The sequence below is a fragment of the Ranitomeya imitator genome, chromosome 4 (genome assembly GCF_032444005.1).
Source record: "Ranitomeya imitator isolate aRanImi1 chromosome 4, aRanImi1.pri, whole genome shotgun sequence".
NCBI classification, from domain to species: Eukaryota; Metazoa; Chordata; class Amphibia; order Anura; family Dendrobatidae; genus Ranitomeya; species Ranitomeya imitator.
Window position 1 is genome coordinate 623,665,469 of NC_091285.1, and position 288,358 is coordinate 623,953,826.

The 288,358-nt window shown below is 46.3% G+C and overlaps 1 protein-coding gene across 1 annotated transcript; it reads left to right on the top strand.

The window, feature by feature from the left end:
- The first annotated feature begins 22,780 nt into the window (after positions 1-22,780).
- On the top strand, positions 22,781-227,235 carry LOC138674618 (zinc metalloproteinase-disintegrin-like 4a). The gene is made up of 16 exons (XM_069762434.1): positions 22,781-22,817; positions 23,776-23,858; positions 24,522-24,598; positions 32,990-33,068; positions 105,187-105,263; positions 106,484-106,661; positions 113,432-113,494; positions 114,900-114,971; positions 115,072-115,241; positions 115,418-115,499; positions 138,988-139,118; positions 166,977-167,154; positions 167,835-167,927; positions 168,126-168,182; positions 226,698-226,893; positions 227,129-227,235. Exons 1-16 carry the CDS (start codon positions 22,781-22,783, stop codon positions 227,233-227,235), a joined length of 1,680 nt encoding a protein of 559 aa, XP_069618535.1.
- Positions 227,236-288,358: the final 61,123 nt, after the last annotated feature.

Here is a 288,358-nt window from a genome sequence, read left to right on the forward strand (position 1 = left end):
GGCAAAAAAAAAGTTCTACACTTTGTCACATAGTGAAAAAATGGCACCAAAAATATTTGGCGTACATAACACCATTCCAGGAGGTGACGGGAGGGAGGAAACTGGTAAACATTTGTGACAAATTTTGTGACTTAAAAAAAAAAAAAATAGCGATTAATGAATCTGAAAACGCCATTCTCCACCCACAATGGCCAAAGTGTGAAAAAAAAGGTGGATGCATATAAAACAGACATTAATAAAGGAGCAAAAAAAAAAGATTTAGGCACAAACGAAAAATAGTCGAAAAACACCAAAAAAACAAAAGAAAAAACAACCCCAGAAGTAATAATGAATTGTCCCCAAAGTGTTTGATTCGAAATGGTGCGTGCTTGAGGAGATAGAGACGAGCAGTAATGGACCCCTTACCGACATGACGTACCGGTACATAATATGCCGGCTCCCTGGCTTTCATGCAGTCTCGCATGCCGAGCCCGCATCTTTCCCGGCAGATGATGGCTGATTTAATCAGACATCATGTGCTTCTAATAGTCACAGGTTGGTTGAGCCTATCAACGCCCCTGTTACGTGATTGCAGGGCACCGATGGGTTGTTATGACAGATGGGGGTCTGTTGAAGACCCCCATGCCAGTCATTGCGATTGCCCTGTGAAAGCCAGTGTTTAGATGGCGTTCATAGAAGACGGTAAATTTAGCTCTATGCAGCATCACCAAAGGTGTGAATGGGACCTGATGCAATATTAGGGTCATTGATATCATTAATATAATCACTGCATCTGTGGCATAATTCATGCAAACTCTAGCATTGATTATTACGGGGTCCATCTGGATTGTCAGTTTTTAGAAGGGAAGGAAAGGCGCAGTCTGCAGAACGTTTTCTTCTGTTCTGAAAACCAGCGCATAACAGAGCGCAAATGTACCCCATAATGTTCAATGAGGCCCCTTGGCTTCCATCTCCGACAGATCCATTTTTTAAAATTATTTCATATGTCCGTTCCTCAAATAGAACTGGGAGATGGAGTGTGAAAATGGAGTATGATGCCACTATCACTAAAGAATCACCGTGTAATCTGCTCTAGCCAAGAATCAATGGCCCAGTTGCTGGTGGTCAGCAAGCAATCGGTCACACCATATTCCCCCATCTTGGATTTAATTATTCCTGAATTTAGAGATCGTTTCCTGTTGTCCCCCTAGATCCCAGTGGTGCAGGAGGAACAGATCCAGAAATGTCCTGTATGTGATGGAGATGGTATGACCTGTGCAGCCAGCAGGTGGCAGCACCTCCCACAGGAGACCCGGTCTCTGCCACTGGTGCTGCTTCTTGTCAGTCAGGAGTCACCTGTGAGAGGAGAGGACCCTATAGGAGGTGACTGATACCGGACCCTGTTATGGGGACCTGGCTGGCACTACTATGGGGGTCCTGTCACTACTATGGGGGTCCTGTCACTACTATGGGGGCCCTGTCACTACTATGGGGGCACTGTCACTACTATGGGGGTCCTGTCACTACTATGGGGGTCCTGTCACTACTATGGGGGCCCTGTCACTACTATGGGGGCCCTGTCACTACTATGGGGGCCCTGTCACTACTATGGGGGTCCTGTCACTACTATGGGGGTCCTGTCACTGTCTGTCTGGGGTCACTGTTATAAGGGGAGAGTGTATGAGGGAAGATTTATGGCCATGACTGTTATATGACTCTCACTGATATGGGGGTCTATGGCCGTCACCGTTAGGAAGTTTTGTGGAGCAGTCTCCATAGCAACCAATGAGATTTTGACATTTTTTGGAGGCTCAGGAAGGTGAAACCAACTGACAGGTTGCTATGGTAACTGCTTCGCTTTCCTGGCTCCGGGGCTGATAAATGTGCACTAGTGCGGGGTAATTGTGTCGTCCAGATAATGAGGAAGGGGTGACAGACGTGTCTCCTGCCCCCGCTGTATACTGGGGGGATTATTACTAGTACAGGGTCTCACCCCCCGCTGTATACTGGGGGATTATTACTAGTACAGGGTCTCACCCCCCCCGCTGTATACTGGGGGATTATTACTAGTACAGGGTCTCACCACCCCGCTGTATACTGGGGGGATTATTACTAGTACAGGGTCTCACCCCCCGCTGTATACTGGGGGGATTATTACTAGTACAGGGTCTCACCACCCCGCTGTATACTGGGGGGATTATTACTAGTACAGGGTCTCACCCCCCCCGCTGTATACTGGGGGGATTATTACTAGTACAGGGTCTCACCCCCCCCGCTGTATACTGGGGGGATTATTACTAGTACAGGGTCTCACCCCCCCGCTGTATACTGGGGGGGATTATTACTAGTACAGGGTCTCACCCCCCCCGCTGTATACTGGGGGATTATTACTAGTACAGGGTCTCACCACCCCGCTGTATACTGGGGGGATTATTACTAGTACAGGGTCTCACCCCCCGCTGTATACTGGGGGATTATTACTAGTACAGGGTCTCATCGTCCCCGCTGTATACTGGGGGGATTATTACTAGTACAGGGTCTCACCACCCTGCTGTATACTGGGGGGATTATTACTAGTACAGGGTCTCATCGTCCCCGCTGTATACTGGGGGGATTATTACTAGTACAGGGTCTCACCACCCCGCTGTATACTGGGGGGATTATTACTAGTACAGGGTCTCACCCCCCCCGCTGTATACTGGGGGGATTATTACTAGTACAGGGTCTCACCCCCCCCGCTGTATACTGGGGGATTATTACTAGTACAGGGTCTCACCCCCCGCTGTATACTGGGGGGATTATTACTAGTACAGGGTCTCATCGTCCCCGCTGTATACTGGGGGGATTATTACTAGTACAGGGTCTCACCACCCCGCTGTATACTGGGGGGATTATTACTAGTACAGGGTCTCACCCCCCCCGCTGTATACTGGGGGGATTATTACTAGTACAGGGTCTCACCCCCCCCGCTGTATACTGGGGGATTATTACTAGTACAGGGTCTCACCCCCCGCTGTATACTGGGGGATTATTACTAGTACAGGGTCTCACCACCCCCGCTGTATACTGGGGGATTATTACTAGTACAGGGTCTCACCCCCCCCGCTGTATACTGGGGGGATTATTACTAGTACAGGGTCTCACCACCCCGCTGTATACTGGGGGATTATTACTAGTACAGGGTCTCACCCCCCCCGCTGTATACTGGGGGATTATTACTAGTACAGGGTCTCACCACCCCGCTGTATACTGGGGGGATTATTACTAGTACAGGGTCTCACCCCCCGCTGTATACTGGGGGATTATTACTAGTACAGGGTCTCATCGTCCCCGCTGTATACTGGGGGGATTATTACTAGTACAGGGTCTCACCACCCCGCTGTATACTGGGGGGATTATTACTAGTACAGGGTCTCACCCCCCCCGCTGTATACTGGGGGGATTATTACTAGTACAGGGTCTCACCCCCCCCGCTGTATACTGGGGGATTATTACTAGTACAGGGTCTCACCACCCCGCTGTATACTGGGGGGATTATTACTAGTACAGGGTCTCACCCCCCGCTGTATACTGGGGGATTATTACTAGTACAGGGTCTCATCGTCCCCGCTGTATACTGGGGGGATTATTACTAGTACAGGGTCTCACCACCCCGCTGTATACTGGGGGGATTATTACTAGTACAGGGTCTCACCCCCCCCGCTGTATACTGGGGGGATTATTACTAGTACAGGGTCTCACCCCCCCCGCTGTATACTGGGGGGATTATTACTAGTACAGGGTCTCACCCCCCGCTGTATACTGGGGGATTATTACTAGTACAGGGTCTCACCTCCCCGCTGTATACTGGGGGATTATTACTAGTACAGGGTCTCACCCCCCGCTGTATACTGGGGGATTATTACTAGTACAGGGTCTCACCACCCCGCTGTATACTGGGGGGATTATTACTAGTACAGGGTCTCACCCCCCCCGCTGTATACTGGGGGGATTATTACTAGTACAGGGTCTCACCCCCCCCGCTGTATACTGGGGGATTATTACTAGTACAGGGTCTCACCCCCCGCTGTATACTGGGGGATTATTACTAGTACAGGGTCTCACCACCCCGCTGTATACTGGGGGATTATTACTAGTACAGGGTCTCACCCCCCGCTGTATACTGGGGGGATTATTACTAGTACAGGGTCTCACCCCCCCCGCTGTATACTGGGGGGATTATTACTAGTACAGGGTCTCACCCCCCCCGCTGTATACTGGGGGGATTATTACTAGTACAGGGTCTCACCCCCCCCCGCTGTATACTGGGGGGATTATTACTAGTACAGGGTCTCACCACCCGCTGTATACTGGGGCGTTATTACTAGTACAGGGTCTCATCATCCCCGCTGTATACTGGGGGGATTATTACTAGTACAGGGTCTCACCACCCCCGCTGTATACTGGGGGGATTATTACTAGTACAGGGTCTCACCCCCCGCTGTATACTGGGGGGATTATTACTAGTACAGGGTCTCACCCCCCGCTGTATACTGGGGGGATTATTACTAGTACAGGGTCTCACCCCTCGCTGTATACTGGGGGGATTATTACTAGTACAGGGTCTCACCCCCCCGCTGTATACTGGGGGATTATTACTAGTACAGGGTCTCACCACCCCCGCTGTATACTGGGGGGATTATTACTAGTACAGGGTCTCACCCCCCGCTGTATACTGGGGGGATTATTACTAGTATAGGGTCTCTCCCCCCGCTGTATACTGGGGGGATTATTACTAGTACAGGGTCTCACCCCCCGCTGTATACTGGGGGGATTATTACTAGTATAGGGTCTCTCCCCCCGCTGTATACTGGGGGGATTATTACTAGTACAGGGTCTCACCCCCCGCTGTATACTGGGGGATTATTACTAGTACAGGGTCTCACCCCCCGCTGTATACTGGGGGATTATTACTAGTACAGGGTCTCACCCCCCCCGCTGTATACTGGGGGGATTATTACTAGTACAGGGTCTCACCCCCCGCTGTATACTGGGGGGATTATTACTAGTACAGGGTCTCACCCCCCCGCTGTATACTGGGGGGATTATTACTAGTACAGGGTCTCACCACCCCGCTGTATACTGGGGGGATTATTACTAGTACAGGGTCTCACCCCCCGCTGTATACTGGGGGGATTATTACTAGTACAGGGTCTCACCCCCCCGCTGTATACTGGGGGGATTATTACTAGTACAGGGTCTCACCCCCCGCTGTATACTGGGGGATTATTACTAGTACAGGGTCTCACCCCCCGCTGTATACTGGGGGATTATTACTAGTACAGGGTCTCACCCCCCCGCTGTATACTGGGGGGATTATTACTAGTACAGGGTCTCACCCCCCCCCGCTGTATACTGGGGGGATTATTACTAGTACAGGGTCTCACCCCCCGCTGTATACTGGGGGGATTATTACTAGTACAGGGTCTCACCCCCCCCGCTGTATACTGGGGGGATTATTACTAGTACAGGGTCTCACCCCCCGCTGTATACTGGGGGGATTATTACTAGTACAGGGTCTCACCCCCCCGCTGTATACTGGGGGGATTATTACTAGTACAGGGTCTCACCCCCCGCTGTATACTGGGGGGATTATTACTAGTACAGGGTCTCACCACCCCGCTGTATACTGAGGGGATTATTACTAGTACAGGGTCTCACCACCCCGCTGTATACTGGGGGATTATTACTAGTACAGGGTCTCACCACCCCGCTGTATACTGGGGGATTATTACTAGTACAGGGTCTCACCACCCCGCTGTATACTGGGGGATTATTACTAGTACAGGATCTCACCACCCCCGCTGTATACTGGGGGGATTATTACTAGTACAGGGTCTCACCACCCCCGCTGTATACTGGGGGGATTATTACTAGTACAGGGTCTCACCCCCCGCTGTATACTGGGGGGATTATTACTAGTACAGGGTCTCACCACCCCGCTGTATACTGGGGGATTATTACTAGTACAGGGTCTCACCCCCCGCTGTATACTGGGGGGATTATTACTAGTACAGGGTCTCTCCCCCCGCTGTATACTGGGGGGATTATTACTAGTACAGGGTCTCACCCCCCCGCTGTATACTGGGGGATTATTACTAGTACAGGGTCTCACCCCCCGCTGTATACTGGGGGGATTATTACTAGTACAGGGTCTCACCCCCCGCTGTATACTGGGGGGATTATTACTAGTACAGGGTCTCACCACCCCGCTGTATACTGAGGGGATTATTACTATTACAGGGTCTCACCACCCCGCTGTATACTGGGGGGATTATTACTAGTACAGGGTCTCACCACCCCCGCTGTATACTGGGGGGATTATTACTAGTACAGGGTCTCACCACCCCGCTGTATACTGGGGGGATTATTACTAGTACAGGGTCTCACCACCCCGCTGTATACTGGGGGATTATTACTAGTACAGGGTCTCACCACCCCCGCTGTATACTGGGGGATTATTACTAGCACAGGGTCTCACCACCCTGCTGTATACTGGGGGGATTATTACTAGTACAGGGTCTCACCACCCCGCTGTATACTGGGGGATTATTACTAGTACAGGGTCTCACCACCCCCGCTGTATACTGGGGGGATTATTACTAGTACAGGGTCTCACCACCCCGCTGTATACTGGGGGATTATTACTAGTACAGGGTCTCACCACCCCGCTGTATACTGGGGGGATTATTACTAGTACAGGGTCTCACCACCCCCGCTGTATACTGGGGGATTATTACTAGTACAGGGTCTCATCGTCCCCGCTGTATACTGGGGGGATTATTACTAGTACAGGGTCTCACCCCCCCGCTGTATACTGGGGGGATTATTACTAGTACAGGGTCTCATCGTCCCCGCTGTATACTGGGGGGATTATTACTAGTACAGGGTCTCACCCCCCGCTGTATACTGGGGGGATTATTACTAGTACAGGGTCTCACCACCCCCGCTGTATACTGGGGGGATTATTACTAGTACAGGGTCTCACCACCCCGCTGTATACTGGGGGATTATTACTAGTACAGGGTCTCACCACCCCCGCTGTATACTGGGGGGATTATTACTAGTACAGGGTCTCATCGTCCCCGCTGTATACTGGGGGATTATTACTAGTACAGGGTCTCACCCCCCCGCTGTATACTGGGGGGTTATTACTAGTACAGGGTCTCACCACCCCCGCTGTATACTGGGGGGTTATTACTAGTACAGGGTCTCACCACCCCCGCTGTATACGGGGGGGGATTATTACTAGTACAGGGTCTCACCCCCCCCGCTGTATACTGGGGGGATTATTACTAGTACAGGGTCTCATCGTCCCCGCTGTATACTGGGGGATTATTACTAGTACAGGGTCTCACCCCCCCGCTGTATACTGGGGGGTTATTACTAGTACAGGGTCTCACCACCCCCGCTGTATACTGGGGGGGTTATTACTAGTACAGGGTCTCACCCCCCCGCTGTATACTGGGGGGATTATTACTAGTACAGGGTCTCACCACCCCGCTGTATACTGGGGGATTATTACTAGTACAGGGTCTCACCACCCCGCTGTATACTGGGGGATTATTACTAGTACAGGGTCTCACCCCCCGCTGTATACTGGGGGGATTATTACTAGTACAGGGTCTCACCCCCCCCGCTGTATACTGGGGGGATTATTACTAGTACAGGGTCTCACCCCCCGCTGTATACTGGGGGATTATTACTAGTACAGGGTCTCACCACCCCGCTGTATACTGGGGGATTATTACTAGTACAGGGTCTCACCCCCCGCTGTATACTGGGGGGATTATTACTAGTACAGGGTCTCACCCCCCCCGCTGTATACTGGGGGGATTATTACTAGTACAGGGTCTCACCCCCCCCGCTGTATACTGGGGGGATTATTACTAGTACAGGGTCTCACCCCCCCCCGCTGTATACTGGGGGGATTATTACTAGTACAGGATCTCACCACCCGCTGTATACTGGGGCGTTATTACTAGTACAGGGTCTCATCATCCCCGCTGTATACTGGGGGGATTATTACTAGTACAGGGTCTCACCACCCCCGCTGTATACTGGGGGGATTATTACTAGTACAGGGTCTCACCCCCCGCTGTATACTGGGGGGATTATTACTAGTACAGGGTCTCACCCCCCCGCTGTATACTGGGGGATTATTACTAGTACAGGGTCTCACCCCCCGCTGTATACTGGGGGGATTATTACTAGTATAGGGTCTCTCCCCCCGCTGTATACTGGGGGGATTATTACTAGTACAGGGTCTCACCCCCCGCTGTATACTGGGGGATTATTACTAGTACAGGGTCTCACCCCCCGCTGTATACTGGGGGGATTATTACTAGTACAGGGTCTCACCCCCCCGCTGTATACTGGGGGGATTATTACTAGTACAGGGTCTCACCCCCCGCTGTATACTGGGGGGATTATTACTAGTACAGGGTCTCACCCCCCCCCCGCTGTATACTGGGGGGATTATTACTAGTACAGGGTCTCACCACCCCCGCTGTATACTGGGGGGATTATTACTAGTACAGGGTCTCACCCCCCGCTGTATACTGGGGGGATTATTACTAGTACAGGGTCTCACCCCCCCGCTGTATACTGGGGGATTATTACTAGTACAGGGTCTCACCCCCCGCTGTATACTGGGGGGATTATTACTAGTACAGGGTCTCACCCCCCGCTGTATACTGGGGGGATTATTACTAGTATAGGGTCTCTCCCCCCGCTGTATACTGGGGGGATTATTACTAGTACAGGGTCTCACCCCCCCGCTGTATACTGGGGGGATTATTACTAGTACAGGGTCTCACCCCCCGCTGTATACTGGGGGGATTATTACTAGTACAGGGTCTCACCCCCCGCTGTATACTGGGGGGATTATTACTAGTACAGGGTCTCACCACCCCGCTGTATACTGGGGGGATTATTACTAGTGCAGGGTCTCACCACCCCGCTGTATACTGGGGGATTATTACTAGTACAGGGTCTCACCACCCCCGCTGTATACTGGGGGGATTATTACTAGTACAGGGTCTCACCCCCCCGCTGTATACTGGGGGGATTATTACTAGTACAGGGTCTCACCACCCCGCTGTATACTGAGGGGATTATTACTAGTACAGGGTCTCACCACCCCGCTGTATACTGAGGGGATTATTACTAGTACAGGGTCTCACCCCCCCGCTGTATACTGGGGGATTATTACTAGTACAGGGTCTCACCACCCCGCTGTATACTGAGGGGATTATTACTAGTACAGGGTCTCACCACCCCGCTGTATACTGAGGGGATTATTACTAGTACAGGGTCTCACCCCCCCGCTGTATACTGGGGGATTATTACTAGTACAGGGTCTCACCCCCCGCTGTATACTGGGGGGATTATTACTAGTACAGGGTCTCACCCCCCGCTGTATACTGGGGGGATTATTACTAGTACAGGGTCTCACCACCCCGCTGTATACTGAGGGGATTATTACTAGTACAGGGTCTCACCCCCCGCTGTATACTGGGGGGATTATTACTAGTACAGGGTCTCACCACCCCGCTGTATACTGGGGGGATTATTACTAGTACAGGGTCTCACCACCCCGCTGTATACTGGGGGGATTATTACTAGTACAGGGTCTCACCACCCCGCTGTATACTGGGGGATTATTACTAGTACAGGGTCTCACCACCCCCGCTGTATACTGGGGGGATTATTACTAGTACAGGGTCTCACCACCCCGCTGTATACTGGGGGGATTATTACTAGTACAGGGTCTCACCACCCCGCTGTATACTGGGGGATTATTACTAGTACAGGGTCTCACCACCCCCGCTGTATACTGGGGGATTATTACTAGCACAGGGTCTCACCACCCTGCTGTATACTGGGGGGATTATTACTAGTACAGGGTCTCACCACCCCGCTGTATACTGGGGGATTATTACTAGTACAGGGTCTCACCACCCCCGCTGTATACTGGGGGGATTATTACTAGTACAGGGTCTCACCACCCCGCTGTATACTGGGGGATTATTACTAGTACAGGGTCTCACCACCCCCGCTGTATACTGGGGGGATTATTACTAGTACAGGGTCTCATCGTCCCCGCTGTATACTGGGGGGATTATTACTAGTACAGGGTCTCACCCCCCCGCTGTATACTGGGGGGATTATTACTAGTACAGGGTCTCATCGTCCCCGCTGTATACTGGGGGGATTATTACTAGTACAGGGTCTCACCCCCCGCTGTATACTGGGGGGATTATTACTAGTACAGGGTCTCACCACCCCCGCTGTATACTGGGGGGATTATTACTAGTACAGGGTCTCACCACCCCGCTGTATACTGGGGGATTATTACTAGTACAGGGTCTCACCCCCCCCGCTGTATACTGGGGGGATTATTACTAGTACAGGGTCTCATCGTCCCCGCTGTATACTGGGGGATTATTACTAGTACAGGGTCTCACCCCCCCGCTGTATACTGGGGGGTTATTACTAGTACAGGGTCTCACCACCCCCGCTGTATACTGGGGGGTTATTACTAGTACAGGGTCTCACCACCCCCGCTGTATACGGGGGGGGATTATTACTAGTACAGGGTCTCACCCCCCCCGCTGTATACTGGGGGGATTATTACTAGTACAGGGTCTCATCGTCCCCGCTGTATACTGGGGGATTATTACTAGTACAGGGTCTCACCCCCCCGCTGTATACTGGGGGGATTATTACTAGTACAGGGTCTCACCCCCCCGCTGTATACTGGGGGGTTATTACTAGTACAGGGTCTCACCACCCCGCTGTATACTGGGGGGATTATTACTAGTACAGGGTCTCACCACCCCGCTGTATACTGGGGGGATTATTACTAGTACAGGGTCTCACCACCCCCGCTGTATACTGGGGGGGTTATTACTAGTACAGGGTCTCACCCCCCCGCTGTATACTGGGGGGATTATTACTAGTACAGGGTCTCACCACCCCGCTGTATACTGGGGGATTATTACTAGTACAGGGTCTCACCACCCCGCTGTATACTGGGGGGATTATTACTAGTACAGGGTCTCACCCCCCCCGCTGTATACTGGGGGGATTATTACTAGTACAGGGTCTCACCCCCCGCTGTATACTGGGGGGATTATTACTAGTACAGGGTCTCACCCCCCCCCCGCTGTATACTGGGGGGATTATTACTAGTACAGGGTCTCACCACCCCCGCTGTATACTGGGGGGATTATTACTAGTACAGGGTCTCACCCCCCGCTGTATACTGGGGGGATTATTACTAGTACAGGGTCTCACCCCCCCGCTGTATACTGGGGGATTATTACTAGTACAGGGTCTCACCCCCCGCTGTATACTGGGGGGATTATTACTAGTACAGGGTCTCACCCCCCGCTGTATACTGGGGGGATTATTACTAGTATAGGGTCTCTCCCCCCGCTGTATACTGGGGGGATTATTACTAGTACAGGGTCTCACCCCCCCGCTGTATACTGGGGGGATTATTACTAGTACAGGGTCTCACCCCCCGCTGTATACTGGGGGGATTATTACTAGTACAGGGTCTCACCCCCCGCTGTATACTGGGGGGATTATTACTAGTACAGGGTCTCACCACCCCGCTGTATACTGGGGGGATTATTACTAGTACAGGGTCTCACCACCCCGCTGTATACTGGGGGATTATTACTAGTACAGGGTCTCACCCCCCCCGCTGTATACTGGGGGGATTATTACTAGTACAGGGTCTCATCGTCCCCGCTGTATACTGGGGGATTATTACTAGTACAGGGTCTCACCCCCCCGCTGTATACTGGGGGGTTATTACTAGTACAGGGTCTCACCACCCCCGCTGTATACTGGGGGGGTTATTACTAGTACAGGGTCTCACCCCCCCGCTGTATACTGGGGGGATTATTACTAGTACAGGGTCTCCTGCCCCCGCTGTATACTGGGGGATTATTACTAGTACAGGGTCTCACCACCCCGCTGTATACTGGGGGTATTATTACTAGTACAGGGTCTCACCACCCCGCTGTATACTGGGGGGATTATTACTAGTACAGGGTCTCACCACCCCCGCTGTATACTGGGGGGATTATTACTAGTACAGGGTCTCACCACCCCCGCTGTATACTGGGGGGATTATTACTAGTACAGGGTCTCACCCCCCCCCCCCCCCCGCTGTATACTGGGGGGATTATTACTAGTACAGGGTCTCCTGCCCCCGCTGTATACTGGGGGGATTATTACTAGTACAGGGTCTCACCACCCCACTGTATACTGGGGGGATTATTACTAGTACAGGGTCTCACCCCCCCGCTGTATACTGGGGGATTATTACTAGTACAGGGTCTCACCACCCCCGCTGTATACTGGGGGGATTATTACTAGTACAGGGTCTCACCCCCCCCCCCCGCTGTATAGTGGGGGGATTATTACTAGTACAGGGTCTCACCCCCCCCGCTGTATACTGGGGGATTATTACTAGTACAGGGTCTCACCACCCCCGCTGTATACTGGGGGGATTATTACTAGTACAGGGTCTCACCCCCCCGCTGTATACTGGGGGGATTATTACTAGTACAGGGTCTCACCACCCCGCTGTATACTGGGGGGATTATTACTAGTACAGGGTCTCACCACCCCGCTGTATACTGGGGGGATTATTACTAGTACAGGGTCTCACCCCCCGCTGTATACTGGGGGGATTATTACTAGTACAGGGTCTCACCACCCCCGCTGTATACTGGGGGGATTATTACTAGTACAGGGTCTGACCACCCCCGCTGTATACTGGGGGGATTATTACTAGTACAGGGTCTCACCACCCCGCTGTATACTGGGGGATTATTACTAGTACAGGGTCTCACCACCCCCGCTGTATACTGGGGGATTATTACTAGTACAGGGTCTCACCACCCCCGCTGTATACTGGGGGATTATTACTAGTACAGGGTCTCACCACCCCCGCTGTATACTGGGGGGATTATTACTAGTACAGGGTCTCACCCCCCCGCTGTATACTGGGGGATTATTACTAGTACAGGGTCTCACCACCCCCGCTGTATACTGGGGGGATTATTACTAGTACAGGGTCTCACCTCCCCGCTGTATACTGGGGGATTATTACTAGTACAGGGTCTCACCCCCCCCCGCTGTATACTGGGGGGATTATTACTAGTATAGGGTCTCTCCCCCCGCTGTATACTGGGGGGATTATTACTAGTACAGGGTCTCACCACCCCGCTGTATACTGGGGGATTATTACTAGTACAGGGTCTCACCCCCCGCTGTATACTGGGGGGATTATTACTAGTACAGGGTCTCACCCCCCCGCTGTATACTGGGGGATTATTACTAGTACAGGGTCTCACCCCCCCCGCTGTATACTGGGGGATTATTACTAGTACAGGGTCTCACCCCCCCCCCGCTGTATAGTGGGGGGATTATTACTAGTACAGGGTCTCACCCCCCCCGCTGTATACTGGGGGATTATTACTAGTACAGGGTCTCACCACCCCCGCTGTATACTGGGGGGATTATTACTAGTACAGGGTCTCACCCCCCCGCTGTATACTGGGGGGATTATTACTAGTACAGGGTCTCACCACCCCGCTGTATACTGGGGGGATTATTACTAGTACAGGGTCTCACCACCCCGCTGTATACTGGGGGGATTATTACTAGTACAGGGTCTCACCCCCCGCTGTATACTGGGGGGATTATTACTAGTACAGGGTCTCACCACCCCCGCTGTATACTGGGGGATTATTACTAGTACAGGGTCTCACCACCCCCGCTGTATACTGGGGGGATTATTACTAGTACAGGGTCTCACCCCCCGCTGTATACTGGGGGGATTATTACTAGTACAGGGTCTCACCACCCCCGCTGTATACTGGGGGATTATTACTAGTACAGGGTCTCACCACCCCCGCCGTATACTGGGGGGATTATTACTAGTACAGGGTCTGACCACCCCGCTGTATACTGGGGGGATTATTACTAGTACAGGGTCTCACCACCCCCGCTGTATACTGGGGGGATTATTACTAGTACAGGATCTCACCCACCCGCTGTATACTGGGGGGATTATTACTAGTACAGGGTCTGACCACCCCGCTGTATACTGGGGGGATTATTACTAGTACAGGGTCTCCTGCCCCCGCTGTATACTGGGGGGATTATTACTAGTACAGGATCTCACCCCCCCGCTGTATACTGGGGGGATTATTACTAGTACAGGGTCTCACCACCCCCGCTGTATACTGGGGGATTATTACTAGTACAGGGTCTCACCCCCCCCCGCTGTATACTGGGGGGATTATTACTAGTACAGGGTCTCACCCCCCCGCTGTATACTGGGGGGATTATTACTAGTACAGGGTCTCACCCCCCCGCTGTATACTGGGGGGATTATTACTAGTACAGGGTCTCACCCCCCCGCTGTATACTGGGGGGATTATTACTAGTACAGGATCTCACCCCCCCGCTGTATACTGGGGGATTATTACTAGTACAGGGTCTCACCCCCCCCCGCTGTATACTGGGGGATTATTACTAGTACAGGGTCTCACCACCCCCGCTGTATACTGGGGGGATTATTACTAGTACAGGGTCTCACCACCCCGCTGTATACTGGGGGGATTATTACTAGTACAGGGTCTCACCCCCCCCCGCTGTATACTGGGGGATTATTACTAGTACAGGGTCTCACCCCCCCGCTGTATACTGGGGGGATTATTACTAGTACAGGGTCTCACCACCCCGCTGTATACTGGGGGATTATTACTAGTACAGGGTCTCACCCCCCCCCGCTGTATACTGGGGGATTATTACTAGTACAGGGTCTCACCACCCCCGCTGTATACTGGGGGGATTATTACTAGTACAGGGTCTCACCCCCCCGCTGTATACTGGGGGGATTATTACTAGTACAGGGTCTCACCCCCCCGCTGTATACTGGGGGGATTATTACTAGTACAGGGTCTCACCCCCCCCCGCTGTATACTGGGGGGATTATTACTAGTACAGGGTCTCACCCCCCCCCGCTGTATACTGGGGGGATTATTACTAGTACAGGGTCTCACCCCCCCGCTGTATACTGGGGGGATTATTACTAGTACAGGGTCTCACCACCCCGCTGTATACTGGGGGATTATTACTAGTACAGGGTCTCACCCCCCCCGCTGTATACTGGGGGGATTATTACTAGTACAGGGTCTCACCACCCCCGCTGTATACTGGGGGGATTATTACTAGTACAGGGTCTCACCACCCCGCTGTATACTGGGGGATTATTACTAGTACAGGGTCTCACCACCCCGCTGTATACTGGGGGGATTATTACTGGTACAGGATCTCACCCCCCCGCTGTATACTGGGGGGATTATTACTAGTACAGGATCTCACCCCCCCGCTGTATACTGGGGGGATTATTACTAGTACAGGATCTCACCCCCCCCGCTGTATACTGGGGGGATTATTACTAGTACAGGGTCTCCTGCCCCCGCTGTATACTGGGGGGATTATTACTAGTACAGGGTCTCATCGTCCCCGCTGTATACTGGGGGGATTATTACTAGTACAGGATCTCACCCCCCCCGCTGTATACTGGGGGGATTATCACTAGTACAGGGTCTCACCCCCCCGCTGTATACTGGGGGGATTATTACTAGTACAGGATCTCACCCCCCCCGCTGTATACTGGGGGGATTATTACTAGTACAGGGTCTCACCACCCCCGCTGTATACTGGGGGGATTATTACTAGTACAGGGTCTCATCGTCCCCGCTGTATACTGGGGGATTATTACTAGTACAGGGTCTCACCCCCCCCCCCCCCCCGCTGTATACTGGGGGGATTATTACTAGTACAGGGTCTCACCACCCCCGCTGTATACTGGGGGGATTATTACTAGTACAGGGTCTCACCCCCCCCCCGTTGTATACTGGGGGGATTATTACTAGTACAGGGTCTCATCTTCCCCGCTGTATACTGGGGGGATTATTACTAGTACAGGGTCTCACCACCCCCGCTGTATACTGGGGGATTATTACTAGTACAGGGTCTCACCACCCCCGCTGTATACTGGGGGGATTATTACTAGTACAGGGTCTGACCACCCCGCTGTATACTGGGGGGATTATTACTAGTACAGGGTCTCACCACCCCGCTGTATACTGGGGGGATTATTACTAGTACAGGGTCTCACCACCCCCGCTGTATACTGGGGGGATTATTACTAGTACAGGGTCTCACCCCTCGCTGTATACTGGGGGGATTATTACTAGTACAGGGTCTCACCCCCGCTGTATACTGGGGGGATTATTACTAGTACAGGGTCCCCCCCCCACCCCGCTGTATACTGAGGGATTATTACTAGTACAGGGTCTCACCACCCCCGCTGTATACTGGGGGATTATTACTAGTACAGGGTCCCCCCCCCACCCCGCTGTATACTGAGGGATTATTACTAGTACAGGGTCTCACCACCCCCGCTGTATACTGAGGGATTATTACTAGTACAGGGTCTCACCACCCCCGCTGTATACTGAGGGATTATTACTAGTACAGGGTCTCACCCCCCCGCTGTATACTTGGGGGATTATTACTAGTACAGGGTCTCTGCCCCCGCTGTATACTGGGGGATTATTACTAGTACAGGGTCTGAACACCCCGCTGTATACTGGGGGGATTATTACTAGTACAGGGTCTCTCCCCCCGCTGTATACTGGGGGGATTATTACTAGTACAGGGTCTCACCCCCCCCGCTGTATACTGGGGGGATTATTACTAGTACAGGGTCTCTCCCCCCGCTGTATACTGGGGGGATTATTACTAGTACAGGGTCTCACCACCCCCGCTGTATACTGGGGGGATTATTACTAGTACAGGGTCTCACCACCCCCGCTGTATACTGGGGGGATTATTACTAGTACAGGGTCTCACCCCCCCCCCCCCCGCTGTATACTGGGGGATTATTACTAGTACAGGGTCTCACCACCCCGCTGTATACTGGGGGGATTATTACTAGTACAGGGTCTCACCCCCCCTGCTTTATACTGGGGGGATTATTACTAGTACAGAGTCTCATCGTCCCCGCTGTATACTGGGGGGATTATTACTAGTACAGGGTCTCATCGTCCCCGCTGTATACTGGGGGATTATTACTAGTACAGGGTCTCACCCCCCCCCGCTGTATACTGGGGGGATTATTACTAGTACAGGGTCTCATCGTCACCGCTGTATACTGGGGGGATTATTACTAGTACAGGGTCTCATCGTCCCCGCTGTATAGTGGGGGGATTATTACTAGTACAGGGTCTCACCCCCCCCCGCTGTATACTGGGGGGATTATTACTAGTACAGGGTCTCATCGTCACCGCTGTATACTGGGGGGATTATTACTAGTACAGGGTCTCACCCCCCCCCGCTGTATACTGGGGGGATTATTACTAGTACAGGGTCTCATCGTCCCCGCTGTATACTGGGGGATTATTACTAGTACAGGGTCTCACCCCCCCCCCGCTGTATACTGGGGGGATTATTACTAGTACAGGGTCTCATCGTCCCCGCTGTATACTGGGGGGATTATTACTAGTACAGGGTCTCACCCCCCCCCCCCCCGCTGTATACTGGGGGGATTATTACTAGTACAGGGTCTCACCCCCCCACTGTATACTGGGGGGATTATTACTAGTACAGGGTCTCACCACCCCCGCTGTATACTGGGGGGATTATTACTAGTACAGGGTCTCACCCCCCCCGCTGTATACTGGGGGATTATTACTAGTACAGGGTCTCACCCCCCCCGCTGTATACTGGGGGGATTATTACTAGTACAGGGTCTCATCGTCCCCGCTGTATACTGGGGGGATTATTACTAGTACAGGGTCTCACCCCCCCCCGCTGTATACTGGGGGGATTATTACTAGTACAGGGTCTCATCGTCCCCGCTGTATACTGGGGGATTATTACTAGTACAGGGTCTCACCCCCCCCCCGCTGTATACTGGGGGGATTATTACTAGTACAGGGTCTCATCGTCCCCGCTGTATACTGGGGGGATTATTACTAGTACAGGGTCTCACCCCCCCCCCCCCCGCTGTATACTGGGGGGATTATTACTAGTACAGGGTCTCACCCCCCCACTGTATACTGGGGGGATTATTACTAGTACAGGGTCTCACCACCCCCGCTGTATACTGGGGGGATTATTACTAGTACAGGGTCTCACCACCCCCGCTGTATACTGGGGGGATTATTACTAGTACAGGGTCTCACCCCCCGCTGTATACTGGGGGGATTATTACTAGTACAGGGTCTCACCCCCCCCGCTGTATACTGGGGGGATTATTACTAGTACAGGGTCTCACCCCCCCTGCTGTATACTGGGGGGATTATTACTAGTACAGGGTCTCATCGTCCCCGCTGTATACTGGGGGGATTATTACTAGTACAGGGTCTCACCACCCCCGCTGTATACTGGGGGGATTATTACTAGTACAGGGTCTCACCCCCCGCTGTATACTGGGGGGATTATTACTAGTACAGGGTCTCACCACCCCCGCTGTATACTGGGGGGATTATTACTAGTACAGGGTCTCATCGTCCCCGCTGTATACTGGGGGGATTATTACTAGTACAGGGTCTCACCACCCCCGCTGTATACTGGGGGGATTATTACTAGTACAGGGTCTCACCACCCCCGCTGTATACTGGGGGGATTATTACTAGTACAGGGTCTCATCGTCCCCGCTGTATACTGGGGGGATTATTACTAGTACAGGGTCTCACCCCCCGCTGTATACTGGGGGGATTATTACTAGTACAGGGTCTCACCACCCCCGCTGTATACTGGGGGATTATTACTAGTACAGGGTCTCATCGTCCCCGCTGTATACTGGGGGATTATTACTAGTACAGGGTCTCACCACCCCCGCTGTATACTGGGGGGATTATTACTAGTACAGGGTCTCACCCCCCCCGCTGTATACTGGGGGGATTATTACTAGTACAGGGTCTCATCTTCCCCGCTGTATACTGGGGGATTATTACTAGTACAGGGTCTCACCACCCCCGCTGTATACTGGGGGGATTATTACTAGTACAGGGTCTCATCGTCCCCACTGTATACTGGGGGATTATTACTAGTACAGGGTCTCACCCCCCCCCCCGCTGTATACTGGGGGGATTATTACTAGTACAGGGTCTCATCTTCCCCGCTGTATACTGGGGGGATTATTACTAGTACAGGGTCTTACCACCCCCGCTGTATACTGGGGGATTATTACTAGTACAGGGTCTCACCACCCCCGCTGTATACTGGGGGGATTATTACTAGTACAGGGTCTCACCACCCCCGCTGTATACTGGGGGGATTATTACTAGTACAGGGTCTCACCACCCCGCTGTATACTGGGGGGATTATTACTAGTACAGGGTCTCACCCCTCGCTGTATACTGGGGGATTATTACTAGTACAGGGTCTCACCCCCGCTGTATACTGGGGGGATTATTACTAGTACAGGGTCCCTCCCCCCACCCCGCTGTATACTGGGGGATTATTACTAGTACAGGGTCTCACCACCCCCGCTGTATACTGGGGGGATTATTACTAATACAGGGTCTCACCACCCCCGCTGTATACTGGGGGGATTATTACTAGTACAGGGTCTCACCACCCCCGCTGTATACTGGGGGGATTATTACTAATACAGGGTCTCTGCCCCCGCTGTATACTGGGGGGATTATTACTAGTACAGGGTCTGAACACCCCGCTGTATACTGGGGGGATTATTACTAGTACAGGGTCTCTCCCCCGCTGTATACTGGGGGGATTATTACTAGTACAGGGTCTCACCACCCCCGCTGTATACTGGGGGATTATTACTAGTACAGGGTCTCACCCCCCCCCCCCCCCCGCTGTATACTGGGGGGATTATTACTAGTACAGGGTCTCTCCCCCCGCTGTATACTGGGGGGATTATTACTAGTACAGGGTCTCACCCCCCCGCTGTATACTGGGGGATTATTACTAGTACAGGGTCTCACCACCCCCGCTGTATACTGGGGGGATTATTACTAGTACAGGGTCTCCTGCCCCCGCTGTATACTGGGGGGATTATTACTAGTACAGGGTCTCACCCCCCCCGCTGTATACTGGGGGGATTATTACTGGTACAGGGTCTCACCACCCCCGCTGTATACTGGGGGATTATTACTAGTACAGGGTCTCACCCCCCCCCGCTGTATACTGGGGGATTATTACTAGTACAGGGTCTCACCCCCCCCGCTGTATACTGGGGGGATTATTACTAGTACAGGGTCTCACCCCCCCCCGCTGTATACTGGGGGGATTATTACTAGTACAGGGTCTCACCCCCCCCCCCGCTGTATACTGGGGGGATTATTACTAGTACAGGGTCTCACCCCCCCCGCTGTATACTGGGGGATTATTACTAGTACAGGGTCTCACCCCCCCCGCTGTATACTGGGGGATTATTACTAGTACAGGGTCTCCCCCCGCTGTATACTGGGGGGATTATTACTAGTACAGTGTCTCACCCCCCCCCCCGCTGTATACTGGGGGGATTATTACTAGTACAGGGTCTCACCCCCCCGCTGTATACTGGGGGATTATTACTAGTACAGGGTCTCACCCCCCCGCTGTATACTGGGGGGATTATTACTAGTACAGGGTCTCACCCCCCGCTGTATACTGGGGGGATTATTACTAGTACAGGGTCTGACCACCCCCGCTGTATACTGGGGGGATTATTACTAGTACAGGGTCTCACCCCCCGCTGTATACTGGGGGGATTATTACTAGTACAGGGTCTGAACACCCCGCTGTATACTGGGGGGATTATTACTAGTACAGGGTCTCTCCCCCCGCTGTATACTGGGGGGATTATTACTAGTACAGGGTCTCACCACCCCCGCTGTATACTGGGGGGATTATTACTAGTACAGGGTCTCCCCCCGCTGTATACTGGGGGGATTATTACTAGTACAGGGTCTCACCCCCCCCGCTGTATACTGGGGGGATTATTACTAGTACAGGGTCTCACCACCCCCGCTGTATACTGGGGGGATTATTACTAGTACAGGGTCTCACCACCCCCGCTGTATACTGGGGGGATTATTACTAGTAGAGTGTCTCACCGCCCCCGCTGTATACTGGGGGGATTATTACTAGTACAGGGTCTCACTCCCCCGCTGTATACTGGGGGGATTATTACTAGTACAGGGTCTCACTCCCCCGCTGTATACTGGGGGGAATATTACTAGTACAGGGTCTCACCCCCCGCTGTATACTGGGGGGATTATTACTAGTACAGCGTCTCACCCCCCTCTCCCCCCCGCTGTATACTGGGGGAATTATTACTAGTACAGGGTCTCACTCCCCCGCTGTATACTGGGGGGATTATTACTAGTACAGTGTCTCACAGCCCCCGCTGTATACTGGGGGGATTATTACTAGTACAGGGTCTGACCACCCCCGCTGTATACTGGGGGGATTATTACTAGTACAGGGTCTCACCCCCCGCTGTATACTGGGGGGATTATTACTAGTACAGGGTCTGAACACCCCGCTGTATACTGGGGGGATTATTACTAGTACAGGGTCTCTCCCCCCGCTGTATACTGGGGGGATTATTACTAGTACAGGGTCTCACCACCCCCGCTGTATACTGGGGGGATTATTACTAGTACAGGGTCTCCCCCCGCTGTATACTGGGGGGATTATTACTAGTACAGGGTCTCACCCCCCCCGCTGTATACTGGGGGGATTATTACTAGTACAGGGTCTCACCACCCCCGCTGTATACTGGGGGGATTATTACTAGTACAGGGTCTCACCACCCCCGCTGTATACTGGGGGGATTATTACTAGTAGAGTGTCTCACCGCCCCCGCTGTATACTGGGGGGATTATTACTAGTACAGGGTCTCACTCCCCCGCTGTATACTGGGGGGATTATTACTAGTACAGGGTCTCACTCCCCCGCTGTATACTGGGGGGAATATTACTAGTACAGGGTCTCACCCCCCGCTGTATACTGGGGGGATTATTACTAGTACAGCGTCTCACCCCCCTCTCCCCCCCGCTGTATACTGGGGGAATTATTACTAGTACAGGGTCTCACTCCCCCGCTGTATACTGGGGGGATTATTACTAGTACAGTGTCTCACAGCCCCCGCTGTATACTTGGGGGATTATTACTAGTACAGGGTCTCACCCCCCGCTGTATACTGGGGGGAATATTACTAGTACAGGGTCTCACCCCCCGCTGTATACTGGGGGGATTATTACTAGTACAGCGTCTCACCCCCCTCTCCCCCCCGCTGTATACTGGGGGGATTATTACTAGTACAGCGTCTCACCCCCCCCCGCTGTATACTGGGGGGATTATTACTAGTACAGGGTCTCACCACCCCGCTGTATACTGGGGGGATTATTACTAGTACAGGGTCTCACCGCCCTGCTGTATAGTGGGGGGATTATTACTAGTACAGGATCTCACCCCCCGCTGTATACTGGGGGGATTATTACTAGTAGAGGGTCTGACCACCCCGCTGTATACTGGGGGGATTATTACTAGTACAGGGTCTCACCACCCCGCTGTATACTGGGGGGATTATTACTAGGTCTCTCTGCCCATTATTACCTGCTATCAGGTATTATACGTCACTTCTTGTTATCTTCTGCTTCTCTCCTCCAGGATAACAGTGATAACACGTGTCCGGACCATGCTGAGACATCTTCTCCTGGTTCTGGTGCTTCTGGGTGAGGACAGTCACCATTTCTGGAGGTTTTCTATGAATGTGGCGTCGTTCTCCCCATGTGTTACTTCTGCAGGTTGTGGGATGTGTCTATTACTGCCGTTCTGTAATATATGTGTGGTGGTCCTCACGTCTTGTCTGTGTACCTATAGACCCCGGTGTGCTGTATATAGCGCTCATACAGCCGCTGTACGGGAAGTGTAATCCCAGGTGGCGGCCGCTCCCGTCACCCACATCACCTGGTGCAGCCTATGATTTATAGGGTTTATCCGGGATTATAAATCATGGCCGCGTCCTCCCTATTACACTTCACTCACTTAAGTTTTCATCACGGCAGCTGAATGATTTACAGCTAATAGCCAGGCTGAGTACATGTGGGGGTTGCCTGGTTGCTAAGGAATCCCCACATGTAATCAAGCTGGCTAATAGCTGTAAATTATTCAGCTGAGGCAATGAAAACTAAATCTCCGAACACTAACAAATACTTGGAGATCACCCGAGCGTGAGTATACTCGCTCATCACTAATCAGGACCACACATTCATTATCTCAGGGTGCCGATGGGGATAAAGAGGAAGCCCCAACACTCTGTTAACCATTTACGTGATGTAGTCACTATTGACAGCAGCATTTAAGGGGTTAAACAGATATGGACGGTGCAAACACTGATCGTGGCTAATGCAGCACGTTGTCAGCTATAGTGTACAGCCTGCAGCTGCTGGATTGTCAGCCGTCGGGGGTGCTAAGGTCATTAAGGGGATAATCTGTGCTCATGGTATATGTTGGCCCTCTGATGACAAAGACCTTTTTCTAATCCAACATCAATGCGACAACTCTATGTGTCTCCAGATCACAGTTCTCCCCTCAAGCCCAATAGTCCTTGGCACCTTCCCAGCTTTGCCCGATGCAGATGCCGGCCCCATTACTTCTACTTGTTAATGTCTTTGTATTTTTCCCTTTTAGTATTCGCTCAGTTACCAGGAGGACAGACGTATGAGGTCGTCTTTCCTCGGAGGTTGCACACTGTCTACAAGAGAGACACCCAGGTATCTCCCACTCCATGTGCCCAATAATTATGGAAGAAGCTTCTAATCAAGGGTATCACTGTCATAAAGTGACGGTGGTAAGAAGTCTAAGGCTCCGTTCACATCTTCATCAGAGTCTCCATTGCAGATACCATCATATTATGCCGTAAAAATGGGGCTGTATGTATTGACATGTTAACAGTCAAAACAATGGTAAAACCGAACTTACCCCATTGTAAGTTAATGTGGTCTGTCAGGCCGGGTGATGTCCATCATGCGATGGATTCGATAAAGTGTTGCTTCCTTTATAAATGACAGTCATAAAACAGATGTGATCTGAGCCTTATTCATACAGACATAGAAACTTACCTTAAGTACAGTAACTTGCAAATCCAGTCTGAGTTATAAGAGTAGAGAATTCCTTCCAATAGTTGGAGTGAAGAGTGTATTTGGAGGACTCATCACTTATTGATTGAATATAGACCATGTAATACCTGATTTCTCCTGCTGGAGTGCTGCTGCTGAATTGAACTTTTTCTGATTGGTCCTCCAGTAGATTACTATTCATTGCTGTGTCTCCTATTACTGTAGCACCCAGTATTCAGTTCTTAGGGATCTAACCTAATGAACATGAATGTAAAAAGAAATCCTGACTAAAATATTATTTTTTAATTGTTTGTTCAGAGCATTTATCCAGACGTTCTTCAATATGAGATCCTCTTGGGTGGGAAACCCACAGTCATTCACATTGAGAAGACAGAGTGAGTGATCACAGTGTGGGTTATGTATATCTTGGGTAGTGAGATGACCTATATACTTGTATATACCCCTTATAAAGGACCGTTATACTGCAGATTTCCTGTGACATCATGATATATGCAATGGCATGTAAAAGTTTTGACACCCCTGGTCAAAATTACTGTTATTGAGAACATTTAAGCAAGTGGAAGAAGTAATTATCTCTAAAAGGTCTAAAGTTAAAGATGACATTTCCTTAGAATTTTAGGCAAAAAAATATACAAATTTTAAAAATTACAAAAAGGAAATTGGGCGATGCAAAAATTTGGGTACCTGTTGTGAATTCTGCTCTTGGGTTCCCTCCAGTGGTTGTTGGTGGGAATGCAGTTGTCTCTGACTCGCAGTCCTGGCCAGGTGTATCGGATAATTACAATTCTGACTGGGATATTTAGGTGTGCTGGATTCATTAGCCCTTGCCAGTTGTCAATGTTTCTTTGGAAGTATTTGTTCTCTGCCTGGCCTCACCTGCTTAGCTGCCAATTTCAGCAAAGATAAGTGTTTTGTTTTTGTATCTGTGGCACACTGCTGTGTGCTTGTTTCAGTTTATTCCTGCTCTGTTTGTAGGATTCACTGGAGTTGCAGATATACGCTCCTACATCTTTAATTAGATGTAGGAAGTTTTTGTATATCCTGCTGTGGATTTTTTGAAGGGTTTTAATACTGACCGCACAGAACTCTGTCCTATCCTGTCCTATCTAGCTAGAGTGGCCTCCTGTGCTAAATCCTTTTTTTCCTGCTTGTGTATGTTTTTTCCTCTCCGACTCACCGCCAATATTTGTGGAGGGCTGTCTATCCTTTGGGGATTTTCTCTGAGGCAAGATAGTATTCCGATTTCCATCTTTAGGGGAATTTAGTCCTCCGGCTGTGACGAGGTGTCTTGGTGTGTTAGGTACACTCCACGGCTACTTCTAGTTGCGGTGTTACAGTGCCTACAAGTAGTATTCAACCCCTTGCAGATTTAGCAGGTTTACACATTTGGAATTAACTTGGCATTGTGACATTTGGACTTTAGATCAGCCTGGAAGTGTGAAATGCACTGCAGCAAAAAAGAATGTTATTTCTTTGTTTATTTTTTTTTTAAATTGTGAAAAGTCTTTTCAGAGGGTCATTTATTATTCAATCCCTCAACCCACCAGAATTCTGTTTGGTTCCCCTAAAGTATTAAGAAGTAGTTCAGGCACAAAGAACAATGAGCTTCACATGTTTGGATTAATTATCTCTTTTTGCAGCCTTTTCTGACTATTTAAGACCCTCCCCAAACTTGTGAACAGCACTCATACATGGTCAACATGGGAAAGACAAAGGAGCATTCCAAGGCTATCAGAGACAAGATCGTGGAGGGTCACAAGGCTGGCAAGGGGTACAAAACCCTTTCCAAGGAGTTGGGCCTACCTGTCTCCACTGTTGGGAGCATCATCCGGAAGTGGAAGGCTTATGGAACTACTGTTAGCCTTCCACGGCCTGGACAGCCTTTGAAAGTTTCCTCCCGTGCCGAGGCCAGGCTTGTCCGAAGAGTCAAGGCTAACCCAAGGACAACAAGGAAGGAGCTCCGGGAAGATCTCATGGCAGTGGGGACATTGGTTTCAGTCAATACCATAAGTAACGTACTCCACCGCAATGGTCTCCGTTCCAGATGAGCCCGTAAGGTACCTTTACTTTCAAAGCGTCATGTCAAGGCTCGTCTACAGTTTGCTCATTATCACTTGGAGGACTCTGAGACTGACTGGTTCAAGGTTCTCTGGTCTGATGAGACCAAGATCGAGATCTTTGGTGCCAACCACACACGTGACGTTTGGAGACTGGATGGCACTGCATACGACCCCAAGAATACCATCCCTACAGTCAAGCATGGTGGTGGCAGCATCATGCTGTGGGGCTGTTTCTCAGCCAAGGGGCCTCGCCATCTGGTCCGCATCCATGGGAAGATGGATAGCACGGCCTACCTGGAGATTTTGGCCAAGAACCTCCGCTCCTCCATCAAGGATCTTAAGATGGGTGGTCATTTCATCTTCCAACAAGACAACGACCCAAAGCACACAGCCAAGAAAACCAAGGCCTGGTTCAAGAGGCAAAAAATCAAGGTGTTGCAGTGGCCTAGTCAGTCTCCTGACCTTAACCCAATTGAAAACTTGTGGAAGGAGCTCAAGATTAAAGTCCACATGAGACACCCAAAGAACCTAGATAACTTGGAGAAGATCTGCATGGAGGAGTGGGCCAAGATAACTCCAGAGACCTGTGCCGGCCTGATCAGGTCTTATAAAACAGGGGTCCCCAACTCCAGTCCTCAAGGCCCACCAACAGGTCATGTTTTCAGGATTTCCTTTGCATTGCACAGGTGATGCAATTATTACCTGGGCAAGACTAAGGAAATCCTGAAAACATGACATGTTGGTGGGCCTTGAGGACTGGAGTTGGGGACCCCTGTTATAAAAGACGATTATTAGCTGTAATTGCAAACAAAGGTTATTCCACAAAATATTAAACCTAGGGGTTGAATAATAATTGACCCACACTTTTATGTTTAAAATTTATAAAAATTTAACTGAGCAACAAAACTTTTTGGTTTGTAAGATTTATGCATCTGTTAATAAATCCTGCTCTTGTTTGAAGTTTGAAGGCTCTAACTTATTTGCATCTTATTAAACCTGCTAAATCTGCAGGGGGTTGAATACTACTTGTAGGCACTGTAAGTTCAGGGTTGCGATCAGTATAGTGGCCACTTTCTCCAGTGAAAGTTCTCATGCAGCTCCAAGGTCACCGGATCATAACAGTACAACTGGCCAATAATGAGTTAATTGCATCTCAGAAGAAGGGAGGAAAGATCTTGAGCCATTTTTTTCTCCCCAGTCTGTTTAGTCTTCTCCTCCCTCTTTATCTCTGGGTGGCTGAAGAGCCTTGTGCTAGCATGAATGTTCAGGAATTAGCTTCTCGTATAGACCAGCTTGCTGCTAGAGTACAGGGTATTTCTGATTACATTGTTCAGACTCCTGCTTTAGAGCCGAAGATACCTACTCCTGATTTGTTTTTTGGTGACAGGTCCAAATTTTTGAGTTTTAAAAACAACTGTAAACTGTTTTTTGCATTGAAACCTCGATCCTCCGGTGATTCCATTCAACAAGTTAAAATCATCATTTCCCTGCTGCGTGGTGATCCACAGGATTGGGCATTTTCCCTGGAATCTGGGGATCCTGCTTTGCTTAATGTAGACTCCTTCTTTCAGGCGTTAGGATTACTGTATGATGAACCTCATTCGGTGGATCAAGCTGAGAAGACCTTGTTGGCCCTGTCTCAGGGTCAAGAGGTGGCAGAATTATATTGTCAGAAATTTAGAAAATGGTCTGTATTGACTAAATGGAATAATGATGCTTTGGTGGCAATTTTCAGAAAGGGTCTTTCTGAATCCGTTAAAGATTTTATGGTGGGGTTTCCCACACCCTCCAATCTGAGTGATTCTATGTCTCTGGCCATTCAGATTGACCGGCGCTTGCGGGAGCGCAGAACTGTGCGCGCTATGGCGTTATCCTCAGAGCAAATTCCTGAGCCTATGCATTGTGATAGGATTCTGTCTAAAACAGAACGACAAGGTTTCAGACGTCTCAATAGGTTGTGTTATTATTGTGGCGACGCTTCCCATGTCATTTCTGTCTGCCCTAAGCAGACCAAGAGGATCGCCAGTTCATTTATCATCAGTACTGTACAACCTAAATTTCTGTTATCTGTGTCCTTGATCTGCTCATTGTCATCCTTTTCTGTCATGGCGTTTGTGGATTCAGGCGCCGCCTTGAACTTAATGGACTTTAAGTTTGCCAGGCGTTGTGGTTTTCCCTTGCAGCCTTTACAGAACCCTATTCCTTTAAGGGGCATTGATGCTACACCCTTGGCTAAAAATAAGCCCCAGTTTTGGATACAGGTGACCATGCGCATGGCGCCAGCCCATCAGGAAGATTGTCGATTTCTGGTGTTGCATAATTTGCATGATGCTATCGTGCTGGGTTTTCCATGGTTGGATTGGAAGTCCATGTCTGTGACTAGTTGGGGTTGTCAGGGGGTTCATAATGATGTTCCTCTGATGTCTATCGCCCCTTCTCCCTCTTCTGAAATTCCGGAGTTTTTGTCTGATTTTCAGGATGTATTCGATGAGCCCAAGTCCAGTTTCCTTCCACCACACAGGGACTGCGATTGTGCTATTGACTTGATTCCAGGCTGTAAGTTTCCTAAGGGCCGACTTTTCAACCTGTCTGTACCTGAACATGCCGCCATGCGGAGCTATATTAAGGAGTCTTTAGAGAAAGGGCATATTCGGCCATCTTCTTCACCATTGGGAGCGGGGTTCTTTTTTGTTGCTAAAAAAGATGGTTCCTTAAGACCCTGTATTGATTATCGCCTCTTGAATAAGATCACGGTCAAGTTTCAATATCCTTTACCTTTGCTTTCCGATTTGTTTGCTAGGATTAAGGGAGCTAGTTGGTTTACTAGGATTGACCTTCGGGGGGCTTATAATCTTGTTCGTATTAAGCAGGGTGATGAATGGAATACTGCGTTTAACACGCCCGAGGGCCATCTTGTGATGCCATTCGGACTCTCTAATGCTCCATCTGTTTTTCAGTCCTTCATGCATGATATCTTCCGGGATTATCTTGAAAAATTCTTGATTGTATATTTGGACGATATTTTGATTTTTTCCGATGATTGGGAGTCTCATGTGCAGCAGGTCAGGATGGTATTTCAGATCCTTCGTGACAATGCCTTGTTTGTGAAAGGGTGTAAGTGTCTTTTTGGGGTGCAGAAGGTTTCCTTTTTGGGCTTAAGTTTTTCTCCCTTGTCTATAGAGATGGATCCGGTTAAGGTTCAGGCCATTCATGATTGGATTCAGCCCACATCCGTGAAGAGCCTTCAGAAATTTTTGGGTTTTGCTAATTTTTATCGCTGCTTCATTGCTAATTTTTCCAGCGTGGTTAAACCCTTGACTGATTTGACGAAGAAGGGCGCTGATGTGGCGAATTGGTCCCCTGCGGCTGTCTCTGCCTTTCAGGAACTTAAACGTCGTTTTACTTCTGCTCCTGTGTTGCGTCAACCGGATGTTTCTCTTCCGTTTCAGGTTGAGGTTGAGGCTTCTGAGATTGGGGCAGGGGCTGTTTTGTCTCAGAGGGATCCTGTTGGTTCCTTAATGAAACCGTGTGCCTTCTTTTCCTGTAAGTTTTCGCCTGCTGAACGCAATTATGATGTCGGCAATCGGGAGTTGTTGGCTATGAAGTGGGCGTTTGAGGAGTGGCGACATTGGCTTGAGGGAGCTAAGCACCGTATTGTGGTCTTGACCGATCATAAGAATCTGATTTACCTCGAGTCTGCCAAACGGTTGAATCCTAGACAGGCTCGATGGTCCTTGTTTTTTTTCTCGTTTTGATTTCGTGGTCTCGTACCTTCTGGGTTCTAAGAATATTAAGGCTGATGCCCTCTCTAGGAGTTTTTTGCCTGATTCTCCTGAGGTCTTGGAACCGGTCGGTATTCTGAAAGAAGGGGTGGTCCTTTCTGCTATTTCTCCTGATTTACGACGGGTTCTTCAGGAATTTCAGGCTGACAAACCTGACCGTTGTCCTGTGGGGAAACTGTTTGTTCCTGATAGATGGACTAGTAGAGTGATTTCTGAGGTTCACTGTTCCGTGTTGGCTGGTCATCCTGGCATTTTTGGTACCAGAGACTTGGTTGCTAGGTCCTTTTGGTGGCCTTCTTTGTCGCGTGATGTGCGTTCTTTTGTGCAGTCCTGTGGGACTTGTGCGCGGGCCAAGCCTTGTTGCTCCCATGCTAGTGGGTTGCTTTTGCCATTGTCGGTCCCTGAGAGGCCCTGGACGCATATTTCTATGGATTTTATTTCCGATCTTCCTGTTTCCCAGAGGATGTCGGTTATATGGGTTGTTTGTGACCGATTCTCTAAGATGGTTCATTTGGTGCCTTTGCCTAAATTGCCGTCTTCTTCTGATTTGGTTCCGTTGTTTTTTCAGCATGTGGTCCGTTTGCATGGTATTCTGGAGAATATTGTGTCCGACAGAGGTTCCCAGTTTGTTTCTAGGTTTTGGCGGGCCTTTTGTGCCAAGCTGGGCATTGATTTGTCTTTTTCTTCTGCATTTCATCCTCAGACAAACGGCCAGACCGAGCGAACTAATCAGACTTTGGAGACTTATTTGAGATGCTTTGTGTCTGCTGATCAGGATGATTGGGTGGCTTTTTTGCCATTGGCTGAGTTTGCCCTTAATAATCGGGCTAGTTCGGCTACTTTGGTTTCGCCTTTCTTTTGTAATTTTGGTTTTCATCCTCGGTTTTCTTCTGGGCAGATTGAGCCTTCTGACTGTCCTGGTGTGGATTCTGTGGTTGACAAGTTGCAACAGATTTGGGCTCATGTGGTGGACAATTTGGTGTTGTCTCAGGAGGAGGCTCAGCGTTTTGCTAACCGTCGTCGGTGTGTTGGTTCCCGGCTTCGGGTTGGGGATCTGGTTTGGTTGTCTTCCCGTTATGTTCCTATGAAGGTTTCTTCTCCTAAGTTCCTAAAGTTCCTAAAGAAAGGGAACTTGAAAACGCTTTGCTATCTTCTTGTAGCCTTCTCCTGCTTTATGGGCCTCCAATATTTTCATTTTCAGAGTGCTAGGCAGCTGCTTAGAAGAACCCATGGCTGCTGTTTTTTGTTTGGCACAAGGTTAGGCCAGTTTCACACATCAGTGTCTCCGGTACGTGTAGTGACAGTTTTCTCACATACTGGAGACACTGACACAGGTAGACCCATTCAAATGAATGGGTCTATGCACATGTCAGCGTGTTTTCATGGACCGTGTGTCTGTGTTCAAAACATGCAGACATGTCCATTTTCACCCGGACACACAGGCCGCAAAACGTGCCACACACGTGCACACGGAGAACAGTGCACATTGTCCTCCGTGTGCACGAACGGCCGCCGGGGAAGTAGTACTACTGTAAGCCGCTGATCCCTGGCGTCTGGTGCTAAACACGGCCTTCATCCATTGTCCCCTGTTCCGCCTGCAAGCAGGGGAGAATGAATGAATGAAAAACCCGATGTGGGGTCCCCCTATGTTTTTAAACCAACCCGGCAAAACTCATAGGTGCGGAATGCTATTCTCTGGCTGAATATGGCCCCCCCCCCAGTCTAAAAACAGCAGCCCGAAGCTGCCCAGAAAAGATGCATCTGTTAGATGCGCCAATTCTGGAGCTTTGCCGGGTTCTCCCCACTTGCCCTGTAGCGGTGGCAAGTGAGGTAATGGGGGGTTAATGTCACCTTTTTATTGTAAGGTGATATTAAGCCCGCTTAGTAATGGAGAGGTGTCAATAGGACACCGACCCATTACTAATCCTATAGTTGTTAAAGGGTTAAATAAACATCACACAGTAAGAATAAAGTATTTTAATTAAATCATACACCACACAGTTTTGCCATCTTTATTGTTTCTGTAATCCAAGCGACGCCCTCGATCTCCTGTAAAAAAAATAAAAATAACAAACCAACAATATACCATTCCTATCCAGCGTTCAGCCCCACGCCGTAATCCATATCTGGGGTATATACAGTTTACAACCGGGAACGCTGCTAATGTGACCGGCCCGGCTGTAAACTACTGGGGAATGAATGATACACAGCAGGCGCAGGCTCAGTAACTAGCGGTGACGTTACTGAGTCTGTGCTCGCTGCCGGCATGAACTCCTGTAACCTCAGGACCGTGGGAGAATGCAAGTGATGAGGGCACTGTGACAGAGCTTGAACTGCTGTGACCTCATCACTTGCATTCTCCCACAGTCCTGAGGTCACAGGAGTTCATGCCGGCAGCGTGCACAGACTCAGTGACGTCACCGCTAGTTACTGAGCCTATGCCCACTGCGTATCATTCAATCATTCTCCACTGCTCGCAGGCAGAGCAGGGGAGAAGGGATGACAGCCGGCTTCAGCACCAGCACCAGCACGGTGGCTCAGTAGTTAGCATTGCAGCGCTGGAGTTCTGGTTTCAAACCCCACCAAGGACAACATCTGCAAGGAGTTTCTATGTTCTCCCCGTGTTTGCGTCGGTTTCTTCCCACATTCCAAAGACACTGATAGGGAATTTAGATTGTGAGCCCCATCGGGGACAGTGATAATAATGTGTGCAAACTTTAATGCGCTGTGGAATATGTTAGCGCTATATAAAAATAAAGATTATTATTATTATTATATAGTTGCCTAAATACAGAGGAAATGTGTCATCTTTAACTTTAGGCCTTTTAGAGATCATATTCATATCATAACAGTAATGTTGAACAGGGGTGCCCAAACTTTTACATGCCACTGGATACTGACTAACTTTTCTCTGTTTCCGCAGGGGTCTGTTTGCGGAGAATTACACAGAAAGCCATTATCTGGAGGACGGCACTCTGGTCACCAGCCGCCCTGAGCACCAGGTACAGTAAGGCTATGTTCACAGGTTGCGTTTTTGTTGCATTTTTTTTTCTGCAGCCGAAGCCTGCTTTCTTGGCAGTAAAGAAACAATGTCAAAAAGCATGTTTTGCTGAGTGTTTGCCGTGTTTTTGTTCATTTTTTTCCTGATTTTTTGTCAGGGCACGTTTGTCTCTTGTGCGTGCTGATATAGTTTAGTGCATAATAAAAATCTGATTAAGCTTCATCAGATTTTGGAATAACGCTGCAAAACCTGATACCTGCGTTTTTTGCAGCGTTTTTTGCACTACTCATTGCTTTCAATGGCTGAAAAAATGCTGAAAGAAATGACAAGCTGTGTGCATGAGATTTATGAAATCTTATAAACATTCCTGGTACTGTGAAATGCAGCTGAAAGTTTTCATAAAAAATGCATTAAAAAAGGCTGTAAAAACGCAACGTGAATATAACCTAAGTCACCAGCCTTCAGGCACAGAGGTAGCAGAGCTCAATTTGACTATTCAGTACTTCATCCTGCGTACGTGCCGTTAAGGGCTCATGCCCATTTGCGATGAAATCACACAAATGCAATCTGATAAAAAATCGGATTGAATTCGGACCAATGTTCGTCTATGATTGTGTCCTCAGATCGGATCACGATCGGACTGGAAAAAAAATCACAGCATGCTGCGATTGTAATCAGAAATCGGATCGCATCCCGCAATAGAGGTCAATGGGTGCAATAAAAAATCGCACAGCACTCGCACCATGCGAGTGTTGTCCGATTTTTGCTCACTGGTGCCCTTTGAAAAGCTAACAATTCATATATGGGTACAGTAAAATCACACTGACAGGTTAGAATAGATATATACATATATAGAATAGTTGTATATATATTTATATATATATGGCACCAAAAAACTTAAAAAAAAAGTGGACTTTATTGTCCAGTGGCATGGCGACGTTCCGGATTCAAAATCCTTTCTCAAGCGTGCACACTATTGAGGTATTTGATGGTGCTGCTCCGATTTTTTAACATACTGTATATATATATATATATATATATATATATATATATATATTAGATATTGGCCCGATTCTAACGCATCGGGTATTGTAGAATATGTATGTACAGTATATATATAGCAGCCACATAGTATATAGCACAGGCCGCGTAGTATGTAGGAGCCACATAGTATATAGCAGCCATGCAGTATATAACACAGCTACGTAGTATATAACACAGCCCACATAATGTATAGCACAGGCCACGCAGTATATAACACAGGCCACGCAGTATATAACACAGGCCACGCATTATATAACAAATCCCAAACAGTATATAACACAGCCCAAATAATGTATAGCACAGGACACGCAGTATATAACACAGGCCACGCAGTATATAACACAGCCCACGCAGTGTATAAGACAGCCCACGTAGTATATAACACAGCCCACGCAATAGATAACACTGCCCACATAGTATATAGCAGCCACGCAGTATACAACACAGCCCACGCAGTGTATAACACTGCCCACGTAGTATATAGCAGCCACGCAGTATATAACACAGCCCAAGCAGTATATAACACAGCCAATGTAGTATATAACACAGCCCACGCAGTATATAACACAGCCCACGCAGTATATAACACAGCCCATGGAGTATATATCACTTCCCACATAGTATATAGCAGCCACGCAGTATATAACACAGCCCATTAGTATAAAGCAGTGTGCGGCACCATATCCCTGTTAAAAAAAAAAAATAAAAAATAATTATATACTCACCCTCCATCGTCCAGCGAAGCTGTCCAGCGAAGCTGTCCAGATGCGCGCACGGCTGCCTCCAGGTTCCGTTCCCAGAGATGCATTGCGAAATTACCCAGATGACAGAAGGTGAGAATAGCAGGTTCAGCGACGTGGGATTTCCGTGATACCGTCTGTTTGTCTGTCACGGAAATCCCGCGTCGCTGATTGGTCGTGGTCGGCTGGGCGCGACCAATCAGCGACAAGCACACGAATTGGCCCCTCCCTACTCCCCTCCAGTCAGCGCCCACATAGCGTTTTAGGACTGCGTTACATCGTGGCATAACTCAGCACTCAATTATTCATGAAAAGAAGAAAATTCAATTTATTTTACGTCCAGACAGAGAACCAATTGTTGTTAACGTTTTCGGTCCAAGATGGACCTTCCTCAGAACAGTTCAATGTTATCTCTCAGAAAAAAACATGTATGTAAACAAAACAAAAATTCAAAAGAATAGAATAGGAATCTTAGTGCCTGTCTGACATTACATAGTAGAAAATAAACAAGTCATTATATACATGTCATAACTAGAAGTCCCGATTGGCCGTGGCAGCATAAGACGTAACCAAGACACAGGTGATGTTCACATGGGTATAATCCAGGATACTGGTCCAATAAAAGGCAATTCATAATAGAAACATACTAGAAAAAAGAGAACATATCGAAGAGGATATGTGGACTCTTCAGTGAGAGAAGTGCAATATTCATGCGGACGGACGAATTTCTTTCCTGTAGCGAGAAATCGATAGTGCAAGGTATAACGTGCCTAAGGGAATAAACATAATGGTGTTTAAAATGTGCCATATAGCATCCCCATGGTAACAAGAAAAAACAAGGATATATCAGAAACGATGCTGTGGTGGATAGAGAGTGACGGAATAGGCAGCTTGTACTGTTTATATCTGGGCTAATATAGATACACAAATTGTATGTGCAGAAGAGGTTAGTTGGATAAAAGAGAAATAATGTTCACCTGGATTATTAGAATAATATGTGTAATCAGATGGGAACTCCCTCTGTGATGTAAGAACGTTCACAATGCTGTGTGCTGTAATGAACAAATGAGACAGATCCTTAGTGCAGTGGTTTAGAAATCACCACTCTCTATTAGTTTAACCCCTTACCAGTATATAGACCCGGGGCTGGTAGCATACTTAGTCGCTGGGGGATCCGGTGGTCAGCACTCTATTAGGGGATAATATGTAGATCGGTAAATATATGACCTGCCAAATAGATGGGGTGATATCGCACAATGTGCGCCTTCTTACCGCTGTGGTGCTCCAGCGCTGGCGGCGTTCTGTGTCGCCTGGGGAAGTGCGCCGTGTATTGAGTTAGTACTTCCGGGTTTAAGTGCCCGGGAGTCACTGTCACGTGACGCCACACGTCATAGCGGTCACGTGTGTGGAGGAGTGTGCGCTATAGGTCAGGAGTCCTAGGCGGCCATGAAAAGTCCTGGCAGCTTGCCCTTATGTGTTATGTTCCATGTTTCCAGGGAACAGTGAAAGCAAATATCTAACTGGATTTATTATATTGTGTCTTGCTGCATTAGCGATGTGTATCCCTATTATGAAGGCCAAGCATGGGGGGAAAAAGGGACTAAGGTTGTGCTTGGTCACTATGTGGGTTGAAGTTTGTACATATGAACGTGGGGGTGACAACCATGCGATATGTGGAGCAGAAAAACACTATGCACTATGAATCGCTACAAGGTGTTGTCTATACTGCTATACTGTACCGTGAAGACAAACATAGGGTGCCCAGTGAGAGACGAAGAGGACAATTAACGGTTCTATAAAGGAAAAAAGGAAGAAATATAGATTAATTTCAACTTATTACCATACGAATATTACATTATGTTGTACAACATGTCAGTGACAATATCCAGACACAGTACAAAAAATGACTCATATTGTCGTAATCTCTGTTGAGACCCTTCGGTTCCAAGGTCTGTAGGGTGAATATCCAGTAAGATTCACGCTTTTTCAGCAATTTCACCCTGTTCTGTCCCCTGCGGCCGTGTTCAATTTGTTCCACGGCTTAGAACTTAAGCTGGGCAATATTATGTCCCATTCACGCTTTTTCAGCAATTTCACCCTGTTCTGTCCCCTGCGGCCTTGTTCAATTTGTTCCACGACTTTGAACTTAAGCTGGGCAATATTATGTCCCATTGTTCGAAAATGATGTGGAAGAGGTAGATGGTCCCTGTTACAGCGTATGTTTGACTTGTGCTGCGATATTCTATCGCGTACCGCCTGAGTGGTCTTGCCTATATAGGCCAGACCGCAGGGACATTTTATCATGTAGATCACGTGAGTGGATTCACAGGTAAAATAACCTCTAACGTTGATGCTCCTTCCAGTATGAGGATGAAAGATTTTGTCTCCTTTTTGAATGTTATTGCATTGCAAGCAATTGAGACATGGAAAGGTTCCCCTTTTTGCGTACGTAAAAATACTTGTCTAGGTACTCTGGTGCTTGATCCGATATCTGCCCTTACCAATCTATCCTTGATGTTTGAAGGGCGACGGTAACATGAAAGAAACGGTTGCTGGAACTCAGGGACATTGGGATAGCTCTTACTCAAGATGCTCCAATGTCTACGGAGTGAGGCCTCAACCCGTCTAGAGTAAGAATGATAAGTGTTCACAAAGGGTATACGTGACCCGGAAGCTTTTGGTTTCGGGGTTGAATGTCTGGCCACAGTTAACAGTGTCTTAGGGTAACCCCTCTCGGAAAACCTCTCCTCCATTTCATTTAGTCTCTGATTCTTGGTATCACTGTCAGTGACTATCCTCTCCACCCTCTGGAATTGTGATATTGGGATGGATTTTTTTTTACAGCCGGTGGGTGGAAACTGGTAAATTGCAGAAGGCTATTCCTATTGGTGGTTTTGATATATAAATCAGTGGAAAGTGTGGCGGCGATATTTTTAAACACCAAAGTGTCAAGAAAGCTGATGTTCTTCGTGTTGTGCTGTAGGGTAAACTTCAACTCATGCCAGATATTATTAATGTAGGTGTCAAAAAGCAAAAGTGTTTCTACCGGCCCTTCCCAAACACAGAAGATATCATCAATAAATCTCCGCCATGTTCTGGAATACTGTCTGAATAATGGATGGTTGAATACATTATCCTCCTCAAATGCTGCCATGTAGGCCACCACATAAGGTGGCGCTACATTTGAGCCCATCGCGGTCCCTTGCCGCTGGATGTAGAAGGTGTCCTGGAACATGAAATGGTTCTCCTGGAGGACCAGGCCTAATATATCAGAGCAAAATCGTCTGATTTTGGGATCAGTGTTGGCTCCCGACAGCAGTCGGTCTGTGGCCTCCATCCCCTTGGTGTGTGTAATTGAGGTATATAGCTGCTCTCATCCCAAGTGACAAGTATGGTGGATGTAGGGAGTGGGCCCAGATTTTTAATTAATTTCAAGAATTCACTAGTGTCCAACAGAAATTATTTAGTTTGTTTGGTTAGTGGTGTTAATATCCTTTCCAGTGTTTTGGCCAGAGGTGAAAGGACCGAGTCAGTGGAGGATACTATCGGGCGGCCTGGTGGTTTATGTAAACATATAGTCTGTTTTGTCCATGATGACTATGGCCCCGCCCTTGTCCGCCGGTTTTATGACAAGGGATTTGTCAGTTGATAATTGGTCAAGTGCTAATTTTTCTTCATTTGTTAGGTTAGTTTGGTAATGAAATCTGCCAAGACTTACCTCACGATTAAAGGTCTCCATGTCCCTTTCAACCAAGGTAATGAATGTTTCAATGGGGGGTTTGTCCCTAGGTGGCATAAAGGAGCTAGGTGTACGTAAGCCTAGGTCTTTCAATTGTAAAAGGGCTGGAGTGTCTTGGGATGATGTTACTTCCTCCACACAGGAACTTAAGAACAGGGACCTGGAGAGGGAGTCGAAAAAAGCGATTAACCTTGAACTACATACCGTCACCATAGCTGAATATTTACGTGTTCAACGCATTCCTAGGGGCTTACGAGTCCCCCTTCAGCCCACCTTTTTTCAGGATGATAAAGAATATTGCTTTAAATTCGAACATATATTAAGCAAATGTTCGTTTGACCTGATGTCCTTGACCTTAGCCTACCTACAGAAAAACTTGGACACAGTTAATACACAGATATCTGCCATAAAAAATCAACTATCAAGTACTTTACCACAGGAGGATTTCCAAGAAATCAAGTCTAAGAATCAAGAGACCTTACGAATCCATCGACAGGAATTGGAGAAAAAGAAGAGATCCAAATTTTTAAGAGATACAGAGGATTATTTACAGAATCGTGTCTACCAATGGTGGGACAAACAACGTTTCTCCAGACGACGAACCTCCCAAAATTCCTCTGGTTCCACGGACAGCAGAGCCGGCACTATAAACGTTTCCGCATCTGCTCCTTTTTTAGGGAACAATCGAGGCCGGGGAAAAGGAAGACGAGGCGGGGGGGCCAATGCCACCGGGGACTCCAGGACCCAAGTGACAACCAGGTCACAGGTAGGCAACGCCCTTTAGTCATTAATATTTCCTGTAAAAACTTAGATTCCCATCAACTTTCGTTATTACAGAAGGGTCTCTCTTTTTGTCCAGCTTACAAATTCAATTTCTTTGAGCTCAGCCTTGATTTACAGAGATTTTATCGCAACCTCAGACTTAAGGCACACTTTCAGGGCATTCCAAGCATAACATCATCCCAAGACACTCCAGCCCTTTTACAATTGAAAGACCTAGGCTTACGTACACCTAGCTCCTTTATTCCACCTAGGGACAAACCCCCCCATGAAACATTCATTACCTTAGTTGAAAGGGACATGGAGACCTTTAATCGTGAGGTCAATCTTGGCAGATTTCATTACAAAACTAACCTAACAGCAGAAGAAAAATTAGCACTTGACCAATTATCAACTGACAAATTCCTTGTCATAAAACCGGTGGACAAGGGCAGGGCCATCGTCATCATGGACAAAACAGACTATATGTCTGAAATACAAAGACAATTAAGTGACACAAGGTCTATGAGGCTATTCCACATTATCCCACTAGTCACACAGCTGGTAAAATCCTAACGGTTGTGGATCACCATTTACATGAGGGCACCACAGACAAAAAAATTGAGAAATTATCTCATTAAAACAGACCCAATAATACCAGTTTTTTATATCCTGCCAAAGGTACACAAGAGTTTACATAAACCACCAGGTCGCCCGATAGTATCCTCCACTGACTCGGTCCTTTCACCTCTGGCCAAAACACTGGAAAGGATATTAACACCACTAACCAAACAAACTAAATAATTTCTTTTGGACACAAGTGAATTCTTGAAATTAATTAGAAATCTGGGCCCACTCCCTACATCCACCATACTTGCCACTTGGGATGTGAGCAGTCTATATACCTCAAATACACACACCAAGGGGATGGAGGCCACAGACCGACTGCTGTCGGAAGCCACACTGATCCCAAAATGAGACGATTTTGCTCTGATATATTAACCATTTCATGTTCCAGGACACCTTCTACATCCAGCGGCAAGGGACCACGATGGGCTCAAATGTAGCGCCACCTTATGCGGTGGCCTGCATGGCGGCATTCGAGGAGGATTATGTATTCAATCATCCATTATTCATACAGTATTCCAGAACATGGCGGAGATTTATTGATGATATCTTCTGTGTTTGGGACAGGCTGGTATAAACACTTTTGCTTTTTGACACCTACATTAATAACATCTGGCCTGAGTTGAAGTTTACCCTACAGTACAACACGAAGAACATCAGCTTTCTTGACACTATGGTGTTTAAAAATATAGACGGCACACTTTCCACTGATCTATATACCAAAACCACCAATAGGAATAGCCTTCTGCAATTTACCAGTTTCCACCCACCGGCTGTAAAAAAATCCATCCCAATATCACAATTCCAGAGGGTGGAGAGGATAGTCACTGACAGTGATACCAAGAATCAGAGACTAAATGAAATGGAGGAGAGGTTTTCCGAGAGGGGTTACCCTAAGACACTGTTAACTGTGGCTAGACATTCAACCCCGAAACCAAAAGCTTCCGGGTCACGTATACCCTTTGTGAACACTTATCATCCTTACTGTAGGTGGGTTGAGGCCTCACTCCGTAGACATTGGAGCATCTTGAATAAGAGCTATCCCAATGTCCCTGAATTCCAGCAACCGTTTCTTTCATGTTACCGTCGCCCTTCAAACATCAAGGATAGATTGGTGTTATGACCTGGTGGTTAGGAGCACCCGGCACGACCTGATGGTTAAACTCATACAGGACAAGCTCTGGGATGTGGGAGCTCTGCTGAGCGCAAGCCCTAATCCTATCACAACAACTAAAAATAGCCGTGGAGCGTTCCTGACTCTCCCTAGACGCCTCTTCACAGCACTAAGAGCTAGCTAGCACCTAGAGATAGAAAATAAAGCCTACCTTGCCTCAGAGAAATTCCCCAAAGGAAAAGGCAGCCCCCCACATATACTGACTGTGAATAAAGATGAAAGTCACAAACACAGAAATGAAACAGGATTCAGCAAAGGGAGGCCAGACTTACTAAACAGACAGAGGAAAGGAAAGGTATCTTTGCGGTCAGCACAAAAAACTACAAAAGACGACGCAGAGTGTGCAAAAAGACCTCTGCACCGACTCACGGTGCGGAGGTGCCACTCTGCATCCCAGAGCTTCCAGCTAGCAAGACAAGATCATGATAACCAGCTGGACAAGGAAACAATGAACAAATAATAACTATCAGGAACTTAGCTTCTGCTGGAGAAGACAGGTCACCAGAAAGATCCAAGAGCGAATTGAACCAATGCAGGAACATTGACAGCTGGCATGGAGTAACGATCTGAGTGGAGTTAAATAGAGCAGCCAACCAAAGGATAAACCACGTCACCTGTGTAAGGAACCTCAGAAGCAGCAGCTTCACTCACAGCCACCAGAGGGAGCCCATGGACAGAACCCGCCGAAGTACCATTCACGACCACAGGAGGGAGTTCGACAACAGAATTCACAACACCAAAAGCGAAAACAGAAGCAGCAACCAGTCCAAAATAATGCAAAAATTACAACAAACTTTATTGATCATAAGAACAGGTAAAAAATAACGGAGAGATAAAACAATCCCCGTACTACACGTAGCATGCACACATACTATGGGCAGGTGATAGGTGCCAGTAATATTGTACAAACTACCCTGTGGATACAGTACACTAAACGATATAAGCTATGCATAAGTCACCGCATATGATTACATGTATAGCGACCCATAAGGTACAGGAAATGGCGACAATGCATAGTATCATGTATACATACCGGGCAGAGTACACAGATAACACGTGTCCAAAGGCACCGCACACCTGACCCCCCCGACGCGCGTTTCGGCTACTGCCTTGAGAAAGGCAGTAGCCGAAACGCGCGTCGGGGGGGTCAGGTTTGCGGTGCCTTGAGAAAGGCAGTAGCCGAAACGCGCGTCGGGGGGGTCAGGTTTGCGGTGCCTTTGGACACGTGTTATCTGTGTACTCTGCCCGGTATGTATACATGATACTATGCATTGTCGCCATTTCCTGTACCTTATGGGTCGCTATACATGTAATCATATGCGGTGACTTATGCATAGCTTATATCGTTTAGTGTACTGTATCCACAGGGTAGTTTGTACAATATTACTGGCACCTATCACCTGCCCATAGTATGTGTGCATGCTACGTGTAGTACGGGGATTGTTTTATCTCTCCGTTATTTTTTACCTGTTCTTATGATCAATAAAGTTTGTTGTAATTTTTGCATTATTTTGGACTGGTTGCTGCTTCTGTTTTCGCTTTTGGTTTTGGTTATTAATATGCAGTGTGTCCACTATGGTCCGATTTAGGGTCCCACTATACTATATTATATTATATATAGATATACCCTATATGGGTTTTTGAAATAATGTTGGTGACCTTTCGCTTATCCACTTTGTATATTTTAGAATTCACAACAGTACGCCCCCCCTTGAGGAGGGGTCACCGAACCCTCACCATAGCCTCCAGGCCGATCAGGATGAGCCAAATGAAAGGCACGAACTAGATCGGCAGCATGAACATCAGAGGCAAAAACCCAGGAATTATCTTCCTGACCATAACCCTTCCACTTGACCAGGTACTGGAGTTTCCGTCTCGAAACACGAGAATCCAAAATCTTCTCCACCACATACTCCAACTCCCCCTCGACCAACACCGGGGCAGGAGGATCAATGGAGGGAACCATAGGCGCCACGTATCTCCGCAACAACGACCTATGGAACACATTATGGATGGCAAAAGAAGCTGGAAGGTCCAAACGAAATGACACAGGATTAAGAACTTCAGAAATCTTATATGGCCCAATGAAACGAGGCTTAAACTTAGGAGAGGAAACCTTCATAGGAACATGACGAGATGACAACCAAACCAAATCCCCAACACGAAGTCGGGGACGAACACAGCGCCGGCGGTTAGCGAAACGTTGAGCCTTCTCCTGGGACAATGTCAAATTGTCCACCACATGAGTCCAAATCTGCTGCAACCTGTCCACCGTATCTACACCAGGACAGTCCGAAGGCTCAACCTGCCCTGAAGAGAAATGAGGATGGAAACCAGAATTACAGAAAAAAGGAGAAACTAAAGTAGCCGAGCTGGCCCGATTATTAAGGGCGAACTCAGCCAAAGGCAAGAAGGACACCCAATCATCCTGATCAGCAGAAACAAAGCATCTCAGATATGTTTCCAAAGTCTGATTGGTTCGTTCGGTTTGGCCATTAGTCTGAGGATGGAAAGCCGAAGAAAAAGACAAATCAATGCCCATCTTAGCACAAAAGGGCCGCCAAAACCTCGAAACAAACTGGGAACCTCTGTCCGAGACGATGTTCTCTGGAATGCCATGCAAACGAACCACATGCTGGAAAAACAATGGCACCAAATCAGAGGAGGAAGGCAATTTAGACAAGGGTACCAAATGGACCATCTTAGAGAAGCGATCACAAACCACCCAAATGACCGACATCGCTTAAGAAACAGGGAGATCAGAAATAAAATCCATGGAAATATGCGTCCAGGGCCTCTTCGGGACCGGCAAGGGCAAAAGCAACCCACTGGCACGAGAACAGCAGGGCTTAGCCCGAGCACAAGTCCCACAGGACTGCACAAAAAAACGCACATCCCGTGACAAAGAAGGCCACCAAAAGGATCTAGCCACCAAATCTCTGGTACCAAAGATTCCAGGATGACCAGCCAACACCGAACCATGAACCTTAGAGATAACTCTACTAGTCCATCTATCAGGGACAAACAGTTTCTCCGTAGGACAACGATCAGGTCTATCAACCTGAAACTTCTGCAGCACGCGCCGCAAATCAGGGGAGATGGCAGACAAAATTACCCCCTCTTTAAGAATACCCGCCGGCTCCGGAACACCCAGAGAGTCAGGCACAAAACTCCTTGACAGGGCATCAGCCTTCACATTCTTAGATCCCGGAAGGTATGAAACCACAAAATCAAAACTGGAGAAAAAGAGCGACCATCGAGCCTGTCTAGGATTCAACCGTTTGGCAGACTCGAGATAAGTCAAATTCTTGTGATCCGTCAAGACCACCACGCGATGTTTAGCTCCTTCAAGCCAATGTCGCCACTCCTCGAATGCCCACTTCATGGCCAGCAACTCTCGATTGCCAACATCATAATTGCGCTCAGCAGGCGAGAATTTTCTAGAAAAGAAGGCACATGGTTTCATCACCGAGCCATCAGAACTTCTTTGCGACAAAACAGCCCCTGCTCCAATCTCAGAAGCATCAACCTTGACCTGAAACGGGAGCGAAACATCTGGCTGGCACAACACAGGGGCAGAATAAAAACGACGCTTCAACTCCTGAAAAGCCTCTACAGCCGCAGAGGACCAATTGACCACATCAGCACCTTTCTTGGTCAAATCAGTCAACGGTTTAGCAATACTAGAAAAATTAGCGATGAAGCGACGGTAAAAATTAGCAAAGCCCAGGAACTTCTGCAGTCTCTTCACAGATGTCGGCTGAGTCCAATCATAAATGGCCTGAACTTTAACAGGGTCCATCTCGATAGTAGAAGGGGAAAAAATGAAACCCAAAAATGAAACCTTCTGAACTCCAAAGAGACACTTTGACCCCTTCACAAACAAGGAATTCGCACGAAGGACCTGGAACACCATTCTGACCTGCTTCACATGAGACTCCCAATCATCCGAAAAGACCAAAATGTCATCCAAATATACAATCATGAATCTATCCAGGTACTCTCGGAAGATGTCATGCATAAAGGACTGAAACACAGATGGAGCATTAGAAAGCCCGAATGGCATAACCAGGTACTCAAAATGGCCCTCGGGCGTATTAAATGCTGTTTTCCATTCATCGCCCTGTTTAATTCGCACAAGATTATACGCCCCTCGAAGATCTATCTTGGTGAACCAACTAGCCCCCTTAATCCGAGCAAACAAATCAGACAACAGCGGCAAAGGATACTGAAATTTGACTGTGATCTTATTAAGAAGGCGGTAATCAATACAAGGTCTCAAAGAGCCATCCCTCTTGGCCACAAAAAAGAACCCTGCTCCCAATGGTGATGACGACGGGCGAATATGACCCTTCTCCAAGGATTCCTTTACATAACTCCGCATAGCGGCGTGCTCTGGCACAGATAAATTAAACAGACGGCCCTTAGGAAACTTACTACCAGGAATCAAATTAATAGCACAATCGCAATCCCTATGAGGAGGTAGGGCACCGGACTTGGGCTCTTCAAATACATCCCGGTAATCTGATAAAAACTCAGGGACTTCAGAAGGAGTGGAAGGCGAAATTGACAACAATGGAACATCACCATGTACCCCCTGACAACCCCAGCCGGACACAGACATAGATTTCCAATCCAACACTGGATTATGGACCTGTAGCCATGGCAACCCCAAAACGACCACATCATGCAGATTATGCAACACCAAAAAGCGAATATCCTCCTGATGTGCAGGAGCCATGCACATGGTCAATTGAGTCCAGTACTGAGGCTTATTCTTGGCCAAAGGCGTAGCATCAATTCCTCTCAATGGAATAGGATACTGCAAGGGCTCCAAGAAAAAACCACAGCGCCTGGCAAACTCCAAGTCCATCAAATTCAGGGCAGCGCCTGAATCCACAAATGCCATTACAGAATAGGACGACAGAGAGCAAATCAGAGTAACGGACAAAAGAAATTTAGACTGTACCGTACCAATGGTGGCAGACCTAGCGAACCGCTTAGTGCGCTTAGGACAATCGGAGATAGCATGAGCGGATTCACCACAGTAAAAACACAGCCCATTCCGACGTCTGTGTTCTTGCCATTCAGCTCTGGTCAAAGTCCTATCACACTGCATAGGCTCAGGCCTATGCTCAGAGAATACCGCCAGATGGTGCACAGCTTTGCGCTCACGCAAGCGCCGATCGATCTGAATGGCCAAGGACATAGACTCATTCAGACCAGCAGGCGTGGGAAATCCCACCATGACATCCTTAAGGGCTTCAGAAAGACCCTTTCTGAAAATTGTTGCCAGGGCACACTCATTCCACTGAGTAAGCACAGACCACTTTCTAAACTTCTGACAGTACACCTCCGCTTCATCCTGACCCTGACATAAAGCCAGCAAGATTTTCTCTGCCTGATCCACTGAATTTGGTTCATTATAAAGCAATCCAAGCACCAGAAAAAAACGCATCAACATCACACAATGCAGGATCTCCTGGCGCATGGGAAAATGCCCAGTCTTGAGGGTCACCACGCAACAAAGAAATAATGATTTTTACTTGTTGAACGTGGTCACCAGTGGAGCGGGGTTTCAAAGCTAGAAACAGTTTACAATTATTTTTGAAATTCAAGAATCTAGATCTATCCCCAGAAAATAAATCAGGAATAGGAATTCTAGGCTCTAACATAGGATTCTGAACCACAAAATCTTGAATGTTTTGTACCCTTGCAGTGAGATGATCCAAACAAGAGGACAGACCTTGAATGTCCATATCTACACCTGTGTCCTGAACCACCCAAAAGTTTAGGGGAAAAGAAAAACAAAACACAGTGCAAAGAAAAAAAAAATGGTCTCAGAACTTCTCTTATCCCTCTATTGAGATGCATTAATACTTTGGGCCAGCTGTACTGTTATGACCTGGTGGTTAGGAGCACCCGGCACAACCTGATGGTTAAACTCACACAGGACAAGCTCTGGGATGTGGGAGCTCTGCTGACCGCAAGCCCTAATCCTATCACAGCAACTAAAAAAAGCCGTGGAGCGTTCCTGACTCTCCCTAGACGCCTCTTCACAACACTAAGAGCTAGCTAGCCCTAGAGATAGAAAATAAAGCCTACCTTGCCTCAGAGAAATTCCCCAATGGAAAAGGCAGCCCCCCACATATATTGACTGTGAGTAAAGATGAAAGTCACAAGCACAGAAATGAAACAGGATTCAGCAAAGGGAGGCCAGACTTACTAAACAGACAGAGGATAGGAAAGGTATCTTTGCGGTCAGCACAAAAAACTACAAAGGACCACGCAGAGTGTGCAAAAGGACCTCCGCACCGACTCACGGTGCGGAGGTGCCACTCTGCATCCCAGAGCTTCCAGCTAGCAAGACAAGATCATGATAACCAGCTGGACAAGGAAACAATGAACAAATAATAACTATCAGGAACTTAGCTTCTGCTGGAGAAGACAGGTCACCAGAAAGATCCAAGAGCGAACTGAACCAATGCAGGAACATTGACAGCTGGCATGGAGTAACGATCTGAGTGGAGTTAAATAGAGCAGCCAACCAAAGGATAAACCACGTCACCTGTGTAAGGAACCTCAGAAGCAGCAGCTTCACTCACAGCCACCAGAGGGAGCCCATGGACAGAACCCGCCGAAGTACCATTCACGACCACAGGAGGGAGTTCGACAACAGAATTCACAACAGATTGGTAAGGGCAGATATCGAATCAAGCACCAGAGTACCTAGACAAGTATTTTTACGTACGCAAAAACGGGGAACCTTTCCATGTCTCAATTGCTTGCAATGCAATAACATTCAAAAAGGAGACAAAATCTTTCATCCTCACACTGGAAGGAGCATCGCCGTTAGAGGTTATTTCACCTGTGAATCCACTCATGTGATCTACATGATAAAATGTCCCTGCGGTCTGGCCTATATAGGCGAGACCACTCAGGCGGTACGCAATAGAATATCGCAGCACAAGTCAAACATACGCTGTAACAGGGACCATCTACCTCTTCCACATTATTTTTGAACAATGGGACATAATATTGCCCAGCTTAAGTTCAAAGTCATGGAACAAATTGAACAAGGCCGCAGGGGACAGAACAGGGTGAAATTGCTGAAAAAGCGTGAATGGGACATAATATTGCCCAGCTTAAGTTCTAAGTCGTGGAACAAATTGAACAAGGCCGCAGGGGACAGAACAGGGTGAAATTGCTGAAAAAGCGTGAATCTTACTGGATATTCACCCTACAGACCTTGGAACCGAAGGGCCTCAACAGATTACGACATGTCCAGTTTTCTTTGAACATGTCATTTTTTGTACTGTGTCTGGATATTGTCACTGACATGTTGTAGAACATAATGTAATATTCGTATGGTAATAAGTTGAAATTAATCTATATTTCTTCCTTTTTTCCCTTATAGAACAGTTAATTGTCCTCTTCGTCTCTCCCTGGGCAGCCTATGTTTGTCTTCACAGTACAGTATAGACAACACCTTGTAGCGATTCATAGTGCATAGTGCTTTTCTGCTCCACATATCCCATGGTTGTCACCCCCACGTTCATATGTACAAACTTCAACCCACATAGTGAGTAGGCACAACCTTAGTCCCTTTTTTCCCCCCATGCTTGGCCTTCATAATAGGGATACACATCGCTAATGCAGCAAGACACAATATAATAAATCCAGTTAGATATTTGCTTTCACCGTTCCCTGGAAACATGGAACATAACATATAAGGGCAAGCTGCCAGGACTTTTCATGGCTGCCTAGGACTCCTGACCTATAGCGCACACTCCTCCACACACGTGACCGCTATGACGTGCGGCGTCACATGACAGTGACTCCCGGGCACTTAAACCCGGAAGTACTAACTCAATACACGGCGCGCTTCCCCAGGCGACACAGAACGCCACCAGCGCTGGAGCACCACAGCGGTAAGAAGGAGCACATTGTGCGATATCACCCCATCTATTTGGCAGGTCATATATTTACCGATCTACTTATTATCCCCTAATAGAGTGCTGACCACCGGATCCCCCAGCGCCTAAGTATGCTACCAGCCCCGGGTCTATATACTGGTAAGGGGTTAAACTAATAGAGAGTGGTGATTTCTAAACCACTTCACTAAGGATCTGTCTCATTTGTTCATTACAGCACACAGCATTGTGAAGGATCTTACATCACAGAGGGAGTTCCCATCTGATTACACATATTATTCCAATAATCCAGGTGAACATTATTTCTCTTTTATCCAACTAACCTCTTCTGCACATACAATTTGTGTATCTATATTAGCCCAGATATAAACAGTACAATCTGCCTATTCCGTCACTCTCTATCCACCACAGCATTGTTTCTGATATATCCTTGTTTTTTCTTGTTACCATGGGGATGCTATATCGCACATTTTAAACACCGTTATGTTTATTCCCTTAGGCACGTTATACCTTGCACTATCGATTTCTTGCGGCATGAAAGAAATTCGTCCGTCCGCATGAATATTGCACTTCTCTCACTGAAGAGTCCACATATCCTCTTCGATATGTTCTCTTTTTTCTAGTATGTTTCTATTATGCATTGCCTTTTATTGGACCTGTGTCCTGGATTATACCCATGTGAACATCACCTGTGTCTTGGTTACCTCTTATGCTGCCACGGCCATTCGGGACTTCTAGTTATGACATGTATATAATGACCTGTTTATTTTCTATGTGATGTCAGACAGGCATTAAGATTCCAATTCCATTCTTTTGATTTTTTGTTTTGTTTACATATACGTTTTTTCTGAGAGATAACATTGAACTGTTCTGAGGAAGGTCCATCTTGGACCGAAAACGTTAACAACAATTGGCTCTGTGTCTGGATGTAAAATAAATTGAATTTTCTTCTTTTCATGAATAATTGAGTGCCGAGTTATTTTGGACATTTGCTATTAAAGGTGGGATACCCTACTCGAGCACCGAAACCCATACTTTGCAGTGCCGCGTTTTGTTTATCTTTAGCTTACACCACGGCATAACGCGGTGTAACGCAGTCCGTTAACACTGCCGTTAACCCTGTAAGTGTGACCAACTTTTTACTATTGATGCTGCCTGTGCAGCATCAATAGTAACATAGTAACATAGCTATTAAGGCTGAAGGAAGATTTTAAGTCCATCTAGTTCAACCCATAGCCTAACCTAACATGCCCTAACATGTTGATCCAGAGGAAGGCAAAAAAAAACCACGTGGCAAAGAGTAAGCTCCACATTGGGGAAAAAATTCCTTCCCGACTCCACATACGGCAATCAGACTAGTTCCCTGGATCAACACCCTATCAAGGAATCTAGTGTATATACCCTGTAACATTATACTTTTCAAGAAAGGCATCCAGTCCCCTCTTAAATTTAAGTAATGAATCACTCATTACAACATCATACGGCAGAAAGTTCCATAGTCTCACTGCTCTTACAGTAAAGAACCCGCGTCTGTTATTATACATAAACCTTCTTTCCTTCAGTCTTAGAGGATGCCCCCTTGTCCCTGTCTCAGGTCTATGATTAAAAAGATCATTAGAAAGGTCTTTTTACTGTCCTCTCATTTATTTATACGTTAAAATAAGATCACCCCATAGCCTTCGTTTTTCCAAACTAAATAGCCCCAAGTGTAATAATTCTATCTTGGTATTGCAGACCCCCCCAGTCCTCTAATAACCTTGGTTGCTCTTCTCTGCACCCGTAGTAAAAACATATAATTTTAAAAATAATAATAATAATAAAAAATCATTATATTCTCAGCTTCCGGCATCCGCGGCAGCCTTTCCCACTCCTCGCGACGCTTCGGTCCCAAGAATGCATTGCGGCAATGACCCCAGATGACGTAGCGGTCTCGCAAGACCGCTACATCATCACGGGTTATTGCTGCAAGGCATTACTGGGAACGGAGCGTCACGAGGAGCATCGCTAAAGGTCTGGGCTGGATCCGGGGGCCGCTGGAAGGTGAGTATATAACTATTTTTTATTTTAATTCTTTTTTTAACAGGGATATGGTGCCCACATTGCTATATACTACGTGGGCTGTGTTATATACTGCGTGGGCTGTGTTATATACTGCATGGGCTGTGTTATATACTGTATGGGCTGTGCTATATACGACGTGGGCTGTGTTATATACTACGTGGGCTGTGTTATATACTACGTGGGCTGTGCTACATACTACGTGGGCTGTATTATATACTGCACGGGCTGTGCTATATACTACATGGCTGTGCAATATACAACATGGCTGTGCTATATACTATGTGGCTTTGCAATATACTATGTGGCTGTGCAATGGACTACGTGGCTGTTTTATATACTACGTGGCTGTGCAATATACTACGTGGCTGTGCAATGTACTACGTAGCTGTGCTATATACTCCCTGGCTGCAATATACTATGTGGCTGTGCAATATAATACGTGGCTGTGCTATAAACTACGTGGCTGTGTTATATACTACGTAGCTGTGCTATATACTACGTGGCTGTGTGATATAATATGTGGGCTGTGTTATATGCTACGTGGGCTGTGAGACTCTTTCGCCCGGGGCCCTCAAAAACCTGGAGTTCGCGCTGGCTTCACTGATTGGTTGCGCCCGGCCGGCCGCGAACAATCAGCGATAGACGCAGTCCGGCCATGAATTCCCATGGGATTTGAACCACGCTTTGCTAATTGGTATCGCCCAGCTGGCCGAATCCTGTGTAGTTGGAGCGCCCCCAGACACAGGGCCACGCTTTTCGGTACCGGGCCTCTCTGGTTTGGTTCTGAGACTGTCACGGTGGCTAGACCCGGTCCGCGACCCTGCTAAGGGGCATCCAATGAAAGTAGTGGAACAGTCTGTCAGGGGTTCGTGACGCCACCTGTGGTGTTCGGTCAGGGTGACCGACGCTGCTATGGGGTCCACTGGGGTGATGGAATGGCAGCTGGATGGTATACCTTCCCACAGGTGAAGTATGTCCCCAGGGCTTCCCAGTAAGGTGGATGGTGATGGTGTGAAGTGCAGGCAATAACGAGGACACAAGGTTGCAGTCTCTTTACCTCTTTACTGAAGGCTTCAATATCTTCAGTCCAGAGCACGTTCAACTGGGCTATCAGAGACCGGCCGGTCCGATGGGCACATCCAGAGTTTCCCTCGCAGATGGAAATCGTTGCCTACCAATAGCGCCTGTGTGTTGTAGTCCTACCCTGCTGAGCATTCGGAATAGTCCTCACAACTGCTGCTCTCGTTCGTTCGTTCTCTACAGCTTTCTCTCTCTCTCTCGTTCTTTGGTTCCAGATGTTGCTAGTTTCTAATGTCCCCCAGATATGTTATGGCTAGGACGCCACCCGTTTGACGGGAAGGCTTGGAGGTCTTCCGGGACCCTAGAGACGCCCCTCTCCCAATGTTGCCCCCTATGTCTTTGTAGGTGTAGAAGGTAGACAGCCAACCTATGATTAACTGTCCAGCGGAATTTGAAGTAAGGCCTGAAGTCAGTTACTCCTACGGTGACCCGGCCACCGACTACGCGCCTCAGTAAGATGTTGCCTCTCTTTCTCGGCACGACTCTTACTGGCTCTCTTTTGTGCTGATCTCGTTTACACTGTTCCACAATATTCTTCCCTTCGTGTCTCTCTCCTGGATAACGCCGCAGGGTCTGCAGGCGCGGTTCCGTTACGTTCTGTTCGCTAAGCACCTGCCAGGTTCCCACGCCTGACAGGGACCCCCCTGTGCCTTCTCCCTGCAACACCCCCTGCCACGGGATGTTGCCTGGTTCCAACCCAGTCAGCTTCTAACTAACTTCCTCCCCAGCCCCTAGTTTTACCAGTGTGAGGAGTGGCCCAATAAATAAAGCCTTTTTCTCCCCCTAGTGGCCGGAGTGTGAAGTGTAATGTGTTCTAGTGATACCTGGTCAGGAGAACTCCTTAGTGCCATCAGACGTACCGCTGCTCCCCTTAGCGGCAGAGCGCCATACTGCAACGACCAGGTTTCTGGGGCGCTGCACTCCCCCCCCCCCCCCCCCCCGGTTAAATCCAGTACTCCTGGACTGGGAAGAAGAACAACAATATAATACAGCAAAAGACATACAAATTTTTGGAATGCTTAGAACAAGTAAATAGAAAAGGTGCTTCCCTTTATGGGAGGTAAGGACACTTGAACGTTACAAACAAAACAAGATTAAATATTTTTAAATAACATTTTTGACTATAAATAACTCTCAGTACCCAGCCGGGTATTCTACTAAGTGCAAACTCTGAACAATAAGTTAACTTTTCCTTTAAGGGCGTGTACGCTGAACCCACTAAAGGCCTACCATAAAATACTATTACAACATTTCAACTTTCTTTCCGTTCCAACTTCACCAATGCAGGACCGCCTAGCTCCTTGGCTGAGCCTACTGCCATTGTGCCGACCATCTTTCTACATCTCTCAGGAGGACTCCCTCTCTAACCCCTTCGGGTTCACTTCAAGCTTTCCTGTCCTCAATCTTTATTAACATTATTAAACTATCTAAATTCTTCAACATTATTAACGTTTCAACCTTTATCAAAGTAATCATCAAACATCCCCTTTATGAGGGACCCAAGTTTCTGGTGCAGATTCTCTTTCAGCAAGCAAGTCCTTCTGCATCATGTCTTCGCAAAGTCTTCTTTGGCTTATAAAACCAGTAGGAAGCACCTTTAAGAAGGTGCAAACTATATACAAAGCAGTTCTGAATCATTCACCGTCCATGATCCGGCAGTCTGTAAAACAATGATGAACTTTGTGCAACAGTGGAAAAACAGTAGAAAACAATAGGGATCCCGGGTAAACAAAGGGATCCCTAGGAGTTAACCCTGGACGGGTTTAAGGTAGCAGCAGGAAACCGTGAACTATATACAAATCGGGTCTCCGAGGTTTATTTCCTCGGCGTTAGTGGCTGTGACAACTCCACCGGCAACAGTGGGCGGGGCCACCCCGCCGGGTACTCGCGGGCACTCGGTGTGGTCACAGGAGATCCCGGGCTCCAGTCAGGGGTCTGTGTGGCGATTGTCCTGGACCTCGCAACAGCCGAGGCGCCAACCAGTCCCGAGGTCGAGCTCTCCACCACCACCGTAGTAACGGTATCCACAGTGCAAGTGGTGGTTTTCACAACAGTGCATGTAGGGGTCACCACCATGGTCTTGGTGATGGTCGTGGTCCGATCACAAGGGGGCACCCTCGCTATGGGGGACGGCTTCTCCGCCGCTTTGGTTGATGACGTCATGGGGGCTGGTCGCTTGCGCACGTTCAGGGCGAACCAACCCCTCTCCCCGAAGTACCGGGTATAGGTAACTTCGTCCCCCTTGTACAGATCCCGGTCCGGGTGGCCTTCCTTGAGATGGGACTCTACATCCCTCCGGTTTACAAAAACCTCGGAGGGGGAGTGGCCTAACTGCCGATGGAGTAGGTCGCACAGAGCGAGAGCTCCGCAGCCAGGAACCTTAAAGCGGCCCATATCTACCTCTTCGGCGTTCTCGTTCACCTCCGCGATATCGGTACCGGCTTCCGGTGCGGTGCTGAGTGTATGGGGAAATCTAAAGCGGGCGCCCGTGATCCCTGCAGGAGAATTCCTGATTTCTTTGCGGCCATCCCACAGCCACCGCCGAAATCCAAGATGGCGCCGTCCTCCCCCAGGCCTTCCCGCTCAACGCAACGCTCAAGTGTCGCAATCAAGTGGTGCAGCGTTGCATCCAGGCGGAGCAGCGTTGCATTCAGGCGGAGCAGCGTCGCACTCGGGCGCTGCGACGTCGGATTCAGCTGACGGTCCGGTAACTGCTGCTCTCCTCAAGGGCCTACTTGGAGACCTCAGAACCTCCATTCAAGAGGATATGCGCACTATGCTGGCTGAACTAAGAGGGGAGGTGGTGGAGTTGGGTAATCGCACTGACCGCCTGGAACGCAAGATGGCGGAGCTGGTCTCTTCCCATAACGAACTCTGGGACGCTCATGAGACCCTGCAAACCCTGGCCACTAAAACCCACTCTAAAGCCCTGGACCTGGAAGATAGGTCCAGGAGAAATAACATCAAACTCAGAGGCATTGAGGAATCTGTCCTTGCAGGGGATTTGAAGCTATTTTTGCAGGACTTTCTAGCTGCAGCTCTCCCTCAGTTTGCTCCAAAGGATATCATAATTGACCGTGTGCACAGGATCCCTAAACTGTCTGGCCTGGGTCCCTCCGTCCCAAGAGACGTGCTGGCAAGCATACACTTCTACAAAATGAAGGAAGATTTTCTCCAGGCTCTAAGGAAGAATCCAACCCTCCCTGAAAGATTTGCACGCATCTCTGTTTTTCCAGATCTCTCCCCGGGTACTCTGGCCCTTCAGAGGGCCTTTGCCCCCTATACTACTATCCTCAGAGAGAAAGGCATCCAGTACCGCTGGGCGTTTCCTACCAAGCTCCTCATCCACAAAGATGGATCGATCACCACTTGCCTGACGCCGTCTCACGCAGCTTCCGCTCTCTCCAAATGGGGACTTTCAACTCCTGAATCTCCGGTCTCTGTGAACCTCTCTAGGCCTGGAGGTGGTGGAGGCTCCAGGGCCCGCATTACACCGGACTGGGAGGTGGCCTGAGCCCACTGCATCTATGGTTCCTGGCTATTTTCCCGCACGGATTTACTTTGTTTTCCTTTTTCTTGTTTTTAAGCTGCGCTGGTCCCTCTTTCGAGTGTATCCGCAGCATTTGTTTGCCCCATAGGTGAACTGTTTTTTGATTCTCACCTTTTGGACTCAGGGTATCCCTGAATGGACCTCGGTCCACTGGTTTATTTGTTATTTGTCGTATGTCTTGTTTGTGTCCTCCCTTCTCTTTCTTCCCTTCTTCCAGTTTTCCCACATGTATGCTCTAGGTTACTGGCCACATGTCTTCTACTCTCATACACAGGTTATCGGTGTCCAGATGATTGCAAAACTGTTTACATGACCTCACTATGAGTATCTCGTTGTATTCAATTAATGTTAATGGGCTCAACTCTCCGGGCAAGAGGTCTGTTGTGTGGCGTCAGTTGGGCAAATCCCGCCATGATATTTTGTGTCTTCAGGAAATACACTTACTGGAATGTGATAATCCCAGAATGCATTCAGGTTTATACCCGCACCAATTTTTTGCTAATGGCCCGTCAAAAAAGGCGGGAGTAGCCATTTTCTTTAGCAGGGCCAACTCCTTCCAGCTGGTTCGCTCTATTGCGGATCCGCTGGGTAGGTTCATTGTGGTTTTATGCCTTATTAACAACGCACCCTACACCATTGCCTCGATTTATGTTCCTAATGTAGGGCAGCTCAAGTTTCTGGAGGGGGTTTTCAAAATTCTACACGATATCCAACACGGTCACAAACTGATTGCTGGTGATTTCAATGCTCCAATGTCTAGGGATTTGGACTGCTCTGCCTCCTCCCTGTCAAGATGCGAAGCAGGTCCTCTGACTAACTCTTTAAACCTACATGATGTCTGGAGATATCTGCATTGCGGCGAGAGAGACTACACGTTCTTGTCTCCCAGGCACGGCTCCTACAGCAGGATTGATTTTGTGCTGGTGAATGACGTGGCTCTCCCTCATTGCATCTCAGCAGATATAGGCAGTATCACATGGTCGGATCATGCCCCGGTGTCCCTTACTCTAAAAGACCCCTTGGCCATCAGGCCTCCCACACACTGGTGTCTCAACGCCCATCTCCTTGCTGACCAATCTAACTCCCAGGGTATTGAGGAGGCCTTGCGGGAATTTTTTGCTTCCAATGATACCCCTGACATATGTGACGACACCCTTTGGTTTGCCCACAAGGCGGTAATTAGGGGTTGCCTCATTAAGATGGCGGCAACGGCCAAAAGGAAGTATAATGCAGCTCTCCAATCTGCCCTAGATGAATTAACTCATCTCGAGACGGCTCACAAACTATCCCCTACACCAGCGCTTTTCTCTGATCTCTCTTCAGCCCGCATGCATGTCCGCAACCTGCTCCTCCATAAAGCTGAGAAGACTCTGAGGAGAGCTAAATTTTATGCAATGGGGGACCGAGCGGGTGCTGTTCTGGCTAGACGTGTTAGGAGGAGAGAGGCTCAATCCAAGATCCCATTCTTGCTCAGGACTGACGGCTCCCAGGTGTGCAACCGTATTCATATTGCTGAGGAGTTTGCATCTTATTAATCCTCTCTCTATGATCTCGGGTCTGACCCAGGGATTCCTCAGCCTTCGCGGGAGTCAATTTTGGCATTCTTGGAGAAGGCTAATCTCCCCTCGGTCACTTCGGAGCAGCTCTCTTTCCTAAACTCCCCCATTGTCGAGTCTGAGCTCACGCAGATTGTCAGAGGGCCAATAAGGGTTCCTCCCCTGGGCCGGATGGCTTTTCTTTTCTTTACTATGCCCAGTTCTTTTCTGTCCTCTCCCCATATCTTTTGCGCCTTTTTAATAATTGGTTGTCGACAGGCAGTATTAGGGCTGAGGGGTTGGAGGCTTCCATAGCGACTCTCCCCAAACAAGGGAGACCCCCAACATCTCCGGGGAACTTCCGTCCGATAGCACTCTTAAACTGCGACGTTAAGATTTATGCAAAAATCTGGGCCAACAGATTATTCTCGGTGCTCCCTGGCCTCATTCACCCAGACCAAGTTGGGTTTGTTCCTGGCAGACAGACCAGGGATGGCACCAGGCGCCTGATAGATCTTTTGGATGTGGTGGAGAGGGGTGGCCTCCCCAGTGTATTTCTGTCGCTAGATGCCGAAAAGCGTTCGACAGGGTGCACTGGGGATATATTGAACTCATACTGGAGAAATTTGGGCTTATCGGGCAAATTGGTAGAGCGGTTATAGCATTATTTTCCAACCCCTGTGCGTCGGTTCGATCGGCGGGTTTTGGGTCTCGAACATTTCCCATTCGGAATGGTACGCGTCAGGGCTGCCCCCTCTCCCCTATCATCTTTGCTCTGGTCATGGAGCCCTTGGCTGCAATGGTCAGGCAAAGTGCGGACATAAAGGGAATTGTGGTGGGGGGAACTGAACATAAAATTGGTCTCTATGCCGACGATGTGGTATTGACCTGCACCTCACATTTAACCTCGTTGAACGCGATCACCTCCATTTTAACTGAGTTCTCGGCGGTCTCATACTACAAACTTAATTTGACCAAATCCACAATCTTTCCCCTTTTTCTTCCGGTTCCCCTCCAGATCCAAATTCAATCACAATACGCGTTCATTTGGGCTCCCCTGGGCTTCACGTACCTAGGTATCAAGATAACGAGGTTAGACAATATAGTTCGCGCTAATTGTGAGGGAACTCTTGTGGAGATCAGGAAGGGCATGGATCATTTATCGAATCCGTCGCTCTCATGGATGGCCCGCATACAAACTGCTAAAATGCTATTCCTACCTAAAATTATGTATCTCTTCCGTTGCCTCCCCCTTTCTATCCCCGCGAAGTTTATTTCAGCTTTTCAATCGCTTATAGATCGGTTTATTTGGAACAAGAAGCCACACAGGGTCAGGCGTCGGATTATGTCCCTACCGTACTCTGTGGGTGGGCTGGGCGCTCCTGCGGTACAGTCTTACTATAGGGCGGCGATCCTTGAGCCCCTTAAAATATGGTGGGAGGGGAACTCATGCTTGCCCTGGTTCCTTATTGAGTCCCACTTTGCCCCCCAGAACTCGCTTAAACTACTCTTAGAACTTCAGCTGCTTCGGGTTCCTCTTGTGGGCCCTTGTCTCCGCTCTATCAGGAATGCTGCTAAACTCTGGGTGCTGCTTAGCTCCTCCCATTTGGGGTTCATGTATGATTATGTCTCTTTGCGGGCTTTGGAGTATGCTATCGGGCACATCTCTCTTTCCTCCTGGAGAAGTCGTGGTGTGCTCCAGGTGGCGGAACTATTTGGCTCAGATGGTCTTCTGTCATTTGAGGACCTCTCAGGGAGATTCTCCCTAAATATCACTGACTTTTTCCAATATCTTCAGCTCCGTAGCTTTCTCAGGTCACGTCAGTCGTTCGGGGCGCCCCCGCCTTTAACAGAGGATCCGGCTCATAGGTTCTTCAGACCAGCCACTATATTGCCCCATGGCATCTCCATTATCTACAAAGCCCTCATATCCTATGGTTCCACTGACAAATTTCAATTTATGACTTCCTGGGAGTCCTCGCTGGGCTTTGAGGCCTCCCTGGAGGATTGGCAGTTTGCAATGATACATCCCTCTAAATTCTCCTCATGCATTGGCCACTTGGAACTGGTGAAAAAGATACAACTACATTGGTACATTACCCCCGTCCGCTTGGCGAGGTTTTCCCCGTCTTCCTCCCCTCTCTGTTGGAAGGGGTGTGGCGCCTTGGGATCCTCCTCCGATGTTTGGTGGTCGTGCCCGCAGATTCAGGCTTTCTGGCGCGAGGTGGAGGCACTGATTATCGACCTGACTCGTCTCCCCCTGGCGCTGAGTGGTCAGCTCGCTGTCCTGGGCATTTCCCTCATCGATCTCCCCTCCCCTCTCCGGCCCATAGTCTCTAATGTCCTAGTTGCCGCCAGACAATGCATTGCGAAACATTGGAAGTCCTCGGACCTACCTTCCAGAGCCGAACTGATTGCCAAAATCGACTTACACTTCTGCTATGAGGTTATTATGGCTCAGGGTTTGTCGAGGAGAACTAGGGTCCTCTCATGGTGGGACCCCTGGGTGTCCTCCGCATACATCTCCCAGTCTGCTCTTACCCTCATTTAAAACGTATGTTTCATCAATCTCCTTTTTTTTACTGTACTTGACACTGTAACTGTGTATTTTGTACTGATTATGTTGTGGTCTTCATTAGTGTTGAGCATTCCGATACCGCAAGTATCGGGTATCGGCCGATATTTGCGGTATCGGAATTCCGATACCGAATTCCGATACTTCCCGCGTATCGGATACCGGAATCGGAAGTTCCCAGAATTCAAACTGAACGCAGCAGCCAATGAGGAATGATTGGAAGTGTGGGCACATCCTGTTTAGCATGGTGGGCATGTAAGTACTGGCAAGGCTGTGATTGGCTGCTGAAATGATGTCACTCTGCACTATAAAAAACGCTGCCGCCATTTTGCGCTCACTCTGCTGTGATTTCAGTTAGGGACAGGACGCTGTGTTCTAACTGAGGGCCAGTTGAGCTAGCTAATTGCTTTATTTTCCTTTCCAAAGGCTAATTTAGCAAAACGCTGTGTGTTCTTCACTGTTCACCTTGCTCTTGCCTTGCAGCGCTGTTTTAACAGCGTTCTGCAAGGTCTCTGTGTGTGTGTGTGTGTGTGCAGCTCACTCTGTAGTCTGTGTGCAGCCATATACCCGGTTGTATTCAGCTCGCCCTCAGTTCACACTGCCTCACACAGTTGTCCTTTTTTGCTCATAGTGCAGCCTGCTGCACATTTTTTCTCAAATTCCCCATTAGTGTTTTTCCACCCGTCTCCAGCTAAATTGTGGAAAAACACTACATAGGATAACCTAGAGGGGGGTTTTTGGGCCTTGCAGCGCCGTTTACGGCTGTCTGCACGGTCTCCGTGTGAGCTCAGCTCACCCTGTAGTCTGTGTGCAGCCATAGCCGGTTGGATTCAGCTCAGGGTTCGTTACTGGCTCATACCTTGAGAAAAATTTTCCTTTTTTTCAAATAGTGCAGCCTGTTTAAAAATTTTAGAAAAAATTCCCTATTAGTGTTTTTCCACCCGTCTCCAGCTAAATTGTGGAAAAACACTACATAGGATAACCTAGAGGGGGGTTTTTGGGCCTTGCAGCGCCGTTTACGGCTGTCTGCACGGTCTCCGTGTGAGCCCAGCTCGCCCTGTAGTCTGTGTGCAGCCATAGCCGGTTGGATTCAGCTCAGGGTTCGTTACTGGCTCATACCTTGAGAAAAATTTTCCTTTTTTTCAAATAGTGCAGCCTGTTTAACATTTAAAAAAAAAAATTCCTATTAGTGTCTTTCCACCCGTCTCCAGCTAAATAGTGGAAAAACACTACATAGGATAACCTAGAGGAGGGTTTTTTGGCCTTGCAGCGCCGTTTACGGTTGTCTGCACGGTCTCCGTGTGATTTAAACTAGCTCTGTAGCCCGATCTGCACAAAAAAAAAAAGTAAAGTTCACCAAACACAACTTAACACTTGTGTAGGCCACATTTGAAAAATAATAAAGTTTAGTCCACACTTTACAACATTAGTGTTTCTTACACCTGTTAGGAGGAGCATTTCAGGAATAAGCACACTAAGGCCTTAGTACTTTTCTGCTTATCTTTATCTGTCAACCAAGATGAAGAGGGCAGGGAGTAAGGCACGTGGGCGTGGGTGCGGAGCAGGGAGAGGAGCAGGGAGAGGACGTGGTGATTCTGTGCCTGCTGCGGGCGCCGGTGACTCGTCGTCACTCAGTTTCAGCAGGGAACAGTCCTTCATGCGCAGCTTTGTCGGAGAGCGCCGTGCACCGCTGCTGCGTGAAGACCAAATTGAAGCTGTTGTCGGGTGGATGGCAGCTAACGCCTCGGCATCGACTTCAGTTAGTGCCACATCCTCTCAGGCACAGAGCACTGGAGAGCAGCCATCTGTCTCTTCACCACCTGCCAAATTGGCCAGGCAGTCAGAGAGCCCAGGACAGGAGCCGTCTCTACTTCTGTTCTCTGAATCTCTTGGCTTGGAAACAGGGGGCCAGCCAAGCAGCATTGGAGAAATGGAAGAAGAGGCAGTGTGCAGTGATGCCCAACAGCTTTTTCTCTCTGACTCTGAAGAGGCAGGTGGGCCAGTGCCTCCGGTGACCACAGCGCAGTACGCATCTGATGATGAAACTCAGGTGCCGCTTTCTGGTGCGTACTGTGCTGCCGAGACTACCCAGGAGGAGCAGTTGGTGGCAGAGGGTAGTGGAGATGATGAGGTCCTTGACCCATCGTGGCGTGAGGAACAGGAAGGTGGTGGGAGCAGCTCTGAGGAAGAGCTTCCCCTTACGGGCCAAAGACGGAGAGGGAGGGGGAAGACTGCGGAGCCTGTAGCCTCCACTTTGGCACCCGTTAGGAGCCTGTCTCTTTCCAAAGCCAAAAAGGGCGCTCCCAAGACTTGCAGTGCCTGGTCCTTTTTTGACACAGTTGCAGATGACATTTGTTTTGTCAAATGCAAGCTGTGTCATCAGAAAGTAAAAAGAGGGAAAAATGTCAGCAACCTCAATACCACAAATATGTGGAAACATGTGCGGACCAGGCACGCGGTGGAGTTACAGAAACAGACTGAAGATGTAGGCCAACCAACAGCGGCAGCTACCACCTCTTCAGCTCGTGTTGCCTCTTCCTCCAGCTCACGCACAGCTGGTTTGGCTTCCTCCCAGGATCGCCATGGAAGAACCTCTGGCACTGTTGTCCAGAGACCTTGTGTAATTCCACCCACAGCACCACCTTCCTAGTCATCCTCACACTCCCAGTCTACTCTACAGCCATCGGTAGTACAGGCATGGGAGAAAAGGCGGGCATTCTCGGCCAACCACCCCCGAGCACAGGCTCTGAATGCAGGCATTGCCAAACTGTTGTCCCTGGAAATGCTCTCGTTCAGGCTGGTGGAGACTGACAGCTTCCGTGACTTGATGGCATTGGCAGTCCCACAGTACAAGGTGCCCAGCCGCTTTTACTTCAGCAGGCAGGCTGTCCCTGCCCTGCACAGGCATGTTGAGGCAAACATAAAACATGCGCTACTGAACGCCGTCAGTAGCAAGGTCCACCTCACCACCGATGCGTGGACCAGTCAGCATGGACAGGGGCGATATGTTTCCCTCACTGCCCATTGGGTTAATGTTGTTGAGCCAGGTACAGCTCGTGCGAGTGGCGCAGGACGTGTCCTGCCCACTCCAAGGATTGCAGGAATCCAGTCTGTACGCATCGACTCCTCCTCTTACACCAGTTCCTCAGATTCCTCTCTGCAGGATCCGTCACAGTCCACCTCCACATGGACCCGTGAACGTTTACCTATGACCGACATGAGCACAGCCATGGCCAAACGTCAGCAGGCCGTCTTGAAACTAGTTTCATTGGGGCATCGAAGCCACACAGCGCAGGAGCTCTGGAATGCCATCAAGCAGGAGAGCGATGTGTGGTTACTGCCAGCGAATCTCCAGCCAGGCATGGTAGTGTGTGACAATGGCCGAAATCTGGTGGCAGCTTTGGCCCTTGGCAACCTCACTCACATCCCATGTCTGGCACATGTGCTCAATTTGGTTGTGCAGAGTTTTCTGAGGGACTATCCGGATCTTGATGCCCTGCTGCACAAGGTCCGCCTAGAGTGTGCTCACTTGCGGCGTTCCAGCTTGGCCAGATCCCGCATTGCTGCTCTGCAGCGCCGATTCCGCCTTCCGGAACACCGCATCATATGTGACCTACCTACCCGGTGGAATTCCACGTTACATATGTTGGAGCGGTTGTGTGAGCAGCAGCAAGCAGTTATGGAGTACCAGCTGCATCAGGCGCAAAGAAGTCGCAGTCAGCGCCGATCAGACTTCACAACCACAGAGTGGGCCACTATGAAGGACGTCTGCCAGGTTTTGCGTCCTTTTGATTATTCCACGCGGATGGCAAGTGCAGATGATGCACTAGTCAGCATGACTGTCCCCCTTATCTGCCTGCTTCAGCAAACTTTGCAAGGGTTAAGGGATGATGTGGTGGAAGAGGTGGAGGATGAGGAGTCACCTTTTCCATCAGCTTCTGGAGAGTCAGCGCCACGTGGTTCCTCACAAAGGGGTACGCAGGGGCCAATTTGTGAGGAGGATGAGGAGGAGTCAATGGAGGAGGAAGAGCTCCGTCCAGAGGAGGGAGCGACACAATTGTCCAGTGGTCAGTGTGTACAGCGAGGGTGGGGTGATGACGAGCGGGCAGAGATCATGTCTCAAGCAGGGGACAGCGTTTCTGGGCCAGTTGGCACTCTGCAGCACATGGTGGATTTCATGCTGCAGTGCCTGAGAAACGACCGCCGCATCGACCACATTCTCAACATGCCTGATTATTGGGTGTTCACCCTCCTCGATCCTCGCTACCGTGACAACGTCCAAAACCTCATCCCTGCGTTGACCCGGGAGCGTAAATTGCGGGAGTACCACGACACACCGGTGAATTCCATCATCTTCTCCTGTCCAACTGAGAGGAGTGCTGCTAGTGCTTTACAAAGCAGCTCAGTGCGTCGAGGCAGTGGGGGAGGCTCTGCCCAAAGAGGGAGCAGAAGCAGTGCCTCTGCCCAAGGCAAGCCCAGTATGGCACAACTCTGGCACACTTTTGTGTGCCCGCCCCAAATGTCTACACCATCACCGGCGGCTCCAGTCAGCAGGAGGCAACGGTTCCGTCAGATGGTGACAGACTACATGGCTTGCCCTCTTACTGTACTCCCAGACGGCTCTTCCCCGTTCAAGTTTTGGGTCTTTAAGCTGGATACATGGCCAGAGCTAAGCCAGTATGCATTGGAGGTGCTGGCTTGCCCTGCGGCTAGTGTCTTATCGGAACGTGTCTTTAGTGCCGCAGGTGGTGTACTAACAGACCGTCGCATGCGACTATCCTCCGATAACGTTGACCGGCTTACTTTCCTGAAAATGAACCAGGCCTGGATCTCGCAGGAATTTGCCACTCCTCTGCCTGATTAAGTAATTGGGTGTCATCCAGGTCTCCTGCTGTGTTCATCTTTCTACCACCTGAACTGCTATTCCTGGGCTCCAACACCGCCAGTTGCGGCTCAGAAGTGCAGGCTGCACAGTAAAAACATACGACCCAGTGTTATTGGGTTTCAGTAACGTCAGCTGATCCCCAGCTGTGTAGCCGGCAATGTGTCCTGCGACCGCCACGCTGGCACAACAACCTAAATGTAAGGGAACCTGTCCCCCCCCCCCCCCCGTCGTTTGTTACTGAAAGAGCCATCTTGTGCAGCAGTAATGCTGCACAAGGAAAAGGTAGCTCTTTTTTTTTAGCTCCTTGCACACGCAGAACTTAACACTTATAAAATGTGTTCACTGATACCGTTATACTGTCCCGGAGCTGGGACTTTCCTTCGTAATGTGACGCAGCACAGCCGTCATTCCTACCCCCTTGGTGCCATGCGCTGCCTCCTCAGCGTTGTTTTAAGCTGTCACGGAGCCTGCGCTGTTCTGTTATCCCTTGGGCATGCCCTATTTGCGCTGCCTGTCTTCTGACATAATTTGGTGTCAGGCTGGCTGCGCCTGTGCGGCCGCGCTGCCCGAGATCCCGCCTCGCAGTCTCTTCTGATTGAGTCACACTGCGGGCCTGGGATCCATGGGCATGCGCAGTGCATATCTTCCCCTCGGGCTCTCGCTCATTTCCCTCCGCCTTTTTTAGACTGTGCGCCGTCAGCTGATCCCTAATAGCATGCCACGGCCGTGACACCGCACAGTCTGAAGAAGAGGGAAGGAGGGGAGTGAGAGTCGAGGATATGCACTGTGCATGCCCATGGTTCCAAGGCCCGCAGTGGGATTACGTTAGACGAGACTGCGAGGTGGGATCTGGAGCAGCGTGGACGCACAGGCACTGACAGCCTGACACCAAATTATGTCAGAAGACAGGCAGCGCTAATTGGGCATGGCCAAGGGCTAACAGAACAGTGCAGGCTCCGTGACAGCTTAAAACAACGCTGAGGAGGCAGCGCACGGCACCAAGGGGATAGGAATGACAGCTGTGCTGTGTCCCATTACGAAGGAAATTCGCACCTCCGGGACGGTTTAACGGTATAAGGGGACACATTTTTAGTGTTTACTTCGGTGTTTGCAAGGAGCATAATTAAAAGAGCAACCTTTTCCTTTTGCATCCTTAGTGCTGCACAAGATGGCTCTTTCAGCTACAAACGTCTTGGGGGGGGGGGGTTAAAGGTTCCCTTTCGACTTGCTCCAATCAGGCTTCGGCCTACACTCTGTTCCTCTGCTCCTCCTGCTGTCCCTGGGCTCTAACACCGCCAGTTGGTGCCTGGAAGTGCTGTGTGCACAGTCAACAGTCGCTCCTCTGTTATTGGGGTTCAGTAACGTCAGCTGATCCCCAGCTGTGTGTGCGGCAATACCTCCAATCTGCTCCTCCTGCTGTCCCTGGGCTCTAACACCGCCAGTTGGTGCCTGGAAGTGCTGTGTGCACAGTCAACAGTCGCTCCTCTGTTATTGGGGTTCAGTAACGTCAGCTGATCCCCAGCTGTGTGTGCGGCAATACCTCCAATCTGCTCCTCCTGCTGTCCCTGGGCTCTAACACCGCCAGTTGGTGCCTGGAAGTGCTGTGTGCACAGTCAACAGTCGCTCCTCTGTTATTGGGGTTCAGTAACGTCAGCTGATCCCCAGCTGTGTATCCGGCAACGTGTCATGCGACCGCCACGCTGGCACAACTAAAATGTAAGGGGACCTGTCCCCCCCCCCCTAGGCGTTTGTTACTGAAAGAGCCACCATGTGCAGCACTAATACTGCACAAGGGAAAGGTCGCTCTTGAAATTATGCTCCTTGCAAACGCTGAACTACACACTCATGTAATATGTCCCCTCACACCGTCCAACCGTCCCGGAGGTGGGACTTTCCTTTGTAATGTGACGCAGCACAGCCGTCATTGTGACCCCCTTGGCACCGTGCGCTGCCTCCTTAGCGTTGTTTGATTCCGTCATGGACCCTGCGCTGTTATGTTATCCCTTGGCCATGCACAGTTTGCGCTGCCCGTCCTCTGACATCATTTGTTGTCGTCCTGGCTGCGCCTGTGCGTCCACGCTGCCCGAAATCACACCTCGCAGTGTCGTCTAATGTGATCCCACAGTGGGCCTGGTATCTATGGCCATGCGCAGTGCATATACTAGCCTCTCACTCCCCTTCTTCACGCTTCTTCAGACTAGGCGGCGTCAGCTGATCCCTAATAGCATGCCACGGCCGTGACGCCGCACAGTCTGAAGAAGCAGGAAGGAGGTGAGTGAGAGGCGATGATATGCACTGCGCATGCCCATGGATCCCTGGCCCGCAGTGGGACTACATTAGATTACACTGCAAGGTTGGATCTCGGGCAGCTTGGACGCACAGGCACTGCCAGCCTGACACCTACATGATGTCAGAAGACGGGCACCGCTAACTGTGCATGGCCAAGGGATAACATTACAGCGCGGGCTCCGTGACAGAACCAAACAACGTTGAGGAGGTGGCGCCCGGCACCAAGGGGGTTGGAATGACGGCTGTGCTGTGTCACATTACAAAGGAAAGTCCCACTTCCGGGATGGTTTGACGGTGTGAGGGGACACATTATATGAGTGTGTACTTCAGCGTTTGCAAGGAGCATAATTTTCGGAGCCACCATTTTCCATGTGCAGTATTACTGCTGTACAAGATGGCTCTTTCAGCAACAAATGCCTGGGGGAGGGGGGGGTTAAAGGTTCCCTTTCAACTTGCTCCACTGCAGGCTTCGGCCTACACTCTGCTCCTCTTTGATTCCCTGGGTTTCAACACTGTCAGTTGCCACCTGGAAGTGTTGTCTACACAGAAAAAACACTAGGTGATGTGTCAGTGGGGTTCAGCACCGCCAGCTGTTCCCCTGCTGTGTAGTCGGCAACGTGTCCAGCACAAGCCACGCTGGCACAACAGAACAAAAGCTGCCACCAGTGCAGGCTTCGGCCTACACTCTGCTCCTCTCCTCCTCTTGCTGACCCTGGGCTCAAACACCGCTAGTTTTTGCCCGGAAGTGCTAGCTGCACAGAGAAAAACACCAGCCAATGTGTTAGTGGGGTTCAGCAACGCCAGCTGTTCCCCTGCTGTGTAGCCGGCAACGTGACCTGCAAACGCCACGCAGGCACATGAACTGAAATTAAAGGGAACCGGGCCCCACCCCCCCAGGTGTTTCTATGTATAACAGCCACCTAGTACAGCAGTACTGCTGCATTTGTACAAGGTGGCTGACTTTTTATCCTTGCCCACGTGGAACTCAACACGTACAAAATGTGTCTCATTGAGACCATTCCACTGTCCCTGAGGTGTGACTTTCCTTTCTAATGATACGCAGCACCCCCCTTGGTAGCGTTTCCCGTCTTTTGACATCATGGTTAGCTGGCTGCGCCTGTGCATCCGCCCTGCTAGAAACAACGCCCCTCGTTGTCATATTTATTTCGTCAGCGAGGGTGTGGTTTATGGGCACGAGCAGTGCATATGTTCGCCTGTCGTCACTTATCTCCTTCCGCCTTCTTCAGACTGTGCGGCCTCCTGGCCGTGGTAGGCGATAAGGGATCAGCTGAGGCCGCCCAGTCTGAAGCAGGTGTAAGGACATGTGTGAGCGGCAAACCTATTTACTGCAAATGGCCACGAATCCCAGCCACGCAGTGTGTTTTTTGGAAAACACACTGCGGGCCTGGGATTCATATTCATTGCTAACCGCAACGGCCAACATGAAATGAGGTCAGAAGACAGGCAGCGCTCGCAGCGCATGGCCAAGGGATCACAATAGCGCAGACTCCTGTACAGCTAATAACAACGCTCATGAATCTGCGGCCAGTACCTAGGTGCAAATTTTGACACCTGTGCTGCGTCTCCTTAAAAAGACAAGTCACGCCTCCACAACTGTTTGACAGTATAATGGGCTAAATAGTGTACGTGTTTTATTCAGCGTGTGCAAGGAGCAAACTAAATAGAGCAACCTTTTACTTGTGCAGCATTAATGCTGCACAAGGTGTGGCTCTTGTACCTTGCAACACCTGAGGGGGGGTTAAAGGTAACCTTTGAAATTGGTTCAACTAGGCTTCGGCCTACACTCTGCTCCTCTCCTCCTCCTGCTGACCCTGGGCTCTAACACCACCAGTTTTTGCCCGGACATGCGATCTGCACAGAGAAAAACACCAGTCAATGTGTCAGTGGGGTTCAGCAACGCCAGCTGTTCCCCTGCTGTGTAGCTTGCATCGTGTCCAGCACAAGCCACGTTGGCACAACCGACCAAAAGCTGCCACCAGTGCAGGCTTCGGCCTACACTTTGCTCCTCTCCTCCTCCTGCTGACCCTGGGCTCTAACACCGCCAGTTTTTGCCCGGACATGCGATCTGCACAGAGAAAAACACCAGTCAATGTGTCAGTGGGGTTCAGCAACGCCAGCTGTTCCCCTGCTGTGTAGCTTGCAACGTGACCTGCAAACGCCACGCAGGCACATGAACTGAAATTGAAGGGAGCCTGCCCCCCACCCCCAGGTGTTTCTATGTATAATAGCCACCTTGTACATCAGTACTGCTGCATTTGTACAAGGTGGCTGACTTTTTCTCCTTGCCCACGTTTAATTAAACACGTACTAAATGTGTCTCATTGAGACCATTCCACTGTCCCTGAGGTGTGACTTTCCTTTCTAATGATACGCAGCACCACCCTTGTTAGCGCTGCCCGTCTTTTGACATCATTGGTTAGCTGGCTGCGCCTGTGCGTCTGCCCTGCTCGAAACAACGCCCCTCGGTGTCTTATTTTTTTGGACAGCGAGGGTGTGATTGATGGGCATGTGCAGTGCATATGTTTGCCTGTGTTCACTCATCTCCTTCCGCCTTCTTCAGACTGGGTGTCCTCATGGCCGCGGCAGGCGATAAGGGATCAGATGAGGCCGCCCAGTCTGAAGCAGGTGTAAGGACATGTGTGAGCGTCAAACATATTTACTGCACAAGGCCACGAATCCCAGCCACGCAGTGTGATTTTTTGAAAACACACTGTGGGTCTGGGATTCATGTCCATCGCTAACCGCAACGGCCGACATGAAATGAGGTCAGAAGACAGGAAGCGCTCACAGCGCATGGCCAAGGGATGACAATAGCGCAGACTCCTGTACAGCAAATAACAACGCTCAGGAATCTGCGCCCAGCACCTAGGTGTAAATTTTGACACTTGTGCTGCATCTCCTTAAAAAGACAAGTCACGCCTCCACTACTGTCTGACAGTATAATGGGCTAAATAGTGTACGTGTTTTATTCAGCGTGTGCAAGGAGCAAATTAAATAGAGCAACCTTTTACTTGTGCAGCATTAATGCTGCACAAGGTGTGGCTCTTGTACCTTGCAACACCTGAGGGGGGGTTAAAGGTAACCTTTGAAATTGGTTCAACTAGGCTTTGGCCTACACTCTGCTCCTCTCCTCCTCCTGCTGACCCTGGGCTCTAACACCGCCAGTTTTTGCCCGGACATGCGAGCTGCACAGAGAAAAACACCAGTCAATGTGTCAGTGGGGTTCAGCAACGCCAGCTGTTCCCCTGCTGTGTAGCTTGCATCGTGTCCAGCACAAGCCAACGCTGGCACAACCGACCAAAAGCTGCCACCAGTGCAGGCTTCGGCCTACACTTTGCTCCTCTCCTCCTCCTGCTGACCCTGGGCTCTAACACCGCTAGTTTTTGCCCGGACATGCGAGCTGCACAGAGAAAAACACCAGTCAATGTGTCAGTGGGGTTCAGCAACGCCAGCTGTTCCCCTGCTGTGTAGCTTGCAACGTGACCTGCAAACGCCACGCAGGCACATGAACTGAAATTGAAGGGAGCCTGCCCCCCACCCCCAGGTGTTTCTATGTATAACAGCCACCTTGTACAGCAGTACTGCTGCATTTGTACAAGGTGGCTGACTTTTTCTCCTTGCCCACGTGGAACTCAACACGTAAAAAATGTGTCTCATTAGAGACCATTACAATGTCCCGGAGGTGTGACTTTCCTTTTTAATGACACGCAGCACCCCCATTGTTAGCGCTGCCCGTCTTCTGACATCATTGGTTGGCTGCCTGTGCCTGTGCGTCCGCCCTGCCCGACACAACGCCCCTCGTTGTCTCATATATTTTGGCTGCGAGGGTGTTATTGATGGGCATGTGCAGTGCATATGTTCGCCTGTTTTAAGTCATCTCCTTCCGCCTTCTTCAGACTGTGCGGCCTCATGGCCGCGGCATGCGATAAGGGATCAGATGAGGCCGCCCAGTCTGAAGCAGGTGTAAGGACATGTGTGAGCGGCAAACATATTAACTGCACAAGGGCACGAATCCAAGCACCGCAGTGTGATTTTTTCAAAACACACTGTGGGTCTGGGATTCATGTCCACCGCTAACCGCAACGGCCAACATGAAATGAGGTCAGAAGACAGGAAGCGCTCACAGCGCATGGCCAAGGGATAACAAGAGCGCAGACTCCTGTACAGCAAATAACAACGCTCAGGAAGCTGCGCCCAGCACCTAGGTGTAAATTTTGACACCTGTGCTGCATCTCCTTAAAAAGACAAGTCATCACGCCTCCACTACTGTTTGACAGTATAATGGGCTAAATAGTGTACGTGTTTTATTCAGCGTGTGCAAGGAGCAAATTAAATAGAGCAACCTTTTACTTGTGCAGCATTAATGCTGCACAAGGTGTGGCTCTTGTACCTTGCAACACCTGAGGGGGGGTTAAAGGTAACCTTTGAAATTGGTTCAACTAGGCTTCGGCCTACACTCTGCTCCTCTCCTCCTCCTGCTGACCCTGGGCTCTAACACCGCCAGTTTTTGCCCGGACATGCGAGCTGCACAGAGAAAAACACCAGTCAATGTGTCAGTGGGGTTCAGCAACGCCAGCTGTTCCCCTGCTGTGTAGCTTGCATCGTGTCCAGCACAAGCCACGCTGGCACAACCGACCAAAAGCTGCCACCAGTGCAGGCTTCGGCCTACACTCTGCTCCTCTCCTCCTCCTGCTGCCCCTGGGCTCAAACACCGCTAGTTTTTGCCCGGAAATGCGAGCTGCACAGAGAAAAACACCAGTCAATGTGTCAGTGGGGTTAAGCAACGCCAGCTGTTCCCCTGCTGTGTAGCTTGCATCGTGTCCAGCACAAGCCACGCTGGCACAACCGACCAAAAGCTGCCACCAGTGCAGGCTTCGGCCTACACTCTGCTCCTCTCCTCCTCCTGCTGACCCTGGGCTCTAACACCGCCAGTTTTTGCCCGGACATGCGATCTGCACAGAGAAAAACACCAGTCAATGTGTCAGTGGGGTTCAGCAACGCCAGCTGTTCCCCTGCTGTGTAGCTTGCAACGTGACCTGCAAACGCCACGCAGGCACATGAACTGAAATTGAAGGGAGCCTGCCCCCCACCCCCAGGTGTTTCTATGTATAACAGCCACCTTGTACAGCAGTACTGCTGCATTTGTACAAGGTGGCTGACTTTTTCTCCTTGCCCACGTGGAACTCAACACGTAAAAAATGTGTCTCATTAGAGACCATTACAATGTCCCGGAGGTGTGACTTTCCTTTTTAATGACACGCAGCACCCCCATTGTTAGCGCTGCCCGTCTTCTGACATCATTGGTTGGCTGCCTGTGCCTGTGCGTCCGTCCTGCCCGACACAACGCCCCTCGTTGTCTTACTTATTTTGACTGCGAGGGTGTGATTGATGGCCACGAGCAGTGGATATATTCGCCTGTCTTTACTCATCTCCTTCCGCCTTCTTCAGAATGTGCGGCCTCATGGCCGCGGCATGCGAGAAGGGATCAGATGAGGCCACCCAGTCTGATGCAGGTGTAAGGACATGAGGGACAGGCGACAAAATTTACTGTGCAAGGTCACGAATCCCAGCTCTGCAGTGTGACTTTATTAAAAGACACTGCGGGTCTGGGTTTCATGTCCATCGCTAACCGCACCGGCCAACATGAAATGAGGTGAGAAGACAGGCATCGCTCACAGCGCATGGCCAAGGGATAACAAGAGCGCAGACTCCTGTACAGCAAATAACATCGCTCAGGAAGCTGCGCCCATGCACCAAGGTGTTATTTTCGACACCAGTGCTGCTTTTCTTTAAAAAGACAAGTCACGCCTCCACTACTGTTTTACAGTATAATGGGCTAAATAGTGTACGCGTTTTATTCAGCGTGTGCAAGGAGCAAAATTAAGAGAGCAACCTTTTACTTGTGCAGCATTAATGCTGCACGAGGTGTGGCTCTTGTACCTTGCAACACCTGAGGGGGGTTAAAGGTTACCTTTGAAATTGGTTCAACTAGGCTTCGGCCTACACTCTGCTCCTCTACTCCTCCTGCTGACCCTGGGCTCTAACAACGCTAGTTTTTGCCCGGAAATGCGAGCTGCACAGAGAAAAACACCAGTCAATGTGTCAGTGGGGTTCAGCAACGCCAGCTGTTCCCCTGCTGTGTAGCTTGCATCGTGTCCAGCACAAGCCACGCTGGCACAACCGACCAAAAGCTGCCACCAGTGCAGGCTTCGGCCTACACTTTGCTCCTCTCCTCCTCCTGCTGACCCTGGGCTCTAACACCGCCAGTTTTTGCCCGGACATGCGATCTGCACAGAGAAAAACACCAGTCAATGTGTCAGTGGGGTTCAGCAACGCCAGCTGTTCCCCTGCTGTGTAGCTTGCATCGTGTCCAGCACAAGCCACGCTGGCACAACCGACCAAAAGCTGCCACCAGTGCAGGCTTCGGCCTACACTTTGCTCCTCTCCTCCTCCTGCTGACCCTGGGCTCTAACACCGCCAGTTTTTGCCCGGACATGCGATCTGCACAGAGAAAAACACCAGTCAATGTGTCAGTGGGGTTCAGCAACGCCAGCTGTTCCCCTGCTGTGTAGCTTGCATCGTGTCCAGCACAAGCCACGCTGGCACAACCGACCAAAAGCTGCCACCAGTGCAGGCTTCGGCCTACACTTTGCTCCTCTCCTCCTCCTGCTGACCCTGGGCTCTAACAACGCCAGTTTTTGCCCGGACATGCGAGCTGCACAGAGAAAAAGACCAGTCAATGTGTCAGTGGGGTTCAGCAACGCCAGCTGTTCCCCTGCTGTGTAGCTTGCAACGTGACCTGCAAACGCCACGCAGGCACATGAACTGAAATTGAAGGGAGCCTGCCCCCCACCCCCAGGTGTTTCTATGTATAATAGCCACCTTGTACAGCAGTACTGCTGCATTTGTACAAGGTGGCTGACTTTTTCTACTTGCCCACGTGGAACTCAACACGTACAAAATGTGTCTCATTGAGACCATTCCACTGTCCCTGAGGTGTGACTTTCCTTTCTAATGATACGCAGCACCCCCCTTGGTAGCGTTTCCCGTCTTTTGACATCATGGTTAGCTGGCTGCGCCTGTGCATCCGCCCTGCTAGAAACAACGCCCCTCGTTGTCAGATTTATTTTGTCAGCGAGGGTGTGGTTTATGGGCACGAGCAGTGCATATTTTCGCCTGTCGTCACTCATCTCCTTCCGCCTTCTTCAGACTGTGCGGCCTCATGGCCGCGGCATGCGAAAAGGGATCAGATGAGGCCGCTCAGTCTGAAGCAGGTGTAAGGACGTGTGTGAGCGGCGAAAATATTTACTGCTCAAGGCCACGAATCCCAGCACCGCAGTGTGACTTTATGAAAAGGCACTGTGGGTCTGGGATTTATGGCCATCGTTAACCGCAGCGGCCAACATAAAATGAGGTCATAAGACGGGCAGCGCTAACAGGGCATTGCCAAGGGATAACACAAGAGCGCAGACTCCTGTACAGCAAAAAACAACGCTCAGGAAGCTGCGCCAAGCACCAAGGCGTTATTTGGGACACCTGTGCTGCGTCTCCTTAAAAATACAAGTCACGCCTCAACTACAGTTTGACTGTAGAATGGGCTAAATTGTGTACGTGTTGCATTCAGCGACAAATTGAGCAAATTAAATAGAGCAACCTTTTACTTGTGCAGCATTAATGCTGCACGAGGTGTGGCTCTTGTACCTTGCAACACCTGAGGGGGGTTAAAGGTTACCTTTGAAATTGGTTCAACTAGGCTTCGGCCTACACTCTGCTCCTCTCCTCCTCCTGCTGACCCTGGGCTCTAACAACGCTAGTTTTTGCCCGGAAGTGCTAGCTGCACAGAGAAAAACACCAGCCAATGTGTTAGTGGGGTTCAGCACCGCCTGCTGTTCCCCCACTGTGTAGCCGGCAAAGTGTCCTGCAAACGCAATGCAGACACAAAGCTGCCACCAGTGCAGGCTTCGGCCTACACTCTGCTCCCCCTGCTTACCCTTTGCTCCAACATCGCTAGTTGGGGCTGTAGGAAGCCAATCTTTGATAGGCAACGCATCTGGGTTCCAGCTCCGCCAGCTGGTTCTCGGCAATGTTTTTGTCACGGGTACTCCCTCGTGCCAAACCTGGTTTCAGCACCATCAGCTGTTTCCGGGTTGTGTCAAACTCGCTGAGACGCCTATGCTTGCCCCGTCGTGTTGCGGTCGGGTTAGCCAACTCCAGGGTGCCTCCAGTTTAGGAGCTTCCTATGTGGGCTGCGTGAACTGGTAGTCAAGGCTGGTTCTGTAATGCCAGTAGGCCCAGTTCCCCCTGTAGGACTGTTGGGGTTCGGTAACTGCGGCTGCCTCGCGGCCTAGCTGTTCTCTCCTCTCCTGTGGACCTTCGGGTCCACCACCTGGTTCCAGCACCGTCAGCTGGTTCCGGGCCGAGCCTTTGGCTTAGGTGCCTCCTCCTGGGTATCCGAGTTCCACCAACGCCAGGCGGTCCTTGGTAGTGCTTTTAAGCGCGGGCACCTACAGCTTAGTAACCGGGTTCCAGCACCGTCAGCTGGTCCTCGGTCGTGCCATTGGCTCTTGCACACTGGGGCAACGCATCTGGGTTCCAGCAACGCCAGCTGGTTCTCGGCAGTGTTTTTGACACAGGTACTCCCTCGTGCCAAGCCTGGTTTCAGCACCGTAAGCTGTTTCCGGGTTGTGTCAAGCTCACTGAGACGCCTATGCTTGCCCCGTCGTGGTGCGGTCGGGTTAGCCAACTCCAGGGTGCCTCCAGTTTAGGAGCTTCCTATGTGGGCTGCGTGAACTGGTAGTCAAGGCTGGTTCTGTAGTGCCAGTAGGCCCAGCTCCCCCTGTAGGACTGTTGGGGTTCGGTAACTGCGGCTGCCTCGCGGCCTAGCTGTTCTCTCCTCTCCTGTGGACCTTCGGGTCCACCACCTGGTTCCAGCACCGTCAGCTGGTTCCGGGCCGAGCCTTTGGCTTAGGTGCCTCCTCCTGGGTATCCGAGTTCCGCCAACGCCTGGCGGTCCTCGGTAGTGCTTTTAAGCGCGGGCACCTACAGCTTAGTAACCGGGTTCCACCACCGTCAGCTGGTCCTCGGTCGTGCCATTGGCTCTTGCACACTGGGGCAACGCATCTGGGTTCCAGCAACGCCAGCTGGTTCTCGGCAGTGTTTTTGACACAGGTACTCCCTCGTGCCAAGCCTGGTTTCAGCACCGTCAGCTGTTTCCGGGTTGTGTCAAGCTCACTGAGACGCCTATGCTTGCCCCGTCGTGGTGCGGTCGGGTTAGCCAACTCCAGGGTGCCTCCAGTTTAGGAGCTTCCTATGTGGGCTGCGTGAACTGGTAGTCAAGGCTGGTTCTGTAGTGCCAGTAGGCCCAGCTCCCCCTGTAGGACTGTTGGGGTTCGGTAACTGCGGCTGCCTCGCAGGCTAGCTGTTCTCTCCTCTCCTGTGGACCTTCGGGTCCACCACCTGGTTCCAGCACCGTCAGCTGGTTCCGGGCCGAGCCTTTGGCTTAGGTGCCTCCTCCTGGGTATCCGAGTTCCGCCAACGCCAGGCGGTCCTTGGTAGTGCTTTTAAGTGCGGGCACCTACAGCTTAGTAACCGGGTTCCAGCACCGCCAGCTGGTCCTCGGTGCCATTGGCTCTTGCACACTGGGGCAACGCATCCGGGTTCCAGCACCGCCAGCTGGTTCTCGGCAGTGTTCTTGTCACAGGTACTCCCTCGTGCCAAGCCTGGTTTCAGCACCGTCAGCTGTTTCCGGGTTGTGTCAAGTTCACTGAGACGCCTATGCTTGCCCCGTCGTGGTGCGGTCGGGTTAGCCAACTCCAGGGTGCCTCCAGTTTAGGAGCTTCCTATGTGGGCTGCGTGAACTGGTAGTCAAGGCTGGTTCTGTAGTGCCAGTAGGCCCAGCTCCCCCTGTAGGACTGTTGGGGTTCGGTAACTGCGGCTGCCTCGCGGCCTAGCTGTTCTCTCCTCTCCTGTGGACCTTCGGGTCCACCACCTGGTTCCAGCACCGTCAGCTGGTTCCAGGCCGAGCCTTTGGCTTAGGTGCCTCCTCCTGGGTATCCGAGTTCCGCCAACGCCAGGCGGTCCTTGGTAGTGCTTTTAAGCGCGGGCACCTACAGCTTAGTAACCGGGTTCCAGCACCGCCAGCTGGTCCTCGGTGCCATTGGCTCTTGCACACTGGGGCAACGCATCCGGGTTCCAGCACCGCCAGCTGGTTCTCGGCAGTGTTCTTGTCACAGGTACTCCCTCGTGCCAAGCCTGGTTTCAGCACCGTCAGCTGTTTCCGGGTTGTGTCAAGTTCACTGAGACGCCTATGCTTGCCCCGTCGTGGTGCGGTCGAGTTAGCCAACTCCAGGGTGCCTCCAGTTTAGGAGCTTCCTATGTGGGCTGCGTGAACTGGTAGTCAAGGCTGGTTCTGTAGTGCCAGTAGGCCCAGCTCCCCCTGTAGGACTGTTGGGGTTCGGTAACTGCGGCTGCCTCGCGGCCTAGCTGTTCTCTCCTCTCCTGTGGACCTTCGGGTCCACCACCTGGTTCCAGCACCGTCAGCTGGTTCCGGGCCGAGCCTTTGGCTTAGGTGCCTCCTCCTGGGTATCCGAGTTCCACCAACGCCAGGCGGTCCTTGGTAGTGCTTTTAAGCGCGGGCACCTACAGCTTAGTAACCGGGTTCCAGCACCGTCAGCTGGTCCTCGGTCGTGCCATTGGCTCTTGCACACTGGGGCAACGCATCTGGGTTCCAGCAACGCCAGCTGGTTCTCGGCAGTGTTTTTGACACAGGTACTCCCTCGTGCCAAGCCTGGTTTCAGCACCGTCAGCTGTTTCCGGGTTGTGTCAAGCTCACTTAGACGCCTATGCTTGCCCCGTCGTGGTGCGGTCGGGTTAGCCAACTCCAGGGTGCCTCCAGTTTAGGAGCTTCCTATGTGGGCTGCGTGAACTGGTATTCAAGGCTGGTTCTGTAGTGCCAGTAGGCCCAGCTCCCCCTGTAGGACTGTTGGGGTTCGGTAACTGCGGCTGCCTCACGGCCTAGCTGTTCTCTCCTCTCCTGTGGACTTTCGGGTCCACCACCTGGTTCCAGCACCGTCAGCTGGTTCCGGGCCGAGCCTTTGGCTTAGGTGCCTCCTCCTGGGTATCCGAGTTCCGCCAACGCCTGGCGGTCCTCGGTAGTGCTTTTAAGCGCGGGCACCTACAACTTAGTAACTGGGTTCCAGCACCGTCAGCTGGTCCTCGGTCGTGCCATTGGCTCTTGCACACTGGGGCAACGCATCTGGGTTCCAGCAACGCCAGCTGGTTCTCGGCAGTGTTTTTGACACAGGTACTCCCTCGTGCCAAGCCTGGTTTCAGCACTGTCAGCTGTTTCCGGGTTGTGTCAAGCTCACTGAGACGCCTATGCTTGCCCCGTCGTGGTGCGGTCGGGTTAGCCAACTCCAGGGTGCCTCCAGTTTAGGAGCTTCCTATGTGGGCTGCGTGAACTGGTAGTCAAGGCTGGTTCTGTAGTGCCAGTAGGCCCAGCTCCCCCTGTAGGACTGTTGGGGTTCGGTAACTGCGGCTGCCTCGCGGCCTAGCTGTTCTCTCCTCTCCTGTGGACCTTCGGGTCCACCACCTGGTTCCAGCACCGTCAGCTGGTTCTCGGCAGTGTCTTTTGCTCTTGTACCTTCTGCTCCCCATCCTGGTTCCAGTACCGTCAGCTGGTTCCGGGCAGAGCCTTTGGCTTAGGTGCCTCCTTCTGCGTATCCAAGTTCCACCAACGTCAGGTGGTCCTTGGTAGTGCTTTCAGGCACGGGTACCTCCTGCTTAGTAACCGGGTTCCAGTAACGTCAGCTGGTCCTCGGTAGTTCCATAGGCTCTTGAACCTTCGGGTAGCCATCCGAGTTCCAGTTCCATCAGCTGGTTCTTGGCATTTTCTCAGCATTCTTGTACCTTCTGCTACATTTCCAAGTTGAAGACCCTAAAGTCGACGACCCGGAAGACCACCCCGATGACGACGACGACGACCCGGAAGACCACCCCGATGACGACGACGACGATGGTGGAGACGACGACGGCGGAGACGACGACGGCTGAGACGACGACGGCGGAGATGACGACACTGGAGACGACGACCCTGGAGACGACGACATGGAAGACCGAGAAGCAGAAGAACAAGAGGCTGCAGAACAAAGAGCAGAAGAACATTAAGCATAAGACTTAATATCAGAGCAAAAGATATTATCTAAATTATATGCAGAAGAAGACTAAGCAGTGTATGGGGGTGAGTCCGTTCCTCCTCGTGGTGCCCCTGGATAAAGCCTGATGCTGCAGGCCAAACTGAACGCGGACAAATGTAACTTTTGTGACTGGCAGAACGGAAGGTGTAATCTTCAAACTTTTATAGATAACAACTACGGGAATGCCTGTCACAAATGAGAATATGATGAAGAAGTAGAATAGGAAGAATAATAACAGTGGAATAAAAAGAATATGTAGAATAGGAATAATAATAATAGTTGAATAAAATGAATATGAAGAATGTAATAAAAAAAAAAAAAAAAAGGTAAAGGATGAAGAAGAAGATGAATAAGGTGAAGAAGAAGTTGATGTCAAAGATGCTGATGATGATGAAGATGAAAGTGTGGGAAAAGTAAAAGAAAAAAAGAAGGGGAAGGGCGTGGAATAGTGAAACATCAATATCTGACAAAAAAAAAAAATTTACATAGTCAATATCTTTGTAACTCCGAACGTCTTAAAAAAAAACAAAAAACATGCTATTCTACCGTATATACTCGAGTATAAGCCGACCCGAGTATAAGCCGACCCCCCTAATTTTGCCACAAAAAACTGGGAAAACTTATTGACTCGAGTATAAGCCTAGGGTGGAAATGCAGCATTTACCGGTGAATTTCAAAAATAAAAATAGATCATTATTTCCCCATAGCTGTGCCATATAGTGCTCTACACCATTCATATTTCCCCATAGCTGTGCCCCATATAGTGCTCTGCACCGTTCACTGTGCCCCCTAGCTGTGCCATATACAGTGCTCTGCACCGTTCACTGTGCCCCATAGCTGTGCCATATACAGTGCTCTGCACCGTTCACTGTGCCCCATAGCTGTGCCATATACGGTGCTCTGCACCGTTCATTGTGCCCCCTAGCTGTGCCATATACGGTGCTCTGCACCGTTCACTGTGCCCCATAGCTGTGCCATATACGGTGCTCTGTACCGTTCACTGTGCCCCCTAGCTGTGCCTTATACGGTGCTCCGCACCGTTCATTGTGCCCCCTAGCTGTGCCTTATACGGTGCTCTGCACCGTTCACTGTGCCCCCTAGCTGTGCCATATACGGTGCTCTGCACCGTTCACTGTGCCCCCTAGCTGTGCCATATACGGTGCTCTGCACCGTTCACTGTGCCCCATAGCTGTGCCATATACGGTGCTCTGCACCGTTCACTGTGCCCCCTAGCTGTGCCTTATACGGTGCTCTGCACCGTTCACTGTGCCCCATAGCTGTGCCATATACGGTGCTCTGCACCGTTCACTGTGCCCCATAGCTGTGCCATATACGGTGCTCTGCACCGTTCACTGTGCCCCCTAGCTGTGCCTTATACGGTGCTCCGCACCGTTCATTGTGCCCCCTAGCTGTGCCTTATACGGTGCTCTGCACCGTTCACTGTGCCCCCTAGATGTGCCTTATACGGTGCTCCGCACCGTTCACTGTGCCCCCTAGCTGTGCCATATAGTGCTCTGCACCGTTCATTGTGCCCCCTAGCTGTGCCTTATACGGTGCTCTGCACCGTTCATTGTGCCCCCTAGCTGTGCCTTATACGGTGCTCTGCACCGTTCACTGTGCCCCCTAGCTGTGCCATATACGGTGCTCTGCACCGTTCACTGTGCCCCCTAGCTGTGCCTTATACGGTGCTCTGCACCGTTCACTGTGCCCCATAGATGCTCCACATTAATCTGTGCTGCCGCTGCTGCAATAAAAAAAAAAAAACACATACTCACCTCCCTTGATTGCAGCTCCCGGCGTCTCGTTCCGGCGCCTCCATCTTCCCGGCGTCTCTGCTCTGACTGATCAGGCAGAGGGCGCCGCGCACACTATATGCGTCATCGCGCCCTCTGCCTGATCAGTCAGAGAGCGCAGACGCCGGGAAGATGGAGGCGCCGGCCGGGAAGATGGAGCGACGCCCGGCGGCTGGAACGAGGACAGGTGAATATAACATACTCACCTAGTCCTGGCGATCCTCGCGCTGTCCCCTCCTGTCTTCGGCGCTGCAGCTTCTTTCTCTATCAGCGGTCACCGGCACCGCTGATTAGAGAAATGAATAAGCGGCTCCACCCCTATGGGAGGTGGAGCCGCTTATTCATTTCTGTAATGAGCGGTCCCACGTGACCGCTGAAGAGAGGAAGAAGCTGCAGCGCCGAAGCCCGTGGGACGGCAGGGACAGCGCGAGGATCGCTGGGACTAGGTAAGTATACCCCAGCGCCCTCAGCCCCTCACCTGCCGACCCCACCGCTACCGTGACTCGAGTATAAGCCGAGGGGGGCACTTTCAGCCCTAAAATTTGGGCTGAAAATCTCGGCTTATACTCGAGTATATACGGTATTTGATTGGGATAAACCTCTATGACTTTAATGTCTCCGCCACCTCCCCAAATACATCCGGCATTATTCTTAGTTGTTTTCCTTCATGTAGAATGAACCTACAAGGCAAGAAAGGGTTTATTTTAATTCCGATATTTTGGTCCCATTGACTTGCATTGGGATCGGGTATCGGTATCGGCGATATCCGATATTTTTTGAATATCGGCCGATCCTATCCGATACCGATACTTTCCGATATCGGAAGGTATCGCTCAACACTAGTCTTCATGTATTTTGTACTGGATTTGTCCCCTCATCCCCCTTCCCTCTCCGATGGCCCTCCCCTCCCTTCCTCCCCCTCCTCTTCCCGAAGTTCACTGATGTGTGGTTTAATATGCAATTTTTCAATAAAAACTTATTGGTTAAAAAAAAACAAACCTCGGAATATAGGTCCGGCTCCTTAATGAAGTCCCATCCTCCACGGAGCCGGAACTCAACAACGGTGCCCTGCCTGCGCGGGGCCTGGTGGGTGGTACGGTCCTTGCGGGCCCGGTCCTTTACTTCAAGGTCTCGCCGGTAGTGGGCTTCCCGCTGGGCCTGATGCTGTCTCTCCGTCTCCTCCCACCGCCGATCCAGCTGGGCCTGGTATTGCTCCCAGCTAAGGGCCTCTACCATCTGTCCCTCCAGTGTCTGCACCCCGGGGAACCCCATGATGTTCGACCCCGGGTTCACCCAGCGGCACACCGTACGCTCTGCATAGACCTCGCCTGGCATGGTAAGCGGCGAGATTGGGGCCTTGAGGAAGTGCTCCATGCCCATGGGTTGGTCCCATTGTGGAAGGCGCTGGAGTTTATGGGTCCCAGGGAGAGGGGGCGCCGCGAACGGGCCTATCAGCAGGTCCTTCGCGGTCGGGGTGGAATCGGCGGACTCACCGGTTGAGGCGGCTTCCTCCGGTGTGACCGACTCCAACTATGGCGAAGGTTCCAGAGTCATGAGTTCCTCCACGGGTACCTTTTTGCACGAGGCCTCGGTCTCAAGCCGCCACTGGAGAAGCTGCTCCACAAGATCCTCCATCTCGCCCTGTAGAAGACCGGTCCCAGATGTAAGGCCCTGGCCGTGATGCTCATCCGGGTAGCTGGGGGAGCCCTCTGCTTCGACCCCGCAGTCTGGGTCTGAGCGGTCAGCCATGGCGTCCTCCACGTGGGTCGCTTCCTGGTCTCTTTCCCGCTCTCTCCTTCGTGGGCGGTTTCGTTTCTTGTTCCTCCGCCCTCCATTGAGGATCAGGAGGCGGATCTCTGCTGCTGACGGACACGTCCTCAAAGTGCAGAAATATTTAGACTGGGCGGCCATTATCTTTCGCGCTCTCCAGCTTACTCACGCCCACTTCCACGCCCTTCTTCTTCTCCTGCGCTCCTCGTGGCGCTGCAATGGCGGCAGTTTTGGCGGGAACCTTGCGGCATATAGCAATACACAGTCTGTGCAATAAATCACAGTCCAACACGTTTCAATCACAGTTCCAAGGCACACATGACCCAATTCTTCAGGCTTAAGTACGATCCTGTTCGTGACGCCAAGTTGGAGCGCCCCCAGACACAGGGCCACGCGTTTCGGTACCGGGCCTCTCTGGTTCGGTTCTGAGACTGTCACGGTGGCTAGACCCGGTCCGTGACCCTGCTAAGGGGCGTCCAATGAAAGTAGTGGAACAGTCTGTCAGGGGTTCGTGACGCCACCTGTGGTGTTCGGTCAGGGTGACCGACACTGCTATGGGTTCCACTGGGGTGATGGAATGGCAGCTGGATGGTATACCTTCCCACAGGTGAAGTATGTCCCCAGGGCTTCCCAGTAAGGTGGATGGTGATGGTGTGAAGTGCAGGCAATAACGAGGACACAAGGTTGCAGTCTCTTTACCTCTTTACTGAAGGCTTCAATATCTTCAGTACAGACCACGTTCAACCGGGCTATCAGAGACCGGCCGGTCCGATGGGCACATCCAGAGTTTCCCTCGCAGATGGAAATCGTTGCCTACCAATAGCGCCTGTGTGTTGTAGTCCTACCCTGCTGAGCTTTCGGAATAGTCCTCACAACTGCTGCTCTCGTTCGTTCGTTCTCTACAGCTTTCTCTCTCTCTCTCGTTCTTTGGTTCCAGATGTTGCTAGTTTCTAACGTCCCCCAGATATGTTATGGCTAGGATGCCACCCGTTTGACGGGAAGGCTTGGAGGTCTTCCGGGACCCTAGAGACGCCCCTCTCCCAATGTTGCCCCCTATGTCTTCGTAGGTGTAGAAGGTAGACAGCCAACCTATGATTAACTGTCCAGCGGAATTTGAAGTAAGGCCTGAAGTCAGTTACTCCTACGGTGATCCGGCCACCGACTACGCGCCTCAGTAAGATGTTGCCTCTCTTTCTCGGCACGACTCTTACTGGCTCTCCTTTGTGCTGATCTCGTTTACACTGTTCCACAATATTCTTCCCTTCGTGTCTCTCTCCTGGATACCGCCGCAGGGTGTTACGTTCTGTTCTGTTCGCTAGGCACCTGCCAGGTTATCACGCCTGACAGGGACCCCCCTGTGCCTTCTCCCTGCAACACCCCCTGCCACGGGATGTTGCCCGGTTCCAACCCAGTCAGCTTCTGACTAACTTCCTCCCCAGCCCCTAGTTTTACCAGTGTGAGGAGTGGCCCAATAAATAAAGCCTTTTTCTCCCCCTAGTGGCCGGAGTGTGAAGTGTAATGTGTTCTAGTGATACCTGGTCAGGAGAACTCCTTAGTGCCATCAGATGTACCGCTGCTCCCCTTAGCGGCAGAGCGCCATACTGCAACGACCAGGTCTCTGGGGTGCTGCATATTCATTGCATTATTCTGAAATCTTCATAAATAAACTACATACATATTCTAGAATACCTGATGCGTTAGAATCCGGCCACCATCTAATATATATATATATATATACATATATATATATATTTCCCACGGTCCGTTTTTCTTGCAAATGAGTATGAGCCCTAAGGAGACTATTGAAGCATGTAAAAAAAAAATTTAAATATAAAAGTTGAAATCAACCGCTTTTGCCCTATTGAAAGTAAGACAATAAAAAAATTCAAAAATACACATTTGGTATCACCGCGTTCAGAAATACTTGATCTACTAAAATATAAAACGCATTAATCTAAGAAAAAAAATTAAAACGCCAGAATTACGTTTTTTTGGTTGCTGCAATATTGCAATCAAATGCAATAATGGGCGATCCAAACATCAACATTTTAGCATTTCAGCAATAAAGTATTGGTTTAAGGGTATGCATATTTATGCAGCCACATTATTCTCGTTAAATATTTTTAGGCTGTGAAATTAAAAATAAAGAAGTTTATTTTTCAATTGAATTGCATTATAGGCAACATTTTTGGTAGAAAAAGTTCTTTAATGATTCTTCTTGTTATGATTTTTTTTACGTGACAAAAACCTAGCATTTTAACAGAGGTGTGTAGACTTTTTACCTATCCATTGTATATGCAAGTGTAAAGTTCTGTAAAGCAGTCAATACAAGAGAAGATAGTATTCTGCTACAGATGGATCTAGATAAGTTGGAAACTTGGGTGGAAAGGTGGCAGATGCGGTTTAACAATGATAAATGTAAGGTTATACACATGGGAAGAAGGAATCAATATCACCATTACACACTGAATGGGAAACCACTGGGTAAATCTGACAGGGAGAAGGACTTGGGGAACCTAGTTAATGATAAACTTACCTGGAGAAGCCAGTGCCAGGCAGCAGCTGCCAAGGCAAACAGGATCATGGGGTGCATTAAAAGAGGTCTGAATACACATGATGAGAGCATTATACTGTCCCTGTACAAATCCCTGGTTAGACGGCACATGGAGTACTGTGTACAGTAGGGTTGAGCGAAACGGGTCGAACATTTTCAAAAGTCGCCGACTTTTGGCTAAGTCGGGGTTTCATGAAACCCGATCCGACCCCTGTGCGGGGTCGGCCATGCGGTACGCGACTTTCGCGCCAAAGTCGCGTTTCAATGACGCGAAAAGCGCCATTTCTCAGCCAATGAAGGTAAACGCAGAGTGTGGGCAGCGTGATGACATAGGTCCTGGTCCCCACCATCTTAGAGAAGGGCATTGCAGTGATTGGCTTGCTGTCTGCGACGTCACAGGGGCTATAAAGAGGCGTTCCCGCCGACCGCCATCTTACTGCTGCTGATCTGAGCTTAGGGAGAGGTTGCTGCCGCTTTGTCAGAAGCAGGGATAGCGTTAGGCAGGGTCCATTAACCACAAAACCGCTTGTGCTGCAGCGATTTGCACTGTCCAACACCACCCTCGGTGTGCAGGGACAGTGGAAGTTTTTTTTTTTTTTTTTTTCCCCTCAGCGCTGTAGCTCATTGGGCTGCCCTAGAAGGCTCCCTGATAGCTGCATTGCTGTGTGTACGCCGCTGTGCAAACCAACTGCTTTTTTCAAAGCACAAATCCTCTTGTTCCTTCCTTTCTGCACAGCTATCTTTTTTGTTTGTCCACACTTTTTATTTCATTTGTGCATCAGTCCACTCCTTATTGCTGCCTGCCATACCTGGCTGAGATTACTGCAGGCAGGGAGATAGTAGCTGCTTGCCATACCTGGCTGAGATTACTGCAGGCAGGGAGATAGTAATTGTAGGACATTCCCTGTTTTTTTTTTTTTTTTTTTTTTGGTGGGAGATTAAGATTGGCAATTTGGCATTTCTGCTAGAGTGCCATCCCTGTGTGTGCCATCTCTCTCACATAGTGGGCCATAGAAAGCCTTTTCATTTTTCTGTATTTTTTTTTGTGGGGTGTATAAATTCTCCCTGATAAAAATACAGTGGGAGATTAATATTGGCCTTTGGGCTTGTGTGCCAGTCCTGAGTGTGCCATCTCTCTCACAAATAGTGGGCCATAGAAAGCCTATTTATTTTTTTTTTTGGTTTTATAAATTCTCCCTGAAAAAAAGGGAGATTAATATTGGCCTCTGGGCTTGTGTGCCAGTCCTGAGCGTGCCATCTGTGCCAGCCCTGAGCGTGCCATCTCTCTCACAAATAGTGGGCCATAGAAAGCCTATTTAATTTTTTTTTTTGTTTTATAAATTTTCCCTGAAAAAAGGGAGATTAATATTGGCCTCTGGGCTTGTGTGCCAGTTGTGAGCGTGCCATCTGTGCCAGTCCTGAGCGTGCCATCTCTCTCACAAATAGTGGGCCATAGAAAGCCTATTTAAATATTTTTTTGGTTTTATAAATTCTCCCAGAAAAAAAGGGAGATTAATATTGGCCTCTGGGCTTGTGTGCCAGTCCTGAGCGTGCCATCTGTGCCAGCCAGCCCTGAGCGTGCCATCTCTCTCACAAATAGTGGGCCATAGAAAGCCTATTTAATTTTTTTTTTTGTTTTATCAATTTTCCCTGAAAAAAGGGAGATTAATATTGGCCTCTGGGCTTGTGTGCCAGTTGTGAGCGTGCCATCTGTGCCAGTCCTGAGCGTGCCATCTCTCTCACAAATAGTGGGCCATAGAAAGCCTATTTAAATATTTTTTTGGTTTTATAAATTCTCCCAGAAAAAAAGGGAGATTAATATTGGCCTCTGGGCTTCTGTGCCAGTCCTGAGCGTGCCATCTGTGCCAGTCCTGAGCGTCCCATCTCTCTCACAAATAGTGGGCCATAGAAAGCCTATTTTATTTTTTTTTTGGGTTTTAGAAATTCTCCCTGAAAAAAGGGAGATTAATATTGGCCTCTGGGCTTGTGTGCCAGTTGTGAGCGTGCCATCTGTGCCAGTCCTGAGCGTGCCATCTCTCTCACAAATAGTGGGCCATAGAAAGCCTATTTAAATATTTTTTTGGTTTTATAAATTCTCCCAGAAAAAAAGGGAGATTAATATTGGCCTCTGGGCTTCTGTGCCAGTCCTGAGCGTGCCATCTGTGCCAGTCCTGAGCGTCCCATCTCTCTCACAAATAGTGGGCCATAGAAAGCCTATTTTATTTTTTTTTTGGGTTTTAGAAATTCTCCCTGAAAAAAGGGAGATTAATATTGGCCTCTGGGCTTGTGTGCCAGTTGTGAGCGTGCCATCTGTGCCAGTCCTGAGCGTGCCATCTCTCTCACAAATAGTGGGCCATAGAAAGCCTATTTAAATATTTTTTTGGTTTTATAAATTCTCCCAGAAAAAAAGGGAGATTAATATTGGCCTCTGGGCTTCTGTGCCAGTCCTGAGCGTGCCATCTGTGCCAGTCCTGAGCGTCCCATCTCTCTCACAAATAGTGGGCCATAGAAAGCCTATTTTATTTTTTTTTTGGGTTTTAGAAATTCTCCCTGGAAAAAAAAAGGGAGATTAATATTGCCCTTTGGGCTTGTGTGCCAGTACTAAGCGTTCCATCTCTCTCTCTCTCTCAGTCAGTGGGCCATAGAACGCCTATTTTTGGTTTTATTTGTTTTCTAAATTCTCCCTGAAAAAATCATTTTATTTTATTTGGTTTCTAAATTCTTCCTGATAAAATCATATTTTTTTTATTATTTTTTTTTCTAAAGTCTCCCTGAAAAAAAAAAAAAAAAACAGTGGGAGATTAATATTGGCCTTTCTGCTTGTGTGCCAGTCTTGACTCCTGGGTGCGTCATCTCTCAGTCAGTGGGCCATAGAACGCCTATTTTTGGTTTTATTTGTTTTATAAATTCTCCCTGAAAAAATCATTTTATTTTATTTGGTTTCTAAATTCTTCCTGATAAAATCATATTTTTTTTATTATTTTTTTTTCTAAAGTCTCCCTGAAAAAAAAAAAAAAAAAACAACCAAAAAAAACAGTGGGAGATTAATATTGGCCTTTCTGCTTGTGTGCCAGTCTTGACTCCTGGGTGCGTCATCTCTCAGTCAGTGGGCCATAGAACGCCTATTTTTGGTTTTATTTGTTTTATAAATTCTCCCTGAAAAAATCATTTTATTTTATTTGGTTTCTAAATTCTTCCTGATAAAATCATATTTTTTTTATTATTTTTTTTTCTAAAGTCTCCCTGAAAAAAAAAAAAAAAAAAACAACCAAAAAAAACAGTGGGAGATTAATATTGGCCTTTCTGCTTGTGTGCCAGTCTTGACTCCTGGGTGTGCCATCTCTCTCTCTCTCTCTCTCTCTCTCTCTCTCTCTCTCTCCAATTGTGGTCCATAGAAAGCCTACATTTTTTTTCCTTGATTTGGGTTCTAAAATCTACCAGAGAAAATAACTACATCAATCATTGGTAGAAAAATATTGGCCTCTGGGTTTGTGTGCCACTCCTGACTCCTGTGTGCGTCATCTCTCAGTCAGTGGGCCATAGAACGCCTATTTTTGTTTTTATTTGTTTTATAAATTCTCCCTGAAAAAATCATTTTATTTTATTTGGTTTCTAAATTCTTCCTGATAAAATCATATTTTTTTTATTATTTTTTTTTCTAAAGTCTCCCTGAAAAAAAAAAAAAAAAAAAAAAAAAACAGTGGGAGATTAATATTGGCCTTTCTGCTTGTGTGCCAGTCTTGACTCCTGGGTGTGCCATCTCTCTCTCTCTCTCTCTCCAATTGTGGTCCATAGAAAGCCTACATTTTTTTTCCTTGATTTGGGTTCCAAAATCTACCAGAGAAAATAACTCCATCAATCATTGGTAGAAAAATATTGGCCTCTGGGCTTGTGTGCCACTCCTGATTCCTGTGTGCGTCATCTCTCACTCAGTGGCCCATAGAAAGCATATAGTTTGTTACATTTGTTTTCTAAATTCTCCCTGCAAAAATCTATTTTTTTTTTTTGGGGGGGTTTCTAAAGTGTTCCTGAAAAAAATAAAAATAAAAAAAAAATAATAGTGTGACATTAATATTAACATTTGTGCTTCAGTGACAGTCCTGCGTGTGGGGCATCTCTCTAATTTGCAGCCACCAAAAAAAGAGTGTGTAACATTGGGCCTGATTTTCGCTGTGGTCTCACCAACCTGTAAAGGGGTAGCTAAATCATACTGAAGTTATAGCTCACCGTGTAAGTTGTGTGACTGCAACAAATAACGTTAGTTTGGTTACGTTTTTAAAACAATGAGGAAGTCTAGTGGAAGAGGTCGTGGCCGGGGGCGTTCATTGTCAGCTGGTAATGAGGGTAGTGGTAGTGGTGGAGCATCAGGTGGTCGTGGGGGAAAAAATATTGCACCTAAGTCTGGAGCTGTGGAGCCAGGTTCGTCGTCCGGCTACACAAGGCCTCGAACGCTCCCTTTTCTGGGATTAGGAAAACCGCTTTTAAAGCCGGAGCAGCAAGAGCAAGTTTTGGCTTATCTTGCTGACTCAGCCTCTAGCTCTTTTGCCTCATCTCGTGAAACTGGTAAAAGTAAAAGCAGCGCGTCGTTAGTGGATGTTCACGGTCAGGGACAACTCACTTCCTTGTCCTCTTCAGCAAAAACAACAACAGAGAAGAATGCAGCAGGCGACACAACGGGTTACTCCATGGAGCTCTTTACACATACCGTCCCTGGCTTAGAAAGTGAAGCAGTTAACAGTCCATGCCCATTACAAATTGAATCTGACATGGAGTGCACTGACGCACAGCCACAGCCAGACTACTATGCTGGTCCTTTGACTCAGACCACAACATTGCCCTCGCAGGGTGCTGATCAAGAATCAGACCCTGATGAGACTATGTTGCCCCATCACGAACGCTATACCACCGAACGACACGGTGACACAGACGAAGTTGCGCAGGAGGTACAAGAAGAGTTATTAGATGACCCAGTTCTTGACCCCGATTGGCAGCCATTGGGGGAACAGGGTGCAGGCGGCAGCAGTTCTGAAGCAGAGGAGGAGGAGGGGCCGCAGCAGGCATCAACATCGCCACAGGTTCCATCTGCCGGGCCCGTATCTTGCCCAAAACGCGTGGCAAAGCCAAAACCTGGTGGAGGACAGCGTGGCCATCCGGTTAAAGCTCAGTCTGCAATGCCTGAAAAGGTATCCGATGCTAGAAAGAGTGCAGTCTGGCATTTTTTTAAACAACATCCAATTGATCAGCGCAAAGTCATCTGTCAAAAATGTTCTACTTCCTTAAGCAGAGGTCAGAATCTGAAAAGTCTCAATACTAGTTGCATGCATAGACATTTAACCACCATGCATTTGAAAGCTTGGACTAACTACCAAACGTCCCTTAAGGTTGTTGCACCCTCGGCCAATGAAGCTAGTCATCAACGCAACATCCCTTCCGGCAGTGTAGGACCACCATTTAGCGCACCACCTGCTGTATCTGTGCAGGTATCTTTGCCAGGCCAAAGCAGTCAGGGTCAGGGAATCACCAGTTTCGTAGTAGGAAACACTGCATCTAGGGCACCGGCGGCAACAATACCATCTCCCACCGTCTCTCAGTCTGCCATGTCCACCGGCACCCCCGCTAGTTCCACGATCTCCAGCTCTCCAGTCCAGCTCACCCTACATGAGACTATGGTTAGAAAAAGGAAATACTTAGCCTCGCATCCGCGTACACAGGGTTTGAACGCCCACATAGCTAGACTAATCTCGTTAGAGATGATGCCCTACCGGTTAGTTGAAAGCGAAGCTTTCAAAGACCTGATGGACTACGCTGTACCACGCTACGAGCTACCCAGTCGACACTTTTTTTCCAGAAAAGCCATCCCAGCCCTCCACCAGCATGTTAAAGAGCGCATCGTCCATGCACTCAGGCAATCTGTGAGCACAAAGGTGCACCTGACAACAGATGCATGGACCAGTAGGCATGGCCAGGGACGTTACGTGTCCATCACGGCACACTGGGTAAATGTGGTGGATTCAGGGTCCACAGGGGACAGCAAGTTTGGGACAGTTCTGCCTAGCCCACGGTCTAGTAAACAGTTGTCTGTAGCCGTTCGCACCCCCTCCTCCTCCTCCTCCTCGTCCTCCTGCAGAAGCAAGAGCTCGTCCACAGACCGCAGTCGCACAAACACTCCATCCGCACCTGCCACTGTTGCACACCAGGTCTCCCATTATGGGGCAGCTACTGGCATACGTCAGCAGGCTGTATTGGCTATGAAGTGTTTGGGCGACAATAGACACACCGCGGAAGTTCTGTCCGAGTTCTTGCAGCAAGAAACGCAGTCGTGGCTGGGCACTGTAGATCTTGAGGCAGGCAAGGTAGTGAGTGATAACGGAAGGAATTTCATGGCTGCCATCTCCCTTTCCCAACTGAAACACATTCCTTGCCTGGCTCACACCTTAAACCTGGTGATGCAGTGCTTCCTGAAAAGTTATCCGGGGTTATCCGACCTGCTCCTCAAAGTGCGTGGACTTTGCGCACATATCCGCCATTCGCCTGTACACTCCAGCCGTATGCAGACCTATCAGCGTTCTTTGAACCTTCCCCAGCATCGCCTAATCATAGACGTTGCAACAAGGTGGAACTCAACACTGCACATGCTTCAGAGACTGTGCGAACAGAGGCGGGCTGTTATGTTTTTGTGGGAGGATACACATACACGGGCAGGCAGTAGGATGGCAGACATGGAGTTGTCAGGTGTGCAGTGGTCGAAGATTCAAGACATGTGTCAAGTCCTTCAGTGTTTTGAGGAATGCACACGGCTGGTTAGTGCAGACAACGCCATAATAAGCATGAGCATCCCCCTAATGCGTCTGCTGATGCAAAGTTTGACGCACATAAAGGATCAGGCGTCTGCACCAGAGGAAGAGGAAAGCCTTGATGACAGTCAGCGATTGTCTGGTCAGGGCAGTGTACATGACGAGGTACCGGGCGAAGAGGAGGTGGAGGATGAGGAGGATGATGGGGATGAGTATATTTTTAATGAGGAAGCTTTCCCGGGGGCACGGGAAATTGGTGGCGTGGCAAGGCCGGGTTCTGGTTTTTTGAGGGACACAAGTGACGTAGATTTGCCTGCAACTGCCCCTCAACCAAGCACAACCGCAGATTTGACAACGGGAACTTTGGCCCACATGGCGGATTATGCCTTGCGTATCCTCAAAAGGGACACACGCATTACAAAAATGATGAACGATGACGATTACTGGTTGGCCTGCCTCCTTGATCCTCGCTATAAAGGCAAATTGCAAAATATTATGCCACATGAGAACTTGGAACTAATATTAGCAACAAAACAATCAACTCTTGTTGACCGTTTGCTTCTGGCATTCCCTGCACACAGCGCCCGTGATCGTTCTCACACGAGCTCCAGGGGCCAGCAGACCAGAGGTGTTAGAGGGGCAGAAATCAGAAGTGGCGTTGGACAGAGGGGTTTTCTGACCAGGTTGTGGAGTGATTTTTCTATGACCGCAGACAGGACAGGTACTGCAGCATCAATTCAAAGTGACAGGAGACAACATTTGTCCAGTATGGTTACAAACTATTTTTCATCCCTTATCGACGTTCTCCCTCAACCGTCATTCCCATTTGATTACTGGGCATCCAAATTAGACACCTGGCCAGAATTGGCAGAATATGCATTGCAGGAGCTTGCTTGCCCGGCAGCTAGTGTCCTATCAGAAAGAGTATTCAGTGCTGCAGGTTCAATACTAACAGAAAAAAGGACTCGTCTGGCTACCCAAAATGTAGATGATCTAACCTTCATTAAAATGAACCACAACTGGATTTCAAAATCTTTTGCCCCACCCTGCCCGGCTGACACCTAGCTTTCCTATGAAAAGGTCTTGCCTGTGGACTATTCTGAATGACTTTTCCAATCTCGTAATTTTCTTCACCTGATTGTCCAGCATACGACATGTTTCCACCTCACGAAATGGCCAAACTCCCCACACGGGGCCGTGCTATCGCCACTTTGCGCTTGGACCCTTGAGAGTGCTGTTTGTCTGAAGAGGTGGGTGTGGCCGCTTTTGGTCGACGGCACTGCCACTGGGTCCCTCATAGTACAATAAAGTGTCTCTGGCGGTGGTGGTGCGCACCCAACGTCAGACACACCGTTGTAATATGAGGGGCCCTGTGCCTGTACCGCCGGCCACAAGACAGTTCCCCCCCCCAGCTCAAACAGTGCTCTACCACTAGCAAAATTATCTCTCACAGCTTCACCAATGTGTAGTCTAGCCGCTGACATCCTTCAATGCCTGGCACTGACAATACCATTGTTTTGACATTTTTGTTATGTTAGGCCTTCGAAGCCTGTCTGCGGTCCCTTCTTTCTACAACTACTACACTGACCAGGCCACTGCTGGCCGTGTTACCCTGGAACCAATTTAAAAGTGCCTACAGTCAGCCCAATTTTGTTATGTTAGGCCTTCGAAGACTGTCTGCCGTCACTCCTTCCACTAGACTTCCACTGACCATACACTGCTGCCCATGTACCCCTGGAACCAATTTAAAGTGCCTACAGCCAGCCCAATTTTGTTATGTTAGGCCTTCGAAGCCTGTCTGCGGTCACTCCTTCCACTAGACTTCCACTGACCAGACCACTGCTGCCCGTGTACCCCTGGAACCAATTTAAAAGTGCCTACAGCCAGCCCAAGTTTGTTATGTTAGGCCTTGGAAGCCTGTCTGCGGTCACTCCTTCCACTAGACTTCCACTGACCAGACCACTGCTGCCCGTGTACCCCTGGAACCAATTTAAAAGTGCCTACAGCCAGCCCAAGTTTGTTATGTTAGGCCTTGGAAGCCTGTCTGCGGTCACTCCTTCCACTAGACTTCCACTGACCAGACCACTGCTGCCCGTGTACCCCTGGAACCAATTTAAAAGTGCCTACAGCCAGCCCAAGTTTGTTATGTTAGGCCTTGGAAGCCTGTCTGCGGTCACTCCTTCCACTAGACTTCCACTGACCAGACCACTGCTGCCCGTGTACCCCTGGAACCAATTTAAAAGTGCCTACAGCCAGCCCAAGTTTGTTATGTTAGGCCTTCTAAGCCTGTCTGCGGTCCATTCTTTCAACTACTACTACACTGACCAGGTCACTGCTGCCCGTGTACCCCTGGAACCAATTTAAAATTGCCTACAGCCAGCCCAATTTTTTTATTTTAGGCCTTCGATGCCTGTCTGCGGTCCATTCTTTCAACTACTACTACACTGACCAGGTCACTGCTGTCCGTGTACCCCTGGAACCAATTTAAAATTGCCTACAGCCATGTGTTATTATTTTAGGCCTTCGATGCCTGTCTGCGGTCACTCCTTCCACTAGGCCTCCACTGACCACACCACTGCTGTCCGTGTACCCCTGGAACCAATTTAAAATTGCCTACAGCCATGTGTTATTATTTTAGGCCTTCGATGCCTGTCTGCGGTCACTCCTTCCACTAGGCCTCCACTGACCACACCACTGCTGCCCGTGTACCCCTGGAACCAATTTAAAATTGCCTACAGCCAGCCCAATTTTTTTATTTTAGGCCTTCGATGCCTGTCTGCGGTCCATTCTTTCAACTACTACTACACTGACCAGGTCACTGCTGCCCGTGTACCCCTGGAACCAATTTAAAATTGCCTACAGCCATGTGTTATTATTTTAGGCCTTCGATGCCTGTCTGCGGTCACTCCTTCCACTAGGCCTCCACTGACCACACCACTGCTGTCCGTGTACCCCTGGAACCAATTTAAAATTGCCTACAGCCATGTGTTATTATTTTAGGCCTTCGATGCCTGTCTGCGGTCCATTCTTTCAACTACTACTACACTGACCAGGTCACTGCTGCCCGTCTACCCCTGGAACCAATTTAAAATTGCCTACAGCCATGTGTTATTATTTTAGGCCTTCGATGCCTGTCTGCGGTCACTCCTTCCACTAGGCCTCCACTGACCACACCACTGCTGTCCGTGTACCCCTGGAACCAATTTAAAATTGCCTACAGCCAGCCCAATTTTTTTATTTTAGGCCTTCGATGCCTGTCTGCGGTCCATTCTTTCAACTACTACTACACTGACCAGGTCACTGCTGCCCGTGTACCCCTGGAACCAATTTAAAATTGCCTACAGCCATGTGTTATTATTTTAGGCATTCGATGCCTGTCTGCGGTCCATTTTTTCAACTACTACTACACTGACCAGGTCACTGCTGCCCGTGTACCCCTGGAACCAATTTAAAATTGCCTACAGCCATGTGTTATTATTTTAGGCCTTCGATGCCTGTCTGCGGTCACTCCTTCCACTAGGCCTCCACTGACCACACCACTGCTGCCCGTGTACCCCTGGAACCAATTTAAAATTGCCTACAGCCAGCCCAATTTTTTTATTTTAGGCCTTCGATGCCTGTCTGCGGTCCATTCTTTCAACTACTACTACACTGACCAGGTCACTGCTGCCCGTGTACCCCTGGAACCAATTTAAAATTGCCTACAGCCATGTGTTATTATTTTAGGCCTTCGATGCCTGTCTGCGGTCACTCCTTCCACTAGGCCTCCACTGACCACACCACTGCTGTCCGTGTACCCCTGGAACCAATTTAAAATTGCCTACAGCCATGTGTTATTATTTTAGGCCTTCGATGCCTGTCTGCGGTCCATTCTTTCAACTACTACTACACTGACCAGGGCACTGCTGGCCGTGTACCCCTGGAACCAACATCAGAAAATATAAAAATAAGTATTTTGCTTATAAAAAAGAAAATACTGGTGAGATATCAAATGCAGACATTTTAACATTAAAAACAAACACACAACTAAAATCTGGTACAGTACTAAAAATGGCCACCAGCTACAATTACTTTCTCCTGCAAGTAGTTAACTGAAAGTTTTTTTAAATTGAAAACACACATATGGCATCCACCGAGTGTTGTCCTGTCGCGTCTTCTTTATATTATTGCCGAGAAGATGCAAAATAATGAAAATAATAAAATCATTAATTACCAAAATAATAGAGAAAGTCAACACCACATTGCAAATAAACATTCATTCCAAATAAAGAAGCAGGGCGCGTCCGAGGGTGAGTATATACCTAATAAGAATATAATCACCCTCGGACGCGCAATGCTTATTTCCAACAGCCTTCCTTCCTAAGAATCAGCCCTTCCGTCGTGTAGAGAGACGTTGTGTTACACTCCAAGGTGTTCCCCAGGTTGCCTTTCCTGAGCTTCGATCTTCCGGCTCTCGTTTAGTAGTTCTTGGAAACTACTCTGCATTAGGCCTTCAAATTGGGTATGGGGTGTAGAGAGATGGTGTGTTCCACTCCAAGGTGTTCCCCAGGTTGCCTTTCCTGAGCTTCGATCTTCCGGCTCTCGTTTAGTAGTTGTTGGAAACTACGCTGCATTAGGCCTTCAAATTGGGTATGGGGTGTAGCGAGAGGGTGTGTTACACTCCAAGGTGTTCCCCAGGTTGCCTTTCCTGAGCTTCGATCTTCCGGCTCTCGTTTAGTAGTTCTTGGAAACTACACTGCATTAGGCCTTCAAATTGGGTATGGGGTGTAGAGAGAGGGTGTGTTACACTCCAAGGTGTTCCCCAGGTTGCCTTTCCTGAGCTTCGATATTCCGGCTCTCGTTTAGTAGTTGTCGGAAACTACGCTGCATTAGGCCTACAAATTGGGTATGGGGTGTAGAGAGAGGGTGTGTTACACTCCAAGGTGTTCCCCAGGTTGCCTTTCCTGAGCTTCGATCTTCATGCTCTCGTTTAGTAGTTGTCGGAAACTACGCTGCATTAGGCCTACAAATTGGGTATGGGGTGTAGAGAGAGGGTTTGTTACACTCCAAGGTGTTCCCCAGGTTGCCTTTCCTGAGCTTCGATCTTCCGGCTCTCGTTTAGTAGTTGTTGGAAACTACGCTGCATTAGGCCTTCAAATTGGGTATGGGGTGTAGCGAGAGGGTGTGTTACACTCCAAGGTGTTCCCCAGGTTGCCTTTCCTGAGCTTCGATCTTCCGGCTCTCGTTTAGTAGTTCTTGGAAACTACACTGCATTAGGCCTTCAAATTGGGTATGGGGTGTAGAGAGAGGGTGTGTTACACTCCAAGGTGTTCCCCAGGTTGCCTTTCCTGAGCTTCGATCTTCATGCTCTCGTTTAGTAGTTGTCGGAAACTACGCTGCATTAGGCCTACAAATTGGGTATGGGGTGTAGAGAGAGGGTTTGTTACACTCCAAGGTGTTCCCCAGGTTGCCTTTCCTGAGCTTCGATCTTCCGGCTCTCGTTTAGTAGTTGTTGGAAACTACGCTGCATTAGGCCTTCAAATTGGGTATGGGGTGTAGCGAGAGGGTGTGTTACACTCCAAGGTGTTCCCCAGGTTGCCTTTCCTGAGCTTCGATCTTCCGGCTCTCGTTTAGTAGTTCTTGGAAACTACACTGCATTAGGCCTTCAAATTGGGTATGGGGTGTAGAGAGAGGGTGTGTTACACTCCAAGGTGTTCCCCAGGTTGCCTTTCCTGAGCTTCGATATTCCGGCTCTCGTTTAGTAGTTGTCGGAAACTACGCTGCATTAGGCCTACAAATTGGGTATGGGGTGTAGAGAGAGGGTGTGTTACACTCCAAGGTGTTCCCCAGGTTGCCTTTCCTGAGCTTCGATATTCCGGCTCTCGTTTAGTAGTTGTCGGAAACTACGCTGCATTAGGCCTACAAATTGGGTATGGGGTGTAGAGAGAGGGTGTGTTACACTCCAAGGTGTTCCCCAGGTTGCCTTTCCTGAGCTTCGATCTTCATGCTCTCGTTTAGTAGTTGTCGGAAACTACGCTGCATTAGGCCTACAAATTGGGTATGGGGTGTAGAGAGAGGGTTTGTTACACTCCAAGGTGTTCCCCAGGTTGCCTTTCCTGAGCTTCGATCTTCCGGCTCTCGTTTAGTAGTTGTTGGAAACTACGCTGCATTAGGCCTTCAAATTGGGTATGGGGTGTAGCGAGAGGGTGTGTTACACTCCAAGGTGTTCCCCAGGTTGCCTTTCCTGAGCTTCGATCTTCCGGCTCTCGTTTAGTAGTTCTTGGAAACTACACTGCATTAGACCTTCAAATTGGGTATGGGGTGTAGAGAGAGGGTGTGTTACACTCTAAGGTGTTCCCCAGGTTTCCTTGCCATTGCTTCGGTCTTCCGACTCTCGTTTAGTAGTTGTAGAAAAGTACACTGCATTAGGCCATACAAAATGGGTATGGGGTGGAGAGAGATGGTGTGTTACACTCCAAGGTGTTCCCCAGGTTGCCTTTCCTGAGCTTCTATCTTCAGGCTCTCATTAAATTGTGGTTAAATGGAACAACTGCATTTGGCGTACTAGTTGGTTTGGGGCCTACTATCGGTGTCTGCCACTCCTTGCTGTTCTCCTCCACTGAACAAAGCTGTGCCGCCTGTTTACTACGGTTGCCAATTTTGAACTGCATTTCGACTACTTACTGATTTGGCCCTACTCTCTGTGTCAGCCTCTCATTCCAGTTGTCCTCCACTGCAATGCCCCCTGGTTATTCCTGTGTTACCAATTTTGAACTGCATTTAGCCCACTTTCTTCTTTGGGCCTATATCTGTGTTTCCACTTCATCGTGCCCATTGCCCAGCCAGTGATAGATGAGTCTGCTGGTACATTGACCCATAACGCAACATTCCCCGTGCACGCTACACAACAACATTGTGACCCTGCTGAAAGTCAGGTTGCTCTTCCCGCATACCATACCACCTTACACGGGGACAAAGAGGAAGGTGCAGATGAAAGTGCAGGTTCCTTCATCAGGTGGGGGGAGGAATACTAGTTGGCGACGTCACTGGCACAGGGCCTCTCATAGTACGCAAAAGTGTTGCTGCCGGTGGGAGGCGCCCCCGCCGTGCAAACACACCGCTGTACTTTGAGGGGCCCTGTGCCAGTGCCAATGCCAACGAGTGGGCCCCCCCTGCTTGCTCAGGTTCACAGCACTTGCAAAGTTGAAATACTTACCTCTCCCTGCTCCACTGCCGTGACGTGGTCCAGATTTCCTGGGCCCACTAATTACTTGAACCAGCCCTACCCCCCACAACTTTAGCCAAATGACCCCCAATTTCAAATGCCTTCCAATTATTATAAGGTAAATTACGCTTGACAAGCTTCATTAAGAAGAATGGATGGTTTTGACATTAAAATGGCCACTCTAGGTGTTTTCCTGGCCCCCACTCACTGCCGACTATGCTGCCCCATTGACTTGCATTGGGTTTCGTGTTTCGGTCGATCCCGACTTTACGTCATAATCGACCGATTTCACTCGACCCGACTTTGGACATAGTCGGGTTTCGCAAAACCCGGCTCGACTCTAAAAAGGTCAAGGTCGCTCAACTCTAGTGTACAGTTTTGGGCACCGATGCTCAGGAAGGATATAATGGAACTAGAGTGAGTATAAAGGAGGGAAACAAAATTAATAAAGGGGATGGGGGAACTACAATAACCAGAGAGATTAGCAAAATTAGGATTATTTAGTCTGGAAAAAAGACGACTGAGGGGCGATCTAATAACCATGTATAAGTATATAAGGGGACAATATAAATATCTCTCTGAGGATCTGTTTATACCAAGGAAGGTTACGGTCACAAGGGGCATTCTCTGTGTCTGGAGGAGAGAAGATTTTTCCACCAACATAGAAGAGGATTCTATATTCTTAGGGCAGTGAGAATCTGGAATTTCTTGCCTGAGGAGATGGTGATGGCAAACTCAGTCGAGGGGTTCAAGGGAGGCCTGGATGTCTTCCTGGAGCATAACAATATTGTATCTTACAGTTATTAGGTTCTTTAGAAGGACGTAGATCTGGGGATTTATTCTGACAGAATATTGGCTGAGCTGGATGGACAAATGTCTTTTTTCGGCCTTGCTAACTATGTTACTTATGTTTGCGCTCACTCCTGGTCTCAAAACACAAAGAGCACAATTTGGTTTTTGGAGCTCGAATTTTGCTGTGTTGCTTTTGCAGATTCCCTGTTGTGCCAGTACAGGAGAAAACCCTGAAAAGTGAGCCCATGTTTGAAGCTACACCTGATCAGGTTATTCATCTAGGGGTATAACAAGGAGTAGTAATTTTATTGTTGCTTCAGTCTGTAATGTCGGACACTGTTCCCATTTAGCGATGTCTGCATCTTTCTAGCGATTATGTTTGAAAACTGCAAAAGATAGTCAGATGTGGTACAACTAGGCTTATGTAAAACCATCTTTATGAATAGTATATATACAGTATATATTAGACAAATAAAATAAGTGCCCAGTTACAAAAACTGGTCCAAAACACAGTAAAGTAGAGACACCCGACGTTTCGACCCTCCCGGGTCTTAATCATGGGGTTTACTTGGGTTCAAGAGGAATGGGAGTCAGGGTTAGAGAATAGCTGTATATAAGCTTCCATGCAGATAATGGTAGGCTGTAAATAAATGGTAACCTTTGGAGGATATGAAATGTGCCAGGTAATGATAATAGGTCACCTTAAGAGGCTTTGAATGGAGGCCCGGTGCAATAAAAGTCCTGTGCAATAAAAGGCGTTGCTTTTTGTATGTAATATATTTTCCGTATCTGGTATGGTAAGATATGAGTGTAAATGCTAGAAGAAAAGTGGCACACACCCTTCTGTGCAGTATAAGTGTTGTCCTTTATTTGCGATTAGCAGGTTAGAGACATTTTTCTGCGGCGGCTGGTGAGGAGAGGAGGGGTGCGGGGAGTGAACGACTGAACGACGGCCGTTTCGCGCTCTTGCGCTTCTTCGGGTCCATGTGTGTCTCTGTGGTGTCACTTCCTATATATAAGGTGTGACTATTACAGGTGATAAATATACAATTAATATATCACATTAAAAACAATGTTTCTGATACTAAAAAGCGGACTGCACATTAATACAACTTGCCATTGCCATATCCAATTTATCATTTAAGCCCAAAGGGCCATGGGCATTAGCACACATAATCCATTTGGCCTCACGCTGTAATAGTAGTTTGTTGTGATCTCCACCCTGCGGTGGAAACTTAACTATTTCCAAGCCTGCAAAACATAGCCGGCTAGGATCGCTGCAATGTTTTTCCTGCATATGTTTAATAAACCGTACGCGCCCTTTGCCTTTTAATACCAAATTATAATGTTCACGAAATCTGGTGAACATAGGCCTAATTGTCTTTCCAATATAAAAATGATCGCACGGGCAGAATATTGCGTAAACTACAAAATTACTTTTACAGGTGATAAAATCTCTGACATAATGCTCTATTGTACCAATTTTTATAGGGTTATTAGTTTTATGCAAATGACAAAAGCTGCAGTTCCCACAGTTATGATTGCCCTGTGGTAGTTTTTTTTTTATCCAATTATTATTATGCGGTAAAAGGCGATTTTGGACCAAAAGGTCACCTAAATTTTTTGTCCTGTTATAAGCGAACTGCGGCGCTAGTGTAGTTAATTTACTTAAGTCATCATCTCTTTGCAAAACGTGCCAGTTTTTCCCAACATTTAGTTTAGTACCGATTTTTTAAAGATACCACTTTTCCATAAATTTGAACGCACTGTGGGAGAGCACGAAATCCAAGCCCTCCATTATAAATGAGATGAAATCTGGATCTTTATCCGTATGTGATAGAATTCGATGTATGGCTTCTAAGCCTTTGTTCTGTGGAATTCTGGTGTATAGATTCACTATATCGATGGAAGTTAGTGAAAAATTTGGTTGCCAATGAAAGTCTTTTAGGACTAATAAAAAATCTCCTGAGTCTTTAATAAAAGATGGAATTTTTAACAATAGAGGCTTCAATAACCAATCTAGGAATTGGGATAACGGCTCTGTCAGTGAATCTTTCCCCGATATCATCGGGCGTCCCGGCGGTTGTTTTGGATTCTTATGGATCTTAGGTATACTGTACCAGTGGGGGAAGTTTGGATATTCTGGTAACAATTTATTTGCTCTACTTTTTGTGATGGTTCCTGTCTCTACATATTTTCTTAATAATGTTCTCAATTTATCTTTAAACTTAGCTGTAGGATTATTACCTAAGATTAAATAAGTATTGGAATCATTTAATTGGGATAGGGCTTCATCTATGTAATATTTTTTATCCAGAATAACCAAATTTCCGCCTTTATCGGCTCTCCTTATAATAATATCATCCCATTTTTGTATTTCCGCTAATGCTCTTTGTTCGCGGGATGATAAATTCCCAATTGGTTTTTTTTATATAGAAGCGCCTCAATGTCCTTTGATATAAGATCATGAAACAAGTCCACCACATTGCCAGGAGATATGGGGGGTAAAAAGCTAGACGTTACTCCCCCTTTAAATGGCTCAAAATAGTCTATTGTTTCAAGAGATATATGGGGAGATGTAGTTTCCTCACAGCTCTCGTCTAGATTCGCTAATAAAAGCGCATCTTCTATATCCTTTGCATTGGCTGGTGGATATGCCATGAATCCTAATCTTCTGATAGTAGCGGGGCTGTCCGTGGTAGTAATAGATTTATTTCCCTCTTTACTTAAAAAAAAATGTTTATGTAAATGCAATTTTTTTATGCTCTTAAACAAATCAATTTTAAATTCACATAAATCAAAAGGTTCTGGCAGACAAAAATTTAACCGCCGTGATACGACACCAATTTGATCCTCCGTGAGTGGTTTTTTTTAGATAAATTGAGAATTTGTAGAGTATCTTTATTTAAGTCTACTTTATCTTTTATTTTCTCCAGGATACTTGTTTGCGTTTTTTCTTGACACTTTTTTCTGCCCCCTCTCCTGATCTTTCTCCCAAAGGGGCCGATGTATTTATAGCAGACGAAGATGTCGCTCTTTCTTCTATTTGATCTTCAACGATGCTCCATCCATCCCCAGGCGGTTTTTGTTTTCTAAAAGATTTAATAGGACGTTTTTTATAAAAAAAATTTTTGTTATTTTTATTTTTATTCCAAGAGAATATTTGTCCTGTTTCATAATCTCGTTTATCGCTGAGGAATTTCTCCTTTTTCTTTTCTTTGGTTTCCGTTTGTATAACAATTCATTTTTTCTCCAATTTTTTTTAAAAAGTTTTTATTTTGATTATCTGTAATCCTTGAGGAAAGTTCTCTCTTTGATTTATCCAATTGTTCACACAATGTAGCATAATCTTTTTCATTTTGCGTTATAACTAGTGTTGAGTCATACCGTCCGATACTTGAAAGTATCGGTATCGGATAGTATCGGCCGATACCCGAAAAGTATCGGATATCGCCGATACTGATACCCGATACCAATACAAGTCATTGGGACACCAAGTATCGGAAGGTATCCTGATGGTTCCCAGGGTCTGAAGGAGAGGAAACTCTCCTTCAGGCCCTGGGATCCATATTAATGTGTAAAATAAAGAATTAAAATAAAAAATATTGATATACTTACATCTCCGGAGGCCCCTGGACATCACCGCTGGTAACCGGCAGCCTTCTTTGCTTAAAATGAGCGCGTTTAGGGCCTTCCATGACGTCATGGCTTCTGATTGGTCGCTGCCGCTCATGTGACCGCCACGCGACCAATCACAAGCCGCGACGTCATTCTCAGGTCCTAAATTCCTAGAATGAGGAGTTTAGGGCCTGAGAATGACGTCGCGGCTTGTGATTGGTCGCGTGGCGGTCACATGAGCGGCACGCGACCAATCAGAAGCCGTGACATCATGGAAGGCTCTAAACGTGCTCATTTTAAGCAAAGAAGGCTGCCGGTTACCAGCGGTGATGTCCAGGGGCCTCCGGAGAGGTAAGTATATCAATATTTTTTATTTTAATTCTTTATTTTACACATTAATATGGATCCGATACCGATTCCCGATACCACAAAAGTATCGGAACTCGGTATCGGAATTCCGATACCGCAAGTATCGGCCGATACCCGATACTTGCGGTATCGGAATGCTCAACACTAGTTATAACTAGTTGTAGCAGGTTTTGCGAACACTGCAAATGTATCTGCTCCCATGCTTTTTGAAATCCTGGGTCTTCCTTAAACTGCAAGATTTCTTTGAAGACCCTTAATCCTCTTGGTACATGATTGCAATCAGTGTATGATTTTAATGATTTTATTTTGCAGAATAAGCGGATTTCTCTTTCAGCAAGAGCATAGATCTTCGACTCCAATGTTTTTGAGCTAATCAAATCCAGTTCATCTTTATAATTGCAGTCAGCAAAGAAATCCACCGCACCCTCTCTGCCTGCTAAGATAGGTGTTGCTTCGTACTTATAGTCAGAATAGTGCCAATCATCGGTGGCCCATGGTGGTAACTGCGTCCTGAGGCTGTAGAACCGTCCGGGATATGCTTGCGCCCTGTTCCCCAGGACCCGGGAGGGTCAAAACGTCGGGTGTCTCTACTTTACTGGGTTTTGGACCAATTTTTGTAACTTGGCACTTATCTTCTTTGTCTAAAATAAAATCCCACAGATGGTTGCAAATCATTCCATTAGAGTGTGCGGTGAATTTTTGCTATTTGAGTCAGAGTTGGAGTCAGAAGTCGGGGAAATTGAGGAGTCGGAGTCGGTGTTTGGCTTACCAACTCCTCAGCCCTGGTTCCTAGGATGATATTTTGTTACTGTTCAGTACATAAGAGGCGCTTGGATTTATTTATTTTTTTTGCATAGGAGAAAAATGAATGCCACATTGTTGGGCCGATCAGTCACACGGACCAAAATTGGATTAAAATTGTACCTTTTACACCAATGAAAAATGGTCCACTGTTTCTTCTTTGCCTAAATAAAAAAAACCTGGACTGAGGCATAACTATTAAAAGATATTTTTCTAGGATCACTGCAACTACCAGGGGCATGTAAAGCATGAGAACAACTCAATGGTTACCCTGAGTACATGTAATGGGTTAAGGTATGTATCACATCTATCTATCTATCTATCTATCTATCATCTATCTATCATCTATCTATCATCTATCTATCATCTATCTATCTATTATCTATCTATCATCTATATATCTCATATCTGTCTATCTATTTATTATCTATCTTATATCTATCTACTGTATATCTATCTATCTATCTATCTTTCTATCTATCTATCTACTGTATATCTATTTATATATAAGAGTCATCGTGGTAACTGGTCAGATCATGACATTATATCCCTCCTAAATATTCCACAATCACTTTTGCGTAATATTATTGAGAAGAGCAAGGAATCAAAGCAACTTATCCACGAAGTGGATACCATGTAAAGTTGTCACCAACACTCTTCTGACTCCATAACTCCAAACCTCCTCTGGTATTGCCATCAGCATGAAAACTGTGCACCAGGACTTCTATGGCATGAGTTTCCATGGCCAAGTTGCATGCAAACATCACCAAGCACAATACCAAGCATCAGATGGAGTGGTGTAAAGCTGCCGTCACTGTACTCTGGAGCATTAGACATGTATCCTGTGAAGTGATGGATCACGCTTCTCTGTGTGACGTCCGGTGGACGAGCCTGGATTTGGTGAATGCCAGGGGAACATTACCTGCCTAACTAGATTTTGCAAGCTGTAAGGTTTGATGAAGCAGGAATAATACTGCGGGTTTGTTTTCAATGGTCGGCTTTAGTCATTAGTTCCAATGAAGGGAAATCTTAATGCTTCGGCATAGAAGACATCCAATGCAATTGTATAGTTCCAACTTTGTGGGAACAGTTTGGGGAAGACCCTTTTCTGTTCCACGTGACTGTGTCCCATTGCACCAAGGTCAGTAAAGACAACATTGGAGGAGTTTGGTGTGGATGAGCATGACCCGGCCTGCACAGAGCCCGGACCTCAGCCCTTTTGAACATCTTTTACTGTGAGCCCAGCCTCTCCTCTAACATCACTGTCTGACCTCACAGATGCTGTCCTGGATGAATGGTCACAGACTTTTCTAAAAACTTGTAGAAAACCTTCACAGAAGAATAGAAACTATTATAGCTGCACTGGCAGGTCTACTCCATATTAATGCCATTGGATTTGAGATGGGATGTCATAAAAGCTCCAGTACGTGTACTGTGTAATCTATCTATATAATCTCTAATAGACTGAAGCAGACGCGTTTACATGATCTTACATGTTGTTCATAATTTCACAGCGGTCTTATCCAGACTCGAGAGCAGAGGTTTTTCATTGAACCCCTAAAGTTCACAGATAGTGGGGAGCACGCTGTGTATGAGCAAGTGGAGGAGTCCAAGACAGGCTGCGGTGTGAGCGAGAAAGCTACAAAGCAGAAACCACCGTCCTTCATATCATTTCGGGCTTCAGCTGATGAGGTGGGATTATTTGCTTAGTCTCCTATTTCTTTTTTTCTAGACTTTTTAACATGCTTTCATTATGAGTGGCCGCAGTTACATGGCTTGTTGCATGAGAATACAATCAGATCATAGAAAGTATTATGTATCATCTCCCCCTATGTATTATGCTGTCCACACATAGGATAGTATTGCAGAATAGTCAGATCTACTATATACAGTGGGTACGGAAAGTATTTAGACCCCTTTTAATTTTTCACTCTTTGTTTCATTTGCAGCCATTTGGTAAATTCAAAAGTTAATTTTTTCTCATTAATGTACACTCTGCACCCCATCTTGTCTGAAAAAAACTGAAATGTAATTTTTGCAAATTTATTAAAAAAGAAAAACTGAAATATCACATTGTCATAAGTATTCAGACCCTTAGCTCAGAATTGAGTAGAAGCCCCCTTTTGAGCTAGTACAGCCATGAGTCTTTCTTGGGAATGATGCAACAAGTTTTTCACTCCTGGATTTGGGGATACTCATGCCATTCTTCCTTGCAGATCCTCTCCAGTTCTGTCAGGTTGGATGGTGAACGTTGGTGGACAGCCATTTTCAGGTCTCTCCAGAGATGCTCAATTGGGTTTAGGTCAGGGCTCTGGCTGGGCCAGTCAAGAGTGGTCACAGAGTTGTTCTGAAGCCACTCCTTTGTTATTTTAGCTGTGTGCTTAGGGTCATTGTCTTGTTGGAAGGTGAACCTTTGGCCAAGTCTGAGGTTCAGAGCACTCTGGAAGAGGTTTTCATCCAGTAAGTCTCTGTACTTGGCCGCATTCACGTTTCCTTCAATAACAACCAGTTGTCCTGTCGCTGCAGCTGAAAAACACCCCCATAGCATGATGCTGCCACCACCATGCTTCACTGTTGGGATTGTATTGGGCAGGTGATGAGCAGTGCCTGTTTTTCTCCACACATACCGCTTAGAATCATCACCAACAAGGTCTATCTTCGTCTCATCAGACCAGAGAATCTTATTTCTCATAGTCTGGGAGTCCTTCATGTGTTTTTTAGCAAACTCTATGCAGGCTTTCATATGTCTTGCACTGGGGAAAGGCTTCTGTCGGATCACTCTGCCATAACGGCCCGACTGGTGGAGGGCTGCAGAAATGGTTGACTTTCTCCCATCTCCCTACTGCATCTCTGGAGCTCAGCCACAGTGATCTTGGGGTTCTTCTTTACCTCTCTCACCAAGGCTCTTCTTCCCACGATTGCTCAGTTTGGCTGGACGGCTAGGTCTAGGAAGACATCTGGTGGTCCCAAACTTCTTTCATTTAAGGATTATGAAGGCCACTGTGTTCTTAGGAACCTGGAGTACTGCAGAAATTCTGTTGTAACCTTGGCCAGATCTGAGCCTTGCCACAATTCTGTCTCTGAGCTCCTTGGCCAGTTCCTTTGACCTCATGATTCTTATGTGGTCTGACATGCACTGTGAGCTGTGAGGTCTTATATAGACAGGTGTGCGCCTTTCAAAATCAAGTCCTATCAGTTTAATTAAACACAGCTGGACTCTAATGAAGGAGTAGAACCATCTCAAGGAGGATCACAAGGAAGTGGACAGTATGTGACTTACATATGAGTGTCTGAGCAAAGGGTCTGAATACTTATGACCATGCGATATTTCAGTTTTCCTTTTTTATCAAATTTTTAAAAATGTCTACATTTGTTTTCTTCTCAGTCAAGATGGGGTGCAGAGTGTACATTAATGACATTGTACATTAACGTGAAAAAAATAAATTTTTTTGAATTTACCAAATGGCTGCGATGAAACAAAGAGTGAAAAATGTAAAGGGGTCTGAATACTTTCCGTACCCACTATATATATATATATATATATACTAGATGGCAGCCCGATTCTAAAGAATCGGGAGTCTAGAATCCATATATACTTGAAATTCGGCAGGAGCTTGAAGAGCAACGTCACTGGGCCCGCCTCCACGCAGTAGAAACTTGCTGTGAGGTAAAAATTCAAAAATCACACCAAAATGGCGGGCAGAGTGTGTCACAGTACGGCACGTTTCTGATTGGTCGCTCGCAGCAGGCGGCAACCAATCAGACACTGGACACTGTTGACGTCACTTATCTCCGGACATTAGCTCCGGACATTAGCTCCGGACATTAGCTCCGGACAAAGCCACGGAAGTTGGCACAAATTGCAGGAAGTAGTATTCTAGGCAATTATATATAAGATATATATATATATATAGCCTATGACGCTCTCGGGGTCCAGATGTGTGACTGTGCAAAATTTTGTGGCTGTAGCTGCGACGGTGTAGATGCCAATCCTGGACATACACACACACACACACAGACACATACACACACACACACATTCAGCTTTATATAATATATATATATATATATATATATATAGCTATATTATATAAAGCTGAATGTGTGTGTGTATGTGTGTGTGTGTGTGTGTATGTCCGGGATTGGCATCTACACCATCGCAGCTACAGCCACAAAATTTTGCACAGTCACACGTCTGGACCCCGAGAGCGTCATAGGCTATGTTGTGAGGCAAAATTTTAACCCCGCGCGTTCCAATTCACCAAACAATTTTGCCCCTATCTTCATAATGGGGAAAAAGTGAAAGGAAAAGTGTTGGAGGCAAATTGACAGCTACCAGATATGAACAAGGGGGACTTAAAGAGTGAGAGCGATGGCGCCAAAGAATATATACCGTACAGTTGCTAAGGTGGGGCCCCGACATGGGATACTCACCACACACGTGGATATGAACACACACACACAAAATGCGCCACACACTACCACGTGCTTGAACACATATACCACCCTCAGCACACATTTCACCACACATACACCAACCTCGCCACATAAAAGTCGAAACACAAAAGTCGCCGCTCAAAACTCGCCACGCGCAAAACAGGCCACGTGCAAAACTAGGCTCACGCAAAACTCGCCACACGTGCAAAACTCACCTCATGGAAAACTCGCCACACCCGGAAAAATTGCCACATGCACAAAAGTTGCAACTCATGCAAAAGTTGCCTCACACAAAACTTGCACATACTCAAAACGCACCACACATAAAACTCGCCATGCGCAAAACTCGCCATGCGCAAAACTTGCTGCACACAACTTTTGCTACACTAACCTGTCACATGCAACTCAACACAAAAAGTTGCTACACGCATGTCGCCACACAAAACTCATCTCACAAAAGTCGCTACATGCATGTCGCCACACGGAACTCAACACACACAACTTGACACATGAAACTCGCCCTAAAACACACGCAAGTCTGGTATTATACTTCAAAAATAAAAATCTGATTAATAAGCAGACAAACTACAAGAGCAACAAATGTACCATATAGGAAATACGGCAGCTGTCAGTCACATGACCTGTCTATTATGTGTATGTGTGAGCTAATATATAGTGCCAGGGGGGAGGGCTTCCATTTGGCTGGGGATTTATCAGGCTGCCAATTTAGCTTACAAATACTGAGGTAAAAATACTAAGCAAATAACGTGTGAACGAGGTCTAATACAGGAGGAGATGACACACAGATATATACTATATACAGGAGGAGATGACACACAGGTATATACTATATACAGGGGAGATGACACACATATATACTATATACAGGGGAGATGACACAGGTATATACTATATACAGGAGGAGATGACATACAGGTATATACTATATACAGGGGAGATGACACAGGTATATACTATATACAGGGGCGATGACATACAGGTATATACTATATACAGGAGGAGATGACATACAGGTATATACTATATACAGGAGGAGATGACACATAGGTATATACAATATACAGGAGGAGATGGCATACAGCAGGTATATACTATTTACAGGGGAGATGACATACAGATATATACTATATACAGGAGATGACATACAGGTGTATACTATATATAAGGGAGATGACAAACATGTATATACTGAGGGGAAAATAAGAGCTGTGAGGTGAAAACGAGGGGTGTGAGGTGAAAATGAAAAGGTGTGAGTGCAAAATGAGAGGAGTGAGGGAAAATAGTGTAGTGATCGGAAAATGCAGATGTGAGGTCGAAATGACAAGTGTTAGGGGGGAATGAGAGGAGTGAGGGGGAAAATAAGAGGAGTGAGGGGGAAAATAAGAGGAGTGAGGGGGAAAATAAGAGGGGTAAGGGAGAAAATGAGAGATGTGAGGGGGAAAATGAGAGGCGTGATGGGAAAATAAGAGAAGTGAGGTGCTATAACTAACTATAGATATTTACTTTGCCCAGGCAACGCCGGGCTCTTCAGCTAGTATATATATATATATATATATATACCGTATATACTCGAGTATAAGCCGAGATTTTCAGCCCAAATTTTTGGGCTGAAAGTGCCCCCCTCGGCTTATACTCGAGTCACGGTAGTGGTGGGGTCGGCGGGTGAGGGGGAGAGGGCGCTGAGGTATACTTACCTAGTCCCAGCGATCCTCGCGCTGTCCCTGCCTTCCTCCCCGTCTTCTGTGCTGCAGCGTCTTCCCCTCTTCAGCGGTCACGTGGGACCGCTCATTAGAGATATGAATAAGCGGCTCCACCTCCCATAGGGGCGGAGCCGCCTATTCATTTCTCTAATCAGCGGTGCCGGTGACCGCTGACAGGAAGATGCTGCAGCACAGAAGACGGGGAGGAAGGCAGGGACAGCGCGAGGATCGCTGGGACTAGGTGAGTATGTTATATTCACCTGTCCGCGTTCCAGCCGCCGGGCGTCGCTCCATCTTCCCGGCGCCTCCATCTTCCCGGCGTCTGCGCTCTGACTGTTCAGGCAGAGGGCGCGATGACGCATATAGTGTGCGCGGCGCCCTCTGCCTGATCAGTCAGAGCAGAGACGCCGGGAAGATGGAGGCCCCGGGACCGGACGCTGGGAGCTGCAATCAAGGGAGGTGAGTATGTGGGTTTTTTTTTTATTGCAGCAGCAGCAGCGGCAGCACAGATTTATGTGCAGCATCTATGGGGCAGTATGAACGGCACACAGCACTATATGGGGGCAGTATGAACGGCACACAGCACTATATGGGGCAGTATGAACGGCACACAGCACTATATGGGGGCAGTATGAACGGCACACAGCACTATATGGGGGCAGTATGAATGGCACACAGCACTATATGGGGGCAGTATGAACGGCACACAGCACTATATGGGGGCAGTATGAACGGCACACAGCACTATATGGGGGCAGTATGAACGGCACACAGCACTATATGGGGGCAGTATGAACGGCACACAGCACTATATGGGGGCAGTATGAACGGCACACAGCACTATATGGGGGCAGTATGAACGGCACACAGCACTATATGGGGGCAGTATGAACGGCACACAGCACTATATGGGGCAGTATGAACGGCACACAGCACTATATGGGGGCAGTATGAACGGCACACAGCACTATATGGGGGCAGTATGAACGGCACACAGCACTATATGGGGGCAGTATGAACGGCACACAGCACTATATGGGGGCAGTATGAACGGCACACAGCACTATATGGGGGCAGTATGAACGGCACACAGCACTATATGAGGCATCTGTGCAGCATCTATGGGGGCAGTATGAACGGCACACAGCACTATATGGGGGCAGTATGAACGGCACACAGCACTATATGGGGCATCTGTGCAGCATCTATGGGGGCAGTATGAACGGCACACAGCACTATATGGGGCATCTGTGCAGCATCTATGGGGCAATATGAACGGTGCAGAGCACTATATGGCACAGCTATGGGGAAATAATGATCTATTTTTATTTTTGAAATTCACCGGTAAATGCTACATTTCCACCCTAGGCTTATACTCGAGTCAATAAGTTTTCCCAGTTTTTTGTGGCAAAATTAGGGGGGTCGGCTTATACTCGGGTCGGCTTATACTCGAGTATATACGGTATGTATATATATATACATATATATATATATATACTGCGGGGAAGAAATATTAGCCCTAGATCAAATATTCAGTTTAGCTGTACTAGTAAATGACAGTCACTTGAATTGTCTACAAGGCCATTTTTCCAACTCATTACCTTTAACCCATTCCTGACATAGTGGTAAAAATAAAGCTGTTTTCCACCCACTTTTGAAACCTGACCACAGAGCAGTCTCAGCGTATCCTATGTGATGTATACATCAGCCTCAGTGTATCCTATGTGATGTATATACAGCAGTCTCAATTTATCCCATGTAATGTATATACAGCAGTCTCAGTGTATCGCATGTGATGTATACAGCAGACTCATTGTATTCTATATGATGTATATACAGCAGTCTCAGTGTTATCCGAGCATGATCTGGTGTTATCCGAGTATCTTAAGCATGCTTGAATAAATATGTGCTACATACTTTTGTTGCACAGTGAAATAGCTGTCACTATTGGTCAATATACTTACGGACTCGGCAAGTGAGCAGGTCCTCTGAGCCATATTAATGGCAGAGATACATTTTTTTTGTTCCTGTTAGATCTTAAGAACAAGATCTCCTGGATTTCTTACCTGCTGTGTATGTGGCTTATGCAGCCGTCCCAGAGACGATTCCTCCTTCTGCTCAGCCAGTCCCGCATCAGATAGAGATGCAAATGTGTTTTCCTATTGGATTTGCTTAGTGGACATGCACACTATTCTGCAGATATATTGCTGAGCGGTTCTGTGATTTACGGACAGATATTTAGAAAGTCCGTTTTGCCATTGCACCTTTATTGAAATTTGACATGAGTCTCTTTCACTATTTCAGAAGGAAAATCTGTGGAATGTCAGAAAGTACATTGAGTTGTTCATGGTGGCAGATCTGAGTATGGTAAGTGGGATATTATATGTAATGTGTACCCTAAATATAGATGGTCCTGAATAAAAGTAATCCCTGATAAAGTCAGTGTGTTACTCGTACTAGCAAAACACTGTGCTGTAATATAGCAGATATCGGGCACTCACTCATTATAGGGGATAATATGGGTACAGGATTCCCCCCGTGCCCTATAACAATTATCTTGTGTAGGGGATAACTGGACACCCGGTTACTTATTAGCGACTGAACAGGCAGGAGATATGTGTGACTGACACATAATCACATAACATAGGACAACGTGTCTGTATTTTCTTCTGTAGACGAATAGACAGCTTCAGATTGTACATTACATGTCCATCCTGTCCATATTGTATAGAAAGCCTTTACCAGTAATACTGGGGACCTCCTCCCCAAACCAATTCTGTAGAGATAGACGATAACAAGACAATAGCTCTAGAAGCCCTGGATAGATTTCAACTCATAGCTTCAACAATATAAGACCACATAGTCGTTAATCACACGCTTCTTTCTCAGGATTAGTGGGGGTCCCAAAAGTCCAACTCTCACCATGCCAACACTGTAAAAGATGGACATCTTTGCCATTACCATATGTTTAAGACAGTTAATCATAACATTAAAACCACCATCTTAATAATGAGTAGGTTTCTAAAACAGCTCTGACCCTTTGAGGCATGGACTCCACAGGACCCCTGAAGTGTCCTGTGATATTTGTCATCAAGACAAGGTATGACCTCCATGGATCAGACTTGTTTTTGGTGAATATTTCATAGAGGCTCAGATTGAGATATGGAAAATTTGGAGACAAGTCTTCACCTTCAACGTTTTGTCATATTCCTCAAATTAATTCAGAACAATTTTTGCAGTGAGGCAGGGGCATAATCCTGCTAAAAGAGCAGTTGATACTGCTTTCATAAAAGGGGGGTTCCTCGTCTGTATAATGTTTCGGTAGATGGTTCATGTCACCTAGACTATGCCTTGAGCAACGATTTTCCAGCAGAACACTGCCCAGAGAAGCCTATTGCATTGCTGGATTGTAGAGGGGAGCAAGAAGACTCAAACTACCCTGGTCCAGAGTCTAGTTTGGTCCCCTTGGCCACCAAACCAGGGCAGTGTTCACTTCTGCATGACCATTTCTCTGCCCTTCATCTGGGGTGCCTCAGCCGCTTACTTGGCCCCCTTCTGCACTGACAATGTTCTTCCTGGCATCCTTGGCGCCCTCCAGAGTGACCAAGTAAGCGACTGAGATGCCTAGGATACTAAGCAGAGCACTGACTGCTCTTTTCATGGTGCCACCCATTCTGGCTACTCCATTGACTCACATAGATGTTACTGATCTATACGACAGATAATTATTTGTTCAACTCTTATCACATCTCAATAATTCTTTATCTTTCAGTACAAAAAATTTGAAAGGAATACAGAAGATGTTAAAAAGCATCTGATTAAAGTGGTGAACTTCATAAATACCGTAAGGCCACCTGTATTATATGCACTTGGACTGGAAATTCTAGAATAACTTCATGATTATTGCTGTTTTAATACAGACACCTCTCTCCTTCCTTACACAGATTTATAAAAAAATCAATATTTTTGTCGCCCTCATTGGGATTGAAATCTGGGACTCTAACGATCAGATAGAGGTGGTCTCTGATTTCAATGTGCTGCTGCAAAGATTCCAGAACTGGAGACTTCAGAACTTGCTGCCCAGGAAACCTCATGACAATGCCCAGTTTCTCACGTAAGCCTTCATGATAAATACTAATGATGCCTGGATATTCAGATATTCATGATGTCGGGATTCCTGCTAACTACATCTTTTCTCTTGTCTTGGTGTCTGAAGTAAAGCTACTGTACTGTTTTATGTGGTTAGATTGCAGATTCCTCAGATATTTAGGCCCAGTCTTCTTCTTTTAGGAATGTTGACTTTGATGGAAGTACAGTCGGACTTGCAGCTATGTCTGCAATGTGTGAAGCAAATTCTGCTGGAATTAATCAGGTGAGTTCAGCCTATGCAGCTGTGTATATTTATACAGTGCAAGCATATATATTATGCAGAGGCGTAGCTAGAAGTTCAGCTCGGGAGAGGGGGCGAAACACATGAATGGGCCCCTAACCAGGTATCCTTGATCACATCTACAGTACAGTGGCACACCCTAATTGTGGCTTCAGGTGGCTTCAGCTGATGAACAAGGTATTACCGAAAATAAATCTATATGCCAACATCAATATTACCGCTATATGGTGACCATCCAGTGGTAGATACCAATGCTGCAGAACATATAAGAGGTTACAGTACAGTCATAGGCGGTTACTTACAGATGACGTTCTTTCTGATGGAGTAATTAACTTTTCCTGCTTTTCCATCTGCCCAAGACTGACATCGCAACATCTCCAACCAGGAATTGACTGCAGAGATCCATCACCATCTATTCCCAACCTGCACAAACTCCTCATCCTGCTGAGCGCTGTCCCTATTAGGCCGGCTTCACACTCAGCGTATGAAAATACGGTCCGTATATTACGGCCGTAATACGCTGAAATGTCCCGAAAATAGTGGTCCGTAGCTCCTCCGTAGGCAGGGTGTGTCAGCGTTTTTTGCGCATGGCATCCTCCGTATGTAATCCGTATGGCATCCGTACTGCGTGGTTTTCTCGCAGGCTTGCAAAACCAACATACCGCTATAGAAGTGATCCATGTGTCCCAAAAAGAAAAATATATATATATATACTGTCTATATATATATATATATATATATATATATATATATATATATATATGTCAGTAGACACATATATGTATATACAGTGGGGCAAAAAAGTATTTAGTCAGTCAGCAATAGTGCAAGTTCCACCACTTAAAAAGATGAGAGGCGTCTGTAATTTACATCATAGGTAGACCTCAACTATGGGAGACAAACTGAGAAAAAAAAAATCCAGAAAATCACATTGTCTGTTTTTTTAACATTTTTTTTGCATTTTATGGTGGAAAATAAGTATCTGGTCAGAAACAAACAATCAAGATTTCTGGCTCTCACAGACCTGTAACTTCTTCTTTAAGAGTCTCCTCTTTCCTCCACTCATTACCTGTAGTAATGGCACCTGTTTAAACTTGTTATCAGTATAAAAAGACACCTGTGCACACCCTCAAACAGTCTGACTCCAAACTCCACTATGGTTAAGACCAAAGAGCTGTCAAAGGACACCAGAAACAAAATTGTAGCCCTGCACCAGGCTGGGAAGACTGAATCTGCAATAGCCAACCAGCTTGGAGTGAAGAAATCAACAGTGGGAGCAATAATTAGAAAATGGAAGACATACAAGACCACTGATAATCTCCCTCGATCTGGGGCTCCACGCAAAATCCCACCCCGTGGGGTCAGAATGATCACAAGAACAGTGAGCAAAAATCCCAGAACCACGCGGGGGGACCTAGTGAATGAACTGCAGAGAGCTGTGACCAATGTAACAAGACCTACCATAAGTAACACACTACGCCACCATGGACTCAGATCCTGCAGTGCCAGACATGTCCCACTGCTTAAGCCAGTACATGTCCGGGCCCGTCTGAAGTTTGCTAGAGAGCATTTGGATGATCCAGAGGAGTTTTGGGAGAATGTCCTATGGTCTGATGAAACCAAACTGGAACTGTTTGGTAGAAACACAACTTGTCGTGTTTGGAGGAAAAAGAATACTGAGTTGCATCCATCAAACACCATACCTACTGTAAAGCATGGTGGTGAAAACATCATGCTTTGGGGCTGTTTCTCTGCGAAGGGGCCAGGATGACTGATCCGGGTACATGAAAGAATGAATGGGGCCATGTATCGTGAGATTTTGAGTGCAAACCTCCTTCCATCAGCAAGGGCATTGAAGATGAAACGTGGCTGGGTCTTTCAACATGACAATGATCCAAAGCACACCACCAGGGCAACGAAGGAGTGGCTTCGTAAGAAGCATTTCAAGGTCCTGGAGTGGCCTAGCCAGTCTCCAGATCTCAACCCTATAGAAAACCTTTGGAGGGAGTTGAAAGTCCGTGTTGCCAAGCGAAAAGCCAAAAACATCAGTGCTCTAGAGGAGATCTGCATTGAGGAATGGGCCAACATATCAACAACAGTGTGTGGCAACCTTGTGAAGACTTACAGAAAACGTTTGACCTCTGTCATTGCCAACAAAGGATATATTACAAAGTATTGAGATGAAATTTTGTTTCTGACCAAATACTTATTTTCCACCATAATATGCAAATAAAATGCTAAAAAAAACAGACAATGTGATTTTCTGGATTTTTTTTCTCAGTTTGTCTCCCATAGTTGAGGTCTACCTATGATGTAAATTACAGACGCCTCTCATCTTTTTAAGTGGTGGAACTTGCACTATTGCTGACTGACTAAATACTTTTTTGCCCCACTGTATATTAATATTTTTTCCAGCGCTATACAGCTTGAAAGCCGGTAATTCAACTACCGGCTTTTTCCTTCTCCTTCCTAAAACCCGACATGATTTGAGACATGGTTTACATACAGTAAACCATGTCTTCTCTCCATTTTTTTTGCAGATTCCACACTACTAATGTCAGTAGAGTGTATCTGCAAAATTTGGCCGTTCTAGCTCTTAAAATAAAGGGTTAAATGGCGGAAAAAATTGGAGTGGGCTCCCGCGCAATTTTCTCCGCCAGAGTAGTAAAGCCAGTGACTGAGGACAGATATTAATAGCCTGGAGAGGGTCCACGGTTATTGGCCCCCCCCTGGCTAAAAATATCTGCCCCCAGCCACCCCAGAAAAGGCACATCTGGAAGATGCGCCTATTCTGGCACTTGGCCACTCTCTTCCCATTCCCGTGTAGCGGTGGGATATGGGGTAATGAAGGGTTAATGCCACCTTGCTATTGTAAGGTGACATTAAGCCTGATTAATAATGGAGAGGCGTCAATTATGACACCTATCCATTATTAATCCAATTGTAGTAAAGGGTTAAATAAAACACAAACACATTATTTAAAATTATTTTAATGAAATAAAAACAATGGTTGTTTGAGTATTTTATTCTACGCCCAATCCAGTCACTGAAGACCCTCGTTCTGTGAAAGAAATAACATAATAAACCAACAATATACTTACCCTCCGCAGATCTGTAACGTCCAACGATGTAAATCCTTCTGAAGGGGTTAAAACATTTTGCAGCAAGGAGCTTTGCTAATGCAATGCTACTCCTCGCTGCAAAACCCCGGGGAATGAGTCTAAATATAGATCAATGAGCTATATTTAGCTTCATTTGCGGTGAGGCACCCTCTGCTGGATGTTCATAGATCGTGGGAAATTACCTAGAAAGCTCCCAGGCTTTCTAGGTAATTTCCCACGATCTATGAACATCCAGCAGAGGGCGCCTCACCGCAAATGAAGCTAAATATAGCTCATTGATCTATATTTAGACTCATTCCCCGGGGTTTTGCAGCGAGGAGTAGCATTGCATTAGCAAAGCTCCTTGCTGCAAAATGTTTTAACCCCTTCAGAAGGATTTACATCGTTGGACGTTACAGATCTGCGGAGGGTAAGTATATTGTTGGTTTATTATGTTATTTCTTTCACAGAACGAGGGTCTTCAGTGACTGGATTGGGCGTAGAATAAAATACTCAAACAACCATTGTTTTTATTTCATTAAAATAATTTTAAATAATGTGTTTGTGTTTTATTTAACCCTTTACTACAATTGGATTAATAATGGATAGGTGTCATAATTGACGCCTCTCCATTATTAATTAGGCTTAATGTCACCTTACAATAGCAAGGTGGCATTAACCCTTCATTACCCCATATCCCACCGCTACACGGGAATGGGAAGAGAGTGGCCAAGTGCCAGAATAGGCGCATCTTCCAGATGTGCCTTTTCTGGGGTGGCTGGGGGCAGATGTTTTTAGCCAGGGGGGGGCCAATAACCGTGGACCCTCTCCAGGCTATTAATATCTGCCCTCAGTCACTGGCTTTACTACTCTGGCGGAGAAAATTGCGCGGGAGCCCACTCCAATTTTTTCCGCCATTTAACCCTTTATTTTAAGAGCTAGAACGGCCAAATTTTGCAGATACACTCTACTGACATTAGTAGTGTGGAATCTGCAAAAAAAATGGAGAGAAGACATGGTTTACTGTATGTAAACCATGTCTCAAATCATGTCGGGTTTTAGGAAGGAGAAGGAAAAAGCCGGTAGTTGAATTACCGGCTTTCAAGCTGTATAGCGCTGGAAAAAATATTAATATATATACATATATGTGTCTCACTGACATATATATATATATATACCTATTCTATGTGTACACATTTATTCTACCTATTCTACTGTAAGCTGTCAGTGTGATTTTACTGTACACCGCACTGAATTGCCGGCTTTTCTCTCTAACAGCGCTGCGTATTTCTCGCAAGTCACACTGCTTGTCCGTGTGTAATCCGTATTTTTCACGCTTCCATAGACTTTCATTGGCGTATTTCTTGCGCAGTACGGTGACAAACGCAGCATGCTGCGATTTTGTACGGCCGTAGAAAGCCGTATAATACTGATCAGTAAAATACGGCAGATAGGAGCAGAGGCATAGAGAATAATTGTGCCGTATTTTTTGCGAGTTTTACGGACGTAGTTTCTGCGCTCTTACGTCCGTAAAACTCGCAAGTGTGAAGCCGGCCTTAGGCTGTGTGCACACTTTGAGGATTTTTTGCGTTTTTTCTGCATTTTTTCGCTATAAAAACATCATAAAAACGCTTAAAAAAACGCATACATATGCGTCCCATCATTTGTAATAGAGAGAGTACTAGAGAGAGTACAAAGGAGGGCAACAAAATTAATAAAGGGGATGGGAGAACTACAATACCCAGATAGATTAGCGAAATTAGGATTATTTAGTCTAGAAAAAAGACGACTGAGGGGCGATCTAATAACCATGTATAAGTATATAAGGGGACAATACAAATATCTCGCTGAGGATCTGTTTATACCAAGGAAGGTGACGGGCACAAGGGGGCATTCTTTGCGTCTGGAGGAGAGAAGGTTTTTCCACCAACATAGAAGAGGATTCTTTACTGTTAGGGCAGTGAGAATCTGGAATTGCTTGCCTGAGGAGGTGGTGATGGCGAACTCAGTCGAGGGGTTCAAGAGAGGCCTGGATGTCTTCCTGGAGCAGAACAATATTGTATCATACAATTATTAGGTTCTGTAGAAGGACGTAGATCTGGGTATTTATTATGATGGAATATAGGCTGAACTGGATGGACAAATGTCTTTTTTCGGCCTTACTAACTATGTTACTATGTTACTATGTTACTATGTTACTATGTAATGCATTCCATAATTTTTGTGCATATGTTGCTTTTTTTTTGTTGCTTTTGCGGTAAAAAAACGCAGCATGTTCATTAATTTTGCGGATTTCCCACTATATTATTGCATTGGGAACCTCCGGAAAAAAACGAAAAAAAAAACCGCGAAAAAAACGCATGCGAATTTCTTACAGAAAATGTCCGGTTTTGTTCAGGAAATTTCTGCAAGGAATCCTGACGTGTGCACATAGCCTTACTGCCCCAACTGTATGACACAAAAACTGTGCTCCATTTACTGCCCCACATAGGAATGCCCACCACTGTGCCCCTTAGGCTACGTTCACATTAGCGTTGCGCGCCGGTGCGTCGGGGACGCAACGGCGACGCAACGCGCGACGCACCAAAAACGCACGCAAAAACGCTGCGTTTTGCGACGCGTGCGTCGTTTTTTGACGAAAATCGGACGCACGAAAAATGCAACTTGTTGCATTTTCGTGCGTCCGACGCTAGCGTCGAAAACGACGCACATGTCGAAAAACGCTAACAAAAAAACGCACGCGTCCCCTATGTTAAACATAGGGGCGCGTCGCCGCTGCGTCGCCGCTGCGTCGCCGACGCAACAGCGACGCACATTAGCGTAACGCTAATGTGAACGTAGCCTTACAAAGTAAATGCCTCCTTTGTGCCCTCTAGATGGTAAGATCCCCCCCTAGAAAATATTAATGCCCTGTGCAAGTGACCTAGAAAAAGAGTACACATTTTGCCCCTAGAAAGTAACCATGCCCAATGTGCACCTTTGACAGTCACAATACTCTGAGTTCCCCTATAACAATACTTGGGGCCCTACAGTAGGGCCCTTATTAGTTCTGACAATTTAAAAAGGCCCCCACACTGTAAGATGGTCCCCACAGTAGCTCTCATACTGTATAATGGCCTCCACTTTGTATGATAAACCCCTCAATAGTCCTTACACTGTTTGATGACCCCAATATTAGCACCCATGCTGTATAATGGCCCCAAAACTATATGATGGCCACCACATTTTAACCCATGCTATATAATGGTCTCACATTTGTAGCCATGCTGTTTAATGGTTCCCACGCTGTATAATGGCTCCCACATTTGCGCCCACACTGTATAATGTCCCCCACACTTTGAGAGCCCCCACAGTAGTTCCAAAACTGTTTGAGGGCCCCCACACTAGCCCTTACAACGTTCGAGGGGCCCCCATACTTTATGATGCCCCCACAGTCACACCACACATTTTAACAAAAATAAACACACTTTTTACCTGCTTCAATAGTCTCCTTAGGAGTCTTGAAGTTGCGATCTTCTGATCGCTTGTGCTACACACGGCAGTGCCTCAGCCCTGCTATGTGTAGCAGAATTGATCATCTGATATGAACGGCGACCCATTGGCGCCCTGCGATCATATGACAGGGGTACCAATGGGAGGAGGTAATGACGCGCTTCTAGTACAATCATGCTAAATGCTGCTGTCAGAGATTGACATTAACATTTAACATGTTAAGAGTTTGGATCGTGATTACACCTGCGGCTGTTAGGGGCACATGTCAGTCCATCAAATCAGCTGTCATGTGCCGGAAAATATACAGAGGGGTCACGATTTTGTCAATTGTACTCACCTGGAAGACAGTTGACTGCAGGGAGCATGTTGCATCTTCACCTCACCAGTGGCTTAAAGAACGGCCGAATCCCACTCCCAAGGGGGAGGGAATGCCACTGCTTGGGAGACACCTCGGACCACAGCATTAGGCGGTCGGTCTGGTGCCGCCCCCTGCCGGCTGTTCCTCAGACAAACGCCTCGCCTGTCCCCCTCTAAATACGCCCCTGTCTTGGGTATCATTGTCGTTTTTGTTCTTTTTCAACTTCCAAGATGAATACTCAGGTGGCTTAAAAATTGATGGATGGGTTAAAGCTTGTCTGGTCTTAAGTCAGGGAGAACTTGAAGAAAACAGAGACACACAAGTTTGCCAAGCTTTGGAGTTGGGGACAAGGTGTGGTTGTCCACTAAAAACATCAAACTTAAACTTTTCTGCTGCCAAGGTGGGTCCCAAATTTATTGATCCTTGTCAGATAATTGAGGTAATTTACTCTTTAGCTTGCCACCTGAAAGTTCCTCAGTCCTTAATAAATTCCTAATGTGTTTAATAAATACCTGCTCCATGTATTTAGTTTGCCAGCTCACCCTGTGAGTGATCCTCCTCTTACTGTGACGGTCAGAGGAACCTTAGGATACGAAGTGCAGAGAATTCCGCATTCTCATGTAGCGACAGGATCATTGCAGTATCTGGGGCACTGAAGAGGTTGTGGTTCAGAGGAAAGACCCTGCTGTGACAGCGAAAGGACACATTGGCTGTCCAAATAGTACACCTAGGTGTCTTGTATCCCAGTCAGGCATGGCGTATATTAAAGAAAGTGCAGTGACCAGCAGTTTGGTGAGCAGCTTTTAATTATAACACAGGTGCTATCATAATATTATTATTTAATATTATATCGCCATTTATTCCATGACGCTTTACATGTGAAAGGGGATATACATAACAAAAACAAAGAAAATAGCCTTGAATAAAATGAGTCACTGACTGGTACAGGAGGAGACAGGACCCTGCCCGCGAGGGCCCACAATCTACACGGGATGGGTGAGGATACAGTAGGTGAGGATAGAGCTGGTCGTGCAGTGGTATGGTGGATCCGTGGTTACTGCAGGTTGTAGGCTTGTCAGAACAGGTAGGTCTTCAGGTTCCTTTTGATGGGTTTGAGGCGATAGTCTGATATTTTGGGGTAGAGAGTTCCAGAGTAGGGGGATACACGAGAGAAATCTTGTATGGGATTGTGGGAAGAGGAGATAAGAGGGGAGTAGAGAAGGAGATCTTGTGAGGATCGGAGGTTGCGTGCAGGTAAGTACCGGGAGGCGAGGTCACAGATGTATGGAGGAGACTGGTTGTGGATGGCTTTGTAAGCCATGGTTAGGGTTTTGAACTGGAGTCTCTGGGCAATAGAAAGCCTGAAGAGATTGGGGAATAGCGAGAGTGTTAAAGAAGAGGCCACAAAGCAGGACATCATGCAATTAAGGTTATCTAATACCATATGCACAGTACACGTGTACTAAGACATATTATATATGAATTATTGTTATAGTATAATGACACATGATGAGATTGATGTGATTGTGCTGTATACATAGGCACTGTTTTCCTGATGTATATTGATTAATCACTGATTATGGAATCTAACTTATATTCCTTATTTCTGCACAGTGAATTTTATGGCTTGACATAGGCTCACTGTTTAAAGAGCTGAAATCTTGAACATACTGTACATGGGTCAATAAAGACCACAGATTTTCTTCGCTATCTCATGTCTGAATTTTTTTCCAATTTGTATATATACTGTATATATTTAAAAGGGTTGTCCAAAACCTAATAGCGAATGTTATACTTAGTGGCCAATTCATTAAAACTAAAATTAATCCCGTCATGAAATCTGACATATGTCGGAAGCGGGTGTATGGAGCGGGCTCATCCACCCCATACACAGCAGGCGATGACTGCGTATTACAGCCAAGACCTGTCTCTTACAATTGCGGGTGGATCAGTGCTATGCCCACGATTGCTAACTTGTTAAATGTCACTGTCAATCTCTAACAGAGGCATTTAACACACGCTGACGTGCGAGCGTGTCATTAACTCCGCCCATCGGTGCGCTCATGACAATGAACGCGGGTTGCCAACGGGTTGTCATAATAGCTGATGCTTGTCATTATGGAGCTCATTTTAAACCCAGGATGTGGCCGGGCTTCAAAAGAGACTGTGATTTCTGCTATATGCAGCGATCACAAAAAATAACACAGCTCTATCGGCCAAAAAATAAAAATGTTACAGGTCTCAGAAAATAGCGACACAAGCCTCAGATTTTTTCTTTTTTTTTTTTTTACAATTGTCTGATTTTTTTTTCACCACTAAAATAAGTAAAAACTGGACATGTTTGGTGTCACAAATAATCATATCAATGAGGAGAGGAGAATCATATTGCATGGTGATTTTTTGGGGGGGTGGGAGATACAGGTGCTTCTCGCTAAATTAGAATATCATCAAAAAGTAAATTTATTTCAGTTCTTCAATACAAAAAGTGAAACTCATATTATATACATTACAAACATAGTGATCTATTTCAAGTGTTTATTTCTATTAATGTTGATGATTATGGCTTACAGCCAATGAAAACCCAAAAGTACCTATCCCAGTAAATTAGAATAATTAACACAAAACACCCAAAAAGGCTTCCTAAGCTTTAAAAAGGCCCCTTAGTCTGTTTCAGTAGGCTCCAAAATCATGGGAAAGACTGCTTACTTGACAGATATCCAGAAGGCAGTCATTATTATTATTATTATACATTTTTATAGCGCTATTTATTCCATGGCGCTTTACATGTGAAAAGGGGGCAAATATAGACAAATACATTAAATATGAGCAAAAAACAAGGCACTAACAGGTACAGAAGGAGGGAGGACCCTGCCGGGCGAGGTCTCACAGTTTGCAGGGGATGGGTGAGGATACACTCGGAGAGGGTAGAGCTGATTGTGTGGTGGTTCAGTAGGTTGAGGATCACTGCAGGCTGTAGGCTTGTCAGAAGAGGTGAGTCTTCAGGTTCTTTTTGAAGGTTTCTATGGTAGGCGAAAGTCTGATGTATTGTAGTAGAGAGTTCCAGAGTATGGGGGAAGCACGGGAGAAGTCTTGGATGCGATTGTGGGAAGAAGAGATAAGAGTGGAGTAGAGAAGGAGATCTTGAGAGGATCGGAGGTTGCATGTAGGTAAGTACCGGGAGACCATGTCGCAGATGTATGGAGGAGACAGGTTGTGGATGGCTTTGTATGTCATAGTAAGGGATTTGAACTGGAGTCTCTGGGCAATAGGATGCCAGTGAAGGGCTTGGCATAGGGGAGAGGCTGGGGAATAGCGGGGAGACAGGTGGATTAGTCGGGCAGCAGAGTGTATGATGGACTGGAGAGGTGCCAGAGTGCTAGAGGGGAGGCCAGAGAGTAGGAGGTTGCAGCAGTTAAGGCGGGAGATGATAAGGGCGTGCACTAGTGTTTTTGTGGTGTCGTGGTCAAGGAATGTGCAGATTCGGGAAATATTTTTGAGGTTGAGACGGCAGGAGGAGGCAAGGGCTTGGACATGTGGCTTGAAAGAGAAGGCAAAGTCGAGGATCACCCCAAGGCATCGGGCGTGTGGGACTGGGGAAAGTCAGCAGCCATTGACAGTGATGAATAGGTCTGGTGGAGAGGTAGAGCGAGATGGGGAAAGATGATGAATTCTGTTTTGTCCATGTTCACTTTTAGAAAGCGAGCAGAAAAGAAAGCCAACATAGCAGACAGATAGTGTGGGATTTTGGTAAGAAAGGAGGTGAGGTCAGGTCTGGATAGGTAGATCTGCGTGTCATCGACATAGAGATGATACTGCATACCGCGGGATTTTATGAGCTGTCCCAGGCCAAAGGTGTAGACGGAGAAGAGTAGGGGTCCTAGAACAGAGCAATGAGGAACACCGACAGACAAGGGGCAAAGTGAGGAGGTGCTGTGGGAGAGGGAGAGACTGAATGTTTGGTCTGTTATATATGACGAGATCCAGGATAAGGCCAAGTCTGTGATGCCAAGAGATGAGAGGATCTGTAGCAGAAGGGAGTGGTCCACAGTGCCAAAGGCAGAAGACAGGTCCAGGAGAAGGAGGAAAGAGTAGTGTCGCTTGCTCTTAGCAGTTAGTAGGTTATTGGTGACTTTAGTTAGGGCAGTTTCAGTTGAGTGGTGAGGTCGGAGGCCAGATTGTAACTGGTCAAAGAGAGAGCAGGAGGAGAGGTGGGAGAACAGTTCAAGATGGACATGTTGTTCCAGTAATTTTGAGGCATAAGGGAGAAGAGATATCGAGCGATAGCTAGACACAGATGATGGGTCGAGGAAGGGCTTTTTGAGGATGGGTGTGATTTTGGCATGTTTGAAGGATGAGGGGAAGACACCTGTTGTGAGTGAGAGGTTGAAGAGGTGTGTTAGGGTTGGGATGATGACCGTGGCAAGGTTAGGGGTGAGGTGGGACGGGACCGGGGCAAGCGTGCAAGTGGTGAGGTGTGATCTTGACATTAGGTGGAGAGCTGATCTTCTGTCGTGGTGGAGAAGCTGGTTTTGGAGGAACAGGGTTGAGCAGCTAAGAGGGGCATTAGGCGCCGTGGGCCAAAGCTTTCTCTGATCGTATTGATCTTCTGTTTAAAAAAGAGGCAAAGTCTTCAGCAGAAATGAGAGGGGAAGGAGTAGGTGCAGGGGGATGGAGTAGAGATTTGAAAGCGTTGAAAAGCTGTTTAGGGTTGTGGGACAGTGAGGATATGAGAGATGAGAAGTAAGTTTGTTTTGCAGCAGTGAGCGTGGACTTGAAGCTGGCAAGGGACTGCTTGTATGCAGTGAAGTGGTCGGCAGAGCGGGATCGCTTCCATCTCCGCTCAGCAACCCTGGAAGCGCGTCTCAGTTCTTTAGTCTGGCTGGTCAGCCAGGGCTGCTTGTTGATAGTACGAGTTTTGCTATGCATGAGCGGGGCGGCCGAATCGAGTGTTACTGTTATTGTAGTGATATAAAAAGTGGCAGCAGAATCTGTGTCATGAAGGGAGGCTATGTCTGTAAGAGGGAGAAGGGACTCAGAGAGTGATTGTAAATTGAGGTGTTTGAGATTTCTGCGAGGGGGAGTGAGTTTGTGGAGTGGGGGATGCACACTAGGAGAGGAGAGGGAAGAGAATGTCAAACGAGGGAAGAGTAGTGGAGGGTGGTAGCGGGATTTGAGTAAAGGAGCAGGTGTCGGACAGGAGCAAGCCAACTCCTCCACCACGTTTGTTGCTGGGGCGAGGGGTGTGAGAGAGGTGGAATCCGCCATAGGAAAGTGCAGCTGGAGAGGCTGAGTCAGAGGGGATGAGCCAGGTTTCAATGATGCCAAGGATGGATAGTTTGTTGATGATGAAGAGGTCATGGATAAATGGCAGTTTGTTGCAGACAGAGCGTGCGTTCCACAGTGAAGGGGACCAGGGGAGTGGGGGCTGGATGAATGGGTATGAGGTTATCATGGTTTGGAAAACGTGTAGAGGATCTTGGCAGAGGGTTAGAAATAAGTGTGGGGATGTGTTGAGGGGGGCCTGGAATTGGAGATATATCACCAGAGATGAGGAGTAGCAGACAGAGCGTTAGAAGGTGGGAGCAGGATAGGACATGATGTGGCCGTGTGTGTCTGGAGAAAAAGGATTGTATGTGGAGGAACAGTTTTGAGGAGAAGGTGAGATGGCTGGGGAGTATTGAGGGAGAAATTAGTAGTTCTTTACTAGGTGGAGGGATTGCAGTAGATTTGTTGTTAATTCTATTATCGAACTCCCTCCTGTGGTCATGAATGGTACTGCGGCGAGTTCTGTCCATGGACTCCCTCTGGTGGCTGTGAGTGGAGCTGCTGCTTCTGAGGTTCCTTCCACAGGTGACGTAGGTTATTCTTTGGCTGGCTTCCCTATTTAACTGCACTCAGATCGTTACTCCATGCCAGCTGTCAATGTTCTTGTACTGGTTCAGTTCGCTCTTGGATCTTTCTGGTGACCTGTCTACTCCAGCAGAAGCTAAGTCCCTGCTAGTCATTTATTTGTTCATTGTTTCCTTGTCCAGCTGGCTATCATGATTTTTCCTTGCTAGTTGGAAGCTCTGGGATGCAGAGTGGCACCTCCGCACCGTGAGTCGGTGCGGAGGTCTTTTTTGCACACTGCGTGGTCTTTTTGTAGGTTTTTGTGCTGACCGCAAAGATACCTTTCCTATCCTCAGTCTGTTTAGTAAGTCTGGCCTCCCTTTGCTGAAACCTGTTTCGTTTCTGTGTTTGTGACTTTCATCTTTACTCACAGTCAATATATGTGGGGGGCTGCCTTTTCCTTTGGGGAATTTCTCTGAGGCAAGGTAGGCTTTATTTTCTATCTTTAGGGCTAGTTAGCTCTTAGGCTGTGAAGAGGCGTCTAGGTCGTGTTAGGTACGCTCCACGGCTATTAGTTGTTGTGTTATAGGACCAGGTCCATAACAGTACAGCTGGCCCAAAGTATTAATGCATCTCAATAGAGGGATAAGAGAAGTTCTGAGACCATTTTTTTTTCTCTGCAGTGTTTTTTGTCTTTCTTTTCCCCTTAACCTTTGGGTGGTTCAGGACACAGGTCTATATATGGACATACAGGGTCTGTCCTCTTGTGTGGATCATCTCACTGCAAGGGTTCAAAACATTCAAGATTTTGTGGTTCAGAATCCGATGTTAGAGCCTAGAATTCCAATTCCTGATTTGTTTTCTGGAGATAGATCTAAGTTCCTGAATTTCAAAAATAATTGTAAACTGTTTCTAGCGTTGAAACTCCGCTCCTCTGGTGACCCCATTCAACAAGTAAAAATCATTATTTCTTTGTTGCGTGGTGACCCTCAAGACTGGGCATTTTCCCTTGCGCCAGGAGATCCTGCATTGCGGAATGTAGATGCGTTTTTTCTGGCGCTTGGATTGCTTTATGATGAACCAAATTCAGTGGATCAGGCAGAGAAAATCTTGCTGGCTTTGTGTCAGGGTCAGGATGAAGCGGAGGTGTACTGTCAGAAGTTTAGAAAGTGGTCTGTGCTTACTCAGTGGAATGAGTGTGCCCTGGCGGCAATTTTCAGAAAGGGTGTTTCTGAAGCCCTTAACGATGTCATGGTGGGATTTCCCACGCCTGCTGGTCTGAATGAGTCTATGTCCTTGGCCATTCAGATCGATCGGCGCTTGCGTGAGCGCAAAGCTGTGCACCATTTGGCGGTATTCTCTGAGCATAGGCCTGAGCCTATGCAATGTGATAGGACTTTGACCAGAGCCGAACGGCAAGAACACAGACGTCGGAATGGACTGTGTTTTTACTGTGGTGAATCCACTCATGCTATCTCCGATTGTCCTAAGCGCACTAAGCGGTTCGCTAGGTCTGCCACCATTGGTACGGTACAGTCTAAATTTCTTTTGTCCGTTACTCTGATTTGCTCTCTGTCGTCCTATTCTGTAATGGCATTTGTGGATTCAGGCGCTGCCCTGAATTTGATGGACTTGGAGTTTGCCAGGCGCTGTGGTTTTTTCTTGGAGCCCTTGCAGTATCCTATTCCATTGAGAGGAATTGATGCTACGCCTTTGGCCAAGAATAAGCCTCAGTACTGGACTCAGTTGACCATGTGCATGGCTCCTGCACATCAGGAGGATATTCGCTTTTTGGTGTTGCATAATCTGCATGATGTGGTCGTTTTGGGGTTGCCATGGCTACAGGTCCATAATCCAGTATTGGATTGGAAATCTATGTCTGTGTCCGGCTGGGGTTGTCAGGGGGTACATGGTGATGTTCCATTGCTGTCAATTTCCCCTTCCACTCCTTCTGAAGTCCCTGAGTTTTTGTCAGATTATCGGGATGTATTTGAAGAGCCCAAATCCGGTGCCTTACCTCCTCATAGGGATTGCGATTGTGCTATTAATTTGATTCCTGGTAGTAAGTTTCCTAAGGGCCGACTGTTTAATTTATCTGTGCCAGAGCACGCCACTATGTGGAGTTATATAAAGGAATCCTTGGAGAAAGGTCATATTCGCCCGTCGTCATCACCGTTGGGGGCAGGGTTCTTTTTTGTGGCCAAGAAGGATGGCTCTTTGAGACCTTGTATTGATTACCTCCTTCTTAATAAGATCACAGTCAAATTTCAATACCCTTTGCCGCTGCTGTCTGATTTGTTTGCTCGGATTAAGGGGGCTAGTTGGTTCACCAAGATAGATCTTCGAGGGGCGTATAATCTTGTGCGAATTAAACAGGGCGATGAATGGAAAACAGCATTTAATACGCCCGAGGGCCATTTTGAGTACCTGGTTATGCCATTCCGGCTTTCTAATGCTCCATCTGTGTTTCAGTCCTTTATGCATGACATCTTCCGAGAGTACCTGGATAGATTCATGATTGTATATTTGGATGATATTTTGGTCTTTTCGGATGATTGGGAGTCTCATGTGAAGCAGGTCAGAATGGTGTTCCAGGTCCTTCGTGCAAATTCCTTGTTTGTGAAGGGGTCGAAATGTCTCTTTGGGGTTCAGAAGGTTTCATTTTTGGGTTTCATTTTTTCCCCTTCTTCTTTCGAGATGGACCCTGTTAAAGTTCAGGCCATTTATGATTGGACTCAGCCGACATCTGTGAAGAGCCTGCAGAAGTTCCTGGGCTTTGCTAATTTTTACCGTCGCTTTATCGCTAATTTTTCTAGTGTTGCTAAACCGTTGACTGATTTGACCAAGAAAGGTGCTGATGTGGTCAATTGGTCCTCTGCGGCTGTAGAGGCTTTTCAGGAGTTGAAGCGTCGTTTTTCTTCTGCCCCTGTGTTGTGCCAGCCAGATGTGTCGCTCCCATTTCAGGTCGAGGTTGATGCTTCTGAGATTGGAGCAGGGGCTGTTTTGTCGCAAAGAAGTTCTGATGGCTCGGTGATGAAACCATGTGCCTTCTTTTCTAGAAAATTCTCGCCTGCTGAGCGCAATTATGATGTTGGCAATCGAGAGTTGTTGGCCATGAAGTGGGCATTCGAGGAGTGGCGACATTGGCTTGAAGGAGCCAAGCATCGCGTGGTGGTCTTGACGGATCACAAGAATTTGACTTATCTCGAGTCTGCCAAACGGTTGAATCCTAGACAGGCTCGATGGTCGCTGTTTTTCTCCCATTTTGATTTTGTGGTTTCATACCTTCCGGGCTCTAAGAATGCGAAGGCTGATGCCCTGTCAAGGAGTTTTGTGCCTGACTCTCCGGGTGTTCCTGAGCCGGCGGGTATTCTCAAAGAGGGGGTAATTTTGTCTGCCATCTCCCCTGATTTGCGGCGCGTGCTGCAGAAGTTTCAGGCTGATAGACCTGACCGTTGTCCAGCGGAAAAACTGTTTGTTCCTGATAGATGGACTAGTAGAGTTATCTCTGAGGTTCATTGTTCGGTGTTGGCGGGTCATCCTGGAATCTTTGGTACCAGAGATTTGGTGGCTAGATCCTTTTGGTGGCCTTCTTTGTCACTGGATGTGCGTTCTTTTGTGCAGTCCTGTGGGGCTTGTGCTCGGGCTAAGCCCTGCTGTTCTCGTGCCAGTGGGTTGCTTTTGCCCTTGCCGGTCCCGAAGAGGCCCTGGACGCATATTTCCATGGATTTTATTTCAGATCTCCCTGTCTCTCAAAGGATGTCGGTCATTTGGGTGGTTTGTGATCGCTTCTCTAAGATGGTCCATTTGGTACCCTTGTCTAAATTGCCTTCCTCCTCTGATTTGGTGCCATTGTTTTTCCAGCATGTGGTTCGTTTGCATGGCATTCCAGAGAACATCGTCTCGGACAGAGGTTCCCAGTTTGTTTCGAGGTTTTGGCGGTCCTTTTGTGCTAAGATGGGCATTGATTTGTCTTTTTCTTCGGCTTTTCATCCTCAGACAAATAGCCAAACCGAACGAACTAATCAGACTTTGGAAACATATCTGAGATGCTTTGTTTCTGCTGATCAGGATGATTGGGTGTCCTTCTTGCCTTTGGCTGAGTTCGCCCTTAATAATCGGGCCAGCTCGGCTACTTTGGTTTCGCCTTTTTTCTGTAATTCTGGTTTCCATCCTCGTTTCTCTTCAGGGCAGGTTGAGCCTTCGGAGTGTCCTGGTGTGGATACGGTGGTGGACAGGTTGCAGCAGATTTGGACTCATGTGGTGGAAAATTTGACATTGTTCCAGGAGAAGGCTCAACGTTTCGCTAACCGCCGGCGCTGTGTTGGTCCCCGACTTCGTGTTGGGGATTTGGTTTGGTTGTCATCTCGTCATGTTCCTATGAAGGTTTCCTCTCCTAAGTTTAAGCCTCGTTTCATTGGTCCGTATAAGATTTCTGAAATTCTTAATCCTGTGTCATTTCGTTTGGCCCTTCCAGCTTCTTTTGCCATCCATAATGTGTTCCATAGGTCGTTATTGCGGAGATACGTGGCGCCTATGGTTCCCTCCGTTGATCCTCCTGCCCCGGTGTTGATCGAGGGGGAGTTGGAGTATGTGGTGGAGAAGATTTTGGATTCTCGTATTTCGAGACGGAAACTCCAGTACCTGGTCAAGTGGAAGGGTTATGGTCAGGAAGATAATTCCTGGGTTTTTGCCTCTGATGTTCATGCTGCCGATCTAGTTCGTGCCTTTCATTTGGCTCGTCCTGATCGGCCTGGGGGCTCTGGTGAGGGTTCGGTGACCCCTCCTCAAGGGGGGGGTACTGTTGTGAATTCTGTTATCGAACTCCCTCCTGTTGTCATGAATGGTACTGTGGCGAGTTCTGTCCATGGACTCCCTCTGGTGGCTGTGAGTGGAGCTGCTGCTTCTGAGGTTCCTTCCACAGGTGACGTAGGTTATTCTTTGGCTGGCTGCCCTATTTAACTCCACTCAGATCGTTACTCCATGCCAGCTGTCAATCTTCTTGTACTGGTTCAGTTCGCTCTTGGATCTTTCTGGTGACCTGTCTACTCCAGCAGAAGCTAAGTCCCTGCCAGTCATTTATTTGTTCATTGTTTCCTTGTCCAGCTGGCTATCATGATTTTTCCTTGCTAGTTGGAAGCTCTGGGATGCAGAGTGGCACCTCCGCACCGTGAGTCGGTGCGGAGGTCTTTTTTGCACACTCTGCGTGGTCTTTTTGTAGGTTTTTGTGCTGACCGCAAAGATACCTTTCCTATCCTCAGTCTGTTTAGTAAGTCTGGCCTCCCTTTGCTGAAACCTGTTTCATTTCTGTGTTTGTGACTTTCATCTTTACTCACAGTCAATATATGTGGGGGGCTGCCTTTTCCTTTGGGTAATTTCTCTGATGCAAGGTAGGCTTTATTTTCTATCTTTAGGGCTAGTTAGCTCTTAGGCTGTGAAGAGGCATCTAGGTCGAGTTAGGTACACTCCACGGCTATTTCTAGTTGTGTGATAGGATTAGGGGTTGTGGTCAGCAGAGCTTCCACTTCCCAGAGCTTGTCCTGTGTGAGTTTAACCATCAGGTCGTTCCGGGTGCTCCTAACCACCAGGTCCATAACAGAGATTGTAGGAAGGAAAGTAGTATGGGGGTGAAAGAGAAAAGAAACCAAAACTTTGTAGTGGTTTGGTATTCTGTTACCTTCCAGTCAATTCCAGTCCAATTCAGTCTAATTCAAAGTAATTAGAAATATGTAATTTGAAAGATGGAATTTGAAAGATGCATGGAACAGACTAGAGACTGGATCAGACTCCTGAAACTGAATATATCTGCTACTAAGAGGACTCAGCTGAGTGGATGTGGGGGTAGGGGGGATGACCAGAACACATGTTCAAAGTTAATCAAAAGGTCATAAAGGGGGGGAGGGGTTAGACTGACCGCTCAGAGGTATGCATGGAAGACACCAGAGAAGTGAAATACATTATGGATCCAAAGTGAAGGGTGAGCGGTGCATACTAGAGAAAGCTAAATGCAGTTCACAGTCACAGTACCCTCCTTGTGGAGTCATTGACACACTCCACAAGGAGGGTAAACCACAAAAGGTAATTGTTAAAGAAGCTCGGTGTTCACAGAGTGCTGTATCCAAGCATATCAATGGAAAGTTGAATGGAAGGGAAAAGTGTGGTAGAAAAAGGTGCACAAGCAACCAGGATAACCATAGCCTTGAAAGGATGGTTAAGACAAGGCCATTCAAAAAATTGGGGGAGATTCACAAGGAGTGGACTGCTGCTGGAGGCATTGCTTCAAGAGCCACCACACAAAGACATATCCAGCAAATGGGCTACAAGTGTCGCATTCCTTGTGTCAAGCCACTCATGACCAATAGACAACGCCAGAAGCATCTTACCTGGGCCAAGGAGAAAAACAACTGGACTGTTGCTTCATGGTCCAAAGTGTTGTTTTCAGATGAAAGTAAATTTTGCATTTCATTTGGAAATCAAGGTCCCAGAGTCTGGAGGAAGAGTGTAGTGGCCACAATCCAAGCTGCTGGAGGTCTAGTGTGAGGTTTCCACAAGTGATGGCTTCGGGAGCCATGTCATCTGCTGGTGTAGGTCCACTGTGTTTTATCAAGATCAAAGTCAGCACAGCCCTACCAGGACATTTTAAGAGCACTTCATGCTTCCCTCTGCCGACAAGCTCTTTGGAGATGGAAATTTCATTCTCCAGCAGGACTTGGCACCTGTCCACACTGCCAAAAGTACCAATACCTGGTTTACAAACTACAGCTTCACTGTGCTTGAGTGGCCAGCAAACTCGCCTGACCTTAACCCCAGAGAGAATCTGTCTGGTATTGTCAAGAGGAAGATGAGAGACACCAGACCCAGCAATGCAGACGAGCTGAAGGCTGCTATAAAAGCAACCTGGGCTTCCATAACCCCTCAGCAGTGCCACAGGCTGATCACCTCCATGCTGCGCTAAATTGATGCAGTAATTGATGCAAAAGGAGCCCCGACCAAGTATTGAGTTCATTTACTGAACATACATTTCATTGAGCCAACATTTTGGATTTTAAAATCATTTTTCAAGCTGGTGTTATAAAGTATTCAAATTTACTGAGATAATGACTTTTGTTTGTTTTTTTATTGGCCAGCTTTTGAACACAGGTGAACGCATGTGTTTATTGAACCGTGCAGATTCATCGTGTCCAATACATTGCATGGGTGACATTTATCTGCAAGATAAATTGACATGCTGAGGTCTGTAAAAACACGCCACTTGTTCGTCTCGGCCGGTAAGCCGCAGTCGTTTCTGGACGCATAGTGGACATGAGATTTCTTGAAATCCCGTTCACTATGATGTAACATAGGTGTGCCGCATCCAACCCGCAGCGTTCACTGACTGTGTGCGCTTACCCTATAAGAGTCTGGTGAGTGACCGCAGCTCTAGTTCCCTGATGACGTTCTGTTAGTATTCCAGCATGTACTGGGAATTCTCCAACAAAGTGACCTCAAAACTGAAGTAAAAAAAAATTACAGTAGAGATTTGGGATTAAAATCTGCTTTAGTTTTGGATCATCCCTTTAACTATTAGGTTGGCTGTTAAGTTTCAGACAACCCTGTTAATTTTAATAAAGTTGGGACACTGTGTAAGCTGTAAAGACAACAGAAATGCAATGATTGGGAAATCTTTTAGCCATATTATATTAGCTACAGAATATAGAACACAGATCAGAATATGAACATTAGGCATGTTTCCATTTCATATAAAAAATGAACTAATTTAGAACAACAACAGATCTAAAAAAAAAAAGTTGGACCCAGGCCATGTCTTCCATTTTGCATTATCCTCTCTTCTTTTTACAACAGCCTGAAACCTCTGCGAAGTGAGGAGACCAATTGCTGGAATTTTGGGAGAGGAATACGCTCCCATTCTTGTCTGATGTAGAATTATCACTACTACACAGTCCAGTCCTGGGTCTTCTTTGACATTTTTTGGGGGGGAATTGCTGATATACATGTATATATACACACACACACACACACACACACACACACACACACACGTGTTGCTGTCACACTAGTAGATTTGAAGGAGAAAAGGTTAAAAGGGGGGTTACACACTGTAGAAAATAAATGCAGTAAATAGCCATAGCTGTCACATACCCTTGATGACTGACACAGATACTATAGCAGAAAAGCAAATTCAATGTATTTTGCAGAGTAATTTGTACATATACTGTATATAATCAGGGAATAATAATGATGGTTAATTCCCAGTAATAAACATCATGAGATGGTCTAAACTAAGCGGAAATAAATGTACGGTATTTGTAATAATGAGAAATGACATAGAAAAAGTATTGAACACTTGAAGAAAGAGAGGTTCAAAAGGCCATGGAAAGTTATGACATCAGATGAAATTTATCAGTAATCCTGCCAGTTAGTAATATCAGCTGCTATAACTGATGCCCTATTAAAGGTGCCTCATTACCATGGTGCCACACAAGAAACATCTCATGATGGGTAAAACCAGTGAGCTGTCTCAAGACCTTCGCAACCTTATTGTTGCAAAACATACTGATGGCATTGGTTACAGAATAATTTCTAAACTACTGAAGGTTCCAGTGAGAACTGTTGGGGACATAATCCAGAAGTGAAGAGAACATCATTTCACAATATACCAGCCATAACCAGGTGCCCCCACAACATTTCAGACAGAGGAGTGAAAAGAATTATTAGAAGAGTTGTTAAAGAGCCAAGGACCACCTGTGGAGAGCTGCAAAAAGACCTGGAATCAGCAGGTACAATTGTTTCAAAGAAAACTATAAGTAATGTACTCAACCTCCATGGTACGTATGCACGCTCACCACACAAGACTCCCATTGCTGAACAAAAAGCATGTTCAAGAGTGTTTATAGCTTGCTCAACAACATTTAGGCTGTGTGCACGCGTTCAGGATTTTTTGCTATAAAAACACGATAAAACTGCGAAAAAAACGCATACATTGAGCATCCTATTATTTGAATGCAATCTGCAATTTTTGTGCACATGTTGCATTTTTTTCCACGGCTGAATCGCATTCCGGAAAAAAACGCAGCATGTTCATTCTTTGTGCCGAATCGCGGGGATTCTGCACACATAGGAATGCATTGATCCGCTTACTCTCCGCATGTGGCTATGTGGATCATGTGTGGTTGGTACCCAGGTTGGAGGAGAGGAGACTGTGGGAACCATATACCTGTAAAAAAGAAAGAATTAAAATAAAAAATCATGATATTCTCGCCTTCTGGCATCCCCCGCAGCCTTCCCGCTGCTCGCGATGCTTCTGTTCCCAGGGATGCTTTGCGGCAATGACCTGTGATGACGTAGCGGTCTCGCGAGACCGCTACATCATCTGGGGTCATTGCCACGAGGCATTACTGGGAACGGAAGCTGCTGGGAGCATCGCAAGGAGAGGGAAGGCTGCAGGGGAAGCCGGAAGGTGAGAATATCATGATTTTTTATTTTTAATATTCTATCTTTTTACTATTGATGCTGCATAGGCAGCATCAATAGTAAAAAGTTGGTCACACTTGTCAAACACTATGTTTGACAAGTGTGACCAACCTGTCAATCAGTTTTCCAAGCGATAGTGCACATAGCCTTAGACTAGCCTGTGAAATACTGGGAGAATATAGTCTGGTCAGATAATAATCTTTATTTGTATATAGCGCTAACAAATTCCGCAGCGCTTTACAGTTTTGCACACATTATCATCACTGTCCCTGATGGGGCTCACAATCTAAATGCCCTATCAGAATGTCTTTGGAATGTGGAAGGAAACCGGAGTACCCAGAGGAAACCCACGCAAACACGGGGAGAACATGCAAACTCCTTGCAGATGTTGTCCAAGGTGGGATTAGAACCCAGGACTCCAGCGCTGCAATGCTAACCACTGAGCCACCGTGCTGCCCAGATTTTAACTCTTCATATACCATAATACACAAAATGTTTGGAGGCCAAAAGGCACTCCATATGACCCTAAAAACACCATTCCAACAGTGAAGTTTTTTTACTTTGGAACATAATGGTGTGGGACTGTTTTTCAGCATACGGCATTGGAAAACTTCATATAATTGACAGAAGGACGAGCGGACAAATGTACCAAGACATGTCCATCTACCCAGGATGTTGAAGATGAAACAAGGGTGAACATTTTAGCTAGACAATGATCCCAAAAATACAGGCAAGGAAACTCTCAATTGGTTTCAGAGAAAGAAAAAGCTGCTAGAACAGCTGAGCCAATAGCCTGAACTGAATCCAATAGAAAATTTATGGAAGGAACTAATGTTCAGAGCTCATAGAAGGAGCCCATGGAACCTTCAGAGTGTTTTTGTGGAAGAATGAGCCAAAATCATACCTGAGCAATGTATGCGACTAGTTTCTCCATACAGGATGTGTCTTGAAATTGTCATAATCAACAAAGGCTTTTGTGCGACGTATTAATTACGTTTCAGTAAGCATGTTCAGTACTTTTTCCCTGTGCCATTTCTCATTATTACATATAACTTAATTTATGGACATCTATGGTTTGATTTATTTACCTGTGTAGATTGGATGGGTTGTTACTGACATCTGGTGAGAATTCCATGACAATAGCACCTTTAGCGATATATTTACTTAGAAAATTGGTGTCACAGTTCACTTTAATCATCCTGTCTTTTTGTTCCTCCAGGATCACAGCATTTTTGCTTCATCTGTTGGTGCCACAGTCGCACATGAGATGGGCCATAACCTGGGGATGAAGCATGATGCCGATGACTGCACATGCGGAGGTACAGACTGTGTCATGAATTCAGGCTTCAGGTAAAAGCAGAAACTTAAATTCATCCCACGCTTTATAGAGACTTCTGCGTCAAACAGAAATTATTATATTCTAATTATTTTGATTTAGGGCACAAAAGATCTTTTCCTTTTCTACATTTCTAGAGGAAATTTAGCATCCTCTCTATGATAGCTTTCTGTCATCACAAAGTAAAAAAAAATTTTTGTAAGTAGTATTTGTGCAAAATGCTGCATCTACCAATATCCAACAAATGTACTATTATGTAGAGCAGAAACTTGTGTAAATTATTAGTCAAATTTACACCACCTCATGGTTGACATACAATACTCACAAAAAGTTATAGATATTTGGCTTTCAGGAAAAATTTCTGGAAAACGGGTGCAGAGAAGAGCGACCAAGGTTATTAGAGGACTGGGGGGTCTGCAATACCAAGATAGGTTATTACACTTGGGGCTATTTAGTTTGGAAAAACGAAGACTAAGGGGTGATCTTATTCTAATGTATAAATATATGAGGGGACAGTACAAAGACCTTTCTGATGATCTTTTTAATCATAGACCTGAAACAGGGACAAGGGGGCATCCTCTGCGTTTGGAGGAAAAAAGGTTTAAGCATAATAACAGATGCGGATTCTTTACTGTAAGAGCAGTGAGACTATGGAACTCTCTGCCGTATGATGTTGTAATGAGTGATTCATTACTTAAATTTAAGAGGGGACTGGATACCTTTCTGGAAAAGTATAATGTTACAGGGTATATACACTAGATTCCTTGGTAGGGCGTTGATCCAGGGAACTAGTCTGATTGCCGTATGTGGAGTCGGGAAGGAATTTTTTTCCCCAATGTGGAGCTTACTCTTTGCCACATGTTTTTTTTTTGCCTTCCTCTGGATCAACATGTTAGGGCATGTTAGGTTAGGCTATGGGTTGAACTAGATGGACTTATAGTCTTCCTTCAACCTTAATAACTATGTAACTATGTAACTATGTAAGTTCACGCTACAGTGATATTTTATCATGAAAGTAGGGCATTTAAGTGGAAGCAGCAATGGTGGTTTCCTCATCTCAAACAATTTATTGAAACAAAAGGTAACAACAGCTGTGGGTATCCCCACCCGGCAAAAAAATGTGTCTCAATAACTTGTCATGTGGCCTTGAGCATCAATTATCTAGTGCTGGTGTCCCTGCACATTTCTCCTCTTCCCCGGCAGGGACACTGACTTACTCACTGTTGCGGCTCTTGGCGTGTGCTTATCTGTATACCAGCAGGACTGCCTGCACCTGTCAGTGCTTTTCTGTATACCAGCCTGCACCTGCCAGTGCCTATCTGTATACCATGGAATGAAGAAACTGAGAAAAAAAAGCACAATAGGGTCTTATCCGATGACAAAGAGGTGTCAGGTAAAGGAGAGAATACGCTTAACTTGCTAGGTTGCTGAATGGCAACACATAAAGGGCATATAACAGCAGCTGCACAGAAACCAGTCAAGGAAACAACCATGGATATAGAGAGAAGACAGAGGTATCACTCATGCGCTGCTGATATAAAACTATCGGGGAAGTGGAAACATTCATTTAATCAGGTTTAAAAGTCAACACATTTCGAGGTCACGCAAGACCTCTTCATCAGGATAAACCAGAAAAAAAGGCAGATTTCCCATTTAATTTCTCTTTCCTTTGATGTGATCGCACATCAGAGGAAAGAGAAATGGGTTCCCCCTATTCCCCCCCGATACCTCCAATGTTCCTGCATACTCCCGTAAAGTCCCCCGGGCCGCTGGCGTCTTCTTTCTTCTGGGAAGAAAATGACATATATATATTATCTATAATATAACGCTGGGAGCGTCACTCTGTCCGAAGCCTTTATAGACTGCGCAGGCGCGACGCTCCTAGCGTTACATTATAGAGTGTCAGGAAAAAAAAAAAAAGCGCCGAAACTACCGGGAGCAGGGGTCGGGAGCAGGGGGACACCGTGCACATATTTGCGCCCTGATTATGCTGTGGCACTTCATGCCACAGCAATTTGTTACTTACGCCATTCCTTTGCCATTTTCTTGGTCCTCCTGCTGCCGGAATCGGCGCCTGCGCAGTCCGCGCTTTCCGGCGCCATTTTCTTGAAGACAGTCCGTAAAGCGCGGACTGCGCAGGCGCCGATTCCGGCAGCAGGAGGACCAAGAAAATGGAACGGAATCAGGTAGCGTGTGCACAGGATCCCGCCCTCATTACTCTGTGGCACTTCATGCCACAGCGATTTCTTAATTTTAAGCCCCCTGACTCCGGGCCATGAATTTCTCCCTGCTCCCACAATCGGCGCATGCGCAGTCCATGCTTTCTGGCGCCATTTTGTTGGAAACCTCAGTGTGTCTTCAAGAAAATGGCGCCGGAAAGCATAGACTGCGCAGGCGCCGATTCCTGAAACAGCAGCAGTGTAAGGGGCATATAATATGGAGCATCTTATGGGGGCCATAAACCTTTATGGAGCAGTGTACGGGGCATATACTATGGAGCATCTTATGGGGGCCATAAACCTTTATGGAGCAGTGTACGGGGCATATACTATGGAGCATCTTATGGGGGCCATAAACCTTTATGGAGCAGAGTACGGGGCATATACTTTGGAGCATCTTATAAGGGCCATCAACCTTTATGGAGCAGTGTATGGGGCATATACTATGGAGCATCTTATGGGGGCCATCAACCTTTATGGAGCAGCGTATGGGGCATATGGATGGGAGCAGCAAATTAAAGAACGGTGGCGCAGGATGGGAGCAGCACATGACAGAATGGGGGCGCAGGATGGGAGCAGCACATGACAGAATAGGGCAGCACATGACAGAACGGGGGTGCAGGATGGCAGCTGTTGTGAATTCCGCTCTTGGGCTCCCTCCGGTGGTTGTAAGTGGCACTTTTGTGAGTTCTGCTCTTGGGCTCCCTCCGGTGGTTTTAAGTGGAATGGCTGCTCCTTGGATTTAGCTGTCAGCAGCTGCTTCCACTGATTGTCATTTCTGCTCGGCTATTTAGCCTGGCTCTTTTCTTCAGCTTGTGCCACTTGTCAATGGTTCCTGGTTGGATTCACATCTCTTTGGATTTCCCTGTTATCCTGACCAGTTCAGCAAAGCTAAGTCCTCACTTGCTCTTTTCTGTCCACAGGTTGTGGACTTATCAGTTCTGTGCTTTCTATGTTTGTCCAGCTTGTCAGTATGAATTAATTCTGTGATGCTGGAAGCTCTGGGAAGCAGATTTACCCTCCACACCTTTAGTCAGGTGTGGAGATTTTTGTAAACTCTGTGTGGATTTTTTGTAGTGTTTTATACTGACCGCACAGTATTCCATCCTGTCCTATCTATCTAGCTAGACTGGCCTCCTATGCTCATCCTAGTTTCATTCTGTGTATGTCTTTTCCCTCTCCACTCACAGTCATTACTTGTGGGGGGCTACCTATCCTTTGGGGATTTTCTCTGAGGCAAGATAGTTTTCCTGTTTCTATCTTTAGGGGTAGTTAGTTCTCAGGCTGTGACGAAGTGCCTAGGGAGTGTTAGGAGCATCCCACGGCTACTTCTAGGGTTGTGTTGAGCTTAGGGACTGCGGTCAGTACAGATACCACTTCCTTCAGAGCTCGTTCCATGTTGCTCCTAAACCACCAGATCATAACAGTACAAGTGGCCAAAAATGAATTAAATGCATCTCAAAAGAAGGAAAAAATTCTGAGCCATTTTTTTTTATGTGCTCTCTTATGTCTTTTTTTTCCTCTTGATCTCTGGGTGGTTCAGGATTTATGCTCTGGCATGGATGTTCAGGGTTTGTTTTCTCGTGTGGATCAACTTGCTGCAAGAGTACAGAGTATCCAAGATTATGTTGTCCAGACTCCGGCTTTGGAGCCTAGAATTCCTACTCCTGATTTGTTTTTTGGAGACAGATCCAAATTTTTGAACTTTAAAAATAACTGCAAATTGTTTTTTGCTTTGAAACCCCGTTCTTCTGGTGATCCCATTCAGCAAGTTAAAATCATCATATCCTTGCTGCGTGGTGACCCTCAGGACTGGGCATTCTCCCTTGAATCAGGGGGTCCGGCATTGCTGAATGTAGACGCATTTTTTCAAGCGCTCGGATTATTGTATGACGAACCTAATTCTGTGGATCATGCTGAAATAACCCTGTTGGCCTTGTGTCAAGGTCAGGAAGCGGCAGAATTATACTGCCAGAAATTTAGGAAATGGTCTGTGCTCACTAAATGGAATCAGGATGCTCTGGCTGCTATTTTCAGAAAAGGTCTTTCTGAAGCCCTTAAAGATGTTATGTTGGGCTTCCCTACGCCTACTGGTTTGAGCGAATCTATGTCTCTATCCATTCAGATTGATCGGCGTTTGCGCGAGCGCAAAGCTATGCACCATATGGCAGTGTCCTCTGAGCAGAGTCCTGAACCTATACAATGTGATAGGATTTTGACTAGAACAGAACGGCAGGAATTCAGACGTCAGAATAGGCTGTGTTTTTACTGTGGTGATTCTGCTCATGTTATTTCTGATTGCCCTAAACGTACTAGGAGGGTCGCTAGATCTGTTACCATTAGTACTGTACAGCCTAAATTTCTTTTATCTGTGACCCTGATTTTCTCATTGTCGTCCTTTTCTGTCATGGCATTTGTGGATTCAGGCGCTGCCCTGAACTTAATGGACTTAGAATTCGCCAGGCGCTGTGGTTTTTCCTTGCAGCCTTTGCAGAGCCCTATTCCTTTGAGGGGCATTGATGCTACTCCATTGGCCAAGGACAAACCTCAGTACTGGACGCAGATGACCATGTACATGGCTCCTGCACATCAGGAAAATTGCCGTTTTCTGGTGTTGCATAACCTGCATGATGTTGTTGTACTGGGTTTTCCATGGTTACAGGAACATAATCCGGTGCTGGATTGGAAAACTATGTCTGTGACTAGTTGGGGTTGTCATGGGGTACCTAGTGACGTTCCTTTGATGTCAATTTCCTCTTCCCCCTCTTCTGAGGTCCCTGAGTTTTTGTCGGATTTCCAGGATGTATTTGATGAGCCCAAGTCCAGTTCCCTTCCTCCAAATAGGGACTGTGATTGTGCTATTAACTTGATTCCTGGTTGTAAGTTCCCTAAGGGCCGACTTTTCAATCTGTCTGTGCCAGAGCATGCCGCCATGCGGAGCTATGTTAAGGAATCTTTGGAGAAAGGGCATATTCGCCCGTCTTCGTCACCATTGGGAGCGGGTTTCTTTTTTGTTGCTAAGAAGGATGGCTCCTTGAGACCCTGTATATATTATCGTCTTCTTAATAAGATCACGGTCAAATTCCAATACCCCTTGCCTTTGCTTTCTGATTTGTTTGCTCAGATTAAGGGGGCTAGTTGGTTTACTAAGATTGACCTCCGAGGGGCATATAATCTTGTGCCACTTGTCAATGGTTCCTGGTTGGATTCACATCTCTTTGGATTTCCCTGTTATCCTGACCAGTTCAGCAAAGCTAAGTCCTTGCTTGCTCTTTTCTGTCCACAGGTTGTGGACTTATCCGTTCTGTGCTTTCTATGTTTGTCCAGCTTGTTAGTATGAATTAATTCTGTGATGCTGGAAGCTCTGGGAAGCAGATTTACCCTCCACACCTTTAGTCAGGTGTGGAGATTTTTGTAAACTCTGTGTGGATTTTTTGTAGTGTTTTATACTGACCGCACAGTATTCCATCCTGTCCTATCTATCTAGCTAGACTGGCCTCCTATGCTCATCCTAGTTTCATTCTGTGTATGTCTTTTCCCTCTCCACTCACAGTCATTACTTGTGGGGGGCTACCTATCCTTTGGGGATTTTCTCTGAGGCAAGATAGTTTTCCTGTTTCTATCTTTATGGGTAGTTAGTTCTCAGGCTGTGACGAGGTGCCTAGGGAGTGTTAGGAGCATCCCACGGCTACTTCTAGGGTTGTGTTGAGCTTAGGGACTGCGGTCAGTACAGATACCACTTCCTTCAGAGCTCGTTCCATGTTGCTCCTAAACCACCAGATCATAACAGGCAGCAGCACATGACAGAACGGGGGTGCAGGATGGAAGCAGCACATGACAGAATGGGGGCGCAGGATGGGAGCAGCACATGACAGAACGGGGGTGCAGGATGGCAGCAGCACATGACAGAACGGGGGTGCAGGATGGAAGCAGCACATGACAGAATGGGGGTGCAGGATGGGAGCAACACATGACAGAATGGGGGCGCAGGATGGCAGCAGCACATGACAGAACAGGGGTGCAGGATGGAAGCAGCACATGACAGGATGGGGGCGCAGGATGGGAGCAGCAAATGACAGAATGGAGGCGCAGGATGGGTGCAGCACATGTCAGAATGGAGGCGCAGGATGGGTGCAGCACATGTCAGAATGGGAGCGCAGGATGGGAGCAGCACATGACAGAACGGGGGCGCAGGATGGCAGCAGCACATGACAGAACGGGGGTGCAGGATGAAAGCAGCACATGACAGAATGGGGGTGCAGGATGGGAGCAATACATGACAGAACGGGGGCGCAGGATGGCAGCAGCACATGACAGAACAGGGGTGCAGGATGGAAGCAGCACATGACAGGATGAGGGCGCAGGATGGGAGCAGCAAATGACAGAATGGAGGTGCAGGATGGGTGCAGCACATGTCAGAATGGAGGCGCAGGATGGGTGCAGCACATGTCAGAATGGGGGCGCAGGATGGGAGCAGCACATGTCAGAATGGGGGCACAGGATGGGAGCAGCACATGACAGAATGGGGGCGCAGGATGGGTGCTGCACATGACAGGATGGGGGCGCAGGAAAGAGCAGCACATGACAGGATGGGGACGCAGGATGGAGCAGCACATGACAGGATGGGGGCGCAGGATGGAGCAGCTCATGACAGGATGGGGATGCAGGATGGAGCAGCACATGACAGGATGGGGACGCAGGATGGAGCAGCACATACCAGGATAGAGACCATATACCAATATAAATGCTCGCCACCCAGGCGTAGAACGGGTTCAATAGCTAGTATATATATATATATGTATATATCCATTTTTCCATTAGGGTTAGAGTTGGGCTAAAGTGAGTTGGGCTAAAGTGAGTAGGGCTAAAGTGAGCTGGCCTAAAGTGAGCTTGGCTAAAGTGAGCTGGGCTAAAATTAGGGTTAAGGTTGGGCTAAAGCTAGGGTTAGGGTTTGGCTAAAGCTAGGGTTAGTGTTGGGCTAGGGTTAGGAATGGGGTTAGGGTTGGGGCTAGGGTTGTGTTTATGGTTGGGATTACGGTTAGGGTTGGGATTAGGGTTAGGGGTTTGTGTTGAGGTTAGGTTTGGAGTTAAAATTGGGGGGTTCCACTGTTTAGGTACATCAAAGGGTCTCCAAAAGCTATATGGCATCTGAAGAGTTAATAAACTTCTTGAATGTGGTTTTGCACACCTTGAGGGGTGCAGTTTTTTCAGAATGGTGTCACTTTGGGTATTTTCTGTTATAGTGACCCCCCAGAGTCACTTCAAATGTGAGGTGGTCCCTAAAAAATGGTTTTGTAAATTTTGTTGAAAAAATGAGAAACCGCTGATTAACTTTTAACTCTTATAATGTCCTAACAAAAATTATGTTTCCAAAATTGTGCTGATGTAAAGTAGACATGTGGGAAATGTTATTTATTAACTATTTTGTGTGACACCACTCTCTGATTTAAGGGTACAAAAACTAAAAGTTTGAAAATTGCTAAATTTTCAAATTTTTTACCAAATTTCCGCAAATTGTATCGAAGAAATTTTACCACCAAATTTTATGACTGCTAGACAGCTTGAATACATGTGGGGGTTGCCCGTTTGTTAGGGAATCCCCACATGTATTCAAGCTGTGTAGCAGCCACAAATCATGCAGCTGTGTCGACACAAACTAAATCTCCGAGCATGCCGAAATACTTGGATACCACCCGTGCGTGCTCGGAGAAACTCGAGTAACGAGCACACTCGCTCATCACTAGGTCTGACCCAGCGGACAGAGATTCAAAGACGTGAGTACAATTGAATACTGGGAGCCGGCGCGCTGCAGCTTCTCTGTGCCGGCTGTCAGCTTCACAGCTGGCACAGAGAACTGCCGACTCCCAGTTTGGGGTGCTGCAGTTCAGCTGAAATAGAAAGCTACTGTCGGCAGCGCCCCTGAATAGGCAGGGATCGCCAAGGGGTCTTCATTGCCTACTGGCCACATGAAGCAACTTCAGGGGCCCCGTGGGCCATGTGTTTGAGAACTAGAACTAGGGTCTGTTAGAGAGGCTACCCTGGGCAAGGATCACACCTCTCCTTCGCTGACTGACAGTATCCATTTCCTATGGCAACATCTGTTTTGTTGAGTCTTGAGACTTAAACTACCCTGAAATAGATTGGGGAACAGAAACCTGCAGTTCCAGCAAAGGTAATCGTTTTTTTGACAACTATGAGAGACAATTACCTTTCACAACTGGTTCTGGACCCAACAAGAAGGGGGGCACTGCTAGACCTAATATTAACCAACAGGCCAGACCGCATAGCAAATATAAGGGTTGGGGGTCACTTGGGGAATAGTGATCACAAAATAATAAGTTTTCATGTATCCTTTAATAAGATGTGTAGTTGAGGGGTTACAAGGACACTAAACTTCAGGAGGGCAAATTTCCAACGGATGAGAGATGATCTTGGTGCAATTAACTGGGACGATATCTTGAGACATACAAATACACAAAGAAAATGGGAGACGTTTATTAGCATTCTGAATAGGTCCTGTGCACATTATATACCGTATGGGAATAAAGATACTAGAAATAGGAGGAAACCAATATGGCTAAATAGAGCTGTAAGGGGCACAATAAGAGACAAAAAAGAAAGCATTTAGAGAATTAAAGGAAGTAGGTAGTGATGAGGCATTAAATAGTAACATAGTAACATAGTAACATAGTTAGTAAGGCCGAAAAAAGACATTTGTCCATCCAGTTCAGCCTATATTCCATCATAATAAATACCCAGATCTACGTCCTTCTACAGAACCTAATAATTGTATGATACAATATTGTTCTGCTCCAGGAAGACATCCAGGCCTCTCTTGAACCCCTCGACTGAGTTCGCCATCACCACCTCCTCAGGCAAGCAATTCCAGATTCTCACTGCCCTAACAGTAAAGAATCCTCTTCTATGTTGGTGGAAAAACCTTCTCTCCTCCAGACGCAAAGAATGCCCCCTTGTGCCCGTCACCTTCCTTGGTATAAACAGATCCTCAGCGAGATATTTGTATTGTCCCCTTATATACTTATACATGGTTATTAGATCGCCCCTCAGTCGTCTTTTTTCTAGACTAAATAATCCTAATTTCGCTAATCTATCTGGGTATTGTAGTTCTCCCATCCCCTTTATTAATTTTGTTGCCCTCCTTTGTACTCTCTCTAGTTCCATTATATCCTTCCTGAGCACCGGTGCCCAAAACTGGACACAGTACTCCATGTGCGGTCTAACTAGGGATTTGTACAGAGGCAGTATAATGCTCTCATCATGTGTATCCAGACCTCTTTTAATGCACCCCATGATCCTGTTTGCCTTGGCAGCTGCTGCCTGGCACTGGCTGCTCCAGGTAAGTTTATCATTAACTAGGATCCCCAAGTCCTTCTCCCTGTCAGATTTACCCAGTGGTTTCCCGTTCAGTGTGTAATGGTGATATTGATTCCCTCTTCCCATGTGTATAACCTTACATTTATCATTGTTAAACCTCATCTGCCACCTTTCAGCCCAAGTTTCCAACTTATCCAGATCCATCTGTAGCAGAATACTATCTTCTCTTGTATTAACTGCTTTACATAGTTTTGTATCATCTGCAAATATCGATATTTTACTGTGTAAACCTTCTACCAGATCATTAATGAATATGTTGAAGAGAACAGGTCCCAATACTGACCCCTGCGGTACCCCACTGGTCACAGCGACCCAGTTAGAGACTATACCATTTATAACCACCCTCTGCTTTCTATCACTAAGCCAGTTACTAACCCATTTACACACATTTTCCCCCAGACCAAGCATTCTCATTTTGTGTACCAACCTCTTGTGCGGCACGGTATCAAACGCTTTGGAAAAATCGAGATATACCACGTCCAATGACTCACCGTGGTCCAGCCTATAGCTTACCTCTTCATAAAAACTGATTAGATTGGTTTGACAGGAGCGATTTCTCATAAACCCATGCTGATATGGAGTTAAACAGTTATTCTCATTGAGATAATCCAGAATAACATCCCTCAGAAACCCTTCAAATATTTTACCAACAATAGAGGTTAGACTTACTGGCCTATAATTTCCAGGTTCACTTTTAGAGCCCTTTTTGAATATTGGCACCACATTTGCTATGCGCCAGTCCTGCGGAACAGACCCTGTCGCTATAGAGTCACTAAAAATAAGAAATAATGGTTTATCTATTACATTACTTAGTTCTCTTAGTACTCGTGGGTGTATGCCATCCGGACCCGGAGATTTATCTATTTTAATCTTATTTAGCCGGTTTCGCACCTCTTCTTGGGTTAGATTGGTGACCCTTAATATAGGGTTTTCATTGTTTCTTGGGATTTCACCTAGCATTTCATTTTCCACCGTGAATACCGTGGAGAAGAAGGTGTTTAATATGTTAGCTTTTTCCTCGTCATCTACAACCATTCTTTCCTCACTATTTTTTAAGGGGCCTACATTTTCAGTTTTTATTCTTTTACTATTGATATAGTTGAAGAACAGTTTGGGATTAGTTTTACTCTCCTTAGCAATGTGCTTCTCTGTTTCCTTTTTGGCAGCTTTAATTAGTTTTTTAGATAAAGTATTTTTCTCCCTATAGTTTTTTAGAGCTTCAATGGTGCCATCCTGCTTTAGTAGTGCAAATGCTTTCTTTTTACTGTTAATTGCCTGTCTTACTTCTTTGTTTAGCCACATTGGGTTTTTCCTATTTCTAGTCCTTTTATTCCCACAAGGTATAAACCGCTTACACTGCCTATTTAGGATGTTCTTAAACATTTCCCATTTATTATCTGTATTCTTATTTCTGAGGATATTGTCCCAGTCTACCAGATTAAGGGCATCTCTAAGCTGTTCAAACTTTGCCTTCCTAAAGTTCAATGTTTTTGTGACTCCCTGACAAGTCCCCTTAGTGAAAGACAGGTGAAACTGCACAATATTGTGGTCGCTATGTCCTAAATGCCCGACCACCTGCAGATTTGTTATTCTGTCAGGTCTATTAGATAGTATTAGGTCTAAAAGTGCTGCTCCTCTGGTTGGATTCTGCACCAATTGTGAAAGATAATTTTTCTTGGTTATTAGCAGAAACCTGTTGCCTTTATGGGTTTCACAGGTTTCTGTTTCCCAGTTAATATCCGGGTAGTTAAAGTCCCCCATAACCAGGACCTCATTATGGGTTGCAGCTTCATCTATCTGCTTTAGAAGTAGACTTTCCATGCTTTCTGTTATATTTGGGGGTTTGTAACAGACCCCAATGAGAATTTTGTTACCATTTTTCCCTCCATGAATTTCAACCCATATGGACTCGACATCCTCATTCCCTTCGCTAATATCCTCCCTTAAAGTGGACTTTAGACAAGACTTTACATAGAGACAAACCCCTCCTCCTCTCCGATTTTTACGATCCTTTCTAAACAGACTGTAACCCTGTAAGTTAACTGCCCAGTCATAGCTTTCATCTAACCATGTCTCGGTTATTCCCACTATGTCAAAGTTACCTGTAGATATTTCTGCTTCTAGTTCTTCCATCTTGTTTGTCAGGCTTCTGGCGTTTGCGAGCATGCAGTTTAGAGGATTTTGTTTTGTTCCAATCTCCTCACTGTGGATTGTTTTAGAAATGTTCTTACCTCCCTTCAGAGTATGTTTTCCTGGGTCGTCTTTGTTCGAGTCTAATGTTTTTCTTCCCGTCCCCTCTTCTTCTAGTTTAACGCCCTCCTGATGAGTGTAGCGAGTCTTCTGGCGAATGTGTGTTTCCCAGGTTTGTTGAGGTGTAGTCCGTCTCTGGCGAGGAGTCCATCATACCAGTAATTCACACCGTGGTCCAGGAATCCAAATCCTTGTTGTCTGCACCATCGTCTTAGCCAGTTGTTTGCATCAAGGATCCTGTTCCATCTCCTGGTGCCATGCCCGTCTACTGGAAGGATAGAAGAAAAAACTACCTGTGCATCCAGTTCCTTTACTTTCTTCCCCAACTCTTCAACTCTCAAATACAGAAAATTAAATAATTTCTGTAAAAAGCAAATTAAGGCAGCAAAGATTGAGACAGAGAGACTCATTGCCAGAGAGAGTAAAAATAATCCCAAAATATTCTTTAACTACGTAAATAGTAAGAAACTAAAAATGATAGTGTTGCCCCCTTTAAAAATAGTCTGGGTGAAATGGTGGATGAGGATGAAGAAAAAGCCAATATGCTAAATGACTTTTTTTCATAAGTATTTACACAAGAAAATTCCATGGCACACAATATGATCAGTGATGACAAAAATTCCCCATTAAATGTCTCCTGCTTAACCCAGCAGGAAGTACGGCATCGTCTAAAAATCACTAAAATTGACAAATCTCCGGGCCCGATAGACCATTATTTTTAATCTTTAAAGACTCCATAATAACTGGGTCTGTACCACAGGACTGGCGTATAGCAAATGCGGTGCCAATATTCAAAAAGGGGACAAAAACTGAACTCGGAAATTATAGGCCAGTAAGCTTAACCTCTAGTGTGGGTAAAATCCTGGAGGGCATTCTAAGGGATGCTATGCTGGAGTATCTGAAGACGAATAACCTCATGACCCAGTATCAGCACGGGTTTACTAGGGACAGTTTTTGTGAGACTAATCTGATCAATTTCTATGAAGAGGTGAGTTCCAGACTGGACCAGGGGAACCCAGTGGAGGTAGTGTATATGGACTTTTCAAAAGCTTTTGATACGGTGCCACACAAAAGGTTGATACATAAAAAGAGAATAATGGAGATAGGGCCAAATATGTGTAAGTGGGTTAAGAGCTGGCACAGGAAAAGGAAACAAAGGGTGGTTATTATTGTAGCACACTCGCACTGGGTCGCTGTTAGCAGTGGGGTACCACAGGGGTCAGTATTGGGCCCTCTTCTTTTTAACATATTTATTAATGACCTTGTAGGGGGCATACAGAGTAGAATTTCAATAATTGCAGATGACACTAAACTCTGCAGGGTAATCAATACAGAGGAGGACAATTTTATATTACAGGAGGATTTATATAAACTAGAAGCTTGGGCTGTTAAATGGCAAATGAGCTTTAATAGGGATAAATGTAAGGTCATGCACTTGGGTAGAAGTAAGAAGATGTATAACTATGTGCTTAATTGTAAAACTCAGGGCAAAACTGTCAATGAAAAAGACCTGGGTGTATGGGTGGATGACAAACTCACATTTAGTGGCCAGTGTCAGGCAGCTGCTACAAAGGCAAATAAAATAATGGGATGCATTAAAAGAGGCATAGATGCTCATGAAGAGAACATAATTTTACCTCTATACAAGTCACTAGTTCAACAACACTTAGAATACTATATTCTATGTATAAGAAAGACATAGCTGAACTAGAGCGAGTGCAGAGAAGAGCGACCAAGGTTATTAGAGGACTGGGGGTCTGCATTACCAAGATAGGTTATTACACTTGGGGCTATTTAGTTTGGAAAAACGAAGGCTAAAGGGTGATCTTATTTTAATGTATAAATATATGAGGGGACAGTGCATAGACCTTTATGATGATCTTTTTAATCATAGACCTGAGACAGGGACAAGGGAGCATGATCTATGTCTGGAGGAAAGAAGGTTTAAGCATAATAACAGACTCGGATTCTTTACTGTATGAGCAGTGAGACTATGGAACTCTCTGCTGTATGATGTTGTAATGAGTGATTCATTACTAAAATTTAAGAGGGAACTGGATACCTTTCTTGAAAAGTATAATGTTACAGGTTATAGATACTAGATTCCTTGATAGGGCGTTGATCCAGGGAACTAGTCTGATTGCCGTATGTGGAGTCGGGAAGGAATTCTTCCCCAATGTGGAGCTTACTCTTTGCCACATGGTTTTTTTTGCCTTCCTCTGGATCAACATGTTAGGACTTGTTAGGTTAGGCTATGGGTTGAACTAGATGGACTTAAAGTCTTCCTTCAACCTTAATAACTATGTTACTATGAGTCGGCCTATCTGGACTCAGGTTCTGCAGGAAATCTCATTCAACGGGCCGTTGTTGAGCGGTATCACGATCCAAAGTCTACATGATCTGTTGGTAGTTTCATCAGTGGATGGAAAGCCTCTTTCCAAGACCATCCTTTTTGTTACCGAGCCTGTGGAACTTCAGTTAGGAATGCTACACTAGAAGAAGATTCCTCTCTATATGCTGTCGAGTCTTTCTCACCCTCTGCTTCTAGATCTGCCCTTGCTGCAAAACCACAAGCCTGTCTTGTAAGGGACCTCTGGAGAAGTACTTTGTTGGGGACAGGAGTGCCACGAGAGTTTTCTAGTTTGCATTCGTCCTGCTCGTCCTCTGACTTCTCCATCTGCACATACGCTAACGTCTTTGACCTGAAGAAGGCTGAGATACTACCACCTCATAGGCAGTATGACTGCCCTATCGACCTCCTTCCAGGCGCTTCCCCTCCATGAGGCCGAATCTACCCTCTGTCACAGGCTGAGATCCGAGCCATGTCCAAGTTTATTGAAGAGAATCTTGCCAGGGGATTTATCCTGATGTCTTCCTCCGTGGCTGGAATGGAATTCTTTGTAAAGAAAAAGGACGGTTCACTTCGACCCTGTATCAATTATAGGGGGTTCAACCAAATAACAATCAAGAATAAATATCCGCTGCCTCTCATTTCTGATTTGTTGGATCGTCTTAAAGCTTCCTGAGTCTTCATGAAACTTGACCTTGGTGGGTGGAGCGTATAATCTAATCCGAATACGCCAGTGTGGCGAATGGAAGATGGGTTTTCACACCCGCGATGGCCATTATGAGTATCTGGTTCTTTACTTAAAAGAAATCTCGGTGTTCTCTCCAGATCTGCCTTCACACCGGAGGGGTGTTCGCCAGATTCTGCAGAGATTAAAGAAGAACCATCTGTATGACAAGCATGAAAAGTGCATCTTCAGTTAGACCTTTCTTTTGTTTCTTGAGTACATCATCTCTGAGAACGGCCTGAAAATAGATCCCATGTCCGCCGTCTTGAAGTGGCTCCATCCTGACGGTCTGAAAGCTATAGAGCAATTTCTCAGATTCAGAAATTAATACCGCCAGTTCATTCCGCATTTCTTCTCTCAAACTGCTCCTATTTCTGCCCTTAACCCTCAAGGGGGCCAACCCTAAGATGTAGACTCCAAAGGCAGAAAACACCTTTGTGTCTTTGAAACAGGCCTTCTCCTCAGCTCCTGTTCTGCTTCGACTGGACAATAATAAGCAGTTCTTTTTCAAAGTGGATGCTTCTTTCTCAGAGACGGAAGCTGTTCTTACCCAGAACTCTTCTTCTGCGGCTTCTTTTCCAACATCTTCTCAGCTCCAGAACACAACTACTCTATAGGCGATTGAGAACTGTTAGCGATAAAACTGGCTCTGAAGGAGTGGTGATTCTTGCTTGAAGGAGGTATGCACCCGGTGGTTATTTATACTGACCACAAGAATCTAGCATATCTGCAGTCCGCACAACATCTAAATCCATGACAAACCAGGTGGTCTCTGTTCTTCTCTCGCTTCAAATTTATTTTCCATTTCCCGCAAGCTGATAAGAATGTTAAGTTGGATGCACTCTCTAGGTAATTTCTGCCTTCCAATCAGGAGGAAGAGCCTCAACACATGATTGAGCCTGCCAAAATAATTACACTCGTTCCGTTGGATTTGTCTCTGCTCCCATCTGGAAAAACAGCTGAACCAGATAGGAAGCAGGTCCTTCTCTGGGGACACTCGCTTAAGTTGGCTGGCCATGCCGGACAGAAGAAAACGGCTCTTCTCATTTCCCGACATGATTAGTGGCCAACCCTGGGAAAGGATATTGCAGATTTCATCTCTGCCTGGTCCTCTTGTGCCCAGAACAAAACTCGAAACAACTTCTGACCGATTGACTACTTCCTTTGCTCATACCATCTGCTTCCTGGCAGCATATTACAATGGATTTAATCATTGATCTTTCAGTATGGTCCGGGTGTACCGTCATCTGTCGTTGAGGATCACTTTTCCAAAATTCCCATTACACTCCACTGTCCAGTCTTCCGTCTGCTCTGGTGCTTGCAGGGAAGTTTATTCTACATATTTTCTGCCTCCATAGTTTACTGCTCTGTATAGTCTCAGATAGAGCGTCCAGTTTACTTCTGGCTTCTGGAGGGCTACCTGCAAACTACTGAATGTCACTTTGGGTTTCTCTTCAGCATACCATCTTCCATAAGGCTCTTATTGACCAAATCTCTACTTGGCTTCTTCACTTTCTTTCCACTGACATTCCCACCATTATCATGGGTGACTTCAACATCCCCACTGATACCCTCCCGTCAACAGCCTCCAAACTTATGTCCCTTTACTTCATCTTTTGGACTTACTCAGTGGTCCTCTGCAGCCACCCACACAGAAGGACATACGCTAAACCTGGTCTTCACCCATCTCTGCTCTCTATCTAACTTCACCACCCCCCCTCTCCCTCTGTCCGACCACCATCTGCTCACTTTCTCATGCCTGTCCTCCTCACCGGTTACTCATGTCAAGCAACATGCGCACCCCCCGCAGAAACTTCACACACCCAGACACCCACTGTTATAATCTGGTGGCCTAGGAGCAGCATGAGACGTACTCTGGAGAAGGTGGTACCTGTACTGACCGCAAACCCTGAACTTAGCAGTGCAACTAGAAGTAGCCGTGGGGGGTACCTAACACTCCCTAGACCCCTCGACACAGCCTAAGAACTAACTGCCCCTAAAGACAGAAACGGAAAACTATCTTGCCTCAGAGAAAATCCCCAAAGGATAGACAGCCCCCCACAAATATTGACTGTGAAAGGAGAGGGAAATAACATACGCAGACATGAAATCAGGATTTAGCATAGGAGGCCATACTAGCTAAAAAGGAATATTTAAACAAACGCAATGCACCAATAATTATCCAACAAATTATATCAATATATGTGCACGTAATTAATAGAACCCTACTGGTGCATTGTGAAAGAAAGAATTAGTGACTAAACACTAAAATTAGAGAACCAACCACAACTGCAACGCGGACAGCCAAGAAAGTGCACCCACACAGAAGATCAGTTAAAAAACAGCCTTTATTTATGGTGGCAATTGGCACATAAGAAAAAAATAGATAATAGTACGCGAATATAACAGGACAATAAAAAATTAGTATATTAAAATCAAAATTGGATATAAATAGGTAAACCCCAGGAATAATTATTAATGGATATACATTTCATGTGGTGATGGCCAAAAAAACTTTTTTAGATAATAATAATCAATTGGTATAAAAAAATATAAAATCAACAAAAAAATCCAGCAAAAAGTGCACAAAAAAATGATAATAACCAAGTAAAAAATTATAGATAATGAATTAAATATTATTTAAAATAAGTGCCAAAAATATATACGTGCTACCGCAAAACAAATCACACATTTGCGGAGTAAAGTTGATTAAACTAAAGTGCAAAAGTGCTAGACATAGCCACTATATAAGGGCATCTGTAGGGCATACAATGTGCCACACACCAGTAAATGAGCAACACCAAAGAAAGTGCAATGTGCTAAAAACAGACCATCCAAAACACAAGAGGTAATAATACTCCACGATATACCTTATTAGAGGGGTTACCAAGGTCCCGCTATCGCGCACCCCGACGCGCGTTTCGGAATCTCCTTCCTTCGTCAGGGGGTCTTCCTTCGTCCCCCTGTCGAAGGAAGGAGATTCCGAAACACGCGTCGGGGTACGCGATAGCGAGACCTTGGTGACCCCTCTAATAAGGTATATCGTGGATTATTATTACCTCTTGTGTTTTGGATGGTCTGTTTTTAGCACATTGCACTTTCTTTGGTGTTGCTCATTTACTGGCGTGTGGCACATTGTATGCCCTACAGATGCCCTTATATAGTGGCTCTGTCTAGCACTTTTGCACTTTAGTTTAATCAACTTTACTCCGCAAATGTGTGATTTGTTTTGCGGTAGCACATATATATTTTTGGCACTTATTTTAAATAATATTTAATTCATTATCTATAATTTTTTACTTGGTTATTATCATTTTTTCGTGCACTTTTTGCTGGATTTTTTTGTTGATTTTATATTTTTTTATACCAATTGATTATTATTATCTAAAAAAGTTTTTTTGGCCATCACCACATGAAATGTATATCCATTAATAATTATTCCTGGGGTTTACCTATTTATATCCAATTTTGATTTTAATATACTAATTTTTTATTGTCCTGTTATATTCGCGTACTATTATCTATTTTTTTCTTATGTGCCAATTGCCACCATAAATAAAGGCTATTTTTTAACTGATCTTCTGTGTGGGTGCACTTTCTTGGCTGTCCGCGTTGTAGTTGTGGTTGGTTAGCTAAAAAGGAAGAATAGGACAGAGTACTATGCGGTCAGTATTAAAACACTAGAAAATATCCACCACAGAAAATACAAAACACCACATCTGACTAAAGACATGGAGGGTATATCTGCATCTCCAGAGACACAGCTTGGCTGCAAAAAAATCCTTCACAGACAAAGCTGGACAAGACAAAACATGAAAATGCACAGAACTATAAGGTCCACAGCAAAAACAAAGCCAGAACTTATCTTTGATGAAATGAACAGCAGAACAGGAGAGACCAGGTATGGATGTGAATCCTCCAAAAACAATGGACAACTGGCACTGACTAAAGGATAAAGCAGGACTTAAATAGCCCAGCCCAAATTGCAAAAAATAGATACACCTGATAAATTCTGCGATCCAACTACCGCAGCACTACCACTCATAACCACCGGAGGGAGCCCAAGAGCAGAATTCACAACATTACCCCCCCTTGAGGAGGGGTCACCGAACCCTCACCAGAACCCCCAGGCCGATCAGGACGAGCCAAATGAAAGGCACGAACCAAATCGTCAGCATGAACATCGGAGGCAACAACCCAAGAATTATCCTCCTGGCCATAACCCTTCCATTTGACCAGATACTGAAGCTTCCGCCTCGAAAAACGAGAATCCAAAATCTTCTCAACCACATACTCCAACTCCCCATCAATCAGCACCGGGGCCGGAGGATCAACAGAGGGAACAACGGGCACCACATACTTCTGCAACAAAGATCTATGGAAAACATTATGGATGGAAAAAGAGGCTGGAAGGGCCAAACGAAAAGACACTGGATTGATAATCTCAGAAATCCTATAAGGACCAATAAACCGAGGCTTGAACTTAGGGGAAGAAACCTTCATAGGAACATGACGGGAAGACAACCACACCAGATCCCCAACCCGAAGCCGGGAACCAACACACCGACGACGGTTAGCAAAACGCTGCGCCTCCTCCTGAGACAACACCAAATTGTCCACCACATGAGCCCAAATCTGCTGCAGCCTGTCAACCACAGAATCCACACCAGGACAATCAGAAGGCTCAACCTGCCCTGAAGAAAAACGAGGATGAAAACCAAAATTACAAAAAAAAGGCGAAACCAAGGTAGCAGAACTAGCCCGATTATTAAGGGCAAACTCGGCCAATGGCAAGAAAGTCACCCAATCATCCTGATCAGCAGACACAAAGCATCTCAAATAAGTTTCCAAAGTCTGATTAGTTCGCTCGGTTTGGCCATTTGTCTGAGGATAAAATGCGGAAGTAAAAGACAAATCAATGCCCAGCCTAGCACAAAAGGCCCGCCAAAACCTAGAAACAAACTGGGAACCTCTATCGGACACAATATTCTCCGGAATGCCATGCAAACGAACCACATGCTGAAAAAACAACGGAACCAAATCAGAAGAGGAAGGCAATTTAGGCAAAGGTACCAAATGAACCATCTTAGAAAACCGGTCACAAACCACCCAGATAACCGACATCCTCTGGGAAACCGGAAGATCTGAAATAAAATCCATAGAAATATGCGTCCAAGGTCTCTCAGGGACCGGCAAAGGCAGAAGCAAGCCACTAGCGCGGGAACAGCAAGGCTTAGCCCGCGCACAAATCCCACAGGACTGCACAAAAGAACACACATCCCGTGACAAAGAAGGCCACCAAAAGGACCTACCAACCAAATCTCTGGTACCAAAAATCCTAGGATGGTCAGCCAACACAGAACAATGAACCTCAGAAATCACTTTACTAGTCCATCTATCAGGAACAAACAGTTTCCCCACTGGACAGCGGTCAGGTTTATTAGCCTGAAATTCCTGAAGAACCCGTTGTAAATCAGGGGAGATGGCAGAAAGAATCACCCCTTCCTTCAGAATGCCGACCGGCTCTAGAACCCCAGGGGAATCAGGAAAAAAACTCCTAGAGAGGGCATCCGCCTTAACATTCTTAGTACCAGGAAGGTACGAGACCACAAAATCAAAACGGGAGAAAAACAGGTACCATCGAGCCTGTCTAGGATTCAGTCGTTTGGCAGACTCGAGGTAAATCAGATTCTTATGATCGGTCAGGACCACAATATGGTGCTTGGCCCCCACAAGCCAATGATGCCACTCCTCAAATGCCCACTTCATAGCCAACAACTCCCGATTGCCGACATCATAATTGCATTCCGCAGGCGAAAACTTCCGAGAAAAGAAGGCACACGGTTTCATCAAGGAACCATCAGAATCCCTCTGAGACAAAACGGCCTCTGCCCCAATCTCAGACGCGTCAACCTCAACCTGAAATGGAAGAGAAACATCCGGCTGACGCAACACAGGGGCAGAAGTAAATCGGCGTTTAAGCTCCTGAAAGGCAGAAACAGCCGCGGAGGACCAATTCGTCACATCAGCGCCTTTGTTCGTCAAATCGGTCAGAGGTTTAACCACACTGGAGAAGTTGGCAATGAAACGACGATAAAAATGAGCAAAGCCCAAGAATTTCTGAAGGCTCTTCACAGATGTGGGCTGAATCCAATCATGAATGGCCTGAACCTTAACCGGATCCATTTCTATAGATGAGGGAGAAAAAATGAAGCCCAAAAAAGAAACCTTCTGCACTCCAAAGAGGCACTTCGACCCCTTCACAAATAAAGCATTATCACGGAGGATTTGAAATACCATCCTGACCTGTTTCACATGAGACTCCCAATCATCGGTAAAAAACAAAATATCATCCAAATATACAACCATGAATTTATCAAGATAACTCCGAAAGATATCATGCATGAAGGATTGGAACACAGATGGGGCATTAGAGAGTCCGAATGGCATCACAAGGTATTCAAAATGGCCTTCGGGCGTATTAAGTGCAGTTTTCCATTCATCACCCTGCTTAATACGAATAAGATTATATGCCCCTTGAAGGTCAATCTTAGTAAACCAGCTAGCCCCCTTAATCCTAGCAAACAAATCAGTAAGCAAAGGCAAAGGGTATTGAAATTTGACCGTGATCTTATTCAAGAGGCGATAATCAATACACGGTCTCAAGGAGCCATCCTTCTTGGCAACAAAAAAAAAACCTGCTCCCAATGGTGAAGAAGATGGCCGAATATGCCCCTTCTCCAAAGACTCCTTAATATAGCTCCGCCTGGCGACATGTTCTGGCACAGACAGGTTGAAAAGTCGACCCTTAGGGAACTTACAACCTGGAATCAAGTCAATAGCACAATCATAGTCCCTATGTGGTGGAAGGGAACTGGATTTAAACTCATCGAATACATCCTGGAAATCTGACAAAAACTCAGGAATTTCAGAAGAGGGGGAAGAGGAAATTGACATCAAAGGAACGTGACCATGAACCCCCTGACAACCCCAACTAGTCACAGACATAGATTTCCAATCTAACACCGGATTATGTAGCTGTAACCATGGAAAACCCAGCACAATATCATCATGCAAATTATGCAACACCAGAAAACGACAATCTTCCTGATGGGCTGGCGCCATGTGCATGGTCAGCTGTGTCCAAAACTGAGGTTTATTTTTAGCCAACGGTGTAGCATCAATCCCCCTTAAAGGAATAGGGTTCTGCAAAGGCTGCAAGGGGAAACCACAACGTCTGGCAAATTCTAAGTCCATTAAATTCAGAGCGGCGCCTGAATCCACAAATGCCATGACAGAAAATGACGATAATGAGCAGATCAAGGTCACAGATAACAGAAATTTAGGTTGTACAGTATTGATGGTAACAGAACTAGCGATTCTCTTTGTACGCTTAGGGCAATCAGAAATAACATGAGCAGAATCGCCGCAGTAAAAACACAACCTATTCTGACGCCTAAATCCTTGTCGTTCAGCTCTAGACAAAATCCTAAAACAATGCATAGGCTCAGGGCTCCTCTCGGAGGACAACGCCACAGTGTGCACAACTCTGCGCTCGCGCAAGCGCCGATCAATCTGAATGGCCAGAGACATAGAATCACTCAGACCAGCAGGCGTGGGGAACCCCACCATAACATCTTTAATGGATTCAGAAAGACCCTTTCTGAAAATTGCCGCCAAGGCATCCTCATTCCATTTAGTCAGTACAGACCATTTTCTAAATTTCTGGCAATACGATTCTGCCGCTTCTTGACCCTGACACAGGGCCAACAAGATCTTCTCAGCTTGATCCACAGCATTAGGCTCATCATACAATAACCCCAATGCTTGAAAGAAAGAATCAACATTAAGCAAAGCAGGATTGCCAGATTCCAGGGAAAATGCCCAATCCTGTGGGTCACCACGCAGCAGGGATATGATGATTTTAACCTGCTGAATGGGATCACCAGAAGAACGGGGTCTCAATGCAAAAAACAGTTTACAATTATTTTTGAAACTCAAAAATTTGGATCTGTCACCAAAAAATAAATCAGGAGTGGGAATCTTAGGTTCTAAGGCAGGAGTCTGAATAATAAAATCTGAAATACCCTGTACCCTAGCAGCAAGCTGATCCACCCAGGAAACTACCGTATTTTTCCGACCATAAGACGCACTTTTTTTCCTCCAAATTTGGGAGGAAAGTGTGGGTGCGTCTTATGGTACGGATGTAGCATGTGGGGAGGGGGGCAGCAGTGAGTGGGATCGCACTTCAGGATGTCCCCACTGCCCAGAATCACCGCTGGGTAAACCATGTGGTCCGGATGATTAAGTGCAGTGAATATTCATTAGCGGCTCCCCGCCCACCTATCAGCTGAGCGGTTAGCTGGGAGCAGCAAATGAATACTGCACTTAAGCAGGGACACACATGGCTTCTCCAGCGCTGATTCCTGCAGCAGCTGGGGAGGTCTGTGTGTCCGGGGGAGAGGAGGCAGCAGCAGGGGCCAGAGGAGATAGGAGATCGCTGCATACCTGCCTGCTATGCCTGGGCTGGAGCTGAGTGCTGTGCACAAACAGGACCTGTTTGATGTCAGGAGTGGGTGGGCTGGAGCATCACATGGCAGCTCAGAGCCCTCCCTCTTCTTGACATCATCACAGGTCCTTCAGGCTCTACACTAGAATCTGCAGCTTCCTCATAACCTGTGCTGTGGAAAGGAAACGATGGAAGGCTCTGTGTGCAGTCATGGGATGCTTTTACCTCACCACAGTGTGGCTGGCTGCCACATTTAAGAGGTTAGTCTTTACAAAACACAATAAAGCACTCTGCCACTCCTTTGGTGAACTATAACTCCCAGCATGTCATAGGATCTGCAGGACATGCTGGGAGTTATAGTTCTCCCATTGGATTTTAAAGCAGCACTCCAGTGTTATTTTGCAGTGCTGGAGTGGTGCTTTCAATATAAGCCCTGTGCCCCCATTCTTATACTCACCCTCCAGCATCTTCATATAGTGCTGTACAGACACCACACTGGTCCCGCAGCTTCCAACATAATAACATACTATTATATATAATACCACCACATATAATAGTATGTTATTTATGTTATTAAATATTTTACCACATTTTTTTGCTTCAAATATTTTTTTTCCCTATTTTCCACCTCTAAAACCTGGGTGCGCCTTATAGTCCGGTGCGTCTTATAGTCCGAAAAATACGGTAACTCCTGAACATTCATGTTATTACTAGGTTCCATAGCCACCCAGAGATTAAGAGGGAAGAGAACACAAAACAAACTGGAGAAAAAAAAACAAATGGCTCAAGAGCTTCCTTCCCTTCTTCTGAGATGCATTTAACTCATTGTTGGCCAGTTGTACTGTTATGATCTGGTGGCCTAGGAGCAGCATGAGACGTACTCTGGAGAAGGTGGTACCTGTACTGACCGCAAACCCTGAACTTAGCAGCGCAACTAGAAGTAGCCGTGGGGGGTACCTAACACTCCCTAGACCCCTCGACACAGCCTAAGAACTAACTACCCCTAAAGACAGAAACGGAAAACTATCTTGCCTCAGAGAAAATCCCCAAAGGATAGACAGCCCCCCACAAATATTGACTGTGAAAGGAGAGGGAAATAACATACGCAGACATGAAATCAGGATTTAGCATAGGAGGCCATACTAGCTAAAAAGGAAGACTAGGACAGAGTACTATGCGGTCAGTATTAAAACACTAGAAAATATCCACCACAGAAAATACAAAACACCACATCTGACTAAAGACATGGAGGGTATATCTGCATCTCCAGAGACACAGCTTGGCTGCAAAAAAATCCTTCACAGACAAAGCTGGACAAGACAAAACATGAAAATGCACAGAACTATAAGGTCCACAGCAGGTGGACAGCAAAAACAAAGCCAGAACTTATCTTTGATGAAATGAACAGCAGAACAGGAGAGACCAGGTATGGATGTGAATCCTCCAAAAGCAATGGACAACTGGCACTGACTAAAGGATAAAGCAGGACTTAAATAGCCCAGCCCAAATTGCAAAAAATGGATACACCTGATAAATGCTGCGATCCAACTACCGCAGCACTACCACTCATAACCACCGGAGGGAGCCCAAGAGCAGAATTCACAACAACCCACACACTCTCTGACTCTATCCTACCACTGACATCCATAATCACTCCACGAAACTGACAGTGCCACTGCTTTCTACAATGCCACTCTCACATCAGCTATTGACACGGTTGCCCCTCTCGTTCATGGCAGAGTGCGATGTATCAATAGACAACCCTGGCACTATAACACTGCTAAAAAGCTCCGGCAAGTGTCCCGAGTTGCAGAGCGGCATTGGAAGAAAACACATTCGCAAGATGACTTCTCTGCTTTCAAACAGGCAGCACTCGCTTTCAAATCTGCTCTCACCTCTGCTAAATAGGCTTACTTCACAACCCTCGTATCTTCCCTATCCTACAACCCCAATCAGATATTCAAAACTTTTAACTTCCTCCTCTGCCCCCCACTGGCCCCTCCATCATCTCTCCTGAAGGCTTTGCCACACACTTTAAAAATAAGAACGACCAAACAAGGCAAATCTTCATTGTTCAACCACCACAACCCCTTTGTATACCAGACCAATGCCCAAACCCCATAACCTCCCTATCCAACATCATTGAAGGGAAGCTTAATTGTCTCCTCTCCATATCGCACCTCACCACCTGTGCGCTCATCCCCATCCCACCTCCTCCCCAACCTCACCGCCACTCTTATCCCATCCCTAACCCATCTCTTCAACCTATCACTAACTTCTGCTATGTCCAGCTATCGACCAATATTGCTGCTCCCATTCGCTTCCAAACTCCTGGAGCAGCACGTCCACGCTGAACTTTCCTCCCACCTGTCATCTAACTTGCTCTTTGACAATCTACAATCTGGTTTCTGCCCCCCATCACTCAACTGAGACAGCCCTAACCAAAATTAATAACGACCTACGGACAGCCAAAGCTAACGGACAATACTCTACTCTATACTCCTCCTTCTTGACTTGTCCTCTGCTTTTGACACAGTTGACCACTGCCTCCTACTACAGATCCTCTCCTCCTTTGTCATCAAACACCTCGCCCTATCCTGTATCTCCTCATACCTTTCAAACCGCACATTCAGCGTCTCCCACTCTCACACTACCTCCTCATCCCACCCTCTCTCTATTGGAGTCCCCCAAGGCTCTGTTCTAGGACCCTTACGCTTCTTAATCTATACACTTGGCCCGGGACAACTCATAAAGTCCCATGGATTCCAGTACCACTGCTGATGACACTCAGATCTACCTCACAGGCCCATTTGTCTCCTCTCTGCTGTCCAGAATCCCGGAGTGTCTATCAGCCATATCCTGCTTCTTCTCCTCTCGCTACCTCAAACTCAATGTGGACAAATCTGAACTCATCATCTTTCCTCCATCTCATAGATCTTCCTTACCTGACCTATCTATCGCAATTAACGACATCACGCTTTCCCCAGAAGTCCTCTGCCTCGGAGTAACCCTTGACTCTGCCCTGTCCTTCAAACCGCACATCCCAGCTCTTTCCACCTCCTGTCGCCTCCAGCTCAAAAATATCTCCAGTATCTGTCCTTTTCTCAATCGTCAATCTACTAAAATGCTTGCAAATGCCCTCATCTCCCGCCTCGACTACTGCAGCATCCTTTCTGTGGCCTCCCTGGTAACAACCTCGCACCTCTCCAGTCCATCCTTAACTCTGCTGCCCGACTAATTCATCTCTCTCCTCGCTACTCCTCCACTTTCCCCTTCTGCAAATCTCTTCACTGGCTCCCATTCCGTCAGCGTATCCAGTTCAAATGACTAATACTGACCTACAAAGCCATCTATAACCTGTCTTCTCCATATATCTCTGAACTAATCTCCCGATATCTTCCCTCACGTAATCTCCGGTCCTCCTAAGACCTCCTTCTCTCCTCCACACTTATTCGCTCCTCACCCAACCGCCTCCAAGACTTCTCCCGAATATCCCCCATTCTCTGGAATTCTTTGCCCCAGCACGTCCGACTATTAACCACATTCGGATCCTTCAGACGGAACCTGAAAACCCACCTCTTCAGGACAGCCTACAGCCTGCACTGACCCCGCTGCCTCCTCACCAACACCGGAGCTCCTACAACCCTCAGCCTATTGTCTCCTTCCCCACAATCCTGTAGAATGTAAGCCCGCAAGGGCAGGGTTGTCACCCCTCTGTATCAGTCTGTAATTGTTAGTTTGTTTACTGTAAGTGATATCTGTAACTTGTATGTAACCCCTTCTCATGTACAGCACCATGGAATCAATGGTGCTATATAAATAAATAATAATAATAATTTAAATCAGTATAACAGCGCCAATCTGATAGTCTCTGATAGTAGGTTACTCACCACAATCCTGCCGACAGGTTCACTTTATTTACTTTGTTTTAAGGGTTTCGGCAAAAGGTTCCATGATTAGGTCGAATAAGAGTGGGGGTAATGGGAAATATTGACATGTCTCGTTGTAGATGGAAAATGAGTTAGCTAATATATTGTTCACTTGGACTTTTGTAGAGGGACAAGGGTATAAGGCCATAATAGATTTCAAAATGTTTCCCTGAATTCCAAATTTATTTAGAGTGTCTACCATATGATCCCAATTAATTCAGTCAAATGCCTTTTTGGCATCGAGAGAGAGTAATATAGAAGATATAGAATATGTGAAATTAAATTTAGTACGTACCAATGTACCCGTTTTCCATAGATTTCATTGTAAAAAAAAAAACAGATCCAGTTGAAATCACTTTTTTTTATACGTACAAAAAAGTTGTGTCCGCACATCTTTTTGTCAACTGATTGCTGCTGGATCTGGTCTAACAGATGATTCCTGGACATGTGAACATAGCCTCACTCATATAATCCCATATGTTTTTAATCATCTCAGTTCTTCAGAATCGTACGACTTCTCCAGCTGTAGCATCGCTGATCTAAGGAGCTTCATTTATACTTACTTACCTAGCTGCATGTCAAATATGCCGCAGGCCTCCCAACTCCTGACTCCCCCCATGTGTGGTAATAAATTCACAGAAAGTGGGGAGCAGTGTGACTGTGGTGACCCCAAGGTAAGACCACTTTGGTATCACTTACGTTGTATGAAGTAAAAGGCTGTTCTCACCAAGTTTTATTTTTTATCCTTGTAAGTTCTATATTTTTTGTGCAAGAAAACGGAATTGGATTCTCTGGAAATAGTAGAATATTTGCTCCTGATAAGTACTCCGCATAAAGGTGTATTTACACTGCACGATTATCAAGAATGGGCATTGATAATCAGGCAGTGTAAACATGCTGAGGATAACCCACCCATTCAGCAAAACACTAATTATTCGGGTGAAAAAATCTTTTGGTGTGACAGGATCATTTAACACCCCCCCCCCCCCCAGCCCAGGGTCAATGTCACATGAAAATAAAAGTAGACAACTCCCGATTTCTATATCGTCAATCAATGTTCATGACTGGCTTTTTATTGGCTTGTGTAAAGTTCTTTGAAGGGAACCTGCCATCTAAATCATGCTGCCCAAATCACGATATTCTGGAAGTCAACAATGAAGGATCCCAAACAATGACAGCAAGCAGAGGTCCCATGAAACACAAAAAAATGATGCACAAATAATATTGCCATATTTGCACAGATTTTCATTGGGCAGTGATTAAGCTCAGAGCCTTTTGAATATGATCACAGAAACCCTAAGAAATATCCCAAAAAAACAGTTTACAAAGAAATGTTATGTTGTGTCTTGACTAGGAATGTACAAGTAAATGCTGTGATGCTCCGACCTGTACACTGAAGCCAGGATGTCAGTGTGACGATGTTGATCTGTGCTGTGAGCATGGTAAGGTGAGTGTATAAAGTCAAGCAAAAGAATGGCATAGTAATGCCTCATTTGTGTAAGGGTATACTTTATGTAAAAGCCTTGCAGCTCTTCATTGGGCTTCCAAGGACAGGCTATGATCAAGTCACTCTGCTTAGCAGTACCCAGGGAAACCCTGGCCTTCACCCTTTATCCCCCTCTACAGTGATCTGGTCTTACTAAAGGGTCCTCTGGGTTACATCCACAGAGTAACTGCTGACCAGTGTAGTTTGCTGGCAAAGGTAAGTCGACAAGTTGAGTCAAAACTAGAGAGGGCAGGTGCAGGACAAAGTCACAAGTCAAGAGATAGTTGAGCTCAGAGTCAGAGGCAGAATCGTCAGACAAATGTAGGGTTAAATCATTCTAGGGTCATCAGCTGGTATCAAATAAGCTTTGGAAGGTAGCAGGGTATCCCCAAAAAATAGACCAGGTTCCAGCATACAATATATGGTTTCATAGCTTCATCGTTTTTAATGTTGAAAGTAGACGTAAAATACCTTATTATAAGGGACCTTCGTATAATTTCCTGCCTTTTCCATTTGGTGCAGGCTTATAGCAAACTCAGATTAGTAGTTTACCATTATTGCCCACCCCATGTATATTTATCCATACTGACTCCACACTTTCACAGCTCCCCCCAATGCCGTCATTCAACACATCTCTTAAGTTCTTAAGATGGATTTCATTAAAATACACACCTATCAATTTTTTTTCTTACCCATCTTCTGAACATGGCGTAACTCTCCACATTTATCACTAAGTCATGGTTCTCAGCCATCCATCATGACCATCATGATAGTTGGCTGACATAACAATCTTCAATTCATAAATTTTATTTGCAAGAAATCTTGCATATTGCAGCAGCCATTTGCTCTAATTGGCACATTTATTTTTCCTAGTTTCACGCTTATTCCTAGTTACTTCCCTACAATTATTGACGGTCCCTTTTTCACTTACTGCCTAAGCCAGTTTGCATCTTCCTGACCAGGCCAAATTTTTCAATTCTGACCAGTGTCACTATATAACCACAACAAAACATTAGTGTCTGAAAGACCACAGACGAGTATAATCCTTCAATTAACATTTATTACATGCAAAAAAATCACAAGGAAATTTATCTTAAATAACAACAATAAAAAGAGAGTCACTGGAAACCAATAATCCAAGGACACGATGTGACCAGCACAATTAGCCAATGCTGTAAACCAAGTAACTATAAATCGATGTCTCACAGATCGCATATAAGTAGAAATGGACACACTGCGTCCAAAAGTGCAAATGTGAATTTAGCTATGATTTTACTTACGGTATATAAAAAAGTGCATAGTGCATCATGGCCGAAACCGACCATAAAAATACAAAATCAGGCTAGTGAAAGAGAGACATGATATACTGATATACTCACTGGGTATGAGCTGGCTTGGCGCTGGAAACAGAAGGTCCCCACCGCCCCAACGCACGTTTCGTCAAGACTTCCTGAGGAGGCGTGCATTGGGGAGGGGGCTCTGGCTATTTATATATAGTCTGGCAAATGAGGATGCAATTGCGGGCATTAGAAGATTAGTCACATCCGCTTGTGTAAAAATATACAACGCAGTCGCACAAGTACCTCACACATGTCCGGAATTAACTGCGCATGCGCAGCCGCCATGGCAACCACTGGGCCTTTGCAGAAGCGGCCGTGGAGCGCAAACACACAGAGCCATCATGGAGACGGAGCCAGGGAAGCCGCGCATGCGCACTACGGACCAGAAAGGACAAGCGAATTTAAATAGTACAAGGGGAACTATATGATTAAGTAACAGTGCAGATATGATGGCAGGAACAAGATATCAAGTGAACAACAAAGTTAATCATTGAAGAACCCTTATGGGAATATAGTCACCATATTTAAAGTGACCACGTTCAAAAATACATAATGTGATGACTGGCTGTGTAAGAATAGCAGTAAAAATATACCATACAGGCGTGCATAAAAAATGGATATGAAAACATACCCAAACTAGTAAATTGTAGCAATGGAACAGCTTAGTGAACATGGGGTGCGAAGCATACAAAGGATAAATATTACATAAAGCCCAATATTTAGGACCTAAAGTACCATAACAAAACATAAAAAAATGAAACAATGGAGATAATCTGAAGGGCAACATACATTTCTATGATAAACTACACAATGAATAGATAGATATATAAATCCAGTAATTCATTAGATGGAAACTTCTTTTTAGCGTCCATTAGAGGATAATCTCCATAAAAGGAAACTGTGGTCACAGTCCAATGTGTGAAGCAGGGTGCGCATCATTCAGGCATGCATATATCAAAAGGCCAGAACTAAAATATAAAGAGAAATAATTAAAAAAACGGCAACAGTTTGGGAATAAACATATTAAAAAATACGATAAAAACCATAAAAATGGCCAAAACCCCACCCCCCTAAAAACGTTATCTGAAGCGACAGTAAAGGTCCCGGGCCTGACGTTGGAATTTTTCCTGACTAGAGCAGATACGTTTTATCCGTAAATGTTGTCCAATTGGAATTCCATTAATGGTAGACTGGCGATGCGATGAACTCGCGTGTAACAATGTGTTAGTGGCAGTAGGTTTCCGGTAAACGTTAGTCTCTATCAGTCCCTGAGAGGAAACACAGACATACAGCTCCAAAAAATTGACCTGTCGACCATAGGAGAAAGTAAGCTTAATATTCAGATTGTTTGCATTGAGTTCAGCCATAAAACAATTGAGTGTCACTATATGTGGTCATAATCCTGAAACACCTCATCATATCCCACTGATTCTGAGTTTGTTTTTCCTTCATGACACAATGTACTGTATTTTGCGGACTGTAACACGTAGTGGGCCATACAATGCAGATCAAATTTTGAGGACCTGTTGTTAGAAAACAGCCTGCTAAGATTAAAACAGTTAAGGTACCTTCACACTGAACGATATCGCTAGCGATCCGTGACGTTGCAGCGTCTTGGCTAGCGATATCGTTCAGTTTGACACGCAGCAGCGATCAGGATCCTGCTGTGATGTCGTTGGTCGCTGCAGAAAGTCCAGAACTTTATTTAGTTGCTGGACTCCCTGCAGACATCGCTGAATCGGCGTGTGTGACGCCGATTCAGCGATGTCTTCACTGGTAACCAGGGTAAACATCGGGTTACTAAGTGCAGGGCCGCGCTTAGTAACCCGATGTTTACCCTGGTTACCAGCGTAAAAGTAAAAAAAAACAAACACTGCATACTTACCTTCTGCTGTCTGTCCCCGGCGCTGTGCTTCCCTGCACTGGCTGTGAGCGTCGGCCAGCCGGAAAGCACAGCGATGACGTCACCGCTCTGCTTTCCGGCCGCTGTGCTCACAGTCAGTGCAGGAAAGCAGAGCGCCGGGGACAGGCAGCGGAAGGTAAGTATGTAGTGTTTTTTTTTTTTTACGTTTACGCTGGTAACCAGGGTAAACATCGGGTTACTAAGCGCGGCCCTGCGCTTAGTAACCCGATGTTTACCCTGGTTACCAGGGGACTTCGGGATCGTTGGTCGCTGGAGTGCTGTCTGTGTGACAGCTCTCCAGCGACCAAACAGCGACGCTGCAGCGATCGACATCGTTGTCGTTATCGCTGCAGCGTCGCTGAGTGTGAACGTACCTTTACAATGTGGAATCCAACAAATGAACAGCCTCTGCAGGATTGCTTTCATCTTACAGACTGGGATGTGTTGCTTGGGACAATGGACGAGTATACAAATGTTAATGAAGTGGTTGATAGAGTGACTGACTACATTAACTTCTGCACTGATATGTTGGTGCCGGCTAAAAAGATTAGGTGTTTTGCAAACAACAAGCCATGGATAACAAAGGAATTGAAGCGTTTGCTCAACAGGAAAAAAAAGGCATTTAAACTAGGTGACAAAGAGGAAATTAAAATGATACAGCATGAATTGAAGCATAAAATAAAGGAGGCCCAGGAAGCCTTCAGAATTAAACTTGAAAAGAAACTGTCCCACAATAATACCAGGGAGGTTTGGTCAGGAATGAAATTACTGACTGGGCTTAAGGTAAGGTCTGAACACGGCGGAGGAAAACTGGACAAGGCTAATGAGATGAACGAGTATTTCAACAGGTTTAGCAGTACATGTGCACTGCCAACTGATAGTGGATGGGACTTGGGTGCAAATTCTGCAACATCGATATTGGAGGATGAGCAGACTAATTTTAGAGTATCCGAAATGATGTGAGGAGGCAGTTTAAGTCACATAACATTGGTAAAGCAGCAGGACCAGATGGACTCAGCTCACGTGTCCTTAAAGTTTGTGCAGACCAGCTGTGTACTGTCTTTACACGCCTATTTAATGGAAGTATACAAACACAGAGGATACCTGTGTTATGGAAAACTCCCTGTCTGGTGCCGGTACCCAAGACTTCTTCTCCTGCAACCCTAAATGACTATCGTCCTGTAGCCTTAACATCTCATGCTATGAAGGCCTTGGAAAGATTAGTGCTTGCTCACTTAAGACCGAGGGTTAACGCTTTTATCGATCCCCTTCAGTTTGCTTACCGACATAGATTGGGGGTGGATGATGCTATTCTTTCTCTGTTACATAGTGTACATTCATTTCTGGAGATTGACGGAACCACGGTGAGAGCAATGTTCTTCGATTTCTCGAGTGCATTTAACTCCCTGCAGCCACTTTTACTACACAAAAAGATGACTGATATGAAGGTGGAGGTGGGGATGAGAAATTGGATAACTGACTACCTATCAGATCGGCCACAGTTTGTACAGATGGGAGCAGTTGTGTCAGGCAGATTACTGAGCAGGGTATACTTCAGACTTTCAGTATAAATCTGAACTTTGCCACTTTCAAAAATTTTCGGATGACTCCATGGTTGTGGGATGCATTAGGGGAGATCAGGGGGATGAGGAATACAGAAGGGTGGTGTCGAATTTCGTGGATTGGTGCAATGGTAACTATCTACAACTAAATGTTAAGAAAACTAAGGAGTTGGTGGCCAACTATAGCAGGATAAAGATGGAATGCTTACCGATCACTATTGCTGGTCAGGAGGTAGAGCAGGTGGAGAGTTACAAATATTTGGGGGTCCATTTGGATAGCAAACTGGACTGGAGATGCCACTCAGAGACTGTCTACAAGAAGGGGATGAGCAGACTGTATTTCCTAAGGAAACTGAGGTCTTTTAATGTGTGTAGCAAAATGTTAGAAATGTTCTACCAATCTGTAGTGGCTAGTGCCATCTTTTTTGCAATCACATGCTGGGGTAATAGTGTGCGGGCCTCTGATGCTAATAAGCTGAATAAGATTATTAAGAAGGCAAGTTCTGCTGTGGGCTGTAATCTGGACTCTTTTGGGGAGGTAGTATGGCAATTATGAACAATAATGCACATCCACTATATGAGCTATTCATGAGACAGAAGAGCACCTTCAGTAACCGGCTAATACTTCTGAGGTGTAAGAAGGAAAAATATAGGAAATCGTTTGTGCCAACTGCCATGGGGATGTACAACAATAACATTAGGGTTAAACCACCAAGGTGAATGTCTACTTATTTCTCTACATTTCAGTTCACTCGTTGTGTATGTCCTATTCTAATGTATAATGTATAATGTTCTTCTGTCAACTCCACTGTCATGTCAACTATCTAATTCTTTTATGATTTTTATGATTTAAGCTGTGCTGCTGTGATACTATAATTTCCCACGGGATCAATAAAGTGTATCGTATCGTATTTTGTTTTTAATGTGTCAAATGGGGGTTCATCTTATAGTCCAAATTTATCTTACTGCGGGGAGGGTGGCAGCGGTGGAGCGGGGTAACAGGAGGCATGGTCGCCGCTGCAGTAACCTGACAGTAGGAGTGGGGTTATGCTGTGGGCCCTGAGCTTGGACGAGGGGGTGTCCCGGAGGTGAGCTTCATGAAAATCTCAATGGTGCAGGCAAGAACGGAGCTCCCCCCACTTTACACAATTTCTCTCCTGGTGGTGGGTTTCAGGAAAATGGCTGCTGGAGGAGGTGCATGCGCAGATTGAGATCTCAGCTCGTCCCTCTTCACCCCCGGTAAGCTACATAAAACTATAAGATGCACCCCCATTTTCCTCACAAATTTTGATGGGAAAAAAGTAGGTCTTATCATCGGCAATTCATTTCCAGGTGTAGTGATCATTTTGACTGCATAGGTAATTTCCAGAAACAAACACGTAGTGGATGTTGAAAAGTGAAAATTCCAAATATGCCATTGTAGTGCGCGTACATTGTGCCCAGATCGAGCTTCTGGAGACCTGTGCCCCGTGAACATTTTGGATCACTTTTAAAGCTCAGTTCACATTTAGCCTGCGCTCTACGCTGAGTTTGCATCTCGGCTTTGGGAAAATGGCCGCCGCGATCTCTTCTGCGCACGCGCGGCATCCCGCGGCCATTTTCCTGAAGCCCCGTGCAGCAGAGCACTCCATCTGCGCACGCGCGGCCCCAGGAAGATGGCCGCCCCCACCGATGACAGGGGGTAATAGCGCAGATGGCGCGCTGCTTGTTCACGTGCCCACAGTGGATTAGTCACTTCAACATGCGCACACCACTACGCCACCAACGTAAAGCTGAGGAAGAAACAGCGCTGTGACCACGCCCACCCGACCTGACCAGCCTGATTGACAGGCGAAAACGGCGACTTTGGTAATGTATTTTGCAGCATAGGTGGGGAATCAGGGTACACTACATACACTATTGTAACGCACAGCGCAGGCCCTATTTAACAGTATTTATATCTCAATCTAAAAAAACGGGGTGACAGGTTCCCTTTAAATAAAACATGCTTATTTATTGGCGTAATTTTTTTTTACATGATCGAGAGTTTTTTACTTTTGTAACATCGAGAAAACTATCAATAGATGACAATAAAAATGCCAACTTTTGAGGGGGCAAACTACCTTAATTAACATTCTTTGAGTATCAATTTGGATGCCCAGAAATAATAAGTAAGTGGAATGGACTTCTATTTTATCATGTGCTATGGAAATGCCAAATTTATCCATAAAATGCAGGAAAGTATCCATTACAAATTGACATTTGTTTGAATTTGGGAAACCTACAAAAAGAAAATCATCAAAATAATGTAAAACTGATGCGGTGCCCACCTCATGCCAGATAATCTCCTCTAAAAAGGAAGAGAACATCTCAAAATAATGGCACAAAATAGAGCACACCATCGACACACACATGTTGAAATATATATTTTCCTGCAACTAAGAATCGGGAAAAATTGGGAGGAGGCGAAAAGCATCCTCAATGTCTTCTTTTCTTACCAACACTCGAAACCAGCGTCGGACAGGAGCACCTTAGGCCCACCAGAGAAAATCATTCTTGGGGCCCACTATGTAGCTACATATAAATAAATGCAAGGCCATCAATTGTGTGGTAAAACATGCTAATATCAGGGTATAATATAAGATAGTACACATCTTAATTATGTAGCAGGGGTTGGGGTAGCCCTCTCATAGAATATAATGTAGCCTCCCTCATGGAATATAATGCAGCCCCCCTCATAGGGTATAATACAGCACCCCACAAAATATAATGTAACCCCCTCATAAGGTATAATGCAGCCCCTCTCATATAGTATACTGTAGCCCCCCTCATATAGTATAATGTAGCCCCTCCACAGAATATAATGTAGCCCCCTCAGAGTATAATGCAACCCCCTCATAAAGCAGCCCCCCATAGAATATATTTTAGCCCCCTCATAGGGCATAATGTAGCTCCCCTCATATAGTATGATGTAGCCCCCTAAGAGAATAATGCAGCCCCCCACATATAATATAATGCAGCCCCTCCACAGAATATAATTTAACCCCCTCAGAGTATAATGCAACCCCCTCATAAGGCAGTCCCCCATAGAATATACTGTAGCCCCCTCATAGGGCATAATGCAGCTCCCCTCATATAGTATGATGTAGCCCCGAGAGAATAATGCAGCCCCCACAAAATTATAATGTAGCCCCCTCATAGGGTATAATGCAGCCCCCCTGAAAGGGTATAATGCAGCCCCCCTCCACCACCATCATTGTTCTCCCCCTCCACCCCATCATTGTACTCATCACCACTTCCATCATTGCCTTCTCACCCACCACCTCCATCATTGCCTCCTCCCCCGCCACCTTTGTCCTTTCCACCACTATCATCTTTGTCCTTTACACCACAACCATCATTGCTTTCTCCCCAACCACCCCATCATTGTCCATTCCACCACCTCCATCATTGCCTCCCCACCACCATCATCATCATTGCCTCCCCACCACCATCATCATCATCATTGCCTCCCCCACCACCATCATCATTGCCTCCCCCGCCACCACCATCATTGCCTCCCCCACCACCATCATTGCCTTCTCCCCCATCACCCACATCATTGCCAAATCTCCAATATCTCCAATACACACACACACACGACACCACTATCACAATGCAACACACACACAGCACCCACTCACCTCTCCGCATGTTCCCAGCAGCCGCAGCACATCCTGGCAGCTTCCTCTCTTAAACAGGAAGTGCCGGGAAGGAAGGAGGACAGCGTTGGATCCCTGCAGCTCCGCTCTCATCCCAAGCTGCAGGGATCTCAATCAGGGTTCACCGACCTTTAGGGGCCCACCTTCGGGGCCCCAATTCAGCAGCGCCGGCGGGCAGTGTTAGCCTCAGCCTGCAGCTAACGCTGCCCGCTATTAAAGTGAAATGGTGTTCACTCCTCTCCTCGCCCATGATCGTGAATTTTCATTTCTCTTTAGCAGCGGGTACAGGCTCCTGTCTCCAGCTGCTGCTCTCTGGCAGCGGGAGGGCCCACCTTGACTCAAGGGCCCCATAGCAGCTGGGTGTTCCACTATTAGCAACATACCACTGGCTGGGATTCCTGGAGCAGTGGGGGCCGTAGGCAGCTGCTGGCCAATATGCCAGCAGATGTCAGTGACTGGGCCCACAGGAGAATCCTCTGGTTTTCTGGTGGACCAGTACGACCCTGCTCGCAACCAAAACTTTCAATCAGACATAGCACCGGATCAAATGACAAATAAGACACAGCCTCCTGGCTAATGCCATCGTTAACTGCTTCACCTGGTGGAAAAGATAAATGACAGATTAGGCAATATTTTAAGCTTCCTTTTTAGATACATGGTCCAAAGGAGATATTCTTAAGTTATGCATAGGGGTTTACATGAACAGACCCGCCATGCAACCTAATTCAACCTCTTTGTCCAATTTTTTCTTGGGCTATAAAGGGATTTTTATTAATCGACTAAAGGTTGCCAGAAAAAAGACAGGCAGCCGAAGGAACATGTGGGATAATAAAGCTTTCAGCAAAACAACTAGCAAGAAGCTCTGCTTCCTGCCTCTTTGGTAATAACTCTAGCCATGGGAGAATCCTTTGCACACGCAGGTGTTCTCGGATTTTCCCATGGCAGATACACTCCCTGTTTGTTTTGCCTTCTTAAAGCATCTCTGAGGTCAGAATGAGCTCCTTCACAAGTTGAGCATTCATGCATGAATGCACAAATTGAAAAATCGACAGTGGTCTTCATTGAATAACCAACAGGCATCAGGTCTCTAGATACTTCGGGTTGTACTGCCGTGGAAAGCAGCATCAGACAGAAAGGCCAGCTTTTGGTGTGAAAGCATTAATTGTACCCATATGTTTGTGGCCTTCGAAGCCCAACCAACTTCAGGTTGTATAGCTAGCAGGGCTGGAGTTATGGGCAGTCAGAGCAGGCAGCTGCCTAGGACCACCGCTCCTGCAGGGGCCCCAGCCAGTTGCGTGCCATGTGGCCGTTATGGGGCCCGTGAGTATGAGGGGCCCTGCACCAGCCCATTCATTCAATTTATCGGCATCACAGATGCCGATACAGTTGAAAGCAGTGATGGAGGAGAGAGCATCAGATGATGCTCCCTCTCCCATCAATCTGACTCAGCGTGTGCCAGCAGTCGAGCTGATGAGACGTTCTACAGAAGCCAGAGCAGTGTTGGAAAGAGGAGGAGAGGTAATGTGTGTGTGTGCATTATAGTGTGGTGTGAGGGGGACTGCATTATAGTGTGTGTGGGGGCTGCATTATACTGTGTATGTGCGGGGACTGCACTATACTGTGTGTGTGGGGGCTGCACTAAACTGTATGTGGGGAGGCTGCATTATACTGTGTGGAGGGCTGCACTATACTGTGTATGTGAGGAGGTTTCAATTTACTGTGTGTGGGGGAGCTGCATTATACTGCATGTGTGTCACGCCCTACAGACGTGTCTATCAGGTGGACCCACTGGACCGCAAATACAGCGGTTACTGATACCAGGAAGGGAGAACCAGACCAGGAAAGCAGGTTCAAACGCTTTATTGTACAGTAATACAAACACTAGGGGAGACACCCCAAAGGAAGGCCACAGGGCCACAACACCAGAAAGCCTCTAAGGAGACCAAGGCTTGGAGTGACCCCTATACAGGGATTTCCCCTAGACCACCAATAGAGGGTCCGATGAGGCAGACACCTGTGTTAAACCGACCTAGGAGGTAGGAAAAAAAGGAATAAACAAAACAGGGCTGAATGTGGAACTTGGAAGCAGGAAGAAGACTGCAGGGAACCACACAGGATACTGGACTCCGGATGCTGTGGAGACCAGACTCGATCCTAGGGAAAAAGGAACACAGAATAAGACAGGCAAATTGGACTGATAAGCCTAGCAGGATAAGACCTGGAGCAGCAACTTCAGGATAATAGAAGTTGCCCAGGCGGCGTCCAGGAGTGACTGAGATCCTTATATACCTCCAGCCTCCAGGTGATAGGCCGGGAGGAGGGGCAGTGAGTAGGAAGGGGCTGACCCTTTAAGAAGCCAGAGAGCTCACCTGCCCGCCCCCTATGCACTCCCTAGGAGAGGGAGAGAAAGGAGGAAGTGCAGCAGACATGGGAGCAAGGACCCGGGCAGCATGTCTGCAGGGATGGACCCCGGAGCGCCGGCGGACAACCGGAGCGTGACCCTGCTGGCTAAGGACAGGACCCAAAGAGGTAAGAGCAGGCGGGGAAGAGAAAGAAGGCGCCCCGGACTGCGAGGTGGTGACAGTACCCCCCCTCCAGGCCCCCCCGGGTGGCGACTGGCAAAGAACCGCCGTAGGAGACGAGGAGCATGGACATTGCCCTCCGGCTCCCAGGACCTCTCCTCAGGACCAAACCCCTTCCAGTCGACCAGGTACCATGTGGCACGCCCTCTCTTCTTCACGTCCAGGATGGCACTGACCTCATACTCGTCATTGGCCGAAATCGGAGGAGGACGCTCTCCCGGATCCTGGGAGAAGCGGTTGAGGATCACAGGTTTGAGGAGGGAACGGTGGAAAGAATTATGTATTCGCAAAGAAGGAGGCAGTAGTAGCCGATAGCACACATCGTTGAGTCTCCGGGACACCTCGAACGGTCCGATGTACCGAGGTCCGAGCTTGAAGGAGGGCACCTTAAGGCGGACGTACTTGGCTGATAACCATACCTTGTGTCCCGGTTGAAACATCTGGGCATCAAGTCTTCTCTTGTCGGCATGGTCCTTCATGCGCTGGGATGCTTTCACAAGAGCCTCACGAGTCTTGTTCCAGATGTTGGCGAAGTCGCGAGCCACGGCCTCTGCTGCAGGATTGGGAGTCGCGATGTCCAAGGGAGTCGTGATCCTCGGGTGTTGCCCATATACAATAAAAAATGGAGTGTTACGAGAGGACTCACCAACATGATTATTGTACGAGAACTCCGCCCAAGGCAGTAGGGACGTCCAGTTGTCGTGGTGTGCGTTGACAAAGTGTCGTAGAAAACCTGCCAACACCTGGTTTACCCGTTCCACCTGTTCGTTAGACTGTGGATGATAAGCCGAAGAGAAGTCCAAGGCAATATCGAGTTTCCTGCAGAGAGACCGCCAGAATCGGGACACGAATTGTACTCCCCTATCGGAAACAATGTTGGAGGGTAACCCATGCAACCGGAGGATATGTTGAACAAACAACTCGGCCAGCTTGGGTGCCGAAGGAAGACCAGGCAGAGAAACAAAGTGACTCATCTTGGAAAATCTGTCCACCACGACCCAGATGACAGTATTCCCGGAGGATGTAGGGAGATCCGTGATGAAGTCCATCGCAATGTGTTGCCATGGTTTTGATGGTATAGGCAAGGGCAAGAGTTGACCGGTGGGAAGCCGTTTGGGGGTCTTGTTGCGGGCACAGGAAGAACAGGCTGAGACGTAGTCTGACACCTCTTGACGCATCCCAGGCCACCAGTAGTGCCGACCGATCAAGTGTAGAGTCTTTGTCAGACCCGCGTGGCCGGCTAGTAAGGAGGAATGTCCCCAGCTAAGGATGCATTCTCGACTCAGTTCGGGCACCAGCGTCTTACCAGGAGGTACCTGCGACAGTCGAAGCGGTGCAACCATGATCACCTTGGATGGATCGATGATGGGACGAGGTTCCTCCTCCTGATCGTTCGTAAGAAAAGACCGGGAGAGGGCGTCAGCCTTGATATTCTTATCTGCGGGACGAAAATGAAAATGGTAGTCAAACCGAGCAAAGAATAAAGACCAACGGGCCTGACGAGGATTGAGCTTCTGGGCAGACTGGAGATAGGCCAAGTTCTTGTGGTCGGTGTAGATCACCACCGGGTGCACCGCTCCCTCTAGGAGGTAACGCCACTCCTCCAAGGCCATCTTGATGGCAAGCAACTCACGGTCACCAATGGAGTAATTCCGCTCACAGGGGGTAAAGGCCTTCGAAAAGAAGCCGCAAGAGACCATGCGTCCGGAGGCGGCTTTCTGCGTGAGGACGGCCCCGACACCTGTGGAGGATGCGTCCACCTCCAGAAAGAACTGCTTCTCAGCGACGGGCCTGTGCAGGGCTGGTGCGGAAGAGAAGGCCCGTTTGAGTGCCTGGAAGGAACACTCGGCCTCTGGAGTCCATCCATTAGCAGGTATTCCCTTGCGTGTGAGTGCTGTGAGAGGCTTGACCAGATCCGAGAAGTGCTGGATAAACTGCCGGTAGTAGTTGGCAAATCCTACGAACCGCTGGATGGCTTTGATCCCGACCGGCCGAGGCCAGTTCATGATGGCCGACACCTTGTTAGGATCCATCTCCAGCCCAGAGTCAGAGACGATGTATCCAAGGAACGGCAGAGAAGACCGCTCGAAGAGGCATTTCTCATACTTGGCATACAAGCGGTTCTCCCGTAATCGAAGGAGAACTCGTCGGACGTCTCTTCTGTGTGTGGGTAGGTCTGGGGAGAAAACCAAGATGTCATCCAGGTACACCACTACACATACGTACAGCATGTCACGGAAGACGTCGTTCACGAACTCCTGGAAAACGGCTGGTGCGTTGCACAGTCCGAAGGGCATCACCCGGTACTCGAAGTGACCATCACGGGTGTTGAAGGCGGTTTTCCACTCGTCACCGGCCCGGATGCGGACAAGGTTGTAAGCCCCTCGCAGGTCCAGCTTGGTGAAGATCCGGGCTCCCCGGAGCCGATCGAAGAGTTCTGGAATAAGAGGCAGTGGGTACTTATTCTTTACTGTGATAGCGTTTAATCCGTGGTAGTCAATGCAAGGACGCAAGGACCCGTCCTTCTTTTTCACGAAGAAGGACCCGGCTCCCACAGGGGATGTGGACCTCTGGATGAATCCCCGGGCCAAGCTGTCTGTGACGTATTCTGACATCGCCTGAGTCTCAGCAGGGGACAGAGGGTAGATTCGTCCTGTAGGAAAAGAAGCACCTGGAACCAAATCGATGGGACAATCACAAGGCCTGTGCGGGGGCAAGACCTATGCTTCTCGTTTATCGAAGACATCCGCAAATGCCCAGTAGGCCTCCGGAAGTCCGGGCAAGGATGTAGGTGAGGGAGGCAAACGGATAGGCCGGACGGACAGCAGGCAATGGCTATGGCAGGCCGAACCCCAACGCTGGACCTCCCCACTTCGCCAGTCTATGACTGGCTCATGCGTATGCAGCCATGGCAGACCGAGCATGAAAGGCGGAGAGAGAGTGGGTAGCACGTAAAAGGCAATCCTCTCAGCATGGAGAGCTCCGATCTGAAGCTCCACCTCACTGGTAATGCCCTTAACAGAATCTAGTAGGGGTCTCCCGTCTATGGTGGTGATGATGCGGGGATGCTGCAGGGGGTGTATAGGAATGCCGAGGCGGAGAGCCATGTCTCGATGAATAAAGTTACCTGCAGATCCAGAGTCCAAATACGCCAACTCTGAGAATCGCCTGTCACCAACTTTCACTTGTATGGAAACAGTTAACGGTAGAGAGGTATCACTCTCACCTAGGATGGCCTCTCTTACCTGTCCTAGGTGGAGGAGTTTTCCGGTCTTCTGGGACATTGCCGGCGGAAATGGTTGGAGCCACCACATTAGAGACACAACCTCCGGGCGACTCTCTCCTCACGCTCCCGGGGACTCAGCCGGAGACGATCCACCTCCATGGGTTCGCGTGCTTCAGCAGAAGAAGCGTTACCTGGTAACAGGGGCCTCTGAAAAGAGGGTGCCAATCGAGGTGGTCTTTTCTCCTGGGTTCTCTCTTTGGTGCGTTCTTGTAGGCGGCGATCTATCCGGACGGCAAAGGAGATGTATTCATCCAGGGTACCGGGAAGATCTCGTACGGCGAGCTCGTCCTTCAGGCGACTGGATAACCCTCTCCGGAAGACACCGATCAGGGGCTCGTCAGACCAGCGAAGCTCAGAAGCCAAAGTGCGAAACTGTATGGCGTATTGGCCAACCGACAGAGTACCTTGCTGTAAGTTGAACAACTCCGTGGCAGAAGCCACCCGACCTGGCTCATCAAAGATCTTCCGGAAGGAGTCCAAGAAGGCCCGCAAATCGGATACAATGGGGTCCTCTCTCTCCAGTAGTGGGTTGAACCAGGCCAAGGCCTCGCCCTCCAGGTGTGATGCCAGAAAGGCCACTTTCGCCACATCCGTAGGGTATTGATGAGGGAGAAGCCTGAAATGCAGCTGGCATTGGTTGATGAAACCCCTGCACATCTTTGGATCCCCAGAGTACCTGGTGGGTTTGCAGAGGCGAGGGGAAGAGTAGACGCCTCCTACGGCACTGGGATCCAACACGGGTGCGGCAACCGGAGCAGAAGGAGATCGCTGCAGATTCGAAAGCCGCTCATCCACAGACGTCATGTAACTCAGCATCTGGGTCTGCATCCGTCCTTGTTGATCCAACTCCTGATGGAGATCTGCAAGATGAGAGGAGAAAGATGCATCCACCCCCTGAGGGGAAGCTAGACGGGCCTCAAGGGTACGCATGAACGCAACTACCTGTTCCTGGCTCTGGCGGAGACTGGCGAGCTCCCTCTGAGCATCAAACCTGGCATCAGCGGGGTCCATGGCCTGGGCAAAATCTGTCACGCCCTACAGACGTGTCTATCAGGTGGACCCACTAGACCGCAAATACAGCGGTTACTGATACCAGGAAGGGAGAACCAGACCAGGAAAGCAGGTTCAAACGCTTTATTGTACAGTAATACAAACACTAGGGGAGACACCCCAAAGGAAGGCCACAGGGCCACAACACCAGAAAGCCTCTAAGGAGACCAAGGCTTGGAGTGACCCCTATACAGGGATTTCCCCTAGACCACCAATAGAGGGTCCGATGAGGCAGACACCTGTGTTAAACCGACCTAGGAGGTAGGAAAAAAAGGAATAAACAAAACAGGGCTGAATGTGGAACTTGGAAGCAGAAAGAAGACTGCAGGGAACCACACAGGATACTGGACTCTGGATGCTGTGGAGACCAGACTCGATCCTAGGGAAAAAGGAACACAGAATAAGACAGGCAAATTGGACTGATAAGCCTAGCAGGATAAGACCTGGAGCAGCAACTTCAGGATAGTAGAAGTTGCCCAGGCGGCGTCCAGGAGTGACTGAGATCCTTATATACCTCCAGCCTCCAGGTGATAGGCCGGGAGGAGGGGCAGTGAGTAGGAAGGGGCTGACCCTTTAAGAAGCCAGAGAGCTCACCTGCCCGCCCCCTATGCACTCCCTAGGAGAGGGAGAGAAAGGAGGAAGTGCAGCAGACATGGGAGCAAGGACCCGGGCAGCATGTCTGCAGGGATGGACCCCGGAGCGCCGGCGGACGACCGGAGCGTGACCCTGCTGGCTAAGGACAGGACCCGAAGAGGTAAGAGCAGGCGGGGAAGAGAAAGAAGGTGCCCCGGACTGCGAGGTGGTGACAATGTGTAAGGGTCTCAATTATACTGTGTGTGGGGGCTGCACAATACTTTGTATGTGGGGAGGATGCATTATACTGTGTGTGGGGGGCTGCACTACACTGTATGTGCGGAGGCTGCATTATACTGTGTGGAGGGGCTGCACTATACTGTGTATGTGGGGAGTTTGCAATATACTGTGTGGGGGCTGCATTATACTGTGTATGTGGGGGCTCCATTATACTGTGTGTGGGGGCTTTACAATACTGTGTATGTGGGAAGGCTGCATTGTAGGTGCGTGGGCTGCATTATACTGTGTGGGGGACTGCACTGTACTGTGTATATTGGGAGGCTGCATTATACTGTTTGGGGATGGCTACATTATACTGTGAGTGGGGGCCTGTCCTATACTGTGTGTGGGGAGACTGCACTATACGGTGTGTGGGGGGCTGCACTATGCTGTTTGTGTCAGGGCTGAATTATATTGTGTGTGGGGCGACTGCTCTATACTGTGTGTGTGGGGGCTGCATTATACTGTGTGCTGGGCTACATTATACTGTGTGTGGGGCTGTATTATACTCTGAGTGGGCTGCATTATACTCTGAGGGGCTGCATTATACTGTGTGGGGCTGCATTATACTCTAGGACTGGGCTACATTATACTGTGTGTGGGGCTGCATTATACTTTGAGGGGGGTGTATTATACTCTGAGGGGGCTACATTATACTGTGTGTGGGGCAGCATTATATTCTATGAAGGGGGCTGCATTATACTGTGTGTGAGGCTGCATTATAGTCTATTAGGGTGCTGTATTTTACTCTCTGAGGGGGTCTGCAGTATACTCTATGAGGGGGGATGCAGTGTACTCAAAGGGGGCTACATTATACTCTGAGGGGAGCTGTAGTATACTCTATGAAGGGGGCTGCAGCAAACCCTGAGGTGGGCTGCATTATATTCTGAGGGGGGCTGCATTATACTCTATCATGGACCATGTCAAGTGCATTATACTATATGTACTATATGGGGCCTGCATTATATTGTATCAAGGACTTTCTGTACCCATTATTCTTCCTCAGCTGGAGTAAAGAGGCTGGGAAACAATCGTCGAACGACTTCAATATTGTCGATCACACTTGTTTAAAGGCCTGAACTCAGGGCATGTAAATGCAACAGAAAAGTTTCTATTGTGGATTATCGCCCCATATCGTTAGTAAATGTGGACTATAAAATTTTCACTAAAATTTTGGCCACTAGTCTAAATTCGGTAATATTGGAAATTATACTCCCGGACCAGACTGGCTTTATGCCTGGAAAGAGTACTTCCATTAATATCAGGAGAGTTCAATCGGTGGTTCAATATAGTTCCCTGGTGCCGAATAATAAATAGGCCCTGGCCTCGTTAGACGCAGCTAAGGCTTTTGATTCTCTTGAATGGTCCTTGTTGTCAGCATGTCTACAAAAATATAAATTTGGCCCTAGATTTCAAAAATGGATTTGCACGCTATATTTGAAACCAAAGGCACGAATAATTATAAATAACTTTGTATTGGGACCATTCTCTTTGGCGAGGGGAACACTTCAGGGATGTCCCCTCTCTCCGGCCCTGTTTGCTCTTGCAATCGAGGCACTAGCGATACGTATAAGATCTACTCCTTCTATTGAGGGTATTAAAATAGCTGATCGTCTAGGTACTATTGGCTTATATGCTGACGATATGGTAATAATCATGGATAAAATAGAAGAAACATTACCACAGGTAATTGCCATCATAGACAAATTTAGTAAATATTCGGGATTATATATAAATTGGGATAAGTCCGCCTTAATGCCTCTTTCTTATGGTCCAACGGACCACCTTAACACATTATCCCCACTTCCCATTGTGGCTAATTTTAAATATTTGGGAATAAATATACCAAAATATAGTGAACTCGATTTACAATTTAATATTCTCCCGTTGATTGATCTTGCCAAACTTAAATTCATCATCTGGTGTAAATTACCGTTGTCCGTATCCGGACACACAAATCTGATTAAAATGATTTTGCTCTCAAAGCTTAGTTACTCCCTTCAGCATAGTTTAGTATTGATTCCTAAATCTTTCTTTTCCAATTTAAACTCATTAATCTCGTCTTTTATATGGGGGAAGGCTAGACCTAAACTCAAGTTGTCTACTTTACATAGGTCTAAACAAATGGAGGGAGCGGCATTACCGGATTTCTTTTTATGTTATTTGGCCGGACAAATCAGAGCTTTGAGTAGGTGGATGCCTGATAATTACCTTCCAAACTCGGAGAATCATTTGGCCCATGCTGCAAAGACCGATTGTCTGTTGGGGTTTTTGGAAGCAGATAAGCCTAATACCCCGAGATTATTGCCCTTACTTCGACTGGCAAGATCAATCTGGAGACAAATTAAAAAAGTGATCCATTTTGAGGATATTATAGCTGAAATGCCACTATGGAATAACAGTTACTTCCCGGTGTTATTAAACCACCCCTCCACTCAATTCTGGACCTCGCATAATGTTTGCTCACTCAGATTTATACGTATGACCACAATGTCTTAATGTCTTTTGAACAAATACACATTAAATACCAAATCCCAAGGTCCCAATTTTTTCGTTACTTACAGCTCAGATCAGCAATTCAATCACATTTACGTAATACTAGTACATTTCAAATAATTTCAACCTTCCCCTTGATTGGGATCTTTAAATCACAGGGTCCTCAGGGTCTTATCTCTACTTTGTACTCACACATGCTGTCCGTGGGTATTGATTATGCTTTATTGACGGGAAAATGGAGTCTCCTTATCCCTAATATTCAGGAGGATGATTGGGAGGAGATTCTTGAATCTCCAACCAAAGTATCTCCTTCGGCAAATAACAAAATGATCCAATTATACATAATACACCAATCATATCTAACCCCGTTACGGTTATTCAAAATGGGATAATATAAATCTTCAGAATGTTTAACCCCTTTCTGCCATTAGACGTACTATTCCGTCCATGTGGGGTGGGCCCTACTTCCCAAGGACGGAATAGTACGTCATATGCGATCGGCAGCGCTCACGGACCGCCCCCGGCACATTAACCCCCGGCACACCGCGATCAAAGATGATCGCGATGTGCCGGCAGTACAGGGAAGCATTACGCAGGGAGGGGGCTCCCTGCGGGCTTCCCTGAGCCCCCCGCAGCAACGCGATGTGATCGCGTTGCTGCGAGGGTCTTACCTCCCTCCCTGCCTGCTCCAGCCCCGGATCCAAGATGGCCACAGATCCTGGTCCAGCAGGGAGGGAGGTGGCTTCACAGAGCCTGCTCAGAGCAGGCACTGTGAAGCCTGCAGCACAGTAAGTCAGATTAGTGATCTGACAGAGTGCTATGCAAACTGTCAGATCGTTGATCTGTGATGTCCCCCCCTGGGACAAAATAAAAAAGTAAAAAAATTTTTTTCAAAATGTGTAAAAAAAAATAAAAAAAAATATTCCTAAATAATGAAAAAAAAAAATATTATTCCCATAAATACATTTCATCTAAATAAAAAAAAAAACCAATAAAAATGCACATATTTAGTATCGCCACGTCCGTAACGACCCGACCTATAAAACTGGCCCACTAGTTAACCCCTTCAGTAAACACCATAAGGAAAAAAAAAAAAACGAGGCAAAAAACAACGCTTTATTATCATACCGCCGAACAAAAAGTGGAATAACACGCGATCAAAAAGACGGATATAAATAACCATGGTACCGCAAAAAACGAGCCGCCATACAGCATCATCAGCAAAAAAATAAAAAAGTTACAGTCCTGAGAATAAAGCGATGCAAAAATAATTATTTTTTCTGTAAAATAGTTTTTATCGTTTAAAAGCGCCAAAACATAAAAAAAGATATAAAGGAGGTGTCGCTGTAATCGTACTGACCCGAAGAATAAAACTGCTTTATCAATTTTACCAAACGTGGAACGGTATAAACGCCTCCCCCAAAAGAAATTCATGAATAGCTGGCTTTTGGTCATTCTTCCTCACAAAAATCGGAATAAAAAGCGATCAAAAAATGTCACGTGCCCGAAAATGTTACCAATAAAAACGTCAACTTGTCCCGCAAGAAGCAAGACCTCACATGACTCTGTGGACCAAAATATGGAAAAATTATAGCTCTCAAAATGTGTTAACGCAAAAAATATTTTTTGCTATAAAAAGCGTCTTTCAGTGTGTGACGGCTGCCAATCATAAAAATCCGCTAAAAAACTCGCTATAAAAGTAAATCAAACCCCCCTTCATCACCCCCTTAGTTAGGGAAAAATTAAAAAAATGTATTTCCATTTTCCCATTAGGGTTAGGGCTAGGGTTAGGGCTAGTGTTAGGGCTAGGGTTAGGGCTAGGGTTAGGGCTAGGGTTAGGGTTGGGGTTGGGGCTACAGTTAGGGTTGGGGCTAAAGTTAGGGTTAGGGTTGGGGCTAAAGTTACGGTTAGAGTTTAGATTACATTTACAGTTGGGAATAGGGTTGGGATTAGGGGTGTGTCAGGGTTAGAGGTGTGGTTAGGGTTACTGTTGGGATTAGGGTTAGGGGTGTGTTTGGATTAGGGTTTCAGTTATAATTGAGGGGTTTCCACTGTTTAGGCACATCAGGGGCTCTCCAAACGCGACATGGCATGCGATCTCAATTCCAGCCAATTCTGCGTTGAAAAAGTAAAACAGTGCTCCTTCCCTTCCGAGCTCTCCCGTGTGCCCAAACAGGGGTTTACCCCAACATATGGGGTATCAGTGTACTCAGGACAAATAGGACAACAACTTTTGGGGTCCAATTTCTCCTGTTACCCTTGGGAAAATACAAAACTGGGGGCTAAAAAATAATTTTTGTGGGAAAAAAAAGATTTTTTATTTTCACGGCTCTGTGTTGTAAACTGTAGTGAAACATTTTGGGGTTCAAAGTTCTCACAACACATCTAGATGAGTTCCCTGGTGGGTCTAGTTTCCAATATGGGGTCACTTGTGGGGGGTTTCTACTGTTTAGGTACATTAGGGGCTCTGCAAACGCAATGTGACGCCTGCAGACTATTCCATCTAAGTCTGCATTCCAAATGGCACTCCTTCCCTTCCGAGCCCTCCCATGCGCCCAAACAGTGGTTCCCCCCACATATGGGGTATCGGCGTACTCAGGACAAATTGGACAACAAGTTTTGGGGATGAATTTCTCCTCTTACCCTCCGGAAAATACAAAACTGGAAGCTAAAAAATTATTTTTTGGGGAAAGTTTTTTTTTTTTTTTTTCACGGCTCTGCGTTACAAACTGTAGTGAAACACTTGGGGGTTCAAAGCTCTAACAACACATCTAGATGAGTTCCTTAGGGTGTCTAGTTTCCAAAATGGTGTCACTTGTGGGGGATTTCTACTGTTTAGGTACATTAGGGGCTCTGCAAACGCAATGTGACACCTGCAGACCATTCCATCTAAGTCTGCATTCCAAATGGCGCTCCTTCCCTTCCGAGCCCTCCCATGCGCCCAAACAGTGGTTCCCCCCACATAATGTGTATATTCGCACTCAGGACAAATTGGGCAAAAAATTTTGGGGTCCAATTTCTCCTGTTACCCTCGGGAAAATACAAAACTGGGGGCTAAAAAAATAATTTTTGTGGGAAAAAATTTTTGTTTTATTTTTACGGCTCTGAATTATAAACTTCTGTGAAGCCCTTGGTGGGTCAAAGCGCTCAAAACACATCTAGATAAGTTCCTTAGGGGGTCTACTTTCCAAAATGGTGTCACTTGTGGGGGGTTTCAATGTTTAGGCACATCAGTGGCTCTCTGAACGCAACATGGCGTCCCATCTCAATTCCTGTCATTTTTGCATTGAAAAGTCAAACGGCGCTCCTTCCCTTCCGAGCTCTCCCATGCGCCCAAACAGTGGTTTACCCCCACATATGGGGTATCAGCGTACTCAGGACAAATTGTACAACAACTTTTGGGGTCCAATTTCTTCTCTTACCCTTGGGAAAATAAAAAATTGGGGGCGAAAAGATAATTTTTGTGAAAAAATATGATTTTTTATTTTTACGGTTCTGCATTATAAACTTCTGTGAAGCACTTGGTGGGTCAAAGTGCTCACAACACCTCTAGATAAGTTCCATAGGGGGTCTACTTTCCAAAATGGTGTCACTTGTGGGGGGTTTCAATGTTTAGGCACATCAGTGGCTCTCCAAACGCAACATGGCGTCCCATCTCAATTCCTGTCAATTTTGCATTGAAAAGTCAAACGGCGCTCCTTCCCTTCCGAGCTCTCCCATGCGCCCAAACAGTGGTTTATCCCCACATATGGGGTATAAGAGTACTCAGGACAAATTGTACAACAACTTTTGGGGTCCAATTTCTTCTCTTACCCTTGGGAAAATAAAAAATTGGGGGCGAAAAGATAATTTTTGTGAAAAAATATGATTTTTTATTTTTACGGTTCTGCATTATAAACTTCTGTGAAGCACTTGGTGGGTCAAAGTGCTCACCACACCTCTAGATAAGTTCCTTAGGGGGTCTACTTTCCAAAATGGTGTCACTTTTGGGGGGGTTTCAATGTTTAGGCACATCAGGGGCTCTCCAAACACAACATGGTGTCCCATCTCGATTCCAGACAATTTTGCATTGAAAAGTCAAATGGCGCTCCTTCGCTTCCGAGCTCTGTCATGTGCCCAAACAATGGTTTACCCCCACATATGGGGTATCGGTGTACTCAGGACAAATTGTACAACAACTTTTGGGGTCCATTTTCTCCTGTTACCCTTGGTAACATAAAACAAATTGGAGCTGAACTAAATTTTTTGTGAAAAAAAGTTAAATGTTCATTTTTATTTAAACATTCCAAAAATTCCTATGAAGCACCAGAAGGGTTAATAAACTTCTTGAATATGGTTTTGAGCACCATGAGGGGTGCAGTTTTTAGAATGGTGTCACACTTGGGTATTTTCTATCATATAGACCCCTCAAAATGACTTCAAATGAGATGCGGTCCCTAAAAAAAATTGTGTTGTAAATATGAGAAATTGCTGGTCAATTTTAACCCTTATAACTCTCTAACAAAAAAAAATTTTGGTTCCAAAATTGTGCTGATGTAAAGTAGACATGTGAGAAATGTTACTTATTAATTATTTTGTGTGACATATCTCTGTGATTTAATTGCATAAAAAATTCAAAGTTGGAAAATTGCGAAATTTTCATAATTTTCGCCGAATTTCCGTTTTTTTCACAAATAAACGCAGGTACTAGCAAATAATTTTTACCACTATCATGAAGTACAATATGTCATGAGAAAACATTGTCAGAATCACTGGGATCCGTTGAAGCGTTCCAGAGTTATAACGTCATAAAGGGACAGTGGTCAGAATTGTAAAAATTGGCCTGGTCATTAACGTGCAAACCACCCTTGGGGGTAAAGGGGTTAAGATGCCATGTGATGGACGCAGACTTTATACACATGGTGTGGGAATGTCCAGTTATTCTATCCTTTTGGAATGAGGTAACATCGTTGTTGACCTCCCTTGTACATACTCCCGTTCCCCTTGATCCAGTATGCTTGTTTGGTGTACTAGAGGAAGAGATGTGGGGACACCACGTTAAAGTTTTCTTGCGGGAGACACTTTTCCTGGCGAAGAAAATGTTATGTTAGCCTTATGTTGGATGAGTAGTTCGAGTCCATCCCCTAGAGCTTGGATTGAGCTGGTAAATTCAATTATACCCTGTGAGCGGCACTTTATCAAAATAGGGGATGCTTGGAGAAATTTAATAAGATTTGGAACACGTGGAATTCATCATATCTTACCATATCAGCACGTAGATAGTGGTCTGTTATTAAAGATTGCATTGACTCACACTTTATACTATGATAAAGTTATTAACACTATGGGAAATCGGTCTTGGCAGCAGGGTAGTAGTTGTAGTTTTAAGATAGATGTGTTGGTTGTATGGTATCATTCTGTGTTATGTATAAACAAAAAACATATAATTTTGTATAATCAGTCTCTTAGCTATTTCCCATATGTTGTGGACTTGAGGAATTGAGATTTGTGCAAATATTTTACTGGGTAGACTTGCTGTCTTCCTATTTTATGTGAAGCCTATATGCGTTATATTGGTTATGTATTAATGTGTGCATTGTTGTTTAATAAACAAATTAAAAAAAAAAAAGAAATGTTTCTAAATGATGATGCAATATGTGAGCATTTGCCCAGGCATCCACTTTGTCTAAAACCTGGCCTGATAGCTTGATGTCTCCTAAACTCCTCATCATATTTCCACCAGGCCATATCTCCATGTAAGTTATAAGTAGAGTGGACAGTATCCAAATATACCCATAATTCTGCCACCTTCCTCGGATGTTTTTGACATAGCACATATGTCAGAATTGAGAGGGCCTGAATCAAATTTCTCAAGATTTTGGCAACTTTTGGAGCCGAAGTTGGTATCTCAATGGGATTGTCGTTCTTCTGCGATGACAAACTCTGCAGTCCTCCACTGTGGCTCTGTCTTCGGCGACCTCAACTCTTATCATCTTTGTGTGATCTCTTCTGTAATCTATGGCCATCAGTTGATGATGCTGACAGTGAAGGAGATGATGAATGTGTATGGGATCTAGATCTAGGCTGTGCGCGTTTACGACTACCACTATCATGGCGGGAATGCGACTGTATCCTCCTGTGTATCTTATAACCGGTGGAAGAAACAGAACTACATACAGATCTGGATGAAGGCCTCCTGGATCTATGTGGAGCTATATCCTTTGAGCTCATATTGAAATCTGTATTCAAATTTTTTTGTACATCATATGTGTTCTGTCTTTGAGTATCAGGGATAATGTCAGAATCAAATAAATCATCCCCAGAACTTCCATTAAATGTCTCCTGTGTAGAATTACAATTTCTCATAGCATGTGCTAGCGCAGTTTGGCCTGTGGACAAGTCTTTCCTTGGTTTCTCTGGCTTAGAGCAGGAAGATAAGACTCTGCCTACAGTCCGGCCCCAGAGCACAAGCATATCATTAACTGAAAACTTCTATCACTGATTTTACATGAACCACAACACAGATTTCTTCAGCCCAAATATCATTTTAATCAGTATAATAGCGCCAACCTGACAGTGTCTGTAGTTTACTTAGCAAAATCCTGGTGACAGGTTCGCTTTAAGGTTACAGTCTGTCTTTACTGAAAAGCCTGTAGCTGACAGAGTGTTATGAACTGGTGGTTTAGGAGCAACATGGGACGAGCTCTGAAGGAGGTGGTACCTGTACTGACCGCAGTTCCTAAGCTTAACACAACACTAGCAGTAGCCGTGGGATGTTCCTGTCACTCCCTAGACACCTTGTCACAGCCGGAGAACTAACTACCCCGAAAGATAGAAACAGGAAAGCTATCTTGCCTCAGAGAAAATCCCCAAAGGATAGACAGCCCCCCACAAATAATAACTGTGAGTGGAGAGGGAAATGACATACGTAGAATGAAACCAGGATGTAGCAAAGGAGGCCAGTCTAGCTAGATAGATAGAACAGGACAGAATACTGTGCGGTCAGTATTAAAAAACTAGAAAAATCCACACAGAGTTTACAAAAATCTCCACACCTGACTAAAGGTGTGGAGGGTAAGTCTGCTTCCCAGAGCTTCCAGCTTAACTGAATAAATCCATACTGACAAGCTGGACAAAAAACATAGAATGTACAGAACAATTAAGTCCACTACATGTGGACAGAAAAGAGCAAAGCAAGGACTTATCTTTGCTGAACTGGTCAGGATATCAGGGAAATCCAAGCAGAGATGTGAATCCAACCAGGAACCATTGACAAGTGGCACTGGCTGAAGGAAAGAGCCAGGCATAGATAGCCGAGCAGAGAGACAATCAGTGGAAGCAGCTGCAGACTGCTAAATCCAAGGAGCAGCCATTCCACTTAAAACCACCGGAGGGAGCCCAAAAGCAGAACTCACAAAAATGCCACTTACAACCACCGGAGGGAGCCCAAGAGCGGAATTCACAATAGTACCCCCCCTTGAGGAGGGGTCACCGAACCCTCACCAGAGCCCCCAGGCCGATCAGGACGAGCCAAGTGAAAAGCACGAACCAAATCGGCGGCATGGACATCGGAGGCAACAACCCAAGAATTATCCTCCTGGCCATAACCCTTCCACTTGACAAGATACTGAAGCCTCCGCCTCGAAAAACGAGAATCCAAAATTTTCTCAACCTCATATTCCAACTCTCCCTCAACCAACACCGGGGCAGGAGGATCAACCGAGGGAACAACGGGCACCACATATCTCCGTAACAAAGATCTATGGAAAACATTATGAATGGCAAAAGAGGCTGGAAGGGCCAAACGAAAAGACACCGGATTGATAATTTCAGAAATCTTATAAGGACCAATAAACCGAGGCTTAAACTTAGGGGAAGAAACCTTCATAGGAACATGACGAGAAGACAACCAAACCAAATCCCCCACACGAAGCCAGGGACCAACACACCGACGGTGGTTAGCAAAACGTTGAGCCTTTTCATGAGACAACGTCAAATTGTCTACCACATGAGTCCAAATCTGCTGTAACCTGTCCACCACAGAATCCACACCAGGACAATCAGAAGGCTCAACCTGCCCCGAAGAAAAACGAGGATGAAAACCAAAATTACAAAAGAAAGGTGAAACCAAAGTAGCCGAACTAGCCCTATTATTAAGGGCAAACTCGGCCAACGGCAAGAAAGCCACCCAATCATCCTGATCAGCAGACACAAAGCATCTCAAATAGGTTTCCAAGGTCTGATTAGTTCGCTCAGTTTGGACACTTGTACTGTTATGAACTGGTGGTTTAGGAGCAACATGGGACGAGCTCTGAAGGAGGTGGTACCTGTACTGACCGCAGTTCCTTAGCTTAACACAACACTAGCAGTAGCCGTGGGATGTTCCTGTCACTCCCTAGACACCTCGTCACAGCCGGAGAACTAACTACCCCTAAAGATAGAAACAGGAAAGCTATCTTGCCTCAGAGAAAATCCCCAAAGGATAGACAGCCCCCCACAAATAATGACTGTGAGTGGAGAGGGAAATGACATACGTAGAATGAAACCAGGATGTAGCAAAGGAGGCCAGTCTAGCTAGATAGATAGAACAGGACAGAATACTGTGCGGTCAGTATTAAAAAACTAGAAAAATCCACACAGAGTTTACAAAAATCTCCACACCTGACTAAAGGTGTGGAGGGTAAATCTGCCTCCCAGAGCTTCCAGCTTAACTGAATAAATCCATACTGACAAGCTGGATAAAAAACATAGAATGTACAGAACAATTAAGTCCACTACATGTGGACAGAAAAGAGCAAAGCTGAACTGGTCAGGATATCAGGGAAATCCAAGCAGAGATGTGAATCCAACCAGGAACCATTGACAAGTGGCACTGGCTGAAGGAAAGAGCCAGGCATAAATAGCCGAGCAGAGAGACAATCAGTGGAAGCAGCTGCAGACTGCTAAATCCAAGGAGCAGCCCTTGCACTTAAAACCACCGGAGGGAGCCCAAGAGCAGAACTCAAAAAAGTGCCACTTACAACCACCGGAGGGAGCCCAAGAGCGGAATTCACAACACAGAGAAGTCATCACAAGTCTCCATATCACTGCAAAGTGCCTAGCAGCGGGAGGCACAGAGCAGCTTGGTCAGGAGTTGAAGAGGGGATGGAGCTGGAGTATAGAATTGTAGTTCTAATGATAACTCATGCAGGGAAAAGAGACTTCCTCTTTCTACATAGAGCTTAGGAGGATTCAGTCAGTTTTTATTACATAGACCTAATGGAAAAGAGAAGAATTAACTTGGTGGAAGGAAAATATGCGCAATTGTAAGTACGCAGTGCTATATAATCTGATGATTGCAAAATCAGGGGAGAATGGTGGTGCTTCTTATAATTCAAATATACCTTACCGGCTGCGGTGGAGCAGGGTCCCAGGGTCGTTGCTGCAGGAGGCAAGAGTGGCGCGTTGCTGCAGGCCCCAGACTAGGTGAAAGGGGTGTTCAGATGTGCGATGCTGCGGGTGTTCAGTGATGCAGGCGCTCCACCGACATTTTGTGAAAGCCTGGAGCCCCTATACTTCCATGGTTTACTTTGTGGTGTACTCTAGGAAAATGGCTGCCGGGGTGTCACATGCACAGCTGGAGATCTTGGCGCTGAGATCTCATCTCCCAGAATCTTGGTGCCAAGATCTCCATTTGTGCATGCGCTGCCCCCAGCAGCCATTTCCCCGAATCCACCACAATGTGAACCATGGAAGTACAGGGGTCCCGCGCTTTCACAAAATGTTGGCACTACCAAACACTAGCAGTGTCTCACCTCCAAACAATCCCTCATCCCAGCCTGCGGCCTGCAGCAATTTGCCACTCTTGCCTCCTGCAGCAGCGACCCTGGGACCCTGCTCCACTGCGCTGGTAAGGTATATTCGAATTATAAGACACACCCCCATTTTCCCCCAAAAATTTTTGGGGAAAAAGTGCATCTTATAATCCGAAAAATACGGTAAGCATCAAAAACAACTCTCCTCCAAGCCATGCAGTATAAGCTAGCTCTGACATGGGTTCCAATCAAGATCCAGATTATAAAGGGGATGAGAGTGGCTAACCGAGCTCAGCTTTGAGCTCAGACTCCCAGAGCTCCCAACATGGCTGATTAACCCTTTTTCTGATAAAAGAATTTAACACAATTTTAAAAAGTGCAGTGCTCCTTTTCAGCGTAGGAGTATTAGCAATCAGACATTGTGGTCTTCTGGCTCATCTCTGTTGCGGTAACCATGTGATAACGTTACTCTGTCTTGTGGGTGCATTGAGTTTTATGTGCAGATTATCCCCATAAAATTTCATTAACTCTGTAAAATCCGCAGGTAAAAAACGCTTTTGGACTTTTATTGCTCAACAGATGCATGTAATTCGCACATTACTATTTTAATAAGCTTTGTAAAAACTAAAGACCGAGAAGTATACAAAGCAAATCAACTACATTTAAAACATGACACACCAACAAGAGACAAAACATTTGTGGCATCTAAAACTCAATAAAAATGCATGAAAAACAAAGCACTCAAAAATTCACCAAATGCTCACTGTAGGAAGGTAGCCTTAAAAGCAATCTGTCAGTAGGATCAACCCTCCTAAGCCATCTATATGGGCATTCAGATCATAGGAATCTGAATAAAGTGATACTTTGATATTTGCAATCCGATGTTTTATTCCTGAGAAATCTGCATTCTTCTTAATATGTAAATGAATTGTTAAGACCTATGGGCCAGATATAGATCTCCCTGAGAATCCGCCTGCAGGGCTTTTTTTAAATGAAATGGGGCTTTACCATTGTGAGACATGTAGATCAGGAGAGCAGACTGTCAGTCATTACATGTCTCATACTGGTAACACCCCCTTTCATTTAAAATAATCTCTGGAGTCACATGACCGCTCATGTGACCGCGATGTCATCGAAGGTCCTTCACTCTCTGCATTCTCAGGAACGGAGGGAGACGCTAGCAGCGCTGTGAGCCAGGGGCCGTCCGAGGGTGAGTATATCCATGTTTTTTTATTTTTAGTCTTTATTTTTTACATGAATATGGATCCCTGGGCCTGAAGGAGGGTCTCCTCTCCTCCAGACCCTGGGAACCACACGCCGTATAAGATGACTGGGTGTATAAGATGACCCCCGTCTTATACGGCGGGCATATCCCAAATTCCATATTTTATATGGAAAAGTTGGGAGTCGTCTTATACGCCCAGTCGTCTTATACACCAGAAAATATGGTAGTTAGGGAGGGAAGATTAACCCCCAAACTGCTTGTGCTGTAGCAATTTCCACTATCCAACACCACCATTTGTTTGCAGGGACAGTGGAGGCTATTTTTTTTGTGCATCAGCTCTGTAGCTTATTAGGCTGCCTTATAAGGCTCCCTGATAGCTGCATTGCTGTTTGCATGCTGCTGTGCAAACCAACTGCTTTTTTAAAAGCAAAAATCCTGTTGCTCCTTTCTGCACAGTTATCTTGTTTATTTGTCCACACTTTTGTGTGCAGCAGTCCTTTTTATTGCTGCCATACTTTTCCTGAGATCATTGTAGGGAGATTGAAATTGTACTACAGACCTTGTATTTTTTCATATATCTTCCAGCCACTTTCTGCCACTCACATTGTGTTGTTTTATGTACAGGGCCTGAGTTTAGGTGCAGTCTCCCCAAAAAAAGGGGAGATTCAAATTCTCACAAAGTGGATATACTTCTGTCCTGTTACTTTGTCGTATATCAGTCAGCCACTTTCTGCCGCTTAGATTGTGTTGTTATATACACTGGGCCTGAGTTTTGGTTCAGTCTCCCCCAAAAAAGTGAGATTCAAATTCTCACAAATTGGATATACTTCTGTCCTGTTACTTTGTCGTATATCAGCCAGCCACTTTCTGCCGCTTAGATTGTGTTGTTTTATACACTGGGCCTGAGTTTTGGTTCAGTCTCCCCCCAAAAAAGTGAGATTCAAATTCTCACAAAGTGGATATACTTCGGTCCTGTTACTTTATCGTATATCAGCCAGCCACTTTCTGCCGCTTAGATTGTGTTGTTTTATACACTGGGCCTGAGTTTTGGTTCAGTCTCCCCCAAAAAAAGTGAGATTCAAATTCTCACAAAGTGGATATACTTCTGTCCTGTTACTTTGTCGTATATCAGCCAGCCACTTTCTGCCGCTTAGATTGTGTTGTTTTGTACACTAGGCCTGAGTTTTGGTTCAGTCTCCCCCCAAAAAAGTGAGATTCAAAGTCTCACAAAGTAGATATACTTCTGTCCTGTTACTTTGTCGTATATCAGCCAGCCACTTTCTGCCGCTTAGATTGTGTTGTTTTGTACACTGGGCCTGAGTTTTGGTTCAGTCTCCCCCCCCAAAAAGTGAGATTCGAAGTCTCAAAAAGTGGATATACTTCTGTCCTGTTACTTTGTCGTATATCAGCCAGCCACTTTCTGCCACTTACATTGTGTTGTTTTATGCCCAGGGCCTGAGTTTTGGTTCAGTCTCCCCAAAAAAGGGAGATTTAAATTCTCAACAAGTTTATATACACCTTCTACCTTGTTTTACAGTACCATATAACGGTTGTTATTTTGGTTAGATTTTCCAGAAAATGAGGAAGTCTCGTGGAAGAGGCAGTGGGCGGTGGTTGCCAGCTGGTACTGATGGTGGTGGTGGTGGTGCATCTGGTGGTAGTGGGAAAAGCACAATAGCACCTAAGGCTGGAGGTGTTGAGCCAGCGTCATCATCTGGCTACACAAGGCCTCGAAGGCTCCCTTTTCTGGGAGTAGGAAAACAGCTTTTAAAGTCAGAGCAGCAGGAAAAAGTTTTGGCTTTCCTTGCTGACTCTAGCTCTTTCACTTCCTCTTCAGAAAGTTCCAAATATAAAAGCAGCGAGTCGTCAGTGGATTCTCCCGGTCAGGAACAAGACGTTTCCTTGTGTCCTTCACCCAAACCAAAAGTGAAGGATGCGGCAGGCGACACTACAGGTTACTCCATGGAGCTCTTTACACATACCGTGCCTGGGTTAGAAAGGGAAATTGTTAACTGCCCATTACAAGATGAATTGGACATGGAGTGCACTGATGCACAGCCACAGCTAGATTATAATGCTGTTCCATTAACTCAGATCACTACATTGCCCTCGCAGTGTACTGAGCCAGAATCTAACCCTGATGAGACTATGGTGCCCCGTCCCGAACGCTATAGTACCTTACACGGTAACACAGAGGAAGGTGCACATGACATTGAAGAGGAGGTGATAGATAACCCAGTTGTTGACCCAGATTGGCAGCTATTTGGGGAACAGGGTGCCGCTGCCAGTAGCTCAGAAGCGGAGGAGGCTGATCCGCAGCAGCCATCTACATCGCAACAGCTGTCATCTGGCAGGCCCGTATCAGGCCAAAAACGTTTGCCAAAAACAAAAAAAGATTTAGGACAGCGTGGCCATCCGGTGAAAGTAGCACAGCGTGCATTGCCTGAAAAGGTATTCCATAGTAGGAAGAGTGTAGTGTGGCAATTTTTTAACCAAGATCCGAATGATCAGTCAAAAGTTATCTGTAAGAAATGCTCAAAGACTTTTAGCAGAGGGAAGAATCTTCAAAATTTAAATACAACGTGCATGCTTAGACATTTAACCCTGCTGTTCTGTTCGGTCTGGGGAGACCTATTTTGAACTTTGGTATTTTTTGGGGTGTTCAAGATGCGGTTCTGAAACTTGTGGTTGATTGACTTAAATGAGGATGGGTCGGTCGGCCACGGGTTTCAGAGCCGCATCTTGAATATTTTAAAGAATATTGAAGTTCAAAGTCGGTCATTTTTGACCAACAGAACAGCAGGGTTAACCAGCATGCACTTGCAAGCCTGGACTAACTACCAAATGTCCCGTACCGTTGGTGCACCTGCTCAGAATGAAGGTAGTTAGCAACGCTACATTGCTTCCCTCACTGTAAGCCCACCGGTTAGGACACCACCAGCAGCAAATTTGGAGGTATCGTCGCAAGGCCAAAGCAGTCAGGGAATCACAAGGTTCTTGGTGGGAAACACTTTATGTAGGCCAACATCAAGAATACCATCACCAACCCTCTCTCAATCTGCCATGTCCACCACCACTCCCGCTAGTTCCACCATATGCAGCTCTCCAGTCCAGCTCACCCTACAAGAGACTCTCGTTAGGAAAAGAAAGTACTCATTGTCTCATCCGCGTACACAGGGTTTGAACGCCCACATTGCTAGACTAATCTCGTTAGAGATGATGCCCTACCGGTTGGTTGAAGGCCAAGCTTTCAAAGCCCTGATGGCCTACGCAGTACCACGCTATAACCTACCCAGTCTGCACTTCTTTGCGAGAAAAGCCATCCCAGCCCTCCACCAGCATGTCAAAGACCGCATTGTCCATGCACTGAGGCAATCAGTCAGTAGAAAGGTGCACCTCACAATAGATGCATGGACCAGTAGGCATGGCCAGGGACGTTACGTGTCCATCACGGCGCACTGGGTTAATGTGGTGGATGCAGGGTCCACAGGGGACAGCCATAGAGGGACAGTTCTGCCTAGTCCACAGTCTAGGAAGCAGTTGGCTGTAGGCGTTCGCCACCCCTCCTCCTCCAGAAGCGAAAGCTCATCCACAGAGGGCAGTCGCACGACCACTCCATCAGCAGCTGCCAGTGTTGCACACAAGGTGTCCCATTATCGAACAGCTAGTGGTAAGCGTCAGCAGGCTGTGTTACAAATGAAGTTTTTGGGCGACAACAGACACACCACGGAAGTACTGGCTGAGTACTTGCAGCAACAAACTCAGTCATGGCTGGGCAGTGTACATCTTGAGGCAGGTGTTGTGAATTCTGTTGTCGAACTCCCTCCTGTGGTCGTGAATGGTACTTCGGCGAGTTCTGTCTATGGGCTCCCTCTGGTGGCTATGAGTGAAGCTGCTGCTTCTGAGGTTCCTTACACAGGTGACGTGGTTTATCCTTTGGTAGGCTTCTCTATTTAACTCCATTCAGATCGTTACTCCATGCCAGCTGTCAATGTTTTAGCATTGGTTCAGTTCGCTCCTGGATCTGCCTGGTGACCTGTCTTCTCCTGCAGAAGCTAAGTTCCTTATTGTTATTTTTGCTCATTGTTTCTTTGTCCAGCTGGTTATCCTGATTTTGTCTTGCTAGCTGGAAGCTCTGGGATGCAGAGTGGCACCCCCCACACCGTGAGTCGGTGCGGAGGACCCTTTTGCACACTCTGCGTGGTCTTTTGTAGGTTTTTGTGCTGACCGCAAAGATTCCTTTCCTATCCTCTGTCTATTTAGTAAGTCTGGCCTCCCTTTGCTGAAACCTACTTCATTTCTGCGTTTGTGACTTTCATCTTTACTCACAGTCATTATATGTGGGGGGCTGCCTATTCCTTTGGAGAATTTCTCTGAGGCAAGGTAGGCTTTATTTTCTATCTCTAGGGCTAGCTAGCTCTGAGGCTGTGACGAGGCGCCTAGGGAGCGTCAGGAGTGCTCCACGGCTATTTTTAGTGTGTGCGATAGGATTAGGGCTTGCGGTCAGCAGAGCTCCCACATCCCAGAGCTCATCCTGTATGAGTTTAACTATCAGGTCGGGTGCTCCTAACCACCAGGTCATAAGAGGCAGGCAAGGTAGTCGGTGATAACGGAAGGAATTTTATGGCTGCCATAGCCCTTTCAGAACTTAAACACATACCTTGCCTGGCTCACACCTTGAACCTGGTGGTGCAGTGCTTCCTGAAAAATTATCCGGAGTTACCAGCCCTGCTCCTGAAGGCGCGAAGACTTTGCTCGCACATTCACCGTTCACCCGTACACTCCAACCGTATGCTGAACCATCATCGATCGCTGAATCTTCCCCAGCACCGCCTAATAATCGACGTTGCAACAAGGTGGAACTCCACACTGCACAGGCTTTATTTTCTATCTCTAGGGCTAGCTCTGAGGCTGTGACGAGGCGCCTAGGGAGCGTCAGGAGCGCTCCATGGCTATTTTTAGTGTGTGCGATAGGATTAGGGCTTGCGGTCAGCAGAGCTCCCACATCCCAGAGCTCGTCCTGTATGAGTTTAACTATCAGGTCGGGTGCTCCTAACCACCAGGTCATAACAGTACAGCTGGCCCAAAGTATTAATGCATCTGAATAGAGGGATAAGAGGACTTCTGAGACCATTTTTTTTTCTTTGCACTGTGTTTTGTCTTTCTTTTCCCCTAGACCTTTGGGTGGTTCAGGACACAGGTGTAGAGATGGACATTCAGGGTCTATCCTCTTGTGTGGATCATCTCACTGCAAGGGTACAAAACATTCAAGATTTTGTGGTTCAGAATCCTATGTTAGAGCCTAGAATTCCTATTCCTGATTTATTTTCTGGGGATAGATCTAGATTCTTGAATTTCAAAAATAATTGTAAACTGTTTCTAGCTTTGAAACCCCGCTCCTCTGGTGACCCCGTTCAACAGGTAAAAATCATTATTTCTTTGTTGCGTGGTGACCCTCAAGACTGGGCATTTTCCCTTGCGCCAGGAGATCCTGCATTGCGAGATGTAGATGCGTTTTTTTCTGGCGCTTGGATTGCTTTATGATGAACCAAATTTAGTGGATCAGGCAGAGAAAATCTTGCTGGCTTTGTGTCAGGGTCAGGATGAAGCGGAGGTGTACTGTCAGAAGTTTAGAAAGTGGTCTGTGCTTACTCAGTGGAATGAATGTGCCCTGGCGGCAATTTTCAGAAAGGGTCTTTCTGAAGCCCTTAAGGATGTCATGGTGGGATTTCCCACGCCTGCTGGTCTGAATGAGTCTATGTCCTTGGCCATTCAGATCGTTCGACGCATGCGTGAGCACAAAGCTGTGCACCATCTGGCGGTATTCTCTGAGCATAGGCCTGAGCCTATGCAATGTGATAGGACTTTGACTAGAGCTGAACGGCAAGAACACAGACGTCGGAATGGGCTGTGTTTTTACTGTGGTGAATCCGCTCATGCTATCTCCGATTGTCCTAAACGCACTAAGCGGTTCGCTAGGTCTGCCACCATTGGTACGGTACAGTCTAAATTTCTTTTGTCCGTTACTCTGATTTGCTCTCTGTCGTCCTATTCTGTAATGGCATTTGTGGATTCAGGCGCTGCCCTGAATTTTATGGACTTGGAGTTTGCCAGGCGCTGTGGTTTTTTCTTGGAGCCCTTGCAGTATCCTATTCCATTGAGAGGAATTGATGCTACGCCTTTGGCCAAGAATAAGCCTCAGTACTGGACTCAATTGACCATGTGCATGGCTCGTGCACATCAGGAGGATATTCGCTTTTTGGTGTTGCATAATCTGCATGATGTGGTCGTTTTGGGGTTACCATGGCTACAGGTCCATAATCCAGTGTTGGATTGGAAATCTATGTCTGTGTCCAGCTGGGGTTGTCAGGGGGTACATGGTGATGTTCCATTGCTGTCAATTTCGCCTTCCACTCCTTCTGAAGTCCCTGAGTTTTTATCAGATTACCGGGATGTATTTGAAGAGCCCAAATCTGGTGCCCTACCTCCTCATAGGGATTGCGACTGTGCTATTAATTTGATTCCTGGTAGTAAGTTTTCCTAAGGTTTAATTTATCTGTGCCAGAGCACGCCGCTATGCGCAGTTATATAAAGGAATCCTTGGAGAAGGGTCATATTCGTCCGTCGTCGTCACCATTGGGAGCAGGGTTCTTTTTTGTGGCCAAGAAAGATGGTTCTTTGAGACCTTGTATTGATTACCGCCTTCTTAATAAGATCACATTCAAATTTCAGTATCCTTTGCCGCTGCTGTCTGATTTATTTGCTCGGATTAAGGGGGCTAGTTGGTTCACCAAGATAGATCTTCGAGGGGCGTATAATCTTGTGCGAATTAAACAGGGTGATGAATGGAAAACAGCATTTAATACGCCCGAGGGCCATTTTGAGTACCTGGTTATGCCATTCGGGCTTTCTAATGCTCCATCTGTGTTTCAGTCCTTTATGCATGATATCTTCCGAGAGTACCTGGATAGATTTATGATTGTATATTTGGATGACATTTTGGTCTTTTCGGATGATTGGGAGTCTCATGTGAAGCAGGTCAGAATGGTGTTCCAGGTCCTTCGTGCGAATTCCTTGTTTGTGAAGGGGTCAAAGTGTCTCTTTGGAGTTCAGAAGGTTTCATTTTTGGGTTTCATTTTTTCCCCTTCTACTATCGAGATGGACCCTGTTAAAGTTCAGGCCATTTACGATTGGACTCAGCCGACATCTGTGAAGAGCTTGCAGAAGTTCCTGGGCTTTGCTAATTTTTATCGTCGCTTCATCGCTAATTTTTCCAGTATTGCTAAACCGTTGACTGATTTGACCAAGAAAGGTGCTGATATGGTCAATTGGTCCTCTGCGGCTGTAGCGGCTTTTCAGGAGTTGAAGCGTCATTTTGCTTCTGCCCCTGTGTTGTGCCAGCCAAATGTTTCGCTCCCTTTTCAGGTGGGGGTTGATGCTTCTGAAATTGGAGCAGGGGCTGTTTTGTCGCAAAGTTCTGATGGCTCGGTGATGAAACCCTGTGCCTTCTTTTCTAGAAAATTCTCGCCTGCTGAGCGCAATTATGATGTGGGCAATTGGGAGTTGTTGGCCATGAAGTGGGCATTCGAGGAGTGGCGACATTGGCTTGAAGGAGCTAAACATCGCGTGGTGGTCTTGACGGATCACAAGAATTTGACTTATCTCGAGTCTGCCAAACGGTTGAATCCTAGACAGGCTCGATGGTCGCTCTTTTTCTCCCGTTTTGATTTTGTGGTTTCATACCTTCCGGGATCTAAGAATGTGAAGGCTGATGCCCTGTCAAGGAGTTTTGTGCCTGACTCTCCGGGTGTTCCTGAGCCGGCGGGTATTCTTAAAGAAGGGGTAATTTTGTCTGCCATTTCCCCTGATTTGCGGCGTGTGCTGCAAAAGTTTCAGGCTGATAGACCTGAGCGTTGTCCTACGGAGAAACTGTTTGTCCCTGATAGATGGACTGGTAGAGTTATCTCGGAGATTCATTGTTCAGTATTGGCTGGTCATCCTGGAATCTTTGGTACCAGAGATTTGGTGGCTAGATCTTTTTGGTGGCCTTCTTTGTCACGGGATGTGCGTTCTTTTGTGCAGTCCTGTGGGATTTGTGCTCGGGCTAAGCCCTGCTGTTCTCGTGCCAGTGGGTTGCTTTTGCCCTTGCCGATTCCGAAGAGGCCCTGGACGCATATTTCCATGGATTTTATTTCTGATCTCCCTGTTTCTCAAAAGATGTCGGTTATTTGGGTGGTTTGTGATCGCTTCTCTAAGATGGTCCATTTGGTACCCTTATCTAAACTGCCTTCCTCCTCTGATTTGGTGCCATTGTTTTTCCAGCATGTGGTTCGTTTGCATGGCATTCCGGAGAACATCGTCTCGGATAGAGGTTCCCAGTTTGTTTCGAGGTTTTGGCGGTCCTTTTGCGCTAAGATGGGCATTGATTTGTCTTTTTCTTCGGCTTTCCATCCTCAGACTAATGGCCAAACCGAACGAACTAATCAGACTTTGGAGACATATCTGAGATGCTTTGTTTCTGCTGATCAGGTTGATTAAAGGGAACCTGTCACCCCGTTTTTTGAGATTGAGCTATAAATACTGTTAAATAGGGCCTGCGCTGTCTGTTCCTATAGTGTATGTAGTGTACCCCGATTCCCCACCTATGCTGAGAAATAACTTACCAAAGTCGCCGTTTTCGCCTGTCAATCAGGCTGGTCAGGTCGGGAGGGCGTGGTGACATCGCTGGTTCTTCCTCAGCTTTACGTTGGTGGCGTAGTGGCGTAGTGGTGAACAAGCAGCGCGCGATCTGCGCTGTCATCCCTTTCGTCGGTGGGGGCGGCCATCTTCCTGGGGCCGCGCGTGCGCAGATCGAGTGCTCTGCTGCACGGGGCTACAGGAAAATGGCCGCGGGATGCCGCGCGTGCGCATTAGAGATCGCGGCGGCCATTTTCCCAAAGCCGAGATGCAAACTCGGCTTTGGGAAAATGGCCGCCGCGATCTCTAATGCACACGCGCGGCATCCCGCGGCCATTTTCCTGTAGCCCCGTGCAGCAGAGCACTCGATCTGCGCACGCGCGGCCCCAGGAAGATGGCCGCCCCCACCGACGAAAGGGATGACAGCGCAGATCGCGCGCTGCTTGTTCACCACTACGCCACTACGCCACCAACGTAAAGCTGAGGAAGAACCAGCGATGTCACCACGCCCTCCCGACCTGACCAGCCTGATTGACAGGCGAAAACGGCAACTTTGGTAAGTTATTTCTCAGCATAGATGGGGAATCGGGGTACACTACATACACTATAGGAACACACAGCGCAGGCCCTATTTAACAGTATTTATAGCTCAATCTCAAAAAACGGGGTGACAGGTTCCCTTTAAGTGTCCTTCTTGCCTTTGGCTGAGTTCGCCCTTAATAATCGGGCCAGTTCGGCTACTTTAGTTTCTCCTTTTTTCTGCAATTCTGGTTTCCATCCTCGTTTCTCTTCAGGGCAGGTTGAGCTTTCGGACTGTCCTGGTGTGGATGCGGTGGTGGACAGGTTGCAGCAGATTTGGAATCATGTGGTGGACAATTTGACATTGTCCCAGGAGAAGGCTCAACGTTTCGCTAACCGTCGACGTTGTTTTGGTCCCCGACTTCGTGTTGGGGATTTGGTTTGGTTGTCATCTCGTCAGGTTCCTAAGAAGGTTTCTTCTCCTAAGTTTAAGCCTCGTTTCATTGGACCATATAAGATTTCTGAGGTTCTTAATCCTGTGTCATTTTGTTTGGACCTTCCAGCTTCTTTTGCCATCCATAATGTGTTCCATAGGTCGTTGTTGCGGAGATACGTGGTGCCTATGGTTTCCTCCGTTGATCCTCCTGCCCCGGTGTTGGTCGAGGGGGAGTTGGAGTATGTGGTGGAGAAGATTTTGGATTCTCGTGTTTCGAGACGGAAACTCCAGTACCTGGTCTAGTGGAAGGGTTATGGTCAAGAAGATAATTCCTGGGTTTTTGCCTCTGATGTTCATGCTGCCGATCTTGTTCGTGCCTTTCATTTGGCTCATCCTGATCGGCCTGGGGGCTCTGGTGAGGGTTCGGTGACCCCTCCTCAAGGGGGGGGGGGTACTGTTGTGAATTCTGTTGTCGAACTCCCTCCTGTTGTCGTGAATGGTACTTCGGCGAGTTCTGTCTATGGGCTCCCTCTGGTGGCTATGAGTGAAGCTGCTGCTTCTGAGGTTCCTTACACAGGTGACGTGGTTTATCCTTTGGTAGGCTTCTCTATTTAACTCCATTCAGATCGTTACTCCATGCCAGCTGTCAATGTTTTAGCATTGGTTCAGTTCGCTCCTGGATCTGCCTGGTGACCTGTCTTCTCCTGCAGAAGCTAAGTTCCTTATTGTTATTTTTGCTCATTGTTTCTTTGTCCAGCTGGTTATCCTGATTTTGTCTTGCTAGCTGGAAGCTCTGGGATGCAGAGTGGCACCCCCCGCACCGTGAGTCGGTGCGGAGGACCCTTTTGCACACTCTGCGTGGTCTTTTGTAGGTTTTTGTGCTGACCGCAAAGATTCCTTTCCTATCCTCTGTCTATTTAGTAAGTCTGGCCTCCCTTTGCTGAAACCTACTTCATTTCTGCGTTTGTGACTTTCATCTTTACTCACAGTCATTATATGTGGGGGGCTGCCTATTCCTTTGGGGAATTTCTCTGAGGCAAGGTAGGCTTTATTTTCTATCTCTAGGGCTAGCTAGCTCTGAGGCTGTGACGAGGCGCCTAGGGAGCGTCAGGAGTGCTCCACGGCTATTTTTAGTGTGTGCGATAGGATTAGGGCTTGCGGTCAGCAGAGCTCCCACATCCCAGAGCTCATCCTGTATGAGTTTAACTATCAGGTCGGGTGCTCCTAACCACCAGGTCATAAGAGGCAGGCAAGGTAGTCAGTGATAACGGAAGGAATTTTATGGCTGCCATAGCCCTTTCAGAACTTAAACACATACCTTGCCTGGCTCACACCTTGAACCTGGTGGTGCAGTGCTTCCTGAAAAATTATCCGGAGTTACCAGCCCTGCTCCTGAAGGCGCGAAGACTTTGCTCGCACATTCACCGTTCACCCGTACACTCCAACCGTATGCTGAACCATCATCGATCGCTGAATCTTCCCCAGCACCGCCTAATAATCGACGTTGCAACAAGGTGGAACTCCACACTGCACATGCTTCAGAGGCTGTGCGAACAGAGGCGTGCTGTAATTAATTTGTGGGAGAAAACACATACACGGGCAGGCAGTTGGATGGCAGACATGGAGTTGTCTGGTGTGCAGTGGTCGAAGCTCCAAGACCTCTGTCATGTCCTTCAGTGTTTTGAGGAATGCACACGGCTGGTAAGTGCAGACGACGCCATCATAAGCATGAGCATCCCATTAATGCGTCTGCTGATGCAAAGTTTGATGCACATTAAGGAGCTGGCGTCTGCAGCCGAGGAGGAGGGAAGCCTTGATGACAGTCAGCCATTGTCTGCTCAGGGAACTCTCCTGGACGAGGTGGCGGAGGAAGAGGAGGAGGAGGAGGATGATGGGGATGAATATTTATGGGAGGAGGATGCTTCTCAGGGGGCAATAGAAACTGGTGGCGTTGCAAGGTCAGGTACTGGGTTTTTGCGGGACACAAGTGATGTTGATTTGCAAGCAAGTGCTCCTCAACCCGTCACAAGCAGTGAATTGACACCTGGAACATTAGCCCACATGGCTGAGTATGCCTTGCGTATCTTAAAAGAGGACCCCTGCATTATCAAAATGATGACCGATGACGATTAGTGGTTGGCCTGCCTCCTGGATCCACGATATAAAGGAAAATTACAAAATATCATGCCACATGAGAACCTTGAGCAAATATTGGCTACCAAACAAGCAACTCTTGTAGACCGTTTGGTTCAGGCATTCCCAGCACACAGCGGCGGTGATGGTTCTCACCCGAGCAGTAGGGGGTAACATGGCAGAGGTGTTAGAGGTGCACAAATCTGAAGTGGCGATGGACAGAGGGGTTTTATGACCAGGTTGTGGAGTGATTTTGCAATGACCGCTGACACGACAGGTACTGCTGCATCAATTCAAAGTGACAGGAGACAGCATTTGTCCAGTATGGTTACGAACTACTTTTCCTCCCTTATCGATGTTCTCCCTCACAGTTCATTCCCCTTTGAATACTGGGCATCTAAAATAGACACCTGGCCTGAATTGGCAGAATATGCATTACAGGAGCTCGCTTGCCCTGCTTCTAGTGTGCTATCAGAAAGAGTCTTCAGTGCTGTTGGTTCCATACTGACCGAAAAAAGGACACATCTGGCTACCCAGAATGTTGATGATCTAACCTTCATTAAAATGAACCAATTATAGATTTCAAATTATTTTGCTCCACCTTCTCCAGCTGACACGTAGCTTGCCTGAAAAATGTCTTGCTTTTGGCCTCCTCTTACTGACTTCTCCAATTCCTCCATTTGCAGCTGCTGAATGTCCACCATAGGCCATTTTTATACCTCCCTAAATGGGCTGACTCCCCCCACAGGGCCATGGTCACCACCTGGCGCAAGCACCCGTCCGAGTGCCGTTTGCCTGGACAGGTGCGTGCGTCCACTCTTGGGTGACGGCACTGGCACCGGGTCCCTTATAGTATAATGAAGTGTCTCTGACAGTGGTGGTGCACAACCAACGTCAGACACACAGTCGTAATATGAGTGGCCCTGTGTCAGTACTGCCGTTCACAAGAGAGTGTTCCCCCCAGCTCGAACAGTGCTCTACCACTTGCAATACTTACCTCTCCCTGTTCCACTACTGTGTAGTCTGTGCTGTTAAATTCTTCAATGGCACTGCCAATACAAATTTGTTGAAATGATAGATGATAGTTAAAATATACAGGGGCCCTGGCCTCCATTTAGACCACCTAATACTTTGTGCCTACTACCACTGTCTTCTACTCAGCAGAGGAGCCCACCCCTGTACCTAGCTATACCACCTGTTTATTTATTAAAAATTATTTTGCAGACATTTCACCCAATTTATTTTTTTGGCCTACTAACTGTGTCTGCGCCACTCATTAGAGTTGTCCTCCACTGAACAAAGCTATGCCGCCTGTGTAGTCCTGTTACCAATTTTGAACTACTTTGAGTATACCTTTTTATTTGGGCCTACTAACTGTGTCTGCCACTCATTACACTTGTCCTCCACTGAACAAAGCAATGCCGCCTGTTTAGTCCTGTTACCAATTTTGAACTGCATTTAGCCTACTTTTTTATTTGGGCCTACTAACTGTGTCTGCACCACTCATTATGAGTTGTCCTCCACTGAACAAAGCTATGCCGCCTGTTTAGTCCTGTTACCAAATTTGGAATGCATTTAGCCTACTTTTTAATTTTGGGCCTGCAAACTGTGTCTGCAAAACTCATTACAATTGTCCTCCACTGAACAAAGCTATGCCGCCTGTGTAGTCCTGTTACCAAATTTGGACTGCATTTATCCTACTTTTTAATTTTGGGCCTACAAACTGTGTCTGCGACACTCATTACAGTTGTCCTCCACTGAACAAAGCAATGCCGCCTGTTTAGTCCTGTTACCAATTTTGAACTGCATTTAGCCTACTTTTTTACTTGGGCCTGCTAACTGTGTCTGCGCCACTCATTAGAGTTGTCCTCCACTGAACAAAGCTATGCTGCCTGTTTAGTCCTGTTACCAAGTTTGAACTGCATTTAGCCTACCTTTTTATTTGGGCCTAAAAACTGTGTCTACGCCACTCATTACATTTGCCCACTGAACAAAGCAATGCCACCTGTTTAGTCCTGTTACCAAATTTGGACTGCATTTAGCCTACTTTTTAATTTTGGGCCTACAGACTCTGTCTGCGACACTCATTACAATTGTCCTCCACTGAACAAAGCTATGCTGCCTGTTTAGTCCTGTTACCAAATTTGGACTGCATTTACCCTACTTTTTAATTTTGGGCCTACAAACTGTGTCTGCGACACTCATTACAATTGTCCTCCACTGAACAAAGCTATGCCGCCTGTTTAGTCCTGTTACCAGATTTGGACTGCATTTAGCATACTTTTTAATTTTGGGCCTACAAACTGTGTCTGCGACACTCATTACAGTTGTCCTCCACTGGACAAAGCTATGCCGCATGTGTAGTCCTGTTACCAAATTTAGACTGCATTTAGCCTACTTTTTAATTTTGGGCCTACAAACTGTGTCTGCGACACTCATTACAATTGTCCTTCATTGAACAAAGCTATGCCACCTGTTTAGTCCTTTTACCAATTTTGGATTGCATTTAGCCTACTTTTTAATTTTGGGCCTACAAACTGTGTCTGCGACACTCACTACAATTGTCCTCCACTGAACAAAGGTATGCCGCCTGTTTAGTCTTGTTACCAAATTTGGACTGCATTTAGCCTACTTTTTAATTTTGGGCCTACAAACTGTGTTTGCGAAACTCATTACAATTGTCCTCCACTGAACATAGCTGTGCCGCCTGTTTAGTCCTGTTACCAAATTTGGACTGCATTTATCCTACTTTTTAATTTTGGGCCTACAAACTGTGTCTGCGACACTCATTACAGTTGTCCTCCACTGAACAAAGCAATGCCGCCTGTTTAGTGCTGTTACCAAATTTGGACTGGATTTACCCTACTTTTTAATGTTGGGCCTACAAACTGTGTCTTCGACACTCATTACAATTGTCCTCCACTGAACAAAGGTATGCCGCCTGTCTAGTCCTGTTACCAAATTTGGACTGCATTTAGCATACTTTTTAATTTTGGGTCTACAAACTGTGTCTGCGACACTCATTACAGTTGTTCTCCACTGAACAAAGCTATGCCGCATGTGTAGTCCTGTTACCAAATTTGGACTGCATTTAGCCTACTTTTTAATTTTGGGCCTACAAACTGTGTCTGCGACACTCATTACAATTGTCCTTCATTGAACAAAGCTATGCCGCCTGTTTAGTCCTGTTACCAATTTTGAACTGCACTTAGCCTACTTTTTTATTTGGGCCTACTAACTGTGTCTGCGCCACTCATTAGAGTTGTCCTCCACTGAACAAAGCAATGCCGCCAGTTTGGTCCTGTTACCAAATTTGGACTGCATTTAGCCTACTTTTTAATTTTGGGCCTACAAACTGTGTCTGCTAAAGTCATTACAATTGTCCTCCACTGAACAAAGCTATGCCGCCTGTGTAGTCCTGTACCAAATTTGGACTGCATTTAGCCTACTTTTTAATTTTGGGCCTACAAACTGTGTCTGCGACACTCATTACAGTTGTCCTCCACTGAACAAAGCAATGCCGCCTGTATAGTCCTGTTACCAATTTTGAACTGCATTTAGCCTACTTTTTTATTTGGGCCTACTAACTGTGTCTGCGACACTCATTACAGTTGTCCTCCACTGAACAAATCTATGCTGCCTGTTTAGTGCTGTTACCAAGTTTGAACTGCATTTAGCCTACCTTTTTATTTGGACCTACAAACTGTGTCTGCGCCACTCATTACATTTGTCCACTGAACAAAGCTATGCTGCCTGTTTAGTCCTGTTACCAAATTTGGACTGCATTTACCCTACTTTTTAATTTTGGGCCTACAAACTGTGTCTGCGACACTCATTACAATTGTCCTCCACTGAACAAAGCTATGCCGCCTGTTTAGTCCTGTTACCAGATTTGGACTGCATTTAGCATACTTTTTAATTTTGGGCCTACAAACTGTGTCTGCGACACTCATTACAGTTGTCCTCCACTGGACAAAGCTATGCCGCATGTGTAGTCCTGTTACCAAATTTAGACTGCATTTAGCCTACTTTTTAATTTTGGGCCTACAAACTGTGTCTGCGACACTCATTACAATTGTCCTTCATTGAACAAAGCTATGCCACCTGTTTAGTCCTTTTACCAAATTTGGATTGCATTTAGCCTACTTTTTAATTTTGGGCCTACAAACTGTGTCTGCGACACTCACTACAATTGTCCTCCACTGAACAAAGGTATGCCGCCTGTTTAGTCTTGTTACCAAATTTGGACTGCATTTAGCCTACTTTTTAATTTTGGGCCTACAAACTGTGTCTGCGAAACTCATTACAATTGTCCTCCACTGAACAAAGCTGTGCCGCCTGTTTAGTCCTGTTACCAAATTTGGACTGCATTTATCCTACTTTTTAATTTTGGGCCTACAAACTGTGACTGCGACACTCATTACAGTTGTCCTCCACTGAACAAAGCAATGCCGCCTGTTTAGTGCTGTTACCAAATTTGGACTGGATTTACCCTACTTTTTAATGTTGGGCCTACAAACTATGTCTTCGACACTCATTACAATTGTCCTCCACTGAACAAAGGTATGCCGCCTGTCTAGTCCTGTTACCAAATTTGGACTGCATTTAGCATACTTTTTAATTTTGGGTCTACAAACTTTGTCTGCGACACTCATTACAGTTGTTCTCCACTGAACAAAGCTATGCCGCATGTGTAGTCCTGTTACCAAATTTGGACTGCATTTAGCCTACTTTTTAATTTTGGGCCTACAAACTGTGTCTGCGACACTCATTACAATTGTCCTTCATTGAACAAAGCTATGCCGCCTGTTTAGTCCTGTTACCAATTTTGAACTGCACTTAGCCTACTTTTTTATTTGGGCCTACTAACTGTGTCTGCGCCACTCATTAGAGTTGTCCTCCACTGAACAAAGCAATGCCGCCAGTTTGGTCCTGTTACCAAATTTGGACTGCATTTAGCCTACTTTTTAATTTTGGGCCTACAAACTGTGTCTGCGAAAGTCATTACAATTGTCCTCCACTGAACAAAGCTATGCCGCCTGTGTAGTCCTGTACCAAATTTGGACTGCATTTAGCCTACTTTTTAATTTTGGGCCTACAAACTGTGTCTGCGACACTCATTACAGTTGTCCTCCACTGAACAAAGCAATGCCGCCTGTATAGTCCTGTTACCAATTTTGAACTGCATTTAGCCTACTTTTTTATTTGGGCCTACTAACTGTGTCTGCGACACTCATTACAGTTGTCCTCCACTGAACAAAGCTATGCTGCCTGTTTAGTGCTGTTACCAAGTTTGAACTGCATTTAGCCTACCTTTTTATTTGGGCCTACAAACTGTGTCTGCGCCACTCATTACATTTGTCCACTGAACAGAGCAATGCCGCCTGTTTAGTCCTGTTACCAAATTTGGACTGCATTTATCCTACTTTTTAATTTTGGGCCTACAAACTGTGTCTGCGACACTCATTACAGTTGTCCTCCACTGAACAAAGCAATGCCGCCTGTTTAGTGCTGTTACCAAATTTGGACTGGATTTACCCTACTTTTTAATGTTGGGCCTACAAACTGTGTCTTCGACACTCATTACAATTGTCCTCCACTGAACAAAGGTATGCCGCCTGTCTAGTCCTGTTACCAAATTTGGACTGCATTTAGCATACTTTTTAATTTTGGGTCTACAAACTGTGTCTGCGACACTCATTACAGTTGTTCTCCACTGAACAAAGCTATGCCGCATGTGTAGTCCTGTTACCAAATTTGGACTACATTTAGCCTACTTTTTAATTTTGGGCCTACAAACTGTGTCTGCGACACTCATTACAATTGTCCTTCATTGAACAAAGCTATGCCGCCTGTTTAGTCCTGTTACCAATTTTGAACTGCACTTAGCCTACTTTTTTATTTGGGCCTACTAACTGTGTCTGCGCCACTCATTAGAGTTGTCCTCCACTGAACAAAGCAATGCCGCCAGTTTGGTCCTGTTACCAAATTTGGACTGCATTTAGCCTACTTTTCATTTTGGGCCTACAAACTGTGTCTGCGAAAGTCATTACAATTGTCCTCCACTGAACAAAGCTATGCCGCCTGTGTAGTCCTGTACCAAATTTGGACTGCATTTAGCCTACTTTTTAATTTTGGACCTACAAACTGTGTCTGCGACACTCATTACAGTTGTCCTCCACTGAACAAAGCAATGCCGCCTGTATAGTCCTGTTACCAATTTTGAACTGCATTTAGCCTACTTTTTTATTTGGGCCTACTAACTGTGTCTGCGACACTCATTACAGTTGTCCTCCACTGAACAAAGCTATGCTGCCTGTTTAGTGCTGTTACCAAGTTTGAACTGCATTTAGCCTACCTTTTTATTTGGGCCTACAAACTGTGTCTGCGCCACTCATTACATTTGTCCACTGAACAAAGCTATGCTGCCGGTTTAGTCCTGTTACCAAATTTGGACTGCATTTACCCTACTTTTTAATTTTGGGCCTACAAACTGTGTCTGCGACACTCATTACAATTGTCTTCCACTGAACAAAGCTATGCCGCCTGTTTAGTCCTGTTACCAGATTTGGACTGCATTTAGCATACTTTTTAATTTTGGGCCTACAAACTGTGTCTGCGACACTCATTACAGTTGTCCTCCACTGGACAAAGCTATGCCGCATGTGTAGTCCTGTTACCAAATTTAGACTGCATTTAGCCTACTTTTTAGTTTTGGGCCTACAAACTGTGTCTGCGACACTCACTACAATTGTCCTCCACTGAACAAAGGTATGCCGCCTGTTTAGTCTTGTTACCAAATTTGGACTGCATTTAGCCTACTTTTTAATTTTGGGCCTACAAACTGTGTCTGCGAAACTCATTACAATTGTCCTCCACTGAACAAAGCTGTGCCGCCTGTTTAGTCCTGTTACCAAATTTGGACTGCATTTATCCTACTTTTTAATTTTGGGCCTACAAACTGTGACTGCGACACTCATTACAGTTGTCCTCCACTGAACAAAGCAATGCCGCCTGTTTAGTGCTGTTACCAAATTTGGACTGGATTTACCCTACTTTTTAATGTTGGGCCTACAAACTGTGTCTTCGACACTCATTACAATTGTCCTCCACTGAACAAAGGTATGCCGCCTGTCTAGTCCTGTTACCAAATTTGGACTGCATTTAGCATACTTTTTAATTTTGGGTCTACAAACTGTGTCTGCGACACTCATTACAGTTGTTCTCCACTGAACAAAGCTATGCCGCATGTGTAGTCCTGTTACCAAATTTGGACTGCATTTAGCCTACTTTTTAATTTTGGGCCTACAAACTGTGTCTGCGACACTCATTACAATTGTCCTTCATTGAACAAAGCTATGCCGCCTGTTTAGTCCTGTTACCAATTTTGAACTGCACTTAGCCTACTTTTTTATTTGGGCCTACTAACTGTGTCTGCGCCACTCATTAGAGTTGTCCTCCACTGAACAAAGCAATGCCGCCAGTTTGGTCCTGTTACCAGATTTGGACTGCATTTAGCCTACTTTTCATTTTGGGCCTACAAACTGTGTCTGCGAAAGTCATTACAATTGTCCTCCACTGAACAAAGCTATGCCGCCTGTGTAGTCCTGTACCAAATTTGGACTGCATTTAGCCTACTTTTTAATTTTGGACCTACAAACTGTGTCTGCGACACTCATTACAGTTGTCCTCCACTGAACAAAGCAATGCCGCCTGTATAGTCCTGTTACCAATTTTGAACTGCATTTAGCCTACTTTTTTATTTGGGCCTACTAACTGTGTCTGCGACACTCATTACAGTTGTCCTCCACTGAACAAAGCTATGCTGCCTGTTTAGTGCTGTTACCAAGTTTGAACTGCATTTAGCCTACCTTTTTATTTGGGCCTACAAACTGTGTCTGCGCCACTCATTACATTTGTCCACTGAACAAAGCTATGCTGCCTGTTTAGTCCTGTTACCAAATTTGGACTGCATTTACCCTACTTTTTAATTTTGGGCCTACAAACTGTGTCTGCGACACTCATTACAATTGTCCTCCACTGAACAAAGCTATGCCGCCTGTTTAGTCCTGTTACCAGATTTGGACTGCATTTAGCATACTTTTTAATTTTGGGCCTACAAACTGTGTCTGCGACACTCATTACAGTTGTCCTCCACTGGACAAAGCTATGCCGCATGTGTAGTCCTGTTACCAAATTTAGACTGCATTTAGCCTACTTTTTAGTTTTGGGCCTACAAACTGTGTCTGCGACACTCACTACAATTGTCCTCCACTGAACAAAGGTATGCCGCCTGTTTAGTCTTGTTACCAAATTTGGACTGCATTTAGCCTACTTTTTAATTTTGGGCCTACAAACTGTGTCTGCGAAACTCATTACAATTGTCCTCCACTGAACAAAGCTGTGCCGCCTGTTTAGTCCTGTTACCAAATTTGGACTGCATTTATCCTACTTTTTAATTTTGGGCCTACAAACTGTGACTGCGACACTCATTACAGTTGTCCTCCACTGAACAAAGCAATGCCGCCTGTTTAGTGCTGTTACCAAATTTGGACTGGATTTACCCTACTTTTTAATGTTGGGCCTACAAACTGTGTCTTCGACACTCATTACAATTGTCCTCCACTGAACAAAGGTATGCCGCCTGTCTAGTCCTGTTACCAAATTTGGACTGCATTTAGCATACTTTTTAATTTTGGGTCTACAAACTGTGTCTGCGACACTCATTACAGTTGTTCTCCACTGAACAAAGCTATGCCGCATGTGTAGTCCTGTTACCAAATTTGGACTGCATTTAGCCTACTTTTTAATTTTGGGCCTACAAACTGTGTCTGCGACACTCATTACAATTGTCCTTCATTGAACAAAGCTATGCCGCCTGTTTAGTCCTGTTACCAATTTTGAACTGCACTTAGCCTACTTTTTTATTTGGGCCTACTAACTGTGTCTGCGCCACTCATTAGAGTTGTCCTCCACTGAACAAAGCAATGCCGTCAGTTTGGTCCTGTTACCAAATTTGGACTGCATTTAGCCTACTTTTTAATTTTGGGCCTACAAACTGTGTCTGCGAAAGTCATTACAATTGTCCTCCACTGAACAAAGCTATGCCGCCTGTGTAGTCCTGTACCAAATTTGGACTGCATTTAGCCTACTTTTTAATTTTGGGCCTACAAACTGTGTCTGCGACACTCATTACAGTTGTCCTCCACTGAACAAAGCAATGCCGCCTGTATAGTCCTGTTACCAATTTTGAACTGCATTTAGCCTACTTTTTTATTTGGGCCTACTAACTGTGTCTGCGACACTCATTACAGTTGTCCTCCACTGAACAAAGCTATGCTGCCTGTTTAGTGCTGTTACCAAGTTTGAACTGCATTTAGCCTACCTTTTTATTTGGGCCTACAAACTGTGTCTGCGCCACTCATTACATTTGTCCACTGAACAGAGCAATGCCGCCTGTTTAGTCCTGTTACCAAATTTGGACTGCATTTAGCCTACTTTTTAATTTTGGGCCTACAAACTGTGTCTGCGCCACTCATTACAGTTGTCCTCCACTGAACAAAGCAATGCCGCCTGTTTAGTCCTGTTACCAATTTTGAACTGCATTTAGCCTACTTTTTAATTTTGGGCCTACAAACTGTGTCTGCCACTCATTACAGTTGTCCTCCACTGAATAAAGCTATGCCGCCTGTTTAGTCCTGTTACCAATTTTGAACTGCCACCAATTTTGAACTGCATTTAGCCTACTTTATTATTTGGGCCTATATCTGTGTTTCCTCCTCATCCTGCCCATTGCCCAGCCACTGCTAGATGAGTCTGCTGGTACATTGACCCAGACCACTACATTCCCCTTGCACTCTACACAGCCTGAATCTGACCCTGCTGAAAGTCAGGTTCCCCTTCCCGCATACTATACCACCTTACACGGGGACAAAGAGGAAGGTGCAGATGAAAGTGCAGGTTCCTTCATCAGGTGGGGGGGCATACTCGTTAGCGACGTCACTGGCACAGGGCCCCTCATAGTACGCAAGAGTGTCTCTGGCAGTGGGAGGCGCCACCCGCCGTCAAACACCGCCGTACTATGAGGGGCCCTGTGCCAGTGCCAAGTGCCAACGAGTGGGCCCCCCTGCTTGCTCAGGATCACAGCACTTGCAAAGTTGAAATACTTACCTCTCCCTGCTCCACCGCCGTGACGTATTCCCCGGTTCCTGGGCCTATGAAAATCTTGAGCTAGCCTTACCCCCCCACAACTTTAGCCAAATGACGCCCAGTTTTCAATGCCTAACTATTATTATTATAAAGTAAATTAAGATTGACAAGCTTAAGAAATAAGAATTTATATTTTTGGCATTAAAATGGGCACTGTAGGTGTTTTCCTGTCCTCCACTCACTGCTGACTTTGATTCCCCATTGACTTGCATTTGGTTTCGGGTTTCGGTCGGCCCCCGACTTTTCGAAATAATCAGCGAAACCCGACTCGATCCGAAAAAAGTAAAAGTCGCTCAACTCTAAAGTACAGCAGTCAGATTTTTTGTAGTTCATGATGAGGTTTTCGCACATGTGAGGAGGAATTTTGGTCCACTCGTCTTTGCAGATCATCTCTAAATCATTAAGATTTTGAGGCTGTCCCTTGGCAACTCGGAGCTTCAACTCCCACCATAAGTTGTATATGGGATTGAGGTCTGGAGACTGGCTAGGCCACTCCATGACCTTAATGTGCTTCTTTTCAAGCCACTCCTTTGTTGCCTTGTCTGTATGTTTTGGGTCATTGTCTTGCTGGAAGACCCAGCCACAACCCATTTTTAATGTCCTGGCGAAGGGAAGGAGGTTGTCACTCCAGGATTTTCGACAGTCTTTTATAAAGGTGACTATGTAAGACTATGTCTAATGCAGGTAACGAGTTGATTAGGAGCGTCTAACTGGTCTGTAGGAGCAAGAACTCTTAATGGTTGGTAGGGGATCAAATACTTATTTCTCACTGCAAAACGCAAATAAATTTATACAATGTGATTTTGTGGAATTTATTTTTGATATTCTATCTCTCAATGTTAAAATTAACCTTCCCCTAAAATTATAGACTTTTCATGTCTTTGCCAGTGGGCAAACTTACAACATCAGCAAGGGATCAAATACTTATTTCCCCCACTGTCATCATCGCCTGTATGTAGCAGAGCCGATCATGTTATGGCAGCTTCTAGTGTCCCATGGAGACTATTGAAGCATGCCAAAAGTTAAATAAAAAGTTTAAAAAAAATAACAAAAATATAAAAGTTCAAATCACCCCCCTTTTGCCACATTCAAAATAAAACAATAAAATAAAATCAAACATTCACATATTTGTTATCGCTGCGTTCAGAATCGCCCGATCTATGAAAAAAGGAGTAACCTGATCGCTAAACGGCGTAGCGAGAAAAAAAGTCAAAACACCAGAGTTACTTTTTTTGGTCAGCACGACATTACATTAAAATACAATAACGGGCGATCAAAAGATCGTATCTGCACCAAAATGGTATCAATTAAAACATCAGCACGGCATGCAAAAAATAAGCTCTCACCCAACCCGAGATCGCGAAAAATAGAGATGCTACGGATATCGGAAAAAGGCGCAATTTATTATTTTTTAACAAAGTCTGTTTTTTTTTCACCACTTAGATAAAAAAGAACCTAGACATGTTTGGTGTCTATGAACTCGGAATGACCTGGAGAATCATAATGGCAGGGTACATGGTAAAAAAGCAAAACAAAAAATAACTCTGGGATTGCACCTTTTTGCAATTTCACCGCACTTGGAATTTTTTTCCTGTTTTCCAGTACACAATATGTTAAAACAAATGGTGTCGTTACAACTCGCCCTGCAAAACACAAGCCCTCATATGGCCAAATTGACCTTAAAGTTATGGCTCTGGGAAGAAGGGGTACAAAAAACGAAAATACCTCTGGTCATGAAGGGGTTAAAAATAGTGATGAGCGAATATACTCGCTACTCGAGATTTCTCAAGCATGCTCAGGTGACCTACGAGTATTTTTAGTGCTCGGAGATTTAGTTTTCTTCGCCGCAGCTGGATGATTTACAGCTACTAGCCAGCTTGATTACATGTGGGGATTCCCTAGCAACCAGGCAACCCCCACATGTACTTATGCTGGCTAACAGATGTAAATCATTCAGCTGCGGCGATGAAAACTAAATCTCCGAGCACTAAAAACTACTCAGAGGACACCCGAGCATGCTCGGGAAATCTTGAGCAACGAGTATATTCGCTAATCACTAGTTAAAAAGCAAAACCATTTATTCCACCCTGCAGCAACTATTGCCTCCTTTCTTCAGTTGAACATAAAAAATTTGGTGAAAGGTTCTCGTTCATCGTCATCACAAATGGTTATTCCTTACTGTACTAGCTGTGATACAATGAAACTTTCTGTCACATGATGTTGTGATGGTTTATCATTAAACAAGTTCAAGGAGGGCCTGGAAAAAATATATTAATATATTTAATTTGTAAAGCGCTGCAGAATATGTTGGCGCTATATAAATAAAATTATTATTATAATTATTATTATTACCGGTTATGGGTACTAGATTCTGGAGATGGGACTTAAAAAGGTTTTCCACTACTTTTACATTGATGCCCTATCATTGTCTGATCGGCAGGGGTCTGGCACTCGGCACCGCAGCTGAATCAGCTGTTATTGGTGCAAGCGGTGGCCGCCGGCCAAAACTGGTTACTTGTGGAGCTTGGCCGTCTACTTGTAATGGTTGCTGCGGGGAGCTATACATCTACCTCCTATTCAATTTAATTGGAGTCGGATGTACAGTAGCAAGCCCCGGAAACTACAAGTAATCCTGACAATAGGGCATCAATGTAAAAGTAGTGGCCAACTTCTTTAACTTAGAGAACTAATCTTATTGACGTATGTGAAGCCATTTTCCAAAATGGCGGGCGCATGCAAAGTGTGCCCGCTGAATCTGCCGGCCAGCAGATTCGTTACAGGTACATTTTGATCGCTGTGATAGGTTCTATCACAATGATCAAAATAAAAAAAAAATTATAAATAAACCCCCATAGGTAGAGACAAAAATAAAATAAAGAAAAAATTTTTTTCTTTGCCCCACTAGGGTTAGGGTTAGGGCTAGGGTTAGGGCTAGGGTTAGGGCTAGGGTTAGGGTTAGGGCTAGGGTTAGGGTTAGGGTTAGTTCACACTGCATCTAAGCAGTCCGTTAGACGGACTACGTTACACCACGGCATAAATGCAGTGTAACGTAGTCCGTTACGGCCGCCATTGACAGCAATGTCGGACGCATCACTAGCGCACGCCCACAATGGGCGTACGCTAGGGATGTGCCATCACTGAGTGACGGACCCGGAGACGCGGGCTGAAGCGTTTCCAGGTCCGTCACTGCTAGCGCAGATAGAGCTAGCAGATGCTCTATCTGCGCAAGCGCGATGCAAACGTCGGCACTTGCGCTAGCAGCAGCCCATTAGCGTATGTGCTGAACGGGCTGCTGCTAGCACAATGTGAACCTGGCCTTAGTGTTAGGGTTTGGGTTACGACTAGAATTAGGGTTGGAACTAGGGTTAGGGTTGGAATTAGGCTTTGTGCACACGGTGCGGATTTGGCTGCGGATCTGCAGCAGATTTGGCTGCGGATCCACAGCGGATTGGCCGCTGCGGATTCGTAGCAGTTTTCCATCAGGTTTACAGTATCATGTAAACCTATGGAAAACCAAATCCGCTGTGCCCATGGTGCGGAAAATACCGCGCGGAAATGCTGTGTTGTATTTTCCGCAGCATGTCAATTCTTTGTGCGGATTCCGCAGCGTTTTACACCTGTTCCTCAATAGGAATCCACAGGTGAAATCCGCACAAAAAACACTGGAAATCCACGGTAAATCCGCAGGTAAAATGCAGTGCCTTTTACCTGCGGATTTTTCAAAAATGGTGCGGAAAAATCTCACACGAATCCGCATCGTGGGCACATAGCCTTAGGGTTAGGGTTGGAATTAGGGCTAGGGTTGGAAATAGGGTTAAGATTAGGCTGTGGTTAGGGTTATGGTTAGGGGTGTGTTGGGGTTAGGGTTGGGATTAGGGTTAGAATTAGGGTTAGGGTTGGGACTAGGGTTAGGGGTGTGTTGGGGTTAGGGTTGTGGTTAGGGGTGTGTTGGGGTTAGGGTTGTGGTTAGGGGTGTGTTGGGGTTAGGGTTGTGATTAGGGTTATAGCTACAGTTGGGATTAGGGTTAGGGGTGTGTTGGGGTTAGTGTTGGAGTTAGAATTGAGGGGTTTCCACTGTTACGGCACATCAGGGGTCTCCAAACGCAACATGGCACCACCATTGATTCCAGTCAATCTTGCATTCAAAAAGTCAAATGGTGCTCCCTCCCTTCCGAGCCCCGGCGTGCGCCCAAACAGTGGTTTACCCCCACATATGGGGTACCAGCATACTCATGACAAACTGGACAACAATTATTGGGGTCCAATTTCTCCTGTTACCCTTGTGAAAATATAAAATTGCTTGCTAAAACATAATTTTTGAGGAAAGAAAAATGATTTTTTATTTTCACGGCTCTGCGTTGTAAACTTCTGTGAAGCACTTGGGGGTTCAAAGTGCTCACCACATAACTAGATAAGTTCCTTGGGGGGTCTAGTTTCCAAAATGTGGTCACTTGTGGGGGGTTTCTACTGTTTAGGCACATCAGGGGCTCTGCAAATGCAACATGACGCCCGCAGACCATTACATCAAGTCTGCATTTCAAAAGTCACTACTTTCCTTCCGAGCCCCGACTTGTGCCCAAACAGTGGTTTACCCCCACATATTGGGTATCAGTGTACTCAGGACAAACTCGGCAACAACTATTGGGGTCCAATTTCTCCTGTTACCCTTGTGAAAATAAAAAATTGCTTGCTAAAACATCATTTTTGAGGAAAGAAACATGATTTTTTATTTTCATGGCTCTGCGATGTAAACTTCTGTGAAGCACTTGGGGGTTCAAAGTGCTCACCACATATCTAGATAAGTTCCTTGGGGGGTCTAGTTTCCAAAATAAAGTCACATGTGGGAAAGCTCCAATGTTTAGGCACACAGGGGCTCTCCCAACGCGACATGGTGTCAGCTAACGATTGGAGCTAATTTTTAATTCAAAAAGTAAAATGGCGCTCCTTCCCTACTGAGCCCTACCGTGTGCTCAAACAGTGGTTTACCCCCACATATGAGGTATCAGTGTACTCAGGAAAAATTGCCCAATACATTTTAAGATCCATTTTATCCTGCTGCCCATGTAGAAATGAACAAATTGAGGCTAAAAGAAATTTTTTGTGAAAAAAAGTACTTTTTCATTTTTACAGATCAATTTGTGAAGCACCTGGGGGTTCAAAGTGCTCACTATGCATCTAGATAAGTTCCTTGGGGGGTCTAGTTTCCAAAATGGGGTCACATGTGAGGGAGCTCCAATGTTTAGGCACACAGGGGCTCTCCAAACGCGACATGGTGGCCGCTAATGATTGGAGCTAGTTTTTCATTCAAAAGTCAAATGGCGCTCCTTCCCTTCCGAGCCTTGCCGTGTGCACAAACAGTGGTTTGTGACCACATATGAGGTATCGATGTACTCATGAGAAATTGCCCAACACATTTTAGGATCCATTTTATCCTGTTGCCCATGTGAAAATGAAAAAATTGAGGCTAAAAGAAATTTTTTGTGAAAAAAAAGTACTTTTTCATTTTTACGGATCAATTTGTGAAGCACCTGGGGGTTCAACGTGCTCACTATGCATCTAGATAAGTTCCTTGGGGGGTCTAGTTTCCAAAGTGGGGTCACATGTGTGGGAGCTCCAATGTTTAGGCACACAGGGGCTCTCCAAACGCGACATGGTGGCCGCTAATGATTGGAGCTAATTTTTCATTCAAAAGTCAAATGGTGCTCCTTCCCTTCCGAGCCTTGCCGTGTGCACAAACAGTGGTTTGTGACCACATATGAGGTATTGATGTACTCATGAGAAATTGCCCAACACATTTTAGGATCCATTTTATCCTGTTACCCAGGTGAAAATGAAAAAATTGAGGCTAAAAGATTTTTTTTGTGAAAAAAAAGTACTTTTTCATTTTTACGGATCAATTTGTGAAGCACCTGGGGGTTCAACATGCTCACTATGCATCTAGATAAGCTCCTTGGGGGGTCTAGTTTCCAAAATGGGGTCACTTGTGGGGGAGCTCCAATGTTTAGGCACACAGCGGCTCTCCAAACGCGACATGGTGTCCGCTAAAGATTGGAGACAATTTTTCATTGAAAAAATCAAATGGTGCTCCTTCCCTTCCAAGCCCTGTCGTGCGCCCAAACAGTGGTTCCCCCCACATATAGGGTATCGGTGTACTCAGGACAAATTGTACAATAACTTTTGGTGTCCAGTTTCTCTTTTTACTCTTGGAAAAATAAAAAAATTGTTGCTAAAACATCATTTTTGTGACTAAAAAGTTAAATGTTCATTTTTTCCTTCCACGTTGCTTCTGCTGCTGTGAAGCACCTGAAGGGTTAATAAACTTCTTGAATGTGGTTTTGAGTACCTTGAGGGGTGCAATTTTTATAATGGTGCCACTTTTGGGTATTTTCAGCCATATAGACCTCTCAAACTGACTTCAAATGTGAGGTGGTCCCTAAAAAAATTGTTTTGTAAATTTTGCTGTAATAATGAGAAATCGCTGGCCAAATTTTAACCCTTATAACTTCCTAGCAAAAAAGAAATTTTGTTCCAAAATTGTGCTGATGTAAAGTAGACATGTGGGTAATGTTATTTATTAACTATTTTATGTCACATAACTCTCGTTTAACAGAATAAAAATTCAAAATTTGAAAATTGCGAAATGTTCAAAATTTAAGCCAAATTTCCATTTTTTTCACAAATAAACGCAAAAATTATCGACCTAAATTTACCACTAACATGAAGCCCAGTATGTCACGAAAAAACAATCTCAGAACCGCTAGGATTCGTTGAAGCGTTCCTGAGTTATTACCTCATAAAGGGACACTGGTCAGAATTACAAAAAACGGCCAGGTCTTTAAGGTCAAAATAGGCTGGGTCATGAAGGGGTTCAGGGGTTAAATTTTTGGTCCCAACATGATATGTAATAGCATCATAGGAGAAATGGATTAGTGCAAAGTGTTTCTTATTTTTGCTTCCTTTTATTTAGTAGCTCAATCATTTCTATATTCTACATTTGATTTCCCCACAGATTAAACCTGCGGGATCTATTTGTAGATCGGCCAAGGATGAGTGTGACCTTACCGATATGTGTGATGGGAAGTCTCCGGTGTGTCCAAAGGATAGTTTTAAAGTAAATGGCTTCCCATGTCTGAACGGAAATGGGGCCTGTTACATGGGAAAATGTCCGCTAATGATAAGCCAATGTATTGACACCTGGGGTCCGGGTGAGTAAAGTAGGAGGAATCCTTGAGTTCAGTTATAGTCTGTCAATATCTTAGATGAGGACACAACTACTAGGACATCCCTGGAGTGAGCCGATGAAACGAGTAGTAACAAAAACTTAATTAATGAGCTGGATAAGATGTCATGACAGCAGGATGTAGAATAACATCATTTATTTAGTATAATATTATTGATGTTGGCAGATTTAGTTACTTTTTTTAGCTTTTTTTTATTCAGGAGCCATCACTGGATCTGATGACTGTTTTTCATGGAATACAGCTGGCAGCAAAATGGGATTCTGCAGCAAAGAAGGGGAAAAGTACATCCCATGTGGGAAGGAGTGAGTATGGTATCACATTGGTGGCAGGAAAACTAGGCCTATTCAGTTTGGTTTGGAAATAAAGTAAAATTGAGATAACAGAATGAAAAAAATGATGAAAAACTAAACACCAGCAAGCAATGCAATATTCCACATTGTCATAATTCAGTAATGACCTCCTAGCACTTTGTTTGATTCTCTGGAGATAAACTCCTATGGCTGGGACAGGTTAAAAAATGATCTGTCAGCAATTTTTCTGCTATGAAATGAAAGTTAATTTTACCCTGAGGCTGGTTTCACATTTGCAGTTGTGTCCACAGCGTTTCTTCCGCAATTATCCGCATGCTTTGTGTATTTCTATATTTAACATTAGGGACACATGTGTCTGCAATCGGTTGCGTTTTGCCGCGTTTGACGACGCATGCGTCGTTTTGTCGTCTGCGGTTTGGCGCGGTAAACGCAACATGTAGTAATTTTAGAGGCGTCATTTTTCCGCCTAGAAACGTATGCGGTTGTTAGCGGAAGGAATGCGGCAAAAAAACACATTACGGTCTATGTGAACGCATGCGGCCGCAAGCACATGCGTTTACTTGCGTTTGTGAACGCATGCGTTGCACCACAGGAAAACATGTCTAGACACTGATTAGCCACCCCCCCACATACAAGGTGATAAAGGGAGGGAGTGGACATTTGCAGGTCACTACCCAGCAGACAGAGAAGCTTTCCAGACACAGCAGAGCAGACACAGGAAGGAATCTACACTCTGAACAATGTAAGTATATCCTAGCCAATGTCTATATTTTCTATTTTCTGTCTCTATATGTCCTAATTTCTGCCATTTATTTCTTTCTGCATGCATCAGAATGTCATCTTCTGAGGAGGAGCAACGTCCTGGGCCTTCACAAGCCGAACATATCAGTGAAGTGAGTACTCAACTCCTCAGATTGGTAAGTATTCACTGTCACATCTACACATATGACAATTTTTTATTTACTTTTTTTAAGAGCACTTTTTCCACTGCGGCAGAGGCTAAGCAGGAGCAGCGGGTTCACGGTCGGGTGGCAAGGCGGCAGCGTGTACGTATACGTGGCTGACTGTTTATTGTATCCTCACTTTACTATTCTTGAATCTTCATTTCTTTACTTTCCTCTTTCTTTACATTTTTCTTCTGGACTCCTTTTTTTTCTTGACTTTCAATATTCATGCCATTTCTCTGCCTCTGTTTTCTTTCTTTACTTTATGTAATGTCTCCAACATTAATGTCTTTATTTATTTTTTAGGTTCCAGAACGGGATGAGGACCTCATTGAAAATGACCTCCTTATCTCCCTGGTCCATGACCGAGTCCCGTTGTGGGACACCCGGGTCTCGCAGCACTCGGACAATGTAACGATCCGGCGGCTATGGAATGGGTAGCCAAAGCGATGTGGGATGGCTGGGACAACGCCCCGATTCGGGTCCGAAATGCATTTTGTAAGTATTGCAATGCAGTGAAGCAGCACAGACCTTGGCCATGCTCGCTAAAACTGTGTGTGATGAGAGAAACTCTCAGGAGTTTCTCATCACACACAGTTGTGTGAAGACGGCCAAAAGTCCATTGACTAACCATTATTGTTTGTTGTTTTTCAAAAGTGCTCAAAGTCAAAACACATTGGCGTTCGATGAAGGACCACTTCAACAAGGACCTTCGTAAAGAGAGCCGTGTTCCTAGTGGTTCTGGAGCAAGGATCCGAAAATATAAATACCACCTCATTCTGGCATTTTTGAGATCGGGCATTGCACATAGAACGTAAGTATTTTTCGGTTGTGTTGTATTGCCATAATCTGTATGTTTCTATTCCACAGGAGTTGGCGTTTTCTAAATGTTTGGTATTATTTTTTTTTCTTTTTTCACAGCACATGGAGCAGCACTCTTGACCCTGGTTCTGGACAGTCCTTCATCAGACAGCCACGGACCCGTCTCAGCCATCCAGCAGCGCTCCTGCAAGTGGGCCTGCCACACTAACTGGAGACCAGGAAGCTGGTCCATCAGGTGTTCCCCTTTCTCAGTCCTCTGCCACTGCCCCTTTTTTTTGGGCTATTCCCAGCAGCGGCAGAGGGCCTCGGACAGGTCACTCATGCCCGAATTTTTGCACTTGAGCTCGGTTTTTCACGATGGACTCAAGGCGATGGGTGACCGCCTGGATACTGCCATTAGCCATATGAATACACGTATCCAGGAGGTCACCAAATGCCTTGATCAAGTAAAAGCCGACCTCCAGAGGCCAGCACATCATTTTTTTAATCAAATTGAACAGGGCATGTCGGAACACCTTAATCCTGATCTCCAGCTTAGTGTCATGCTGGCTTGCAATGCTGCTTATGTGCAGGCTATGCAGCAGAGTCGGTATTTTTAGCAGACAGTGGCGGCATATCCACGTGTGCCTACACTGTCACGCTTTACCTCAATGCCAACCTCTACTGCATACCACTGCACGGCCACCTCCATTCCAAGCACTGCTGGACACTACTACAGCACCACCACCATGCCGAGTGCTGTTGGACAGCCCACCACCACCATGACAACTGCTGCTCCTGTTTGGACCTCCTCCACTGCCACCACCATGCAGCAGCAGCAGCAACAGCAGCAGCCGGACCCTGGCATGGCCTTCCCCACCACCACAACCATGCAGCAGCAGCACATGGACCCTAGAATGGCCTTCCCTACCACCACAACCATGCAGCAGCAGCGGCACACGGACCCTGGAATAGCCTTCCCCACCACCACAACCATGCAGCAGCGGCACACAGACACAGGCATGGCCTTCCCCAGCACCACAACCATGCAGCAGCGGCACACAGACACAGGCATGGCCTTCCCCACCACTACAACCATGCAGCGGCACACGGACCCTGACAAGTCGCCCACGATGGCCAGGTCGCTAGGAATGAGCCCAACGAGGCTCCCCGTACCGCAGCGCCGATCCCAAAAAGGGAAAGGCAAAAAGAAACAGAAGACTATTGCTATCCCTCCCCCCTCACCTCCCAATGTGTCTGTAATGTCTGATTTGTCTCACCCTTCCATTGTGTCTCTGCCCTCTCACTCGTCGAGCCCCATCCCCGAACTGCCAGACCCCAGTAATTTAATTGCCCCTTCTCCTGCCACCCCTGTGTCGTCCACAGTGAGTCAAGCTACATACCCCCCATTTCCGTCACTCTACCCCAAGCAGAGCGCAGTTAATTTTTTTTTTGGTGTAAAAAAAAATAATAATGTTTTTTTGCCTCCAAAAATGTTTGGTTAATTGTGTATTTCGCTGCCGGCAACACACACCGTGCGCCAAATAAAACACTGCACCACACACTTTATTTTTTTGCCACCTCATAGCTCCAGTAGTTAGCAAGTACAACACTGCAGCTTTGTGTGTGTTTGGTATAGAGATATGAGGTGGATACACTTGTGGATATACTTGTCTTTTCTCCATAATCTCTTCCTTCTGCTTACTCTGTGACTGTGACTGTTGCAGACTGAAGAGAAAATTGCAGAAATACAAAGCAGAACCTTACTCAACAGGTCATGTGTCCAAAAACTCATTAGTTAGGACACCTGACCTGGTGAGTAGAGAACTGCCTTGTATAACCTCCATTTTCTCTTCTGTATACGTAATCTATTTCACACAAAGTGAAGGGACGATGGAGGTCATTCAAGGCATATCTATGCTCACCTGAGCATGTGTCAGAAATAATAAATTCATGAGGCTGTTATATGTGCATCATGAATTCATTATTTCTGACACCTGACTTGATGAGTATAGATCTGTTTTGTAATAAACAGCCATCGTCTCTCCAGTCTGCGTCCAATAGATACTGCAGAACAGAATCAGGACGCAATGACGTCAACAACCTTACCACTAACAACCTAAGTGGTTTGTAGAGGAAATACATAGGAGACACGGTCAAGATAACAAAACACGTAGTTTATTAACAACAAATATTAGTAACATTTAAAACATAGCTGGCACAGACGCAAACCCAACAGGACATTTTACACAATATTGTCCTGCCATGCCACACGTCCAATATCAGAATAAAAAAAGGCAGCAAATTGGTCTCGCATGTGGCCAACTTCAGCAGTTGACCGCAGCAGGTGATTCTGGTAATCTGGCAATGGGTTTGCAACTGGTTCATCCAGTTCAATGCTGGGTCGCTCCTTAGCCATTATGTAATTGTGGAGAACCACACAGGCTTTTACCACCTCATCGAATGTCTCCATTTTTAGATTAATGGCTGTTGCAAGAATGCGCCATTTTGAGACAAGAATCCCAAAGGTACACTCCACTGTTCTTCGGGCCCTGGTCAGTCTGTAGTTAAAGATCCTTTTAGTGTGGTTCAAGTCCCGACTGGAATATGGCTTCTGTAGGTCTTCACACATCTGAAAGGCCTCATCCCAAACCATAACAAATTACATCGGTGGGCCTTCAGTGTAGGGGAGAGGTCGTGGCCGTGGAAAATTAAAATTTTTGCCATACACACAATGGCCTATATCCGAGTTCTTGTAAGTCTGGGAATCGTTGCCACGGCCAAAAGCTCCAATGTCCACGGCAATTAAGTGACAGTCCGCATCTGCTATTGCCATGCGCACAACAGAAAAATATTTTTTGTAGTTGAAGTACTCCGATCCGGTTCAGGCTGGTTTGATAATGCGTATGTGCTTTCCATCCACCGCACCCAAATAGTTGGGGAAATCACACACACTCCAGAATTTCTCTGCAATTCTCATCCACATGTCCTCGGTGGGTAGGGTGTTATGATCTGGTGGCCTAGGAGCAGCATGAGACGTACTCTGGAGAAGGTGGTACCTGTACTGACTAAAGACATGGAGGATATATCTGCATCTCCAGAGATTCCAGCTTGGCTGAAAAAATCCTTACACAGACAAAGCTGGACAAGACAAAACATGGAAATGCACGGAACTATAAAGCCCACAGCATGTGGACTGCAAAAACAAAGCCAGAACTTATCTTTGTAGAAATGAACAGCAAAACAGGAGAGACCATGCAGGGATGTGAATCCTCCAAAAACAATGGACAACTGGCACTGACAAAGAATCAAGCCAGACTAAATAGCCCAGTCCAAATTGCAATAAGTGGACACACCTGATGAATGCTGCGATCCAAAGACAGCAGCACTACCACTCATAACCACCGGAGGGAGCCCAAGAGCAGAATTCACAACAGTACCCCCCCTTGAGGAGGGGTCACCGAACCCTCACCAGAGCCCCCAGGCTGATCAGGATGAGCCAAATGAAAGGCACGAACCAAATTGTCAGCATGAACATCGGAGGCAACAACCCAAGAATTATCCTCCTGGCCATAACCTGTTATGAAAGGCAATTCAGAATCACAATGGACATGGAGGTCAGAGCACATACAGTGAACTGACAATAACCCAAAATAATAAAACGAGCTCTGAGACGTGGGAACTCTGCAGACCGCAATCCCTAAGCCTATCAAACCACACTAAAGGTAGCCGTGGAGCGCTCCTGACCAGAACCTAGGCGCCTCGTCACAGCCTGAGAAACTAGCTAATCCTGAAGAAAGAAAAATAAGCCTACCTTGCCTCAGAGAAATTCCCCAAAGGAAAAGGCAGCCCCCCACATATAATGACTGTGAGTAAGATGAAAACACAAACATAGAGATGAAACAGATTTAGCAAAGTGAGGCCCGACTAGCTGAACAGAACGAGGATAGGGAAGATAACTTTGCGGTCAGCACAAAAACCTATAAAAAACCACGCAGAGGGGACAAAAGACCCTCCGCACCGACTAACGGTACGGAGGTGGTCCCTCTGCGTCTCAGAGCTTCCAGCAGGCGAGAAAAACCAATAAAGCAAGCTGGACAGAAAAATAGCAACAAAATAACATAAGCAAAACTTAGCTTTGCAGAGCAGCAGGCCACAGGAATGATCCAGGGAAAAAAACAAGTCCCACACTGAAACATTGACAGGAAGCATAGATAAAAGCATCAGGTGGAGTTAAGTAGAGAAGAAGCTAACGAGCTCACCAGATCACCTGAGGGAGGAAACTCAGAAGCTGCAGTACCACTTTCCTCCACAAACGGAAGATCCCAGAGAGAATCAGCCGAAGTACCACTTGTGACCACAGGAGTGAACTCTGCCACAGAATTCACAACAGTACCCCCCCCCTTGAGGAGGGGTCACCGAACCCTCACCAGAGCCCCCAGGCCGACCAGGATGAGCCACATGAAAGGCACGAACAAGATCGGGAGCATGGACATCAGAGGCAAAAACCCAGGAATTATCCTCCTGAGCATAACCCTTCCATTTAACCAGATACTGGAGTTTCCGTCTTGAAACACGAGAATCCAAAATCTTCTCCACAATATACTCCAATTCCCCCTCCACCAAAACCGGGGCAGGAGGCTCAACAGATGGAACCATAGGTGCCACGTATCTCCGCAACAATGACCTATGGAATACGTTATGTATGGAAAAAGAATCTGGAAGGGTCAGACGAAAAGACACAGGATTAAGAACCTCAGAAATCCTATACGGACCAATAAAACGAGGTTTAAACTTAGGAGAGGAAACCTTCATAGGAATATGACGAGAAGATAACCAAACCAGATCCCCAACACGAAGTCGGGGACCCACACGGCGTCTGCGATTAGCGAAAAGTTGAGCCTTCTCCTGGGACAAGGTCAAATTGTCCACTACCTGAGTCCAAATCTGCTGCAACCTGTCCACCACAGTATCCACACCAGGACAGTCCAAAGACTCAACCTGTCCAGAAGAGAAACGAGGATGGAACCCAGAATTGCAGAAAAACGGTGAAACCAAGGTAGCCGAGCTGGCCCGATTATTAAGGGCGAACTCAGCCAAAGGCAAAAAGTACACCCAGTTATCCTGATCAGCAGAAACAAAGCACCTCAGATATGTTTCCAAGGTCTGATTGGTTCGCTCGGTCTGGCCATTAGTCTGAGGATGGAAAGCCGAGGAAAAAGACAAGTCAATGCCCATCCTACCACAAAAGGCTCGCCAAAACCTCGAAACAAACTGGGAACCTCTGTCAGAAACAATATTCTCTGGAATGCCATGCAAACGAACCACATGCTGGAAGAACAAAGGCACCAAATCAGAGGAGGAAGGCAATTTAGATAAGGGTACCAGATGGACCATCTTAGAAAAGCGATCACAGACCACCCAAATGACTGACATCTTTTGAGAAACGGGAAGGTCAGAAATAAAATCCATAGAGATATGTGTCCAAGGCCTCTTCGGGACCGGCAAGGGCAAAAGCAACCCACTGGCACGAGAACAGCAGGGCTTAGCCCGAGCACAAATCCCACAGGACTGCACAAAAGCACGCACATCCCGCGACAGAGAGGGCCACCAAAAGGATCTAGCCACTAACTCTCTGGTACCAAAGATTCCAGGATGACCAGCCAACACCGAACAATGAAGTTCAGATATAACTCTATTCGTCCACCTATCAGGGACAAACAGTTTCTCCGCTGGGCAACGATCAGGTTTATTAGCCTGAAATTTTTGCAGCACCCGCCGCAAATCAGGGGAGATGGCAGACACAATTACTCCTTCCTTGAGGATACCCGCCGGCTCAGATAAACCCGGAGAGTCGGGTACAAAACTCCTAGACAGAGCATCCGCCTTCACATTTTTAGAGCCCGGAAGGTACGAAATCACAAAGTCAAAACGGGCAAAAAACAACGACCAACGAGCTTGTCTAAGATTCAAGCGCTTGGCAGACTCGAGATAAGTCAAGTTCTTATGATCAGTCAATACCACCACGCGATGCTTAGCTCCTTCAAGCCAATGACGCCACTCCTCGAATGCCCACTTCATGGCCAGCAACTCTCGGTTGCCCACATCATAATTACGCTCAGCAGGCGAAAACTTCCTGGAAAAGAAAGCGCATGGTTTCATCACTGAGCAACCAGAACCTCTCTGCGACAAAACAGCCCCTGCTCCAATCTCAGAAGCATCAACCTCGACCTGGAACGGAAGAGAAACATCTGGTTGACACAACACAGGGGCAGAAGAAAAACGATGCTTCAACTCTTGAAAGGCTTCCACAGCAGCAGAAGACCAATTGACCACATCAGCACCCTTCTTGGTCAAATCGGTCAATGGTTTAGCAATACTAGAAAAATTGCAGATGAAGCGACGATAAAAATTAGCAAAGCCCAGGAACTTTTGCAGACTTTTCAGAGATGTCGGCTGAGTCCAATCATGGATGGCTTGGACCTTAACAGGATCCATCTCGATAGTAGAAGGGGAAAAGATGAACCCCAAAAATGAAACCTTCTGCACACCAAAGAGACACTTTGATCCCTTCACAAACAAAGAATTAGCACGCAGGACCTGAAAAACCGTTCTGACCTGCTTCACATGAGACTCCCAATCATCCGAGAAGATCAAAATGTCATCCAAGTACACAATCAGGAATTTATCCAGGTGCTCTCGGAAGATGTCATGCATAAAGGACTGAAACACTGATGGAGCATTGGCAAGTCCATCAAATTCAGGGCAGCGCCTGAATCCACAAATGCCATGACAGAATATGATGACAAAGAGCAGATCAAGGTAACGGACAGAAGAAATTTTGACTGTACAGTACCAATGGTGGCAGACCTAGCGAACCGCTTAGTGCGCTTAGGACAATCAGAGATAGCATGAGTGGAATCACCACAGTAGAAACACAGACCATTCAGACGTCTATGTTCTTGCCGTTCAACTCTGGTCAAGGTCCTATCACACTGCATAGGCTCAGGTTTAAGCTCAGGTAATACCGCCAAATGGTGCACAGGTTTACGCTCACGCAAGCGTCGACCGATCTGAATGGCCAAAGACATAGACTCATTCAAACCAGCAGGCATAGGAAATCCCACCATGACATCCTTAACCCCTTACCGGCATCGGACGTACTATACCGTCCGATGCCGGTTCCCCTGCTTTGATATAGGGCTCCGCGGTGAGCCCGCACCAAAGCCGGGACATGTCAGCTGTTTTGAACAGCTGACATGTGCCCGTAATAGGCGCGGGCAGAATCGCGATCTACCCGCACCTATTAACTAGTTAAATGCCGCTGTCAAACGCAGACAGCGGCATTTAACTACCGCTTCCGGCCGGGCGGCCGGAAATGACGTCATCGCCGACCCCCGTCACATGATCGGGGGTCGGCGATGCTTGTGAATGGTAACCATAGAGGTCCTTGAGACCTCTATGGTTACTGATTGCCCGTCGCTGTGAGCGCCACCCTGTGGTCGGCGCTCACAGCACACGTGCAATTCTGCTACATAGCAGCGATCAGCAGATCGCTGCTATGTAGCAGAGCCGATCGTGCTATGCCTGCTTCTAGCCTCTCATGGAGGCTATTGAAGCATGGCAAAAGTTAAAAAAAAAAGTTTAAAAAAATGTGAAAAAAATAAAAAAAACATAAAAGTTTAAATTACCCCCCTTTCGCCCCAATCAAAATAAATCAATAAAAAAAATATCAAATCTACGCATATTTGGTATCGCCGCGCTCAGAATCGCCCGATCTATCAATTAAAAAAAAGTATTAACCTGATCGCTAAACAGCGTAGCGGGAAAAAAATTCGAAACGCCAGAATTACGTTTTTTTGGTCGCCGCGACATTGCATTAAAATGCAATAACGGGCGATCAAAAGAACGTATCTGCACCGAAATGCTATCATTAAAAACATCATCTCGGCACGCAAAAAATAAGCCCTCAACCGATCCCAGATGATGAAAAATGGAGACGCTACGAGTATCGAAAAATGGCGCAATTTTTTTTTTTTTTTTTTTTAGCAAAGTTTGGAATTTTTTTTCACCACTTAGATAAAAAATAACCTAGTCATGTTAGGTGTCTATGAACTCGTACTGACCTGGAGAATCATAATGGCAGGTCAGTTTTAGCATTTAGTGAACCTAGCAAAAAAGCCAAACAAAAAACCAATGTGGGATTGCACTTTTTTTGCAATTTCACCGCACTTGGAATTTTTTTCCCGTTTTCTAGTACACGACATGCTAAAACCAATGATGTCGTTCAAAAGTACAACTCGTCCCGCAAAAAATAAGCCCTCACATGGCCAAATTGACAGAAAAATAAAAAAGTTATGGCTCTGGGAAGGAGGGGAGCGAAAAACGAACACGGAGAAACAAAAAATCCCCCGGTCATGAAGGGGTTAAGGGCTTCAGAGAGACCCTTTCTGAATATTGCTGCCAGCGCAGATTCATTCCAATGAGTGAGCACTGACCACTTTCTAAATTTCTGACAATATACCTCTATCTCATCCTGAGCCTGACAAAGAGCCAGCAAATTTTTTTCTGCCTGATCCACTGAATTAGGCTCATCGTACAGCAACCCAAGCGCCAGGAAAAATGCATCGATATTACTCAATGCAGGATCTCCTGATGCAAGAGAAAACGCCCAGTCCTGAGGGTCGCTGCGCAAAAAAGAAATGACGATCCTAACCTGTTGAATTGGGTCACCAGAAGAGCGAGGTTTCAAAGCCAGAAATAGTTTACAATTATTTTTGAAACTCAGAAATTTAGTTCTATCTCCAAAAAACAAATCTGGAATAGGAATTGTCGGTTCAAGCAAAGAATTCTGGACCACAAAATCTTGAATATTTTGAACTCTTGCCGTGAGCTGATCCACACATGAAGACAGACCTTTAATGTCCATTGCTACACCTGTGTCCTGAACCACCCAAATGTCTAGGGGAAAAAAAAGACAAAACACAGTGCAAAGAAAAAAAAATGGTCTCAGAACTTCTTTTTTCCCTCTATTGAGAATCATTAGCACTTTTGGCTTCCTGTACTGTTATGAAAGGCAATTCAGAATCACAATGGACATGGAGGTCAGAGCACATACAGTGAACTGACAATAACCCAAAATAATAGAACGAGCTCTGAGACGTGGGAACTCTGCAGACCGCAATCCCTAAGCCTATCAAACCACACTAAAGGTAGCCGTGGAGCGCTCCTGACCAGAACTTAGGCGCCTCGTCACAGCCTGAGAAACTAGCTAATCCTGAAGATAGAAAAATAAGCCTACCTTGCCTCAGAGAAATTCCCCAAAGGAAAAGGCAGCCCCCCACATATAATGACTGTGAGTAAGATGAAAACACAAACATAGAGATGAAACAGATTTAGCAAAGTGAGGCCCGACTAGCTGAACAGAACGAGGATAGGGAAGATAACTTTGCGGTCAGCACAAAAACCTATCAAAAACCACGCAGAGGGGACAAAAGACCCTCCGCACCGACTAACGGTACGAAGGTGGTCCCTCTGCGTCTCAGAGCTTCCAGCAGGCGAGAAAAACCAATAAAGCAAGCTGGACAGAAAAATAGCAACAAAATAACATAAGCAAAACTTAGCTTTGCAGAGCAGCAGGCCACAGGAATGATCCAGGGAAAAAACAAGTCCCACACTGAAACATTGACAGGAAGCATAGAAAAAGCATCAGGTGGAGTTAAGTAGAGAAGAAGCTAACGAGCTCACCAGATCACCTGAGGGAGGAAACTCAGAAGCTGCAGTACCACTTTCCTCCACAAACGGAAGATCCCAGAGAGAATCAGCCGAAGTACCACTTGTGACCACAGGAGTGAACTCTGCCACAGAATTCACAACAATAACCCTTCCATTTGTCAAGATACTGAAGCTTCGAAAACCGAGAATCCAAAATCTTCTCAACCACATACTCCAACTCCCAATCAATCAACACCTGGGCAGGAGGATCAACACACACCGTGCGCCAAATAAAACACTGCACCACACACTTTATTTTTTTGCCACCTCATAGCTCCAGTAGTTAGCAAGTACAACACTGCAGCTTTGTGTGTGTTTGGTATAGAGATATGAGGTGGATACACTTGTGGATATACTTGTCTTTTCTCCATAATCTCTTCCTTCTGCTTACTCTGTGACTGTGACTGTTGCAGACTGAAGAGAAAATTGCAGAAATACAAAGCAGAACCTTACTCAACAGGTCATGTGTCCAAAAACTCATTAGTTAGGACACCTGACCTGGTGAGTAGAGAACTGCCTTGTATAACCTCCATTTTCTCTTCTGTATACGTAATCTATTTCACACAAAGTGAAGGGACGATGGAGGTCATTCAAGGCATATCTATGCTCACCTGAGCATGTGTCAGAAATAATAAATTCATGAGGCTGTTATATGTGCATCATGAATTCATTATTTCTGACACCTGACTTGATGAGTATAGATCTGTTTTGTAATAAACAGCCATCGTCTCTCCAGTCTGCGTCCAATAGATACTGCAGAACAGAATCAGGACGCAATGACGTCAACAACCTTACCACTAACAACCTAAGTGGTTTGTAGAGGAAATACATAGGAGACACGGTCAAGATAACAAAACACGTAGTTTATTAACAGCAAATATTAGTAACATTTAAAACATAGCTGGCACAGACACAAACCCAACAGGACATTTTACACAATATTGTCCTGCCATGCCACACGTCCAATATCAGAATAAAAAAAGGCAGCAAATTGGTCTCGCATGTGGCCAACTTCAGCAGTTCACCGCAGCAGGTGATTCTGGTAATCTGGCAATGGGTTTGCAACTGGTTCATCCAGTTCAATGCTGGGTCGCTCCTTAACCATTATGTAATTGTGGAGAACCACACAGGCTTTTACCACCTCATCGAATGTCTCCATTTTTAGATTAATGGCTGTTGCAAGAATGCGCCATTTTGAGACAAGAATCCCAAAGTTACACTCCACTGTTCTTCGGGCCCTGGTCAGTCTGTAGTTAAAGATCCTTTTAGTGTGGTTCAAGTCCCGACTGGAATATGGCTTCTGTAGGTCTTCACACATCTGAAGGGCCTCATCCCAAACCATAACAAATGACATCGGTGGGCCTTCAGTGTAGGGGAGAGGTCGTGGCCGTGGAAAATTAAAATTTTTGCCATACACACAATGGCCCATATCCGAGTTCTTGTAAGTCTGGGAATCGTTGCCACGGCCAAAAGCTCCAATGTCCACGGCAATTAAGTAACAGTCCGCATCTGCTATTGCCATGCGCACAACAGAAAAATATTTTTTGTAGTTGAAGTACTCCGATCCGGTTCAGGCTGGTTTGATAATGCGTATGTGCTTTCCATCCACCGCACCCAAACAGTTGGGGAAATCACACACACTCCAGAATTTCTCTGCAATTCTCATCCACATGTCCTCGGTGGGTAGGGTGTTATGATCTGTTGGCCTAGGAGCAGCATGAGACGTACTCTGGAGAAGGTGGTACCTGTACTGACTAAAGACATGGAGGATATATCTGCATCTCCAGAGATTCCAGCTTGGCTGAAAAAATCCTTACACAGACAAAGCTGGACAAGACAAAACATGGAAATGCACGGAACTATAAAGCCCACAGCATGTGGACTGCAAAAACAAAGCCAGAACTTATCTTTGTAGAAATGAACAGCAAAACAGGAGAGACCATGCAGGGATGTGAATCCTCCAAAAACAATGGACAACTGGCACTGACAAAGAATCAAGCCAGACTAAATAGCCCAGTCCAAATTGCAATAAGTGAACACACCTGATGAATGCTGCGATCCAAAGACAGCAGCACTACCACTCATAACCACCGGAGGGAGCCCAAGAGCAGAATTCACAACAGTACCCCCCCTTGAGGAGGGGTCACCGAACCCTCACCAGAGCCCCCAGGCTGATCAGGATGAGCCAAATGAAAGGCACGAACCAAATCGTCAGCATGAACATCGGAGGCAACAACCCAAGAATTATCCTCCTGGCCATAACCCTTCCATTTGACAAGATACTGAAGCTTCCGCCTCGAAAACCGAGAATCCAAAATCTTCTCAACCACATACTCCAACTCCCAATCAATCAACACCTGGGCAGGAGGATCAACAGAGGGAACAACGGGCACCACATATTTCCGCAACAAAGATCTATGGAAAACATTATGGATGGAAAAAGAGGCTGGAAGGGCCAAACGAAAAGACACTGGATTGATAATCTCAGAAATCCTATAAGGACCAATAAACCAAGGCTTGAACTTAGGGGAAGAAACCTTCATAGGAACATGACGGGAAGACAACCAGACCAAATCCCCAACCCGAAGCCGGGAACCAACACACCGACGATGGTTAGCAAAATGCTGAGCCTCCTCCTGAGACAACACCAAATTGTCCACCACATGAGCCCAAATTTGCTGCAACCTGTCAACCACAGAATCCACACCAGGACAATCAGAAGGCTCAACCTGCCCTGAAGAAAAACGAGGATGAAAACCAAAATTACAAAAAAAAGGCGAAACCAAGGTAGCAGAACTAGCCCGATTATTGAGGGCAAACTCGGCCAATGGCAAGAAAGCCACCCAATCATCCTGATCAGCGGAAGAAAAAGACAAATCAATGCCCAACCTAGCACAAAAGGCCCGCCAAAACCTAGAAACAAACTGGGAACCTCTATCGGACACAATATTCTCTGGAATACCGTGCAAACGAACCACATGCTGAAAAAACAACGGAACCAAATCAGAATAGGAAGGCAATTTAGGCAAAGGTACCAAATGAACCATCTTAGAAAACCGGTCACAAACCACCCAGATAACTGACATCCTCTGGGAAACCGGAAGATCTGAAATAAAATCCATAGAAATATGCGTCCAAGGCCTCTCAGGGACCGGCAAGGGCAGAAGCAACCCACTAGCGCGAGAACAGCAAGGCTTGGCCCGCGCACAAGTCCCACAGGACTGCACAAAAGAACGCACATCCCGCGACAAAGAAGGCCACCAAAAGGACCTATCAACCAAATCTCTGGTACCAAAAATCCCAGGATGGCCAGCCAACACAGAACAATGAACCTCAGAAATCACTTTACTAGTCCATCTATCAGGAACAAACAGTTTCCCCACTGGACAGCGGTCAGGTTTATTAGCCTGAAATTCCTGAAGAACCCGTCGTAAATCAGGGGAGATGGCAGAAAGAATCACCCCTTCCTTCAGAATGCTGAATGCTCACGGACCCCAGGAGAGTCAGGCAAAAAACTCCTAGAGAGGGCATCAGCCTTAACATTCTTAGAGCCCGGAAGATACGAGACCACAAAATCAAAACGGGAGAAAAACAGGGACCATCGAGCCTGTCTAGGATTCAGCCGTTTGGCAGACTCGAGGTAAATCAGATTCTTATGATCGGTCAAGACCACAATACGGTGCATGGCCCCCTCAAGCCAATGTCGCCACTCCTCAAATGCCCACTTCATAGCCAACAACTGCCGATTGCCGACATCATAATTGTGTTCCGCAGGCGAAAACTTTCGAGAAAAGAAGGCATACGGTTTCATCAAGGAACCATCAGAATTCCTCTGAGACAAAATGGCCCCTGCCCCAATCTCAGACGCGTCAACTTCAACCTGAAATGGAAGAGAAACATCCGGCTGACACAACACAGGGGCAGAAGTAAATCGGCGTTTAAGCTCCTGAAAGGCAGAAACAGCCGCAGAAGATCAATTCGTCACATCAGCGCCTTTCTTCGTCAAATCGGTCAGGGGTTTAACCACACTGGAGAAGTTGGCAATGAAACGGCGATAAAAATTAGCAAAGCCCAAAAATTTCTGAAGGCTCTTCACGGATGTGGGCTGAATCCAATCATGAATGGCCTGAACCTTAACCGGATCCATTTCTATAGATGAGGGAGAAAAAATGAAGCCCAAAAAAGAAACCTTCTGCACTCCAAAGAGGCACTTAGACCCCTTCACAAATAAAGCATTATCACGAAGGATCTGAAATACCATCCTGACCTGTTTCACATGAAACTCCCAATCATCGGAAAAAATCAAAATATCATCCAAATATACAATCATGAATTTATCAAGATAACTCCGAAAGATATCATGCATGAAGGACTGGAACACAGATGGAGCATTAGAGAGCCCGAATGGCATCACAAGGTATTCAAAATGGCCTTCGGGCGTATTAAATGCAGTTTTCCATTCGTCACCCTGCTTAATACGAACAAGATTATATGCCCCTCGAAGGTCAATCTTAGTAAACCAACTAGCCCCCTTAATCCTAGCAAACAAATCAGAAAGCAAAGGCAAAGGGTATTGAAATTTGACCATGATCTTATTCAAGAGGCGATAATCAATACAGGGTCTCAAGGAGCCATCCTTCTTGGCAACAAAAAAAAAACCTGCTCCCAATGGTGAAGAAGATGGCCGAATATACCCTTTCTCCAAAGACTCCTTAATATAGCTCCGCATGGCGGCATGTTCTGGCACAGACAGGTTGAAAAGTCGGCCCTTAGGGAACTTACAACCTGGAATCAAGTCAATAGCACAATCACAGTCCCTGTGTGGTGGAAGGGAACTGGATTTGGGCTCATCGAATACATCCTGGAAATCTGACAATAACTCAGGAATCTCAGAAGAGGGGGAAGAGGAAATTGACAACAAAGGAATGTGACCATGAACCCCCTGACAACCCCAACTAGTCACAGACATAGATTTCCAATCTAACATCGGATTATGTACCTGTAACCATGGAAAACCCAGCACAATAGCATCATGCCAATTATGCAACACCAGAAAACGACACTCTTCCTGATGGGCTGGCGCCATGCACATGGTCAGCTGTGTCCAAAACTGAGGTTTATTGCCAACGGTGTAGCATCAATGCCCCTTAAAGGAATAGGGTTCTGCAAAGGCTGCAAGGGGAAACCACAACGTCTGGCAAATTCTAAGTCCATTAAGTTCAAAGCGGCGCCTGAATCCACAAATGCCATGACAGAAAATGACGATAATGAGCAGATCAAGGTCACAGATAACAGAAATTTAGGTTGTACAGTACTGATGGTAACAGAACTAGCGATTCTCTTTGTACGCTTAGGGCAATCAGAAATAACATGAGCAGAATCGCCGCAGTACAAACACAACCCATTCTGACGCCTGAATCCTTGTCGTTCAGCTCTAGACAAAATCCTATCACACTGCATAGGCTCAGGACTCCGCTCGGAGGACAATGCCACAGTGTGCACAACTCTGCGCTCGCGCAAGCGCCGATCAATCTGAATGGCCAGAGACATAGAATCACTCAGACCAGCAGGTGTGGAGAACCCCACCATAACATCTTTAACGGATTCAGAAAGACCCTTTCTGAAAATTGCCGCCAAGGCATCCTCATTCCATTTAGTCAGCACAGACCATTTTCTAAATTTCTGGCAATACGATTCTGCCGCTTCTTGACCCTGACACAGGGCCAACAAGGTCTTCTCTGCATGATCCACTGAATTAGGTTCATCATACAATAAGCCAAGCGCCTGAAAAAAAGGTGTCTACATTAAGCAAAGCCGGATTCCCAGATTCCAGGGAAAATGACCAATCCTGAGGATCACCACGCAGCAGGGAAATAACAATTTTAACCTGCTGAATGGGATCACCAGAGGAACGGGGTTTCAGAGCAAAAAACAGTTTACAGTTATTTTTAAAGCTCAAAAATTTGGACCTGTCCCCAAAAAACAAATCAGGAGTTGGAATTCTAGGCTCTAAAACCGGAGTCTGAACGATATAATCGGAAATACCCTGTACTCTAGCAGCAAGTTGATCCACACGAGAAGCCAATCCCTGAAACTCCATGCCAGCGCCAAACTCCTGAGCCACCCAGAGGAAAAGAGGGAAGGAAAGACACAACAGACTACAGAAAAAAAAATGGCTCAGCACTTTTCTTCCCTTCTTCTGAGATGTGTTTAACTCATTGTTGGCCAGTTGTACTGTTATGATCTGGTGGCCTAGGAGCAGCATGAGACGTACTCTGGAGAAGGTGGTACCTGTACTGACTAAAGACATGGAGGGTATATCTGCATCTCCAGAGATTCCAGCATGGCTGAAAAATTCCTTACACAGACAAAGCTGGACAAGACAAAACATGGAAATGCACGGAACTATAAAGCCCACAGGATGTGGACTGCAAAAACAAAGCCAGAACTTATCTTTGTAGAAATGAACAGCAAAACAGGAGAGACCAGGCAGGGATGTGAATCCTCCAAAAACAATGGACAACTGGCACTGACAAAGAATCAAGCCAGACTAAATAGCCCAGTCCAAATTGCAATAAGTGGACACACCTGATGAATGCTGCGATCCAAAGACAGCAGCACTACCACTCATAACCACCGGAGGGAGCCCAAGAGCAGAATTCACAACAGTAGGGGTATAAATTCATCCCGGAGAACGTTCCACAAAGCCCGGCAGGTGTCTGCACCTATTCCGGACAGGGTGGAAATTCCAAGCCGGTATTGGAAGAGGAAGGATAATAAGCTCTCTCCGGTTGCCAGAAATCTGTAATAAAATAAATGAAAAATAAATTACAATCAATTCTATTTATGGTGTTGTTCTGCTAAAGACAAAGAATACATGTCAGACCAACAATAATTATGACTGGCATTTGTTTAGAATTGTTACATACCTTAATGTAACCAGCAAACTTTCCTCTGCTGAAATCGCTCTACAGAGCTGGGTGTCCTGTCTCCGTATGGCTCCTTGGACACGACCAAACAAATCACAAAAAGAGTCTTGCGATATCCGGGTATATTCCGGGAATTTGTCCGGGTTGGCATTAAGCTCGCCATATAGCATGTGATAGGCTCCATGGCTCTCACGGAGTTCGATAATGGGGTGTCGCCAAAAACGCCTTCGCCGTGTCCTTCTCCGTCTTTCGCGATTTCTGTGTTGCTCCCAAGCAAACGCACAGGCAAGAAACATCTTGATGCTTAAATCCAGGTTGAAATAAAAGCTATCTATGCGAACATCCATCATGATACAGGATACAGTAGCACACTGTTAAGATTTCAGCAGTCCTAGGGTCTATATATAGATATCACATAATACACGCCCTCTGTAGTCCCATTGGCGGTGTCTGGTTATCTATATTTTTTCCTGTAAAATTTTCCACCATGCTCACAAAAAACGCAAACGCATGAAAAAACGCATGGAAAAGCGTGAAAACACAGCGTTTTACAAACCACATGCGTCCACGCTTGCGTCTAAAAACCGCTGCATTTGTACGTGTTTCTATGCGTTTTTTCCTGCACTTGCGGTTTAAACGCTGCGGATTGGAACGCAAATGTGAACTAGCCTAAGCCAGCAATAGAGAGAGACAAGAAGCCTAGAGCAAAATAAGAAGACAATTCTTACTTCCTCCCTCAGCGATGTCCTGTCCCTGGACAGAGGAGCTTGGAGCATAGGGCTTAAGAAGCTTTGAAAATGGAAAACCTTGATATACTGAGCGTCCTCCAGCAAAGACTGCAGTCAATATGTCAACTAAGTTGGACGCTAGGATTTAGCCCTCTATTAGGAGCAGTTCAGTAGTCTGGATATATCTCACAGCCTGCTGCCAAATGACTTGGCCTGCTGCCTCTTGTCATGGCTATGGCCTGATTCTTCATGCCTAATGGTTTTGGCCTACTGCCTCATGCCTTCGGCCTACTACCTCATGTCTTTGACTTGCTGCCTCATAGTTTAGCCTGCTGCCTCATGTACCATGGCTATAGCCTGCTGCTTTATAGCTTGGCCTGCTGCTTCATAGCTTGGCCTGCTGCCTCATAGCTTTACACTAATAAAATTCCTCAATATATCTAAGGATCCCCTCAAAATATAGACAGCAAACTACTAAAGAGAAAAGAAGGAGCACTGATCCAATATGTAAAAAACAATCTACCAATTTTATTCAATGGAGCTCATAATATCACATAAATATACAAAATATGGATAACTTACATATGGGACATAGTACATAGACCAATGGTTGCACTAAAAAACATCACTGGCACCACGTCAGGACAAAGATAGAAATACATCGTAACTCCCTAAGAAAACATGGGTGACATGGATTTATAAAGATCTAATATCAATAAGTTTCCACCCGTTGTTCAAATTTATAATTATACAAATTCCATCAACCAATGTAATGGTTAATTAGGCATAGTGGGCTAAATATATAGCTACAACCGTATAGTGCTAGTTTTCAAGACCATAAATAGCCAGCTAATCATAAGCATGAAAATACACATTGTATGCCCATGAGCTAATCTCAAACTATACCTGTCGACATGGTATCAGAGACGTCCGTGCACCAAACACCTCTTGGTGTCGACAAGCATGGCCATGGAAAGCATGGCAAGACGCATGAAAACTGTGATTAAAAATCATGGTTATTCCACAAAATATTGATTTCTGAACTCTTCCTGAGTTAAAACATTAGTATTGTTGTTTCTAAATGATTATGAACTTGTTTTCTTTGAATTATTTGAGGTCTGAAAGCCCTGTTTTTTTTGTAGTTTTGACCATTTCTCCTTTTTAGAAAAAAAATACAAAATTTATTGCTTGGAAATTTCGGAGACATGTTGTCAGTAGTTTACAGAATAAATGAAAAATGTACATTTTACTCAAAAATATACCTATAAAGAGTAAAATCAGACAAACTGAACATTTTGCAGTGGTCTCTTAATTTTTGACAGAGCTGTATATTTCACAACTGGAGGCAGAGCAACATTTTTTGGTTTATTATTATATACTATCTTACCATATTATATACCATTCTGACTGGGTACATCTTGTGGTAGGATGGATTTTACGCTTGTTTGATCAAAATAGTGTCAACTAAGCATCTCATCTTATTTAGATGTGCGATTACTATTTACTATGTTTCTATCCTAGGTTATTATTATATACCAGCAAAATGGCATCGGCACCAGGGCCTTGTGTGTGTATGTATGTATGTATGTATTTATGTGTATATACAGTGGGTACGGAAAGTATTCAGACCCCTTTACATTTTTCACTCTTTGTATCATTGCAGCCATTTGATAAATTCAAAAAAGTTCATTTTTTTCTCGTTAATTCATACTCTGCTCCTCATCTTGACTGAAAAAACCCCATCTTGACTGAAAAAAACCCAGAAATGTAGAAATTTTTCCAAACTTATTAAAAAAGAAAAAACTGAAATATCACATGGTCATAAGTATTCAGACCCTTTGCTCAGACACTCATATTTAAGCCACATGCATTTCCTTGTGATCCTCCTTGAGATGGTTCTACTCCTTCATTGGAGTCCAGCTGTGTTTAATTACACTGATAGGACTTGATTTGGAAAGGCACACACCTGTCTATATAAGACCTCACAGCTCACAGTGCATGTTAGACCAAATGAGAATCATGAGGTCAAAGGAACTGGCCAAGGAGCTCAGAGACAGAATCGTGGCAAGGCACAGATCTGGCCAAGGTTACAACAGAATTTCTGCAGTATTCATGGTTCCTAAGAGCACAGTGGCCTCCATATTTTTTAATTGGAAGAAGTTTGGGACCACAGAAGTCTTCCTAGACCTGTCGTCCAGCCAGCCAAACTGAGCAATTGTGGGAGAAGAGCCTTGGTGAGAGAGGTAAAGAAGAACCCCAAGACCACTGTGTGTAAGCTCCAGAGATGCAGTAGGGAGGTGGGAGAAAGTTCCACAAAGTCAACTATCACTGCAGCCCTCCACCAGTCAGGCCTTTATAGCAGAGTGGCCCGACGGAAGCCTCTCCTCAGTGCAAGACATGAAAACCCACATAGAGTTTGCTAAAAAACACATGCAGGACTCCCAGACTATAAGAAATAAGATTCTCTGGTCTGATGAGATAAAGATAGACTTTTTTTGGTGATAATTCGAAGCGGTATGTGTGGAGAAAACCAGGCACTGCTCATCACCTGCCCAATACAATCCCAACAGTAAAACATGGTGGTGGCAGCATCATGCTATGGGAGTGTTTTTCAGCTGCAGGGACAGGATGACTGGTTGCCATTGAAGGAAACATGAATGCGGCCAAGTAAAGAGATATCCTGGATGAAAACCTCTTCCAGAGTGCTCTGGACCTCAGACAATGGCCATAAGCACACAGCTAAACTAACAAAGAAGTGGCTTCAGAACAACTCTGTGACCATTCTCGACTGACTCAGACAGAGCCATGACCTAAACCCAATTGAGCATCTCAGGAGAGACCTGAAAATGGCTGTCCACCAGCGTTCATTATCCAACCTGACGGAACTGGAGAGGATCTGCATGGAAGAATGGCAGAGGATCCCCAAATATAGGTATGAAAAACTTGTTGCATCATTCCCAAGAAGACTCATGGCTGTACTAGCTCAAAAGGGGGCTTCTACTCAATACTGAGCAAAAGGTCTGAATACTTATGACCATGTGAAATTTCAGTTTTTCTTTTTTTAAAAATGTGCAAAAATTACATTTCTGTTTTGTTCAGACAAGATGGGGTGCAGAGTGTACATTAACCCCTTTACCCCCAAGGGTGGTTTGCACGTTAATGACCAGGCCAATTTTTACAATTCTGACCACTGTCCCTTTATGAGGTTATAACTCTGGAACGGATCCCAGTGATTCTGACATTGTTTTCTTGTGACATATTGTACTTCATGATAGTGTAAAATTTCTTTGATGTTACCTACGTTTATTTGTGAAAAAATGGAAATTTGGCGAAAATTTTGAAAATTTCACAATTTTCCAACTTTAAATTTTTATGCAATTAAATCACAGAGATATGCCACACAAAATACTTAATAAGTAACATTTCCCACATGTCTACTTTACATCAGCACAATTTTGGAACTAAAATTTTTTTTGTTAGGGAGTTATAAAAGTTGACCAGCAATTTCTCATTTTTACAACACCATTTTTTTTAGGGCCCACATCTCATTTGAAGTCTTTTTGAGGGGTCTGTATGATAGAAAATACCCAAGTGTGACACAATTCTAAAAATTGCACCCCTCAAGCTGCTCAAAACCATATTCAAGAAGTTTATTAACCCTTCAGGTGTTTAACAGGAATTTTTGGAATGTTTAAATAAAAATGAACATTTAACTTTTTTTCACAAAAAATTTACTTCAGCTCCAATTTGTTTTATTTTACCAAGGGTAACAGGAGAAAATGAACCCCAAAAGTTGTTGAACAATTTGTCCTGAGTACGCCGATACCCCATATGTGGGGGTAAACCACTGTTTGGGCGCATGGCAGAGCTCGGAAGCGAAGGAGCTCCATTTGACTTTTCAATGCAAAATTGACTGGAATCGAGATCGGACGCCATGTTGCGTTTGGAGAGCCCCTGATGTGCCTAATCATTGAAACCCCCCACAAGTGACACCATTTTGGAAAGTAGACCCCCTAAGGAACTTATCTAGAGGTGTGGTGAGCACTTTGACCCACCAAGTGCTTTACAGAAGTTTATAATGCAGAACCGTAAAAATAAAAAATCATATTTTTTCACAAAAATTATCTTTTCGCCCCCAATTTTTTATTTTCCCAAGGGTAAAAGAAGAAATTGGACCCCAAATGTTGTTGTCCAATTTGTTCTGAGTACGCTGATACCCCATATGTGGGGATAAACCACTGTTTGGGCGCATGGGAGAGCTCGGAAGGGAAGGAGCGCCGTTTGACTTTTCAATGCAAAATTGACAGGAATTGAGATGGGACGCCATGTTGTGTTTGGAGAGCCACTGATGTGCCTAAACATTGAAACCCCCCACAAATGACACCATTTTGGAAAGTAGACCCCCTAAGGAACTTATCTAGAGGTGTGGTGGGCACTTTGACCCACCAAGTGCTTCACAAAAGTTTATAATGCAGAACCGTAAAAATAAAAAATCATATTTTTTCACAAAATTTATCTTTTCGCCCCCAATTTTTTATTTACCCAAAGGTAAGAGAAGAAATTGGACCCCAAAAGTTGTTGCACAATTTGTCCTGAGTACGCTGATACCCCATATGTGGGGGTAAACCACTGTTTGGGCGCATGGGAGAGCTCGGAAGGGAAGGAGCGCCGTTTGACTTTCAATGCAAAATTGACAGGAATTGATGTGCCTAAACATTGAAACCCCCCACAAGTGACACAATTTTGGAAAGTAGACCCCCTAAGGAACTCATCTAGATGTGTAGTGAGCACTTTGACCCACCAAGGGCTTCACAGATGTTTATAATGCAGAGCCGTAAAAATAAAACAAACATTTTTTCCCACAAAAATTATTTTCTAGCCCCCAGTTTTGTATTTTCCTGAGGGTAACAAAAGAAATTGGACCCCAAAAGTTGTTGTCCAATTTGTCCTGAGTGCGCTGATACCCCATATTTGGGGGGGGGGGAACCACCGTTTGGGCACATGGGAGGGCACGGAAGGGAAGGAACGCCATTTGGAATGCAGACTTAGACGGAATGGTCTGCAGGCATCACACTGCGTTTGCAGAGCCCCTTATGTACCTAAACAGTGGAAACCCCCCACAAGTGACACCATTTTGGAAAGTAGACCCCCTAACAAACTTATGTAGATGTGTTGTGAGAGCTTTGAACCCCCAAGTGTTTCACTACAGTTTATAAAGCAGAGCCGTGAAAATAAAAAATATTTTTTTTCCACAAAAATTATTTTTTAGCCCCCAGTTTTGTATTTTTCCAAGGGTAACAGGAGACATTGGACCCTAAATATTGTTGTCCAATTTTTCCTGAGTGCGCTGATACCCGATATGTGGGGAAGAACCACCGTTTGAGCGCATGGCAGAGCTCGGAAGGGAAGGAACATCATTTGGAATGCAGACTTAGATGGATTGGTCTGCAGGCGTCACATTGCATTTGCAGAGCCCCTAATGTACCTAAACAGTAGAAACCCCTCACAAGTGACCCCATATTGGAAACTAGACCCCCCCAAGGAACTTATCTAGATGTGTTGTGAGAACTTTGAACCGCCAAGTGTTTCACTACAGTTTATAACGCAGAGCCGTGAAAATTAAAAAAAAAATTCCCCCAAAATTATTTTTTAGCCCCCAGTTTTGTATTTTCCCGAGGGTCAGAGGAGAAATTGGACCACAAAAGTTGTTGTCCAATTTGTCCTGAGTACGTTGATACACCATATGTGGGGGGAACCACTGTTTGGGCGCATGGGAGGGCTCGGAAGGGAAGGAACATCATTTGGAATGCAGACTTAGATGGAATGGTCTGTAGGCGTCACATTGCGTTTGCAGAGCCCCTAATGTATCTAAACAGTAGAAACCCCCCACAATTGACCCCATATTGGAAACTAGACCCCCCAAGGAACTTATCTAGATGCGTTGTGAGAACTTTGAGCCCCCAAGTGTTTCACTACAGTTTATAACGCAGAGCCGTGAAAATAATTTTAAAAAAAATTCCCCCCAAAATTATTTTTTAGCCCCCAGTTTTGTATTTTCTTGAGGGTAAGAGGAGAAATTGGACCCCAAAAGTTGTTGTCCAATGTGTCCTGAGTATGCTGATACCCATATGTTGGGGTAAACCCCTGTTTGGGCACACGGGAGAGCTCAGAAGGGAAGGAGCACTGTTTTACTTTTTCAACGCAGAATTAGCTGGAATTGAGATCGGACGCCATGTCGCGTTTGGAGAGCCCCTGATGTGCCTAAACAGTGGAAACCTCCCAATTATAACTGAAACCCTAATCCAAACACACCCCTAACCCTAATCTCAACGGTAACCCTAAACACACCCCTAACCCTGACACACCCCTAACCCTATTCCCAACCGTAAATGTAATCCAAACCCTAACCCTAACTTTAGCCCCAACCCTAACCCTAACTTTAGCCCCAACCCTAACGGTAGCCTTAACCCTAGCCCCAACCCTAACCCTAGCCCTAACCCTAGCCCTAACCCTAGCCCTAACCCTAGCCCTAACCCTAGCCCTAGCCCTAACCCTAGCCCTAACCCTAATGGGAAAATGGAAATAAATACATTTTTTAATTTTTCCCTAACTAAGGGGGTGATGAAGGGGGGTTTGATTTACTTTTATAGCGGGTTTTTTGGCAGATTTTTATGATTGGCAGCTGTCACACACTGAAAGACGCTTTTTATTGTAAAAAAATTTTTTTGCGTTACCACATTTTGAGAGCTATAATTTTTCCATATTTTGGTCCATAGAGTCATGTGAGGTCTTGTTTTTTGCGGGACGAGCTGACGTTTTCATTGGTAACATTTTCGGGCACGTGACAATTTTGAACGCTTTTTATTCCGATTTTTGTGAGGCAGAATGACCAAAAACCAGCTATTTATGAATTTATTTTGGGGTAGGCATTTATACCGTTCCGCGTTTGGTAAAATGGATAAAGCAGTTTTATTCTTCGGGTCAGTACGATTACAGCGATACCTCAATTATATCATTTTTATATGTTTTGGCGCTTTTATACGATAAAAACTATTTTATAGAAAAAATAATTATTTTTGCATCGCTTTATTCTGAGGACTATAACTTTTATATTTTTTCACTGATGATGCCTTATTGCAGCTCGTTTTTTGCGGGACAAGATGACATTTTCAGTGGTACCATGGTTATTTATATCCGTCTTTTTGATCGCGTGTTATTCCACTTTTTGTTTGGCGGTATGATAAAGCGTTGTTTTTTTGCCTTTTTTTTTTTTTTTTTTTACACCGCGTTCACTGAAGGGGTTAACTAGCGGGACAGTTTTATAGGTGGGGTCGTTACGGACGTGGCGATACTAAATATGTGTACTTTTATTGTTGTTTTTTTTATTTAGATAAAGAAATGTATTTATAGGGACAATATTTTTTTTTTGGGGGGGGGATTTTTTGGGGAATTTTTTTTTTATTTTTTCTACACATGTGAATTTTTTTTTTTTTACACTATATCATTTCCTAGGGGGTAGGCATCATGTTATAGTGTAAGATCGCAGACCTGACACTTTGCTGTGCACTGTGTCAGATCAGCGATCTGACATGCACAGCTGCAGGCTTCACAGTGCCTGCTCTGAGCAGGCGCTGTGAAGCCACCTCCCTCCCTGCAGAACCCAGATGCCGCGGCCATTTTGGATCCGGGGCCTGCAGCGAGGAAGGAGGTAAGAGACCTTCGGGGGGCTCCGGGGGGCTCAGGGAAGCACGCAGGGAGCCCCCTCCCTGCGCGATGCTTCCCTGTACCGCCGGAACACCGTGATCATGTTTGATCGCGGTGTGCCGGGGGTTAATGTGCCGGGAGCGGTCCATGACTGCTCCTGGCACATTGTGCCGGATGTGAGCTGCGATAGGCAGCTGACACCCGGCCGCGATCAGCCGCGCTCCCCCCGTGAGCGTGGCCGATCGCTATGACGTATTATCCCGTCGGTGGTCATACGGGCCCACCCCACCTCGACGGGATAGTACGTCAGATGTCTGAAAGGGGTTAATAAGAAAAAAATGAACTTTTTTGAATTTACAAAATGCCTGCAATGAAACAGAGTGAAAAATTAAAAGGGGTCTGAATACTTTCCGTACCCACTGTATATAAATTCACATAAACATATGCAGCGCCCCAGAGATCTGGTCGTTGCAGTATGACACTCTGCCACCAAGGGGAGTGATGGTACGTCTGATCGCACTGAAGGAATTCTACTGACCAGGTATCACCAGCACACATTACACTTCACACTCCGGCCACTAGGGGGAGCAAAGAGCTTTATTTATTGGGCCACTCCTCACACTGGTAAAACTAGGGGTTGGATAGGAAGTTAGTCAGAAGCTGACTGGGTTGGATTTGGCAACATCCCGTGGCAGGGGGTGTTGCAGGGAGAAGACACAGGGGAGTCCCTGTCAGGCGTGGGAACCTGGCAGGCACCTAGCGACCAGAATAGAACGTTACGGAACCGTGCCTGCACACCCCACGGCGATATCCTAAGAAAGAGACACGAAGCGAAGGATATTGTGGAACAGTGAGAAACGAGATCAAGCACAAAGGAGAACCAGTAGGAGTCGTGCCGTGAGACCGAGGCAACATCCTACTGAGGCGCGTAGCCGGTGGCCGGAACACCGAGGGAGTAACTGACTCTACGCTTTACTTCAAACTCCGCAGGACAGTTAATTATAGGTTGGCTGTCTCACCTAAACACCTACGAAGACATAGGGGAAACTGTGGGAGAGGGGCGTCTCTAGGGTCCCGGAAGAACTCAAGGCCTTCCCGTCATACGGGTGCGTCCTAGCCATAACATATCTGTGGGACGTTGAACTAGAAACATCTGGAACAAATTAGAAAGAACGAACGAACGAGAACAGAAGTTGTGAGGACTATTCTGAATGCTCAGCAGGGTAGCACTACAACACACAGGCGCTATTGGTAGGCAACGATTTCCACCTGCAAAGGGAATTCTGGATGTGCCCATCGGACCGGCCGGTCTCAGATAGCCCTGTTAACTGTGCTCTGGATTGAGGATCCTGAAGTCTTCAGTAAAGAGGTAAAGAGACTGCAACCTTGTGTCCTCATTATTGACTGCACCTCACACCATCACCATCCACCTTACTGGGAAGCCCTGGGGACATACTTCACCTGTGGGAAGGTATACCATCTAGCTGCCATTCCATCACCCCAGCGGACCCCACAGCAGCGTCGGTCACCCTGACCGAACACCACAGGTGGCGTCACGAAACCTTGACAGACTCCTATCCCCTTTTATTGGACGCCCCTTAGCAGGGTCGCGGACCGGGTCTAGCCACCGTGACAGCCTCAGAACCGAACCAGAGAGGCCCAGTACCGAAAACTCGTGGCCCTGTGTCTGGGGGCGCTCCACATACATACACACATTTCTTATGGTTGAAAGATAAAGTTGGCGAGTACCTGGGCTGACTAATCATAAAAGAGGTGCTGGGTATAATAGTAGCTAGGAGGAGGTTTGCAGAATGGAAGGGCTTTTCGACTTTGCTACATGGTTAGTAAAAAAAAAAAAAGTCCACCTTTTGTCCAGTTTGTTGGACTGCTGCCAGTATTATATATACAGTGGGGGAAATAAGTATTTGATCCCATGCTGATTTTGTTAGTTGGCACACTGACAAAGACATGAGCTGTCTATAATTTTATTCCTTTTACCCCCAAGAGTGTTTTGCATGTTAATGACCAGGCCAATTTTTACAATTCTGACCACTGTCCCTTTATGAGATTATAACTCTGGAACACTTCCATGGATCCCGGTGATTCTGACACTGTTTTCTCATGACATATGACTTCATGATAGTGGTTAAATTTCTTTGATATGACTTGCGTTTATTTGTGGGAAAAATTAAAATTTGACAAAAATTTTGAAAATTTCGCAATTTTCCACTTTGAATTTTCACGCCCTTAAATCACAGACATGTCACACAAAATACTTAAAATGTAACATTTCCCACATGTCTACTTTACATGAACACAATTTTGGAACCAAAAGTTTTTTTTGTTAGGGAGTTATAAGGGTTAACATTTGACCAGCGATTTCTCATTTTTACAACACCATTTTTTTTTTTAGGGACCACATCACATTTGAAGTCACTTTGAGGGGTCTATATGATAGAAAATACCAAAAAGAAGCACCATTCTAAAAACTTCACCCCTCAAGGTGCTCAAAACCACATTCAAGAAGTTTATTAACCCTTCAGGTGCTTCACAGAAATTTTTGGAATGTTTAAAAAAAATGAACATTTAACTTTTTTTCACAAAAAAATTACTTCAGATCCAATTTTTTTTGTTTTCCCAAGGGTAACAGGAGAAATGTGACCCCAAAAGATATTGTGCAATTTGTTCTGAGTATGCAGATACCCCATATGTGGGGGGGAACCACTGTTCGGGCGCATGGCAGAGCTCGGAAGGGAAGGAGCTTTGTTTGACTTTTCAATGCAAAATTGGCTGGAATTGAGATCGGACGCCATGTCGCGTTTGGAGAGCCCCTAATGTGCCTAAACAGTGTAAACCCCCCACAAGTGACACCATTTTGGAAAGTAGACCCCCTAAGGAACTTATCTAGATGTGTGGTTAACGCTTTTAACCCCCAAGTGCTTCACAGAAGTTTATAATGTAGAGCCATAAAAATAAAAAAGAATATTTTTTTCAAAAAAATGATCTTTTCGCCCCAAATTTTTTATTTTCCCAAGGGTATCCAGAGAAATTGGAACCATATGTGGGTGAAAACTACTGTTTGGGCACACGTCGGTGCTCGGAAGGAAAGTAGTGATATTTTGGAATACAGACTTTGATGGAATGGTCTGCGGACGTCATGTTGCGTTTGCAGAGCCACTGATGTGCCTAAACAGTAGAAACCCCCAACAAGTGATGGCATTTTGGAAACTAGACCCCACAAGGAACTTATCTAGATGTGTTGTGAGAATTTTGAACCCCCCAGTGTTTCACTAAAGTTTATAATGCAGAGCCGTGAAAATGAAAAATAATTTTTTTCCCCACAAAAATTATTTTTTAGCCCCCAAATTTTTATTTTCACAAGGGTAACAGGAGAAATCGGACCGCAAAGGTTGTTGTCCAATTTGTACAGAGTACGCTGATACCCCATATGTGGGGGTAAACCACTGTTTGGGTGCACAGCAGAGCTCAGAAGGCAAGGAGCAACGTTTGACTTTTTCAATGCAAAATTGGCTGGAATTGAGATTCGGACGCCATGTCGCAAATGGAGAGCCCCTGATGTGCCTAAACAGTGGAAACCCGAATTCTAATTGCAACCCGAACACACCCCTAACCCTAATCCCAACCCTAACCATAATCCTAAAGACAACCCAAATCCCTACCCTATCCACAACCCTAAACCCAACACACCCCTAACCCCAACACACCCCTAATCCCAACCCTAACCATAACCCTAACCACACCCTGACACACCCCTAATCCTAATCCCAACTGTAAACATAATCCCAACCCTAACCCTAATGCAAACCCTAACTTTAGCCCCAACCCTAACTTTAGCCCCAACCCTAACCCTAACCTTAATGGGAAAATGGAAATAAATCCTTTTTTTAATTTTATTATTTTTCCCTAACTAAGGGAGGGGGGGTTTTATTTACTATTTATAGCGGGCTTTTATGTTTGGCAGCTGTCGCATGCTAAAAGACGCTTTTTATTGGAAAAAATTGTTTTTGCATTACCACATTTTGAGAGCTATAATTTTTCTATATTTTGGCCCACAGAGTCATGTGAGGTCTTGTTTTTTGCAGGACGAGTTGTCGTTTTTATTGGTAGCATTTTTGGGCACATGACTTTTTTAATATCTTTTTATTACTATTTTTGGGAGGCAGAATGAACAAAAAAACAGTAATTCTTGAATTTCTTTTGGGTGGGGCGTTTATACAATTCCGCCTGTGGTAAAATTGATAAGGCAGTTTTATTCTTCGGGTCAGAACGATTACAGCGATACCTCATTTATATCTTTTTTTTTTTTTTCAACAACAAATTTTTATTGGAAATTTACAATTTACATATGAAGTGATCATAAAACTATCATTACAAAGCTGTAAATTCAATATGTATACAAATGCATGTAAACAGATAACACGCAATCATATGAACTAACAACAGTGGGGGATAGGGGAAAAAAAAAGGGGGTGGAAGGGCCCGAGGGTGAAATCGCATTGTGTGCGGTAACTATGAAAAGTAATTCTGAGTCGGATGGTTCAGGGTTAGTTAGGTAAAGTGTAGGTACAGCAAAGGGAGTGTGATTAGTATATTCCACCCAGGGGAGCCATATTTTCTCAAATTTACTGTAAGAATAGCCGATAGTTTCTCATTAATCATATACCAAGAGAGGCGTGATTTAACTGCGGAAAAGTCTGTTTGTTTTTTTCCAAGCCAAAGCTATAGTTTGTTTGGTTGCTAAAAATATGAATGAGATAAGAGCCTGAGTATGTTTGGGGATGTTGGAGATGCGTTTGTTGAGTAAGGCCTCCCAAGGGTTTTTTTGAGATTTATATTTGTTATAGAGAAAACTAAATGGTAGATTCTAATCCATAGTCTTCTAACAGTTGGGCATTGCCACCAGATATGGAACATGTCTCCAATAGAGTTGCATCCTCTGAAGCAATTTGGGGAGTAGTTGGCCACTGCCTTAGCCACTCTAGCTGGGGTCAGGTACCAACGGGTCAACACTTTGTAGTTGGTTTCCAGCATGAGGGTATTTAGTATTCCTCCGGTAGAGGAGGACTAGATTTGGGACCATTCTAAGTCAGTTAGGGTAGACCCGATATCAGACTCCCAGCGAGAAGTGTATTTTAAGCAGTTCCTATGTGAGGGGGAGTTGATTTGTGAGTAAAGGAGAGATATAGTACCTGAGGTATGGGGGCTTTGACGGCATCTTTGTTCAAATGGAGTAAAGGAGTAGGGAGGGGTAGAATTTTTTAGTAAAGAACTAACAAAGTTCTTTAGTTGCAAATATCGAACTATCTCTCCGGGGGGGAGTTGTGGGGGGACAAAACAGTATTTTTCTCTAAGGGTTTGCAATGGGATAATCCCGTCAACATTGAATAGATGGTCAACTCTAGTTATACCCGCTTCAACCCACTTATGGAAGTATCTAAGGGATCCTATACCTGGGGGAAATAGGGTATTGCCCCAAATGGGAGCAAGGGGCAAAAAGGGTGAAATTAGCTGAGAAGAGTATTTGAGTGAGTCCCAGATTGCAAGAGAGTGTTTTATAATGGGGTTCAAGATATGTTTGCGTTGGGTTGGGAGAATCCATAATATTGTGTCAAGGGTGTCGGGTTGCAGTTCGGAGGCTTCTAAAGATAGCCATAATGGGGGTTCAGCATAGGCATGGTATGGGGTCAGTTGGCCCAATTGGGCTGCGCGGTAGTATTTGGAAAGGTTGGGAACTCCCAGGCTTCCTTTTAGGCGGTGACGGTAGAGAGTGGCTTTGTTAACCCTGGGGAGACCTCCCCTCCAAACAAAAGTATCTATTGATCTTTGAGCCACTTTAAGTAAATGTGAAGGGATAGGGATTGGCAGGATGCAAAATAAATAAAGTAACTTGGGGAGAATAGACATCTTTAGGGCACGCACTCGGTCTAGTCATGAGAGGTGCAACTTCTCCCACGATTGAAGCAAGAGGTGAAGTTTTCGGAGAATGGGTGGATAATTAGCCGTGTAAAGGGAGTCTAAATTAGCCATCAGTTTCACCCCTAAATAGTCTAAACGATTAGTAACCCACTGGAACGGGAAATCTTTTTGGAGATGTGCTATAATTGGTTGCGGGAGGGATGCATTCATGGCGTAAGATTTGGCAGTGTTGATTTGTAGACCGGATATGGATTAAAAAATCTTGTAAGATTTGGAGTAGGGCCGGCAGAGATGTCTGAGGGGATGATAAAAGGAGCAGGATGTCATCTGCAAACAAAAAAAGTTTGTGTTGAACTGTTGCCACTTCTACACCCTGTATATTGGAGTGGAGACGCAGTTGGATAGCTAGTGGTTCAATCGCAAGAAGAAACAATAGGGATGAGAGAGGACAACCCTGTCGGGTACCCCTGCTGATTGGAAAAAGTGTAGAAGATAAGCCGTTATAGCATACGTAGGCGGAAGGGGAACTGTAGAGAGCGTAAAGGTCTAGTTCTGTGCGAGCATGGAGGAGATCTCGGTACGTGGTGGGTAGAGGTATAGTTTTCATCTGGGACTCCAAAGCTGACACCATGCTCTCCAATTCAGATATTTTCGCGTTTCTATCTTTTTTCTTACAAGAGGCCTCTTGGATGCAGAAACCTCTAAGTACTGCTTTGTGTGCTTCCCATAGGGAGATTGGCGAAGAAGCTGATTGTTTGTTCAAAGAGAAATATTCATCAATATGATTTTTCCGCTTTTGGGCGATATTGGGGTAGGAGTGCAGTGAATCATTTAGGGTCCAGTTGAATTAGTGGGGCCATTGGTGGAGTGTTGAGCATGTGATTAGGTTTGGGGAGTGGTCCGACCAAGGAGTAGATTGGATTGAGATATTTGATACATTTATAATAAAAGAAGGATGGACTAGGATATGGTCAATTCTAGTGTACACTAGGTGGCGTGAGGAGAAAAAAGTGTAATCTTTTTCGGTGGGGTGGAATTCTCTCCATAGGTCTACCCAGTGGTATTGGGAGAGAAGTTTGTTAAGGGCGGTTGAGTCTGCAGAAGGGTATGGTGGCGGAGGAGTAGAGGAATGAGGACTTAAGGACGTGTCTAGGCTAGCTTTAAGTATACAGTTGGAGTCTCCACATAAAATTGTGGTACCCTGGGCATGTTCTGAAACTAATTCTAGTAATTGGGAAAAGAAAGTGGCTTGGTGGGTATTAGGGGCATAGTAGGAAACAAAGGTCACCAATTCGTCGGCTATTGCGCCCGTCACCATGATATAGCGACCTTCCTTGTCGACTACTGAGGATTTTAAAAAAACGGAACATATTTTTTAAAACAGATGGCTACTCCTTTAGTTTTGTTTGTGGCATTTGGTGAGTAGAAAAGCGGGTAAGAAGTGGACATAAATCTAGGGCAGGAGCTAGTTGAAAAGTGCGTCTCTTGGAGGCATATCACATCTGCCTTTTGGGATCTATAGTAACGGAAGGCCTTTGTGTGTTTGTGGGGGGAGTTGAGACCCCTCACGTTGTGTGATAAGATCGTGAGTGGCATTTTAGGAGGTTGTAAAATTTGCTTATGGTAATTATTAGTTGTGGTTTGTTGGTAGGAGTGGAGAAATTATTGCAAAATGGACTAAGTGGGTAGTATGAGCCTTGGCAGGTAGTTGGGTTGGGGGATGGGGTAGGTTGGAAGATATCTATGGTTTGGGTGGGGTGAGAAAACTTATTAAGTGGGAAGGGGCAACTGTAATGTTGGCTAAGCACCATGTGCTGAGCAGCAGTGTGCAAGGACACTGTGGGGTCATAAGGGTCTGCTAGGGGTAGCGCAAAAATTGTATGTGGTGGTAATGGAATACAGGGATATAATCAAGTAGGTGGTAAAATTGAACTGGGGATCTGATTCAGCAAGCTTGGGGGTATTCAAAAGGTGGTCTAACATATCAACCTATTGTGGCGGCAGATAAATGGAGGGCATGGAACATGCCTCAAGAAGTAACAACTATGTCTAGTAACATAACTATTTGAAGCCATTATGCGACCTTGTATTACTTTTAGAACATGGCGGTAAATTATAATATATACGACATGTCGCCAGAACATAACAGCCGATAGATAAAGGAAGAAAAGAAAAGGACTGTATCAACTTGTAGATTGAACCTAGTCACTAGTCTGTAGCGAAGATCAAGTCGAAAGGCAAGTTCAGTCCAGTCCAGAGTTTCAGTAGAAGCAAAAGGCGCAGTAGCTTCCAATGAGGGAATGTTAGAGCTGCGCACTTCAGTAACATCTGTGAAAATAAACTGAGAAAACATACATAACCATATTGTCCTAAAACTATAGGAATGTCTAATAGAATAGCCTGTATGGTATCAGAAGCTCAGAGTAACGCCAGTGGTTGTACAGCTCATCACGGAAGATCGGGTGGAGCTTATGGATTAGATCGGCAGTTCTCAGGCCGAGGCTGAGAGGAGGCAAGTGGGGGGGGGGGGGGATGAAGAGGGATCCATGAGCTGCAGTTTAGTTAGGCAACGGCTCGCTCCTTCAGGGGAGAGAACTGTGTGGATCATATCCAATGATATTTGATGTTATTGGATTGTAGGATCTCCAAATATGGCTTCATAACTCGTCAATTAGCGATAGTAGTGGGGGCCAAGTCTGAGAACAGCTCATATGGGTGGCTTTGGAATATTAGCGGTGCAGATTTTCTTGCCGCCTGCAGGAGCTGTTCCTTAGTTTTGTAGAAGTGCAATTTAAGGATAATGTCTCTCGGTGGGCCGTCTGGCTTGCGTTTGCTCAAGGCTCTATGGATACGGTCCATTTCCAGGCGCTCAATGGAGATCCCCGGTAGAAGTTCTTGAAACAAGGCTGTCGCGGTGGACTGGAGATCGGTGATTTTTTCGGGTATACCTCTGATCCTAATGTTGCTCCTACGGGCTCGGTTTTCAAAATCTTCTAGCTTGCTATTGAGGGTGTGGATCTCATCTTGTAGCATCTCAATATCATTTTCATGGGTTGCAAGGTATGCGAGGGTTGAGTCCATTTTATCTTCAAGGTCGGAGGTACGAGAACCAAGTTCTCTGATCTCTTTGGTTAGGTCTTTAGTCAACTTGTCCGACATCTTAAGTAATTCAGAATGTAGGATAGATTGGAACTGCGAAAGTAAAGCCGTTTAGTCTGGGGTAGGGGTGCTTGGGGTTTTGGTTGTAGAAGCCGGAATCATCTTGGAGTCTGCTCCGTCAGGTATGGAATAGTTGGAATAGTGCGCCTTCCCCCTGCTGTTCTGAAAATACTCACTCGGCTCCCTCGTTGGCTGTCGCTTCTTCCTGTTCTGGCCGCAGCTTCTCCTGCATGCGGTCACGTGGGGCCGCCGATTACAGTCATAAATATGCGGCTCCACCCCTATGGGAGGTGGAGCCGCATATTCATTACTGTAAATGAGCGGCCCCACGTGACCGCATACAGGAGAAGATGCGGCCAGGAGAGGAAGCAGCGCCAGCGAGGGAGCGAGCCGGGTGAGTATTTTCAGAACAGCGGGGGGGGCGCACAGGGGGTGGGAGGGCGGGGGGCACATAGATCTTTATTTTAAACACACTTATTCATATCTTCTCTGCAGCAAACGCTGCTGCAGGGAAGATATGAATCGCGGTTTCAGCACCAGTGGGGGGGACAGCGCTTAATGTAGCGCTGTCTCCTGCACGGCACACGGACTGCACACGGACAACGTCCGTGTGCGGTACGTGCTTTACACGGACCCATTGACTTTAATGGGTCCGTGTAATACGTGCACTCCCACGAACACTGACATGTCTCCGTGTTTGGCACACGGAGACACGGTCCACAAAAAATCAATGACATCTGAACAGATGCATTGATTTTTATGTGTCTACGTGTGTCAGTGTCTCCAGTACGTGAGGAAACTGTCACCTCATGTACTGGAGCCACTGACGTGTGAAACCGGCCTCAAAAAAAAAGAAAAAAAAATGACACCATTTTCTAATACCCGTAGCGTCTCCATTTTTCGTGATCTCAGGTTGGTTGAGGGCTCATTTTTTACACGCCGAGCTGATGTTTTTATCAATGCCATTTTGGTGCAGATACTATCTTTTTATCTCCCATTAATGCATTTTAGTGCAATGTCGCAACGACCCAAAAAATGTAATTCTGGCGTTTTGAATTTTTTCTCGTTACGATGTTTAGCGATCAGGTTAATCCTTTTTCTTTTATTAATAGATTGGGCGATTCTGAACGTAGCAATACCAAATATGTGTATGTTTGATTTTTTTTATTGTTTTATTTTGAATGGGGCGAAATGGGGGTGATTTGAACTTTTATATATTTTTTATTTTTTTTTATATTTTTAAAAACTTTTTTTTTTTACTTTTGGCATGCTTCAGTAGTCTCCATGGGAGACTAGAAGCTGCCATAACCCTTTCACCTCTGCTACATACAGGCAATGATCAGATCAAAGGGGGTTCTGCTGTGCTGGCCCTTCAGGGGCTCTCAGAGTGGGTCATGGCATCCGCAAACCATAACAATAAAATTTGCACTATAATGTGGCGCTCCTTCCCTTCTGAGCATTGCACTGTGCCTCAAAATTGTGTCATGATTACATGTAGGGTATTGGCGCACTCAGGAAAAAACTGACCTCAGTTTGTTGTAAAAAATTTTCCTATTATCCCTTAGAAAAATTAAAAACTTGGGGCTAAAACAACATTTTAGTGGCAGAAATGTAATTTATTCTTTTTTCACCGCTCAATAGTATAAAATTCTGTGAGGCACATGTGGTGCCAATATGATCACTGCACTCCTAGATGAATTAATTGGGGAGTGTAGTTTGTAAAATGAGTTTATATACAGGGGGTTTTGGTTGTTCTGGCAACTCAGGGGCTCTGCCAATGGCACCCTCAAACCATTACAGGAAAGTCTGAACTCCAATATGGCGCCTCTTCCCTTCTGAGCTTTGCATTGTGCCTCACATATGGGGTATCGGCGTAATCAGGAGAAATTTCACAACAAATTGTAGGGTGCAACTTCTCCTGTTACCCTTGTGAAACTGCAAAATTTGGGGCTAAAATTAATTAATTAACGGCGCTGTGGAAAAAGTGTATAGTGCCCTCCCAGAGTCGGATTTTCTCCGGGGTCTCGGTTGCCGGGGGTAGCTGAGACCCCAAAGAACATGATTCGGGTTGGTTTTACCGCTCCCCCGGGTTGCGATCACCGGTATTAACCGTTTACCGGCGACCGCAAAAAAAAAGAGTTCGATTTACCGTATATACTCGAGTATAAGCCGAGATTTTCAGCCCATTTTTTTTAGGCTGAAAGTGCCCCTCTCGGGTTATACTTGAGTCATTGTCCCAGGGGGGTCGGCGGGGGAGGGGGAGCGGTGGCTGTGACATACTCACCTGCTCCCGACACGGTCCCTGCAAGTCCCTGGTTCTCCGGGCACTGACAGCTTCTTCCTGTGTTGAGCTGTCATATGGTACCGCTCATTACAGCAATGAACATGGACCCCACTCCACTCCCATAGGGGTGGAGCCGCATATTCATTACTGTAATGAGCGGTAACGGTGACCGCTCAACGCTGGAAGAAGCTGTCAGCACCCAGAGAACCAGGGAAGCTGCCAGGGACCACGCCGGGAGCAGGTGAGTACAATGGGGAGGGGGAGCACTGCGCGATATTCACCTGTCCTCGTTCCGGGCGCCGCTCTGTCTTGCGCGTCCTCTGCAGTGACGCTCAGGTCAGAGGGCGCGATGACGTGGTTAGTCTACGCCCTCTGCCTGTACGTCAGTGCAGAGGACACAGAAGACACAGCGGCGCCGGAACGAGGAGAGGTGAATATTGCAAGTGCTGGCGGCCTGAGCGACAGGAGGTGAGTATGCCTTTTTTTTTTCTTTTTAATCGCAGCAACAGCATATGGGGCAATAATCTCTATGGAGCATCTTATGGGGCCATAATCACCATTTGTGGAGCACTATATGGGGCAAATATCTCTATGGAGCATTTTATTGGGCGATAATCAACGTTTGTGAAGCATTATATTGGGCAAATGTCTCTATGGAGCATCTTATGGGGCCCTTATTAACCTTTATGCAGTACTGTATGGGGCAAATGTGTCTATGGAGCATCTTATGGAGCCATTATTAACCTTGGTGCAGCATTATATGGGGCATATTTTAATATGGAGCAACCCAATGTGGCTAAACAAAGAAGTAAGACAGGCAATTAACAGTAAAAAGAAAGCATTTGCACTACTAAAGCAGGATGGCACCATTGAAGCTCTAAAAACTATAGGGAGAAAAATACTTTATCTAAAAAACTAATTAAAGCTGCCAAAAAGGAAACAGAGAAGCACATTGCTAAGGAGAGTAAAACTAGTCCCAAACTGTTCTTCAACTATATCAATAGTAAAAGAATAAAAACTGAAAATGTAGGCCCCTTAAAAAATAGTGAGGAAAGAATGGTTGTAGATGACGAGGAAAAAGCTAACATATTAAACACCTTCTTCTCCACGGTATTCACGGTGGAAAATGAAATGCTAGGTGAAATCCCAAGAAGCAATGAAAACCCTATATTAAGGGTCACCAATCTAACCCAAGAAGAGGTGCGAAACCGGCTAAATAAGATTAAAATAGATAAATCTCCGGGTCCGGATGGCATACACCCACGAGTACTAAGAGAACTAAGTAATGTAATAGATAAACCATTATTTCTTATTTTTAGGGACTCTATAGCGAGGGGGTCTGTTCCGCAGGACTGGCGCATAGCAAATGTGGTGCCAATATTCAAAAAGGGCTCTAAAAGTGAACCTGGAAATTATAGGCCAGTAAGTCTAACCTCTATTGTTGGTAAAATATTTGAAGGGTTTCTGAGGGATGTTATTCTGGATTATCTCAATGAGAATAACTGTTTAACTCCATATCAGCATGGGTTTATGAGAAATCGCTCCTGTCAAACCAATCTAATCAGTTTTTATGAAGAAGTAAGCTATAGGCTGGACCACGGTGAGTCATTGGACGTGGTATATCTTGATTTTTCCAAAGCGTTTGATACCGTGCCGCACAAGAGGTTGGTACACAAAATGAGAATGCTTGGTCTGAGGGAAAATGTGTGTAAATGGGTTAGTAACTGGCTTAGTGATAGAAAGCAGAGGGTGGTTATAAATGGTATAGTCTCTAACTGGGTCGCTGTGACCAGTGGGGTACGGCAGGGGTCGGTATTGGGACCTGTTCTCTTCAACATATTCATTAATGATCTGGTAGAAGGTTTACACAGTAAAATATCAATATTTGCAGATGATACAAAACTATGTAAAGCAGTTAATACAAGAGAAGATAGTATTCTGCTACAGATGGATCTGGATAGGTTGGAAACTTGGGCTGAAAGGTGGCAGATGAGGTTTAACAATGATAAATGTAAGGTTATACACATGGGAAGAAGGAATCTATATCACAATTACACACTGAACGGGAAACCACTGGGTAAATCTGACAGGGAGAAGGACTTGGGGATCCTAGTTAATGATAAACTTACCTGGAGCAGCCAGTGCCAGGCAGCAGCTGCCAAGGCAAACAGGATCATGGGGTGCATTAAAAGAGGTCTGGATACACATGATGAGAGCATTATACTGCCTGTGTACAAATCCCTAGTTAGACCACACATGGAGTACTGTGTCCAGTTTTGGGCACCAGTGCTCAGGAAGGATTTAATGGAACTAGAGAGAGTACAAAGGAGGGCAACAAAATTAATAAAGGGGATGGGAGAACTACAATACCCAGATAGATTAGCGAAATTAGGATTATTTAGTCTAGAAAAAAGACGACTGAGGGGCGATCTAATAACCATGTATAAGTATATAAGGGGACAATACAAATATCTCGCTGAGGATCTGTTTATACCAAGGAAGGTGACGGGCACAAGGGGGCATTCTTTGCGTCTGGAGGAGAGAAGGTTTTACCACCAACATTGGGCAGTGAGAATCTGGAATTGCTTGCCTGAGGAGGTGGTGATGGCGAACTCAGTCGAGGGGTTCAAGAGAGGCCTGGATGTCTTCATGGAGCAGAACAATATTGTATCATACAATTATTAGGTTCTGTAGAAGGACGTAGATCTGGGGATTTATTATGATGGAATATAGGCTGAACTGGATGGACAAATGTCTTTTTTCGGAACGGGGGGAAAAGGAAATAAATCCAGAGCGATAACTTTATGTCTTAATTAAAATTGCTTTATTGTAAAGTGTAGGGCAAGGGGACAGTGATGACAACAGAGTCATCCAACATTATTAAAAACAAATAGTGCGTGCAAGGCACCAGGACACTTACTGCTGATCTATAGTAACAATTAAGTATATCATACTAGTGCAACTAAATAGGATAGTCTAATCAAATATGGGGCAAAACACGATGTCATATAAGACTGAAATGCTCACCAGTCACAATATAATAGACCATAGTCTTAACCACATCGTACAACATCACAGTACTATCATAAGCTTATATAAAGCGATACTAAATGAAGATAAATTTAAATACATCACCCCTAAGTGAGACCGATCCGGGATCAGTGCAGTACCCTGGTGTCCGTTTTTAATAATGTTGGATGACTCTGTTGTCATCACTGTCCCCTTGCCCTACACTTTACAATAAAGCAATTTTAATTAAGACATAAAGTTATCGCTCTGGATTTATTTCCTTTTCCCCCCGTTCTGTATATGTTTATGATAACTGTCTGAATCCATTTGGGGAGAGTTAGGTCTACTGGGAATTTTTGTATATATACATTATTCTTGTTTTTTACTATTTGCTACAAGCCTCCCAGATGCTAGGTTATAGACACTATCTGCCCTTGGTTACCCCTATTCTGGTTCAAATGTCTTTTTTCGGCCTTACTAACTATGTTACTATGTTACTATGTTACTATCGTATGGGGCTCATCATGAACTGTATGGAGCATCTTATGGGGCCCATCATTAACTGTATGGAGCATTATATGGGGCTCCTGATTCAATATGGATATTCAAAAACACTTAACCTACTGATATCTCAATTAATTTTACTTTTATTGGTATCTATTTTTATTTGTGAAATTTACCAGTAGCTGCTGCGTTTTCCACCCTAGGCTTATACTCGAGTCATTAAGTTTTCACAGTTCTCTGTGGCAAAATTAGGGGGGTCGGCTTATACTCAAGTATATACGGTAATTTCTCTGTCCTCCGACATGATCGCACATCAGAGGACAGAGAAATAGGGTCGCTGATCGCCCTCCGATACTTACCAGTGTCTCCTGGTGTCCCTGGATCCTCCTGCTTCTCCCCACGGCTGATGGCATCTTGTTCTGGTTAGAAAATGGCGGGCGGATGCGCAGTGCACCCGCCGAGATCTGGCGTACAGCACATGCAGATCTCTGGCTCTCGGCTGCCGGGGGTAGCCGAAATCCCAAAGAACATGATTTGGGCAACCCCTGTTTTGCGATCGCCGTTACTAACCATGTAACAGCGGCCGCAAAAAAAAAAAGTCCGATGTGCCATTTAATTTCTTTCTCCTCTGATGTGATCACACATCAGAGGACAGAGAAATAGGGTCCCTGACCCCCCCCAAATACTTACCAGTGTCTCCCGGTGTCCCTGTGTCCTCCTACTTCCCCCCACGGCTGCCGGTGTCTTCTTCCAGTAAGAAAATGGCGGGCGCAAGCGCAGTGCGCCTGCCGAGATCTGCCTGCCGGCACCTGGCAACGAGAGGAAGATTTTCCTATTAGTTAATTTTGGCCGCCGTGACAGACCCTATTACAGTGATCAAAATAAAAAAAATAGTAAATAAACCCCCCCTTTATCACCCCCTTAGTTCAGAAAAAATAATAAAATAAAGAAAATGCATTTATTTCCATTTTTCAATTAGGGTTACAGTTGGGCTAAAGTGAGTTGGGCTAAAGTTTGAGTTAGGGTTGATCTGAACACATGTAAGTGGTATTTCTCATTTAACCCCTGTTATTTTTATAATTACCTTGTACATATTTTCAATTGTCTCATCTTGTAACATCTTTATATAACTGTTTATAAACACTGCCTGAAACCTTTGACGGAGTATAATATTTAATACTAGATTCGTTCTTCCTGTTCTAAAATGTACCCTAAGTCTTCTGAAGGGAATTATGCTACTGTTTTGGGTTGGCTTTGGACCCGTTTAAATCGAAGCTGATGGCAGCATACATTTGTACAGTGCCTTTGGGTGTCGTTGTAGCGACTGCGGCATTGATAATTATTGTTCCTGCCTTAGTGGGAGTAGTTTATCGCGTCGCTGCAGCGTGCCCAATAGCCAGTACATAGCAGGCAGCCTTTCTGGCGACTAATTACCCTAGGTGCAGTACCTAATCTGACCTGAGAGTAAGGGGGTGCCAGAGAGCTGCAAGTTTTAAGTGGAACTGTAAGCGGGATATACATAAATCCCTGCAGTTCGTGGTACATTGAAGAGCAGTGGGATACCTAGAATAAGCCCCTGCTGTAAACAAGAGGTCAGTAGCCTTGTGTGTGTTTTTTCATCATATTGTGGAGTAGAGGGATAACTAAGATAGGCCCCCCTGCACATTTGATAGCCGTCTGTTGGCCTAAAGTCACCCCGATCCGTGACGTAGGGGTGATGGTCACGGTGTGAATCGTGACAAAACTTCTACGAAACACTTGGGCGTTCAAACTGCTCACCACACATCTAGACAAATTCCTTGGGGGGGTCTAGTTTCCAAAATGGGGTCACTTGTGGGGGGTTTCTACTGTTTAGGCACATCAGAGGCTCTGCAAATGCAACATGACACCCCGCAGACCATTCTATCAAAGTCTGCATTCCAAGACAGCGCTCCTTACTGTTGTGAATTCTGTGGTCGAGCTCCCTCCTGTGGTCACAAGTGGTACTTCGGCTGATTCTGTCTATGGGCTTCCGTTGGTGGATGTGAGTGGTACTGCGGCTTCTGAGTTTCCTTCCTCAGGTGATGAGGTTAAGTCGTTAGGTGCTGCTCTATTTAACTCCACCTAGTGCTTTGATCCTGGCCTCCAGTCAATGTTCTAGTGTTGGTCTTGCTTCCTCCTGGATCGTTCCTGTGGCCTTTCTGCCCAGCATGAGCTAAGTTCTGCTTGTGTTACTTTTGTTTGCTATATTTTCTGTCCAGCTTGCTATATTGGTTTTTCTTGCTTGCTGGAAGCTCTGAGACGCAGAGGGAGCACCTCCGTACCGTTAGTCGGTGCGGAGGGTCTTTTTGCCCCTCTGCGTGGTTGTTTGTAGGTTTTTGTGTTGACCGCAAAGCTATCTTTCCTATCCTCGGTCTATTCAGTAAGTCGGGCCTCACTTTGCTAAATCTATTTCATCTCTGTGTTTGTATTTTCATCTTAACTCACAGTCATTATATGTGGGGGGCTGCCTTTTCCTTTGGGGAATTTCTCTGAGGCAAGGTAGGCTTATTTTTCTATCTTCAGGGCTAGCTAGTTTCTCAGGCTGTGCCGAGTTGCATAGGGAGCGTTAGGCGCAATCCACGGCTACCTCTAGTGTGGTGTTATAGGATTAGGGATTGCGGTCAGCAGAGTTCCCACGTCTCAGAGCTCGTCCTATGTTTTTTGGTTATTGTCAGGTCACTTTGTGTGCTCTGAACTTCAAGGTCCATTGTGGTTCTGAATTACCTATTCATAACAGTACTGGAGGCCCAAAGTACTATGCTTCTCAATAGAGGGAAAAAAGAAGTTCTGAGACCATTTTTTTTTCTTTGCACTGTGTTTTGCCTTTTTTTCCCTAAACATTTGGGTGGTTCAGGACACAGGTGTAGTGATGGACATTAAAGGTCTGTCTTCATGTGTGGATCATCTCACTGCAAGAGTACAAAATATTCAAGACTTTGTGGCTCAGAATTCTATGTTAGAACCAAGAATTCCTATTCCTGATTTGTTTTCTGGAGATAGAGCTAAATTTCTGAGGTTCAAAAATAATTGCAAACTGTTTCTGGCGTTGAAACCTCGCTCCTCTGGTGACCCAGTTCAACAAGTTAAGATCATTATTTCTTTATTACGTGGCGACCCTCAAGACTGGGTATTTTCCCTTGCGCCAGGAGATCCTGCATTATGTAATATTGATGCGTTTTTTCTGACGCTCGGATTACTGTTCGATGAACCTAATTCAGTGGATCAGGCAGAGAAAAATTTGCTGGCTCTGTGTCAGGGTCAGGATGAGATAGAGATTTATTGTCAGAAGTTTAGAAAGTGGTCCGTGCTCACTCAATGGAATGAATGTGCGCTGGCAGCTATTTTCAGAAAGGGTCTCTCTGAAGCCCTTAAGGATGCCATGGTGGGATTTCCTATGCCTGCTGGTCTGAATGAGTCTATGTCTTTGGCCATTCAGATCGGTCGACGCTTGCGTGAGCGTAAATCTGTGCACCATTTGGCGGTATTATCTGAGCATAAACCTGAGCCTATGCAGTGCGATAGGACTTTGACCAGAGCTGAAAGGCAAGAACACAGACGTCAGAATGGGCTGTGTTTCTACTGTGGTGATTCCACTCATGCTATCTCCGATTGTCCTAAGCGCACTAAGCGGTTCGCTAAGTCTGCCACCATTGGTACGGTACAGTCGAAATTTCTTTTGTCCGTTACTTTGATCTGCTCTTTGTCTTCCTATTCTGTCATGGCATTTGTGGATTCAGGCGCTGCCCTGAATTTGATGGACTTGGAGTTTGCAAGGCGCTGTGGGTTTGTCTTGGAGCCCTTACAGTGTCTTATTCCATTGAGAGGAATTGATGCTACGCCTATGGCCAAGAATAAGCCTCAGTATTGGACCCAGCTGACCATGTGCATGGCTCCTGTGCACCAGGAGGATATTCGCTTTCTGGTGTTGCGTAATCTGCATGATGTGGTCGTGTTGGGGTTGCCATGGCTACAAGTCCATAACCCAGTATTAGATTGGAAATCAATGTCTGTGTCCAGCTGGGGTTGTCAGGGGGTACATGGTGATGTTCCATTTCTGTCTATCTCATCATCCACCCCTTCTGAGGTCCCAGAGTTCTTGTCTGATTACCGGGATGTATTCGATGAGCCCAAGTCCAATGCCCTACCTCCGCATAGGGATTGTGATTGTGCTATCGAGTTGATTCCTGGTAGTAAGTTTCCTAAGGGTCGACTGTTTAATTTATCTGTACCTGAGCACGCCGCTATGCGGAGTTACGTAAAAGAATCCTTGGAGAAAGGTCATATTCGCCCGTCGTCATAGCCATTGGGAGCAGGGTTCTTTTTTGTGGCCAAGAAGGATGGTTCGCTGAGACCTTGTATTGATTACCGCCTTCTAAATAAAATCACGGTCAAATTTCAGTACCCCTTGCCGCTGCTATCTGATTTGTTTGCTCGGATTAAGGGGGCTAGTTGGTTCACCAAGATAGATCTTCGTGGTGCATGTAATCTTGTGCGTATTAAACGGGGCGATGAATGGAAAACAGCATTTAATACGCCCGAGGGCCATTTTGAGTACCTAGTTATGCCATTCGGACTTGCCAATGCTCCATCAGTATTTCAGTCCTTTATGCATGACATCTTCCAAGAGTACCTGGATAAATTCCTGATTGTATACTTGGATGATATTTTGGTCTTCTCGGATGATTGGGAGTCTCATGTGAAGCAGGTCAGAATGGTGTTCCAGGTCCTGCGTGCTAATTCTTTGTTTGTGAAGGGATCAAAGTGTCTCTTTGGTGTTCAGAAGGTTTCATTTTTGGGGTTCATTTTTTCCCCTTCTACTATCGAGATGGACCCCGTTAAGGTCCAGGCCATTTATGATTGGACTCAGCCAACATCTCTGAAGAGTCTGCAAAAGTTCCTTGGCTTTGCTAATTTTTATCGTCGCTTCATCTGTAATTTTTCTAGTATTGCTAAACCATTGACCGATTTGACCAAGAAGGGTGCTGATGTGGTCAATTGGTCTTCTGCTGCTGTGGAAGCTTTTCAAGAGTTAAAGCGTCGTTTTTCTTCTGCCCCTGTATTGTGTCAACCAGATGTTTCGCTTCCGTTCCAGATCGAGGTTGATGCTTCTGAAATTGGAGCGGGGGCTGTTTTGTCGCAAAGAGGTTCTGATTGCTCGGTGATGAAGCCATGCGCCTTCTTTTCCAGGAAGTTTTCGCCTGCTGAGCGAAATTATGATGTTGGCAATCGAGAGTTGCTGGCCATGAAGTGGGCATTCGAGGAGTGGCGTCATTGGCTTGAAGGAGCTAAGCATCGATTGGTGGTCTTGACTGATCACAAGAACTTGACTTATCTCGAGTCTGCCAAACGGTTGAATCCTAGACAGGCTCGTTGGTCGCTGTTTTTCTCCCGTTTTGTGCCCGACTCTCCGGGTTTGCCTGAGCCGGCGGGTATTTTCAAAGAGGGAGTAATTGTGTCTGCCATCTCCCCTGATTTGCAGCGGGTGCTGCAAAAATTTCAGGCTAATAAACCTGATCGTTGCCCAGCGGAGAAACTGTTTGTCCCTGATAGGTGGACGAATAAAGTTATCTCTGAGGTTCATTGTTCGGTGTTGGCTGGTCATCCTGGAATCTTTGGTACCAGAGATTTAGTGGCTAGATCCTTTTGGTGGCCGTCTCTGTCGCGAGATGTGCGTTCTTTTGTGCAGTCCTGTGGGATTTGTGCTCAGGCTAAGCCCTGCTGTTCTCGTGCCAGTGGGTTGCTTTTGCCCTTGCCGGTCCCGAAAAGGCCTTGGACACATATCTCTATGGATTTTATTTCGGATCTCCCCGTCTCTCAAAAAATGTCCGTCATTTGGGTGGTTTGTGATCGCTTTTCTAAGATGATCCATTTGGTACCCTTGTCTAAATTACCTTCCTCCTCTGATTTGGTGCCATTGTTCTTCCAGCATGTGGTTCGTTTACATGGCATTCCAGAGAACTGTTATGAAAGGTAACTCAGTACCACAATGGACATAGAGGTCAGCACACACACAGTGACCTGGCAATAACCCAAAAAACAAGAACGAGCTCTGAGACGTGGGAACTCTGTTGACCGCAATCCCTAATCCTCTCCAACCACACTAAAGGCAGCCGTGGATTGCGCCTAACGCTCCCTATGCAACTCGGCACGGCCTGAGAAACTAGCTAGCCTGAAGATAGAAAATAAGCCTACCTTGCCTCAGAGAAATACCCCAAAGGAAAAGGCAGCCCCCACATATAATGACTGCGAGTAAAGATGAAAAGACAAACGTAGAGATGAAATAGATTTAGCAAACTGAGGCCCAACTTTCTGAACAGAGCGAGGATAGGAAAGGTAACTTTGCGGTCAACACAAAACCCTACAAAGACCACGCAAAGGGGGCAAAAAGACCCTCCGTACCGAACTAACGGCACGGAGGTACACCCTCTGCGTCCCAGAGCTTCCAGCAAGCAGAAAAAAACAAATTGACAAGCTGGACAGAAAAAAACAGCAAACAAATAGCAAAGAGGAACTTAGCTATGCAGAGCAGCAGGCCACAGGAACGATCCAGGAGGAAACAGGTCCAATACTAGAACATTGACTGGAGGCCAGGATCAAAGCACTAGGTGGAGTTAAATAGAGCAGCACCTAACGACTTCACCACATCACCTGAGGAAGGAAACTCAGAAGCCGCAGTACCACTTTTCTCCACCAACGGAAGCTCACAGAGAGAACCAGCCGAAGTACCACTTGTGACCACAGGAGGGAGCTCTGCCACAGAATTCACAACAGTACCCCCCCCTTGAGGAGGGGTCACCGAATCCTCACCAGAGCTCCCAGGACGACCAGGATGAGCCATATGAAAGGCACGAACAAGATCGGGAGCATGGACATCAGAGGCAAAGACCCAGGAATTATCTTCCTGAGCATAACCCTTCCACTTAACCAGATACTGGAGTTTCCGCCTTGAAACACGAGAATCCAAAATCTTCTCCACAATATACTCCAACTCCCCCTCCACCAAAACCGGGGCAGGAGGATCAACAGATGGAACCATAGGTGCCACGTATCTCCGCAACAATGACCTATGGAATACGTTATGTATGGAAAAAGAATCTGGAAGGGTCAGACGAAAAGACATAGGATTAAGAACCTCAGAAATCCTATACGGACCAATAAAACGAGGTTTAAACTTAGGAGAGGAAACCTTCATAGGAATATGACGAGAAGATAACCAAACCAAGTCCCCAACCCGAAGTCGGGGACCCACACAGCGTCTGCGATTAGCGAAACGTTGAGCCTTCTCCTGGGACAAAGTCAAATTGTCCACTACATGAGTCCAAATCTGCTGCAACCTGTCCACCACAGTATCCACACCAGGACAGTCCGAAGACTCAACCTGCCCTGAAGAGAAACGAGGATGGAACCCAGAGTTGCAGAAAAACGGTGAAACCAAGGTAGCCGAGCTGGCCCGATTATTAAGGGCGAACTCAGCCAAAGGCAAAAAGGACACCCAGTCATCCTGATCAGCAGAAACAAAGCATCTCAGATATGTTTCCAAGGTCTGATTGGTTCGTTCGGTCTGGCCATTAGTCTGAGGATGGAAAGCCGAGGAAAAAGACAAGTCAATGCCCATCCTACCACAAAAGGCTCGCCAAAACCTCGAAACAAACTGGGAACCTCTGTCAGAAACGATATTCTCTGGAATGCCATGTAAACGAACCACATGCTGGAAAAACAATGGCACCAAATCAGAGGAGGAAGGCAATTTAGACAAGGGTACCAAATGGACCATCTTAGAGAAGCGATCACAGACCACCCAAATGACTGACATCTTTTGAGAGACGGGAAGATCTGAAATAAAATCCATAGAGATATGTGTCCAAGGCCTCTTCGGGACCGGCAAGGGCAAAAGCAACCCACTGGCACGAGAACAGCAGGGCTTAGCCCGAGCACAAATCCCACAGGACTGCACAAAAGTACGCACATCCCGCGACAGAGATGGCCACCAAAAGGATCTAGCCACTAACTCTCTGGTACCAAAGATTCCAGGATGACCAGCCAACACCGAACAATGAACCTCAGAGATAACTTTATTCGTCCACCTATCAGGGACAAACAGTTTCTCCGCTGGGCAACGATCAGGTTTATTAGCCTGAAATTTTTGCAGCACCCGCCGCAAATCAGGGGAGATGGCAGACACAATTACTCCCTCTTTGAGGATACCCGCCGGCTCAGATACACCCGGAGAGTCGGGCACAAAACTCCTAGACAGAGCATTCGCCTTCACATTTTTTGAGCCCGGAAGGTATGAAATCACAAAGTCAAAATGGGCAAAAAACAACGACCAACGAGCTTGTCTAGGATTCAACCGCTTGGCGGACTCGAGATAAGTCAAGTTCTTATGATCAGTTAAGACCACCACGCGATGCTTAGCTCCTTCAAGCCAATGACGCCACTCCTCGAATGCCCACTTCATGGCCAGCAACTCTCGATTCCCCACATCATAATTTCGCTCAGCAGGCGAAAACTTCCTGGAAAAGAAGGCGCATGGTTTCATCACCGAGCAATCAGAACTTCTCTGCGACAAAACAGCCCTTGCTCCAATCTCAGAAGCATCAACCTCGACCTGGAACGGAAGCGAAACATCTGGTTGACACAACACAGGGGCAGAAGAAAAACGACGCTTCAACTCTTGAAAAGCTTCCACCGCAGCAGAAGACCAATTGACCACATCAGCACCCTTCTTGGTCAAATCGGTCAATGGTTTAGCAATACTAGAAAAATTGCAGATGAAGCGACGATAAAAATTAGCAAAGCCCAGGAACTTTTGCAGACTTTTCAGAGATGTCGGCTGAGTCCAATTATGGATGGCTTGGACCTTAACAGGGTCCATCTCGATAGTAGAAGGGGAAAAGATGAACCCCAAAAATGAAACCTTCTGAACACCAAAGAGACACTTTGATCCCTTCACAAACAAAGAATTAGCACGCAGGACCTGAAACACCGTTCTGACCTGCTTCACATGAGACTCCCAATCATCCGAGAAAATCAAAATGTCATCTAAGTACACAATCAGGAATTTATCCAGGTACTCTCGGAAGATGTCATGCATAAAGGACTGAAACACTGATGGAGCATTGGCAAGTCCGAATGGCATTACTAGATACTCAAAATGGCCCTCGGGCGTATTAAATGCAGTTTTCCACTCATCGCCTCGCTTAATACGCACAAGATTATACGCACCACGAAGATCTATCTTGGTGAACCAACTAGCCCCCTTAATCCGAGCAAACAAATCAGATAACAATGGCAAGGGGTACTGAAATTTAACCGTGATCTTATTTAGAAGGCGGTAATCTATACAAGGTCTCAGTGAACCATCCTTCTTGGCTACAAAAAAGGAACCCTGCTCCTAATGGCGACGATGACCGGCGAATATGCCCCTTCTCCAAAGACTCCTTCACATAACTCCGCATAGCGGCGTGCTCAGGCACAGATAAATTAAACAGTCGACCTTTTGGGAATTTACTACCAGGAATCAAATCGATAGCACAATCACAATCCCTATGCGGAGGTAGGGTATCGGACTTGGGCTCATCAAATAAATCCCGGTAATCAGACAAGAACTCAGGAACCTCAGAAGGGGTGGATGACGAAATAGTCAGAAATGGGACATCACCATGTACCCCCTGACAACCCCAGCTGGACACAGACATGGATTTCCAATCTAATTCTGGATTATGGACTTGTAGCCATGGCAACCCCAACACGACCACATCATGCAGATTATGCAACACCAGAAAGCGAATAACCTCCTGATGTGCAGGAGCCATGCACATGGTCAGCTGGGTCCAGTACTGAGGCTTATTCTTGGCCAAATTCATTTCAAAAACCTGACCTGCACATCCAAACATAGACTGAGTGTGAACAGGTGCTGAACCCAGAGTCGCCAACTCGTATATAGTTAAGTAAAAAGGGCAGCACACTGTAGCGCCAAAACATGCAAACTTGAAAACACGAAATTTGAACTGCATTACTGCACTAGAAATATGAAAAATGAGAGCTTTTAGCGCATAAAAATGGCCATATTTATGTGTACCTCGTAGCCACTTTACGGCATCTCTCTTATACGAGGTCCTACGCTTGACCTACCTCACCGAGAATAAACGTCTCCATCTGAATGGGTACATGTGAAACCTTTTCTTGGACTCAAATTCTCTCTTTCTGTGGAGGGGTATTGGACCTACTATAATTAAAACACCTGTGGCTAGGAGGCGGGGAGTGCATGATCAGAAGGCTAAAGAATACATTTCAAAAACCTGACCTGCACATCCAAACATAGACTGAGTGTGAACAGGTGCTGAACCCAGAGTCGCCAACTCGTATATAGTTAAGTAAAAAGGGCAGCACACTGTAGCGCCAAAACATGCAAACTTGAAAACACGAAATTTGAACTGCATTACTGCACTAGAAATATGAAAAATGAGAGCTTTTAGCGCATAAAAATGGCCATATTTATGTGTACCTCGTAGCCACTTTACGGCATCTCTCTTATACGAGGTCCTACGCTTGACCTACCTCACCGAGAATAAACGTCTCCATCTGAATGGGTACATGTGAAACCTCTTCTTGGACTCAAATTCTCTCTTTCTGTGGAGGGGTATTGGACCTACTATAATTAAAACACCTGTGGCTAGGAGGCGGGGAGTGCACGATCAGAAGGCTAAAGAATACATTTCAAAAACCTGACCTGCACATCCAAACATAGACTGAGTGTGAACAGGTGCTGAACCCAGAGTCGCCAACTCGTATATAGTTAAGTAAAAAGGGCAGCACACTGTAGCGCCAAAACATGCAAACTTGAAAACACGAAATTTGAACTGCATTACTGCACTAGAAATATGAAAAATGAGAGCTTTTAGTGCATAAAAATGGCCATATTTATGTGTACCTCGTAGCCACTTTACGGCATCTCTCTTATACGAGGTCCTACGCTTGACCTACCTCACCGAGAATAAACGTCTCCATCTGAATGGGTACATGTGAAACCTCTTCTTCTTTACTTAACTATTCTTGGCCAAAAGCATCAATTCCTCTCAATGGAATAGGACACTGCAAGGGCTCCAAGAAAAACCCACAACGCCTAGCATACTCCAAGTCCATCAAATTCAGAGCAGCGCCTGAGTCCACAAATGCCATGCAGAATACGATGACAAAGAGCAGATCAAGGTAACAGAAGAAATTTAGACTGTACCATACCAATGGTGGCAGACCTAGCGAACCGCTTAGTGCGCTTAGGACAATCAGAGATAGCATGAGTGGAATCACCACAGTAGAAACACAGCCCATTCAGACGTCTGTGTTCTTGCCGTTCAACTCTGGTCAAAGTCCTATCGCACTGCATAGGCTCAGGTTTAAGCTCAGGTAATACCGCCAAATGGTGCACAGATTTACGCTCGCGCAAGCGTCGACCGATCTGAATGGCCAAAGACATAGACTCATTCAGACCAGCAGGCATATGAAATCCCACCATGACATCCTTAAGGGCTTCAGAGAGACCTTTTCTGAAAATAGCTCTGAGCGCACCTTCATTCCACTGAGTGAGTACGGACCACTTTCTAAATTTCTGACAATATACCTCTATTTCATCCTGACCCTGACACAGAGCCAGCAAATTCTTCTCTGCCTGATCCACAGAATTAGGCTCATCGTACAGCAATCCGAGCGCCAGAAAAAATGCATCGATATTACTTAATGCAGGATCTCCTGACGCAAGAGAAAATGCCCAGTCCTGAGGATCGCCACGCAAAAAAGAAATAACGATCCTAACTTGTTGAACTGGGTCACCAGAGGAGCGAGGTTTCAAAGCCAGAAATAGTTTACAATTATTTTTGAAACTCAGAAATTTAGTTCTATCTCCAAAAAACAAACCAGGAATAGGAATTCTCGGTTCTAACATAGAATTCTGAACCACAAAGTCTTGAATACTTTGTACTCTTGCCGTGAGCTGATCCACACATGAAGACAGACCTTTAATGTCCATTGCTACACCTGTGTCCTGAACCACCCAAATGTCTAGGGGAAAAAAAAGGCAAAACACAGTGCAGAGAAAAAAAAATGGTCTCAGAACTTCTTTTTTCCCTCTATTGAGAATCATTAGTACTTTTGGCCTCCAGTACTGTTATGAAAGGTAACTCAGTACCACAATGGACATAGAGGTCAGCGCACACACAGTGACCTGGCAATAACCCAAAAAACAAGAACGAGCTCTGAGACGTGGGAACTCTGTTGACCGCAATCCCTAATCCTCTCCAACCACACTAAAGGCAGCCGTGAATTGCGCCTAACGCTCCCTATGCAACTCGGCACGGCCTGAGAAACTAGCTAGCCTGAAGATAGAAAATAAGCCTACCTTGCCTCAGAGAAATACCCCAAAGGAAAAGGCAGCCCCCACATATAATGACTGTGAGTAAAGATGAAAAGACAAACGTAGAGATGAAATAGATTTAGCAAAGTGAGGCCCAACTTTCTGAACAGAGCGAGGATAGGAAAGGTAACTTTGCGGTCAACACAAAACCCTACAAAGACCACGCAAAGGGGGCAAAAAGACCCTCCGTACCGAACTAACGGCACGGAGGTACACCCTCTGCGTCCCAGAGCTTCCATCAAGCAGAAAAAATCAAATTGACAAGCTGGACAGAAAAAAACAGCAAACAAATAGCAAAGAGGAACTTAGCTATGCAGAGCAGCAGGCCACAGGAACGATCCAGGAGGAAACAGGTCCAATACTAGAACATTGACTGGAGGCCAGGATCAAAGCACTAGGTGGAGTTAAATAGAGCAGCACCTAACGACTTCATCACATCACCTGAGGAAGAAAACTCAGAAGCCGCAGTACCACTTTCCTCCACCAACGGAAGCTCACAGAGCGAACCAGCCGAAGTACCACTTGTGACCACAGGAGGGAGCTCTGCCACAGAATTCACAACAGAGAACATCGTTTCTGACAGAGGTTCCCAGTTTGTTTCGAGGTTTTGGCGAGCCTTTTGTGCTAGGATGGACATTGATTTGTCTTTTTCCTCGGCTTTCCATCCTCAGACAAATGGCCAGACTGAACGAACCAATCAGACCTTGGAAACATATCTGAGATGTTTTGTTTCTGCTGATCAGGATGATTGGGTGTCCTTTTTGCCGTTGGCTGAGTTCGCCCTTAATAATCGGGCCAGCTCGGCTACCTTGGTTTCGCCGTTTTTCTGCAATTCTGGGTTCCATCCTCGTTTCTCTTCAGGGCAGGTTGAGTCTTCGGACTGTCCTGGTGTGGATACTGTGGTGGACAGGTTGCAGCGGATTTGGACTCATGTAGTGGACAATTTGACCTTGTCCCAGGAGAAGGCTCAATGTTTCGCTAATCGCAGACGCTGTGTGGGTCCCCGACTTCGTGTTGGGGATTTGGTTTGGTTGTCATCTCGTTATATTCCTATGAAGGTTTCCTCTCCTAAGTTTAAGCCTCGTTTCATTGGTCCGTATAGGATTTCTGAGGTTCTTAATCCTTTGTCTTTTCGTTTGACCCTTCCAGATTCTTTTTCCATCCATAACGTATTCCATAGGTCATTGTTGCGGAGATACGTGGCATCTATGGTTCCATCTGTTGATCCTCCTGCCCCGGTTTTGGTGGAGGGGGAGTTGGAGTATATAGTGGAGAAGATTTTGGATTCTCGTGTTTCGAGACGGAAACTCCAGTATCTGGTTAAGTGGAAGGGTTATGGTCAGGAAGATAATTCCTGGGTCTTTGCCTCTGATGTCCATGCTGCCGATCTTGTTCGTGCCTTTCATATGGCTCATCCTGGTCGGCCTGGGGGCTCTGGTGAGGGTTCGGTGACCCCTCCTCAAGGGGGGGGTACTGTTGTGAATTCTGTGGTCGAGCTCCCTCCTGTGGTCACAAGTGGTACTTCGGCTGATTCTGTCTATGGGCTTCCGTTGGTGGATGTGAGTGGTACTGCGGCTTCTGAGTTTCCTTCCTCAGGTGATGAGGTTAAGTCGTTAGGTGCTGCTCTATTTAACTCCACCTAGTGCTTTGATCCTGGCCTCCAGTCAATGTTCTAGTGTTGGTCTTGCTTCCTCCTGGATCGTTCCTGTGGCCTTTCTGCCCAGCATGAGCTAAGTTCTGCTTGTGTTACTTTTGTTTGCTATATTTTCTGTCCAGCTTGCTATATTGGTTTTTCTTGCTTGCTGGAAGCTCTGAGACGCAGAGGGAGCACCTCCGTACCGTTAGTCGGTGCGGAGGGTCTTTTTGCCCCTCTGCGTGGTTGTTTGTAGGTTTTTGTGTTGACCGCAAAGCTATCTTTCCTATCCTCGGTCTATTCAGTAAGTCGGGCCTCACTTTGCTAAATCTATTTCATCTCTGTGTTTGTATTTTCATCTTAACTCACAGTCATTATATGTGGGGGGCTGCCTTTTCCTTTGGGGAATTTCTCTGAGGCAAGGTAGGCTTATTTTTCTATCTTCAGGGCTAGCTAGTTTCTCAGGCTGTGCCGAGTTGCATAGGGAGCGTTAGGCGCAATCCACGGCTACCTCTAGTGTGGTGTTATAGGATTAGGGATTGCGGTCAGCAGAGTTCCCACGTCTCAGAGCTCGTCCTATGTTTTTTGGTTATTGTCAGGTCACTTTGTGTGCTCTGAACTTCAAGGTCCATTGTGGTTCTGAATTACCTATTCATAACACCTTCCCTTCCGAACTCTGCCATGCGCCAAAACAGTGGTCCCCCCCACATATGGGGTATCAGTGTACTCCCAACTGCACTAGCAGAAAGTGGTTTAGAAGTTCTTGTAAAACATGAAGTCCTTTGGTCTAATATGATAAGATATTGGGCCAACGATGTAGGCTAGAAAAAGGAAAATACACATGGTTAACGTTAGTCGGCCGTTCTGTCAGTCACACTAATCATGAGCTTCTAACTCCATCAGGTAAAAAGTAGGGATTTCTCTGTAATTATGCATCACAAATAGGACATATTTGATCTCATTAGAATGCCAATGTTAATACGAGATGAATGCTGGGTTTGTTATGACTATGACGTGTTCTGTAGCAGAGATGCAGGCATTAGACAAACTTGTGTTAAATCTAGTAAGACTGAAGAGGAAGGACGGACTGGGTAAACCAACTCCTTTTAGTGATGTCACCAGGCTGAGCTATAAGTGTTATGCCAGACCCCAGAATTTAGTCTGTCTGCTGGAGCCTATGTGAGTCTGACTTGAAGAGCTGTTCCTAACCACAGTCCTAATGCACTGGGACAGATGGAAACTCCACTAGCCTGGTTGCCCCAAATGATCTGAACACATGTAAGTGGTATTTCTCATTTAACCCCTGTTATTTTTATAATTACCTTGTACATATTTTCAATTGTCTCATATTGTAACATCTTTATATAACTGTTTATAAACACTGCCTGAAACCTTTGACGGAGTATAATATTTAATACTAGATTCGTTCTTCCTGTTCTAAAATGTACCCTAAGTCTTCTGAAGGGAATTATGCTACTGTTTTGGGTTGGCTTCGGACCCGTTTAAATCGAAGCTGATGGCAGCATACATTTGTACAGTGCCTTTGGGTGTCGTTGTAGCGACTGCGGCATTGATAATTATTGTTCCTGCCTTAGTGGGAGTAGTTTATCGCGTCGCTGCAGCGTGCCCAATAGCCAGTACATAGCAGGCAGCCTTTCTGGCGACTAATTACCCTAGGTGCAGTACCTAATCTGACCTGAGAGTAAGGGGGTGCCAGAGAGCTGCAAGTTTTAAGTGGAACTGTAAGCGGGATATACATAAATCCCTGCAGTTCGTGGTACATTGAAGAGCAGTGGGATACCTAGAATAAGCCCCTGCTGTAAACAAGAGGTCAGTAGCCTTGTGTGTGTTTTTTCATCATATTGTGGAGTAGAGGGATAACTAAGATAAGCCCCCCTGCACATTTGATAGCCGTCTGTTGGCCTAAAGTCACCCCGATCCGTGACGTAGGGGTGATGGTCACGGTGTGAATCGTGACAAAACTTCTACGAAACACTTGGGCGTTCAAACTGCTCACCACACATCTAGACAAATTCCTTGGGGGGGTCTAGTTTCCAAAATGGGGTCACTTGTGGGGGGTTTCTACTGTTTAGGCACATCAGAGGCTTTGCAAATGCAACATGACACCCCGCAGACCATTCTATCAAAGTCTGCATTCCAAAATAGCGCTCCTTCCCTTCCGAACTCTGCCATGCGCCAAAACAGTGGTCCCCCCCACATATGGGATATCAGTGTACTCAGGATAAATTGTTCAATACATTTTGGGGTCCAATTTCTCCAGTTACCCTTGTGAAAGTAAAAATTTGGGGGTGAGAAGATAATTTTTGTGGAAAAAAACTTGATTTTTTATTTTCACAGCTCTACGTTAAAAACCTTTGTGAAGTACTTGGGAGTTCATAGTGTTCACCACACATCTAGATAAGCTCCTTGGGGGTCTAATTTCCAAAATGGGGTCACTTGTGGGGGGTTTCTATTGTTTAGGTACATCAGGAGCTCTGCAAATTCAACATGACACCCGCAGACCATTCCATCAAATTCTGCATTTTATAACGTCACTACTTCCCTTCCGAGCCCTGATGTCTGCCCAAACAGTGGTTCCCCCCCCCCACACACACACATGTGGTATTAGCGTACTCAAGACAAACTGGTCAACAACTTTTGGGGTCCAATCTCTCCTGTTACCCTTGTGAAAATAAAAAATTGTGGGCTAAAAAATCATTTTTGAGGAAAATAAAAGATTTTTTATTTTCACTTCTCCGCATTATAAACTTCTGTGAAGCACTTGGGGGCTCAAAGTGCTCACTACACATCTAGAAAAGTTCCTTACGGGGTCTAGTTTCCAAAATGGTGTCACTTGTGGGGATTTTCCACTGTTTAGGCACATCAGGGGCTCTCCAAACGCGACATGGTGTCCGATCTCAATTCCTGCCAGTTCTGCATTGAAAAGGTCAAACAGAGCTGCTTCCCTTCCGTTCTCTGTCGTGCGCCCAAATAGTGGTTTACCCCCACATATGGGGTATCAGCGTACTCAGGACAAATTGCACAACAACTTTCTTGGTCTAATTTCTCCTGTTAGTCTTTGGCCAAATTTCTGTTTTTTTCACAAATAAGCGCAAGTCATACCAATGAAATTTTACCACTAACATGAAGTACAATATGTCACGAGAAAACAGTATCTGAATCACAGGGATCCGATGAAGCATTCCAGAGTTATTACCTCATAAAGTGACAGTGGTCGGAATTGTAAAAATTGGCCCAGTCAATAACGTGTATAGCACCTCCGGGGGTAAAGGGGTTAATAGAGAAAATTATAAAAAATGTATTAAAAGGCGCACATCTCAGTAACTTTAGTAAAAAAAACTAGTGCAAAGCAATTAATTTATTTATTTATTTTTTTACAGGGATGTAATGTGTGGACTGCTGTATTGTAGTGGCGGTATGGATACCCTGAACATCCAAGGCCTCCTTGTTACCTTTGGCCAATGCAAAGCTTTTATATTTGATAGAGGAATGGTGGCTGCAGGGACGAAGTGCAGCGCTACAAATGTAAGTACACCTCTTCTTATCTGCCTGCACAGGAAGAAGCAGTCATACAGAACAGTATATACTGTTAGTTATTAGGGTTTTGTGCTGTGCACACCTCAGTAGTCACGTAAATATATGGAAAACAGGGAAGCACCTGTCTGTGCCACGCTGCGCTCTGCATCTACATATATGCGGCCAGTACAGGTGGACGCATGTCACCTTGGCTCGTATGTGGCACCCCAGGAGTTCGGGTACCACAGTAGTGCTGTCTTCCTCTCGGGGAGGGTAGTGCTATGTCTGGAGACAAGTGAGATTCCTTTTGGCAGGTTATCAAACACACAACACCTTCCAAATCCAGGCAGGAGGGGGAGCTCAAAACCCTGTTTTAGGGCAGCTTCCCTGGATAGAGGTCCTGGTTTGGAGACGGAGTTAGTTCAGTCTGTACATACAGTCTGTGAGCGAGGACAGACAGGGATGGAGCATAGTGGAAATACAGGACTCCAGGAGGGGACTAGGAAGGCCCCAGGGAGTCAGAGCGCAGTAGCCAAGTACTGGGAGCCCGAGGCTTTTGTGGACTATAATACACAGAGCAGAACCGGAGGGCAGAGAATTACATGGACTTTGCCCATATTTACCTCTGGCACAACAGCACCTTGGAGCCTGGAGTCACCGTGAAAGGACCCCAGTAGGTATGGCTCAAGCTGCCTGCCATACAGGTATCTGTCCCTGGACAGGAGAACGAATAAGGACTTTGCTTAGGACACTTAGTGGCAGCAGGGACCTCAGAGACAGTAAGCAAATAGTGGAAGGCTCCTACCTGACCTGCCAAGAGGATTCCACTTGTCTCTGGACTACCAGGACTTCTAATTTATCTATTGCCAGTGCCCTGGACTGTGGCCTGTCACCCACAAGTAAACCAGGTAAAGACTTACAACCTGTCTCCTCCATTTATTCACTGGTCTTACCATCTACGCCACACACCATAGGACCCCTGTGGACCCCGCTTAACCTGTGGGAAGTGTAACATCTGGGCTGCCGCAACATCCCCCAGGAGACCCCTCTAATGCAGCGTCGGTTCCCCTATTGACCGAACTCCACAGGTGGCGTCACGTCAAACTTTGAACATTTAACCCCCTTTAACATTGATGCCCAGGGCCACGGACCAGGTCGCAGCCACAGGTCGCAAATCCCTCTTTGCGACCGGACCCGGTATGCCCTGTGGTCTCCCGCTCTGTTCCCACGTGTTGGTGTTGATCAGGGTGTCGAGCCTGTGATCATACATGTGCTATCACTAGGACGGCGATCTATTGGATTGTAGGGTCTATTAATGTCTACGAGCTGCGGTGACTTGCGTCCACCTGTACTGGCCCGCATATATGTAGCTAGTGTGAATGTGCAGCATTACCAGCCAGCATCAGCTGGTTATACCTATACCAGTGTGACTGATTTATAAAGACCACACTTCCACTTTCCACTTCCACTTTATTTTTATATAGCGCTAACAAATTCCGCAGCGCTTTACAGTTTTTGAACACATTATCATCATTGTCCCCGATGGGGCTCACAATCTAGAATCCCTATCAGTATGTCTTTGGAATGTGGGAGGAAACCAGAGTACCTGGAGGAAACCCACGCAAACACGGAGAGAACATACAAACTTTTTGCCGATATTTTCCTGGGTGGGATTAGAACCCAGGACCCCAGCGCTGCAAGGCTGCAGTGCTAACCACTGCGCCACCGTGCTGCCCACTTGTGCC

Coding starts and splice junctions, on each gene's coding strand:
- LOC138674618 (XM_069762434.1), top strand. CDS start 22,781: ATGCTGAGACATCTTCTCCTGGTTCTGGTGCTTCTGG. Junction 23,859..24,521: donor TCTACAAGAGAGACACCCAG/GTATCTCCCACT, acceptor TTGTTTGTTCAG/AGCATTTATCCAGACGTTCT. Junction 167,155..167,834: donor GTGACTGTGGTGACCCCAAG/GTAAGACCACTT, acceptor TGTCTTGACTAG/GAATGTACAAGTAAATGCTG.